Source organism: Panthera leo, chromosome E1, assembly GCF_018350215.1.
Source record: "Panthera leo isolate Ple1 chromosome E1, P.leo_Ple1_pat1.1, whole genome shotgun sequence".
In the NCBI taxonomy this organism is placed as follows: Eukaryota; Metazoa; Chordata; class Mammalia; order Carnivora; family Felidae; genus Panthera; species Panthera leo.
In genome coordinates this window covers 57,229,881-57,477,727 of record NC_056692.1, presented here as the reverse complement: position 1 = coordinate 57,477,727, position 247,847 = coordinate 57,229,881, and the positions used below count along the sequence as shown (strand labels likewise).

The 247,847-nt window shown below is 52.9% G+C and overlaps 3 protein-coding genes and 1 non-coding gene across 10 annotated transcripts; 1 reads left to right on the top strand and 3 right to left on the bottom strand.

Moving 5' to 3' along the window:
- Positions 1-9,806: 9,806 nt before the first annotated feature.
- TMC8 (transmembrane channel like 8) lies at positions 9,807-18,262 on the bottom strand. The gene is given in 17 exon segments (XM_042915898.1): positions 9,807-10,139; positions 10,141-10,353; positions 10,752-10,830; positions 11,264-11,422; positions 11,517-11,647; positions 11,818-12,001; positions 12,188-12,285; positions 12,596-12,719; positions 14,098-14,237; positions 14,532-14,702; positions 15,053-15,200; positions 15,521-15,657; positions 16,164-16,246; positions 16,539-16,688; positions 17,034-17,182; positions 17,379-17,740; positions 18,188-18,262. Coding segments are annotated over 16 exon segments (2,172 nt in total). The 5' UTR covers positions 17,540-17,740; positions 18,188-18,262; the 3' UTR covers positions 9,807-10,094.
- A 425-nt stretch (positions 18,263-18,687) lies between these two features.
- Positions 18,688-38,562, top strand: TMC6 (transmembrane channel like 6). 7 transcript variants are annotated; one of them, XM_042915897.1, is made up of 22 exons: positions 18,688-19,998; positions 22,301-22,439; positions 22,617-22,756; positions 22,923-23,018; positions 23,258-23,416; positions 24,529-24,634; positions 24,796-24,892; positions 25,088-25,348; positions 25,583-25,773; positions 27,108-27,252; positions 28,061-28,216; positions 28,524-28,675; positions 28,794-28,875; positions 29,096-29,193; positions 30,003-30,098; positions 30,363-30,438; positions 31,219-31,352; positions 31,454-31,630; positions 31,753-31,831; positions 33,540-33,607; positions 34,328-34,405; positions 38,182-38,562. In XM_042915897.1, the coding sequence occupies exons 2-21, from the start codon at positions 22,384-22,386 to the stop codon at positions 34,380-34,382; spliced, it is 2,424 nt and encodes an 807-aa protein (XP_042771831.1). In that variant the 5' UTR covers positions 18,688-19,998; positions 22,301-22,383; the 3' UTR covers positions 34,383-34,405; positions 38,182-38,562. The 7 variants fall into 7 exon arrangements, with proteins under 7 accessions (XP_042771831.1, XP_042771830.1, XP_042771829.1 ...); XM_042915896.1 differs by lacking the exon at positions 38,182-38,562 and adding an exon at positions 35,258-36,493; XM_042915895.1 differs by lacking the exon at positions 38,182-38,562 and having other exon boundaries at positions 18,688-19,154; positions 34,328-36,493.
- Positions 38,563-39,804: 1,242 nt separating this feature from the next.
- TNRC6C (trinucleotide repeat containing adaptor 6C) lies at positions 39,805-135,730 on the bottom strand. Its single transcript, XM_042915890.1, is given in 24 exon segments — positions 39,805-41,549; positions 45,989-46,128; positions 46,605-46,675; positions 47,450-47,644; positions 49,574-49,690; positions 51,854-51,997; positions 52,454-52,645; positions 54,011-54,178; positions 57,320-57,551; positions 57,784-57,867; positions 60,817-60,936; positions 62,510-62,656; positions 64,101-64,250; positions 65,665-65,807; positions 73,490-73,547; positions 74,876-74,956; positions 78,689-78,855; positions 80,572-80,787; positions 92,336-92,885; positions 92,887-92,996; positions 92,999-94,951; positions 115,812-116,138; positions 134,903-134,924; positions 135,706-135,730. Coding segments are annotated over 21 exon segments (5,181 nt in total). The 5' UTR covers positions 94,734-94,951; positions 115,812-116,138; positions 134,903-134,924; positions 135,706-135,730; the 3' UTR covers positions 39,805-41,188.
- A 62,098-nt stretch (positions 135,731-197,828) lies between these two features.
- TRNAE-CUC lies at positions 197,829-197,901 on the bottom strand. The gene has a single exon. It is a non-coding gene; the product is annotated as a tRNA-Glu (tRNA).
- Between the last annotated feature and the right edge of the window lie 49,946 nt (positions 197,902-247,847).

The window sequence follows — 247,847 nt, the reverse complement described above, 5'->3', positions numbered from 1 at the left end:
TTGGTTTTGTTTTTATGGTACATTCTGGGTTGCCAGACTTACCAAATAAAAATACAGGATGCCCAGTGAAATTTGAGTTTCAGGTAAATAATGAATAATTTTTCGGTATGAATATGTCCTGTGCAAAATCTATCTGGCAGCCTCTATTTATATTTTTTCAGTATTGACCCTTTTACTGGAATACATGTTCCTTCAGAACAAGAACTGTCACTTAGAAGAATCTGGATTCTAGGGGCTCCTCGGTGGCTTAGTCGGTTGGGCGTCTGACTTCGGCTCAGGTCATGATCTCACGGTTTGTGAGTTCGAGCCCCGCGTCAGGGTCTGTGCTGACAGCTCGGAGCCTGGAGCCTGCTTCGGATTCTGTGTCTCCCTCTCTCTGTGCCCCTCCTCTGCTCGCACTCTCTCTCTCTCTCTCTCAAAAATAAAATAAAAATTAAAAAAATAAAAACATAAAAAAAAAAAAAAGGGAGTGACGTTCCGATCCATGCTACGGCACAGACGAACCTTAAAAACATTATGCCCGGAGAAAGAAGTCAGACACAAAAGGCAACATCTGTTCTATTCCGCTCGTGGGAAATGTCCAGAATAGGAAAATCCTGAGACAGAAAGCAGACTGGTAGTGGGCAGGGGCCGGCGGAGGGGGAAATGGGAAGTGACGGCTAGTTGTGTAGGGGCTTTCCTTTCGGGGTGATGGAAATGTTCTGGAACTAGATAGAGGTGTGGTTGCACAACATTGTGAATGCATCAGATGCTGTGAATCGTCACTTTAAAATGGTTAATTTTGTGCTAAGTGAAATTCACCTCACCTCAATTTAGAAAGGAGAAAGTAGGGGAGGGGAGGGGGGAGGGAAAAGATAGAGGGAATGAGGAAGAGAGAAAAAGAAGAAGAAAGGAGGAAGGAAGGAAGGAAGGAAGGAAGGAAGGAAGGAAGGAAGGAAGGAAACCCTACTGGATAAAAGTCTACCTCTGGGACTTAGACTCTTTTTGTCCAGAATATTTTACTACAAAGACAAAATGAAATTAGGATGTGAGTAGGAAGCACGGAGAGGTTTGAACAGAGGTCGGGAGAGCGGACGCTGGATTCAACTTCTAGATTCAACAAGTCTGTCGACTGGAACTCGCAGGACAGGCGTTGGTGTGCCTCGTGGTGACACCACCCATCTCGGGTTGGTTGGCCGAACCACCCGCTACAGGAGACGGCAGCTCCTAATGCGCATGTCCAGCCGGGAGCGCATGCGCGGTCCAGGCATCTCCTAATGCGATAAAGTGCGCGCCTCGAGGGCGCGCCGAGCTGGGGATTTCCTCACCGAGATAGAGACAAGTTAGGTGCCAAGTCGACCAGCCACCCGATCAGCTGGCCCCGAGCTCGGACCTGATGCTGGACGGGGGAGGGGGTGAGGGGGAGCTGAGACCGGGAAGGCCTGTCTGCCCCCTGGTATCAGAGGCCTCCTCTGCCAGACCCACCAGGGTGCCTGGGATGCCCGGCCCCTGCTCCCAGAGGGGTCAATGTCTGGTTTAAAGGGACCGTCGGAAGGCGAGGGTAGAGGGTATGACCCAGATCCACAGGGACCAGCTGAGCCAGAGAGAAAGATGCCACTTGGGAAAGCAGGATTCCGGAAGGAGACGGGACGCTCCCAGCCCCTGGAAAACCCAGGACCAGACCCATTGCCCGGCCACGCCCCGAAGGCGCTCGTCCATCAAGACACGGAACTTGGAAGTAACTTCTTTGTTTGGCAGGCGGATCCTGGAGTCGACCTGATGCAGAAGACATTTCTAAGAGCTTCCTACTGGCCCTCTCGCTGCCAATAGTGAATTCTCCAAGGCAGAGAGGCCAGGAGGAAACAGAGCTGCTTTCGGAATGGGGGTTCGCGGGGAGGGCCGGATTGTTCATGTTAATGGTGCCTGTTGAAGAATAGTGGGGGGGGGGGGGCGGGAAGGGCGCCTGGGGAGCTCAGTCGGTTGAGTGTATGACTTCGGCTCAGGTCATGACCTCACGGCTCGTGAGTTCGAGCCCCCCGTTGGGCTCTGTGCTGACAGCTCAGAGCCTGGAGCCTGCTTGGGATTCTGGGTCTCCCTCTCTCTCTGCCCCTCCCCCGCTCATGCTCTGTCTGTCTGTCTCTCAAAAATAAGCATGTAAAAAGGAGGAAGAAGCAAACTGGAAGACATATGACTCTCTCTCTCTCAAAATAAATAATAAACATTAAAAAAATAGTGTGCGGGGGCAGTGCTTGGGGGCGTAGAGAAAAGAGTTTACCAAATCGAAATATATACCTTGTGCACTACCCTTGCCCTGCTGGGCACACTGGCTCTGAAAATCACACCGCCATCAGAAAACTGCTCACGGAGCAGAGAACTGGAACCAACCAGAATGTGCTTCCTCCAGAGCCATTTCCCAGGAGTCCCGAAGTTTCTGACCCCTAAGCATAGTTCTTTCTAGATCAGAGGTTCTCCACCAGAGGTGGCCTTGCTTCCAGGGGACCTTTGTGTCTGGAGACATTTTTTTTTTTTTTTTTTTTTTTTTTTTGCTCCCTTCAACGGAAGGAGGACCTATAAAAGTTCAAAGGAAAAGCTGGCCGCCTTTGTTTCCATTTCGATGGCCATTAATAGAAGCTTGATTTACATAAGTTCACAGACCAGAGTCCCGTGAGCTCTGTAAGGGGGTGGGGGTGGGGTGCAGGGGGGGGGGGGGTCACTTTTCAGGACGGGCGTGGTCTTCGTCTTTTGATTGTTTAGTTGATGCATTTAACCCACGGGTAGTGAGTGCTCCGGCACGCACTTAAAAATTCATCACCGCGTCAGAGCCCTGGAATGATGCGGTGGAGTGGAGACAAGCCCACGCTCAGACCCGAAGCGGAGCCAGGCTGCGCTGGGCTGAGTGGGTGGCCGCGCAGAGCCTCCTTCTGTTGCTAAGGGAAGAAGGAAGCCCCTTGGGGCCTAAGCGGGGAGAGCGGAGCTGCCGCCGCCCCCGTGGCTAGGCCGCTCTCCAGACTTGTGTGTGTGTGTGTGTGTGTGTGTGTGTGTGTGTGTGTGTGTGTGATAACCGGAGGCTTGGAGATTTGAGTCCCAAACCCAAAGATCCAATTTCTTAGACCTAAGGTGGGGCCCAGGGATCTGATGCCGAACAGCCAGCCCACCTTTGATGGTTGAATTGTGTCTTCCCAAAAGACACCTTCCAGCCCTGCCCTGCCCCCACCCCCGGGGGTAATTGGCTGCAGCCGCAAGGAATTAATACAGCACCCCCTCCAATGTGGCTCTTATGAAGTGGTCTAGAACGTCACTCAAAAATTCCAAACAGGTTTTAGGAATGAATGGGGGACAATCCGAGGTTCCTTTGCTCTCGCTCGGGGAGGGAGTACGATCTAGCTCGGATCCTCCCCCCACCTGCTGAAGGAGAACATTGTCATGTGTTCGTGGCGGCCCCACAGGGACCCCCAGACCCCCAGCTCCGCCTACCCTAGCTGTTGTCCCGGGTGCTGGGGGTCCCCCACAGCCTCCCCAGCACTGACCTGGGAGGACAGGGGTGGGCTTCCCCTCGACACTTCTGGACTAGTCTCCCTCCTTCCTCCCTAAACACCATCCTGAAACCTCGTATCTTCAGACGTATTCTGCCCTGCTCCCCTGGGCTACCATTACCTAGAAACGCCCATCACTCCCTGAAGATTCTTGCCCCCCGGTTCCCACGGTACTTGCCCTAATTCTTGTGGATTTCATTTTTTTTTTTTTTCAGTATATGAAGTTTATGGTCAAACTGGTTTCCATACAACACCCAGTGCTCATCCCAAAAGGTGCCCTCCTCCATGCCCATCACCCACCCTCCCCTCCCTCCCACCTCCCTCTTGGGGATTTCAAAACACACAGAGATAATCTTTCCAGTATCTTGGTTCTTCGGTTCCTTCACGTCCAATCTCTCGTGTCCAGCTTCTTGCTCCCACTGAGGCGTTTGGCTGCACAATATCCTATGTCAAGACTGCGCTTCACTTAGCCAGTCCTCTGAGTCGCTTGGGCCAAAAACCTCGGGATCATCTCCCGTGGCTCTTTCCCACCGCATCACCTTGGATCCTCAGCACGTGCCACTGGCCTGACCTCCAGAATGTCTTGATCACTTCTCCCCCCCCCCCCCCCCCCCCCGGGGCTCTGGCTATCACCAAATCTCTCCTCTGGATCCGGGGAACAGCCCGAAGGCCCCTGGGACGCCACCGTGGTTCCCATCCCGTCTCTTCTCAACACAGAACCCGTGAAGGGGTAAGCGGCCCAGGTCTTCGGGGCAAACCCTGCCCCTGTAACTGCTCAACCCTCCTCCCCAACAAGCTCTCCCCTCCCTACTGCTTCCTGCGCTCAGGCCTCGCGGTCCATTTCCTGCTCCAGCTTGGGTGTCTCCTTCTCAGCGACAATCTCCCAGTAAATGCTGCTGCCCCCGCCCCGCCCCACCCCGTATTCCCTTCTACTCTTACCTGCTTGCTTTTCTCTAGAACTTACCACATCCCAGCACACTGTGCAAATCGCTTATTTTCACTGTCGTCTGTGTCCCCCCCTCCCAGCCCCACTGGAAAGTAAGCTTTGTGAGGACAGGAGACCTCTGTTTTGTTTCTGCACCTGTGTATCCATCTTGGGGCCTAGAACAGTGCCTGGCACCGAACAGGTAGGCGCTCCAACAGGCTGTGCTGAATGAATGAATGATTTAGCAGCTGGTCTCTCAGGAGTTGGGTTAGCGAGGGTTGTTGGGTAAGACTCTGAGCAGAAGGCAGGGGCGGGGCGGGGCGGGGGGCAGACGGGGGGGGGGGGGGGAGGGGGGGAGGGGGAGGGGGGTGGTGGGGACAGGTAGGGGTCGGGGACAGGAATGTCTGCCGCCTCAAGCTGCTGTCTCTTTTTAGCAGAAACACCACAACTGACGCGTTTGTTTTTAAAGCGAATGAGGAAATGATAGTTCTGCCTCTGCCGCCTTCGCGCGAGGCCCACCCTTCAGTGGAATAGGGGCAGGTGCCAATTCTGTGACCCAGTGACCCAGGGAAGGTAACGGTTGAGACAAGTCAGGGAGGCGCGCCAGCCCCCAGCCTGGTGGAGAGGAGGAGGTGACCCACCACCTTGACCTTAAGGGCTAGAAATGGGGGCGGAGGCAGAGCAGGGCGGGAGGCAGGCGCGGAGGCGGGCCCAGGAGCATCCCCTCCCCCTGGTTCTGTACCACCCCCTGGTGGAGAGCGGGGACCCTGCCACCCTCCCGCTGCCTCTGAGAGTAAGTCAGGCTCCCTCAGCCGGACCTCTGAGGAAGCCTCGACTTCCTCTTCCTGGGGGCAGAGACGCCCCACTGGAATGCCCCCAGCCCTCTCTGGGGCCACTCCCACCGGGCAGAGCTGGGGGGCTCCAGGAAGGGCTCCTGTTCCAGATGGGGCCCCTGGGGTAAAAAGACTGGACACGCCTGCCCAGGGACATGCGCGCTGCTCCCTCTCCCTCCCCCACCACAGCCCAGGTGGAAGCCAGCACTCTCCTGGCCCCATGGCCCCTGGAGGTCCCACAGGGGCCTGCTCACCCCGCTCCTCTCCGCACCCCCCCCCAGACCCCGCAGGAGTTGAGGCCAAGTTCCAGAATCGTCCAGCTGTCTGCCAACAAACACCCCCTCTCTATCAGCAACCTCCACCAGCCATCTCCTTCACGCGGGCCACTCGCCCTCCTCCCGCTCCGCAGAGAAGCTGCTGGTGGCTCCCAGAGGCGAGGGTGATAGGGGAGTAAGCAGAGAGCCCAGGACGCAGAGGCCGCCCGGAGGGCCTCCTGCCGAGGCCAGAAGGGAAGCCTAGGACTCAGCAAGCGTCTTCACTCACAAAAGCTCTTTCGAGGCCTCAACATTTGGTGTCATCAGTCATTTTGTGGATGAGTAAATAGCGGGCCCAGAATGATGCCGCAATCGGTAACGGGGCCACAAGGGGCTGGTCTGAGACCCAAGCCCACGTCTCTCCCTCTCTCCTGTGCCTCCAGGTCCCCCTCCTGTGCTCACTGGCACCCCTGCACGAGCCTGCTTCCCCGAGGCCCTGGCAGGGCTCCCTCCTGCCCACCCCCCGCGCGATGTCCCCAGTGGCTCACCCAGCAGGGCCAAGCAGAGCAGCTGAAGGAGCCTCATGCCTCTGCTGGCAGAGGGCCCTCTGCTCAGGCTCACAAGAGCTCCCTCAACAGGGTCACCTCCACTCTGGGGTCCCTAGGAGGCTCCCAGGGTGGGTTCCTGCAACAAGGAGATAACCCGAAGGGCCACAGCACCCCATGGGCTCAGCAACCAGGGCTGGGCCCAGAACAGCTAGGCCCCTGCACCGCCCCCCCCCCCCCCCCCCTGGGGAATTAGTAGGCCCCTGGGCCTTGGAACTAAACCAGGGCTTACACTCAGCTGCCACTGCTGGGCTGTAGGGGCCTGGGCCTGTTTGGTAGGTAGATGTCGGCGTCATAAACCCTGGAATATGTATGTTACTGGCAGAGGGGTATTAAGGTTGTTAGTATATATTTTTAAGTGTATTTATTTATTTTGGGAGAGAGAGAGAGACAGAGGCAGAGAGAGAGGGAGGGAGAGAGAATCCCAAGACGCGGGGCCAGAACCCACAAACTGCACGATCATGACCTGAGCCAAAATCAAGAGTCTGATACTTAACTGACTGAGCCACCCAGGTGCCCCGAGGTTGCTAATCTTCTGATTTGAGATGGGGTCATTATTCTGGATTATGGGGACGGGCTGTTATTCTTTCCCCAACCCCCCCCCCCCCCCCCGCCGCCCCAGGGGAGTCTGACTTACGCGCAGGGTATCTGGTGGGATGGACCCGCTGGAGACACAGGCAGGAGAGGCCATCTCTGCTCACATCACACCAGTTCGTTGGTGACCCCCTGTCGGGCACCTGCTAGGTGGCTGACACTGGGCTCAGCCCCCAAATTAGAGCTCAGACTGGATGAGGCCCCTAGTCACCCCTGGACGGTGATGCAGTGTGGCAGGCACAGTGCTCCAGGACTGCCCTTGAACTCAGAGTGGCATGGGGGCCCTTTCTCACACCTGCGGACAGTGGTCATTCCCCGGGACCGATGCCAACCAGTCTAAAAGGAGGCCAAACCACATCACGTACGGGTGGCATGCATGGCCTTTTTAGCAGTCTGCAACAGAGCTCACCGGATCTGGGGAGAAGGGTGGGAGTGAGCCAGGAAAACAGAGAACACTAAGGCCAGACCAGGGCTGGGGGTGCTCAGGGCAGGGGGCTCAGGGCCGCCCGGAGCGAGGGAGCAGGTAAGGTGTGGCAGCCGGGCTCCTCCTGAGCCAAACCTGGGGCTGCTGGGCCGGCGGGACCTCTTTATAGCTACGTTCAATTAGGGTGTTCAATTAGGGTGCCCCATTGTGACAGCCTTCCTCAGGGAAGATGTCCCGCCCCCAGCGGACCATTTGCTTCCAGTGGGAGCTGTTCTCTCCTACCAAGCTTCACAGGCTGACCACATGCCCATGCCCCATACAGCCCAGGGGTGAGCACCTGACCCAAGGAAGGCAGGGACAGCTGCCTCTGGCCCTGCTCAGGGAAAGCCACTGGGGCCTGTGAGGTCCGGGCACGTTGGGAAGCTGGTCTAACAGATGACCCTGCCACCTGTGAGCAGCAGGAAGGATGAGGGGCCCGTAGCCAGAGCCCAGGGGGCAGATGGCTTGGAGCTCCCCTGGGGACTAGATGGGTCAGCGCCTTGGTGGCTCCCCTTCTCCCCAGCAGGCGAGAACCAGCATCTGTCACTTGCCCCCCAGATCGTAGCTCGTTCCCCGAGGATGTGCCCCGTGGGCTCACCTACCTCCCTGCATTTGGGGAGCAAGGGTACCCCCCCCCCCAGTTTCCTAGCCAAATTCCCTTTCACAAAGTCTGTCCTCACTCTGCTGACATGGTTGGGGGAAGGAATCGAAGGAATTAATGATTGCAGAAGGACAGAAGGATGGTCTAGGTTGCTGCCCACCTGTCTCCCGGGGAGGCCCCGAAGCTCGCGTCTTTTCCTCCATGTTGTGCTCCGGGGATGGGGTCTGAGCTCAGGCAATTCATGAGAAGCCTCCTCCTTCCATCCAGGTCGGAGGAGAGGTGGTGGGCGGCCCGAGGAACATTCCCCCCAGGGCTTTGATGGGTAGGGCATCTCTCCTGCCCCAGCCAGGAGCCCTCTCCAGCGATCACCTGTGTCGGTGTTTTCAGAGGAGGCTGGTCCTCTGAGCTCTTCTGTCTCTTCTCTCCACAGGCTGCATGTAGGACGGGACTCATCAGGACCCAGGTCACCTAGACTGTGTGGAGCTGGGGCTATAATACAACCTCAGTTACTCAAGGCACACATCAGGACACTTGATAAGTAATTGCTCATTTAACCCTCAGAGGAGGGTGCCGTGAGCCCCACGTTGCGGCCGAGCAAACGGGCCCAGACTTTGACTGTCTTCTCCCTGGTGTTGCACTTGCCCGATTCTCAGCAAATGTTTGCAGAAGCATGAGAAAGTGATAAGGAAAGGCCCCTGGTGTTTTAGTGCAGCCTTCTACCACTCTGGGCCAGAAGAGCATCACCCCCGGAGGCTCATCACCAGACGGCGCTGGGCTCCACCCTGAGTTTCTGTTCCAGATCCGTGGAGCCTGAGAAGATGCATTTCTACCAAGCTCCCACGGGATTCTGTCGCTGCAGGTCAGGGCCACGCTCTGTCTTGTTAATAACATGTGTCACTTTCACCCGTGACAGGCCAATGGCCCTCCCCTGACAGAGCACACAGCACCACGTGTTTCCCCGGAACAGGGCCCTGCAGTTGTTGACAGACTGACGGGTCATGTGGCACCGGGTGGGTGAGAGAGGACAGCGACAGGAGGAGGTGAACCGGTCCAGCCTCCAATGCCCACGTGAGGGCCTGGGCCCGAGGGCAGTGGGCCAGAGCCGCCTCCAGCCTGGGAATCCTGCCGGGTGCCAGGCTGCCGGAGGAAGTAGAGGGTTTCCAAGCACGTCATGGGGTTTCTCCTGACCCTCCCTCCCGAAAGTTCTTTGGGCCAGCATTCTCAGCCCTGGCTGCGGGGGAGAGTCATCCGGCGGCTTTAGAAAGTCCCGATGCCTGGCCGCTGTCTGCACCTGCGCCGAGCACATCAGCAGTCCTGGCACAGGGCCAGTTCTCTAAGGCTGAGAGTCACTGCAGGGGTGGGGGTGGAGGCCCTGGGCTGCATCCCTGCTCCGTGGCCCACTGGCTCCACCCCCTCCCCAGGCTGACTCTCGGGTGTGTCCAACAATGCAGGTCTACGCTTGTCTCACAGCTCTTGTGGGGCGCCTCCCCGCCACCAGCCCCGCCACTCCTCGAGGTCAGCTGAACGTGAGGGCGGGGGTCTTGGGGGGCATGGAGGAGAGTTAGAGAACAGGTTCTGTAGAAGCTAGGGCCAAGGGACCTTTGTTCCGGGTTCCTGAGGAGGCCCACTTCGTTGATGTGGGGCCCTGGGTCAGAATAGAAGACCATGAGGAATCCTGCCAGGGAGAGGCTGGCCGTGGACCATCTGTTACTCAGACTCGGGTAAGGTCTGGAAGCACCCCCCCCCCCCACCCCGGTCGGGGGGCAGGAATGCACCATGCTGGTGTAGTGTGGCTCTGGGGCCAGCTCTGCTGCTTGGTGACTCCAGCATCACTTGTGGGTCTCAGTGCTCTCATAGGTGGAGAAGGGATAGCAGGAGGCTGGTTGGGGGTGGGGGGCGCGGGGGGCAGCAATGTGCACTCAGAGCACAGCAAGCCCCTAGTGCAGGTGTGCTCAGCGGCGGCCGGGTCTTGCCCTTCGCGTAGATGTCAGCGGCGCTCCCCACAGGAAACACTTTCTGAGCACTTCCGGTGGGTGTGTATTTATATATCGCATTCGTGGGTTACTATGCTATTATGTACGTTATAAACCATCCAACAAAAATAGAAACTTTACAGGACCGGGCTAAAAATAGAAATACAAGTCACCATATTTTCTTCCTGCTGCCCGGGGGCTCTCCTGCGTCCTGCTGGAGGGCCCACTGAGAGGGGCGGTGGTGTCCGGCACGGGGAGGGGGCAGGAGCTTGGGGCCAGGGGGACTCTGGTGGGGGAGGTGGGTCGAGCCCCGGGCCCGAGGCAGGGGTCGATGCTACAGCTCTGAGCCGCTGGGAAGGCGGAATCTACGCGCGGGGGCCCGGGTCACCGAAGAGCCCAGCGGGATCCTCGAGGCAAGGTCCGGGCCTGGGGGTCCTGGGGCCCGGGGAGCCGGGGCACGGGAATCCAGGGCAGAAGGATCGCGGGCGCGAAGCTCGGGAGTGAAGGGCCTCGGGCCCCACAGAGTCGCTCGAGCCCGGTTCCGGCAGCAGCCGCGACAGGTCCTCCACCAGGTGCCACTTTTCCTGGACTTGCTGCGGGGGTTGGGGGAGAGCGAGCGGCCGGTTACGAGCGGCGCCTTCACCCCGGAGCCGGCCGGGACGAGTAGCCCGCCCCGCAGCTGCACCTACGAAATCCGCCGTGCCGGGTCCCCTGCCCCGCCCCTGCCCCGCCCCTGCCCCGCCCCGCCTAAGCCTCGCCCCACCCAGAGGCCACGCCCCACGCCTCCGTGAAGCCAGAGACCACGCCCCAACAGTACCGCCTCCAGAAAGAAGCCACGCCCCCACCAGGGCCCCGCCCCTCCCTCAACCCAGAGCCACATTCTCAACCCCGCGTTCCCAAGCCTAAGGCCATAGGCCTGTCCTCTGGCTCCCGGCCTGAGGCCACGCTCCGGGGCGAGGTGTGACCCCTCCCCAGCCCAGCGGACACTCACCCACACCAGTTGCTTCCGGATCCGCTGGATGGCCCTCGAATTGGCCTGGGACTGGGAGACGCAGACGGTCAGGACAAGGCTTTGGACAGACAGGAATCCAAGGTCAGCTATCCCTGGAGGGCACGTGCCTCCCCTACTTCCTCTCTCCCCACCCCAGTGTCTTAACGCCTCCCCGGGTTCTTCTGTCTGCAGACACCTTTCTCTCTCCTGTCCTTCCTCCCCCTGGCAGCCTCTCTCTCTCCTCTAAAGGGCCGCAAGAATACCTCAACTGCAGGTTTTTAGTGTGCCTGCAGGAGGGATCGTGTGTCCCCGTGGGTCACACAAGGTACCTGCTCGAGGGGGCTGCCCAGGGCTACCTGCCTTTGGGCCCAAGCTCTGTCCTCTGGGACCCTGCCTCCCCGCCTCTCCTTGTCTTGCTCCCAGATCCCATGAGACTGTCTGGGGGTGCTCATCGAAGGGCGGACGCCCTCCCAGGTGTGCCCCCTCTTGGCCCCTGCTGCCCTGAGAGGCACCTGAGCAGGATGAGGACGGGGAAGCTGAAAGCGTGGGAGCCCAGGTAGCGGAGGACGCGCTGGCCAGAGGGCGGGAGCCGGAGGGCCATCAGCTCTGGGACCACCTGCCAGGGGGCCGCGTAGTTGGCGAAGAGGCCGCAGTCCCAGGAGGAGTGGATGCTGGGGAGAGACAGCCAGGGTGGGGCTGGCGTCAGGGCCCCGGGCGAGGAGGGGCTGCCTGCCCCCCAGCCTCGGGCACCTCCGCTGCCCTCACCTGCTGACCACATAGCCCAGAGGCACGACGGCCAGGAGCAGGCCCAGGATGAGCACCAGCTGGAAGAAGAAGGTGGAGCTGGAGGCGCGGAATCTTCGGGGAGAGGCCTTGGAGTTCCTCATCAAGGTGTACTGGGGGAGGCGGCAGCAGGTGGGGAGGCTGTGAGCCCGGGGAGCCCGAGGCCCAGGGCAGTGCCACTGGGGGGCTGCGCGGAAGCGGGACGGGAGCCGGGCTCCGCTGCCGCTGGCTCGGGCGCCCACGCAGTGCCCCTCCGGCCCCCTCCCAGCCCACGAGCCCTCACCTTCTTGATGTAGAAGGTGAGGAAGATGAAGACGCTGTTGAGCAGAGGCAGCAGGGGACAGTAGAAGAGGCCCATCCAGGTGATCGTCTGGCCGGCCACAATGTCCAGGACATTCTTGGGCACCAGGAACTCTTCCCGGTCCAGCCAGACCCAGAAAGAGCCTGAGAACCGCTCCACCAGCAGCCTGGGGGAGGGGAGCGTCCAGATACCCACAGCAGTCGTGACCGCTGACCGTCACACACTCAGTCTCGCCGAGCGTGTGGTGGGAAGAACTGCTCACCCTTGGCTGTGGCCACCGGCCATCCCCCAGACACGCCCGGGTCACCCCCGCCGCCCCCGGGTCTCCCCCCATGGTGTCCCCGGGGCTCACCTCCTAGGCAGGCTGACAAAGAAGGCAAAGGCCACCGTGAGGAGGAAGTTGAAGATGCTCAGCTTGTACAGCTCTTCCCCGACCGCGTTCTCCCAGCACTGGAGCAGAGGGGCACGTGTCACCCAGGGTCCCCGGCCGCCCCTCGCCCACCCACTGGGGGCCTCTGTGTTGGAGGCAGGAGCCCTGCCTGGAGCCCGATAGGATTGCTAAGTTAGAACGGGGGCCTCCAGGGGAAGAGCTGAGCAGGGACCCCCCTCCGCCCCCCCTGCCCCTCCAGCTAGGGCTGCCGCCCTGCCCAGCGTGCTGTGAACAGTGCCCCCTGGAGGAGTGCAGCGCTCTCTCTCCCAAAGGTGAGACTGGAGAGGGACGAGGACAGGAGGGACAGGCCTGGATGGAGCCACCAGCCACCTGGTAATCACAGGCGTTGTAGCCGAAGGACTCACAGCTGGTCTTGTTTCTGCCAAGGCACAGCACAGTCTGGCCCAGAGAGAAGGAGAACATTCCCAGGCTGGCCAGCTTCAGCACCACGCACCTGGGGGTGGGGGGGGTGGGGACCGTGTCAGGGGAAGGGGCTCGGGTACCTGGGCACAAGCCACCCAGGTTACGTGTGCGGTTGAGCTCCGTTGGAGATCATGTCTCTCCGGGGTCCGGCGCCCTCTGATTCCAGAGCCCGGCCGACTTCCAGCCTACCCTGTCCGGTGGCAACGTTGCCCAAGGTGTGTTCCCCAGAATCGTGGCCTCCAGATGATTCATGAGGCAAGGGTTCTGTTTTTAAATCAGCGTGGGAAACGCTGTGTAGCCCAGCTGCCCTCCCCCTCCCCCGCTGCCACACTTGGTTTAGAGTTTAATATTCTCGCAGCAGGCGAGAGCTCTGTTTCTACCCTAGCCCGCTTACACGGTCTCATGTAGCACAAACATGCCCACGGGCCCTCCTGAATGTTGCATGACTGGATCACACAGGCAGGATGGCTCTTAACCCCAAACCGTCTCATGCGCATTAGAGCTAAGTGTGGATTCTCAGCTGACATGTGACACGAGTTTGGCTGGGAACAGTGGTTCTGTTGAGGGAGACTGGGAGGCAGGGCGGGTGGGGGCTTATTTTTTATCTTTGCTTTTTCTCAGCATTTTGAAGTTGTTTTTTTTTTTTTTTTTCCACGTGCGTGTGGTATTACCTATTCCAAAAATAAAGTTTCAAGCCACAGTCAGCCTTGGAGGAAAGCTGAATGGGCTCCAGACAGCTTCTGCACAGGGGAAGCAGGAGAGAAAGCCAGCAGAGCCAAGCAGGGGGTGGAGGGGGAGACGGAAATGCTGAGCTGGAGCTCTGCGGGGGCTCAAGGAGGGGCTTGGGGTCCAAGGCGAGATCCTCGTCCTGAGCGGGGAGACAGAGCATGAGGGTCGGGGGGGGGGGGGGGCTTGCATTTGAACCTGCACCCAACAGACATGGTGAGCTTGCCTTTGGCTGAGGCACTTGACCCGTGCGAGCCTCAGTTTCCTCATCTGTCAAATGGGAATGAGGATGGTCCCGACTTCACAGGTGAAGGTTGTCAAGGTGAGGGGTGGAAACCCTCGGGGCATGTGGGTGCTGTGCGCCTCCCACCTTCCTGATTTTCCCGGGCGAGAGGCTGGTTCCCAACCCCTCCTGGCTGTTTTGTCACTGGCCCCTCCGAATGGCTGGTGCTTGGTCCAGGCAGCTGGCTTACTTTGGAAGGAAGGGACTGGAAAGCTTTAGACGGGGGCTCTTGAGATCACGTTTCTGGAAGCTTCTGCATACCTTCCCTTGCTCGGGACCACTGGTGCCAGGCGGTAACCAACACGGGCAGCAGGACGCGGCATCCTCAAGTGCCCCCGGGCCCTCCGTTCCTTCCCCTCCACACGCTGTCCCCCCTGTCACCCCCAAGGGTGGCACTCACCAGATAAGGGTGAGGTTGACCTCAGTGTTGGGAGGGTAGTTCTCCAGCTGGATGAGGAAAACAAAGAGCAGGGGACCCACAAAGTTGACCAGGGCGATGACCCCCGGGGGCAGGTACTGTAGCAGCACGAACAGAGACTCCTGCGGGGAAAAGCAGGTAAGGGGGTGCGCACGGGCTGGGGGGGTCCCCAGCGGCTCCCTCGGGCCCTACAACCCCCTCAGGTGTAACTGGTGTGGGCCTGGCGTCTGGAAGCCCGCGGGCTATTCGCGGCTGGAGGATATCGCGGGGAGAGGCGCCCTGGCCTGGTCGTGACCTCAGGCGGATTGTTTTCAACCTCTCTGAGCCTCAGCTTGCTCATCTGCAAAGTGGGACCGCCCCGTCTCCCTGCCAAATTCTGGCCGGGATTAAATGCATGCACGTCAGTTGCCAGGCACCTCTTTGTTGTCCTGTGAGTACTTGGTGGCCCAGAAGATGGCGCTGATGGCCCCGACCACCAGGAGCCCGATGAGGACATTGACCCACAGGTAGGTGAGCAGGTGGCAGGCCCTCTGGGTCCGGGTCTGCTGCTGCATCAGCAGGAATCGACGCCCTTCCTCCAGCTCCACCTGTCATGGGGGCGGGGACACAGACAGGTGGGGGCTGGGTGCTGCGTGCGTGGAAGGGGCGGGTGCCCTCAAACAGCGCAGGCCCAGGTCCCTGTTGGTCGGGAGACAGGCCGCCAGCATCCAGGCAAGGTTGGGGCGACCCTGGGGCGGGGGCAGGCTGAGGGCTGGTGGCGGGTCTTATCTCGACCGCCCCACCTCGCACCGTCTGCTCACGTCCAAACAGCGGCACAGCCCCACCTCCAGCTGGAACGCCCTACGCACGTGCGCGTGTGCACACACCCCCGACACACGCTTCCAAACCTCGGCCACTCACATACCCAGTCGTACACGCACCACACGCTTGCACACACCTTGAACTCGTTGCTGATCTCGTGCTTCTTGATGGTGGCTGCTTCCTGTCCCCGGATACAGAAGTCCCAGGAGGAGAAGACTTTGACACTGACAGGTGACCTGTAGTCTTGGCCCAGAAACAGCCTCTGTGGCAGCTCCTTTACCATCCTGGAGGGGGCCGGAGGCCAGGGCTCATGGGGGAGGGGCCTCTGCCCTGGCTCAGGTCTGGGGTGGGAAGCCCCTGACAGTCCTGGGGTCAGCCTGTGGCCTCAGCTATTGTTGTGGGTGGGGAGACAGGGGCGGTGTCCCCTGCCCCTGAGCTCTGCAGCTGGGGACACGGAGTTCAGGCCCTGGAGCCATAGATGAGCCTTAGGGAACAGGGGCCGGGGCCCTCCTGCTAACTTGGGGGTGCCACGCCAGGGGAGGGGCGATCAGGGAAGACCCCCCCCCCCCCCGGAAGGAGGTAGAGGCCGGGGCTCCGCTCTCACCGCCGCAGAGTCCCACAGAAGCAGAGGAACAGGCAGGCCAGTGGGCTCAGGAGGTAGGCCAGGCGGATGCTGTAGGCCGAGCTGCTCTCCGGGCCTGCCCGGTATGCGCCATAGAAGAGGTAGGTGGTGTTGAAGGCCTGGGGATGCGGGTGACAAGGACCGGGTCGGGTCGTGCAGGTGTGTGCTAAGTGTTTTCCAGGTCTTGGCTCTTTAACACTCACAGTACCCTCATCAGGTAGGGAGTGAGAGCCTCCCTATGTTACAGTCTCAGAGCAGTTAGGCAACTTGCCCAAGGCCACACAGCTTCGAGGAAGAGACATTGGCACATGGGAGTCTATACGGTAACCCCTCAGTGGCACGCAGGGGTGACGGTGGGGTGGTGCTTAGTCCACAGGCCTGGACGCTCCCCCAGCTGGGCTCTGAGGGCCATGGGCAAGTGTCCAGGGGCCTGGGCTGTGTATACTGGCCTCAGCCTCTCTCTGACCCCGTCACTGTCCCCGCCAGCCTGTTTGTGTAGAACCATTTCCCTAGAAGCCAAAATGCCTTTGGAGGGACTGGGGTCCTCTTAGACTGCGGTCCCCTGGGGCCAGTTCTCCAGGTCCCCCAGTCCCCCTGGCCCATAGTGAAGGCAGAATCCACTCACCCTGCCGGTTAAAACATTCCAAAGTTGATTGTGGAATCTGGGAACACCAGTCTGGGGCTGGAGGCCACCAGGGCACTGGAGGGCTGTCGGGAGGGAGAGGAAACCAATAGGGAAGGGTCCCCAAGGCATATCTACTCCATAGCCCCCAGTCCTGGGGAGGCCCGAGCAGGGCCCTGAGGATATGTCGGGAGGTATGTCATGAACACGGCCCGGCAGGGAGGGTCCCAGGGCTGGACTCAAGCAGGAGGATGCCTGGGACCGGGACACAGAGGGTAGGGCTGTCCCAACACCCTGAGCCCCGGACCAGCCCCTCAGCGTCCCCGGGGGTGCCTGTGGGCTCCAGGACACTATTCCCTCGGCGGGTAGGGCACTCACTGAAGTTAAGGGAGGGGCCTGTGTCAGGGGGGCGGAGCCAGACCAGGGGCAGCAGCACGAAGCCTGCGGTCAGGAGCAGGGTCAGCAAGTTGAGCAGCAGCAGGAAGCGAAGGAAGGTGAAGTAGGACTGGATTCCGGTGCCAAAGAGGCCTATGAGGAGAGGAGGGGGTCCTTCAGGGCCGCACCGAGCCAGGGGCCCCCCTGAGAATCCGAGGGCTGTGGGTGGCCAGCCTCGCGGGGACCTCGGTTTAGGGCCCTGGAGGAGGCTGCCCTAGCAGTACCTCTGATGGCCACCAGGGGGTGCTGCCATCTATCAAGTTTTGCGCCCCGCTTGGGGCGGAACTGATGGGGATGATGGGATGGGGGGCGATGGTTGTTGTTGGGGGGGGGGTCGGTGAGGGGGTCACGGCAAGCGGGCTGGTGCCCTCCTTGGGCTTCTAGACTGGACACGGAGACTCCAGAGAGGGGAGGTGGGGGTGAGGGCGCGGGTCCTACCCCCGATCTCGTAGAGGGCGTCTTCCCAGAGGCCGAAGCCCCGGACCAGCCTCCGCGCTGCCTCCCCCAGGCGCCGGCCCGCTGTCTGCCCCCTGCGCCGCCATCGCTGCCAGCGAGAGGTCTTCACCCCCCGGGGCTCCCGCAGCTGCCTGGGACGGGGTGGCGATGGGGGCGCCCTTGAGTCACCCGCTGTGCCCACCGGGCCAGGCAGAGCAGGGCCACGGGGCAGAGGAGTTTTCCCACTGCCGGCGACTCGTACCCTCCCCCGTTCAACAGGTGCTTCCTCTCGGGGCTCCCCCTCCCCCACCGTCTGATCTCCAGCCGTGTGGGTCCGCGTGTACCCACCGGATGAAGCGCTTGTCCACCATGGCATACGGCAGCCCCCGGACTTGTGCCTGGGAGGACCACAGCCGCCCAATCTCTTGCTCCCCCAGCTCCTCCACCCCTGGCTCAGGCGCTGGCTCCCCGGGGTCCTGGCCGGACCGCGCTGCCGGCCTCCGCAGCATCTCCGCGGTGGGGTCGCGGCTGGGGGCGCCGGGCCGCCCCGCCCCTCCTCCCAGAAGGGCTGGGGGCTGCCTGTCGGGCGGGCTTCAGGGTCGTGGCCCTGGCATCGCCAGAGATGAAGAGAAAGCACTCAGCCGGAGCAGGTCTGGACTCAGTCCCCATCCACATCTCAAAGCGACACGCAGCCAGAGGCCTCCGTTTCCCTGTCTGGCCATGGGGGAGAAAGGTCCAAAGGGCACAGAAAGATGGGACTGTCACAGACACAGACAAAGCCAGGTGTGGCCACAGATAAGTGCGAGGGGGCCCAGGGCCTGCTGTACCCCAGTTCCACATGCTGCCCGTGGGGTCACCCTTTGGCAAGACCATTCCTGTTCTCGGGGCGCTAATTCTCCCATCGGGAACGGGCCCCCAACCCTGACAGGTCCAAGGATCCGGCATCCTGTGGCAGCACCGATTGGGATGTGCTGGGACTCAGTCTGCGGGTGCCCCCAGGGACCCCAGACGAGGGGGCGTGGCTATGGTCTCAGACTTGGGAACCGGACCCTAATAAGCAGGCTCTGACCCCCACCCCTTCAGCAGCCCTCGACCTCGGTTTTCTCTTTCAGCCCCTCACGCTCTGCCTCCTTCCCCCCAGTGTGGGCCCAGCTCACCTGGGGACAAGGGACCACCTCCCCGGAGGAGCCCCCTCCTTCGACCGGGTCCCGCCAAGCGAGGCGGGACTGTGAGGGAGCCGAGGGGAGAGGGGTCACATGACAGGAACCCCAGCTCTCCCGCCGTCTCCTCCCCCCTCCACTCCTCGCCCCCACCTCGGCAGTTTCCTCCGCTTTCGCTGGGGCCGCCACTTCCTGCGGGGCGCGGGGAGGGGGGGGGGGCGGGCAAGCAGGTGGGAGGCGTAGCGGGGCAGCCTCCGGGTGGGCGGCTCGGCTGCGCCCTGGGTGGGGGTCGCGCCCTCCCCTCCCCGCGACTCCTGCGGTTGCCGCCTTCCTCGCCTCCTGCCCCGAAGCGAGGGCGCTCCTGGGTGCTCGCCCGGACCCGCTCCCTTTACACCCGGGGAGGTGGGGGGGAGAGCCCAAGCCCAGTCCCGCAGGGCGGGTGGCTTCTTATCTGCGGGTCCCAGTTTGTCCTCTCGGGAGAGCGCGATAGTGGCCTAACGGGTGGGCCCCATCACTTAGGGCTGCTCAGTTTCCAGAAGCCCTTGGCGTTCCCGGCAATGAGGACAAGGCAGGGACCTAGAGCCTGGCCTATAGTGAAGGCTCAGGAATTGGCACCTTTGGGGCGGCTGAATCTTCTGCGAGCAAATCGTCTAAGAGCCTTCTCGGCCATTTCTCTCTCCCGGGATCCCCTGGGGTCATGCCCTTCCTCCTTGCTCCCTCTCCACCTCCCTTAGGGCCCAGTCCATCTCATAGCTGAGCTCTGGTGGCTTTTCTGCACCCCTGCCTAGACGCCTTCAATTTCTGAGCCCCTCTGCTATGCCAGGCTCCAAGCTGGGTGCTGGCTCCCAGGGCGCAGTGGGCTCAGAGGGCGGGGGCAGGGGTGACAGACCGGCAAAAGATCATGTCAACAGGAAGTGACAAGTGCTCCAACAGGGGTTCAATCCAGGAAGGCTTCCCTGAAGAGGTGACTTCCAAGTTGGGCCAGGGTCATGCAAGTAACATGGGGCTGGAGCGTGGGTGTGCGTGGGGGGTGGGTAGTAGTGGGAGGAGAGGCAGGGGCCTGGGCAGGCCTGGGTCTTCATGGCCACCTGCCTTGTGCCAAGAGCCCGCCGGCAGTAATCCACCAGAGGTCCACACTGGCAGCTGCAAAAAAGCCCCAACGCTGGCCCCTCCCTCTTTGTCCAACTTCAGGCCTGCGGGCCCCTTTGCCTGTTGCACTGCAACTTTTCATCCGGGAATCCTGGCTTGGCCCACCCGTTCTCCCCCCTCCCCTCTCCTTCCTTTCTGCCTCCCACCCTCCCTGCCTCTCAAGGCTTCTCCGGACCAGGAATGTCCCCCCACCACTCTCCAAATCCCGCCCATCCTCCCTCCAATCCTTGGGAGCCTGCCCTCTGACCTGCCAGGCTTTCTCAAAGTCAGGTTTCTCAGTGGGGCTCTGGGGTGGACTAGACTTGCGCCCTGGCAGATGGTATGGGGGGGGGAGGGGGGACTGATGAACCCCTGAGCCTCAGTTTCCTCATCTGTGAAGAAGGCACATGGGTGCCCACCTCCCTGGCTTATGGGGAAGAGCGACGGGGACAGTCACAGTGGCCTGGCCGTCTTCCCTGGGTCTCACCCCCTCCTCCCCACCTAGCACACAGGAAGTGACCCAGAACTGTGGGCTGACAAAGGAGGCAGAAACCACGCCCAGACCAGAGCGGGGTGACAACCCGGGTTCCCCACACGCCAGCTTCGGAAAGTCGTTTGTCAGCAGGAGGTCGCGCTGGAGGGCAGGGTTACCCAATCTGGTGTCGAAAGGCGCTGCCTCGGTGGGGCTTTGCAGCATCGTGCTGGTTGGATAACTGCCCGGGGGGGGGGGGGGGGGGGGGGGGGGGGGGGGGGGAAAGGGGCGGCTGGGAATTACTGCCCCGAGTGTTCGAAACTCGGGGAAACTGAGTCCCACTGACGCTGTGGACCTAGGCTGAGGTCGGAGTAGACCTGGGCGCTCGGCCGCCCGCACCCTGCTCAGGCCCGGCGGTGGGGCGGGGGCGGGGTTGGAAGGTGGCCGGGCGAGGGCACGGTCGCCGCAGGGCGCGGGGCGCGCCGGCGGGCGGGCCGGGTCACGTGACGCCGGAGGCCCGCCACCACGTGGGCCGGGCTGGGCGGCGCAGCTCCCTCGGGCCCCGCGGGTCCTGCGACGGCCCCGGGTCGTCCCCCCGGGCCCGCGGTCACTCCCTCCCCCTGACCCCGCCGTGCCCCCCCCTCCCCCCGTTGGCGGAGCCCCGACAGCAGCTCCCGGCGGCGCTTTCAGGGGACAGGTGAGCGGCGCGCGCGCAGGGCCCCTCCTCCCCCACCCCGCGCGTCCCAGGTGAGCGGCGGGGACCCGAGGGCAGGTCCGGGGCTTGGGGGCGGCGTCCGGGTCCTCCCCGGCCGGCTGCTTTCCCCCGCCGCGGACCCGCTCCCAGTCCCTTGGGGCCGCCGGGGTCACCGGGCAGGGGGTTCCACGCCGGTTGCTTCCCCCCCCCCCCCCCCCCCCGTCCCCCAGCCCCCCACCCCCACCCGCGGGCCGCACCGGGGGAGAGGGCAGTGTTGGTGCCCGCGACTGGGAGCGGAGGGGCGGGGAGGGCGCCGGGTCGCGCAGGCAGGTATCACTGGCCCCAGGCGGCGGGGGAGGGGGGAGCGGGAGCTGGGAGACTGGCGGGGCGGGGGGGGGGGGGGGGGGTGGCGCGTCGAGGGGTTCCCGGAGTTGCTGCTGTCCCTGGGCTCCAGGCTGGGCTGCTGCTGCTCCCAGGGGACTCGCGGCCGGCTGGGGTGGGGCTCCTGGAAACCGGCCCCACCCCTGCCCCTCCTCACCTGGCTCAGGGCTCAGGAATGGGGTGCCCCGGAAACTCTGCCGGACCTGCCCGGGCCTGGGGCGGAGTGCCCGGGCGCTGGGTGTCGCTGGCAGAAGTCCTAGGCAGTGACGGGGAGCCCAGGTGAGCCTCTACCCCAGGCAGGCCTCCGGGTTCCAGGCCTCTGAGCACCTCCCACTCCCTCCCCAACCCCCTCCCCCCAACTTCCCCTCCTCCCGGGGAGAAGGGGTGTGTGGGCGAGGCCTGTGGGTCTGAGCCTGCAAGGGGTCTGTCTGTGGAGGAGGGGATTCTAGCTCTAGGGACAGGATTGGGGGGCACATGGTTGGCCCCACCTCCAGCTCTGCTGGTTCCCAGCTGAGCTCCTGCTGGAGGGAGGGGAAGGGGCTTGGACTGTGTGTGTGTGTGTGTGTGGGGGGGGGGGGGGCTGGGCTGAGAAACGGAAGTCCTTGAGGCCCCTAAGTGAGGACACTGTCTGGGCACCCTGGCCTCGCCCAAAGAAGTCCCCTTGAGTTGAGCCAACTTTTCTAAGCGCCGCGTTCCCTGGGGGTGAGTGTAGGGAGGACCGGGCACCGAGCAGACGCAGGGCACAGAGTGAAGAGCCCACACAAGGTCACGCTGGTTCCAGTTGGCCCCAGCCGACCGCAGAGCCCTCTGCCTGGACACAGGCTGGACAAAGGCAGCCTGTTTAACGCCCAGCCCCCCTTCTCCCAGGCAGCTGCCCTGGCCGGCCCCTGGGGTGATGAATGTAGGGGAGTAGGTCTGGTGACCTTGCAGCGCCCCAGCCCGGCCCAGTGGGGAGAGCAATGTTGGTGGGGGGTGGGGGCTAGCTGTGGGAGGGGTTTCCTGGGAGAGGAAGTGCTCTGGGGTTATGGGCAGGCCCAGGAAGGAGGGCTCCGAGTCGCCCCGACCCTTTTCACCAAGAGAGTGGGGGTGTGCCCGGGGCAGAGCCCTCGGGAAGGCCAGCCGTGTGCACAGACACCCACCCTTCCCTTTCCCGGGACTGGCGCCATAGAGGAAACCGACGGGGACTGCCCAGACCCCCCTCCCTTCCTTCCTCTCTCCCTCAGGCAGTGGAACGGGATCCCCCTCGCCCCCTTCTGGCACGAGTTTTATTCGGGGTCACTAGCCTGACCACGTATTGGGCTGTGGATGGGGGGCGGGCAGGGGCTCGGGCGGCCCAGGCTGTGAGTGCCACCTCCCGCGGTCCCCAGGGAGTGGGTGGTTCGGCCGGGCACCGGGCATGGAAGGCTGACCTTGGTGCAATATTCTGTCTCATCAGATGGGCAGCGGGAGGCTTCGGGGGCTGCACCCAGGCTCTGAGCTGCCCTAGGGCTGCAGACTGGCTGGGTGTGGGCCCTAGACATGGCCCAGCCGCTGCCCTTTGTCCTCAATGTCCCTGAGATCCCGGAGGACCATGAGTAAGTGGTCTGGGCCTGGCGGGGGTGGGGGCTGGGCGGCGGGCTGGAGGGCAGGGACGTCCCCAAACTCCCTGCCAGGGAGAGGCCATCTGGACCAGGGCCCGGGGAAGGGGCGGCCGCTGGGGCGGGACCGGGGCAGCTGAGTCCTGGACGCCTGCCCCCTTCTTGCCCCCGCAGCCGGGAGCCCAGCCCGTACGACGAGAGTGAAGTCCATGACTCCTTCCACCAGCTCATCCGGGAGCAGAGCCAGTGCGTGGCTGAGGAGGGACTGGAGCTACGGCAGAGGGGGCTGGGGGCCGGAGCCCCGGGGACCTCGGGTGAGCCGTCCTGGCCCAGGCGCCCGGCTGCTGCTGTGGGCCGGGCGCTGAGCCTTCCCGGCCTCTCAGGACACCCCTCCCGGCTGCGTGCGGGCCCGAGGTGGGGACCGGGTGGCGGAGGCCGCTGGCCGGCCGGGACCTCCGGACGAGTCTTTTCTGTGTACAGGCAGTGGCCGCCAGGCCCCCCTGGGGCCCGAGGATGCTGCTGCCCACAGCACGGCCACGCTCCGCATCCTGGCCAGCATGCCTAGTCGCACCATCGGTGAGTGGGACCCTGGGCGGCCGGGGCTGCGGGTGGCGCCGTGAGTACCCGCCCCGCCCCCTCCCGGCCACCGCCCGGAGCCCCCGTGCGGCCTCGCTGGGTCGCAGAAACGAGCGCACGGATAAAGAGAGGCTAAAAGATGGGCTCTTGGGAAGCCAGCCGGTGGTGCCTGGGTCCCGGGAGAGGTGAGGGGCGGGGGGCACCGCGGCGCGGCCCCCTGACCTGCCGCCCCCCTGCAGGCCGCAGCCGCGGGGCCATCATCTCCCAGTACTACAACCGCACGGTGCGGCTTCGGCGCAGGGTCAGCCGGCCCCAGCTCGGGGGCGTGGGGCGCTCGGCCCGGCCCAGCCTCCGCCTCTATGACCTGGAGGTGGACCCCGCGGCCCTCGAGGAGGAGGGTGAGTGAGTGGGCCCCGCGCCTCGGTGGGTGGGAGCCCAGGCCGGCTCCCCTCCTGCCGCGGGGCTGCCCGAAGGCTGCCAGGCCTCGTGAGGCCTTGCCATGGGGGGACGGGGGCGGCCGAGACGCGGGGCCTTCGGGCCGAGAAGGGTTGGGCCCGGGGCGGGTGGCGGTCGGAAACGCCTGGCCCACACGCTCCCACGCTGAGCACCCATTGCATATGCCGGTCTCGGCTTTGGGGTGCGATGAACCTGGGGCTGGGTCAAGTGTGGGAAAGTCCCTGACCCCGGTCTGGCTCACCGGCAGCGAAACAGATTGAACCAAGTCAGTGGAAAAGCAGATGATTAAAGCACAGATAAGGGCGACGGAGGAAAGGCACGCTGCGGGAGGGGGATTCAGGGAGGCTTCCTGGAAGAAGTGACACTAGAGCAGAGGGGCATGTGCAAAGGCCCTGAGGTGGGAGGCCGGTGTGGAGGGGCTAGAGGGCAAGGGACGGTGGTTGTAGCAGGGCCAGTGTCACGGGTTGGCCTTCAACCTGGTATCCTCTGGCGTTCAGGTGCCCAGAGCTCAGGCACTGTGTTGGGGCCCCGCCCGTCTCCTCCCCAGTTTGCTCGAGGCCCTGCGGCAGGGGACGGACAGCGCAGGGAGGCGCGGGCTCCAGGGTCAGGGTGAACTTTCCAGCTTCGCTTTGCAAACCGGGCCGGGTGTCTGTCAGCTTTCCGAGTGTCACCTCTCGTCTGGTGTCGTGGGCAGTGGTCAGGGATGGGGTTGGACCTCATCGCTGCTGACCAGGGCGGGGACGGGGGGGGTGGGGGCTCAGGCGCAACGGGGGTCAGAGCAAGGTGCTTGTGGGGGCTCAGGAGGAGAGTCAGGGTCGAGGAGGAGGGGCCCGTTGGCCGAGGCGGGGGAGAGTGAAGACGGCTGGTGCGGGAACACAGGCGGGCATGGCAGGGCACGAGCAGAGGGGAGCCGGCCTCCTGGGCCGGGTGGGCAGAGGTGTGTGTTGGGGTGGGGCCGCGGGGGCGGACAGGCTTGTCCGGGGTCACGGCCACAGGTGCGGGAGGGAGGGGTACGGCGGGAGCCGCCCCGAGTCCGTCCTCCGTCCTCCTGCAGAGAAGCGGTCCCTGCTGGTGAAGGAGCTGCAGAGCCTGACGGTGGCCCAGCGGGGCCACATGCTGAAGGGAATGCCCTTGGGCCTGGCTGAGAAACGCAGCCTGCGGTCAGTGCCCATCGGGCCCGGGCGGCCCCCGCCCCCCGCTTCCCTGGCCGGGCTGGGTGGTCGGTGAGAAGGCCCCCCACCCCCACCCCCCAAGCTTGCAGCAGGCGGGGAGGGAGCTGGGTCCATCCCTGGTCCGACCGTGATGTTGCCTCCGCGCCCAGAGAGGAGAGCCGGACCCTGACGGGGAAGCACAGGGAGCAGCGGGGCCGGCGTGGGCTCTTCCCCTGCTGTGGTTGGCTCCGAGACACCTGCGTCCTGGTAGGAGCCTCCGGTCTGGGATGGGCCCAGGGCAGCCGGGTGGGGGGGGGGGGGGGGCTTTCGTCCCCTGCTGTCCTCTTGGTGGGGTCTCCCCCGCCCCCGCCCATGCCTGCAGGCCTGCTCTCCCCACCTCCCTCCGCCCAACCCGGGAGCTGGGGGCCGACCCTGCTTCCCTTCTCGCCTTGGTGCCCACAGGCCCTGCACGGCCTGGGGCTCTGGCTGCTGGCGGGTCTGCACGGCCTGAAGCCCTGGCGCTACGCCCTGAAGCGGATCGGAGGCCAGTTCGGCTCCAGCGTGCTCTCCTACTTCCTCTTCCTCAAGACCCTGCTGGCCTTCAACGCCCTCCTGCTGCTGCCCGTGCTGGCCTTTGTCGTGGGCGTGCAGGCCGCCTTCCCGCCACCAGCCTCCCCGGGCCCTGTCCCCGCCTTCACGGGCCTGGAGCTGCTCACGGGCGGGGTGAGGGCTCCGTCGGGGCGTCCGTGGCTGGGGGGGGGGGGGGGGGGTGGGCGGCCCGACTCGGCTGTGGCCCTTGGCCCACCTCCCTGCTCTCCCCCCACCCCGGCCGTGGCCCTTCCCCCGCTCTGCCTTTCTCCTCGCCCCGCCCCCACGCGTGCCCTCCTCTGCCTCGCGAAGCCCGCGGCCGGTCGGGCGCGGGAACGTCCCTGACGCGGCCGGGCCTCCTGCCTGCAGGGCCGTTTCAGCCACACCGTCATGTACTACGGCTACTATAGCAACAGCACGCTGAACCAGCCGTGCGTGCCCGCCCCGGGTGGCGGTCAGTGTGGCCGCGAGACCGACGGCCTGCCCTACAACATGCCCCTGGCCTACCTCTTCACTGTGGGCGGAGCCTTCTTTATCACCTGCGTCACCCTGGTGTACAGGTGAGGGCCCCGCACCCCATGACCTGCTCTGAGCACAACTCGTTCATTTGGGGATCCTTCCTTCCATCCGTCCATCTGTCTGTCCATCCATCCATCCTTCTTTCCTTCCCTCCCTCCCTCCCTCCCTCCTTCCTCCCTCCCTCCCTCCCTCCCTCCTTCCTCCCTCCCTCCCTCCTTCCTCCCTCCCTCCCTCCGTCCTCCCTCCCTCCCTCCCTCCCTTCCTCCCTCCCTCCTTCTTTCCCTCCTTCCTTCCTTCCTTCCTTCCTCCCTCCCTCCCTCCTTCCTTCTTCCTTCCTTCCTTCCTTCCTCCCTCCCTCCCTCTCTCCCTCCCTCCTGCCTCCCTCCCTCCTTCCTCCCTCCCTCCCTCCTTCCTCCCTCCCTCTTTCCTTCCTTCCTCCCTCCTTCCCTCCTCCCTCCCTCCTTCCCTCCCTCCTTCCTTCCTTCCTCCCTCCCTCCTTCCTTTCTTCCTCCCTCCCTCCTTCCTTTCTTCCTTCCTCCTTCCTTCCTTCCTTCCCTCCCTCCCTCCTTCCCTCCCTTCCTTCCTCCCTCCTTCTTTCCCTCTTTCCTTCCTTCCTTCCTTCCTCCCTCCCTCCTTCCTTCTTCCTTCCTTCCTTCCTTCCTTCCTTCCTCCCTCTCTCCCTCCCTCCTGCCTCCCTCCCTCCTCCCTCCTCCCTCCCTCCCTCCCTCCCTCTCTCTCTCTCTCCCTCCCTCCCTTCCCTCCTTCCCTCCTTCTACCCACCCACTCAACACTTCGTCTACCCCACAAACACTCGCTGTGCTCAGCTCGGGGCAGGAAGGTGAATGAGCCCTTGAGGAACTTGCTGTCTAGGGGAGCAGACAGACCAGTGAGGAGGCTGGGAAAATCCAGAGTCTTAGAGGCGTTTGCTGACTGTTATGGAGCGTCGGAGAACGAGTCAGACTGGCTTCCGAGGGGCGTGTCAGACAGGGAGGTTAAACACGAGCAGGCAGGGGAGAAGCAGAGGCACAGGTTCTCGGCACAGGCAGTGCAAAGGCCCTGGGGTCAGCCGGCATATTCTGCAGCCGGCCACATCAGTGGCTCCTGGAGCCACAGCCCTCGTCTAGCCACGTATGGCTGGCCGGTACCGTATGAGACAGGCCTGATGACAGGCTTGACCGAGGGCGGCCAGCGGTCTGCAGTGGGATGCCCGGAGCGCAGGGCTGGAGGAGAGGGGGGTGGGTGGCGGGAGGCCGACGTAGCGCTGGGAGGGCTCCTCTGAGTGGGTGGTGGGTTTCGGCTGCAGGGAGTGTCCTGACTGCCTTCTCCCGCCCTCTGTGCCCCCCGTCACCTCTCTGCCTGGCTCTGCTCCTCCCAGCATGTCACACTCTTTTGGGGAGAGCTACCGGGTGGGCAGCACCTCGGGGGTTCATGCCATCACCGTGTTCTGCTCCTGGGACCACAAGGTGACTCAGAGACGGGCCTCCCGCCTCCAGCACGACAACATCCGAACCCATCTGAAGGTGAGCTGCTCGGGGGCCCCGGGGCTGCTGCCCCGACCCTGTGTCCCTGTGGCCCCGCAACGCCAGTCCTGGCCTGTGTCTCCTGCGTGCGGCGGGCAGGGGGCGGGTCTGGGCCCTGCTCACAGTGGGTTCCGGACACGGGGTGGCCCCGGGAACCATCCTGGATTTTCCTCCCGTACACGCCTCTCTCTCGGGGCTGTCTGCTGGCCGGGGCTAGTGTCCCCGGTCCTCGAACGTGCAGGAGCCCACGTAGCTGGGACGCGCCGCTCACAGCGGGTTTTGGTGGGCAGGCGTGCTCAGGGTGGGTCGTTGCTGTCGGCCTGTCCTCGAGGCTGCCCTTGGAGCCCTTGGCCAGGAGTCCCCGTGTTCTCTGGTCCCCCAGTGGGAAGAAGCCCCGGGGTTCCGGCCGGCACGCAGCCCTGCCTCGCCCCCGTGGCCCGGGGCAAGCAGGGACTGTTCTCTTCCTGTGCTGTCAGTGAGCAAACTGAGAGCCGAGGTTTGGTCCCCTGTCCGAGGCCGGTAGCCCAGCTGGGCCTTGTGGCTTCTCCGCCTTCCCGGGGTTCGTGTCCGGGGATCCCCCAGCTCTGACCGGGCTGATGGGCCCTCGCCCCTCAGGGAGCTCCCGTGGGTGGCCCGGCGGCCTTCACACCTCAGGGCCCCCGGTCAGCCGGGGGCCACCCCCCCCCCCCCCCAGGGCAGGTGGCAGGGGGGCTCGGGTCCCTCTTTGTCCCCGCGAGTGTCGCCCACGCGTCTGCCTGTCTCCGCGCGTCTGTCACGGGGTTCGTGACGGGCTGGCTGCCGCCCGCAGGAGCTGCTGGCCGAGGGGCAGCTGCGGCAGGGTCCCCGGAGCGTGTGCGGGCGGCTGAGGCAGGTGGCGGTGCTGGGCCTCGTGTGGCTGCTGTGCCTGGCGACCACGCTGGGCTGCACCGTGGCCGTCTACGCCTTCTCCGAGTTCATGATCCAGGTGCGGGCAGCCCCGGGAGCTCCGGGCAGGGGGTCAGACCCCTGCTTCGTTAGGGATGGGTCCCCGGTGACTGGGCCCCTGCGCCTTCTCCCCCGCCTTCTGATCTTTTAGTTTCTTCTTTTCTTTTTTTTTTTTTTTTTCCGGCACCTGTGTCCCCACCCGCTTCCCGTGTGGGTTGAACTTGAGGACTGGGGTGGGCGTATTCCGGGGGAGGGAGGGAGGGAGGCGCTGCGGGGCGGTTGGGCCCCTCCTTCCGCCGGTGCACCTGCACCTGCCCAGACGGCCGCCCCCTCCTCCCCTCCCGCAGAGCCCCGTGTCTGCTGAGCAGGGGGGGGCGCTGCTGGCCCTGCCGGTGGTGGTCTGCCTCCTCAACCTGGGGGCCCCCTACCTGTACCGCGGCCTGGCGGCCCTGGAGCGACACGACTCCCCAGTGCTGCAGGTGTACGTGGCCGTCTGCAGGTGCGTGTGCAGGCGGGGCGGGCGGAGCTTCCTGGGGCACGACCCCTGTCTCCCCCCCCCCCCCCTGCCCCCGGGGCACCCCGTCTCAGCACCGCCCCCGCCTCCCCGTCCTGTCCAGGAACCTCATCCTCAAGATGGTCATCCTGGGGATTCTTTGCTACCACTGGCTGGGCCGCAGGGTGGGCGCCCTGAGGGACCAGGTGAGGGGGGACCTGGGTGGCGCTGGGGAGGCATGAAGCCGCGGGCCCGTCGCGGGGGGGGGGGGGCGGCCCTGCTGCGAGGGCTGGGGGGCGCCCGCCGTGTGGCGCCTCTGGCCTGGTCTGCGGCCGAAGGGAGGGCCCCCAGCTGGGCTGCCGGGGCGGGCAGGGTGGCGGGGGCGGGCACCAGGGGCACAGGGGGCTGAGGCCCGGTCTGTTTCAGTGCTGGGAGAACTTTGTGGGCCAGGAGCTGTACCGGCTAATGGTGCTGGATTTCATCTTTATACTGCTGGACACGCTTTTCGGGGAGCTGGTGTGGAGGTGAGGCCCCGGTCCCTGCACCTGCCTCCTGGGCACCTGCCCCCCCCCCCCCCCCACTGGCAGGGCAGACAGGGATCGCCTGGAAGCCGGGCCTCGCCTCCCGGATCGGGGCCCTCGATCCGCACCCACGATGCCTCTTCTGGACATCATCAAACCGAGAAAAGCACAAGACAGGATATACCCCCCCCCCCCCCCCCCGTTTTCTTTTTAGATCGGGGGTGGGGGAAGAGTTTTCAAAATGATGTATGATCTCAGTCTTGTGCAAAGGGGAAAAAAGGGAAGGAAGGAAGGAGAGGGACGTTTTCAGGGTGCTGCAGGTGCTAACGCCTGGAAGTGTTTTTATTTTCTTCTGTTTGTGGTTTTTTTTCCGGGAACATATGCATTTGATAGTAATTAAAAACAGGGATGTTTGACAGTCAGTGAAGCGTGTGAAGCCTGGACGTTGAACAGAGACTGAGGGGTGGGGGGAGGGGGGATGGTGCGCTGGGAGGGCTGGGTCAGTGGAACGTGCGACTCATCATCTTGGGGTCGTGGGTTCAAGCCCCACGTTGGGTGTGGAGTTTCCTTAAAAAAAAAACAACAAAACAAAACAGAAAAAAGACTGGGAGGAAGTCAGCTGCAGCCTGGAGCCCCTCAGGCTGGGGGCCTCGGCCTGCCGTGTGCCCTGACGTCAGCTGGGCGCCTGAGGGGGGCGGGCGGGGCGGGCGGCTCGGCCCGAGGGGAGGGTCACAGGTCGGGGTGCCTGCCTGCGGGGACCGGTCTCTGGGCCTGGGCCTCCTAAGTGACCCTCAGGGGCTCCTCTGCCCCAGGCTCATCTCCGAGAGGAAGCTTAAGAGGAAGGAGAAGCCGGAGTTCGACATTGCCGGGAACGTTCTGGAGCTGATTTACGGGCAGACCCTGACCTGGTGAGCATCTTCCGCTGGCCTGCCACTGCCCGGCCAAGGCGGAGCCCCCTTCCCCGCTCGGGACCCTAGCAGGGCCCCGCCGTGGGACTCTGGACTGACGCGGGCCCCGACCCCTCCCCTCCCAGGCTCCTGAGCCCGGCCCGGCCCGGCCTCGGGGTGCGGCCGGGAGGTCTGACCCCGGGCCGGGCCGCGGTAGCCCTGGGGTGCGGCACAGGGGTCGTGACCCCAGCCTCTGGACTGCAGCCCCCGCCCCTGTCTCCCCAGGCTGGGGGTCCTCTTTGCTCCCCTCCTCCCTGCCGTCCAGATCATCAAGCTGGTGTTTCTCTTCTACATCAAGAAGGTAAAGGTGCCCGCTGGGCCCCCAGGAGGGTGGCAGGGCCTCGGGAGAGTGTGCAGCCAGGGCGGGTCACCGGGCTGCTGGACCCGGAGCCCCGGCTTTGGAACCCTCCCCTCGGCCCGAGTGGTCTGAGGCCGGCATCCCCGGGCTCCCTCTGGGGTCAGTCCCATGGTCCCCGGGGAACAGCCGACTGCCCCCCACCCCCACCCCCACCCCACTGCCTCACTGCCTTTCACAGGCTGGGTGGCATCCTGTCTGGTCCCTGGGCGTTGCTGGGTGCTCGGGCGCGCCGGGCCTCAGGGCCTGGCCCTGGGAGCTGCTCTGAGCGGAGGCCTCGACCTGGGCCGAGGGAAGCCGGTTGGGGTTGGGAACCAGGTTCTCTCTGGCCCTCCGTTGCCTCGTCTGGGCGATGGGGACAGTGCCCTGCTGGAGGCGACGTTCATGAAGCACGGGGCACGGTGCCCGCCCCAGCAGAGACCTTCAGTCAGCCGGGTGGTTGTTTCTATGGACTCTCCCGCACACGAGGGACGGTGGATGAGCCCCCCCTCCTGTGCCTCGGTCTCCCCCCTGTAAAGCAGGAGGCTGGCCTGGCCGGCTCTCCCCACCCCCGCACGCTCACACGCGGAGGGTCTGCTTCCGGGGGGGAGGGGAGCCCGTCCCGTCCTGGGGTCTGGGCTCAGGGCCCCTCCCCCGCGGGAGGCCCCCTGCCCGGCCTGGGGGAGGGGGGGCGAGGCGGCAGGGCAGGGCAGTGGCAGAGCGCAGCCTTTGTCCCTTTGCCCCCAGACGAGCCTGATGGCCAACTGCCAGGCGCCCCGCAGGCCCTGGCTGGCCTCCCACATGAGCACCGTCTTCATCTCGCTGCTCTGCTTCCCGTCCTTCCTGGGAGCCGCCGTCTTCCTCTGCTACGCCGTGTGGCAGTGAGTGGGCGCTTGCCGCCTGGGGGCGGGGCGCGGGGTGGGCCCCGGATTCGGGAGGCGCTGCGGTGTGGGGTGACGCGCCGGCCGCCGTCCTCCCCCAGGGTGAAGCCCTCCAGCACCTGCGGCCCCTTCCGGACCCTGGACACCATGTACGAGGCGGGCAAGGTGTGGGTGCGGCGCCTGGAGAAGGCGGGCCCCAGGGTCTCCTGGCTGCCCTGGGTCCACCGGTACCTGGTGGAAAATACCTTCCCCGTCTACCTGGTGTCGGCCCTGCTGCTGTGAGTGCGGGTGGGCGGGGCTTCCGGGGGAAGGACCGGCCCGCGGGGGGGGGGGGGGGAGGCCCCATCCTGTCCGTCCCCCCCCCCACCCCGACCCCAACCGCCTCCCCCATTTCCTGCAGGGCTGTGATCTACCTCAACATCCAGGTGGTGAAGGGCCAGCGGGAGGTCATCTGCCTCCTCCGGGAGCAGATCAGCAATGTGAGTGCCCCTCCCACCCCCTGCCCTGCGGGCCACCTGCTCGCTGAGCCCCACCCCCCACCCACCTGGGCTGCTGAAAGGGTCTATTTGCCCAACACGTGACACCACCAGGGACTGTGTGTGGCTTGTACTAAGCAGAGGTGAGGAGGGAGGTGAGGAGGGAGGCTGTGTGTGGTTTGTACTCAGCAGAGGTGAGGAGGGAGGCGGGCGGGTGGCAGAGACCCCCGGGGACAGGGTGTGCGGCCCTGCGGGGCGGGGAGTCTCTGTGAGGATCTCTGAGACATGGAAACAGCTGCTGGACTTCCTAGGGGACTCATGTCAGGACGCGGACCCCGTTCCGTGCCTCCGTTTCACAAGCCAGGGGAGTGAGGTTGAAGCGGGTCGGGATTTAAAACATTTTTACGAAGCACGTTGCAGTTTGTCGGGAAAGTGTGAGAGGCAGGGTGGGCCCGGAAGCCCGGGGCACGGCTCCCTCCTGGGACCCCTCGGGATCCACCCGCCCCCTGCCGCCCAAGCCCACGCGGAGAGGCCGCCCGGCCCTGCCCTGCGGACCGTCCCTCCTGCCCCGAGCGTGGCTCTTTCCCCGCTGGGTTACTGGACCTCCTGTCATGTTATAAAAGCACGTGGCTGTGGCATCTGGGTCGCTTGGGTGGCATCTTCCCAGCTGGGGAAGGTGTCTTGCCCGGGTCCGGGCTGGGCGCTCGGCGGGACCGGCCGGCGACAGCGGGTCCCCGCGCAGACGCCGCCCTCCCAGGGCTGTTTTCCTTCTGGGGTTTTTCACTCGTGCACCCAATGCTCGGGCCACTTCGGGGCCAGCTGTGCCTGTGGCGCGGCATCCACGTGGGGCTGGGGGCCGCGCCTCGTCCAGGCGCGTGCTGGGGGTGGGGGTGGTGGCCGCACGGCTCCACCTGCTAGTTCTCGGCCAGCGGAAGGACGGGTCTCCGGGCGGGCCCTTGCTGCAGACCGCGTCTGCCCAAGGCCAGGCCCCGCCCCGGGTCTGCGGCCTTGGGGGCTGCAGGTCTGAGCTCAGCTAGCTCCCCCAGTGGCTTTTCCCGGGGCCTGGGAAACTGGGTGGCTGACTGAGCGCACAGCCCTCCAGATCCACCAGTTGGGACGGAAAGGGCCCCGAGCCCAGGGCTGTGGGCGGGTTGCGGAAGCTGGAGAAAGCAAGCCAGGATGCCCCCCAGAGTCTCAGGAAGGAACCGGTTTGGCCGACACCTCGATCCTAGGCCCAGTGAGGCCCATTTTGGACTTCCGATCTCCAGAACCGAAGGATGAATTTGTGTTGTCTTCAGCTGCTAAGTTTGTGGTAATTGGTCAGAACAACAGTAGAAAGGGACACAAGCCCTATGAGGCAGACATTCTTATCTCCCTTTTACAGACGGTGACTCTGAGGTCAGAGAGGAGGTAATTTGCCCAGTGCAGAGTTAGTAAGTGGCAGGACCAGTTTTAGATTGGGTCAGGCTGACTCTGTGGCCTTCACTGGGCCCCCGATCACATTTCCCTTTTCACCTTGGCAGCTAGGAAGCTTAGATCTCTATGTATGCCCATTGCCTGGCTCTTGGTTTTTCCATCCTTGTTTGGTGCCTCTTTCCCCCTTAAACCTTTTGTGCTTGTCCTGTCCAACAGTCCTTGTGAGCTCCCTAAGGACCGTTCTGAACAGACGGATGGACAACTGTTCCCTCACTCTGTGTTCTGGCCTTTCTAGGAGGGGGAAGACAAAATCTTCTTGATCAACAAGCTTCACTCTGTCTACGAGAAGAAGGAGAGGAGCAGGTGAGGGGCCATGGCGGGGTCGGGCACTTGGCGCAGAGCAGGGAGTGAGGAGGGCAGGGGTGCTGGCCTCCCCGGCTGCTCTCCTTCCCACCTTCCCCGCTCAGGCGTGGTGAAGTCTGCTGGGCAAAGGCAGGCAGAGGAGAAGCGTGTGCAGGGGTGGGGTTGAGCTGGGCTCTGAGGCCCTTCCCCTCCTGTCCTCCCTGCCACGCCCTTTTCTTTCTAAGTTGGGGTGCCCGAGAGCTGGCCCCTCAGTTCCCGGGGGGTGCACGCTCCAGGCAGGGTGGTGCAGCTTGCTGTAGCCTCCTTTGTCCTTGCTCCTCTCTTACGTGGGGGCAAGCCCACCCGTCTTCCTGCTGCCCGGACAGACACCTGGGGACGGACTCCCGGCCCGCCCGGGCCAGGCTGGGCAGGCTGAGGAGGGCAATCCAGGCCCCGGGGCTCATCCCTGGGCAGCAGGAACCTGTAGACTGAGCCATCTGACAGCCCCGCCCAGCCTACAGACACACTGGAGGTCTGTCCAGCCCCTTTCAGGCTCTCCAGAAGCTTCTTTACCCTTGGCCGGGGCGGGGCGGGGGGGGGGTCTGAGTGCAGCCCCTGACAAGGGCTGCTGGGTGTCTGGCTTCGGCCGGGCTGGCGGGACGACTCCTCGGCCTCCTGGGTGGGTGACCCGCTGCTGCCCCCAGGACAGAGGGGCCCCTTGCTGACTCCCCCTTCTGGCAGGGGTGGTAGAACCCAGGAGGCCGAGAGGCTCGAGGAGGATCCGGACGCCCGCTAGGACAGCCCTGCATCCGCTCACAAGTACGGCCCGTGCCCGTCACCCTCCGATTCCACGGCCCCGCAGGCAGAGACGCCAGCCAACCTGAGACGGTGCACGCACCGGACAACCCCACTGGGCCACGGGGAGGGTGACGGGACTCTGCAGCCCATCGAGGCTGGAGCTGGAGGGTGGGCGAGTGGGGCGGAGCCCCCCCAGTGGACTAGATCCTGCTCGGGACTCTATTTATTGTGGTAAAAATATTTTGCAGAATGGGCCTCTCTTGGGAGTCTGTGCTCAGAGCCGAGCCAGCCGGGCGCCCAAGCACCACTGTGCTGTGTCCCCTCCCCTCGCCTGCTGATGACGTCCAGGCGGAGGGCGTGGGAACCTAGGGCCCCTTTATTTCCTCTTTCTGGCTGGAGGCTGCTCTTCCCTCCCTCCGCAGGGGTGCGAGGGTCTGGCGCTAAGCACAGGGCGCCCTCTGCTGGCAGAGCCTCAGATGGCAGGTGGACCAACCCACGGCTTGGCAGGTGCCCCTGGCCAGCCTGTGCCAGGTGGCTGGCACCTGTGCGGGCAGCCAGGCAGGCAAGGAGCAAGTGTGGGGGGTGTCCAGGGTGACAGAGCTGTCAGCGGCGGTATCCCGCGGTTACAGGGCCGGGGGTGTGGAGAGCAAAGTTAGGGAGGCTGGGGGACGGCGTCCCAGTTAGCAGCGGGCCACGGGGACAGGAGCCTGCCAGGCAGAGGGGCAGCCAGCACGCAGGCCGGGACGGCCTGGCGATCCTGTGGGGATGCCATGAAGCCGAGAGTAAGGGAAGGTGGGGAGAGGCCGTCACAGGCCCCCGTGTCCCAGGTCTGTGGCAGCCGGGGAGATGGCCCCACGACTCCTCCTCCCACAGGGGAATCCAGAAGAGCACAGCTCGGGCCCGGGCGAGGCAGTGGGAGCGCCAATCACCCACGGCGGAGACACCACCACCAGCAGTGCCCCCAGCCGGGCCCACGCCCACCCGAACCGTCCCCTCTCCGAGGACGGTCTCACGGGGGGTGGGGGCGCGTGTGACCGTTCGCAGATGTGCGGGCACAGGTCCACCTGCTGATGTGGCCCCGGAGGCTCACCTGGCACTCTCTGCGGGGGGGGGGGGGGGGGCGGTGCCCTCGATGCCCCCGACAGCTCGATTCCTGGCTTGCCGTGGCCAGTCCCAACACGGGGCTCAGGGATCCCTGCAGATGGCTGGTGCTCATCGTGGGCACGAGCACATCGGGGTGAAGTTGGATGGGCGTCCGGATGGAGGGAGGCTGGCCAAGGACCCTGCGACACGCCCTTCCTGACACCTGCCTCTGGACGGGCACAGACAGACCACTCCCAGTTTGAGCTGCCTCGTGGCCCCCGTGAGGTCAGGCCAAACTGCTCTGACGACTCAAAGGCCTGCCCAGGTTTCTGTAGAACTACCGGGTGTGACGGCTGTGTGTGTCCCTCACTCACTCGAGCACTAACTCACTCGGGCGCTGCCGTTAGGGCGTTTCGCGGGTGTGTTTAGCACGTACAGCCAGCCGACTTCAGGGAGATTATCCCCAATAATGTGTGTGGGCCTTACCCAATCAGTTGAAAGACCTTAAGAGCAAAACACAGGTTTTCTGAAGAAATTCTGCCCCGGGACCGCAGCGCTGACTCCTGCCGGCCCGGCTCCCACGTGAGCCCATTCTCCTCCTGGACACCCGCCTCCCGTCGCGCTGTTTCCGACGGCGTGCGGCCTCAACATCCTCCGGTCAGCGCATCTCACCACGTTCCTCCCGCGCCGGAGCCCCCGGGGGATCGGGCCTGCGCAAGGGCTGGGGTGTCGGACGGGCCCGTATCCTGACCCTTCTGAGCTGGTAGCCTCGCGCCTGCTCTGTGACCCTTGCCCAGCCGGGTTCCTCGCCTCGTGGGGCTGCTGGAGCAAATGACAGGTCCCGTACGGTGCTTAGGACCACGCTTGGCACGGGGATTTTGCTTAAAAAAAAAAAAAAAAAAAAGCGATCTATAATTGCCAAAAGAGGCCAACTGAGCACTTAGAAACTGCTTTCAGGGGCGCCTGGGTGGCTCAGGCGGCTGAGTGTCTGCAGCTCAGGTCATGATCTCGCGGTTCGTGGGTTCAAGCCCCACATCGGGCTCTGTGCTGACAGCTCGGAGCCTGGAGCCTGCTTCACATTCTGTCTCTCTGCCCCTCCCCCGCTTGCCCTCTGTCTCTGTCCCTCAAAAATAAAATAAACGCAAAAAAAAAAAAAAGAAAAGAAAGAAATTGCTCTTCCAGGGGCCAGGAGGTTGACGGAGCTTTTGGGCTGATGACAAGATTCCTCCAGGCCACTGCTGCTCGGCTCTGGCTCCTCAACGGAGCCAAATGGGGAGATTAAAACTCGGGGGCCCGGGGCCCGCCCCCGGGGATTCTGCTTGCTTAGTTTGGGAGGTGTCCTGGCACTGGGGTTTAAAAAAAGTTTCCAGAGAATTCTAATGCAGCTTTGTGTAGCATCTGACACGGTCTCTTGAGCCCAAGGCAGAAGTGCCCAGGGAGGGGGTGTTGGGAAACGTGCTTCCGTTTCCCAAACCGGGGCGCCGGCCGGGCCTGCTACTTATCCGGTTCCTGGTCAGACAGCGTCACGCAAGGGGAGCTCATCGACTGCGTTTGCACCGAGATGCGACGCACAAAGCTGGCAAGTTAATTATGACTCCGGTCATGCTTCCTTGGGGGTTTCCCTCGATCCATCCCGAGCGTACTGCACCAGGGAAGAATCTTCTTGAGATGCCGCTCTGCGTTTCGCTCTGGTCAATGAACATGGGCTCAGCTGCTCGGCATCTCCGGTCTCCTCTCGGTCGCTAGAATCAGTGGCCGCCCCTCCCCCTCCCCCTGATGCCTCTTCTTCGGGCCTCCTGGCTGTTGGAACAGCCCCTTCTCTGCGGACTCTGCTACTACCCACCGGGCATCCGGTCTTTGGTCCGCCATTCTCCCCAGGTGTTGCCAGGACGTTCTCAAAAGCGCAGCTCCGCACCTACCGTCGTCTTGATTCTTCTCCTCTTGTACTCTGGGCACCAGGACCCCCGCTGCCCACTCCTGGTCCACCAGCAGTCACTCCCGACCTGGGCTTACGTTGGGTCACCCGCGCCGCCCCCAGCTTTCCGCAGCCCGTTAAAATCTGATCCGGCCTCCCGGGCCCGGGGCGGCCCCACCTCCAGCCTGGCGCACCCCCTGCATGTTTTCGGGGCGCCGAGCCCGTCGCCCTGGGGAGCAGGCGCTGCCAGTTTGCGCTCTCGCAGAAACCCTGGACGCTGCACCTGCTTGTTGGGAGTGCCTGCTTGTTGACCGGGTGCGCTTTGCCCCGCTCCCGGCTTCCACCCCTTCTGGTCTTGCGCTTCTCCGGACGGACCGTGAGCCCCTCGGAGCCCCTCGGCGCGGTCCGGTCCGGCGCAGCTTTCGGAAGAGGTGGGGCGGGGCCAGGAGCCCGCGGGCCTGCCTTCCCGCCGCCGCGGAAGGGGGGTGGAGACAGCGCGTCGTCCTGCCAGTCTCTGGGCAAGCGGTCACGGCGGCGGACGTGCCGGCTGGTCTCCCAGACACCGTCTTCACCATCCGGATGATGAGAGGCGCCGATGCTTCCGGAACCGTTCTAAGGTCACGGTGTTCGGCGCGGACCCGAGAAAATGAGCGAAGTGTTCGCCTCTTGGCTGCCGCGGGAGGGGGATACGGCACCGAGAGCGAGCCACGCGCCCTGGCCGGGCCTGGACTCCCGCTCTGCTCGTGCACAGTGCTTCGTGACAGGTACCTTCCACGGCTCACTTTGGGTTGTTTTGCAGGGATAAACGAGGAAACGTCTAGGAAACACAGAAGACCTCCTCCATCACGCGCTTCTGTCCAAATATTTCTGACGCCCAAACCGGGTCACGGGGGCCGGGGGGCCGGGGGGCCGGCGGCCCTGGCTGCGTCTCAGGCTCTCGACCATCCGTGCTGGGGCTTCAGGGCGAACTGCAAAGGTACGAGACAAACGAGAACATTATCCGCCACCCAGCCGGCATCCGGGCCTCCGTCTCCTTACTCGCGTAGCTCGGAGGCTGGCGGAGAGGGGCGCGCTCTCTCCCCCAGCACATAAAGTGAAAATCGAGGATACCTGTCCCTGGGAAAACAAAAAAACAAAAACAAAAACAAAACCAAAACCAAAAACCACATTTATTTGAACAGCCAAGAAAAAAATTGCAATTTATTAAGATTCAACAAAGCGTTGTCCTTTTGAAAGCAACTCTCGGTGCGTGTTCTTTAACGATCACATTCTATGAGGAAAAAACATTAAAAGCCACAAACTTGTTTTTTAATCTCAGAGTTACAGACATCTTTAATTCAAAAGAAAAGGTCAAAAAAAATTAACAAAAAACAAAAACAAACAAATAAAGCGTCTTCACTTCCATCCCCAATTTTAAAAACTCCGTTTTTCTACAACCCGATGCTAGGCGGCAGCACGGCCCGCTGTCTGGACGCACACGCATGCACGCACGCGCGCTCGCACATATATTTGACGTACACGCGTAAGTACGTGTACGTCAAATACATAGGACGCAGGTAACGGCAATGAGATGCACTTACTCTGAGGAAGGTTTGTTTAGCTAAATACACGACTAAACTTCAGAAAACAAGTCTTGAACCCGGTTTGTGCATAGTTCATGATCCTCTATAAAACCAGCTTTTGTCGATCTGCAATTTTGCAGGACTTTCTCTTTTTTTTTAAATTTTTTTTGTTTTTTTTTTTTTAATTTTTTGTTTTTTGTTCTTTTTTTGTTTTGTTTTGTTTTGATAAAACCATTAAAAAGCTAATTAAAAAAAATGTAATGCACAAGTTTCCTGATCAAGCAGGCAGGGAGCACAATGTTCATATATTTTTAAAACATACTTGAGGGTATGTTACTCCATTGTCTTTCTTTCTTGCAAAACAATCAAAACATTGATCATTTTTAAAACATAAAGCAATTTTTAATATATAAAGCACTCTTCAAACATCTATTTCTTTTGAGTCCGTTATTTGGTAAATATGTAACTGCTACACATTAGAGATTAGGTATTTTTCTTCTTTGTGGTTTTTTTTTTTCCTTTTTTCTTTTTTTTTCTTTCTTTTTATTTTTTTGTTTGTTTTTTAATAACATCTTCAGTGCTAGGAGTCGGGTTACAAAATACATGAAATGGTGTGGAGCTGCCCCTCGGGAACCCTGGCTTTCCTGAGAGCGCGTCCACATGTGCAAGACAGTGACCACAACGTCTCGTCACCTCGACGAAGGGGACACTCGACAGTCCACAACGATGGCCGGAGGGAAGCGACGACACTTGTTCAATCCCAGAGCTCTGAAGTAGCGAATCTGCATTCGGAAAATAGGTTTCTTTACCACGGAAGTCTCTTTTTTTTTCTTTTTTTCTTTTTTTTTTTTTTAAATTCCTTTTTAAAATTTTTTTTTTTTTTTTTTTTTAAATTTTAAAGTCTGAAGGAGAAAAAAGGGTCTGTAAACAGGTGGGAGCCCTGAGCACGGGCCCCTCCGAAAGCGGTCACCACCCAGGTCCAAGTGCTTGGCCCCGCTCCTCGTGCGGGGCCGGTGGCTCTCACCAGTATCTATGGCCACGGTCCAGCACCAGCTGTTTTCTCTTTCGCTTTATATTCCAAATGGAAACACGGTGCAATACTCTGGTAATAATTCTCTTGCATTAGTCCACAATAAAAAGCTGCTAAAGGTAGGTATACATATTATTTATCCAGAGATATACACTGTAATTTTTAAACGCAGTAACAGAGTCCTTGAGTAAACATTTACACGTGAATTGTCACCGGCCCTGTCCTATGAATTCTCTTTAACGTATAGGATTAGCGAAAGGAAGAGCAGGGACACTCAGTGCAAAGTTAGAAGCTAATAATAGTAACAAACGTTGGACCAATGCGCCAAAAAAAAAAAGCATATACTGAATAAAAGGGAAAACCCACAGTTAAATCCTCACACGCTTAACACACAAACACAGAGGAGTGCGCACACGCGCGCACGCACACACACGCGCACACACGCACATAGGCTGTGAACTCAGAAATGTTTCCTGGAGCCTGTCTCTGCGCACTGGTGTCAGCTTGGGAGTGCAGAACTGGACGCGGCGAGCGCCCGCGTCTCCTTGTCGGCCTGCTGGATTCAAGTATTTGCATGTTCGATATGTCTTTTTTTTTTTTTTAACTTTTAAAAAATATTTTTTGGGATTAAAAAAAATGACAGGAAAAAGTAATGAAACAAGGGTAATGTGCATAGGCGGGCCCGTGGGAGCGGAGGGCAGAGCGCAGGCGGCCGCGTGGGGCCCGCGCTCTGTGCCCGGGGATGGACACCAGCCGCCCTGACTACGGGCCGCCTCTGGTAATGTGCATAATCGTCACAGGCTCGTTTTACATAGGCTTTCTCGTCTCCCTCCCTCCCGCCCCCCTTGATAAAATAACCCTTTCCAGCCCACGATCTGAAAAGTGCCCTTCATGATAGAACTAGTCTAAGCAGCTTTTATACTTAAAAAATCAAAATGACGACACACCATACGAACATAAGACGACACAAAATAAAAAGCTATGAGGAACATCCTGTCATTAGCGTGTGACACTGACCAAGCGCAGCCCGCACTGTCCTGTGGACAGTTCGCAAGGACCGCGGCGGACGTGCGTCCCCAGTACTGGACGGAGGTACTCAAGGGCTGCCGGGCTGCTCCGGGCCAAGCGGGGTCCTCAGCGCCGCCCGGGCTGGAAAGGGTCAGCCTTCTCTTCCCGGCGCTGCTGATTGTGGTGCCCGTGGGGTCCTCTCGGTCCTAGATGGATTCCCCGCTGAGAAGGTCGCCGGGCAGCAGGGTGTTCAGCGGGGTGGGGCTCCCGATCACCCTGCCGTCGTCACTGCTGGGAGGGCCCCAGAGGCTGCTTGAGTACTGGGGGACCCCGCCCCACAGCAGGTCGCTGCTCCCTTTGCCGGCCAGACACGGGGCGCTCCAGTGGCCGGTGTCGCTCCGCACCAGGCCGTGGGAGCCGCCCGAGGCGCCCAGCCGCGCCTGGCCGGCCCCGGTGCCCGACTGCCAGCCGGAGGTGGACGGCACCGCCTGGCCTTGGGCCAGGAAACGATTTACCTCTTCTTCGCCAGCAAACTCGGCCAGGATGGTGGTGTTTCCCAGAACACACCTGAAAGGGCGGGACGGCAACAAAATTAAGAGCTGGTCTCTTGGGAAGATACGAAATTTGACAGAGCTTCAGCCGGACGAAGAAACGGAACCGCAAAGACTCAAGTCAGTAAGATCGGAAATGACAGAGGAGACACGACGACTGACACCACAGAAACACGCGGGATCGGGAGAGACTCCTGGGAACGATCCCATGCCGACAAACTGGGGACAGCCTAGAAGAGACGGACAAATCCCTGGAGACAGACAACCTAGCAGGACTGACTCGTGAGGAAACAGAAAGTCTCAACAGACCGATAATGAGCAAGGAGACTGACTCAGTGACCAAAGACCTCCCAGGACAGAAAAGCCCGGGACCACAACATGGCTTTCCTGGGGATTTCTACCTAGAATTCAACAGCGATCCTTCTCAAACGCCTTCAGAAAAACCGAGAGAAGGGGACGCTCCCACCCTCGTTTTATGAGGCCCGTGTCATCTTGACCCCAAAACCAGACCAGGATGCAAGAAACTACAGAACAGTATTCCTGACGAACACAGATGTAAACATTCTCAACACAATATTAGGAGACTGAATTCAACAGCACTTTAAAAGGATCATACATCGTGATTAAGTAGGATTTATCCCGGAGATGCAACGACGGTTCGACACCCGCAGATCAACAAGTGTGATGCGTCACGTTGACGGAGTCAAAGGTCAAGATCCGAACGTCTCAGCAGATGCAGAAATGGCATCTGACCGAACACAACGACCTTTCACGACAAAGACCCCCCACGACAGGGGACAGAAGGGGCACGCCTCCGGGTAATAAAGGCCACCCACACAAGACAGACACACAGCCAATATACTCAGCGGTGGGAGGCTGGAAGCATCTTCTCTAAGATCAGGAACAAAACAAGGATGCCTGCTCTTGCCACGTCTTTTCGACAGAGGACTGGAGTCTCGGCCAGAGTAATCGGGCAAGACCAAGAAGTAAAAGGCATCCAAACTGGAATGGAAGGGATAAAAGTGGCATTATTTGCAGATGACGTGATCTTACGTAGAGAAAACTTGAAAGACTCAACCCAAAAACTACTGATGAATTCAGTAAAGTTGCAGGATACACAACCAACATAAAGAAAACAAGTGCATTCGTATACACTGAAAGTGAAACACCTGAAAGGGAAAGAAAAAACCTCATTTGCACCAGCATCAAAAGCAACAAAACACTTAGGAGTAAATTTATGCAAGCAAGTGAACACTTTTCGTGCAATGAAAACGAAAATAATTCTAAGAAACCGAAGAAAGTACAAATGGAAGGATGTCCTGCGTTCGTTCTCGCATCAGAAGAATCAACACTATTAAAAGTCCCGACGACTCGACGCCGTCTCTACCGTAGTCCCTATAAAAACTCCAGTGGCATTCTTCATGCAAGTTTGTATGGAACCACGAAAGACTCCAAATGGCCAAAGCAATTCTGAGAAAGAGTAACACAGCAGGAGGCATCACACTTGCTGATTCCAAACCAGACTACAAAGCTACGGTATTCAAATCAGTATGGTAACAAAACCAAAACAATCAACAACAACAACAACAACCACCACCACCACCCAGACAGACACAGACACACAGACCAGTGGAACAGAACAGAAAGCCAGAAATAGATCCCCACGTAGACAATCGATTAGTATTTGGCCAGGGCATCAAGAGTACTCAGTGGGGAAAGGGGAAAGGATAGTCTCTTCAACAAATGTGCTGGAAAAACTGGAAAACACGTGCAGAACAAGGAAAAGTGGACGCCTATCTCACGCCACTCACAAAAATTAACTTGAAATGGATTCAAGACTTCAACGTAAGATTCTGGAACTGTAAAACTCCTGGGAGAACACACAGGAAAAAAGCTCCTTGACGTTGGTCTTGGCAATGATTTTTTTTTTTTTTTTTTAATTTTAGAGAGAGTGAGCAAGAGCAAGGGTGCAAGCAGGGGAGAGGGGCAGAGAGAGCGGGCGAGAGAATCCCAAGAAGGCTCTGTGCTGTCAGTGCAGAGCTGGACACGGGGCTCGAGGCCACCAACTGTGAGATCATGACCCGAGCCGAAATCAAGAGTCAGACGCTCAACCAAGTGAGCCACCCAGGCGCCCCCCTGGCAATGATTTTTTGATATGACACTAAAAGCACGTGGGGTGCCGGCTAACTCAGTCGGTGGAGCGTGCGACTCTTGATCTCAAGGTTGTGAGTCTGAGCCCCATGTTGGGTATAGAGATTACTTAAATAAACAAAACTTAAAAAAGCACAAGCAATGAAGAAAGAAGTTAATAAGCAGGACTGCATCAAACTAAAAATCTTCTGCACAGCAGAGGAAACTGTCAATCCAATGAAAAGACACTACGGAATGGAGAAAAATATTCACAAAAATATTCACATCACTCATCATCAGAGAAATGCAAATCAAAGCCCAATGAGAAATCACCTCACACCTGTCAGAATGGCTGTCATCAAAGAGACAAGAGATAACAACCGTCGGTAAGGATGCTGAGAATAGGGAGCCCTTCGGTACTGCTGGGCGAATGTGAGTTAGTCCAGCCGCTACAGAGGTTTCTCAGAAAGTTAACAACGGAAGAATCGTACGATCCGGCAATCTCACTTCTGGCCACACATCCGAAGGAAAGCATTCCTGCAGTATTGTCCAAAGTAACCAAGATATGGAAAGAACCTGAGTGCCCGTCAATGGATGAACGGAGCAAGATGGTTCACAGCCCCTGCCCCCACCATGGAATATCACTCAGCTGTGGGAAAGAAGACCCCGCCATTTGTGACAAACACGCACGGACGCTGGTGGCCTTAAGCGAAGGGAGGGAAGTCAGGGAAAGACAAATACCGCGTGATCTCGCTTGGGTGCGGAGTCTAAAAGATCCACGCTGGCAGACAGAGTAGAAAGGGGGTCGCCAAGGGCTGGGAAGTGGGGTGGTGTTGGCACAAGGGTACGGACTTCCAGTTAGGAGATGAGTGAGTCCCGAGGACCTAACACACTGCGCGCTGACGACAACTGGCCACACTCGACACGCCAGAGCTGCTAAGAGGGCAGATCTGCAACGTGCTCGCGACAAACACGAAACGGTAATTCTGGGCCAGCGGAGGCGTGAGCTAATGCCGCGCAGCGATCACACCCGTGCAGGATACGAACGCGTTAAATCCACGCGTGCGCACCTTAAACGGACGCAGCGCCGTATGCCAACTACAGCTCGAAAAAGCCACCAAAACCCTCAAAACCAACAGAAAGGAGGAGCAGGACAGCAGTCACGTGAGTGGAACAACCCCGCGCCTTCCTGTGCCCACCTCCCTGGCTTCCCGTGCTGCTTTCACAGGAAAAAGCGCAGCTGGGGGTGTCACAGGTCACCCGGAAAGAGCCCACAGCTCGCGTTTTGCTTCTACTGTTTCCAACCCCAGGTCACGAGCTGCTTTCCTCATCTGACACCTTTAGTAGCTATACTGTGTCGGTAACGGCATATTCTTCAGGAGGTACGTGAAGGTGCCCCTCAACTTGGGCATCATCTAGAATCTGTTAACTTACATCCTGGGCTAAAAATGGGAACGACTAATTTCTGGGCCCTGCGGCTCCACTGACGTCACTGAGCAGGTCCATTCACACGTCTTATCAAGAGCATCCGGTAATTGGGGGAGGGAGGTGGCTGCTAGGATGCGTCACCCGCCTGGGGCTACCCCCGTGGACAGCGTTTCCTTCTGTGTCCTACTTGCTCTCTCTTGGGGGGGAGGGGCTTTCCCTCGTGGAGGGTGTGGCCACAGCAACCCCCGCAGCAGGACACCTGCTAGGGCCTGGCCCTCCAAATTCCTCTGTTGGAGCCCTGACCCCCAGCACCTTGGCTGGGCCTGTACTGGGAGATGGGACTTGCAAGTGGGGAGGAGGGGCGCCCGGGTGGCTCAGTCGGCCAAGCGTCCGACCTCGGCCCAGGTCATGACCTCGCGGTTTGTGGGTTCGGGCTCTGTGCCGACAGCTCAGAGCCTGGAGCCTGCTTCGAATTCCGTGTCTCCCTCTCTCTCTGCTCCTCCCCCGCTCATGCTCTGTCTCTCTCTCTCCTTCAAAAATAAAGACACTGAAGATAAAATTAAAAGAAAAAAATAAAGTGGGGATGAAGATGGGGCCTAATCCACTATGACTGTGTCCTTCTAAGAACGGGCAATCAGGACACACACGCTCAGACTCAGAGGCGACCACGTGAGGACACGGGGACAAGGCAGCCGTCTGCAGGCCGAAGAGAGGAGCCTCGGAAGGAACGGAGCCTGCGACACCTTCCTGAGGTGTGGGTGCTCCACAGAACCGGGGCGATCGACGTCTGTGCCCACGTGCTTTGTCACAGCAGCCCCAGACATACCTACGACCCCCAAACCCAGCGCTGCCGGGGCCGCAGCCATTGGGCAGCCGAGCGGCGGCCGAGAGACGTACATGTGCAGGGACTTCTGGGCCTTGGCGGCTTCCTCCTTGGAGCTGTAGCGGACCACGGCGTTGCCTTGGGTCAGGTTCAGGTGGAATGTGACGAGAGGCCCGTGCTGCAAACACAGCGTCCGTAGGGTAGAGCCGTCGATCTGATTGAGGAAGCAAAGGGGGCAGTAACGAGCTTCCTGGGGCTTCTTCCGTGACATTCTTCAAAGGAAATGTACGTCACCCTGTGTACTAAACACTGGGCGAATGTCTGTCCTATACGACTTTATGGTTTTACCTTTTATGCCTTGTAACTTACCATGTAATTTTCACTGTAAGTTAAGTAAATCAGGAGAAAGAAAAGACCCCATTTTGGTTCTGGCCTCCCCGCCCACCCCCAGCCAGGGCACATCGCACAGAGCCCGTGGTCCTGGTGGCCTTGTGGCCCCTGACCCCAGAAAAGGTGAGCACAGGACAAATCGCTCTCGAGGGGCTGTAATTAAAGGCAAGCAACTGTCTAAAGGGTAGAGTCCTTAAGCCTGAAAAATACACAGTTCACCAGGAACACGAGGGCCCCCGGCACAGAGACCGGCAGGCGGCGGGGTCCCCGCACGGTGACCCCCACGGCAAGCGCCTGTACCTGGGGCGTGAGGTTGCGGAGAACGAGCCAGCTGCTTGTCCTTCCTGAGGTGTCGGTGCTCCACGCGGAACCTGCACGAGCCAGGGAAGAGCAGTCAGCACGGCCTCCGGAGGCTTCTCGTCTTGCCAACACTCGGTGGCCCAGAGCGCCGCCACGTGCTCTAAGCCTTTCTCAACCTTTGAAAACCCACGCCGTCGTTTTGCTCTGAGGAACCCAAGCCCACGATCCCTGCAGACTCCTGGGGGCAGGTGTGACGAGGGACTCCTCCTCGGCCCCCATGCTCCTTGGAATCAACACTCTGAAATCCCCCTTGTTAGTACCGCAGACCCACCGGGCTGCTCTCAAGGGGCCGACAGCCATTTCCAAACTATCTGCGGTGGGTTCTAATCTCAGCTTCTTAAAAACTCCCAGTGCATGCATTTCTCCCATCCGCACAGCTGGTGGAGGGCACATCGGGATACAGGAGCTGCCTCACGCCGGAGGCCACCTGCCCCAGAGAAATGTTGTGGACAAGCAACTATGCAAGTGGCAACGGAGCCCCTTGTGCACGAACGGGCTTCCTCCCCGGGCCCAGCGAGGCCCCTCGAGGGGCGCCGTGACCGCCGGGGCCCAGGGCAGATGCCGACATCAGGGCAGCCGGAGCGCCGGGCCCAGACACGCCCCAAGAGTCTGGGGTGCCTCCTCCGCAGCCCGCCCTGGGACCTGGGGGGCGGGGTCACAGCAGTCCTTGTGAAGGGGTCCCGGGACAACGCGACAGGCACGTTCCCTGAAGGGTAAGTGGAGCAGGTGCACAGCCCCCGTGCTCCCCCACCCCCACCCCACTTGCACAGAGGACGGATTCGTACCCGAGGAGTAAGAGCTGGTCCAGCCGAGGGGGCTGGCTCCCCAGGTGGAGGAAGGCTTGGGATTGGTTAACCCTGGAGGCGGCCTCGTGGGTGCAGTAGTGTTTCTGGGCACCTTCCACAGTTCGTGAGACAGAGAGGCTTGAGTGTGGGAGGCAGGGCCAGAGGACCACGTCGATTTAATGTCTGACAGTTTACCTAGAAAGGCAGAGACACGGAGCACAGGCATTCTTGAGACAGAGAAGAAAAGTCACCGTAGGGTGTGGGGCACCGCACGAAGTGCTCTCGGGCGCCGGCAGAAGCATCACGAGCAAGGAACAGCAAGTTAAGGCACCCCCACCCGAGAACCACGGGGTGTGCTCGCTCTTGAATCTCTGCCCGGAAACACAGGCGGCCTGTGCCCAGCAGAGACCCCGCCGGCTCTCACACTAATTCGCAAAATGTGCCAGAACCAGATTTGCCACCAAAAAATGGCATTTCTGTAGTTCAATGTTAAGGCTAATTTACCAACATATTCCACTGGGACGAGCTCGTAACGTAACAAACTAATTGAGGTCAAAAGCCTAACCTGCAGATCCTTCAAGCTACGTCTTTAGGCACCAGCCCCTTTCCAGGGCTCTGCCCTGACCGCCCACAGCTTCGAGACCCGCTGGCAGGGCCGCACTGCGCACACGGATGCTTGCGGCCCCCCCGGTGCTGGCGGCCGAGTGTTCGGCATCTTAGAACCTCAGCTGGGGGAAGGGTGTTTTAAGGCTCTCCGGGAGAAAAAACCAAACTGGCAATGACTCCCGGCCCCAGCTTCTCCCGCACCCAGGGCTCGGCTGCGATGTGCGGACACCCGGACGAGGGCCGGGCCTGCCTCACTCGCCCAGTGTGGCAAGGACAGGAAGTGCTGGTGGCACAGTCGTCGCGTCGCCGTGGTCCCTGCACAGCATGGCAGTGACCAGGCCGATATGGACTGTGTGTGCAGCTCCCCTCCGCCCCTGCCTACTGGCATTGACTGTGACTTCAAACAAACAAACAAACGCTAATCTTAGCAAAGGTGTCCTTGATGAGAAAAACAAAAATGCCCTAAAAACTGCCTCATACAGAGAAAATGATTTGATTCTGCCCCTTTTCTTCAGCTAAGTGATTTTGGAAGCATTAAAGGTCTACACACATCTCTGTAAACGTCAGAAAGAATAAGCATTAGAAGGAAGAGAGTAATCCGGACGCTTTTTCATAAGACGCTAAACCGTATGTTGAATCACTGTATTGTGCACCGGGAACTAACAGAAGACTGTACGTTTGTTACATTGGGATCAAAGTTGAAAAAGTGAAGAAACAGACTTCGGAGTGAGGGGAAAAAATGCTAAATAATACCAAAACTACTTTTTTCCTCAGGTACGAGTACCAAAAAGAATTCCTATGGCGCTGGTTTAAATAAGTTTAACTAAGTCTGGACGACAAGGTTTGAAGGAATACAGAAGCGTACTTGAAGACGTTTATAAGCAATAAACCTTCCTCATGTAAGTTTTCTATTCACAAACCTGATACACATTCCGTGAGCGTGTGTACCCACATCTCGTTATAGCCTTGTCTTAAAGTTTTCAGATACAAATTCTCCTGAGGTTTTTATGGCAGACAATTCTCAATTCTCCTGTAAGCCTAGAAGGAAACTGCTCACTTCAAAGACGTAAGCGTCTAGGGTAACAGAGAAATAATCCAGGCGCTGCGCTTATCCGAGTGACGAGAAGCGGCCACACTTGACGGGACCCGCTCTCGTCTCCTCCATCCGTGATGGCAGAGGTAACGGCAAAGTCTGAGCGGCTGCGCCTGTGTGTCCCTAATCCCCGTGCACCCCCTGTCCTGCAGCTGCGGGGGAGGGCGGGTGGAGGTACATTTAGGTGACAGGTGTGCCGCGTCCCACAACCACGTGCCCTTTGCGACAACCCCGCAGAGGCCATGTTCCCGTGCCCACCGCACATGGAAGGGGGCGGAGGTGCCCGGGCCCCGCCTTCCCCGCCTTTGGCCACACCCCATGGCGCGCCCTGGGGTGTCTGGAGCGAGCGGGCAAGTGGCAGGGACGGCAGGGACGGCAGGGACGGCAGGGACGGCCGGTGCCGCCTGGGGAGAGCGGGGGCGTACCTGCAATGCTAGGCGCCGGTGCGATGCTGCTGAAGGAGCGACCGTAGCCGGAGGCACTGAGCGGCCAGGCACTCGAGGAAGGCAGCGCGGCACTCTGAGATGACGGTGGGGAGGACCCTGCAGGAGCAGAGGAGGTGCTCAGAGGCTGCCCAGCGGCGTGACCGCGCCGGCAACCAGGAGGGGGTCTCCCAAGGGGGCTTTGGCGGGAGGCCGACAGCGTGAGCGACGCGCGGCCGGGACCGCAGCCAGGGCGGGCCGCCGAGGGTACGCGGGGCGTCAGGGCCCGAGAGAAGAGCCTCACCGGCAGGGTGTCGAGAACAGCGCCCTGCGTGGGGAGGGGTCACACTGACTCCCCCCCAAGCAGGAGAAAACTAGCAGTGCGGGCAGTCTCCAGCTGTTCACGCCTCAAACGATACCCACAAAACTAAAAAAACCCTCCGAGTTCTTGGTGATCCATTTGGCCATTAAAGACCAGCACTCCGTTCCGACTCCAAATGTCTCCGTGTGTCTTCTGGCTCCCGTCCGTGCCGCTCCCGCTCCCGCGCCCGCTCCCTCATGCCACGGGCGTGCGGTGGAGAGCCGTGTGGGGAGCTGGAGGGCTGGCTGCCCTCGTGTGACAATACCTGCTCGAGCACCGAGCGCCACCGGGGAGGGGACATGAGCACAATCGGCTTGTCACATTTCCACATTTCCTTCCGCCGGCTGACCTTCCTTCCTGGGGCCCCACCTGGGGTGGCGGTGGTGGTGGCGGAACCAGCTCAGCAGGTCCGGCCCTGGCAGTCCCCCCTGCGGCAGACTATGCAAACCATTTACACACAGAGGAGTTCTGTAGGTTCCCTTCTCCCAAAGAGCAAACCACGAGGGGCTCAGGAGCAGAGGAGAGGGTCCTCTGGCGCGTGCAGGGGGAGCCTGGCGGGAGCTGCCTGAGACTCGAAACGTCCACCGACCACCCCCTGAAGTCGCCCCCCAAAGTCACATCACGGGAAGCTCCGAGGTGCCCAGGTTGGACGGCTGCCTGATTCTTTATCCCGGAGTTGGAGGTTCGGTTTTCTCATCTTATCCTGATGCCGACGCTTCTGAGGCTTCTAGATTTTCCTCTGTCTGCCTCCGCCTCAGCCACTCTGGACTGGAGGACGGCTGCTTAGCCCTGTCCTCAGAATTTACCTACTTCTGCAGGGCACCTTTGTCACGTCACACTCATGTGTCGCCCGCGGTGCTCCAAGGGCCGTTCAGCGGCCAATGGACCACTGGAGGACCCACGGGGCAATGGCAGAAGCTCTGTGCTACACCAAGCCACCTCGACTCCTTCTGAGGTCTTTCAATACCCGGGTCAGTGCTCCCTCTTCACACCTGCCACGAGCCTCAAAATACACCGATGGCCATTCCTGCTCAGACACAGCCCTGCCGCACACTCAGGGTGACGAGCTGTGAGAGCAGAGTCTGACTTCCGGCTTGTGCCTCTCCCTTGTCCCCTGCCGTCTCACACAGGCTCCATTTCGTGTCCCCTGTACCATTCCTCTGTCCCCAACGGCAGGGTCTAAGCAGAAGCTGCATCGAGGCACGAGGGATGCACAGCCCTGAACAGAGGGATCTGAACTTCTGGTTTTCTACCCAAACCACAGAAACGCCTAGAAGCCCATCACTTTAAGGAACCGCTGAAAAGAACTGCACCTCTCCCACAGTCTCACCCACGGCAGGAAAACTGAATTAACGTTCTGGGAACGACCCGAGGGGCCTCATTGGGGACGAGCACCCACGGCAGCCCGGCTATTCCCACACACCATTCTGACGGTGACGCCACGACTTCACCGGAGCTGCGCCGTCTGCCCTTCTCGGCACCACGCCCGGAAGCTACACTTACGATTTGAACTTCACAGCCAGCTCCTCACTTCCTCCTGCTGGATCCTAACGTCTGACACAGGGCGTGCCAAAATCTAGCATCCTGAGTTCTGCTGGGAACATGGTGCTGGGGGGCGGGTTTTAGTCTTTTTACCAGACTTCGTGGAAGGAAGTGGACGGAGATAGGGCAGTAAGGGGTCAATTCACCTGCAGTTTAAATAGATCCTAAGTGGGAACTTTTTCACTAAAAGGCTTAATCCTTAATTCGGCATTTCACGACATAGTGCTCTAAAACGGTGCGTTAATAAGTCCAGGGAGCCCACTTGGTCGAAATCGGGCTCCGTTTTCACCTTCAGCACTACCTCCGGGTGGGGAGAAGTGCACATAAACGCGTCTCCCAGCATCCCTGCCTCACGGCCCGCACGGCACCCGACACCTCACCTCCACTCTTGAGGAGGTAGCGGTTGACGTCCTGTATGGTGGTATTGATGGTGGGCCCGGTGGGGACACTTCCAGGAGTGACGTCGGGGTCGTTCTCAGGGTCTATGTTCTGAAGTCCTTTCCACGGGACTCCAGGATGGAATTCTGGAAAATGCCAAACGAAATGGAAATCAAGACACGTGAGAATCACAGCACCTTCACGTCGCCTCACGAGAATTTATGCAAATTCTTATAATCTATGAGTCAAAACAGGAGACACATCCTAGACTTTCTTCCAGGGAATCATCAATCCTCGGGAACCGGCTAGAAGCAGGTACCGTAGCTGCCCCGTTCAGAGGGCGTTCGGAAGGTGTGAAGTCTAGCAACCGTTGGACCGGACGCAACCCAGCGCCCATCCTCCTTCCACTGAACTAAGGGGCTTCAGGAAAGCGCCGGGGGCTAACCACTTCCCGAATCTGGATTTCCAGTGGCAAAGCCAAAGCAGGAGCTCACGCCTCCAGGACTCTTGGCTCAGATCCCGGCTCCTCGGGGCGGAGTCGCTCTCCCGGGGCTTGAGGCGGTTCTGCTCCGCCACTGCACGCAGGCCTCGTGCGCTCTTACCTGGGGGCCAGTTGATGCTGGAGCCATTCGAGATTTTATCACTGTCAGATTTGGCACGTGACCAGCTGTGGGGAACAGCTACCGGAGGACTGGCTGGTGACTCACTGTTCTGGATTAAATCGTACCGGCCATAGGAGTCGTCAATGGAGGACTTAGCCGGAGGCCCGATGCTCAGGCCTCCGGGGATAGCACCTGTGAGGACAGCGGGAAGCAAAGAGCCCGGTGAACAGGGCGTTCTTGGGCCTCTGAGCCCTCGCGGCTGGGCGCCGGGCCCTGTCCCTTTCAGAGGTACAGGAACAAGCACACTCGATTTGTCCAGCACTCTCTAAGGATAAGCGACTATTTCGGTTGGTGCGTCTGTGAAAGACTGAAATTGTTTTGTTTTTTTAAGGTTTTTATTTTACAATTCTCATTTTGAAAATTCATTTTATTTTACTTAGTTTTGAGACAGCGCAAGGCGGGGAGGGACAAAAAGAGGCAGGGACAGAAGATAGATCTGAAGCGGGCTCTGCGCTGACAGCAGCGAGCCCGACGTGGGGCTTGAACTCCCGAACCATGAGATCATGACCTGAGCTGACGTTGGATGCTCAACCGACTGCGCCACACGGGTGCCCCTAAAGATTTTATTTTTAAGTAATCTCTACATCCACCGTGGGGCTTGAAGCCACAACCCTGAGATCAAGAGCTGTAGGCTCCAGGGGCGCCTGGGTGGCTCAGTGGGTTAAGCATCAGACTCCGGCTCAGGTCATGATCTCGCGGTTTGGGAGTTTGAGCCCCGTGTCGGGCTCTGTGCTGACAGCTCGGAGCCTGGGGCCTGCTTTGGATCCTGTGTCTTTGTCTCTCTCTTCCCCTCCCCCGCTCGTGCTCTGTCTCTCTATCAAAAATAAATAAATGTAAAAAAAAAGAATTAAGAGCTGTAGGCTCCATCAACTGAGCCAGCCAGGTGCCCCAAGACCGAAATTCTTTATAAAAAAAAAAAAATTTTTTTTTAATGTTTATTCCTTTTTTGAGAGAGAGAGAGAAAAAGAGAGAGAGCAAGCAGGGGAGGGGCAGAGAGACAGAGGGAGACACAGAACCCAAAGGAACTGTCAGCACAGAGCCCGATGCGGGGCTCGAACTCACAAACCGTAAGATCATAACCTGAGCCGAAGTCGGACGCTTCACCGACTGAGCCACCCAGGCGCCCCAAGACCAAAATCCTTTAAGAACCATGAAGTTTGTCAAGTTGGAAGTCTACTGTGTTTTATTTTATTGAAAAAAATTTTTCTCGGTAGATAGACAAGTTTTCTTCCTGAAGGATACAGATAAAACTAAACAAATATTTAGGCTACGGTCCACATTCTCACTGCTCTGGGGCATCTTCAACGACTGGGTTTGTGGCGAGCGGGTGGCGGCTGGGGTTTCAGGAGGCCTGACTGCAGACCGGCTGGGGTCTTACGCACCCACGGACGGAGTATTCCGTTCTAAAGGAATTCTCAGGAAAGAGCTGCAGCGTGAGTGAGAAAACAAGCACGCTCTGCAACCGGACGGCCGGCGGGGGCACCGGCTCGGACGTACCATGCTTGCTGGGGTTCTGGTCGAGGGGAGGAGCAGCACCGGGCAGGTTGTCCATCGGGTTGGGGTGTGTCCACTGAGGGAGGCGGGACTGGGACTGAGACGGGTCCTTCACTGACAAACCGCCAGTCATGTCCATGCTGCTGACATTCATGTTTGGGTTCAGTCCAGCTAAAAATAAAAACGCTGTTAGGATGTGCCTGCTCGTCCTCTAAATTTCACTACCTTCTAACGCCCTCCTGGAGAACCCATCCGAGTCTCAACTCGTAGCCAAATACTTCAACTTTTAATGCTGGTGGAGAGAAAAGCTATTTGTCTTTCTAACAACATCTACTTCCAGGAACGTTATTCCTGAATTAAGGTGAAGTGGAAACGAACAGTCTCTGATTAAGTAAGACCAATGACTCTGTCCACTTGGCTCATTTCAGAGCTGGACATGGTCCTGGAGCTCCTCAGAGCCCACTGAGAGACAGGACGCGTCCAGACGACTAGGACAATCTTAGGGAAGCTCCCCGGATCAGGACAGCTCTTTCGGAGTTCTAGATGGGGCTCTAAAGGACCACCTAGAACAAGGCTGGTAGGGATGATTCAATTCCACTTTTAGTGACCTTGCTCTACAGAAGTCTGCCCTTCAGGAGGTGAGGAACTAAACACCAAATCCCTTTAAGGACCCGGCCCGTTTGAGAGTGTGGGGCCGCCACGTGCCCCCAGCTGGAAAGGCATGCCCATTCTGGGTTTTTCCGTAGAGCCAAGAGCACGTGCGGTCGGGTGTGGCCGCGCTGTGCCAGGTTAATAAAGAGAGGTGAGGAGGATGGCAACGAGGCCGCAGTGAAGAGCCCCCGACGGGGGCACCCGTTATGGGCCGGACTGAACGCGCGGCTGGGAGAGGACAGCCAACAGAAGCGCATCCCAGTGCGTACAGACCGTTTCCTTCCCAGACCAGGCAGAAGTGAACCTCGACTCTCAAGCAAGGTATCGAACGCCTCTAGTTTTAACTCGAAATCAGCGTCTGCAAACTCACATGCCTACGGGAGCCAGGTGGGCGTGAGGCGGGCCCGCTGGGGAGGGTGACGAACCCTACAGGGCTCGTCCCGCCTGAAGTGCCTGCCGCTGGTGCCAGCCAGTGGCAGCCATGGGGCGGGCAGACCCAGTGGAGCCACTTGAAGAGAAGCCAGAAGTCACCTTTATTTAAAAACCTCCGATTTTGAAATTTTGGCAATTAGCACACACACACGCACACACTTTGTGGATGGAAGAAAACCCCTGTGTGCGTCAGGGGCTGCCGGAAGGCCACCCTCACTTTGCACAGATCTAGTCGGCCGAGGGGATGCCCGCTCACTCGTGGACGCCCCACGAGTCAGCGTGACCGCCCGGGACGCGCCCCTTCCTCCTCACTGAAGTCCCCGCTCCTCTGAGACCCAAGCGGAGACCCTGCTCCGGTTTCTCCTTCCCCACGAGGTGAGCACGTGCCCTCCCTCCTCCGAAGCGCTGTCCGGGAAGGTTAGTTTTTGTTACTCTACGCCCGATCTTCCCGTGTGGACGACAGATTCCAGCAGTCAGCAAACACTGGAGCGAGGAGACGCTGTGGATGGGGGAAGGAAGGTGGATGGAAATACAACCGCTGAAGAAAAACGCCAAGAACCAACCGGATAGGCAACTTTATACAAGATTATCAAAATCATTTTTCATCTCATTTTGAAGATTCACTGTACTAATTCTTTCATTTGCCCTGAGAAAGAATCTGTAAGAGTGAAGACTGACGTACTTTGTTCCCCAAAAAGAAGAGGCCACATGGACACTAGGAGGCTGAAGCTGAAGCATTCTGGGATACCAGACAGAGTGGAGTTTGGTTGTGAAGTTAACAGTTCCTGAACCAGACGTGCCTCTGTCCGGCTCACATTCCAGACGGGCTTGTTGCATGCTGGGCACTGTCCTGAGAACTTCATGTATTAACTCACTTAATCTTTAAAGGACCCCAGGAGGGAAGTATCCCTACTTTATTTTTTTAAAGTTGATTTTTGAGAGAGAGCAGGGGTGTGCAGCTGTGTGCTGGGGGTGAGGAGTGGAGGAAAAGGATCTTTCTTTTTTTTTTTTTTAAGTTTACTTATTTATTTTGAGAGAGAGAGCGTGGGAGGGGCAGAGAGAGAGAGAGAGAGAGAGAGAGAGAGAGAATCCCAAGGAAGCTCCACACTGTCAGTGCAGAGCCCGACGTGGGGCTGGATCTCACAAACCGTGAGATCATGACCCGAGCCGAAATCAGGAGTTGGACACTTAACCGACTGAGTCATCCAGGCGCCCCCATATCCCCCACTTTAGATGAGGAGCTGAGGCAGAGGGCAGTCGGGCAAGCCACACAAGAAGCGCTGAGCCAGCCCTGGTGGTGGGTGGGCCAGCTCCCGGGCCAGGCCTCGGCTACCAGACTACCCAGCTCCGTGCGATAAAAGGCTGTGAGCGCGGGACAGTGAGGAAGGGGTGGAATGATCACAGTGGGCATTCATCAGTTTCATATTAAGGACGCACCACACCGATCGTATGTCAAGTGGACAGTGCTCACACGATTGGGATTTATGGCTCTTTTGAGAGTAGCGTCATGGAAAGGGACGCCATCGGCCGGGAGCAAATCCAGTATCACGAACTGGCTTTTGCTCGTTCGGATGTGCATTTCCCGGGTCACTGATTGCCTTTGTCCTGTAGCCTCAGACTAACAGCCACCTGACAGACGAACCTGAGAGCTTTCACCAGTTTCTGGCTTCTTCTAGCAAACGTTTCACGCGCCATCAATTTACGGACAGATGCCTCCCCGCGACATTTCCTCGGTACGGCCTTCGGTTACGTGACCTGTGCCCCCTGGCTAGCTTGTGAGACCCGGAGGGCGGCCCCTGCCTTCTGTTCACCTGTGGGTTTCACGAGCACGCCTCCTGCAGGCGAACGAACGGGTCAACACGTGCATGGGGATTGGGTGGATGACACGAACCCCTTTCCACACCACAGGACGCGTAGGGACAACCATGGCTTTCCAAGAAGTGCCCAATTTGTAAAAACCTGAACGCCTTTACCAGCAAAACTGTTAGAGACTCACCCTGCGGTCAGGGTGGAGGACGGCGGCTGCTAAAGAGGAGGAAACCGGGGATAGAACTGGTTCAACAGCGGAAGTGCGGGAATTCTGGGGCTTCCACCGGGACGGCCTTCAAAGATTTTATGCTTAAAGGTATCCGCGGCCGCGGCGAGACCCTGCTCTGCGGCACAGCCGGCGCCGCTCCCCCACCGAGCGGGCCCGGGACCCAGCGCCGAGCGGCCACGCCGGGGACTCACCGAGAGGGTAGGGAGCAAAGGTGCCGGGTGAAGACTGCGGCTCTTTGGTCTGCAGGTCAGGCAGGCCGGGGGCCTGGGGGTGAGGGGGGAAGCTGTCCATGGCCGATTTGCCTGCAGAGGGGTGCAGAGACAGGTGCGGCGGGGGCGGCGGCGGCTTCACGAGCAGGGCCTGGGCCAGCTGGCGCTGGTGCTGCTGGATCTGCTGTTGCAGGTTAGTGATTGTGCGCGCGACCTGGTGGCAGAGACGCGGATTCGAAGGGGTCCCCAGGTGGCGCCCCTCGCTTGTCCGCAGACCCGGGGCGTCCGGTCTCCTCCTCCCAAACCCAGGGGACCGCGGCACCGCTAACAGGGGCGGCCCGGCGGGCGGAAAGTCAACGACGGTGGAACGGCCGGCCACCTGGCGTCTTCCGATCGGGGAAGACGGGAGCCCGCGAGTCCGGCTGTGCCCTCCGGGTGGCACCTACTTGCTGTTCCTGTTGTCTCACGGGTCCGGAAACGCTGCGCTGAGCCTGTAGCATCTGCTGCTGGATTTGTAAACGTTGGTATGCCTGTCGAGAGAAAACAGTTAAGATCCTGGAAGAAAGTCGTCAACGAGCGGTTCCGCTGTTGCGTAGTAGTTTAAAAAAAAAGGCAGAAAGCGGCCAAGATTCGTGGTCCCCTGACCGTGCTGCGGTTTAAGCCTCCTGTGAGGCAGAGCGTTTTTAAAAGGAGAAATGTCTTCCCCAAATCCTTCCAGTGCGTGGAGTTTTACAAAGTACTTCAGCCAGTACCCACCTCCCACCCCCCGCCCCCGTGCAGGGTAGACAGTGAGGTCTGTCTGCAAATGGTTTTTAGTTGATGAAGAGACCAAAATTCTTCTTGTTTCTTTATTTATTTTGAGAGACAAGGAGAGAGAAGGGGAGGGGCAGAGAGAGGGAGAGGGAGAATCCCAAGCAGGCTCTGCACTGTCAGCCCGGGGCCCGACACAGGGCTTGGAACTCACGAATCGTGAGATCATGACCTGAGCTGAAATCAAGAGTCAGATGCTCAACCGACCGAGCCACCCAGGTGCCCCAAGATCAAAATTCTTCTGCTTGAGTCCTACCAACTAAAAATAAAAACAAATGATGGCAAGATGAAAAACCAGGGGTGTCTGGGTGGCTCAGGCTGAGCACTGACAATGCAGGTCCTGCCTGGGAGTCTCTCTCCCCACCCCCTCCTCTGGCCCTCCCCCACTTGCACACGCACATGCTCTCTCTCTCTCTCTCTTTCAAAAAGAAATAAATTTAAAAAATATTTAGAAGTGCCTCCTTAATCTGTGAATTATAGAGAAATAAAATACTTCACTTAAGTGAATCCGTAAAGGCCCTAAAAACCTCAGAGTGCACCAAAACCGATTTTTACCGATTATTTTGAAAAAAAAAAAAAAAAAAAAAAAAAAAAAAAATTAAAGGGGGACCTGGGTGGCTCAGTTGGTTAAGCACTGACTGGCTCAGGTCGTGATCTCACGGTTCATGAGTTCAAGCCCCGCGTCGGGCTCTGTGCTGACGGCTCGGAGCCTGGAGCCTGCTTCCGATTCTGTGTCTCCCTCTCTCTCTGCCCCTCCCCCACTCACACTCCGTCTCTCAAAAATAAAAAAACTTTAAAAAAATTAGTAAAAAAAAAAAATTAAAAACAGCATGCTTGGTTTTAAAACAGAATACATGAAACGTAATTCAAGATTTTCCTGCAGTTTCCGCCATCTTCCCATGCTCTCACGGCAGTGTGAGTGAATGTCCTGGCAGATGCTCTCGAGAGCACAAACGACGCCGGAAAGAGAGGCAAACACCTAGCTTAGCAGGCTAGGCCCTGCTCCAAAGTCACCGTGTGGTGTCTGACTGCGATGACGAAGCACGGTGACGGCGGCCAATTTGAGATCACTGATGCTCACAGAGTGGGGAAAAGTGCTGTGAGCCTCCCGGGCGGAGCGACCAGCACCAGACGTGATGCACAGCCCAAACATCTAGAAAGATGGCCAAGCAATCTGCTCCCGTCCTGCCGTTTGGTGTCACGGTGCCGACCGCCTCAGCGGGCATCGTGGACCAGGGAGAAGCAAGGTGAAAACGCACCAGAGGGAAGATCCTGGGATTCTGCTTCTAGAGATGTGATACATACGTGTAACTAAAATGCCTCCATGGGAAAAAAGAAAAGATTTTCTTGAGGTCTTTCACACCGTAAGGGGCAATAAAAATGACTGTATGAATAAGAGACTCTAGAACATCAGTACGATAATCAGATACGTCTCATGTCAGAATACAGCCACGTCTTCAGTGTTACCAAGGAGCATAACGCGATTTTCCTCTACAGCAAGAGTTCTAAATAATATGCTTTTTACGTGTGTACCTGATTTTTATGGTTGTTTCCTTCTTTGTCATCTGAGGTCAGCTTGGTAGTAAAAGCACTAATCCTGTGCGCTTGAACCACCCACCCTTGGTGCCTTCGGGTCCTGGGAAGCCTCACCCCCACGCCGCAAGGTGCCCCCATTTCCCATTTTAAGGACAAAGAAACTATCTCTGAGAGTCTGTCACGGTCACGACCCCCCTTCCAGAGCTCTGTGTCCTCCCCGACACCACGATTTGTCTCGGGGCACTTGTCTCCTCCCGTCCCATGCTGCTCCTTACTGGGAAGCTGACACTCAAACTGGCTAGATGGGAGTCTAACAGACAGTAAAGGCTTAGGGCTGAGAGGGCCCAGGGCTCTCCTGTGAGGAAAGGTTTCGCATCAATGCCTTTGTCTATCGGAGACCTTTTTTCCTTCCTTCATGAATCCTGGTCATTTTCTAGGAGATGAAGCTGTTGGACGAGACTTCCAAATAAACCAGGTGTCAACATATTAAAGAAAGAAAGAACACACTTGGGTCCTTGGGCATACACAAATGCAGTATGCCTTCATACGTGACACGTGACCTGGCGTTTTATAGTAAAAGTAGAAAGACTGTTGACAATTAAAAATTTAAGACCTGTTGAACTGTAAAGCCTTCCAGAATTATTAGGCTACATCAACCTTTCTCAACAGGGGTTTCGAGAGAGAATTAAATCCTAATCTCCAAAGCATTCTACTGTATGTCATGAAGTAACTTCTCTTTTATGCTTCCAAAAGAGTACTCGTGTATACCATCCTGAAGAATTTAGAAAATCGTCAAGCGTTTCTTGTGTTCTGTGGTCCAGACGGGAAACTCTGGATGAGAAAAGCTAGCTGAGACCCCAAGTTAGAGGGCATGCCTGACAGTAAGACCTGGACGACTCCGTGAAGGGACCAGGGAATTTACAAAGCTAAGGAACAGCACCCGTAAGTGAAAAACTTCCTCATTTTTTTAGTGGTCCACAAATTTTAGGAGGGTCTCAATGAGCCTCCCTGACATGGAGAAAGCGTTAAACCAGCTACTTGTACGGGTCAGGGTGTGTGGCTGGCAGAGATACGTGAACGTCAGGGGCGCACACTTGCTTAGTTCTAGAAGTTGAACGGATCTGTCCACTCACCAGCTGCAGCTGATAGAGCTGGTTCAACATCGTCATATGCTGAGGATTGATCGGCGAGGTCAATAGTGCAGGGTTGAGACCAATGTTTTTTGCTGCAAACTGCAAAAGCTGTGCTTGAACCTGTTGGACACAAAGGATGGCGTCAGGTGCCTGTGCAGCTGGTCTCTCAAGGTGCAGACTCGTTGATGAGTGACACCTGTCTCAAGGATCAACTCCAAAGCCATTGACAAACTCCTGGACGTTCTGCCATTGCAGTTAACGTGCTTCTGTGGGAAAGACGCACGGGAGGCAGGCAGGCAAAGAAGAGAAAGCCTTCCTCCTCCAAACGCCGCGGTCACGAGTGGAGCTGCTCGGGCTCCGGGGGACCCCCTTGCAAACGGATCTCACGTTCTGTCACCACAAAAACAGCCGGGCACGATTTAAGGATTGGAGACCGTGGACGTGGGATCTCGGAGAAGTCGCACCCACTGGCGGGCACCGTGCCACCCCACGGGAGGGTCTCATCGCAGGATGGGCTCTGGAAGTGGTCCACCCCGGCTCTGCCGGCCTGAGCCTGGACCGTCAATCCGCCCTTCTCAACGGGATGGGCACCTCCGCGGCTGGGAACCAGGTGGGGCCCGGCACCGGGGATCTCAGTGTTTGCCACTAGGCGGCGGGTATGGGCACGGGGCGGGGGGGGGGGGGGGGGTGGTGACACGCACTTGGCCGAGTGTGGGAAGCCTGCTGCCCGCCACCCGGGCCCAGGGCCCAGGGCCCAGGTGGGGCCGTGGGGCTCCCTGCTGTCGGGAGGGGCCGTGGCAGAGCCGCCCCACAGCCCTGAGCCGCCGCCTCCTGCACGGCCGCCCGAGAGAAGCAGATGCCTGTCTGGCCTGAGCTTCTGCCCTCTGGGGTCTCTGTCAGAGCAGTTCGCCCCGTGTCCTGATGAATGAATTTAACGGTTACTTGACCTGCATTTCAGCCATCTCGGCTCAGGGCACAAACGTGGGTTCAATTACTTGTGGGGAAGTAATTACTTCCAGCTAATTCTATACCTTATTATCAGTATCTATTATTGAATATTTTTACATGGGAAAAGACCGAAACATTGTAATGAAAAATTCGGTGTGAAGAGTAAGATTATGGAATGTTACCCAGTAAGTAAACAATATTAAAATGAAAGAATCCATATGCTTTTGAGCTACACAAAACAGTAACAATCTCTTCCTGACTTCCGTTTGACTTCTTTTTTTATTCTTAAGGAATCTCTGTGGGAAGCCTGGTCTAATACGAAGTAACGGACTTAACTAAGACGTCTGTGACGTATATGGTCTGACACACGATCCCGTTCATCGGCCACTAAAGCATTACTCGGTCCTTGACTGCTCCCACGTGGCCCCTCACGTCCTAAGCAAAGTGCCGGCTCGCCACCTTCCTCTCCCAGCTAGGACAGTGCATCGGGCTCGTCTGAACAGCTGTCAAGAGCAGGACACAAATGGCAGCCTGGTAGCGAGGGAGGCGCCTTTCCACCCGGCACGACGGGAGGACCCCCGCTCGGCGCTTCCAGTGGCCACGCCGGTGGCCCTGGCAGCCTCCTGTCGGGCGGGCGGGGGTGAGCCCGCCCTCACTCTACAGCGGTGACATGGCCATGGCCCAGGCGTGCGTGCGTGCGTGCGTGCGTGCGTGGCCTTGCCCGGAGCGCGGGTGCGGGCCCCACCTGAGGGGATAGAAACGGAGGCACTTGAGCGCGGAGGCTGGGCTGGGAGGAGCTCAGAGGCTGCACGGGCGGCTGCGGCGGCTGTTGCATGGTCCTGGCTTGTGCTGCTCCGCTGCTGCCGAACACGCCCAGATTGCCACTCGGGATCTGCAGGGACACGGGAGGGACCGGGGCGTTAGGGCGCCGGCGCCGCGGGAGCTCCGGGGGAGGCCCCGCCTGCCTGGCCACGAGAGCCAAAGCGTATCTACTCCCCCCTGCACCGTGAACTTCTACCAAAGTGAATTTCACAGACGGTTTCGTTCGGCCTGGTTACAGACGACGGCCGACCGGCCCACGAGGCCTGCCTGTGTTTCCAAATCGCAGAAGCCACACGACAGTGCCGGCCGGAAAACGTCCCTGGACAGGACTATCCCGTCCAGACAAACCCTGATAATACGGTGCCATGAACCACGGCCACGCGGAGCCACTGGGTTGCTCTATTTCTGTCACGGGAGACCTGTGGTGACGCAGGGTCGTCAGGGCGGGGATCACTAAGCCGAAGACAGCGATATTTTCAAATAGGAAACAGAAGTATAATTTCAACAAAAGCCAAAGCTGAAGCTGAGTAAAAGGCCAGATCCTGGCAGGTATCTGTGTGTGAGATCTAATCAATGCATTTTAGGTGTCCTTCCCGCTTCTCTGGGGTGAGTCAGCGGCCAGGCACGGGGGCTCTCTCCCATCACCCCGCCTGCAGGGTGGTTACTTGTCAGACGGCAGGTCACCCGAAACAGGCGTTGCACTGCACTACCACCGGCATCAGTGACGTCAGGCCGCGAGGACCACACAAACAGGGACGCTGGTGGCAGGAGGCGCCGCTGACCGTCACCGGGGACAGCAGGTGCGCACGTGGCCGCCTCACGCAGCTTAGCCTTCACCTAGAGAGGGGTCTCGGAGGTGGGTGCGTGTCAGCCTCCTGCGTGAGGAAACCCAGGAAAAGGAAGTCCTAGGAAAGCCAGGAAAGCAGGTCATGTCTTCCAGAAGGACAGGGAGAGACAAGTGCCAGGGAGCAGCAGCCAACGCAACTCTCAGAGTCTTCCCTTCCCTTCAACTCTCAGTTCCCTGTCAGGTGAAAGCCTGACAGGGACTTTCCCCTTCCCTGAGCGTCAGAGAGGGAGAATGCCAACACGACTCTCTGGAAGCCAGCGAAATGTCACCTCGACTTCAGGGCAAAGCAGGGGAAAAGGTGGTGTTTTCTCACAGACCAATGTATTTCCAGTTTTGAGGCCAGGAGAAAGGACGGCACCGCCTGGCTCCATGAAGGAGTCTAGCGGTAGGTCAGCACCAAGGGCACTGAACTATGTGTTACTTACATGTAACAATACGATCTGGAAGCATTTCCCTTACTATGGTTCAATCCCAGGAGCTGGACTCCACTCCTGACACCTGCACATTACCTGCAGGATGATCTTTCTACTCTCTCGGCTACCTTTTCATACGTGATTGTATCGTGAAGTATGGGTATTCATTAAAAATGGGACAGTTTGTGGCTCAAACACATTTTTTTAGAGGCAGGTGAAACAGAGACCGCGCTGGCTTTCTCCCACGGCCTTACCTGTCTAGAAGAATTCAAGTTTTGCATGCCCAGCCCTGAGGCAATCCCACCCAGGGCCTGATTAGGGAGTGCACTGTTTGAAAGGGGGAGCTTCAGGCTTGGTGAAGGCAAAAATGGTGAAGTCGTGGGCTCTTCCACCAGGCCGCCGTCCTGATGGGAGAAACAGAGGGTGAGCTGTGTGCAGTGTCCATCCACAGAGCACAAAGCAGTTTCCCAAGGGCGTAGAGGCGTGTGGATGGTAAGGAATCAGGAGGTCAAAACAGTGTGGGCAACAAGAGAATGGAGAACAAGGGCCAGAGGAAGAGGGGAAAAGCAAAAGAGAAACCAGACTGAGACGCTGCTTTCACTGTCAACGATTATTCCGCAAGCACACACGGTAGCTTGGGACGCTCTCATACACAACCGACCCCGCCCAGGGGCAGCAGTCAGGACGACGGAAACATTCGCAAAAGCCTCATTTAGAAAACGGTGTACAACCGTGTTCAAGTAAACCCGCTCCTTCCGAGAAGTCATCATCGAGGCTCTAGGTGTACATTTGGTTGGATTCTGCTGACACTCAGCTGTTTTTGACCCGCAAACAGCAATTTTGTGCAGTTTAAGCCAATAATAGGGTAGGTTACAAAACAGACTCTTACCCTGTTATATTTATTAAGGTCACGTTATGGACCAGGCCCTTTGCAGATCTATTTTTTCTAACTTCCCAACAAACGTGTAGCAGTATTCCACATGTTAAAGGTAAGGAAACAAGTCAGCGTCCCATCCTGAGCCAAGTGTAAATACAAGATACTAAGTTAAATTGGAATTGCGCACCACTCCTCCTGGGCCCAGGCTGGCCACAGCGTTCGGCAGGGGGGCGGGCGGGAGGGGACCCTGTCTGTTTAAGAACGGAGGCGAAGTCTCACCTCTGTCTCCTGTGAGCCTGTTTTTTGTTTTGTTTTTAAACTTGTCCTTCCTTGCTTTAATTTTATTTCCAAGGTTCAACATTCTGATTGAATTTCGTGGGATGCTGTCCTCGTCTCCCTGTGAAGTCACACCAGTCTGGAGAGGGGGCCTCGCCATGGGACGGTCCTGAAAGGACCGAACCGGTGTCTGGGCACGTGACCCACCCCAGGGGCTTCTGACGGACTCCTGCACGGACTCTCAAGTGGCCGAGCTGAGCTGGCCAGACACGGGCACCTGCACAACCACTTCAAGTCTCTTTTTCCGAGAGTAAACACATAACATCATTTCCAAGGGGAAGAACTGTGCGTGTAAAATAAGACAGCGAAACAGAGATTTGAAGACCCTTGTTACTGGGCAAATGGAAGCAGACAAGCCAGCCAGGTTAACCCACTGCGAGGAAAATCAGTTTTCAATTTCAGTATTTTTTCTTAGTCACATCGCATGAAACACGACACCATCTCTTTTGAGTTGAACATTCATACGTATTTTAAAAAGTGGGTCAAAGTCACTTTAAGTATTGCAGCCCAGCAAGTATTTGATCCAGCTTGCATTAAGGACACGGTTAAAATGAAAAGTCCCTTGTGTTAAAAACGAACAAGCAAAACACCCCCTAAATTCATACCTTGTCAAGAAAGGTGGGGCGGTCCCCGGAAGAGTCTTTGGAGACTGGTGGGCGGCAGCCAAGGGCTTTGGTGACCCCTCCATTGTAGTCGGTCACTCCCAGTCCACGCCTGTCCACGTCCACCTTCTTTTCCAGCAGGGCGCCTGGGGCACAGCAAACAGAGGCAACAGTTACCCAAACGCCCGAGGAGCGTCAGTCAGGAGCGCCGAGCTCAAGATGGGCGCCGGTGGGAGCCTCTCAACCTCCCGGAAAACAGGGAGGCTGTGGTTTTGCTCTCGTGAGCCCCGACAGTCTGCAACCGGGCCCTGCTCCTGCCCCTCCTCCCACCACACGGGCCGCTCCGAGTCCGCCCTCCCTTCCCCTCCTGGGAGGCACCCCCTTCTCCACACGGCCTTCCCCGGTGGGGTCCTCAGGATCCTGCCCCGATTATCCTGTTTAAAACGGCTCCGCTGACCCCCCGCAGCCGTCGGTTTCCATTTCCCACGCCCCCGTGAGGGTTCTTCCAGACGCCGGGGACACAACGTCATACGAGACAGACAAGGTTTTCGCCCTCATGCGCTCTCCGGCCAGCGACTGGTTTCGTGTGGCTACCTGTGACTTTGTGCCGTCTTACAATTCTAACCGGGTACAATGAACTTCTTCAAGCGCACACTGAACCGATGGGTCATTTCTGTCCTGGCAGCTTGCACCACAACAGTTCGGCACCTGCATGGAACTATCAAGTCGATCTTCCTATTCACGGATGCCGCATCTGTGCGTTCACCGACTGGCTACATTTACCTGTAGCCCCCAGATCAGAACCCGTGGCACTTCTGGGGTCGTCTGTGGACACGCAGGGGATGGCGAAGAGTCCCGGCTGCCCGACACACGCGTTCTCGGCTCAGACCAAACAAGATGCTTCTCACTCGGCTCCCCTACAGCAACAAGTGTCCCTCTGTGGTCTATTTCGCGCCACTGTTTTCAGTTTTGTTCTCTTTGTTGGCGGTTTCGGCATTGGAAGTGGTCCCCAAGCACAGTGCTAACGTATGCTGTAGGGCTCGTGGGGGCAATGAGGCTGCGCCGTGCCCGATGGAGAAAACACGTCAGCCAAGTGTTGTTCAGGCAGGAGCTGCGGTGCTGTTGTTCAAGCTCAATGTGAGTGAATGAACGATACGGTGCATCCGGCAAGAGGAAGAGAACAGTCACCCATTTGTACGTGAGGCTGCCCAGAAAGAGCTAAAGCAACATCTACCGTGTGCGATGAAGCTATGGAAAGAAGGGAAGAGTGGCTAACTTTTTGGAGTCACAACATGACGACTGATTTTCGAAAGGTGTAGCCGACAGCACTGGATTCAGTGTGGACGGCCAAAGAGATCTATGGTCACAGGACCCAGGGTCGGGAAAATGCTAACTCCTTCTAGCCAACGTTTTACTATAAAGATATACGGCACCTTTGTGAGAAATATGTATTAAATAAGGTATCTTTAGCCAGAAACGCACATAAAGGAAGGTTATGTATGGACTGGTTGACAAAAATGCTGTGGCTTACAGGAATTCGACCCTATTGTTTCCTGGAGACGAATAATGAGAATCAGCTACATTTTCCATGTAAATATCTAACAGAATTATTGTTTTACTTATTTATCTTTTAACTGGATCAATTTGGCGTGTAACACTGTATAAGCTTAAGGTGTACATGTTACTGGATAGACCTACATGCTGTAATAGGATGGTCCACGTAGCCATATTTTACCCTGTTACATCATCATACTACAACATTACTGTGCGCTCAGCGTGCCGTGAACTGGATCTCTGCGGCTTATCTACTCCTTGTTACAAATTCGTACCCTGAAACACCATTACTCACCCCCCTACCCCTGCTCCCCGGTAACTGCCATTCACGGTTTCCCGTGGGGTTTAACATTTTAGATGCCACATACAAGCGATATCATACAGAACTTGCCTTCCTCTGATGTGCTTAAGATCTGTCAGAATGAAGGATATGTTGCAGACTGAAGGATACTCCCCTTTCTCGTGGCTGAATCATATTCCGTTGTGTATATATGGTGGCATCTTTTCCACGCGTTCATCCGTTGATGGGCGTTTGGATGGTTTCCACTCCTTGGCTGTTGTGAATAATGTGATAAACATGGAAGCGACTATCTTGTCAAGATCCTGTTTTCCTCCTTTGGGTAGATGCCCGAACTGGAATGGCTGTGCCGTACAGTAAGTCTTCTTTTCGTTTTTGGAGGTACCCCCGTATTGTTTTCCATGCCAGGTGAACAAATTGACGCTCCCTCCGACATTGCAACAAGGGTTCCCTTTTCCCTATGTCCTCGCCGGCACCTGCTGCCTCTTATCTTCTTGAGAAAAGGCATTCTGACAGATGTGAGGGGAGACCTCACTGTGGTTTGGATTTCCATTTCCCTGATGATCTTCACGGATCTGTTGTCCACTCTGATGTCCTCTTTGCAGAAATGCCGATTGTTATTTTATTAAAAAAAAAATTTTTTTTTAACGTTTATTTAGTTTTGAGACAGAGAGAGACAGAGCATGAACGGGGGAGGGTCAGAGAGAGGGAGACACAGAATCTGAAACAGGCTCCAGGCTCTGAGCTGTCAGCACAGAGCCTGACGCGGGGCTCGAACTCACGGACTGCGAGATCACGACCTGAGCCGAAGTCGTTCGCTCAACCGACTGAGCCACCCAGGCAACCCCGATTTAGTTATTTTAATCAAACTTTTTTTGGGTCATTAGTTTGACTGATAGATCCATAGATTTTGGATATTAACCCCTTATCCAGTACATGGCTTGCAAAATTTTCCTCCTGTTCTATAGGTTTTTTCATTTTGGTGCTTCTCTTGCTGTGCAGAAACTTCTGAGTTCGATGTAGTCCTCATTTGTTGACTTTTCTTTTGTTGTCTGTGCTTTTGCTGTCCCCCCCCCCCCCCCCCCCCCGTTATTGCCGAGACCAATACTGACAGGCCTCTTCTTTAATTTTCTTCTGTTTTTGTTTTGCTTTGTTGTTTAAGCCTTTGATCCATTTTGAATTAATTTTTGTGAGTAGTGTGAGATAGGGGTCCAATTTCATTGTTCTGCACGTCTCTCCATTTTTCCCAGAACCTTTTGTTGAAGATACCATCCGTTCCCCAATCAGTACTTTTGGCTCCTTTGTCAAATACTAGTTCACTGTATATGCTGGGGTTTAATTGTGGGCTCTATTCTGTTCCACTGGCCGAAGTGTCTAATTTTTTTTTTTTTTAAGGAAGTTTTAGACCCAACGTGGGGCCTGAACTCACAACTCTGAGACTGAGTCACATGTTCTACCAAATGAGCCAGCCAGGTGCCCCAGACTGTCTATTTTTACGCCAGTACCACTGTTTTGATTACTGTGGCTTTGTAGTACAGTCTGAAATTCAGAAGTGTGATATCTCCACTTTTGTTCTTCCTTACGACCGCTCTGGCTACTTGGAGTATTTTGTGGTTTCACACACATTTTAGGATTTTTGTCTTTTCTTTCTTTCTTTCTTTCTTTCTTTCTTTCTTTCTTTCTTTCTTTCTTTCTTTTAATATTTATTTTTGAGGGGGGAAGGGGTAAAGAGAGAGGGAGAGAATCCCAAGCAGGGTCCCTGTTGTCAGGCAGAACCCGACGTGGGGCTCGTTCCCACAAACTGTGAGACCATGACCTGAGCTGAAATCAAGAGTTGGGGTGCTTAACTGACTGAGCCAAACAGGTGCCCCAGGATTGTTTTTGTTTCTTCTACTTCTGGGAATGCCTTTGGTTTTTTGATGGGGACTGCTTTGGGTAATATAACCAGACTAACAATATGAATTTTTTTGATCCATGAACATGGGATGCCTTTCCATTTGTTTGTGTCTTTTTCAATTTCTTTTAACAAAGTCTTACAGTTTTCATTGTGCGGATCTTTCACTCCCTTGATTAAATTTATTCCTAAGTACTATATTGTTTTTGATGTTATTGTGAATGGGATGGTTTTCATTCTTTTCCAGATGCCTCATCATTAGTGCAAAGGAAAGCAGTTGATTTCTGTATGCCGATTCTGTATTCTGCTGCTTTACGGAGACCGTCGACCGATTCTAGGTTTTTCGACTGATTCTTTGGAATTTTCTATATACAGGATCGTATCATCAGCAAATAATGAGAACTTGACTTCTCCCTTTTCAACACGGACAATATGGATGCCTTTTCCCCCCTTCTGCCTTGCCTAGCTGCCCTGGCCAGGACTTCCAGCACTTTACTGGACAGGAGTGGAGAGAGTCAGCATCCTTGCCTTGTTCCTCATCTAATGAACTCTTTCAACTTCTCTCCACTGAGTAAAATGTCAGCTGTGGGTTTGTCACCTACGGCCTTTATTAGGTTGAGGTACGTTCCTTCTCTACCCAGTCTGCTTAAGGTTCCCCCCACCCTCCCAAATCATGAAAGGATGCTGTATGCTGTCAAATATTTCTTCTACATCTATCGAGATGATCACATGATTTTTATCTTTCAGTTTATTGATGGGATAGATCACATTTACTGATTTGTGTATGTCGAACCAGCCTTGCATCCTAGGTACAAGCGCCACCTGGTCACGGAATGTAATCGTATCCATGTGTTGTTGAACTCAGTTTGCTAATATCTTGTTGAGAATTTCTGCATGTACGTTCATTGGGGATATTGGTCTACGGTTTTCTTGTGGTATCCTTCTTAGGTTTTGGTATCAGAGTAACGCTGGCCTTGTAGAGTGGGCCTGGACGTATTCCCTTCTCCTTGATAGTTTGGAATAGTCTGAGGACTGATGTTAATTCTTCTTTAATATTTGGTAGAATTTCTGTCAGTGAAGTCATCTGGTCCTGAAGTTTTCTGTGTTTTGGCAACTGACTCTATCTCTTAACTCACTGGTCTGTTCCGATTTTATATTTCTTGCTGATTCGGTCTTGGTAAGTTGTTTCTAGAAATGTATTCATTTCTTCTAAGTTAAGTAATGTGTTGGCATATAATTGTTCACAGCAGCCTCTCACGGTTCCATGTATTTTAGTGGTTATTAGTTGCAGAGTCTCCTCTTCCACTTCTGATTTCATTCCTTTGAGTCTTTCTTTTCTTTTTAGGTCTAGCTGAAGGTTTATCAATTGTGTTTTTCTTTTTGACGAATCAGCTGTTAGTTTCACAGATCCTTTCTACTGTTTTTCTAGTCTCTATTTTATTTATTTCTGCTCTGATCCTTATTATTTCCTTCCTTCTGCTAACTTTGGGCTTAATGTGTTCTCTTGCGAGTTTTGAGGTGTGAAGTTAGCTTGCTTCTCTTACCTCTTTTTAAATTCTTAGTATCTGTGTTTAACTGCTACACGCTTTCCTCTCACAACTGCCTTTGCTGCTTCCCACCACATTTGACATGTTTTCATTGTCACTTGTTTCGGGATACTTTTTCACTTTCCTTTCAACTTCTTCTTTGACCCAATGGTTGTTTAGAAGTGTGTTTAGTTTCCACGTGTTTATGGATCTTCTCATTTTCCTCATGTTGAGGAAGATGGTTGGTAGGACTTCTAACTTCTTAAAACTAAGAATAGTTTGGGGGCACCTGGGTGGCTCAGTTAAGCGTCTGACTCTTGACTTCGGCTCAGGTCATGATCTCATGCTTGTGAGAATGAGCCCCACATTGGGCTCCACACTCAGTGTGGGGCCTGCTTGAGTCATTCTCTCTCTCTCCTCCCCCTCCGTCCTTCCCCTGTTCATGCTCTATCGAAAAGATGAAAAAAAGAAAAAGAAAAAAAGAAAGAAAGAAAAAAAACCCCCAAACAACCCCTAAGATAGTTTTGTGGCCTATCAGATCTATCCTGGAGAATGTTCCCTGTGTGCTTGAAAAACGTGTATATTCTGCTGCTGCTGGATGGAATGTTCTGTGTATATCTTTTAGGTCCATTTGCTCTGAAGTATGGTTCAATTCCATTTTTCCTTATTGATTTCTAGTCTGGAAGATCTATCCATGGTTAACAGTGGGGTATCTGAAATCTTCCATAAAATTACTATATTATTTCTTCTCTATGATCTGTTATTAATTACTTAATGTAGTTTGGTGGTCAGGTGTTGAGAATGGATATATTTATAATTTGCTTACATCTTCTTGGTGTATTAACCCCTTTGTCAGCATATAATGATCTTCTTGGACTCTTGTCACCCTTTTTGGCTTCAAGTCTATTTTGTTGGATATTGAGTATGGCTATGCTCGCCTTCTTTCTGTTTCTGTTTGCTTGGAATATCATTTTCCATGCTTTCGACGTGAGCCTGTGTGTGTCTTAGAGCTGCAATGAGTCTCCGGTGGGCAGCACAGACTTGGGTCTTGTGGCCTTATTTGCTTTAAACATTTTTAATAAAAAAAATTTTTTTTAATGTTTATTTTTGAGAGAGAGAGAGACAGAGACAGACAGAAAGAGAGAGAGTGTGGGGGGGAGGGGCAGAGAGAGAGGGAGACACAGAACCCGAAGCAGGCTCCAGGCTCTGAGCTTGAATCCACAAACCGTGAGATCGTGACCTGAGCCGAAGTGGGACGCTCGACCGACTGAGCCACCCAGGCACCTTGGGTCTTGTGGCTTTAATCCATCCAGCAGCTCTGTGCCTTTAGGTTGGTGAGTTCAGTCCCATTAAGAGAGATTACGGACATGTGAGCACGGGCTACCGCCCTTTTATCTTCTGCCTTCTGGTTATTCTGTCTCTCTACTGTTTTTCCTTCTGTCTCTGTCTACCTTCATACGTTGACAGCCTTCCATTTTCTCAGTCTCCCCCTTTTCGCGGTTTGTGTGTCTGTGCTAGATTTTTGCTTCACGGTTACCACGAGGTTTACGTTAAACATTGATGGAATAGTCCCTTTTCTGCTGAAAGCAATTTCTCTTCATTGGCTTATAAGAGTTCCATCCGTTTGCTCTCCCCCTTTTATATTTTTGATGTCACAAATGATCTCTTTTTAAAGGTGCTATGATTTTGTTCCCAAGTTGTCACAGCCGTAAGTTATGTCTAATTCTCTTTTTCTTTACCCTTTATGAGTTAAGAGTTTAATACACCATTCTAGGCGTGCCTGGGTGGCTCAGCTGGTTGAGCATCCAACTCTCGATTTCAGCTCGGGTTGTGATCTCATCGTTCATGAGATCGAGCCCGGCATCGAGCTCTGTGCTGAGAGTGTGAAGCCTGCTTGGGTTTCTCTCTCCCTCTCTCTCTGCCCCTCCCCCACTTGTGTGAGCACGCTCCCTCTCTCAAAAAAAGGAAACGTTCGGAAGAGTTTGATATACCATCCTAAAACGCAGCTACAGAATTCCGATTCTATTTATCACCTTTAGTTATTACTATTTTCACAGCAGCTCCACAATGAGGGCTGCTCGTCCCTTGAGGTAAATCTCATCTGTCACCAGTAAGCGCTCCACCGGCACGGAGATGTCTCTGTGGGCCCCTGAGCAAGCCCGTTCTGGGGCCAGGTGCGAAGAACACGCTCAGTCAGTGTCGCATGAAGTCTGGCCTGTGGTCCCAGTGTCTTTCTCTACGAACGCTGTGATGACCTCCCCTCAAAATAGATGGGAAAAACTCATCTCTTGGCTGAAGTACAGAGAAAAATGAAACAGGCGAACGTGCCTCGACGTGGGCTTTGGCCATCCGTCCCCAGGGTCCACCAGCCTCCAGAGACTTGCTGTGTGGTTACCACGCTTCACACGCTCGCTCTTTTGCTGAAGCTTGGTCCTGTCTACCCAGCACGAATTGAAACCATTAACCCAAGACTACGATAAAATGCTTCTGGAAATCCAAACTCCACAAACTGGCACCTTTTAAGAAAGTATGCGGTAAGGGCGTCAGAGTACTCACTCATGGCCTGGTCAAGATTCATATTGTTGCTCCTCAAGGCCTCTTCAGCTGGTTCTCTCTGTGTGGGAAAACAGAACTTTAATGAAGATTACGCCTCGACGGTAACAAAAAAGCTAGTAGAGAATTCGATCACTATTAGCTTAGAGAAATGATTACGGCTGACGTAACATTACTGGGTTTTGGAACCGGAAACACTGCCCTTCGTTGGCGAGGCTAGACACAAACGTCTTCTAAGTAAAGGCACTTCGAGTAAGAACACGCGCCGGGTCGACTTTTAAAGAACTTGCATCTGACACTTTAAAAACAAAACGTGCGGGGTCCGTGGAATCTTGTCGTGGACCCCACACCACAGTGAGTAGCAAGGGTTCGGCAAGGATGAACTCTCTGCCGGAACGACTTTGGGAACGTCCCGGCAGCCAGTCAGAGCACAGAGCTCCACTCTCCACTGCGCGGACTCTGGGCCCTGCTGTTGCCCGCTCGCCACCAGGCAACGTACAAAAGACCAAAACGAAACAAGCAGATGCACGTTGATAACTATTCACGTTCCTAGGAACGGAACAGATGCGTGTCAGTGTGTGCGAGCACCACGGTGCAAATGGGGACTCCCGGGCAGGCCGCCGGTGTCCCGCCCGCGCTCTCACGCGGGAAGGGGCTGGGCCACCCCCGGGTCTGCGGCCTGCCCAGTGACAGAGGGCGTGTGCCCGACGCGAGGCATGTCGTTTCTGGACCGGGCCGTTCTGGACCCATTCTTCAGGAACATCCACAGAAATCAAAGACAGATGTTCACTTGAGTAACGATCTGGAAAGAAGACCTTTGAAGGGAAGACCGAACAGACCCAGGGGATATCCCTCAGGAGCTGAACTCCTGCGTTAGGATCTCAGGAACGGGATGCCTCATGGCACATTTTCGGGGGACACCGTACAATCTGAACTCTCCCTACATGTGACCCGAGACTCGGGCACTCAATAGGACTGGTTAGGACTCTTTTTTCTGGACCCGGCGCTTTGGTACTTGATCCCAAGTTTTCTCTTGTGATCTCTGTCAATCCACCGCATAAACTAACGAAAATTCACTTTTAATTATAATTTAAAAGAAAATGCAGAGCTGTAGAAGCCAAAGAAAGGAACGATCACGCGGCATGTTTTATTCCAGAAAGCTCGCACACCCTACTTGATGGAATGGTGTGGATGCTCGCTCTGGTTGAAAGCAACGGTCCCTAGACAGAAGCACTCGGGTAAAAGGGGAATTTACGAGTTAGGCTGCATGAACACTCTCCTCCCTCAAAAGTCTCGCTTGTTACGTGTGACAACCGCGGGCAGGACACAATCAGGGCCATGCATGGCAGCACACGCGGAGGGAAGCAGTAAAAATAAGACACCAGTCACCGGGAAGCCCATGTCCGTGAGTTGTTTGATCAGCCGGTTCATGATCCAGGCCTCGTCCTGCTTGCCAGACGTTTTCATGCCCTAGGACAAAGTGTGGGTCACGGGTTAATACGTTTCTTCTAGACACAGGAGCGGCCTAAACTTCACGGTGATTTCAAGTTAGAGACTCTTTCTGTATTAACGTCGAGCGATGCTGTGCTCCAGAGTCCCTGACTGCTTCGTGGCTAGTACTGCGGAATGCTTTAGGGTGCGCGTGCAAGTTGGCGTACGTGTGTAATTTAAGGACTTTAAAAAAGCAAGATAATTATTTTTCTTCCCCAGAGAATTAATTTAGTTCATCACAAATGTGTGCCACTTCCATTATCAAATAATCCTAAGCGCTCCTTTGAACACGGCCCTATGCTAATACTATGTGAAGTTTACTAAAAATTACATGTTTTCTGCCCTTTTATAAGCTTTACTGTCAAAGATGACAAAATGCAGGGGGTTCATTCCAACAGAATGAAAAGGCAACAAGATGAAAGGAACAAAAAGCCTGTTAATTTTATTGACTATTCACTGCTTGCAGCCCTTGGGGTAGAGAAGACATAAATGGCAAACGTCAGTGAGGGAGAAGATGAAGAGAAGAGGAGAAGCGATCACAAAAAGCAAGCTAGGGCAGCAGAGGAGGGGAGCGGGGGGGGGGAGCACAGGGCAGGGGAGAAGGGGAGCACAGGGGAGTGGAGAGGAGCACAGGGCAGCGGGGGAGGGGAGAAGGGGAACACAGGGCATCGGAGGAGGGGAGCACAGGGCAGCAGAGGAGGGGAGCACAGGGCAGTGGAGGAGGGGAGGGGAGCGCAGGGCAGCACAGGAGGGGACGGGAGCACAGGGCGGGGGGGGGAGGGGGGGGAGAAGGGGAGCCACAGGGCAGCGGAGGAGGGGAGGGGAGCGCAGGGCAGCACAGGAGGGGACGGGAGCACAGGGCAGGAGGGGGGGGAGGGGGGGGGAGAAGGGGAGCCACAGGGCAGCGGAGGAGGGGAGGGGAGCGCAGGGCAGCACAGGAGGGGACGGGAGCACAGGGCAGCGGGGGGGGGGGGGGGGGGGGGGGAGAAGGGGAGCCACAGGGCAGCGGAGGAGGGGAGGGGAACACAGGGCAGCACAGGAGGGGACGGGAGCACAGGGCAGCAGAGGAGGGGAGCACAGGGCAGCGGAGGAGGGGAGAAGGGGAGCACAGGTCAGCAGAGGAGGGGAGGGGAGCACAGGGCAGCAGAGGAGGGGAGGGGAGCACAGGGCAGCGGAGGAGAGGAGGGGAGTGCAGGGCAGAGGAGGAGGGGAGCATGGGGCAGCCCACAAGGGCTGGGCGAGGATGTTAAGTTTTCTCAGTGACGTCCCTCCTCTTCCAACAACTACAAAGGTTCTAACCATGTGTTCACACCGGGGAAAGAACACCCTCCTCTAAAATCACTCCTCACGGCGCTTGTCCAAATGGAGCCTGCCGTTAACTGCAGAATGGGGTCTGTGTGGCGATATTAAACCAACCAACGGGCGCTCTTTCCTCGAGGAAGTGCTTATCTGGAGGCGCCTGGAATCACTGCCGGGGCCGGAGGTGCCAAGAGTACACGGTGTTTTAATTTACCTGTTTCGTGTTCCTGGTGCCGTCATTAACTGGGTTGTTTGCCAGCCCAGCCGAAAAAAGACTCCTCGTCTGAGGTCTGTAATTGCTTCCGCTCCTGATGAAGCGAGCCCTGATTCTAGGTTCTGGGTTCTGCTACTGCTAATGAAATGCTCTGCTGAATTAATGTTCTGAACAGGTAACACCTTCGTAGGGTTCGGATGGAGACACAGGGTGCGCGCAAAGTGCCTTCTTCCTACCTCACCTTCCGTCCGCTCGCCTCCCGCTCGCTCTTCGCACGCGCGGGCGTGCGCACGCTTTCGCTCCCCGGCCCCACAAAGGTGTGCAGCGCGCGCTTCTCTGTCCCTTGCCTTCTCATTTGACAGCCTATTTTGGTGGTCTTTTCAGATGAATACAGGGAGACTTCCTTTATAAAAATCTGTTCAGCTTTCCCTGGTATGGATGTGGGGCGACTCAGTCACCCCACTAACGTACATTTAACCATCACTTTTTTCCCTACAAAAACGCGACAGGAGAAGACGGTGTACAGGTGCCATCTGCTACGCCCGTGACAGGCAGAAGCACCACATCCCGGCGCTGGCCCATCTGTAACCGCGACAGATGACGCCAAACCGCCCTCCGCGGGGGCCCCACCGACTTAGAGTCCCGCCAGTGACGTGGGAGAGGGCTGCTTTTCTCACAGCTTTGCGGACAGAACCCGCTTACTCAACGCTGGGGGCTCTGCTGGTCCGAGAGATGAAAAGTGGCATCTCCCAGTGTTGTTTTAACTTGAACTCTTTCCGCAGGGCAGGCTGAAGGTCCCTTCAAGTGTTGAAGAGCTGTCAGTGTTTGTTTTCTAGGGAGCATCTACTTATATTCTTTGCTCATTTTTCTATGGAGCAATCTACTTATCGATTAAAAAAACACGTCAGTTTGTAGGGCCTTTATGTATATATCAGGGAGATCAGCCCTCTGCACGATATGATACAAATATGTTTTTCCAGCTTGTCTTTTGATTTTATGGTATTTTCTGCCGTGCGCTTTTTTAAAAAAAATGTTTACTTATTTTTGAGAGGGGGAGGGCAGAGACAGAGGGAGACACGGAATCCGAAGCAGGCTCCAGGCTCCAAGCTGTCAGCACAGAGCCCGAAGCGGGGCTTAAACCCATGGACTGCGAGGCCATGACCTGAGCTGAAGTCAGACACTTAACCGACTGAGCTTCCCCCCCGCTCCACGTACCCCTGTCATGCACGGTTTTACTGAAGTCTGTAAATCTTTCAGGACTGAAAGTTTTGTAAATTTGATGATTTTTAGATTTTTCTCATAGTTAGAAAGGCCGCTCACTCCTGCTCTAAGATAGTTTTTAAAATTCTTTCACATTTTTATATTTGTATTTATCATATTTAAATTTGTGATCTACTTGGAATTTATCTCGGTGCTTATACGAGTTATGGATCTCACTTAAATGTTTTTCAAATGGCTGCCATTTATTGCAAAACCACTTAATGATGTACCTCAGGAGTCTTCACACTTAATGGTGTCAGGACCAATCCCATTACTCTGTCTTAAAGATTCTTTTTTTTTTTTAATGTTTATTTTTTATTTTTGAGGGAGAGAGAGCGCAAGTGTGGCAGGGGCAGGGAGGGAGGGAGACGCAGAACCCGAAGCAGGTTTGAGGCTCCGAGCCGTCAACACAGCCCTACGTGGGGCTTGATTCCACAAACCGTGAGACCATGACCTGAGCCGAAGTCGGACGCTTAACCGACTGAGCCACCCAGGTGCCCCAAGATCGAGGATTCTAAAGAAATTCTGTTGATATGTTGATCGTACTTATCAATATTTACCGTAGGAGAAATTAAAAAAACCACTTATTCATTTGTTTAAAAATTACAACAACAAACCCATCATCAGTTAACGTCCATAACACTGTTTTAGTGGAAACTCGTCTTTTCTGAAAAACGAAACCCTTTAGTGTGAAGAGTGGCACTGTCGTAAGCGCCTGCACGTCCCTACCGTCTGGCTTCCTGGAAGCAGCTGGATTCTCACGTCCGTCTCTGCCTTTACTCTGCTGTGACAGCAGGGCTGGGCAGCGTCCGGATCCCCAGAGGGCCCCAGGGAACTCCCGACCTACCCGCCGCCGCTAACTGGATGCCCCCTCTACCCTGAATGTAGTTTTAAGTGCCGGTCACTTTAGCGTTTCTTTTCTTTAGGGCTGCACGCACCTTTGGGAGTCCTTTTTTGGGGGCGTTCCCCCAGGAGGCGCAGGAGGACGCGCTTTCTTGGGAAGCAGCACTGTTCCACATGCCCCCTTCTTCGTCTTCCCACTGACTGGCACCGAGGTTCATGTCGTCCCCACCACTGCCCCAGCCTTCTTGCATAGATTTCGAAGCTAGAAGGAGAGCACACGTGAACTTCACAAACTCACCCTTCCTCAGGGAGGCGGTGCTGAATTACAGCGCCATTTAGGGGGAGGTGGGACGAGGGGGGTGCCCTGGGAGCTGCCTCTTTACCTCTTCATTTCCCAAGACCGAAGAATTGAATGTCTTGCGGGAGTTACAGAATACACATGCAGATGTGTTCGCATTGTTTTCTCCAGACTCCAGCTATCTGTAGTCTGTGCTGTTACCCACTCCCCTAACCCGCTACAGGACATTTTGAAGCACGGGCTTCCTAACAACAGACCCTGGGGGCCACGGGGGAGGGTGGCACCGTCTGCATGGCAGGTAGCCGGTAATATGCAGAGTCCCGGAAATACCACTGTCCGCCACGCGGTTTTCGAACCCGCAGCGGAAGGTGGGCCAGTGCCCCTCTCACGTGACCAGACCCGAGTCACCTGGGGATCACGAGAAGCGCACAGGTCTGCGGTTGGGCCTGACGTCTATGTTTCGGACACGCTCCCAGAGTAACAGGGTGGAGCCAGTTGAGGCCGTAGGTGGATGGAGCCTTGAGCTGACTACTGAGTTTGGATTTCAGGATGTTATTTCTTCTACTTTTTTTAAGATACAGAGTGATTTCTGGTACAAAAGTTAGCCCACATTTTCACTTCCTGGGAGAAGAAGGCCAAAGATTGAGCGATGATGCAGTTAGCGGGAGTCCGTACGACTATGAGGATAGGACGCTTTTTCAAGGTCGACACGTATACGATGGCGCCTCCGAGGACAAACTGTAAGAACAAACATACTGCCTCGGGACGGCAGGTGAATCTAAGGACCTCCCTGTCTTTTAGGTTTGCATCAACAGGTCACAGGAATGGAATAATCCAGCAGAACGGTGGATATGGGGAGCACACTATCCAGCGCTAGCTAAGTAACACACACAAAACTCATGTAAAACATGGTGGTAAAAATACAAAAATAAAGTTGCATTTTAAGATCTAACAGGTTTAACGATGGCCAAAGAACATACGAAGCTCTCGCAGCCATCTGGACGACGGATCTTAATACCGGACCTGACTCACACGCTTAGGTCCACGCTAACGTCACATGCATCGTGCCGCAAAATCCCCACGCGTCACAGAATTCCACTCGGTAAACGTGATCTGGACGTGTGTGAGAACGCGCGTGGTGCACGTACGCTTATTACACTTTCAGATGACGTGAGGAAAGCGCGGCCTAAGTTTTCTTATCGTCCAAAGAAAAAAAAGAGAACGCGTAAGCCTGGAGCCCCAACGCAGAACGGCGCTCCCAAGAGAGAAGAAGGCAGAAGGGTCTGAGCGCTGTGAAGTCACGTCGGTCTTAAACCCACTCTCAGAAAGGAGAGACGGCGTGCTTCACCTCGTCCTCGTCGCTCAGTGAGCTAGTGAGCTAGCACTGTTGAAGACGGCAGGCACGGGGGGTCCTGCTGCCGTGTAGACGCCACTGACGGCATCCCGCAGCCATGCGCCATGGTGTGGATTCTGGTCGTTAATTTTTCTAAAAAGGGAGCGCACGGGCTTCTGTTAAGAGCTCCTCTGTGTCCGTGTACCAGACGCGGCAAATAGATATTAGTTTTAAAGTATAAACAAAATGAGGAAGGTGTCCTAAAACATTAATTCTTAAAATCCAATGAAAAGTATCCCTCTAACTAAAATATCCTGATCCATTTCTAAAGTGCAGGTCGGACTCACCTGGTTTGCACAGGGCCGGGGCGGCAGTGGGGGCGCCGGCTCTCCCGAAGGTCACGGGCGGCTCCGCGGGCTGGTCCCCCCATCCGCTGCCACTGCTGGGCGGCTTGCCCCACGCTGCGGTGCCGTTGTCAACCAGGGCAGAGGGGGAGGACGGCTCTCCCCAAGAGCTCTCAGCCTTCGAATGGACGTTAGGCATCTCTCCCCAGCCGGATGAGACTGCAAAGGGCACCGCCCGAGAGAGAACGAGATTATTCATGTGATAAAAGTGAAACAGAGAAGAAGTAGAAAAGGTAGTTTCAAGTTCAAAATCATTTCGAGATGATCTATCTTTAGGACGGCTGCCAGGGGAGAGTGGAGAGGAGGCAGTATCTCATCTAATCAGATTTGCTTCGCTTTTTAAAATCACAGTGTTTCCACTCCCGCCCCCACGTGCTTAGAATCGAGAGTCCCTTAAACATTAAAGACCGCTGACCTCGGCATCTGCAGCATAACAGGGTTCAAAAGAATTGTTAAGAAACTGATGTTTAAGAAGCAGCTTTTTCACTTCCAGTATTACAGGTAGCAGCCGAGAAGAAATTTTACGTCACACGTCACGTTATTCTCTTCGAAAACAAACTTACAAGTTGCAAATATGTACTTCACTCTTGCTGGTCTTTAAGACCCACCCTCAAAGACACAGATGGGGGCCGAGAAATGAGACGACGGCAGGTGAAACGTGCAGAGAAAGTAACGGGAAAATCCGCACAGCGCCCGGCAGCACCCGGGCGCGCTGGGAGGTCTTCCCTCCCCCGTGTGCCCAGTGCTGTGAGCATCAGGCTGGCACCCTGCGGGCGTGCCACGGAGGAGACGCGGGTCCCTACTGAGTCCTGAGGGTCGCGGCACTGCTCTCTACAGGTACCGAAGGCGTCACGGGGCCAGAAGGATCTCCCCACTCTCTTCACGCTTCAGTAAGGTAAACATCTCATTTTATTTTATTTTTTAAAGTTCATTCATTTATTTTGAGAGAGAGAGAGAGAGAGAGCGCGTGTGTGTGCGTGTATGTGTCTGCGTGCGCGCAAGTCGGGGAGGGGAGCAGAGAGAGAGAGGGGCAGAGAGAGAATTTCAAGCAGGCTCCTTTGCTGTCAGCGCAGAGCCAGACGCGGGGCTCGATCCCGCGAACTGAGATCGTGACCTGAGCCGAGATCAAGAGTTGGGCGCTTAACTGACTGAGCCGCTCAGGTACCCCAGGAGAAACATTTCACGTCACACACGTGAACTGCGTTTTTCCAGCTCAACCCGTACTTCATTCTGCCTCTGCCTGTAAAGCTTCCTTGACGCTCCCGATCGCCAGTCCTGGCAGCTCACATCAGCTGGAAGTTTCGTATGGACACGGTTTCTCAGCGATGGAAATGCGGACATTTTAAATACTAACTAAAGAATACGAGGCATGCAATACAAATAGTTAACTGTAAATTTTAGGTTATTTGGTGGCAAGTGGATATTATCAATTCTGAAATGTATTTATTTTCTGACTAAAGACAGTATGGAATGAGCTCCCTTGATGCTCTTTATTCTAATAAGATGCTGTAATATTGATTAATGACAAAAGGCCGTGCAACCTATGAATCATTTTAAATTACAAGCTCCATGCTGAGCAATATATTATGTAAATCATTGCCAATAACAGGGAAGTTAGCCCTAATCAGTTATTGTCAGCAACTGCTAACCACACTATTCCCTATAATTACACAGAAAACAATCATGTATATTGGGGAAAGTAGTTTTATAAATTGAAGGGACAAAATTAAATCGGGAAAATTAACATAGCTGACAAAAATTATGGATGTTTTAGGAAGATAAAATAATTTCGGTGTTGCTAAAGGGCAATCAGCTGTAAAAACACTGATTTATTGTGGGTAATTAAATAACAAACTCATTTAAAATTTGTCACCCTTATACTTCCATCTCTTTGAAAGGCACTATGACAAATTACTTAAGGAAGTCAAAATGAAGAATAAATATTAAGACTATGTTAATTACAGTTAATCGATTTTTACCAAGAATTTTCAATTCCTGTTAAAGCGGTGCAAAGGTCTACAGAGCATTTCTATACACAAGGCTAACGGTCTATAAGCGGCACGTTTCAAAACCCTACAAATGGAAGAGTGGCTATTTACCCTCGAATCAAGAGAACAAGATTTCCTTTTTTTTTTTTTTTTTAAGTGGTCAAACAAGAAAGGACTTTATTTCAGCGATGCCAACACTAGGAAGACAGCGGACTAGTTCTCAAAGACCGTCTCCCCAGCAATATTTCCATCTCGAGTTGATCCCTGGCAAGAATACAATCGGCTCACGGTGCCGAACGAACACGTACATCATAACGGGTGCACCACGGACGCTCGAGAGGCCCTGGAAAAAAGAGGTGCTGCAACCTTAAGGCACGCTGGCAAGCTGTGATGCAAAGCAAACACGTTCAGTAGACAGAAAAGAATTCTAAGCACATGCTACTAAAATAATCTCCACTGTTCAGTGCCTGCTGCTGCAGTGAATTCTGGTACGCTTTTTGTTAATAATTTCATAGAGGTTCTCTTATACAGATGGGCTTAATGAGGCAGAATAAATTTCTACTTTACATTCGAAACACTGATACTAGATTTTTCAAAATGGCCCTTCAAACGCTACTGCTTTTGACAGAAGATTTCTGTGCCGTGGGGGTCACGAATTATCCCCCTTCTTCAACTGAACACCTACAGTATTGGGACTGAAAGAACAGTAACAATGAAATGCCACTGGAGTCCGTAGTTTTCATTCAACTTTACGTGCACAGTCTTCATCAGAACGGAGAAAACAAAGTGCCCGTGTGGCACACACACAGCAGACTGGTAGAAAACGAACACAAAGCAGTCATACGGCCGGGAAACAGAACAGACACTCCGTCGGACCAGCGACCCTCATCTTACGTGCTCCAGACAGCGAAATCCACAGAGTGCGTTCTTTCTTTTGTGAAATAAGAAACCAACTCTAGCTTGTTCCACGGGTGCTACCTCTATAGTTTTCTAAGTATGACAGGCAGTCCTTATTGGGAAGAAAGGATCGGTTAGAAAATGGCCTATTAGGGGCGCCTGGGTGGCTCGGTCAGGTGAGCGCCCGACTCGCGTTCCGCTCAGGTCATGCTCCCAGGGTTGTGGGATCGAGCCCCGTGTTGGGCTCCGTGCCAAGCACGGAGCCTGCTTAAGGTTCGCCTTCTCCCCTCCCCCCCCCCCCCCCCCCCCCGCCCCTCTCCCCGGCTCGTGCACTCTAATAATACATTTTTTTAATTAAAAAAAAATGGCCAATTATAATTAAGTGAAGGAAAGATAAAAGACTGAAATTGCATCGACTGAGCACCTGAGTGCCAGCTATGTGCTTGGCATTTCTAGGTACCGACTTGAATATTAACGAGACGGGATTTTGTTCACACCAGTGGCCATCACGCTTACTATAAATTTATTACAATGCTTGCTTGGCCACTGGCTTATGGAGGGACAACGAATAACTGGTAGCTATGGCAACAATTAATTTTTCATATTTGAAATCCAGACAGATATTTACACAGTGAAGCTCTCTATACAGGAGTTTTCGCTCAGTCAGATGGTAAAGTCTCCTACTTTTCTGGATGCCTCGTTTCAAGAGCATTCATTTAAAACTTCTCTTCCAGACTCAAGGGACTCTATGTGAGGGTTACAGATAAGGTCCTTTTTCACTGGCCACGTGGCCTCGAGCTGCTCAGAAGAGCTAGATGTTAGAAAGGGGACGTTTCTTTAGTTTTTATTTGAGTGTGCTAATAGAGATTTTAAACGCGCTCTTTTTCATTGATACAAGGGGGAGCCAAATTGTACTTTTAATGGTCTTCTTCATTCCTTTTGAACCGAAGGTACCTCCAGCAAAAACCTGTGTGCGTATCCCCAGGGTGTGCACTGAGAACTGTCCCTCCCACCTCTCCGGCAGGACGCTTCTGATGCCCTGTTTCTCCTTCTGCTCCAGCCCCGCTTACCACGCCCCCCAAAACACAGGAAAGTGAAGACGCCGCCACCAAACACCCCCTCCCTGCCCCCTCCCCCCCAGTCCCATATCCACAAAAAGCAGACTGCTCAGATGATTCCTCTTAGTAACTACCGTGTGGTGCTTAAAACAGAATCACTCTGGCCGGGGCGGTCCTGGCGATCTCTCTCTGAAGTCGCGGCGTGAGAACAGCTGCGCTCCCGGCAGCACCTGCTGATTCTCTCTGCGGGTGACTCCGTGTTTTGGTCTCATTCTTATACCAAAGGATGATGAAGGGGCGGGGGAGCTGCAGGAAGGACAGCGTTCTCCAGCTTCTGCTCTTTAAGAGACTGGGGGCAACAACACACGCGTCTCGTCAACCTAGGCAGCGGGGTCCTGAATCCAGTTTGTTCCAAGTTTTAGTTTATCGGACGGGTGATAAGCCTCTTCCACGATTAGCTTGCACAGTCTCTGCCTTTGGTTATGATTTTGTGCTGGAAAACTAAGTGATAAAAAAAACCTAAGTAGTATCAGGGGATTAAGTACCCAAGTGCAAAGTGCAGTGGGCCTCTGGCGGAGCCTTCTCCGACCTGCTGGGGGCAGCCACAGTGATTACCCTGGGGCGGGGAGGGGGGGGGGGGTTCCCTGCTGGAATGCCCGGCCAAGGCAGCGGGTAGACACGCCCGAGGAGCTGGGGAGAACAGGTAGTAAAACGGATAAAAAAATCCTGCAATTCGATCAACATGAGCAGTGCGGTCCCAGTTTACCGATCGGCCTATGGCATTAATATTTCACTTCCATTCATTGCTGGAAAACACAGCCCCAAGCAAGGTTTTACGACGACGCTATGCTGCTGGTTTAGCTCGGATCCAGTCTACAATGGCCTTCCTATCTGACGCTAAACTAATTCTATGACTAGCGATCTCTCTACTCCCTGACCCCCCGGTTCCTTTCAAAGCGTCGATCTAAAGGTTTGGGCGAAACCTGAGAGAGTTCACCCTGACATTCTCCCCCAATCTCATTGTTAGATTCAGAGTCTGCAGTGAGGGTTTACTTTACGTCAAAAGTTTAATTAACTGATATTCAACGTTCTCCTGTGTCTGCAAATTGAGTTTTAAGTGTCCAGAACATTTACTTCTAAGTGTATTAATCAGGCCGCGGAGTATTTTTAGGATCCGCGTCCTTCCCTTAGGAACAGAAGTAAACGCTATGCTTGCACTTCCCCACTCTGGGCCACACCTCCAGTGACTGTCAAAGTAACAGACGGGCTCTCCAAAGACTCGGTAGCTCTTTGCCGCATTAGGGCACAAGCGAGCAGGTCCTGCACACCTGGTTCTTGTGAAGTCACGGGCATGTTAAGGAGCAGGTTCTGTGTCGTGCCGTCTTACACGACCCGACTGCCCCACGGGTCCCTCTCCGGCAGCTTATCATCCCTGATCAAGACAGGCAGAGGGACACTCGTCCAGAGTATTACCACGTTCCATCTCCTGAATGGTTTGAAGCAGAGCCAAACAATCCAGTTTATGAAGCTATGTTGCATTTCCTAAATTACCTTCCATTTTCCTCAGGCTCATCAGAAAACAAATTAATATCCGCATAACAAGAATGGGACAAACGTGAGTGTCCTAAGTGTAGCATTTCCTTCTGTCAAACCAGACACACACAAATGTAATTGAGGAAACATATCTTGTAGAAGAGGTCAATACTCTCAAGTGATCATGATCAACAACTTAGAACCCAAGCTCTGACACAGGTGCAAGTCTGTGTGAAACCAGCAAGGCCAACAGCAAGCCGCCGAAAACGTGCAAAAGACCAGCTTTATGAAGAGCAGAAATTTCGTCAGTTGGTCGGGTGCATCAGGTAGTTGCTGGGAGCGCAGAAGCCCGGAAGGTTTACGAAAACCAGTCGGGGCGAGGCTTCGAGCCACGAGGTGACTCACAGCCTGATGGGGGCTATGACCGCTGCTGCCATGAGTGATGTCACAGTCCCCGCCAGGAGGGCCACGGGGCCGACCTTTGCGTGGACGAATGCAGAGGGCCAAAAGGAAGGAGCGAGCTGTCATCGCTAGGAGGCAGCTGGTGTGACGGGGGGACTGCTCCTTCTACAGCCTCAAAGAACAGCTCGGTGCGCCAGGCTGGGAAAGTGACAGGCTTCTACCTCCTGTAACCCCTGAGGGCGACGAGCTCTGCTCTCACTGCACAGAGTGCCTGCTTCAGGCCTGGGACTTGAATCCCTGGGGTGACGTGGGGCAGGAATCATACCTCCGTGTGACAGCTCAGTGGCCCAGATGGAGAGGGACACCGCCGTGAGGGGAGACGTGGGGCAGGACCCCGGCCCACATCACCATCCGCTGAGCTCGGGAGTTTCTGCCCGGAAGACACCGGTCTCACTTTCTGGCCGTCTCCGTCAGGCGGCCAAACACAGCCCGCACCGCCCCCACGCTCTTGCTCTGGCCCCGCGATCGCTCATGCGCGTCAGGCCTGACACCTGCAGGGGACACCAGGGACGCGGAAAACCCCACTGCTACGGTTGCATGGAGCGCATGTCCCTTCCCTTCCACTCGGCGACATCAGGTGCAATTCGTTAAAGGAAAATCACCGGTAAATATTTTTCACGTAGAAGAGAACGATTTGGGCGAGAGCGTCTTTATCGGGGGTGGAGGTCTCACTCTCCGTCTACCACAACACCCGGGGAGAGTAGATCCTAAGGGGAACATCCCAGAGAGGAAAAAAATCACTAATGCAACACGGTTCCAATGTCTGTGGGGCCGTTTCGGACGCAGGCTCGCAGAATGGCGGCGGGCGAGGCGGACACCGCACACCGGGACCTCGCCGCGCATGCGCGCGCCCTCAGTCGGCCACTTTCCACCCGTACGTTGAGGCCCAGGGCCGCGAGGTTCCAGGAGAGGGGGTGCGCAGGTGCACCGCACGTCAGGAACCCCCGGCCCAGGGACACGCTGCGGCGGGAGCTTTTTCCAGAAGACCCTGAGCAGAGGGAGGGGGCGCAAACACAGAGGCTCAAACCGTGACCTGGGAGGAGTGGCACTGGGGTGAGGATTCCCAGAAGAAGTCTTGGGCGGACGGGACACGACAGTTGTGTCACGCAACGCCACACGTGGGGCTAGAGCTCACAACCCTGGGACCAAGAGTCACATGGTCTACGGACTGAGCCAGCCGGGCGCCCCATGACAGCTATTTTTAACCATCAATTCTTCCCAGAGCGCAAACATCCACTGGGGTGCTAATCACACCACAGTCCCCGTGACGTAGCTCATCCATCACCCATCACTCATCATCATCCATCACCTCTGCGCCCGAACCACGTCTCTACGTCCGTATCCTTCCGTTTCTGGCTTCAATTCTCTTGCTTCCCACTTCTCATTCCTTCAAGTTCTTTACATAACATTTCAAAGTGCTTAGAAATGTTAGTTACAACCTGGTAAAAAACAGGAGTCCCGAACCCCAGCGCCCCAGGGAACCAGCCGGTTCATGCACACAGGCCCCCCGTGCAAAGCGCCCGTGACCTCTCAGCGGGGAGGCACGAGAGGCGGGGTGGGGGGGGGGGTGGCAAGCGACGAGGCTCACGGGCTTCCAGGCAGCCGCTCTAGCTGACTGCTGCCGTCCAAATCCAACGTGTCAGAGCTTCCGGGATTTCAAGAGGCCAGAGATCTGGAATTTTATATAAAACGTTTTCGTCATAACTGCTGATTCATACGAAAACCGTGGGCCGATGAAGGCACCTCTGTGGACGTGTTGCAGTCCGCGGCCCACCGGGTTTCTGACCTTTGGTTTGGGGAACGGAGGCGTGTGTGCAGAGGCTGCAAGAGCCTTGAGCTCCAGAGAGGATTCCCCATACGGCGGCCCAGAGCAGAGTGGATCGCCGAGGAATCTCAGGAGGCTGCGGAGGCCACGTCCGGCGGGTGGACCGGCGCAGGGAGGGGTCTGGAGGGCGGTGAACTGAACTGAACTGAACTGACCGCACAAGGGGAGACAGCCCTCCTTCCGCTCTAGCTGCCGGATGCTTACAGCGAAGACCCAACAGCTAGTCACGTGCTCGGCGGCCCTGCCCGAGGTGACGATCTCTGCCCCCTTCGCCCTTGCCCGGCTTCTTCCTCCGCACCGCCGACACCCTGCACAGTCGCTGGCTAACCCGCGAGCCTCGGCCCTCCTTCCCGGATCACACCGCCACCAGGGCAGGGGTTCTGCCTGTTCCTGTTCCCTGCTGTCCCCCAAAGCAGAGCGCGAGCCGGCGCACAGTGGGTCCTAATGAACACACGCTGGGTAAATGAACATCCATCTACTGTGAAACCGACCTCTGGGTCCCAAACGCTGTCCAGCAGCCCTCTGGGGACGCCTGCTGAGCCCTCTGCTCCGTCTCCTACGTGGGCGAATGCGACCCTCGCCTCTGCTCCTGTCCGCCCCGTCTGCACTTGAGGCCGGGGTCCTTGACACCCTCAGAGAAAAAGAATCCCGGAAGGCGTCTGTCACCCTCTGGCCACAGACACTCGGGCCTCCTCCCGGCTGGATGCAGGGAGCCCCTCCCTTTGCATTTACTCTCCCTCTCTACTGGCTCCTTTCTGTCAGTCTTCAAACAACAAGCTGAGTTCTACCGTCTTAAACAAAACCTCGGCTCCCGACCCTGCCCTCGACTCCTGCCGCTCTCCCCCCGCTGTGCCTGCCGCCCAAGCTGTGGCTGGGACCGGCTTCCACAACCAGCCTCTGCCACATCTCCATGGGACAGATGTCTCCCGCCGTGCTCCCGGGTGAGTCAGCGAGGGACATGCCTACCGGCCCGCTTGCCAGAGCTCCGAACCCCCCGTGCTCGCCTTTCCTCTTTGTTCCCACACCTGGTTTCCAAGCCCGGTTGCCACCTCTGTCTCCATGGTGCTTTCCAGCCACCGTCCCAACCCAGGCCACCATCACCATCAAGACCCTGGCTGAGCTTGGCTCTTCCTCTCCCGCTTTGCTTCCCACTGATTTTTCTAGTTGGGACGATTCTACAAAGAGGTCTGATCATTCAATCTGTGAAGCTTCTCACCGGCCTCTCAGAAACCCCTGGGTACAACCTGGCTCCTTCAGGGGCCTGGAAGGCCCGGCCCAATCTTGCCTTGGCCCCTCTCCAGCTCCTGTCTGCAAGGCCTGCCACCCCACCCCTTGCCCCAACCCCAGATCCCTGTGAACTTCTTTCTGTTCCTCCCACACGCCGCCTCTTCTCCGGCGTGGACCTTCTCGAGCGCTCGCCCCTCCATCCGAAACACTCCTCTGCGCTGCTGCCCGACGTCGGCTCAGCCCCGACCCCTCGTGGTCCAAACCCTGGTTGGAGGCCATCCTACGTGCCGTACTTTGCTGGCCCTGACTATCGGGCACCATGCTCAAGTAGTCCAGGCGCGTGGAGGTTCAAAGAGGGCAGAGCTCCTGTCTTCCACACCGTTACATGCCTGGCACACAAGAGTGTTCAACGATGTATTTCCAGTGAGTGTAGGTCAAATAAAAGGATAAAGGCACCAGTTCTAGAAGCATTCGTGTAGGTGGGTGTGAGAGCGTGGTACCAGGCGGTGGGGGTGCCCAACGATTCTCCCTTCGTATCTGTTTCAATGATGTTGGGTGGTCAGAGCGATCTTTTTTGAACCCACATCTCTGCACAGGACAGAGTCAACAGCCACTCAACATCCATTCTCCTGCCTTCTGTGAGGCTCACAGTTAAAACACGTCACCTTCCAGACTCCCTTGCGTTGGATTGTGGATGCAAATTCTGTTCCACATATAAGGTGACCGACTGAGTGACCGTGAAGAAAGGACTCTATCTTTAGTGTTGTCTTTATGGCGCGTTTACGAAAATTTCGGGATTCCAGTAGAAAACTGGAAGGAATCACGGATACGCTGATTACAGAATCAGGAAACAATAAGATCTCAACAGGTTAGGGGACTGGAATCCAACGTTTACTGGGTGCAAAGTTCTACGCTTGGGACCAAGGGGCCAAGTGCACAAGGAACAGTCCTGAGCAAGGAAGGGCTTCGTAGCAGTCGTAACGAAAAGAGGTACTTCAGACTTTAAGCCGAATTTAAGAAAAACAGTGTGACGCGGCTCCAAAAGGCTAAAGGAAACTTAGAGCGCATCACAAGGAGTAGGATTCTGAGGAGGGAAGGAGGTTACAGCCTCACCTGATTCTGCGCTCGCTCGTTAGAGCCACACGCGTAAACCCACGACATCAGTTCTGGGCACAAAGACCCTCCTCGCCAGCTAACAGCTTATCCGGAGGACAAACAAAAAGGAGTTAAGACCATGACCGTGGGGGCGCCTGGGTGGCTCAGTCGGTAAAGCGGCCGACTTCGGCTCAGGTCACGATCTCGCGGTCCGTGGGTTCGAGCCCCGCGTCGGGCTCTGTGCTGACAGCTCGGGGCCTGGAGCCTGTTTCAGATTCTGTGTCTCCCTCTCTCTGACCCTCCCCCGTTCATGCTCTGTCTCTCTCTGTCTCAAAAATAAATAAACGTTAAAAAAAAATTAAAAAAACAAAACAAACAAAAAAAACCATGACCGTGAGGAGGAGCTCTAAGGAGCCAGGAAGACGTCCCGGAGAACGGGTAGACGGAACAGGACTATGTGCCACACTGCCGCTCGAAATTCTGCGATATGGGACAAGAGGGCCTGCCGTGCTTTGGGCAGTCCCCAAGGACGGCACTACACGAGCAATTACAGAAGCCAGAGGGAGGCTGGTGACGGCACCGCCTGAGGAGACATGACAGCCAGAGCAGCAGGCGAGAAGGGCGCTGGGCGGGAGGGGGCCTCCCCGGTACGGTGGGGGGACCCTGACGCAGAGGCTTCTAGCTGTGTGGGGGGCGTGCAGGACGGGGGGGGGGGGCCCTGACTTGGACTGTACTCTCCTTCTGGTTCTTCTGTACCTGGGACTCTGTGATTCGGGGGCCCGGTTAGGGGCCACTGATTAGGCAGGCTCCACGCCCGGGGCAGTAAGGCTGTGCGTGCCACGCACCGACGTCCCAGCTAGAAAGCGGGGCCGCTGCCCGCTCCCGTCACAAAGCCCGGCTGGATCTTATCTGGACCCCATGCGGTGAGCACTGTGTGTTCATCCTGTCACAATCCCCGCTCCCTGGGGGGAAGATTCTGGTCTGGGCCTCCTTCCTGCCGCCAGCGTCCAGCAGAGTGCCTTGCGCAAAGCAGGAACTCAAAACCCAAGGTTTAGTCTAATTTTAGGATTTTTCTTCCGACTGGAATCACAACGTGCCTTGTATTGTATAATGCCACTCCCGCTACACGCACGATTTCATCTCAGCGCAACCACGCATCAGGAACGCCCGCGGAGCTCTAAAGCTACCCGCGAACAGGCTTCCCGCAGACCCACGTCGCCAGAGACGCTGGTGACCGGTCCCCCGGCCCCCAAGCACTTCTAACCAAGGCCGGGCTGGAGGACCACTGGCTCATCCCGTAAGGAAACGAAGACTGTTGCAAGGAAACACCAGCTAACGCAACGGTCCCCGGTCTTTTCCCGAACGGGGGGTATTTCTTCTTTACTCTCCTTAACACTGGAAGTGCCGAACCTCTCTGTCTCTCTCGGGTAGAATGAAAGCTATCAGAGAATCCCACTTTATTTATTCTCCGGGGATAATATTTAAGTACGATGCTACAAGGCGAAGGGCACTTAAATCAATGTCCTCTGCTACCTAAAAAGGCCACGGGGATACGTACACACCCGTGCTAGGAACAAGCGATCTCGCGTAAGTTCGAGAGTCACCTAAAGGGCCCGCCATACCTGGACCGAGCAGCGGCGATCGACTCAGCTGGGCGCCGGCCTGGTGTGACGGCGGCGTCTCGACCACGTCCGTGCTGCTGCTCGTGGTGGTGGTGGTGGTGGTGGCGGCGGCCGTGGTACTGCTCTGCATGCCCGGGTTGTTTCTATCCCACATGTTTACAGTTTTATTATTGTAGTTGCTCGGGTCACCCCAAGCTGAGGTACCATCATCGATTTCCATTTTGCGTCGGATGGATGGCGGAGAAGGCTCCTCCCAGCCCGTGGCCTCACTGTTGTCCTTCTGTTTGACAGGGACCGGACCCCCGATCCACCCGGTTCCCGTCTGCTTAACGGAAGCGGCTCCTCCCCAGTTACTCACATTGCTGTCTTGGGGTTTGCCCGCCCAGTTCTGTTGGGGGCCGGGTTTTAAAGACTCTCCCCAGTTTGTCCCTGGATTCACCTTTGCGTTTGTGCCATTACCCCAGCCACTGGTCCCAGACCTGGTAGCGTCGTTCCAACCAGACCCTGACCGATTACTGTCGGCATCCCATCCAGAGCCGTTTTTTTTTCCCGTCCCCCAAGTGTCCGAGGACGGAAGACGAGTCCGCCCAGTCTCCCCCTCCAGCGCTCCAGGCCGGATTGGATTTTTGTCCGTCTCCCCAGGTTTGAGATTTGGGCTTCTGGGGCTCCCCCAGGTGGGCGACTTGTCCTCCTGGTTTCCGGTCCCACTCCAAGCGTGGCCGCTCTTGGCGACAGCAGCAGCAGCAGCAGCATTATTAACAGCAGTAGAGCTTATCGAGTCCCCCCAGACCCCCGGGCCATTTGGCGCTTTGTTGCTGCCGTCCCCCCACCCTGTGCTCGCCGGCGCAGCAGCAGGCGGTGAGCTGACCCACCCGGATACTGCAGAGGTATTTGTACTGCTCACGATGGACCCATCACTCTTCGCCCCTGAGTGTGAAGGCTGAGGAGCCGCACAGCCCCAGGCCTCTGTCCCGTTGTCATTTTTCCTCTCAGACCTAGGGGACTCTTCAAATTCCCAGGCAGTGTTTTGCTTTACGGGAGTCTGTCCCCAACCAGTATTAGACAGGACTCTCGGGTCCAGATCGTTCCTTGGCAATTGGATATGCCCTTGGTCTAGGATCCCTTTATCTCGCCTCCGGCCTTCTGCTCCTTCCCTCCCGGAGCCCCCTTCGTGGTGACTGCCGGAACTGTCGCTACTTCCTTCGCTTGCCGTGGTTCCAGAAGACGCGGCTTTGGCCCAAGAGTTCACGTGCTCGCTGCCGGGCTGCACGGCAGGATTCTGGCCGCTGACGCTCGGACCGTCCCACCCTGTCGATCCTTTCCCGTTGCCGTCACCGTTGGAATGCTGGTTTGGGGGCTTCCCCCACTCCCCATTCACCCCGTTAGAGGCGCTTCGGGTGGGGTGGCCCCAAGCCCCCGAATGGATGTGACCGACGCCGCTGCTGTTGCCGCCGCCCCGTCCCCAGGCGAGGAGCCCGGGGCCGGCAGGAGGGCCCGAGTCCCAGGCGTTACCGCCACTTCCTTCCTTCTGCGCCGCCGCACTGCTGGATCCGTTCTGTTTAGCGCTCAACGCCGAGTTCACAGTGTCTCCACTGCCCTGACCGAAGCCAGAACTGCTGCTTCCCGCGGCAGGGTTACCCGGGGACAGGCCCCACACGGAACCGCTGAGTCCTTCGCCGCCGCTCCCTCCGACTTGAGACACCGAGGATCCGTTAGCACCAGGAAGGCCTTGCAGGTGGGGTGGGATGATGGCCCCCATGCCGACGGCCATGCCCCAGTTTGGCAGTCCGTTCGTCTGCATTGCATTGACAGGGTTTGGCGAAGAGTTCATGGGGTTAGTGTTATTTGGTCCATCAGTGTTAAGGTTCTGAGGTTGTACGCTGAAAGACACATTCTGAGAAGCGGACGTTTGTGGTTCTGTGCTCTCCGGCGGCAGCAGGCTTCCCCAAGCACCTAAAGTGCCCGGCGGGTTCCCGTTCTGGTTGCCCGCGTTTTGACCTATGGCACTGACCGGACTGCAAATACTGGAAGGGTTGCCTGTCGCCACAGTTCCTTCGTGTCCGAGTACGGGCCAGGCGGCCGGGTTGGCATTAGGGTTCAGGTTGAGATTAATGCCGGCATTGGAGTTGGAAGCACCCCAGCAATTCTGGCTTCTCCCGTCTCCGATCATGCTGTCCATTTTCCCATCCCCGCCGCCGAGGGAGCAGTGAGCTGGGCCCGAGCCGGGGCCCGCGGCTACGCCCCACACTCGGGCCGCGTTCCCGTTCCCGTTGGCGCCCCCTGCTCCCAGGGCACCCTGGTTAGAAGGGCTCTGGACGGGCACCCCGTTGGTGCCATTACTGCCGTTCGTCTTCTTGGTGTGTCCGGTGAAGGCGCCCTGGGCACTCCCCGTAGCCATGCTACTGTTCTCCGAGCCACAGTTGGAGGCAGAGTCAGTGTCCGTAGTGCATTCTGAGGCAGACTCAGTCTCCGTTCCTGTGATGGAAGGCCACGCCTCCTTGTCGGTCCTGTCTGTGATCACTTGGTCCCAGCTGCAGCTGGCTTCGCTTCTGTGCGTGGGCTGCTGTCCCCGGTGGGAACTGTCATAGTGATCTGCCGATCCGCCGTGACTGAGATCTGCAAAAGATGAAACACACGCGGGATTAGATCTTGCTCGCGGGGGTCAGCGGAGCCCCTGTTAACTAGTCTTTGGGAGAGGCCCCTCATCTCCAGCTTCGATTCTGAGCGGCACATGCCAAAAAACGACTCAAAGGAAACAGTTATTCGGCGTCTTCCTAAGTTCCCATTTGAAAAAGGGCTGACGTTTCTACAATTATATCCGTTCTGACCACGACGGCACAGCGTCATCCCTCTGGAGGAGCCTCACAGGACGCGCGAGCACGCGGGCGTCTCGGAAGGCGTCCGCAGTAAAGGAAGCTGCGTAGCTGAACGCAGCACGCTGGAAATTTCGGTGGCCGTGGCACACCTAAACCTACTCAGACTTTGGAAATGCCGGGGACGACGTGTCCACACGCGGCCTTGAGTCCAGCCCGTAGTTCTCTTCAAGACCTCCAGCCGGAGCTAGCATAGAGTACAGAGGCTACACCGCTCATTTAGTAGAAAACGAGTGTAAATACGGTGCGAAACTGCGGAACAGAACCAGTATTTTGGGGGTGGGGGACGGAGGGAGAGAGAGAAGAGGCATCAGAAAATGCTATCTTGTTATCAGGGGTACCGAGGGTTAGTTATACTATTAATTTATATGTGTAATGACATTTACACTATTTACCTAGTATGACCAGCAATTATGGCTTATCATTGTTTCCTCTGTGTTAATAACAACAAATAAGAAGTCTCGAAGGATCTCCAAGGATTCCTTCCACCCTTGCTTTCCATTTCCTTAACTTGCAGTCTTCTCGTTGGAGGCCCCCAGAATCACTTTATACAGTGTCTTCCTATATTGCATTTGTATCATTTCACTCTTGGTGAAATGCTTTTAAAGAAGAATTTAATGGGGCACCTGGGTGGCTCAGTCGGTTGAGCGTCCCACTTCAGCTCAGGTCATGATCTCACACTCCGTGAGTTCAAGCCCCGCGTCGGGCTCTGTGTTGACAGCTCAGAGCCTGGAGCCTGATAAGGATTCTGTGTCTCCCTCTCTCTCTGTCCCTCCCCTGCTCATGCTCTGTCTCTCTCTGTCTCAAAAATAAATAAAAACATTAAAAAAAAAATAAGGAAGCATTTAAAGGTGAAATGCATTTATTTTTTTTCAAAATTACTTTTATTTATTTAAAAAGTTTTTTTTAATGTTTATTTTTGAGAGAGAGAGAGAACGAGCATGCGCGTAGAGTAAGGGCAGAGAGAGAGGGAGACACGGAATCCAAAGCAGGCTCCAGGCTCTGAGCTGTCAGCCCAGAGCCCGATGCGGGGCTGGAACTCACGAATCATGAGACCATGACCTGAGCCGAAGTCAGACGCTTAGCCGACTGAGCCACCCAGGTGCCCCAAGGTGAAATGCTTTTAAAGAATCCACCATTTGGCATCTGCATTTTATTTCCTAGTTATTCGAGTATTTCTAACATTGCAATCCAACTTCTACTCCAACGAATTTTCCAGCAGACTGCATTACAAGTACGTATCACTCGGGGCACCTGGCTAGCTCAGTCGGTTAAACATCTGACAGCTCAGAGCTTGGAGCCTGCTTTAGATTCTGTGTCTCCCTCTCTCTCTCTCTGTCCCTGCCCCACTTGTGCTCGCTCTCTCTCAAAAATAAATTAGCATTAAAAAAAATTGATGTATGTATGTATGTATCACTCAAAAGTAAATAAAATTAATATAAAAAATTAATTTAACTTATACATACAACTCACACAACTCAGAAATCTTTGACAGTTTCTTCAAATAGTATGACAGATAATTGCAATAAATATTTCCTCTCTTTTACAATCTTTTCATCATTATGTTTTCTTCAAATTTTTAGTAAGAAAAAACTTACTCCTAGGCAGTAAAACTGGGCTTCCCCCCTTAAAATTTAATGAAGCTAAAAGAAAAGGAGAGAGTGCAAAGAATGATCACTACAGCCACAAAGAACATCCTAGAGACAACTTCAACCTTAAAAAAAAAAAAAAAAAAAAAAAAAAAAAGGTTTTGGTGTCTGATTTAACTGGGAGGTGATGAATTTAAGCTATTTTTAAACAATGTTTACTTATTTATTTTGAGAGAGAGTGAGTGAGTGTGGGAGGGGCAGAGAGAGAGAGGCAGAGAGAGAATCCCAGGCAGGCTCCAAGCTGTCAGCACAGAGCCCAACGCGGGGCTTGATCTCACAAACTGTGAGATCATGACCAGAGTCAATATCAAGAGTCGGACACAACCGACTGAGCCCCCCAGGCGCCCCTCTGCAACCCTGGTTTGTGACAATTTTCCCGACTGGTTTTGTGTGTGCTACAAAAACTAGCTTTTGTAATAACTAATTTAAAGAAATGAATGAGCCTCTTGTCATTTAACACAGAAAATAAGACCAAGTTAAAAAATGGGGATTATCGCTCATTATCAACAAATCTCCCACCGTTCGCTCCCCATCAGTCCTGCTTCCTTCAGGGACAGGCTATACCAGGAGGCAGACCAGTCCCCTCCTGACCGGGCTAGCCCTCACTGCAACCCACACCTAGAAGCCAGGACAGAAACAACCTGGCTTCCAGTGCGTCCCTTCCGAGACCTGGAGTACCTTCTGAATACATCGTATTATCATTTCTATCCCGTAACAGGTCACAGTGTAAGAGTCCGTTCTCTCTTAATGGTCCAGAGGGTTTGGGCAAAATGCTTTCTGATTACTGCTCACCTCCCAATCTGATGGACTCACACACAGTTATACATCAGGTTTGAAAAAGGTGTTTGCATCCTTGATGGTACGAAGGACAGCATCACAGGCCAGTGGAAAAAGGAAGGCCTAGCTAATAAATGCTGTTGGGACAAGTGGCTAGCCATATGGAAAACATAAAAGTAGATCCCTGCCTTCTCTCATATACTAAAGTAAGTTCTAGATGGATTGAAGACCTAATTACGAAAAGTAAAACTTTTTAAAAGATGTTTATTTATTTTGAGAGAGAGAGAGACAGAAAGAGAGAGAGGGAGAGAGGGGGAGAGCACGCACACGTGCACGAGTGGGGAAGGAGCAGAGAGAGAAGGAGAGAAGGAATCCCAAGCAGGCTTCGCGCTGTCAGCATAGAGCCTCATACAGGTCTCCATCTCACAGACCATGAGATCGTGACCCGAGCCGAAATCAAGAGTCAGAGGCTTATCCGACTGAGCCACCCAGGAGCCCCAGTAAAACTTTTTTTAAGCTCAATAAGTAAATACAGAAAGCTGTCGCTATGACCTGGGGCATTCATCTTCTTAAAGAGTTGATAAATTTGACTATGTTAACATTAAAAACACTTGTATGACAGAAGATATCACACAAAGGAAGCTAAAAAACGAGCCACAGACAGGAAGAAGAGAGAACAGATAAACGATGATTATCAGAATAAAGAACTCCTAAACTCAATAAGAAAAAGACAACAACCCAACAAAAATGGGAAAAGGAAGATGCAATTTAGAGGATGCCTGCGATAGCTGCTAAAACATGAAATAATAACCAATCTCATCAATCATTAAGAAACGCACTTGAACACCACGAGACACCATCTTACACTTTGGTCATTTTACACAAAAACATGAGGTCTGATTCCCTTCGGCAGAGACGAGAATGGGATCGAGCAACGTCCGTAACATTTCTAAAATAGAGATCTGAAGCAAACGTGGCAAAAGATTATGTTAACTGTGTATTGTAGACAGTTGTATCATTTTCTGTACACTTTCTTCTACTGCAAAATGTTTAAAAAAAAAAATTAAATGCTTAGGGGCGCCTGGGTGGCTCAGTCGGTTCAGTGTCTGACCGTCGGCTTCAGCTCAGGTCACGCATGGTCCCAGGGTTGCGGGATCGAGCCGTGCGTCTTGCTCCATCCATGCTGATGGCGGAGCCTGCTTAAGACTCTCCCTCTTCCCCTCCCCTGCGTGTGTGCGCACGTCCCCTCTCCTTCTAAATAAAAACAAAACAAAAACTTAAATGCTTAATTGCGATAACAAAAGCGACATAGCTGGAATCCCAAAAGGTCCCCGAGACGAGCGGCCGCTGTCATCAGACAGTAGGAATGCAATTAAAAGGTCAAACCTCTACTGTGCGAAGACCGTTCCAACTTTACGCACGCCAAGAGATTCAGTGTGATGAAAACACCAGTCTGGTCACTGAGTTACGTCTGATTCCGGAGGTGAGTTCCTCGAGGGCACGGATGTATCTTTTGAGTTTTAGAGGCATCATGCCTGCCACGTGGCAGGCGACCAATAAAGGTTTCCTGGACAAACCAAAGCACACGCGTCGAGTAGCGAACCTGAGTTCCAGCTAAAGGCGCAAGTGACCCCAACAATGTGAAGTCCCTTCACTCCACAAAGACGATGACAGACCACATAAACCCTAAGGTTCTCAACTCCAAACTGGACGATTTCTGGAACTGACAAATACTACACACACACACAAACACACACACACACACACACACACACAAGTTGCAAGCGACGTGTGTGGCATATTCAATCTTAAGCAAAGATTTTTTGTGGTGAAATAGACATTTCCCATCTCCGCCCTTTTCGAGTATACAGTGCGGCGGCTTGAAGCACATTCACGCCGCACAAGCATCAGCAAACTGGAGCGTATACCTGTTCCACACCAGCTCCTCCTTCCGCCCCGCCCCCCAGCCCCCAGGCTCTGGTCACCACCACTCGACTTTCACACTCTGGGACTCTGACTATCCCACGAACTTCCTATAAATGGAATTCGTGCAATCTTTGTCCTTTTGGTCTGGCTGATTTCAGTCAGCATAATGTTTTCCGGGTTCATTTGTGTTGTAGCAGGTGTCAGAATGTCCTTCCTTTTTCCTTTAACGTTTATTTTTGAGAGAGAGAGACAGAGAGAGACAGAGTGTGAGCAGGGGAGGGGCAGAGAGAGAGAGGGAGGCAGGCTCCAGGCTCCGAGCTGTCAGCACAGAGCCTGATGCAGGGCTTGAACTCACGAACCATGAGATCACGACGTGAGCCGAAGTCGGACGCTTAACCGACTGAGCCCCCCAGGTGCCCCGAGAATTTCCTTCCTCTTTAAGGCTGACCCACACTCCACTGTGTGCATACGCCACATCGTGTTTACCGACTCATCCGTCCAGGGACGATCTGGGTTGTTTCTACCTTTTGGCTACGGTGAAAAATGCTGCTATAAATACGAGTGGACAAATATCTGTTCCAGTCCCTCTTTTCAATTCTTTTGGGTACACACGCAGAGGTGGGACAGCGGGGTCACAGGGTAAATCCATGTTTAATTTCTTGAGGCAATGCCACATTGTGTCCCATAGTGGCTGCACCATTTTAAGCATTTCTAACCATTTGCTCCACATCCTTGACAACACTTGTTACCTTCTGTTGGAAAAACAGCCATCCTAATGGATATTTTTATAGTCGAACTTACTTATAAACAGAGTCAAAGACAAAACGCTACACGGTCTGGCAAGAAAACACCACAAAACCCAGTGCATTTTCAATAAATACCGTAGAACAATTCCAACATATGCCATCCTGTTACTCAGATGATTTTGTTTTAGAATTTTCTATAAATATTTATAATCAAAATATGAAACTGTAAATAATAAATATGAATACAAAAATGAGCCAGAACATTTGAGACATTATGAGATGATAAAATATAGGGGCACCGTTACCACTTATGAGAAAAATAAACAAATGCAGATCTTTACATTTGCTAACACTCTGTAAGAAAAAGCAATTTATAAACTTCTCTATAAGGTAGGAAGAGGCCAGGGCTGATAAATACTTAAATTCTGTACTTTCACAGATAGTTCTTTGTCTTTAGAGCTTTGCAAGACCAACAAAGGGCCAAGGACCAAAGGCTAACGCTGGATTCAAGGAGATGACCATGTGAGAAAAATAATTCTTTTCATTAACAAAAATGAAAAAAATCTCAAAGTCTGAAGTACCGCCAGTCATTAGGCTAAAAAAGGCTGACAACGGCACCGAGGTGCAGCCGGGGTATCAGAGGCGCGGGGGCAGCCGGCTGTCTCTGTCAGTACGGCCATCTTGGGAAGAGATGACCGCCGTGACAACAAGGCCCCCGCTGACGTTCGTTCCTTCCCAGGGTCTGAGGCAAAGAGCTCCAGAAAAGCAGAGCAGGGCAGTCCTGGCAGGAAGGCAAGTCACTTCTACGGACATGCCCGACATCTGAGACAGCAGACAGGCAGGATCAAGTCATGCCTGTGAGTTTAGATGGGAGTATCTCTAGAAACTTCCATTTAAAAATGATCTCAGGGTGGTGAGTTTGAGCCCCATGTTGGGTACAGAGATTACGTAAAATTAATAAATAAATTAAAACTTAAACAAAAGAGAGAGAGAGAAACAAAACCTCCCTGTGAACGTCCCCTGGCCGAGCTCCCCACTTCTCGACGGGGTTAGGGTCACAGCGCCCCAGGAGCCCCCCCCCCCGCCCCCCGAAGCCACCCTGCTCCTCTGCAGGGAGCCCCACAGCACGTGTTCTTTCCAGACGCACACCCAGCACATCGCGACTGCGCGCGGCAACACTTCAAAGGGCTCCTAACACAAAGACCCAAGTCTGCGGGTCACCCACCGGCCTTGGCTGTCTCTCGGGACCCCATCTCACACCGTCCCTTCCCCTCCTCTGTGCTCAAGCCAGGTCCACCAGACTCCACCCGCGCTCTGCTCCCCACGGGCAGGGCCTCGCTAGCAGCTGCCCCCGACCCGGACTCCGGGCCTCCTCTTCTCGCCCATCTCAGCTCCGCAGACATCTCAGCCGAGAAGCGTTCTTCTCTCGCCGCTGGGGCCCTCGGACACATGAAACTTGACGGTCTGCTTTCCTTTTCATTCGTTTAGACCAGGGCCCGGCAAACATTTTCTGTGAAGGGCCAAAGAGTAAATATTTTAGGCCCTGTGGGCCACATGGCCTCTGAAACAGCCACTCCGCTCTGTCACCGTGCTGCAAAAGCAGCCGTGGATAATACGTCAATGAAGGAGCATGGCCGTGTCCCAACAAAACTTTATTTACAAAAGCAGGTGGCAGGCTAGATTTGGCGTGCGGGCCGCGCTCGCCAAGCCCTGATTTAGATGAGAACTATCTCGGAGCGCCTCCTACGTGCGGGCATCATGCTGGGGACACAGTGCTGAACCAGACAGACAAGCTCCTTCTCGCATGGAGCGTACATCTTGGTGTGCGTTACCCATCCGTGTGACAGTCTGTCTCTCCCTCTAGGCTGTAGATTCTGACAAGGCAAGGACGGCCCAGTTTTTTCCTCCCGTGTTCGGCAGAGCATCTGACACGATTACAATCAGCAGTGAAAAAGTTTACATTTACAAAAAGTTGTAACTGACATTAGAATCTACCACGATCGATCGCCTCTCGGCCTTTTGGCTAAGATCAAATGTAGACATCTACAACGGACACGTGGTTTCCTTCAAAGATGGGTCCTGGAGTGAAGAAGTCTGGGGCAACACCGTTCTACTTAAAACAAAGCAAACTGCTGGGCCGTGTATGCCCTCCCCCACCGCCCCGCCGCCTGTACGGTCTCCCCCCCGGGTTCCCCTGGGTCCCAGACAAGCTGCGGGCTCTGGGGCACCTTGTGGCCTGGCACACGTCCCGTCCCCATGTCGGTTTCAGCTGCAGCTGCTGACATTTCACGTCTGGCCTGCCATCACTGGGCACACTGCTCCTCCCTCCTCCTCCTTTCTTCTAGTTCAGGGGCTCTTCCGTTTCTTACTTCTTGGTCCTTCAACAACATCAGAATAAACTAGGTCTCCAGAAATTAATTCAGTGGCAGTACGTGGAGACCGAAAGTACATAAAAAGTACCTTAAAAGTAAACAGAAGGTATTCTTGTGTTTCCAAGGGCAGGTTCTAGGTATTTCTCTGAAAATTACGAATGCAGAAATAAATACATAAAAAAACTAAAGGGGTCTCTGGGTGGCTCAGTTGGTTGAGCATCCGACTCTTTTTTTTTTAACTTTCTTGGAAAAAGCTTGTTTGTTTATTTTCAGGGGGGAGGTGGCGGTGGGAGAATCCCAAGCAGACTCCACACGGTCAGTGCAGAGCCTGATGTGGACGGACCTCGGTCTCATGAACTGCAAGATCATGACCTGCGCCAGAATCAAGAGTTGGACGCGTAACCGACCGAGGCACCCAGGTGCCCTGAGTGTCCAACCTCCACGAAGAGCATGGAACCTGCTTGAGATTCTCTTTTTCTTTCTCTTTCTCTGTCTCTTTCTCCCTCCCTCCCTCCGCCCCTCTCCCAGCTTGCATGGTCTCTCACTTTCTCATTAAAAAAAAAAAAAAAAGCAAAAAAAAAAAAAAAAAGCCGGGACTAAGCATCACACCGAGCTATCGTTTTACTATCAGAAACAATTCTGAAGTAGCGAATCCTCTCATTTTACTTTCCATTCAAGGAAGTGGCATCAACAGACACAGACAGGGCTGCGTGGCCGGCTCAGTCGGTGGATCATGAGATTCTTCATCCTGGGGTTGTGAGTTCGAGCCCCACACTGGGCACAGAGATTACGAAATAAATAAAATAAAACTTAAAAAAATACACAGAGTTCAACTGCTATAAAGGGCATTATTGGGACAACTGGTGAAATTTAAATGTATTAAATTCAGGTATACTAGCTAATGGGATTATGCCAAAGCTAAAGGTCCTAAATTTATCATTACACTGTGGCTGTATGAGAACATCTCTGTACACAGGAGCCACTGAAGGGCCATGATACCTGCAGTTTACTTCCGAATGCTGCTCCAACAAAACAAATAAATGAGCACACGTGGGAAGTGAGACCCACGCAGGATGGCCAACGGAAAGCCCAACGTTAACCCACAGAGCAAAGGTTAGTAACTATATCAAAAATAAACAAGAGTTCTCATTTGCTGCACATCGGCAAGTTGGGAACACGCAGCCTCTCGTCAAAGACTCGTGAGTCTCAGAATGCCAGCCACTCTGCCAGGAGAGGGCCGGGAGTCTGTTCGGCACCAAAGGTGGTGCCCTGAGCCCTGTTTCCCGAGGCAGCAGCACTGCTGAGACGGCCCTGTTTGGGGCCGTCAGGTCTATGGAAACCTCACTGAGCCCACACGAGCTGACCTGGCTCAAAACCCGGAGTGCAAGAAGGAATGACCGCGGCCCTGAGACGGCCCCTTCCAGCAGGTGAGACCCCACCCCGCCCACACCCACCACACGTGTGAGACCTGGGACCCAGGCCTGGATCGTCGGTAGAGGACACACGCGTCAGGCTGTAGAGCAAATATTAGAACTAGAACACTGGGATTTCTTCCTTACCTTCTATGCTAAAAAATAAAACCAAATGCTAATTTTTCTCCATCCTCCACTTTGGTGGCCGTAGCTGAGGCCAAGACGGTAACGATAATCTAACCCGAGGGCCTTGCCGTGGGAGATGGGGACAGGGAGTGATATTTAGCTGGCAGAGTTAACAGGACCTACAGAAAGACTGGACACGTGGGGAGCGGGACAGGAGGACTCAAGAGTGAAGCCCAGATCTGGGGTTTGGGCGCTGAGCTCGGGAGCACTGGAGTAAGAGCAGTTCTGAGAAGGGGGAGGAGGAAGGGAGATGACGGTGCAGACTCAGCAGGGAGTCTGGGGTGCTCGCGAGACATGCAGGCAGATCCGCCCCAAAGTCCGGGGAGAAATCAGCCAGGAGCTCAGATGTGCGTGGTTCAGCTCATCAGCACAGGGCGTGTCCTTGTCCCCTCTGTCTCCGCGTGGACGGGGGCAACGCTGCCGGTGCTTTATCTAGCTCTTTAAAAGGCCACCAGTGCCACTCCTGTCTCCTCTCCGTGCCCGTCAGCCTCCCCAACAGCCCAGCCGAGGGGGAGGCGCATCTAACAGGCGCCGTCCCTGAGCAGTGTCCTCTTCCTCAACAGCGAGAACACGTCCGCAGGTGGCACACGCCAGGGGACAAGTGCTCGCGACTCAGAGGTGAGCTGAACGTTCCAGAACTAGGCATGAACAGCGGGAAGGGGCAGAAAAGAGTGAGAAGGCCGGGGGAGAAGAGCACGAGGAAGGGAGAGATGAAAGCAGATGAAGAAATGTCTCAGAAGCGACTTTGAAGAGTGTTCCAGAGAACGGCGCACGCCCTGCACTCCCGCACGGAGAGGACAAAGGAGAGGGCCTGCTCGGTCCCCAGCGCTGCCCGAAGAAAAGCCTGCATCCACTCGCAGCGAGGGCCTTTGTCCCCAACACTGCAAAGACCGGCGGTCTTTACACACGCAGCTCTTTGGAGGGGCCGAAAAGGAGGCTGACAAGTTAACATGCTGCTCGTTATCAACGGTGTTATCACTTACTACGTAGGCTGCTACAAATAGTTTCTATTTAAATGTCTTTAGTTGTAATGAAAACGGTGGATAAGGAACAAAATGAAAGGGACAATTATTATGATGTTTTTCATTGTAATTAAACTTTCAGATCTCCAAACTAATAGAAGTATTTATCTAAGAAGAGTACTTTTGTGGGCGCGATTTACATTAAACACATAAAAACCAAGAGGTTAAGGATGAGTAGTAACAATCCCTCTATGCTGTAGGGCTGCGCTTCTGATTTTTTGGCCCTATTCCTTGATGCTCCCAGTTCTGGTACATTCCCAGTGCCCCAGGAGTGTTCTTATTTTTTAAGAGATTAAAAAAAATTTTTTTTTTTATGTTTATTTATTTATGAGAGAGAGAGCATGAGCAGGGGAGAGGCAGAGACAGGGAGACACAGAATTTGAAGCAGGCTCCAGGCTCTGAGCTGTCAGCACAGGCCCAACACGGGGCTTGAACTCACGAACCACGAGATCATGACCTGAGCCGAAGTCTGAAGGTTAACAGACTGAGCCACCCAGGTGCCCCTAAAAGATTTTTTTTAACGTTTATTTGTTTCTGAGAGAGACAGAAAGACACGGTGTGAGCAGGGGAGGAGCAGAGAGGGAGGGAGACGCAGAATCCGAAGCAGGCTCCAGGCTGCCAGTGGTCAGCACAGAGCCCGACGTGGGGCTCGAACCCACGGACCGCGAGATCGTGACCCGAGCACGTCTCTCTGTATAGGGCAGGGCCCCATATCACACCTGTCCGCATGCAACCCCCATCACAGTGTCCTCAGCCACGGCTCCCTTAGACAGGCACGTCTAGCTGAGCACCCCTGCTTCCCAGGCCCACCTGATGGGCTTACAGGGACTCCTCAGGTGAACGGACCCAGTGTCTTCAAGAAGAGGACCTTGTGCCGTGACAGAGGCAGGCACAGGACACACAGGCTCCATTCCTTGGGCTACTTTCCCCTTATTTTCCTTATTCCACTTGTATCTTGTTTCCTCATCTTTTCCCCCTGCTCAAGAAGTTTCACGATGAGAATCATGTCCTATCGCTTCAATGTTAAAAAACACCCATAGTTCGAACATAAAAACGTGTTCAGAAGCCCGAAAGGTCTCAAAAACTAAAAAGCAAAAAGTTATGACTTTAACGCCACGGTTACGGTTTTCAACTAAAGACCTGTTTTGAAAACACCACTCACCGCAGCCTTCTTAGCGCAGCGCTAAAGACAGCGCAAGCGCGCAGACACGAGCAGGAGAGCTGACATCGCCAACACACGAGGTGTGACGCCCCGAGCCACTTTGGAAAATCAGGCCAGACTCACTCGCCGCTGTCCCTCCCCCACGCGGATGCCTCTGAAATCTGTGGGCCTCTGAGGAGCACAGTTTGAGCAGCTCTGTCCCCGGGATCCCTAACTGTGTGTCCCCTCCCTGTCCTCCTGCCGTCACCACGGCCACCGTCTTTATCACTGGCCTGCCACCTCCAGCACGGCTGCCACGCACCCTTTTCCTCTTTCAGTTTTTTAGAGAGAGACAGAGAGAGAGAAAGTGTGTGCACAAGCGGGGGGTGGGGTTACAGGAGGAGGGAGAGAGAGAATCTTAAGCTGGTTCCATGCTCAGCACGGAGCCCTACATGCGGCCCCATCCCACAACCCTGGGATCAGGGCCTGAGCCCAAATCAAGAGTCCACCGCTCAACCGACTGAGCCACCCAGGTGCCCCCACGACATATTCTGATAACTTATTCCAAAAATGAAAATGTAAAAGGGCCGTCATTCTCTTCATGTTGAAGGCACACCATTCTTCCTAAGAAAACTTTCTGACTTCAACAATATTTGAATAACATGCTTCTCATAAACCAAAGTTCACAGAGAGAATTATGCTTAGAGGAATTCGTGAAGTGACTGACTTCCTAGGAGCGGGATTCTGAAATGAATGAGAGCCGTGAAGCGAAGCGAGACTGTATTCTCTTACAGGTATTCTAGACTGCCCTGCGTCGCCCAGGGGCTCTGGAAGGCTAACGTGCCTGCGATCCTAAGTCCGAGAGAGAGTACAGAGCCGTCACAGCCATAAGACAGCACGTAGCACTTTGAAATTGCAAGCATCTCCACACACACTGAATTAACTGAACCTTAACAAATGCTGTCCATCTCAGAGACGGGGAAACCTCTGTTTCAGAGAGCTCACACTTGGAAAAGCTGTTTCGGCTAACAAGCGGTAAGGGCTGAACTGAACCCTGCATCTAGTGCCCCTCTCACCCCACCATTCTATCAAACTCGTTCCCCCTAAAAGAGCTGTAAAAAGAAAACCCGAATGAAGTTGGTCTATCACGTTAAATCTCTTTTCTTCTGCTGCTAACATTCTAAAAATAGGCGTCCCTATAAAAATCTAAGGAACATAACTGCCTTAAGTGATTAAATTAAAACGGTGACACAAGAGCATGATTTAAAGAGAAAAGCCTCCTTTTTCTTTAAATTCCAAAATGTTACCATACGCACGCTAGATCTTCCAGTATTTAACTCAGAACTTCCAGCAGCTGGAGTAAGCAACATCCTAATGAGGGATCAAATTCATCAGATAGGGAAGCGCCCGCACGGTTCACCCGGCAACGTGCAGAACAAGTCATCAGCACTAGCACTGAGCCACTGACAGCCCGCTGCTCGCTCTTCACCCCCAAAGTCCCCGGGACTGAAACCATCCAACAGCAAACCATACATTATAGAAAGGAATTCCGAACGCTCTCCATAGCTGAAAATGTTTCCTAATGCTGACTGATAACACACGGCGCCTGCCGCTCGTCCTTCCAGGAGCGGGATGAGCCGAACAACTGCACTCGGCTTTTGACCACCAGAGCCGCCTCTCCCCTCCCACCGCCTCTCCCCTCCCACCGCCTCTCCCGTGCGCCAGGATGTCGTGGAGAAAGCGCTCTGAATTGCCAATTCCATCTCGGGGCACAACTCTAAACATTTCATCTGTCAACTTCCACAAATACAAGGAATTATGAAATGCAGAACAGAGTGAAAGGTTTACTGAGAACAACAGTCCACGTGTCCACAACACTCAGCTTTTGGGCCTGTGCTTTCTGCAAAGAAATGGCTTGGGGGCAGGTTAGGGACCCATCAGCGCGGCAGGACCCAGGGCAGGCCGCTGGGCGCGCTCAGCAGCTCTGGGGAGGGAGCCGGCAGCGCCGGGGAGAGAGCCGCGGGGGGGGAGCCCTCCGCCCCCGCCCCCGCCGCACGGTCACGGCCGAGGTGGCAGAGCGGGTGGCCACGACGCCATTTTATCCACTCGGGGCCCCGGGCGCAGAGCCGCCCCGCTCGCCTCCCCGCTCTCCCCGCTCGCTCGCGCCGAGCGCCGCCGGGGGTGGGGTACCTGCAGGCGCGGCCCGCCCGGGCCCGGAGACGCGGCCTCGCGAGCCGGCGGGGCCGCGCGCCGCCGGGACCCTCCCGCGCAGGCCCGCGGCCGGGCGACCTGCGGGCGCCCGCGGGGCCGGGGGCCGGCGATGCCCTTTCCGCGCCGGGAGGTACCCGATTCATCCCCTGCCACGAGCGGGGAGGCACCCACCGAGGGATTCGAAAGCTCTGATTATCTAAACCGATCTTCCTTCCTCTTTAAATTCTTTCGATTGTCACCCAACGTTTGCACTTGAGGACCGGCTAAGCTACGGGGCTACGGGGCGCACCGGGGGCCCCTCTTCTGTTGTTTGGAAAGGCAGCCAGAAGAGTAAGGCCCAGCGCCTACTGGCTGCGTGCAATAAATGCTGTTCTTTCACAGTGCCTTTGTTTTCCGTTCCTTCCTCCTTCCCGCTCTCTCTAAACAACCCTGAAACATTTGGCATACCAACACTGGCGATAATATTCTAAACGAGTCCCATATGTAAACTGGCAAGTGTCCAACTTCTTAATTACTTTCCTGCCTCTATCTAAAAAAGATCTAAGTAGCAAACACTACCCTACTGCATATTAATCAAAGCCTCTGTTTATAAATGTACAAAGCAGCCACCAAAACAATACATTGTTCTGCCTTTAGCACAATGAAAAAGACTTTTTTTTCAAGCTCTCAAGTGTCTCGAGCTACAGTTCTGTGGCAGACTTGCAAAAACATAGTCTGCCTAGAAAATCACATGACAAAATGACATTTTTCTGGAACCTGGATGGTGTGAATCACTACATTTATCTACTACCACTCATCTTACCAGTTACAACTTTTGCCAATTGGCTAAATGAGCTCCCCTCCAAATTAATACATGAATTAAAAAATCTCCCCCCCCACCCCAATTATTTTTTTAGAAGGCCAATGTTTTATTTCAGGACAAATGCCGTTTAAATAGGGAACCCGGAACCAAGGCTGGGGAACCCTGGCTTCTCCGTCTCGTCTCGTTTTGCAGGAGCCCCCCTCCAGCCCGGCAACTTGTATCTCTCTGTGGAAACCGCCCACGACGGAGGACTGGAGGGAGACTCAGCAAAAGTTCGGCTGGTTCTCGAACACAGGTCATTCTTTATCTCCACATGGCAAAGCACGGCGTCTGTCTCTGGAAGGTTCATAATGTCCCCTAGACGTGTAACTGTTCCAAGGGGTCTTTGTCCGTACTGCCTCTTGACTGCCGCTCACCGACCACCAGATCGGTCCACTGGGCAGGCGATGAGCGCCGAGCCAACAGAGACGGGGCCGGCGAACAGATGTATTCCTAGTTAGAGCCGCTGGGTCAGGGGACAGGACCACCTGGTGTGTTTATCAGTTCTCCCAAACTGCCCTCCCCAGAGGCCGCACCAGTTCACATCCCTACCTGCAGCCAGTTGCCCACTGCCCCTCCCCACACTTCCACCTGCCGGGTGTGGTGGTTCCGGAGTCTCGCTGCGAAGACTAATAAGCAATACGTGTAAAGCACTTGGATCCTGCAAACAGTGAGCGCTCCCTCAGTCACCGGTGCCACAGTGACTACAATAGATTTTCAAGTTCTGGCAACTTGCTACGTGAAGAACGATGTAGCCCTGTTGTTTTCATCTTCATTTATGTTTCCCGTGGCCACACGTAACATTATCTCTCAATGCTTAGGACTCACTTGTAGTAGCTTTATGATCTGCCGGCCAACAACCTCGGCCCACTCTCCTACCGAACTGGTTTTTTTCCTCGTTGATTTATGGGAATGCTTGGTATTTCCTCTCAGGTTTTATTTACGGGTTCGTACAAAAATTTGTAACTTTTTTATACATAACTTTGTCGGCCTTTCTTGGCACGGCTTCTTGCTTGAGAGAAATCTTCAGGCCATGACGTGGAAACATTCTCCTGTGTCGCCTCTGATAGTTCTCCCGTGCGTTTTGCGTGTGGCTTTCCAGCGCTCCGTTGACCGGGGCCACCGTTTCCCAGGAGTCTGTAAGGCCACGTCATGCTCACCTCGGTCTCCACGCATGCACGTGTCTGTCCGCAGTCTCTCCACTGCATCGCCTCTGTTCGTTTGTTTTGTCTTGCCCCAGTCACATACAGTTGTAATCAATTACTAGGGCATCATTAGCTCTAGTGGGTGGCTCATTATTCTTTTAAAAAATGTTCTTGGGGGCACCTGGATGGCTCAGTCGGTTAAGCGTCCGACTTGGGCTCAGGTCATGAACTCATGGTTTGTGAGTTCGAGCCCTGCATCGGGCTCTCTGCTGTCAGCACAGAGCCCGCTTCAGATCCTCTGTCTCTCTCTCTCTCTGTCTGCCCCTCTCTTCTCTCTCTCTCTCTCTCGAAAAGAAATGAAAACATTAAAAAAAAAAAAAGAATTTCTTGGCTTTTCTATTTATGTACGTTTACTCTCCTAGATGAACTTCCGAATTAGTCTATCAAGTTCGAAAAGTAATGTGCTGGGATAGCTCTGAATGTGGATTTGATGGGACTGGGTCATCACAGTAAGTTTGCTAGTTTATTGCTATACTCACTGGCAGTCACCTCTCCAGCCCTGTCTCGTCTTGCTGACCCCGGCACGCTGCCCCCCGCCACGCGGAACCACCTTCATTACCCAACGAGGCCCTCCCCGCACGCAGGCTGCTCTATCGCCTTCCCGACGAATCCAAAACTCAGCTTGTGTCGCCTCCATCAGAAAGCCTTCCTTGGCGGGCGCCCATCCTCAGTCTGGGTTACTGCGCACGTGACACCCCACCGTTATCTCCGACTGGGCACCCCACCCCACCTGGGCCTCCCTATACTTAGTAGGCATTCAATACGTGTTTTGCTCGATGACTTAACGCCAGAAGAAACTCTGGAAGGTTAGCCTCTTCTCCCTTGTCAGAGGCATACAAACGGCCGTGCGGGACTGCTGCCTAAACATTCGGATGGAGGAACAAAAGGAAAGAGACAGTGAAAAAGCATGAAGCTAGCGTATCGGTTTGTCAAAATACGGCAGAAACTGGCACTGCGATTTTTCCATGTGAACAAGTGTGACAGATTAATGTAAATTACAAGGTGAATCATAATGAAACTTAAGAGCTAGACTGATCTACTGACACATCCTCTTCAGAAGCATGTGCAACGTAAAGGACACGAATGAATTAAAAAATCACTGTCAGGCTGGGTCTCTCTCCATATGCTACCAGCGCCTTCTACACCAGTAGAGAAAATGTATCTACGCTTGCTGGGCTAAAACAAGTGTGACTTCGGCTTTCAATTCTTCAAAAACGCTCCCATGTCTCCACCTCCACCACTCACTGGTATCTGTAAACCCTTTCTGTGTACCGGATGGATGCGATCACTGTCCCTTACTCCAGCGAGGACTGCAACAGTCCCCTCCCCATGGAGGAGGCAGCACTCAGATGGGAGGCAACCAGGATGCTCATGAATTCTGGCAGGTTTGCACCGTGTGACTGTTTAAACCTAAGAGCTATGATGAAGGTGATTCAAAGTCCACCAATTCCTTCCAGGGATATAGAACCTTCTCTAATCTTTGCCAATCACACTAAACCTTTTTTTTTCTTTTTTATCTATTTTGAGAGGGGGAGAGAGAGAGGGATCGTGTGTGCACACGCACGCATGCAAGCAGGGGACAGGTAAGAGAGAGGGAGAGAGAATCCTAAGCGTGCTCTGCACTATCAACACAGAGCCCCACACGGGGCTCGATCCCACGACCATGAGATCACACCCTGAGCCGAGATCGAGTTGGACGCTTAACCGGCTGAGTCACCCGGGTGCCCCCACACGAAACCTTTTGGGGGAAGAAGAGTCCACATACTGATACACCTGGTATGTGTGTGTTAATTTTTGTGCTGGGCTGAAAATTAACGTGCTGGGCTGAAATAACCCCTTTCCGCTTTTCTTTTCGTGAGAAATGGTCTGCTCTTAAAATCTGAAGGATAAGTCACGTACCCACTCCCTGCTTGGGTAATTCAATCTCAGTTCCCTGACCGAACCTTCTTTATGTTTTAACTTAACCTTACAGTTGGAGGAATGGAATAATGAGTGAAACCGCATTTTTCATTTTCACGCAGGTGTGGCTGCGGAGTGGAAACCTGCTTACCCAGAACGAAACACGACGACGATCTACGTGTTACTTAAAATAGAAGTTACACGAACTTTTACTTGAAGCAGTATCTAGGAAAGTTTCAAATGCACCAAGAAAACGTGGCCACTCTTCTGGATTTCACCTGGATATGAATTCAGTGCATAATACGCACCATGAAAAAGAAAAGTTTATAGAACGCTTCATCTCTAGGAAGGTCGGCTAAAATTTCCAAATGTACGCAGGCCACAGAGGGACGAGAGAGCTTTCTTGCGCTGTTGCAGAATTTACTCATTTAAAGATTTTGCGAGTTTAAAAAACGACTGCTGCCCCATCATAGCGTTTCAAAGATGGGCACATATTTGCTGCACTTATGGAGCACTTACTGTATACAAGGCCCTGTGCCACACGTGAAGCAAATATGTCACCCTCAGAGTCCTGTGAAGTAGGGGTCCCCCCATGTCACAGGTGAGGGCTCGAATAGGCAGTGAAAGCGGCTTGGTCGAAGTCACACAGGAGGTCACAGGTCTGGAAACGTTATCAGGCCCGGGGCCTGCAAGCCTGTGTCCTGACCGTGCTGCTGCTGCTTCCTGGCCAATCCCTGTGCTGGTGCCTGAGCAACACGGGGCACGGTGCCAGCGGTGCCTCTGCTGACAAAATCAAGCAAGCGCTCTGGAGACAGTGTTTGAGTCAGATTAAAGGGAAGGGACCTTAGCAACTAGAGGTCCCGAGAGTCTCAGACTTCTGATTTTAGGGGGGAATGAAGTCCTAGCTGGGGGTGTGACCCATGCCAGCTGCCAGGCCTTCCCCCTGGTGCAGAGCTCTTTCCATCCAAAGGAAAGTGAGAAGCTTTCTTTTAAAAAGAAAATTTTTTTTAAGTTTATATATTTTGAGAGAGAGAGAGAGAGAGAGAGAGAGAGAGAGAATCCCAAGCGGGCTCTGTGCTGTCAGTGCAGAGCCCAATGTGGGGCTCAAACTCATGAACCGTGTGATCATGACTTGAGCTGAAGTCGGACACTTTACCGACTGAGCCACCCAGATGTTCAAGAAGGTTTCTTTAGAGGGTACTTTCAATTTGATAGAGAGGTGAGACTCTTACAATTAGCCAGCAAACAATGTGCGCTGCACCGTGTGCCAGAAGGGGAGGCTGTGCGTGCAGACGAGGAACAGAGAGAGTGGGAGGAGGGAAGGGGCTTCATGGGGGCGGGGCGGCAGCGGCCTGGGCAGGCAGGAAGGAAGGAGGGAAGAGACAAGAGGCGATCTGGCGGACACAGGGCTGGTTAGGGTGGGAAGCGGCCACGCGGACTAGGAGGGGCAGCACGGACTGGACAAGACGGGAAGGGCTGTGGCAGCCCGGGAAAGCCAGACCCTGTGCAGCAGGAGCTGGGGAAGCAGGACAGGTTTTGAGGGGACCCGAACCGGTCAGAAAGGTTCATCTGGCTACAAGACCAGCAACTGGCGGGAAAGAGATGCACTTGGTGTAAAAGGAAGACCTCTGCTCAGGAGCCATACAGCTGTCATTTCTTATCTTACTGACAGAGTACAGACTGATTCCATTTTCTGAGCGGTTTTACAGAAAATGCGGATTTATTTAGTCTTCTCTTTTTTTCCTAAAGCATAATAAACTAGAAATAGCTTTCTGGAGAAGGGTATTTGCAGAGGCAAATAAGCTAAGGAGATACCAGTGGCAGCTTTCGCACCAACGGCATTTGAAGAGCACCCGGACGCGATACTTCCAACGAATCCTGTGACAACAGGACAAGCCCTGAAGAAAGCAGGTGTTACGCTTCTTGTTCAGGTTCTCAAACTAAGCATCTTCAGCTGAGACACCAAGCTGTGTAGGGACAGCCACGCGCTCCCTGTGTGTGTTAAGACTGTCCAGAGGACCACCCTTCGGCGTAGAAAGGAACGGTGCTCGATTATATAATTGCTTGTGGCGAAGCAGACGGGACTATCTTCCTGGCCAATGACTATATTTGATCATTTCTTTTCTTCCTTGCTTTTTGCTGACAATCACTGACCTACATCCCCTCTCCTGGGAATTTAGCAGGTAAGAGCCGGGACTATTTGAAGGGACGTGGCAAAGTGGTCTAAAAAGATTTGTTTCAAATGTATCACAAAGTCAGAGTTTTGTGAAATACTCCTAGAGATACTTTTAAGCCATGTTGGAATTATTCTCCATGTTAAAAGGCAGCACACGAAAGCAAACATTAATAGAACTTGTGACATGTTTCTTTTAAATTCCAATCTAGCACAAGAAGCCTCCTTGCTTCTCTAATTACAGACGTGAATTTCACTACCATCAGCAAATATGGTTTCCATGCTAGAACGAGTGCCAACCGTTAAATCATTGGAAGTGGAAAGATTCAAGAAAATAACGAGAAATGTGGCCGTTGAGCACATGTACTTTGCTCTCTTCCAAAAATTCCTAAAATGTCAGTAAAGCAGTGTTTTCAGTCTGAGTCCATCAGTAAGGTCAAGAAGGCGGGACGAGGAGAGAGAGGCGATGAGGGCTGTCAGCAGTCTGAAGGCTGGAGAGCCAACGGACGAGTGGCGCTTGCTCTCGGAGCCAAGAGAAAGCCGGTGTCCAACTGCAGGCAAGGACGCCGGCAAGAAGCGGGACCCCGGACGCCGCGGGGGCCGAGCCCGAGGTCTGATAGCTTTGGCTCAAAGTGTCTGAACAAGTTCGAGAGCCTCACCCCCGACAGAGCGGGCCCACCCCGGGCAGCCTGGTGGCCGGGCAGGAAGGGTTACTGAAGGACCCTCCCCGCGGCCTTCTCCGCACCTGCCGTCACAGACTTACGAGGACTCACGTGCAGACCTTTGGCTTCTGGGGAGAAACGAACTCGGCTGACGGAGCTAGTGCCATCTCAAGACATATGAGGAACCATATGGAGAAGAAGGCGAAAACAGAACCCAACTTTAAGGTCCGATACAAACGCACCTGGCTAGCTGGCTGGCTCACGCCGTTACACGTACACAGTGAACGGGGACCAAACTACGCCTCTCTGACGAGCGGGCAGCAAGGCTGAAATGGCGCACCGTGGTCAGATGAAAGGAATGCCTCCCTCTGAGTATTTTACCTGCTTGGAGCTTACTGGGGTGCTGCTGCGCTCCGGCTCCAGGGAGGGGAGGAGGGCTTACGCCTGCGGGCCCAGCGCCCTGGGTCGGGCTCACGCTGGCCAGAGCCCCGGCAGGCAACGGCTGGCCTCTCTTTAACAGCTGCTTCTGTTCTTGCTGGCGGAAGCGTGGAGGCACCTCGCGAGGCAGGTAACGGGGCGCAGCCGGCTGCTGGCTGCTGGCGGACGCACGTTTGCCATTGCCGCCGCTCGGCAGGGCGCTGGTGCAAACGCTGGCGGCGGTACCGGCAGGCTGGGGCTGGCTCGAACAGGTCTTGGGAGGTTCTGGCACTGCAGGGGACAAAACGGAAAGAACCCAGAACTTTAGTAGCCCTCCTGAAGCCCCGACCCAAACCAAGGAAGACAAAGCAAAAACCGAGAAGCAGAGGGTCGACGTCGCGCCCGGGAAACAGAACTGGACTGAAGTCCGGGCTGCCAGGCGCGAGGCCCGTTTTCTTACAGACGAACCGAAGTTCAGAGCAGCAGGCTTCGGGCCCGGGTGCCTCGTCTGTGACACGGGCGAACCGGTTAGGCCGGAGCAGCGGTTCACACCTCGGCTTCGTCACACTCAACTCAGGGCCCAGGAAGGCCCCAGCCCTGCCCCCCACACCCCCTCCAGGGAACTCAGCAGGGTGGAGCGAGGAGGGGAGACTTTGCATTTCTGACACGTTTCCGCGCGAGTCTGATCTGATGCTGGTGGTCCCGGGACCACTCTTTGAGAACCACTGCTCTTGGCGTTTTTCCAAAATTAAGGGACTTTTGTTTTAATTCTGATGACCACCCCCCACCCCCACCCCCACCCCCACGCATCCTGCGTTATCCGAATAATGAAGGCATTGGTGGAACTATCAATAGCACTAACTACACTCCGTTAAAGATTTACTTGAAAAGAATGCAAGTGGACTAACGTGCAAATGATGCATTTGAATTAAGTGGAAGCCAAAATGCCATCTGGGTGTTGCACAAACAAAAGCTCCACAGTAATTTCAACAGAAACAAGGAGCGGGAGAGGGAGAGCGGAGTGGTGACCCTGACAGTCACCAGCAGGCCAAACGCAAAGGAGATCTGAGTAGTCACCTGCACTCCTAAGGGAGCACAGGCGCATCAAATGCAAAGAATCTGGCCTCAAAAGTCATTCCCATCTTGAACCTGAAACGCTAATATCCGAGACGTTACATTTACCTTGTTATTTGAAAAAAAAAAAAAAAAAAAAAAAATTTTTTTTTTTCTACTTAATTTGTAAATGTCTTTGTACAAAACGCGTTTATACCTAGTTTGGTGTATATCTTAAGCGTGTGAGTAACAGTATGAAAAGACGCCCGGTCCACACTGCGGGGAACACAAGCCGTTCCTGTCGGCCTTTACACCACCCACACCGGGGGTGGCGGGGGGGGGGGGGGTGCTTCCCACGGGTGCGCCCGGGGCCCTGTGCTGTCTGCACCGTCTGCGTCCACAAGGCCTCGGTCCACTGTTTTTCGGTCGTGCTGCCCAGCAAACCCTTAATCCTGGATGAAGCCACTGACCACTGTCCACTCCTGACTCAGATCACAGCCAGGTAGTCTGGTGTCATTATGAGTTTACATCCCTAACTGAGGACACCCTCAGTGCTCCCCGGCCGTCCTACAATTTCCTGGGTCTGCCCGGCCCCACTGCTGTCAATGACTCACTCAAAGACCTTGCACTCCGGAGCGGATGATGAAGTCGGACTTTACTTTCCAGAAGAAACAAGAGCCGTGAGGCAAAACCTTCAAGTTTCTGCCACTACAAACACACGAGCATCACACTGTCCTCCGTCTCATGCTTCTGATACTCCCACCTGAGGCAAATACTGTATTTCACCAGTTTTAAGACTTAAATCTCTTCATATGTGAAAAGCATTTACGCTGGGATGTGTCTTACTGTTGTCGACAGGTCAGTCAACTGGCAGTGTTTTTTCCTTCTTGGTACGTGAACACTGGCGCATCCCACAACGAATGGTTTTGGAGAGACAACCGCAAGATGCTGCCCTCCGGCGGATCCCATCTCGGGGACTTCGCGTGCTTTGGGTCTCAAGCCCCGGACACCCTCCCGAGCAAACACAAAGGCCCAAAGCTTAAGAGTGAGCCTCTGACTGATTCTTCGTTTTGTAAACACGAGCACGCAAGAGAAGAGATCCAGCCACTCGGGTTTGTGTGGAGAGTGGAGGAAAGCACGTGTCCAACTTCTAAGTCGCCCGGGGGTCGTGCGGCCGCTCTCCGCGACGAGCTCCTCCTCGTCCCAAACCTCCACCACTGTCAAAGACGGCGACCACCACCACCCTCCTCGGCCCCAATCCCACCTCCCCATCTGTTGCCTCCCCTCCCGTCCAAACTTCTTGGAGGGCCTGTCGGAGCCTCCTCGTGCTGCCTCCTCACCCACCGCTGGCCCTTCCCCAGCCCATCTTGCCCTCTACTTTGCGGAAATGACGATCACGCAGCACTGCCTTGATGCTAACATCCAATGCCACGTTCTGAGCTGTCTTCTCCGCCTCTCCATTGTCTTCTGCGGCGATGGTCGCTTTGGCCATCCGAAGACACCCTCCTCCTCGGCCTCCGTGGCTCTTGACGTCCTTGCCTGGATTCCTGCTGGCCTCTCGGGCCACTCCTTCCCGCTCCCCTCTGGGGGCTTCTTCTTCTGCCCTTCCTTAAGGTTTTGTTGCAGACTCTCTCCGCTCAGACACTCATCGTGGGTCATCCCGTGTGCACCCATCAGCCCTGTGCTCACCATCCGGGCCCCCTGTGACTTCCAGAGATCTACGCCTGGCGGTCTTACAGGCGTTTCAAAGTCAGCATGCTCCCGGTATTCATCAGCTTCCTCACTCACTTTTCTTCGGAGTTTTGCAATCACGCTCTTGGCCTGTGGCTCTGTGCTGGAAACCTGGGCTCCGCCCTTGGTTCTTCCCTTAATCCACCTCAACCTACCATTAGCCAACCACCAAACCTTGACATTCATAGTTTATCTTAAATGTTCCCTCTAAGTGCCCATCAAGCTCATCTGCCTGTTTCCGTTCCTATTGCCCTGACCAGAGCCTGGAGGACTCGTCTGGACACTACAAGAGCTTGTCTGTTTCTTTTTCTTTAAGTAAATGAGTAGGTACGTATACATACATGTATTTAGAGAGGGGAGGGGCAGAGAGAGAGAGAGAGAGAGAGAGAGAGAGAGAATCCCAAGCAGGCTTCCGCACCGTCCGCGTGGAGCCCGATGTGGGGCTCGATCGCATGAACGGTGAGATCACGACTTGAGTCAAAATCAAGTCAGGGGCATAGCCGACTGAGCCGCCCAGGCGCCTCTAGACTGCTTACTATCGGGCCTGTCTCCCCGCATCTGATGTCAGCACGGTGCCTGACGCACAGGAAGTGCTCAACAAACACTAAAGGACTTGACTGTTTTTCTTGAACACACACTCTGAAATTAAAAAGCAAAGTAGAAATCGCAGAATATAAAGAATATTCAGAATATAAAGACCATGCAACAGAAAAAATGCCAAACTGGAACGCCAGAGCCCTGGATTTCAGGCCAGCTACCCGATAGTGTGTATGATCCTGCTCAAGAAGTTTACTATCCCTGGAGCTCAGTTTCCTCACCTGGAAATGAAAAGTTTAGACCAGCTGACTCTCTAAGGTTTTATTCTGTGAGGACTGTTGCTTCAGAGTCCACTGAATGTCTCTACTGATGCCTGGCCCCTCTTTGCTCCTAGTTAGTTCCCTGGCCTTGGTACAGACATGGAATGTTTTTATAATTATTTAGATCTGAAGATTATTCACAAAGGCACAGGAGATAAATATCCATTCTGTCTTTCCTTTTTTGAAAAGAAACCTATAAAACCTATTATAGGTTGATTTTTAAACATAGGGGCCTTCACACGTATTTTTTTCTGACATGGGCCTTTAGCCAATGAAAATAGCAGAAGTTCCTAAGTATTTACCCCAATGAGAGGAGGAAAACTTCCATCTACACAAACATTCACAGGAGTGTTTAGAGCAGTTTTATTCCTAATTGCCCCAAAGGGGAAGCAACCCAGATGTCCTTCAATAGGTGATGGACGAATGTACTGGTACAACCACACAACGGAAAATTAGCATTTAAAAGAAACGAGCTATGGGGTGCCTGGTTGTCTCAGTCAGTTAAGAGTTTGCCTCTTGATTTCTGCTTAGGTCATGGTCTCCACGGTCTCCTGGTTCTTGGGATGAGACGTAGGGTTCTGCAGTGACAACATGGGAGCCTGCTTGGGATTCTCTCTCTCTCTCTCTCTCTCTCTCTCTCTCTCTCTCCCTCCCTCCCTCCCTCTGCCCCTCCCCGCTCACACTCTCATGCGCAAGCTCTCTTTCTCTCAAAAGAAATAAACTTAAAAAAAAAAAGAAATGAGTTACCAAACCTTGAAGAGAATCATACACACATATTGCCAAGTAAAAGAAGCCGGTCTGAAAAGGCTTCGCACTATAGGATGCCTACTATGTGGCATTCTGCAAAAGGCAGAACTATGGCGACAGGAAAATATGTGCGGGCGACAAGGGCCTGACGAGGGCGGGAGGGACGAAGAGGCGGAGCACGGGGGACTTGCGGGGCAGGGAACAGGATGACACAGTCATCGTGGACACGTGCCATTATGCACTTGCCTAATTCCACTCGAAGCGTCCAACACTCAACTGGGAACTGCGGACTTTGGTCGCTAGTAACGCACCGACGCTGGCTCACAGACTGCAACGAACGCCCCACACCGAGGCGGACGTTCCTCACAGCAGAAACTGAGGATGTGCTGGGGTGGGCGGAGGGAGTATTACGGGAACTCTCTGTACTTTCTGCTCAATCTTTCCATAAACCCAAAACTGCTCTAAAAAACAAAGCCTACTGGGACCCCTCGTGCATCGATGGTGACCATGCGAGCTGTGCAAGCACTGCGGAAAAGAGTACGGGGCATCCTCGGAAACTGAAAGACAGAACCACCCTAGGACCCGCTAATTCCGCTACTGGGCATCTGCGCAAAGAAAAGAAAACATTAACTGGAGAAGATACGCGAACCCTGGGCTTACTGCAGCGTTATTTACAATAGCCAAGATACGGAAGCAGCCCCAGGGTCCACTGGTAAGTGAATGGGTAAAGACGATGCGGTACGAATACACGCGCACACACACACACACACACACACACACGCACACACGCACACACACACACACACGCAGAGGAATAGCAGTCGGCCACAGAACACAACGAGATCCTACTGTTTGTGACAACACGGGTGGATCTAGGGGTATAATGCTAAATGAAAGAAGTCAGAGAAAGACAAACACCGTATGATTTCACTCATATGTGGAATTTAAGAAACAAAACAATCAGAGACAAAGAGACTCTTAAATACAGAGAACAAACCGGTGGCTCCCAGAGGGGACGGGGGTGGGGGGTTGGGGAGAAATAGGTGAAGGGGATGAAGAGCACACTTAGGGGGCGCCTGGGGGGCTCAGCTGGTTAAGCGTCCAACTTCTGCCCAGGTCACGGTCTCGCGGTCTATGGGTTCGAGCCCCGCGTCGGGCTCTATGCTGATGGCTCAGAGCCTGGAGCTGCTTTGGATTCTGTGTCTCCCTCTCTCTCTGCCCCCTCCCCAACCTGTGCTCTCTCTACGTCTCTCAAAAAATAAATAAACGTAAAAAAAAAAAAAATAAGAGCACACTTAGGATGAGCACAGAGTCATGCGCAGCATCGCCGAATCGTTACAGTCCTTCTGTCTGTCATCCAGCCTCTTCAAAGGATGGAAGTGGAAGAAAACGTACCTGAACTCAAAACCTGATGGAGGGGCGCCTCAGTGGCTCGGTCAGTTAAGCGCCCGACTCTTGATTTCGGCTCCCGTCATGATCTTACGGGTTGGGAGTTCAAATCTCACGTGAGGCTCTACGCTGACAGTGTGGAGCCTGCTTGGGACTCTCTCTCTCTCCCTCTGCCCCTCCCCCACTCTCTCTCTCAAGATAAATAAATATGAAAAAAATAAAACAAAGAAACCTGATGGAGACAACTGGCAAGGGCTCAGAAGCAAAGAACCCAAGCTGACGGGAACCTGGGAAATCACCGTTTTCACCGTCACCCGCATAGACCCCCAGGGCCCAGCTGAGCTAATAACCAAGACGACACCAGCATCCTCGAGAGGAGACTTCTAATCTCTGACAGCAGCCACAGCTCTGCCACTAACTACACTGTCACTATCTTTCCAGAAAGATCAAAGGACAAATTCGGGGCTATTTTTCTTCAAAATATTTCCAGGAAAAGGAATTCATGCTACAGAGACGAAGCAGTGTGATGGAATAAACGAATGCTGTCAGTCCCTGGTTTCGAAGAAGTACAAAGAATGAATGCTACCAATCGGTAACTATTTTTGAACATAAAACAGCAATTCTAACATATCTGAATACGGACTATTTCCCCTTTGGATCTGTTCTTATGATATTGATGAATCAAACGGGCATTTTCTGACCAGCCATCCACCCTCTTCAGATACGAACTTCTCCATCTCTCGCCACCCAGAGAGTGGGTAGGGTATCACGACACTGCTCTTCTCAAACTCACCTGCCTCTAAGGTTATCCCTCGATGACAGAGGCTCACGGACGAGTCGACCCCACACATCACTGTTCCAATACAGCAGCAGAACGCAGCCAGGCGATGGGAATCTTAGCCTGATTTAGGGACTGTCGACAAGTCACTGATTTAGAGAACATGAAGACAGCAGCCAAGTAATTTTGGTCTGTCCGAACTCTCTCCCTGAGCTTTCCTCGCCCTAATAAACTTTCCCCTTTTCTTTTAAATGACGGCGACACCTGCTGGGGAAAAGGCAGATAGGAAACCATCCTCTCAGAAAGCTCGGCTTCTTTAGAACAATTTTCTTTCCAAGAAACAGTTTTCTGCTTTCAGTGGCAGTTTTCAGAGGGCACTGTCACAACGGGGTCCAAACAGGTTCTAAGTTCCCACTACTTCTCTCCCAAGACAGCCAGCTGCGGTATGGGTGGGGAGTTCAGGCCGACCCTTCGGGACAGGAGGGCTGCTCAAACTTCTGCAATACTCTTCAAGCCCGGACGCCACCCCAGGTCCCTCTCGGTGTGTGACGCGGGGCTTGCAGGTCACTGAGACACTGACCGACCTTTTACTCACACGTGCTGGTAAGCCCTTCCAGAGCCAGCCACTGTTCCAGGCACTGGGGGAACGCCAGAGAAGAGAAAGGGCAGACTCCCACCCGTGGAGCGGACACCGTGGCAGGGCAAGAAGACAAGGACAGAAAACGCTACACTGTGAGATGCACGGCAGCAGGGGGCAGGTGCTGCGGGGAGTAAGGGGTCAAATCACAGTTCACTTTCTCTGCCCAGCATTCTTCTTACCCCACAGACTGTGTCTAACCCTCACGTACCCTCTCCATATTTATTTACTTGGGACAATTTAATGAGTACACTGGGTATACTGTGGAAAATACACACAGTTCCTGTCCTTGTAGTTTATAATCTAGTAAGAGATTGTAACGATTCCACAGATATACAAGTTGAGGGAAGCCCGATACAAGTAACAGTGGGACAAAGGATCTAACTCCTGTGAGGCAGTGACAGTCAGGCCGGGCCTGGAAAACTGGTGGCCGGGTAAAACGTGTGTGCCTGAGCCGGTGTGTGGGTGTGGGGTCTGTGGGGTCTGTGGGGTCTGTGGGCTCACACCTACCAGCCGGCACGGCACAGGGAAAGGTCCTGACCGGAGAGGGAGCTTCTGTGCTCTCAAGGACTGACACAAGGCCAGGGTGACTGGAGCTCGGTGCCCGAAGGGAGGGCTTCTGGGCCTGAGGCTGGGGAGGCAGGCGCAGGCTTTGCAAGGGTTCTGGAATCCATCCACCGATGGCTGGGAGAGCCCGTGGGGCGGCCTGACGGAAGGCTGCTCCGCGGTGTTCCTGTTCCGGCTGCAGCGCAGAGGAACCTGCAGCCTCCAGTTCCAGGGAGTTCTCCAGGGAAAGGCTCCTTCGGTTACAAGTTCACGGGGTCTCGATACACTCTTTCACTGCTATTTAAACTCCACAAGCAGGTGACCTTGATCAAGACCCTGTCTGTGCAGGCTCCGGAGCCAGGGGATCCTGTCTGCTTGGCCGACGTCGCCTTCACAGGCAAGGGAGACAACACAGCAGCCAGCGCCCATGGCAGCAGCCCCCTCTTTGCTCCACTGTAGAAATTCTGCGGGGCCCCCCTTGGGAGGTTAGGTTCCCACCGCCGTCCACCGTCCGCTCCTCACCAGGGGCTCAACAGAACCGGGAGCATGAGAGCACAGGGCACCCAGGGCACCCAGGCGTTTCCACCTTACTGCCCAAGTCATACTACCAAGACCTTCTTTTCTTTAAAAATGCGTCCGGCTCTGTGCTGACAGCTCAGAGCCTGGAACCTGCTTCAGACTCTGTCTCCCCCTCTCTTTCTGCCCCTCCCCCACTTACACACACACTTTCTCTCTCCCTCTCTCAAAAATAAATATTTAAAAAAATGTGGAAATATCAGATGGACAAAAAAGCACAGACTGAATAGTCAACAAACCTTCATGTATCCAATCTCCAGTTTAAGAAATAAAATGTCACCGATTCCACCAAAGCCCATCTTCCCCTCCCTGGATGTATACCCCGAAGAGATTCTCACCATGAGCAATTTGGGATTTACCATTCCCACGCACCTCTCCAGAGACACAGTGTAGTGGTTACGAGTATGGACTTGGGGTTTAAACTTCAGCTCTGCCCCTTTACCGGCGGGCGATCCTGGGTAAGTTACTTAACCTCTGTGTCTGCGAAGTGGGGGTAAGAGGAGGATAAAACAGAGTTCCTTACTGAGAGGGTTCTCTGAAGGGTGAATGTTACTATAGGTAAAGAACTGTTCAGAACAACGTCTAGCATATAGTAAGTGCACTGTGTTTCTTATGTTAAACAAAAAACATGCCACGTGACACTTAAGGACACTGAGGCAGACTCCACTCAGGACCGTTGCGCGGGTGTAGGGACCATGTGAGGGGATGTGCAGTGGGGGAGACAGACAGGGCTCATACCCGAGTGCAGCGGGGACAGGTGGGGATTTACGGTGAGGGAGCAGGAGGAGGGCAGCGGGTGGAAAATCGCTACGAGGACAATACATCAAGGGGCAGGGGGCTTCTGGCTGATCCGACCCAGCAGGATTCTGGCCGGAGGCACGCCGGGGGGTCAGGCGTCACCCAGGGGCCGGTGGAGGATGGGGAACCCAGTCAGGTATCTGGGAAGCGGAGGATGGTTCTGTGAAACTGACTCGCAGGGTTCTTGCTAAAACTGGATTTAACAAGGTAGTTCGCGGATGGGGCTGCCAGAGGGTTCAGGAGCCTGACTGAAGTTTGGTCAGCAGTCCTGGTCAGTCTTTCTTATTTTTTTAATGTTTGTTTATTTTTGACAGAGAGACAGAGAGAGACAGAGACAGAGCATGAGTGGGGGAGGGGCAGAGAGAGGGGGAGACACTGAATCCGAAGCAGGCTCCGGGATCCGAGCCGTCAGCACAGAGCCCGACGCGGGGCTCGAACTCACGGACCGTGAGATCGTGACCTGAGCCGAAGTCGGCCGCTTAACCGACTGAGCCACCCAGGAGCCCCAGTCCTGGTCAGTCTTAACAATCCTTCTCACTCCTCTTCCTCCTCGAGGAAGCAGCGGGAAGGACTTTAGGCTGATGAACAAAAACTCAAAGTCACGTGACGTGAACTGCAATTAATGAACGAAAGAAGGGAGGAAGGTAGACAGAGACTCTGACAGAAGTGACCATGGTAAGTTAGCACAGGTACTGACATCTGTTCTCCTGACTGCAGGGTCAGATCTCTAGCCTGGCCCTAAACTTCCCACTTCATTTGGGTCTCACATCTCCACCGTCTGGAAAGTGTCGAACACCACACAGAAGTTGATCAACAGTCACCCATCCCATCATTTTAAAAAATGTTACTGGGCGGTCGTCAAAGCCGTCTCCGCCTGCCCCCCTTCTCCAACACGCACACCCGCAGCAGGACTCACAGGGGTCTGGCTCATGGCTGCAAGGAGGCCTCGGTTGTGGACCAGGCCCGTCGGATGCATGTGCCCGTGCGACCCGGCAGCCAGCGACCTGGCCGCTCTCTGCCTGCCGCACCAGCTCCAGCCATAAGCACAGCCCTGGGGATGGTGGACGTCTGTTGCCGTGTAGGGTCCTAGTTCCCAATCACGACCACTCAGGCAGGGAAGCGATAGTGTTGACGGCGGCCTCCCGATCCCTGGGCGGCAGTGGCGACACGGTGCCGGTGCCGGTGAGGCCTCCTCACTCTCCCAGGGAGCAGCTCTCTGGGATGAGCTGTGGGGAATCTGCTCTGGAGGCCCAGCCTAGGGGGGCGCCCCTCTCCCTTCCCTCACAATGATTTTACAAGCACCTTGTACTTAAAAACAGCTAGAGTGGTTTCTATACACTTCAACTGAACTCTGATTAAGACCAGATTTTGGGGGGGTGGGGGGTGTGACTGGGTGGCTCGGTCGGTTGAGCATCCGATTTTGACTCAGGTCACAATCTCTCGGTTCATGGGTTCGAGCCCTGCACTGGGCTCTGTGCTGACGGCTCAGAGCCTGCAGCCTGCTTTAGAGTGTCTCCCTCTATAAATGCACATTAAGAAATTTAAACAAACAAACAAAAAAGACCTGATTTTTGTTTTTGGCAAGTAGTACATGCAACTCTCTCACCTTGACAACATCATGGTATGTGCTAATGACCTAGATATTCCACAGTGGTCTCCTGATAACGGCATTTACTGAAATGGGACCTCCTTACACACGCCCTCCGTTAGAGTCTCATGGGCTACCGCAATCACCCTAAAGCACACTGGCAGGTGAGCATGGAAAGTAACTTTTTATAAACGCCAAGCTAGAGGGACATGTTAACATACCTTATTTCTGAAATTTGGATGCACCTTACAATGAGTGTATAAATTTAATATAGTTTCATTAGCCCTCCAACTACATCCGTATGGAAGACGTTATCAGATCAATGATGTTCCAGAACTGGTGGCATCTTAGAAGTTAAGAAATAAGGGCGCCTGGGTGGCTCAGTCGGTTAAGCGTCCGACTTCGGCTCAGGTCATGAACTCACGGTCTGTGGGTTCGAGCCCCGTGTCAGGCTCTGGGCTGACAGCTCGGAGCCTGAAGCCTGCTTTTAATTCTCTGTCTCCCTCTCTCTCTGCTCCTCCCCTGCTTGCTTGCATGTGTGTGCTCTGTCTCAAAAATAAACATAAAAAAAAAAAAAAAAAAAAAAGAAGTCAAGACATAGAAGTCTTTTGCATGATAAAGCATAGAATTTCTCTTCCATACAGATACCACATAATGGCAAAAGAAAAATACTCAAAAATCATGCCTTAAGTCTAGCTATTTCAGAATCCATACTCAAAGATGTAGAGCTCTTAAACATTTTAATTTACATTTACTGAGATCTATATAAAAGAGAACTATTTTCCAGGCCTAAAAGAATCTGTGATTCCAAGGAAGATTTTCATTATTACGATCTCTTCTGCAACCTACACAGCAGCAAACGCGGCAGCAAGAAGTTCCTTAGAACAAGAGGCGAGGGGAAGACGCTACGTGCAGGAGGGTCCATCTGCTGTGTTTATTGGCAGCCCCGGCGGGGTACCAAGCCCTGGCCTTCTGTGTGTTCTGTTGACGGCTTCTGGCCGATCCGTCACCATGGCAACTTGGGGAGCTCAACTCAAAATGAACACAAACTCATTAACTACTAACTACATTATCTTAGTGCCTGTTGCTAATGAGAGAATGCTGTTTAGAGGTGTTTTCTATTCTAATGTATTACAGTTACCTCTCTAAAAAAGCATGAAATTAAATTAAATGCTACTCTTAGTACACCAGACTGGATAATATGAATGTTAAAGTAAATTTGCTTTAATAATGACCGCTAACAGTAAGAATCGTTTTATTAGAAGATTACTTTGTTTTGGTCCTTGGATTCTTCTACTCTCAAGAAATGAACATACAGGCAATTATCATACAGGCAAATATTTCCAACCTCTTTTAAGCAACAGCCAGCAGATTTAGAAGATCCAAGTAGAAAAATTTGATAACAGCATATGGTAAAGCCAAGTAAACAATACAGCATTAATATATATTGGCTTCTCTACCACCTTTTTAATATGGAACACTGGGGATATGAATATGTCCCCAGATGAGGCAACACACTGGACAGACATGAAGGGTGAACAGAGTCCCCTGAGCACAGAGATTCTCGGCTCTCTCACCTCCAGCCTGACCTCGTCTCTTTCCATACTCAATCATCTGGAACTGAACTAGCTCTTGAAAAACAGCAGATCCTAAATCTCATGAAACACAGAAGGTTTAAGTGGAATTATGTCTGAAACGTATTCTCTCAGAGCATGCTTACTGCCTCGTGTGGCAGGACCGCACGCGGGCGCGCGCCTGTGTGTGTGTGTTTTCTGTAATAAATGTACAAGTTGTGGAACAGCGTCGATCCTGCGATGTTTACCCTCCAGAAGTGCAGAATCCTACAACCTGCCAGAAGAGGGAGCCCGAGACAGACTATGCCAACATTCAGTGGGAGAAGGCTGGGGAAGGGGAGGCAAACCGGCCATATTGCAAATGGGTTTTGAAAAGGAATATCCCACCTCCACGTGCCCTGTGCACACTGGGTCCCCATCCACCTTGGCCTCAGTGACGCCACTCTCCCCCGTGGCCGACAATTCACCTGCTGCGCCAGCTCTTTGTTTGGTTCCGGAGAACGCCACCCCAGCCGGCCGGCCTTTGCAGATGCCGTTCCCTCTCTCTGTGGGCGCCCTGGAGTCCCCTCTCTGCTCTCCCCGGCCTAGCTAGCTGCCTTCTCTCCATCCTTCAGATCTCAGTTCAAGCTTCACTCAGGATGCCTCGGCCCCTCGCAGCCCGGTTCCGATTCTTCTGTTCTATGCTCTCATTAAACAACGTTCCTTTCCATCACAGCAGCCGTTCCAGTCAGTAACGACACGGACAGCACTGCGGCTGAGGTTTCTGCCCGTTCCCCGTAAGACTCTCCCCTCCAGGAGGGTGGGAAGCCTACCTGTGCCTTTAAATCTCTCCCCCCACAGCGAACAGTGCCAGCCACACAGGAGGTATTCGGTAAAGTATCCGCCGGAACGGATTAGCCCGGTCAGTCTCCAGGCTCCGTCTGCCCCGCACCACGACCCTTCCTCTCTGCCCACCCCGCGCCACACAGTCATCAAGTAGGCGGCGGTCTCAATGTACCCGCTGCCCCCAGTTCTCTCGCCACCGTCGGACTCATCTTCAATCTGGCATGCTCCGTGATCCTTCTAAAATGTGAACCTCATGATGTCACTCTCCCATTCAAAATCTCCAGTGGCGCCCTCTCGTCTAAAAGGTCACACCTAGAGCCCCAACATGGGCCCTGTGGGCCTCCCTGCCCTCCACCTCTCTAGTTTCAACTCACTGTTCGTGGTAGGACAGGCTGGTGAGAGGGGCCTCATGGGTGGGTTCAGGATGGCTGGGAAAAGGCACCCCCCACCTTGTGTCATGTGCACAGCTGACTTGGGGACAACCGGGAGAGGGGCCAGTCCCAGCCTGTGTTTATCTTGTTCTAAACCACTATTTGCCTTTCCCCCAGTTTTCCCACTTATTTTTAAAAACAGGCCATCTTTTCTTCCAGGGATATAAATATTGAATGAAAAGTGAAATGTACTTAAATCCTTTCAGGAACAAGACGTGGGATAAATAAAACACAACCCCCGGAACATTTTATTGAGTTCATTTGCTTATATATCTAACCTGTCTCTTTGAGAACAGAGAATCTATCTCTGTCTGGTGGATATTTGTTAATTGTCTAATTAATGAACTAACTTGACAACTCTAGCTAGCAAAAGGTGACTAACCACTCCTTTATTAATGCAATCTTTAGTGGACGTGTTAAAAGCTAGATAGAACGTGATCACAACTACTGTATTTTCTGAAATTACTGTTACAAATAACCGTACACATAGAAAGAAAGGGCAACGACTGAGGCATGAAGAAAACTAAGCTGCCATGATGAGTCTCTCTGCCCAGCTCTAGAGGCCAATTTAATAGTAGAAACCAGTCAGGAATAAGAGAGCAAATAACTCAGCTTTTTAAAAGGTAGCAAAACGTTTGACTAATTCGCCAAAGATCCGTGGAGAGCAAGAAAGCACAGGAATGACATTCAACACCATCAGCCCTTACAGATATCCAGTCAAGGGCACAATGAGAGATCACCACCCACCTATTAGAATGGCTACCAAAATCGAGACTGATTTTCCAGGTGTTGGTAAGATGTAGAACTGGGAAGGGGTGTAACCACTTTGAAACGTTCTGCGGTTTCCTCGAAGGGTAAAGCCGTGTCTACTCCAAGATCCGGCCGTTCTATTCCTACACATCGACCACAGAAAAAATCATAGCAAATGTCCATACAGAGACTTCGGTATCAAAGTTCGTAGAGGCTCTATTCACGGGAGTTAAAAACCAGAAACAACTCAACGTGCCCACGAACGGGTAAATGGACAAACTGTGATGTACCCAAACGATGGAACTCTGCTCAGCAACGAAGAGGGGTGAACTGCTGATATCCACGACAGGGACGAAATCTCTAAAGCATTACTGAGGGAAAGAAGCCAAGAGTGAATCCTGTGTGATTCCGTTTCCCTAACGAGAGTCTCGAAAAGAAAACCTGCGGTAGTGGCGGGAAGCGAATCAGCCAACGTTTGCCTACGGACCGATGCAGGCGGGGAGGGCATGGGAAGTGGCTAGGAAGGGTCAGGGAAACCTTCAGGAGTGGTTTCATCGCGGGATGGTTTCCAGGCTCGCACGCACCGAAACTTACGAAACACGTGCAGTGTACTGTGTGCCAATTTAAATCAATAAAGCTGTTTTAGAAAAAAGAAAAAGAAAAAAAGAAAGTAATCTGTTAAGTGATTTCTCCGAGAGCAGATTGTCAGCTTCCTTTGGAGCTATAAACTGTAACTTTTGCTAAACTTGGAACTGCCTTTATGTTTAACGTTTGGCTTAGTTAAGCTAAACGGGGATGTGGACTTTCACTTCGTCGGAGACTCATCAGAAGGGCCTGCAAGGAGATGTTGTCAAAGGGCCTGTAACAGAAGCAGCGTGCGGCTTCCCAGCCACCGGCGGATATTCCCTTCCTTCTAAGTCTGAGGGGGAACTTCTACGCACGTACCCGCTTAGCTGTCTTCCCCCCGATAATTTCTATCCTTTTAAGCTGCCTACGTATTAGGGGAAAATTACCACACCTTAATATACTTTCTTTCATTCCCACGGAAAAAATAGGAATGCATTTATTATATCTTCCTTCTCCAGGGATTTAACAGAAAAACTAAACAATTACTTTAAACACGGTAACATGGCTAAAGAGAGATATCTAATATTTAAAATCCTCTAAGATACCATCCCATAAAGATCCCTCACAAACTGAATCCCTTAGGAATTTCTTTCAGCCTCACTTGAAAAGACCCTAAGGTACTTCCTAAAATGAGCGATTAAACTGACAATGGACATACGATGTTGATGTGTCCCTCACAGGACAGTACGATACATATATAACTGGCAGCCGGAAGATGAGGTTCTAGTGTTCTGCCCCTAATTACAGCTGTCCAGACATAGACTAAGCGCTTAACCTCTCTGAACCTCATTTCCTAATCAATGAAGGAACTGGAGAGTCTCTAAGGATCCCTCACCCCCTAACATTTTGTTAATTTTGTAGACAGGCAAACAAAACGCCATATTTTATAAACCATACTATGCTGAGCACGCTAACCAGACTTGTAGCTACTGCTTCTAAGAGTAGCTCATACGCTCAAAATAATATCTGCTTTGGTTATGTGGACGTGAACGTGAATACACGTGAACTCGGGGAACCTGGCCAATTTCACCACACCGTGTGATTCAGGAACACACGGACGTGACGCCCGATAAAAACAAACCGCTGAGTGTTGTGCTGAGCAAATAGCTCAGGACCGAGTGAACCGCAGTCGGCCCGCGCCGCCGAAGAGGAGGGCCAGCTAACTGGTGAGGCGGAGGCTGGGTCCTCACTTCCACTCGTCCATATCTACACCCGACTACGAGATTGGGAGGGCACGCTTTCAGCTTCACTTCTCACCTGCATTCGTACCGAGAGAAATACACGTCGAGAATGAGCCTTAACAGGACTACAGCACAGTGCGTATCATCTGTGACCCCCCAAAACCCCTGTCACCCCGCCTAAGGCTGCCGAGGGCATACGGTTTCAACTGATTTACGTTAACAAAAGCTCATAAAGATTTTCGTAAAATTAGCGTGACAAATTGAATGCATGGCAAAGTTGAACACCCGATCGCAAAACTTAAATTATAGTCCACCCTTTGAAGCAAGATTAGGAGACTAATCATAATGTGTGAATTTATTACAGTATATGACTCAAAACCATAAAGCGTTAATCATATGGAGTTTGAGACATATTGGGTCATCAAGATACTCGCTTTCATACATGATATAATTAACTGAGCTTCTTGTATGAAAACTTATCTATTTTATGAACTTTAGGAAATCTGGTCAAAACCAATAAATTAAATTACTTCACATTTATGGATGTTATAATTAATCCTAAAAAAATTAAATTCATAAAAGACCCAGAACACAATAATAGACAACTTGGGCTCACAAAGTCATCACATCACATAGAAAGCTATTGTTATCTGTGCCCAAATTAAGAGCAGCGCCCAAAATAAAGAAAACAGATCACGGATTACCGAAGCAAAACCCATTAAAAAGCGTCAGGTGCTCAGACGGCAGAAATACAATATATAGGTTGGTGGTATCTCACGACAGGGTCGTGTCTGACTGCCAGCCCCCAGCTACGAGAGCACCCCGAGTCTCACGGAGGCGTAACAAGCCACTGTGTTCCGCTCCCTCTCCCTCTAGTCACCAATAACGCAGAGAGAGTGTTTCACAGAATTTACAAAAAACAATTTTGCTTGTGAACAGGCTCTCACGAAGGTTTTCCAAGTGCGGAGCGCAGTTCTTTGAGGGGCAGGGGCCGAGGGGAGTGCTCATCAGGGAAAGGGCGGGCTCAGCCTGTGGTGCCCAACACGCACGTCCAGTCAGAGATTCAGAACCACCTTCCTGCAGGCAGTTAATTTCAATCTGAACCAGTAATAGGGGAGCACCTGAGAAAAATGTAAACCTCGATACTGCTCATATTCATTAACGAATTACCTAACGGCACTGTTAGAGTATTTATAATTTAAAACGCCTTTTTTCGTTGTTTAGAAGACATTAATAACCATTACTGTTATGTGTGCTGAGGCTAGTTATAGTTAGTACAGCTGATGACAAATTGGACCCAAAGGAGCAGTAATTTAGAGGAGAGAAAAGGAGAACGTAAAATACCAGCAGAGTTTGGAGTATGCAACGGCAATACTCATCGGAACGGTAACGGGAAATGATAACTCCGGGTAGTGTGGCAGGACCACGTAAGTCACGATCACTGCACAACCAAAAGCGATTTGTTACTATCTGAAGAGACAACGATGACAACAGAATACAGCCGAGATTGAATCGGGTTATAAAAGCTTCCCAGAATGTTTTAAAAAAGAAAAAAAAGGGGGGAAGTGGGGGGATTCAGAACAACGATCCTGTAGTTGTAAGAGGTGTTAAGAAACCACTGTTTCTTATTCAAGATGGTCACTGCCAATACAACTATGCACCACAACCCTTTGGACCTTCTGGAAAAGTGTGATATAAACTCCCACTGCTTCTCCGAGTACAGAAAAATGTCCTTTTTGAGAACCAGGCTGCCGCTCAGTATTGACTTGATAGGAAGTGCCAGGCGTACTGCGACCCTGGTGCAGGGACTCGGAGGCCCGCTGCACGGGGGTCGGGAAGCCCAGGCCCTCTCCGGTCTGCTCTCTCCACGAACTGCTGGCCAAGTGCGGGCCACTTAACTCGCTCCGTCAGCCTGTCTCTTCACGGTAAACTAACACCTGCTCCGCTCGGGCATGCGGTTCAAATGAAGTCATAGACACAGATTTTACTTCGGAAACTAAGACGCCAAACAAAAGTAGGGTCTTACCAGTGGCACCACCCGAAACGGCACCCCGCTAAGTGTTTACAGCGTGTGTACATGCTTGCGTGTGCTCGCGTGTGTGACTGTGCACACGTGACGGTCCAACAGAAACTGTAACATCGTAACCATTCGTTACAGCTAACCCTTACTGAGCACCAACTGTATGCCGGGCCCTGAGCCCGTTCCCTACATGGTCTCACTGGATCTGCACAAGCAGCTTTACGAGGTGGGAACCATGCGCTCACCAGCTTTCTCATTTTAAACAGGAGGTGCTCGAGGTTGACAAGTGAGGTCGCCGGCCCCAAATTACAGAGCTGGTGTGCGCGGATCCCGCATGCGCACGCGCCACCGGACTGTCCCCGACTAGAGTGAGCACGGAGTGAAGCTCGTGGCGTGGCTGCCGCTTCGCTCCCTTTCCAGCAGATCCCAGGGATGCCCAGGTTTCTGAGGGAACTACGTGCGTTTGCAACACCCACGAGGCAGTTATAAGCAAAGTCGGGACTCAAAATAATAAAGAAATCTTTTCTGTATCAGTAAGCAAAAAGGGAATAAGAAAAGAATAGACCTCTTTTTATTATAAAGAGTCAGCAAAGAGAAAGTGGAAGCTTCAAAAATGTCAGTATCTTTCAGTCTTATTCAAACCGGATCAACATTATCAGCTTAGTCCTTGTTTGGTGGAAAGCAAACCAAAGGAAAATGAAAAAGCATTTTTTAGAAAGCGAATACGACGTTCTTTAAGCATTTTTAGGTCAAACAAATGCCAATGAAATACAGATGTAAAAACAGTGATAAATGAAGAATTTCACAGTGAATAATAAAAGAAGATTCAAAAGATTCAAAGGGTTAGAGTCTTTGTTTCTAACTATCAATTGAAACGAGAGTCACCCTCATCATAAAAAGTCTGCTGCTGCAGTAAAATGTGCCGCCCGCAAATAAAATAAACTTACCTTTGGTTTTTTGATCAGCAGCCTGAAAAAGAAAAAATCAGAAACTCTTTAGGAATAATAATGTGTAGAGCGTGCACATCTATGAAAGTTTATACACAGACTTTAATACTGTAACTTTTAAAAATGAGTTTTTGCCCAGGTGATTTATTAAAATTTATTAATGAGAAAAATGTATAATTGCCTACATGCTATCACATGCCAACAGTGATCTCAAGACCAAAACAGCCACCTATCTGGAAGCTCATCCGAGCTCTGTATTTTAATACAGACTAAAAAGTATACAGTTTAAATCACAAGACACATTAAACTAGGCAAGAACAACAAATGGCATAACTTGGTGGATTGAACGCCATAAAATTCAAGTGCGACCGAAAGATTTACAGTAGGACTTTCAATTCTTAACATTTACTAACAGGATTTATAAAAGAACCTCGGCCAAATCTGCGAAACTGGCTTCTAGCTTCCCTAAGCAAATCAGTTACGCGGCCCTTTCCTCACTTCTCAGACACGACTGCCCTGGACGGGGCGCCATGAGCGAGGAGCGCGGACCCTCTTTAGCGGCAACAACGAAAACCAGACTCCTCTCAAACGCCGCTCTACCACTTCCAGCCCCCGAAGACAGGTACTCTGCGGCTGTCACCCCATTTCCGTTTCGCTAGTATAACAGCTATTTTTTGCTAATCAAAGATTTGGCGTATTGCTTTTTGGAGGTCATCAAACGAAACTCTGTAACATAATGGCCGGGACGGGGCAAATGAGGCACGTGCTGATTATAGTCAATGGGGTGGTGGTTCTGGCCAAACCTTTTTCTGAGCACCTTCCTTCTTTTTCTTTTCTTCCTGCTTTTTCTTTTTCTTTTCTTCCATCAAACGTTCCTCTTTTTGTGTTTCTTGTTCTTTCTCCCTGTTCAACATAAAGAAAGATGGCATTAGTATAAAGTCCCTCTTAAACCAAATGGTACGCAGAAGGGCGCTCCAAAAAGAGGCACTAAAAACGGGGTCACTTCTCGGGGCCACGGCCAGTTGTCCTGAGCGCACTAGTGCTTCCGTGGCTGTTCATTCAGCCCACGTGTCAAACGCCGTGCTTCCAGAAGGCAGTGTGTTAGGCGGTAAGGGCGCGGCCTGCAACAAGACTGCTCATACAGCCCGGCCCCAGGCCTGCGTCCCTCTGCTCAGGAGCCTCGCTGTCAGCACCCCCGAGGGCACCGATCAAAAACGCAAATTCCTGGGTTCCACCCTAGCCCGAATCAGAACCTTTGGAGAGGATTCTTTTTTTAAGTTTTTCTTTCTTTATTTTTGACAGAGGGAGGAGGAGGGAGAGGGAGAGGGACAGGAAGGCAGGAGCCGAGAGAGAGGGAGACAGAGAATCAATCCCAAGCAAGCTCTGTACTGTTAACGCAGAGCCCGACGTGGGGCTTGAAGTCTCCAACCGTGAGATCGTGACCCGAGCTGAAATCAAGGGTTGCACACGTAACCGACTGAGCCACCCGGGTACCCCCAAGGCAGTTAAGCAAAGATTCCTACCCAGCGTGGAGAGCCGCTACAAGGCTACACGGGAACACAGCGCAGAGTCACGGCCCTCGGAAGGGTGAGCCCTGTAAGCCAGGCCTCGAACACTGCAGGAGCATCCGGCTGGCACGGCCTGGTGGGTCAGATACCAACTTACTGCTGGGCAGCTCCAAATTCAACCTTCAACACACACTGCTGTGCGTACCTGGGCGGGTTCCTTCAATATTTCTCCTTTCCAGCGGGCGCGACTGAGCATGTAGCTCGCTGTGAAGACGCCAGTGAGGACCCCAGCCATGGGCCAGAAAGGGCGGTCCCTCAAGCAACCCTGCAGCACGTGGTCTAGTGTCACCTGCCCGTGACCCTTTGCACACAGACACCTTGTGCTCCAGGGCCCCTGCCAATCACCCTGTCCCTACATGCGTCTTTTGTGGTCCCGCCAATGACACGGCCCTCCCGCCGGGACCCCGCGTGCTCCCCATCTCCTGCCGCACTGATACTCCTTCCCCAGCACGTCCACGCGGCCGGCCTGCCACCAGGGCCGCGCTTCCGGTGCTCCCGTGCAGCCGCACGCCTGGCTACTACTGGCCGTGGCTCTCCCGCGCCAGGCGCGTGCCGCGGAGGGGCACTTCCTGCGGCCCGGCACCCGCGCCCACGCCGCCAGGGAGGCGCTCTGCCACCAGAGGGCCGCGGCTTCGCCTCCCTCGGGGAGCCTGGGCCCCGGCCTCGCTCGGGCACTCTCCCTCAAGCCAAGGCGCCGCGCAGTTTCTACAGTGGCTCCTCTCCCGCCACAGCTTCCTTCTTCTTTGTGGGAAACTTGCCCTGTACGTGACCCTGCCGTTCCCGTCTCCTGCCTCGGCCGCCCGCGCCAGTGCTGGCGGGAAAGAGGATTCACCGGACCAAACAGGGAGCAGCGGGCACAGAAGCCTCAGGAAAACCTCATCCAAGCATACATTAATGTTGTTTTGAAAGTACCGATTTTGAGAGTTCCATTCGTAAATGTGTTTTATATACATACGGTTACACGCATAAGGAGTTTCAACCTACTGCCCGTGTGCACCTATTTAAACACTATCATAATAAACATAATTCAAGTCAGTACCATGTGGGTGGGTGTCCTTAGAGAATATTCTTCTTTATTATTTTATTTTATTATTATTTTTTTAATGCTTATTCATTTTTGAGAAACAGAGACAGACTGTGAGCGGGGGAGGGGCAGAGAGAGAGGGAGACGCTGTCAGCACAGAGCCCGACTCGGGGGCTCGAACTCCTGAGCCGTGAGATCATGACCTGAGCTGAAGTCGGATGCTTATTAACCCACCGAGCCACCCAGGCGCCCCGAGAATATTGCTTTTAAAGAAGGATAGTACATTTATCAAGTTTGGGAAATGGTTATTATTCATTTTTCCAGGAATATTTTCATGTTAAAAAGTGCAGAGACCCTAAGAAATCTGCACTTAAACATTCTTATAAGGCGCAGGCAAGTCTGTGAGTGATGGGTGCAGTGCTATAATCGTCGCACCTCCTGCCACACGTCTTGGAACAAAGTGAATAAATAAAAACCAAGTCGTGGCTGCCTACCTCTATTGTTACACTTTCTTAATCTACAGTACAATGAAAGCCTTAAATTATCTTCAGATATTAAACTTAGTAAGATAGGCAAGTATGGGTACATTTGTAAAAGGTATTCAACTGAAGTGAAGAAAAAAACGATTGCTTAATTCTACTGCTCTGACAATTAAAGTAATTAGAGCCGGCTACTCCCCCAGCTGCGCAGTCAAGGTTTCACCGTAACAGTAAAATAAAATGTAAATAAAGAGCCCAAGTAGCCACGAGGTATCCTATCCCTACCTGCCAGAGCTCATGCGTATATGACAAGGCACAATTCACACGTATGGTCTTCAGTACAGTTTTATCTAATTTCCCCCAATTAACAGTAACTTCTTCTACCTCTGACTCCAACACACAGTTACGGCCACTTCTCGCTAAAAATCTTTTTTTTTTTTTTTCTTTTAAGTCAACGTTTTAAATGTGATTTAAATGTGCTTTAAAAATCAACATTTTAAATGTGATTTAAAAATCACATTTTTTACTTTAAAAAGACATCTTCCATAAGTATACTCTCTTTCCAAGGGACACCTTATTACTACCTGAAATGATCAAGTAATACTTAATAAGATTCTATCTACCTTTCAGGGCTAGTGAGAAGATTATAAATTTAGATTTGGAGGGGCGCCCGGCTGGCTCAGTCAGAAGAGCACGAACTCTTGATCTCAGGGTCATGGGTTTGAGTACCAAGTTGGGTGTAGAGACTACTTAAAAAGAAAAGAAAAACCACACTCAGATTTGGTAAGTTTCTTGACCTAGTGGAAGAGGAAAAAACTAACATGTATCAAGTATCGACTATACAGCTGACCCTTGCATATTGTGCAGGTTAGGGACACCGACTCCCCAAGCAGTCAGAAATGCACATGTAACTTTTAACTCCCCCCAGATTTAATTGCTAAGGGTCTGCTGTTGATCAGAAGCCTTACTGATCACATCAACAGTCGATTAACACATATCTGTATATATATTATATACTGTATTATTGTAATAAAATAAGCTAGAGAACATGAAATGTGAAGAAAATCATAAGGAAGAAAAAATGTATTTATGGGACTGTACTGTATTCACCAAAAGAAAATAACCCATGTGTAAGTGGAGCCCCACAGGTGAAATTCCTGTTGTTCAAGGGTCAACCGTATAGAGTTAATCAGAATTTTTCTTACGTGGGACAAGTACGAGACGGACTTACAAGTTAAGCTGCAAGCAGCAGAAAGAAACGGGATGGCCAGGCTGGGAGAATTTCATTTATAACTTTAATTTTTAATTTCAATTTTTTCTTTTACATCTTACATGTAAATACACAGCTGTATACACGTGTGTAAATGTAATCCTATACTGTTCCCAGCATACTCTGCGGTTTAGTTTCTCATTGGCTTGGCCTTCCTCCTCCCTCCACAACCACAGCAAAGCTCCATTTGCCCTCACTGCCCTTGCGGATAATCCCCATTAACCACCTAGTTCGCACCCTTCTGGGTCTTTCCCCACTCTCCTGGGACTGTATGGAAACATACCTACCTACACATTTCTTATGAAGCATTTCATTTGGTCAGTTCTGTAAAAACGGGAACACATTGTACAAACTTTTTTGCATCTTGCTTTTCTCATTCAGTGCGTATGTGTGAATCTCCTCATCCCCTCCCCCAACGGATAGATCTATTCTTTTTTTTTCCTTAACATGTATTATTTTTGAGAGACAGAGAGACAGAGCATGAGTGGGGGAGGGGCAGAGAGAGGGAGACACAGAATCCCAAGCAGGCTCCAGGCCGTCAGCACAGAGCCCGAACGCGGGGCTCGAACCCAAGAACCGCGAGATCATGACCTGAGCCAAAGTCGGACGCTTAACCAACTGAGGCACCCAGGTGCCCCAAATCTACTATTTCTAATGGCTACATAATATGCCATGGTGGGAACATTATCTCATCACTTTCTGTTCGTACACATGCACTTCCCCTCTGGTTCACTACCGCCACCACCAGTAACTCCCAGCGTTCCTGTCCAGCTTCTGCTCAAGAAAACAGCATTGCTTTGACTGGTGGTACAGCTTGTTTCAGTAGCAGTGAAAACTGGGTAAGGAGAAAATCTGTTATGAGGCTCAACTTCTGGATGTCAAACTGAACCCCAGGCCAAACTGGATAATAAATCACCTATGCTCTGCATGACAAGGCATATTCTAATGGCCTCCACTATACTGAGTTGGATTGGAAAGAAAGTATTTTTAATAATCTGGGTTTTAAGAATCTAACCTTTCTTTTATTCTCAAATAGTTTAGCCACCACTGGCTTACTAGCAGGCCTTGGGTGGACGAAGGAGCAACACCCTTATTTTCGAAGCAGCCAGAAGAAGGGAGAGTTGGGAAGTAGGGGAATCCCCACAACTGAAGCCTCGATGTGGACCAATCATCTCCGTCTTCCTGGTTAAACTCACATTTTCCCAGAGACACCAGGATTCAAAAGATACAATTATGTAGGGAGACTGGGAATGTAGCCACCCCATGCGAAACTGTGCTGCTTGCAAAACCTTCCACGTTTCCAGCCTTTCTGTTCGTTGATTGCTCTTCTTTTTGTACAAGCGCAGGATTCGATAAAAGAGGGTGGGCCTGTCTCTGCCTTGGAGGGTTAGTTACCAGAAATGGCGGTCAGTCCTCATCCTCAGCTTCACCTACAAGACCCACCACAGCCTATACTCTGAAGTTATCCCGCTTAGACTCCGATGCCTAGTTGTTAAAGCACTCACCAATTCATCGCGGGTTTGTGTCCATCCCATTATTTTCAAAGTGTGGCTAATCCAATTAGAATTTCCTGGCAGTGTTTAGGTTAGAAAGGGCTGATAAAGTGTTACCAGACAAATTTAAAACGGGAAGAAGGAAGTGGTATCCTGTCCAGCTGTCACTGAAATATTTAAGGTTCTTAATTTTTCTTTTTTTTTTTATTTAATTTTTTTTTTTTTCAACGTTTTTTATTTATTTTTGGGACAGAGAGAGACAGAGCATGAACGGGGGAGGGGCAGAGAGAGAGGGAGACACAGAATCGGAAACAGGCTCCAGCCTCCGAGCCATCAGCCCAGAGCCTGACGCGGGGCTCGAACTCACGGACTGCGAGATCGTGACCTGGCTGAAGTCGGACGCTTAACCGACTGCGCCACCCAGGCGCCCCATTTTTCAACACGTGTTTGAATACCTGCTATGTGCGGGAAATACTCAGGAGATCCTGTGGGCAATACGAGAGGGAGGGGACATAAAAACAGACTTGGACCTCAAGGGACAGAGAATCTAATAAATAGGAAAGTGAAGTTAAGACCTGAATTACCCTTAATACGTGACAGATGATGGAAATAAACAGAATTATGTAGCAAAGAGCACATGCTTGGGATTTCAGGACAGGGTTCTAAAGTCAAGGTCACTAGCATACAGGAGGTCAAGAACTCATAGGTCCGGGTGCTGGATGGACTGTCTAGAAGAACCAGGAAGTCACTCGGCATTACACCAGGACTAGGGGTGGAAAAGAGAACCACGGCTCTGATGAGTTAAGAGCAGAGGGAGAGTTTTTATTTGAGGATCAAAGGATAAAGTAGTTGATAGAGACTCTGAGGTCTCCTGATGTCCACACCTTTGTATAAATGCCCTCCTGTGAGTGTGGGAGGGACCCAGGACTTGCTTCTCACCATTAGAATACAGCAGAGGTGATGATATGCTGCTCCCTTGACTACGTTATTTAAGACTCCCCCTTTTTTAGCAGACGGGTTTTAGTCTCCCTCTTGGGTGCTGGCTTTGAAGACACAGCTGCCATGAATCCTACTGTTGCAAGGTAATGAATTCTGTCAACAGCCTTAGTGAGCTTGGAAGCCCATCCTTCCCCAGTCAAGCCCCCCCCCCCCCAACCCCCCAAAACGAAAAGCCAGCCCAGGCCTGGACTGCAGCCTAGAGCAGGCCCAGCTAAGTCATGCCCAGCCTCCTTGTCTACAGACATTGTGAAATACTGAATGTATAGTGTTAGGCTCTAACTAGGTTTGTGGTGATCTGTTATGCGGCATGGAAAACCACTGCAGGTAGTAATTTATGACTTCTGGGGCTGACCGAGACGGAGGAAGCCCACAAGAGCCTCTCTCAGCTGCTGATGATAATAAAAAAACCGGATGAAGTACAATGTAAATACAAAAACACAGCAAGAAAAGAAAGCGAAAAGCAGGTGGGGTAGGGAGCAGACTTAAAACTTGGGGAGAGGGGCGCCTGGGTGGCTCGGTCGGTAAAGCGTCCGACTTCGGCTCAGGTCACGATCTCGCAATCTGTGAGTTCGAGCCCCGCGTCGGGCTCTGTGCTGACAGCTCAGGGCCTGGAGCCTGCTCCGGATTCTAGGTCTCCCTCTCTCTGCCCCTCCCCTGCCCGCACTCTCTCAAAAAATAAATGATAACATAAAATAAAATAACAAACAAACAAACGTGGGGAGGTGACCTGTATGGGGGTGAGTTTCTCCTCTTCCCCTTTTCTCTCGCGCCTGTTACTTTGTCCACGGGTAGGTCCCAGTCACAGAGCTGTCCTGGGGCAGCGGTGGCACAGGCAGCTAAAACTGAGAGAACGCCATCTTTCTTTCTTTCCTTTTAAAATGTTTGTTTATTTATGTTATTTTTGAGAGAGAGAGCGCACGCGAGGAGGGCGGGGGGGGGGGGGCAGGAATCCGAGGCGAGCTCTGTGCCGACAGCAGTGAGCCTGATGCAGGGCTCCAATTCACAAACCAGGAGCTCATGACTTGAGCTGGACTGAGACACTCAACCGACTGAGCCCCGCCAGGCGCCCTGAGAGAACGTCTTCTTTCTAACGGAGGATTAGGAAAAGGAGCTCTTGAGAGCAACACAGTGTGGGGGAATCCCAGAGAGGAACTGGCTGGAGAAGACCTCTAAACGCGGTGTATAGACGTTCCCAGTTCTGGGCTCACCTGCGAGTCACCCACGAGTGGGACAGATCCAGAACAGCAGAGTAAAGGCTTTGAGAAAACAACAGCAACAAAAACCAACATACTCTGGAGGAGTTTATAATAGGACTCAAAATCTGTACAACATATTCAGAATGTCCCGAACAGAATCCAAGATTACTCCTCATACACAGAACCAGGAAAATGTAGCCACCGCCAGGACAAAGACAAAGCAAGCTGGCTCTCAGATGACCCGGGTGCTGGAATTAACTTTACACGTGATCTTAGCCAAAAGGCCGAGAAGCGATTGGAATTAACTTTAAAGCAGTTATTATAACTTTGTTCCAGGAGGCAATAAAGGTACATACATTTGAAACAAATAGGAAGTTAGGAGTTCATAGCAGATAAATAGAAACTATAGAAGAACAGAAAGATAAAAGATTAAAAAAAAATGAAGAGCCTCAGAGACCCTTAGATATTATCAAAAGGCCCAATATTCATGTTATTGGACTTCTAGAAGTAGAAGAGAAAGACTCGTGTGAAAAGACAATGGTGGGAAACCTCCCCAATTTGGTGAGATTCAAAAAGCTCTGTGAGCTCCAAATAGGGATAAACTAAAGGAAAGCACACTCAGACATAGCATATACTAAGCATATACTGGGGCATAGCATATACTAAGCATATACAAGCAGGCAGTTTCAAAAGGCAATGCGGTGTATCGCTCCATTTATGTGACACTCTGGGAAAAGAAAAATCATAGGAACAGCAAGCAGACCAGGGATTGCCTGGGGCCAGGGGTGGAGCGAGACGCTGACTACAAAGGGGCAGAGCAAGGGAATGTTTGGGAAGGGTGCCGGGATTTCCTAATAAATCTTGACGGTGAGGGTGGTTATATGCATGTATGTATTACATATACGCTGCATGTATTTGTTGGAACTTACATTAACTGTACACCAGAGAGTGAATTCTACTGCATGTACTTTTAAAAAGCGAAAAGAACAAAGAAACCGAAAGCAAAAAAAGAAAAAAAAACAAAAAAACAAAAACACGAAAGCAAAGAAATAGTGATTTAGAAATGGTCATGGTAGGGGGTGTGGCTCTGGAGAATGCTGAATCCCTCCCTCCCTCATGTGTCCCCCTGTCCCTCATTCCTGGTCTGAGGAGAGGAAGGGTTTGAATTAAACGGATGGGGTTGGGGGGGACAAGGGCCAGGGTTAAGGGTTTTCACGTCCCACAGGACCAGAAGCCACAAGGCACACAGGGAAGCTCTGGAGGAAAGGACAAAGAAACTGACTCGGAAGAGATCCTGCAGGAACCTGGACTTTGGAAGGATGGAGAAGAACCATGGCAAAATCAGTAGGCCTGAAGGCATTTCAAAGGAACTCCGACGTAATTTTCATCTTGGTGCGAACAGGCCTCCAGCCCCAGCATTCGGTTCTCAAGACGTGCCGCTGTGTCTACAACACCGAACCAGACCACCCGACAGCGCCTCAGCAGCGGCTACTGAAGTCTGGCCCAGCAGAGGCTTGACAAACAGCCTTTTCCGCTTCTCACCTTCAGGGTGCTGGTTGTCCACCACATAGGCACATCCGTTTCCGGTTTCACCAATGTTTTCCTACATTCTGTTATCTTCTTCCGCTGGCTTTTTATCACAGAACAAAAGGATGTTCCTCACTTCGGCTGGCGTTTCTCTGAACCATCAGGCTGGTTACCCCTGTCTGTTATTTTTGCCAGGCAGCTCCCTCTACTTCTCCACTGGTAACTGCGCCCCTCAACTTCCCCTGGAGCACCAGGCCCTCCCTCCCTCCCTTGAACTCCATGGACTTTTTGAGGGCAGTGGCTCCAATCAAAAGGTACCACACTCCCGAGCCATCCGCTAGATTCAGGGACGACTCTAAGGTTCAGGGATGGACCTAACAGGATCAGAGGAACGGAAGCTGCTGGAACATCTCCCAACCACGGAAGGCCTGGAAATGAAACCAACACCAAGGAAGAGAAGCTGAGAAATGGAGTGAGAACGGAGTCTCCGGGACCAGGACCTACGTCCCTGGAGCCCAGAAACAGCCTGTTCCTTGGTCTGGCACCCCACTGCCTTGCCTGTGCCTGGCCCTCCTGGGCCCTCCTCGGAATGTGAATCCTGCACCGAGTGGCAGACAGCTGGGGCGGATGTGTCTCACCGGCTGCTCCCTTCAAAGCCGTCCACTGGCGCTGGCTACCCAGGTCCTGAGAGCTTTCTGGCGTTGCCTTCAGTGATGTCAGCTGCCTCCTAGCATCCCCGAAGTCCCCCTTCCCTTCCCTCCTTAAATCAAAGAACCGATAGACACAATAACTTTTCAATAACCTATTTAATTTAGGCCTGCGTAGAAAGGGAAGTGCAGACTGGATTCAGCACTATTTAACTATGATTCGTCTCAAAACGAATCAGGTTCAGTAAACATTTTAACCACTCTAAAAGCTGCTTTCGTGTTACCATATTAACATGTCAATTACAGGTATAGGAGTCACAAGTGCCATTTTGTAAAACCTTTTATTTCATTTCTGAGTTAAAGCAGCCTCAAAATGAAAACGACCCTACAATTTTTAACGCTACTCCGTTTTCAGAGTCAATTGATATAACGACACTTGAATATGTGTACTTTAAACATGCTTAAAGTAACAGAAGCGAATCTCCAACCAGCCTCTCAGACACAGTGGTCTTTGCTGCCACGTCCTGGTGTGTACCCACCAAGCGGTTGTTACCAATGATCAGGATTTCATTGTTCGCTACAAATTTTCAAAATACGCCCTGTGTGTAACCAGTGATAAGCATGCTTTCCCCAAGTGTCTCCTTCCAAATACTAAGGAATCTGGAGGTAGGGAGCTAAGCTGGCTATTGACTTCCTGCCTCTTAGCTCCACACTCAGCTTTTGGCCCACTCTGTGAAAACTGATCTGGGGCCTTTCAACGTTTTTTCTTTGCCAGCTGGCATGACGCTACGCTTGTTCAGTAGAGGGCGCTGGAGAGATACGGCAGAAGAAGAGTGGTGGTTTTTTGTTTTTGTTTTTTTTTTTTTTCCCTCCTTGGCAGGCTCCTTGCAATGCTGCTGGCCACCCAGCAACCTCCTTCCTAGCTGCTCCCCTGCTCCCCCTGCCCAGTGAGTTCGCCTCTATCCCATAGCCACAGCTGTTCCCTCTCCAATGAGGTCTGGACCTCAGCCTGGGAGGCTCTCACAGGGTGCCTCATCTCAGCCCTGGGGGCAGCGGTCCTGCTTCTCCCCCCCCCCCCTTCCCACATTCTCAAAAACTCTGTTTCTACCTAGCCAGTCCCTTTTACTTCAATCCCCTGCTATAGCTGGCGATCCCTTAAACTTTCCCAGTTCACACTGCTGCATGGTTTCTCTCTCCTCACTGATCGAAGAATCCTTAAATCAGAGCCTATTTCAATTCTGTCAATAAACTGCACTTTTTGATACGGTCACACCAGCAAATAAAAACCAAAGATGTGTCTAAATGACAAACAAATGGCACTGAAGTATATAACTACAAGTTACACTTAAATAATAACACACACCTCAAATACGAAACCTGATAGATGGTGGAAAAGACCACTTGCCTGAATCTGTCCAGTGTTTTGCGTTGTTTTTTCTTTCTTTTTTTTTTTTTAAACTCCATTATACCTCTGTGTTCTAAAACTTGTGGTACATCTGGGCAAATTCAGAAAAGGCTCTCCTTCATGATCATGAAAGAAAGGACAAAGTCCCAGCGCCATACGACTGCGGGGCACTCCCTGAAGCCACGAAGCCGACGCCTGGGGCACTTATCAATGAGCGCTCTGGGCTGCAGATGATCTCCAGGGTAACTTTCTATTAGGAAATTCTGCAATTCTGTGAACTAAAAAGACTGTTCGCTGTAGATTCAGTTTTGGGAGCCATTAAGCTAACTTGTGCTCAGGGTTGGATTCTAATTTGGGAGAGCAGGCAAGTGCACAAGACCTGAGCAGAAATAGCTTTATGACAATCTGCACACGGGGAAAGTCAAATATAAAAAGAGATGATACCACCATCCAGCCAGTCCTCTGATCTGGAAACACCTGTGAAGTTCAGGGTTTGCATGGAAGGACAGCAGAAAAGAAGGGTTCACAGATATGCACTGGACTCACAAGCTGGTAAAGGGAGTCAAATGCTGCCTAAACAGTTTCCATAATGAAACATAAGGTAGAAAAAAATGACCAATTATATGTGCTAAAGAAAAAAAAAAAAAACCATCCCACAGGTATTAAAAGGATTGTTAATATTTCACATCAAAAATGTGAAATGTAGAAACTTGTATTTCAGAAATGATGAACAAGAAAACCTACCCGAAAATCTCAGTTATATAAAAAAATTTTAATTTTCTTAAAAAAAATTTTAATGTTTATTTTTGAGAAAAAGAGAGAGAGAGAGAGAGAGAGAGAGAGAGCAAGAGCGAGGGAAGGGTAGAGAGCAAGGGAGACACAGAATCCCAAGCAGGCTCCAGGCTCTGAGCTGTCAGCAGAGTCCGACATGGTGCCTGAACTCACAAACGTCGAGATCATGACCTGAGCCGAAGTCGGAGACTTAACATACTGAGCCACCCAGGCGCCTCTGAAATTTTAATTTTCTATTTTGTTTTTAAATGCATGCCAAGTTCATATGGAAACAAACAAACAAACAAACAAACAAACACTCCAGACAGATGCTACGGTTACCACCTAGGTTAAGGAAGAAAGCATTCTATAATTTGCTGTATGTACTATTCTTATATATCCAGGTTTAGTCTTTAGTCGTTCAAGGTGAACTGCTTACTGAGCCAGTTTGAGGCCCTGACCTGCTCAGTCCCATGCTTTGTAGATTAACAAGTATTTGCCAGTCACAGGCTGCTGTCCCTGCACTTTAAATTGCTATCTTGGAATTACTGCCACAACCCCCCAATTCTAACACTCAAAGTTCAGAAACAGTATGAACTGCGTATCCAATACTATGTTCATATAACCATTCTTAAAAGCAAATGTTTCTGGGACGCCTGGCTGGCTCAGTGGGTCGAGCAGGCAACTCTTGATCTCAGGGTTGTATGTTTGAGCCCCACAATGAATGTAGAGATAACTTAAAAATTAAAAAAAAAATTTTTTTTTAAAGCAAGTATTTCCTATTACGCTCATAAAGTTACCTTTCTGCTAGCTGCCAACATTCTGGCTTTCTGATTTAAAAAAAAAAAAAAAAAAAAAGCCTAGAATTTACCTCCTTAAAGGACTTTAATGGAACCACAGCTAGTAAGGATTAATACAGGTATGCAGAGCTAACCTACAATTTGCCCTATAGTGGAAGCAACTACCAATTTCCCAAATTATGTTACTATTTATGATTCAACTCCTTTCTCTGTCCTTTATGGCTTCTCATTAACCCTGAGAACACACACCAGTTCTACAATGGTAGAAAAAGTTTCCCTGGCCCTCAGGTCTAAATAAGGTTTTCAGGGGATACCTCGCATAGGTGACAGAGTCCAGGCCTGGACAGCCTCTTTCGTGCCCTGGGGCACGCACAGGGCAGGCTTGATTAAACAATCTCTCACAACCTCCCCATAGCCAAAAGCATGATGGGAAATCTCAGGAAACTCTCAAAACTTCAGTAGTTCTCTGGGGAACCAAGGCAACACGGTCCAAACATGAAGGTTTCTGATGGTTTTGCTTAATCCAAAGATATAAGATCAGACAAACCTCCATAAATACCAAGCCCAACGGAAAAAATACTAGGGCAGCAGAAGCCTGGGGTTGTAGTCTTTGGAAAAACTAACGATGACAATAGCTGTCATTTACTAAGCACTGGGCTAGGAAGGCCTTTTAAACAGATGATCTCATTCGTTCCTCAAGAGAATCTCGTTGAGGGGCACCTGGCTGGCTCAGTCGGTAAAGCACGCAACTCTAGACCTTGGGGTCGTGAGTTCGAGCCCCATACTGGGCACAGAGATTACTTAAAGAAACAAGAAGAAGAGGACCTCCGTGAGTAGCCCACCGTGACACTGACAGTAAGCGACAGCTGCCATTCAAGCGGAGGTCTGACTGCATCTCAAGCATGTGCTTCATCCATCACGCCACACTGCGTCCCCGAAGAGCACACAGACTCTTCGCTGTGGTCCAAGAGTGAGAGCCACCTGCTTCAGACGTGAGATACACCAATGGTGAGGCTGACCTCACGTGGTTAGAAACAGAAGAGCCCGACCGGGACGGTCTCTTCGATGATCATCAGGTGCAGTGCAGGGAAAGCTGCTATAAGAGGCCCCCAAACACAAGCACAACGTCCTCAAGATGTTTCTCCCCCGCGGCCCACAGGCTGGCCAGGCATCACTATTGCATGAGGTCACCAAGGGACCCACGTTCTTCTCACTCACTAGAAGGGGGAAAGGAGGAACTGGAGAGCAAGCCATCTCCTTTTCCGTTCACTCCCGGGCAGCCCACGCTTCATTTCTGCTGACATCCGATCAGTCAGAACTTACCCGCGTGCCCGTGCCTAGATCCAAGGAGGGCCGCGGAAAAGGTCTCTTTGAGCACAGCTACAACTTCTTCCAAAAGGAAGGACAGAAAGCATTCCAGAGAGATCATCGACAGCCTCGGGAACCGACGGATGGCCGGCCCACCTCTACACAGAGAGCAAAAAAAGTTCTTCCAAAAAACAGGTACACACACACATACACAAATTTGAATCTGTGTGTTACTTGAGCGAATGATACACAAATCAAGTCCCCAACATTCAACTCGGCAGAGTATGACCAAAATGACTATAGGCAGAAACTTCTTCAAGGGATCAGTGACCAGTTACCTGCTAGTGGCTACAGGAAAATCTTAGCAATGCTTCCAAGGAATGACTGAGGTTCTCAGTAAATCTTCCACAATGAACTTGTTACAAAATACCAAATTGTATCTAATCTAAGACGCCTTCAGATGTAAGATGCACCATTAATTCACGTGCCACTAAGAAAAATGCTGCCAAATGCACCATAATATGCCGTTATCTACAAGATGTGTGCCTATTTCAGATACGGTGAAAATGAGAAAAACGTTTCTTAGAACCATTGAAATAGAGTATGCCCCTGAAAAAACGTATCAGATTGATCTACCCTATAAAATCACTGGATAAAAACCAATTAAATTTTAGAAGACAAATTGTTATAGTTGCTATTAGGCCATCCTTTATGATGATAATATAAATATACTGAGGCCATACCTATACATCAGGAATTAGAAACAAAACAAAACCCAATTCTATGGGAAAGACAAACAGCCACCTTTATAACACACTCATTACAATTTGCTAAGAAGCACAGGGTGCTGTGAGAGCACAGGATGGGAGGGCTTTCTGGCCTCGTCAGGAGAGTACGGAGGGTCGCCTATGGAAGTGAGTGAAATTCCGGAGGACAGCCAGCTGCCACGGCAAGGGACACAGCATGGACCATGGAAGCTCTAGAGCGGGGAAGGAATAAGACAAGCTGGGGAAACAGCAAGTGATTAGCAGGCTGAAAGCAAGGGAGCAGTGAAGAAATGGCTAGCACAATTCTGGCTCCTACGGAGAACAGATTATAAGGGGCTAAGAATGGACAAGTGGAAACCAATGAGTAGGCTCCTGCTGTCAGTCAGAGGGAGTTTAGACTTGGTACTTTAGATCTGAGGATTTCCAAATTAGGGGGTGTCTCGGGGTAGGGGGTTTGGGGCTAGAAAGCAGGGTTTGAAAATTATTTAAGAGAAAGAATGAATGGGGCTTGGTGACTAAGTAGAAATAGGCATAAGGGAAGGGGAAGCATCAAAGAGAACCCTTGGGTTTCCCACCAGGGTGACTAAGTAAGATAATGGCGTCGTTCGCCGAGATAAACACTGGAGAAGGGCATGTTGACTTTGAGATGTGTGAGCACGAAGCTGGGAAGGGAGCTGGCAGACAGATATGCAATTCTGGATTCAGAGCAAAGATTCGGGCTGGAGAAAAATCTAGAGAGATGTCAGTGTAGAAATACAAATCAAAGCCTTGCTCATAGCTGTGGTCAGTAGAGAAGGGGGTTAGAGCAAACAGAAAGGAGGGCCTGGGGCAGAAGCTTAAGGAACATCAGCATGTAAAGGTCAGGCTCAGATAGATGAGACAGTCATTCAAACGTCCATTCATTGTTTATGCATCGATTATTAATAACTGGCCACAATGTGCCACTCTGTTTTAGGTATCCTTTAGGTACCCTTAGGATACCCAGGATATGTAAGATCCCCATTTATTAAGGAGCTTACAGTTCAGTGTAAAACCCAAGTCAAGCACCAAGGTAATTTCAGTTTGTGATAAGTGTTATGAAGAAAATAAAACTGGCTTTGCAACTCAAATACTAGGAATGGCATGAAATCAGTGATGAGATTTCTGACATGAGAAGTGACTACTGAGAAAATCCCACACAGAGTACAATCTTTCCTCAACTTACACCAGAGGTGCCTTCCCGGGAAATTCAGCGTATATTATCACAACAGCACAGAAAACTGTACAGTATACACATAAGATAGGTTCTGCACTAAAATAAACTGGTTTTTCACCTACCTAGACATCCGTCTAGAGGGATATCCGGGTCAGGAAGGACGCAGGATGAGTCTGTATTATATGGGACTGGTCCGGGCACTAGGAAAGATCCAGGATCTCTGGCTCCTACCCGCTGAATGCCACTGTGGCTGACGCCAGTCACGTGGCACCCCTAACCACATGTCCATATTTCCAAACGCCCCTCAAAGGGGTCGGTACCGCCCCTGTTGAGAACTACTGCTTTAAGGCAGCAAAGTATACACTGTGCTAAATGACACAAATTCTGAGAAACGGTATCTGCCACACGTGACACTCGCCAGACATTTCCACCAAGTGACCAAGTGGCAACTGTTTCGTTCGGCACGGCTCACTGAGAGTGTTCTACGTGCCGGACGGTGTTCTTCCTGCCTTCACAGAGCTCACATTTTAGAAAACTGTAGTATATACACAACACCTTGAAATGAAGACGGTGCAGAATGTGTGTGGCTCTTATATTGTGAATCTATGACCTTGTATCTCTCGGGCAAAGTATAAACGGCTTTCTGAAAAGTAATGTTATTTTCCCCATTAAAATGGTCATTTATCGACACATGTGCCGTAACATAAATTTAAACATTCAGCACCCAACGAATGACATCCAACACTGGAAAAGCAACCGTGTAGTTTCAAATCCCACCAAAGAAGTTTTACAGTCTAAGAAGAAATATACACCATACAGTAGCACCTACTGGAAAAGATGCTAATTGTAACTGAACCGTTTTGGACTCTAAATATGCTCAAAAGAGAAAAGCAAAGGTTGGGGTGAGGGCGGGGGGGGTGGAGCTGTGAGTTTCTCACCAAGGAGCCATTCATGTTCAGGAGCGACCTCGATCTCCTGTGAGAGTGAATTCACAGACAGGCAAGTGCAGAGAAATTCTGATGTTGGGAAGATGCAAATGAAGAATAGACAGGTGGTAAATACTGGAAAACAGAGTGGAAAGCAGCAAGCCACCGCCGACCACCATCTGAACTCACAAGTACTCGGTTCAGTTTAGAGAACTTCCCAAACTTATAAAAAGGACATGGCTGAAAGGATCTTTTATACAGGATTTTGTATTCTGTTTTCATTTACAAGGTATTCTCACACTAAACAAGCTTCATAAATATCATTCCTTTTTTTTTAAATTTTTTTTTTTCAACGTTTTTTATTTATTTTTGGGACAGAGAGAGACAGAGCATGAACGGGGGAGGGGCAGAGAGAGAGGGAGACACAGAATCGGAAACAGGCTCCAGGCTCCGAGCCATCAGCCCAGAGCCCGACGCGGGGCTCGAACTCACGGACCGCGAGATCGTGACCCGGCTGAAGTCGGACGCTTAACCGACTGCGCCACCCAGGCGCCCCAATAAATATCATTCTTAAAGACAACACAACACTCTTATTGTGTACGTAGACCATAATTTTCTCAACAATTCCCCCGTGCTTATTCAGGAGTTTCCATTTTATACTATGTTCATCACTAATTCCCTCTTGTGTAGTTTGTTCTGAATTTGTGATTCCTGCCTTAAGAGAGATATCCAGAAATAGACTTACTAAAACAAAAGGGTATAATTAAGGGTATGAATACTTATAACCTGTTACCCAGAAAGTATTTTAATAATCTGTACTTTTATTAGCTGAGTATAAGATGCTTATTTCAAGCACTGAGTATCTTAATTTTTAATCTTTGCTGATAATCAAATAGAAAAAGTATCTCATTGGCCTTAATTTACAATTCCTTGATTGTTAATGAATATATTTCCCTATATTTGTTAACCTGCATAAATTTTATTTTCTATGAACTGTTTCTATATTTAGGTCTATCCCTTGGGTTCTCAGTAGGCTTTTTCCCTATCAATTTATAAGAGTTGATATATGTTCAGTGATTAACCATTTATCACGTTGCTATAAACATTTCTACTATTTTTGGTTTGCCTTTTAATTATTTTTCACATTCAGAAGTTTTAAATTTCCATAAAATCCCACAGAAAGCTTTCACATTTTACGTTTGCTATTTTCTTTTCTAGATTTCTCAATTTTTTTTTTATATAGATGATGCTTTATTTAAATTTTATTTAGGTGGAAGGTAGACATTAGGATTTACCTTGCTTTCTTTTTGAACCAAATAGCCAACAGAATGCATGGGCATCATTTAGTGCCCCAGATTAAATGACCCTTCCTTTCACTACTCAGTTGTGACCCTGCGTCTTTATACATCAAAGTCACATATAACAGATGGGCCTGAAGACCATTCTGCTCCATGAATAAGTAGGTGCTTCTGCTAGGACCACACGATTTTAGTCCAGTTTCATAAAATCTTTGTTATCTACCACTCATTTTGCTCATACTTTTAAGTTTATTTATTTACTTTTAGAGAGAGAGGGAGAGAGCGAGCATGAGTGGGGGAGGGGCAGAGAGAGGGAGAGAGAATCCCAGGCAGGCTCTGCACCATCAGTGGGGAGCCCGATGTGGGGCTCAAACCCACAAACCGTGAAATCATGACCTGAGCCAAAGTCGGACACTTAACCGACTGAGCCATCCAGGTGCCTGTCTTCATTTCTCTTTTTAAAAAAATTACTCAGGGGGCACGTGGATGGCTCAGTTGGTTGGGCGTCCGACTTCGGCCCAGGTCACGATTTCGTGTTTCGTGAGTTCGAGCTCTGCATCGGGCTCTGTGGTGACAGCCGGAGCCTGGAACCTGCTTTGGATTCTGTGCCTCCCTCTCTCTGCCCCTCCCCTGCTCATGCTCTGTCTCTCTCTGTCTCTCAAAAATAAATAAAGATTAAAAAAAAATTTTTTTTTAAAAGTTACTCAGGTCACCTGGCTGGCTCAGTCGGTAGAGCATGTGACTCTTGATGTCAGGGTTGTGAGTTTGAGCCCCATGTTGGGTATAGAGATTACTTAGAAATAAAATCTTAAAAAGAAAAAAAAGAATTGTTTTAAACTTATAAATTAACTGAAAGCTCTGTAGGATTTAATTTTCCTGCTTGAGAATATCTACTTCTTTCCTCTTTCAATGAAACTGTCATTTTCTTCCTATTTCCTATATATATGTTAAGCTCATTTCTAGGTATTTTACGATATTTTATTTTATTGTTGTGTAGGATATAATACGATCAAACATTCCACGTGTGGCCTAAATGGTTACCGATGGTAGGGGTCTAGTCAGCTTACTGATTTATCTCTGTTGCATCAAATCACTTTTCAGCTGATCATCTTGGATTTCCTGGGTATAAAATGTACCAAAAATATCTTTTCACCTTTTTATTTCTTGTTTCTGTTTCATACTGTGCTGGGCAGAATTCTCAGACTCCCTCCCCCTGGCCCCCACCACCAAGGTTCTGGGCCCTGGCGTATGCATATGTTCTCCCAGTTATTCAATCGAGCATGAGTGTAGGCACTGTCACGAAGGGGTTCTGCACATGTAACTAAAGTCCCAAATCAGCTGGCCTTAAGACATCCAGGTGGGCCCTGCCTAATCGCAGGAACCCTTTAGGTTCAGAGGTCAGAGACACAGGAAGTCAGAAGCTCAAAGTATGAGAAGGAAAGAACACGCAGGTGCTGGCCCGAAGTGGAGGGCACGTGGCGGGGAACAGGGCGGCCCCTCAGAGCTGACAGCAACCCTTGCTGACAGCCAGCAAGCCCCACGACGACGAGGGACTGAATTCTGCCACAACAAGAATGAACCTGGAGGCAGATTCTTTTCCCCGGAGCCTTGCAGGAGAACTCGCCTTGGCTGACACCTTGAGCTCAGCCTGTGAGGCCCCAAGCAGAGACCCAGAACTCCCGGCCTGCAGAACTGGTCGGAACTAAACTAACACTGGTCGTTCTGGGAAGCCACTAAGTCTGTGCTAACCCGTTACGCGGCAATAGAAAACCAACACACCTATCTTACTTCATTGGTAGGAACTTAGACGGCAATGTCAGACAAGACTAGATAACAATGTTAGTGAGTCCTAGCAGTCGGGGAATAGTTGGAGTCAGAAACCACGCCAATAATTTGAACAGAGTGGACTTTTTTTTTTTTTTAATGTTTGTTTATTTTAAGAGAGAGAGAGAGAGAGAGATAGGGGGAGAGAGAGAGAGAGTGTGTGTGTGTGTGTGTGTGTGTGTGAGCAGGAGGAGGGGAAGAGAGAGAGGGAGAGAGAGAATCCCAAGCAGGCTCTGTGCCGACAGTGTAAGGCTCGATCCCATAAGCCCACGAGATCACGAGAACAGGGTGGACTTAACGGAAAGATCTGTTAACTAGTACAAGTTGGCTAACTTTTAAGAGAGGGGAAAAGTCTTTAAGGGGTCTGGAAGAAGCAAAGCAGAAAGCGGAAATCTATCTCTGGTCTGAGGGCATATAAATAATGGGCTAAGAACTGAGAGACGGGGCTCTGCACGAGGACCATGAAGGATGTGGCTGCCATAGGACACACAGGCGATCAGCGGCAAAGAGACCTGACAGAGGGCTCAGGTCAGAGATGGTCCACGCAGGCGCCCTACTGGGTGGCGGCTAATGGTCCCGAGGGTACAGGTAGGCCACGCTGCCATAAGCGTCACTGAGATGAGAACTACCAGGACTACAGATGCTGGCTTGCTGACTGTTGCACCAAAGAAAAAAAAAAAAGGGAAGCACACCTGAACCAGAGCCCCTTTTGTCCCTCTCTCCCCACTTCTACTCTCCAGCGCCCTCTATCGACAAAGACTAACATGATGTCAGCCAGCCAAAGGGAAATGTTCACAGCGCCCAGGCAAAGAGGGAGTCGGATCTACACAGATTAGAAGATGCGGGACGAATTGGTAATGGGCACACGCTATCCTTCTGGCTACTCGGCTTCCACATATGCCCTCTACACACATCTGAACTTAGATACAGCACCAAACAACTGTTTCCACCGAATAGCACGCAGCTATCTTCCTATAAATGAAGATGCTTTCACCTTCTCACCAAAATAAGGAGCCACAGTCCTAACAGCCACTGTATCCATCACTGGCTGTATCAATTACTTCTTAAATTCTGTACAGCTCCACTAAACAGTCTCCTCTCCAAAGACTAAACTGTCAAATTAAATCCCCCAAATTTCTATATAAAATACGGGGAAGAAGAAAAATAAAAGTTCAACACACAGATATAACAAAGAAAAAAAATGCTAATTCACTACAATTCTCATTTCTGCACCTGGTCATGAGGTCACTGATGGTGTCCACAACTTTCCTTTTCCACTTCCTGTCCCATATCTCCTGTGTCTTCAATCAGAACCTCACGTAGTCAGAGTTCTCAACATGACAGGATAACCCTAAACCCTAACCCTTATTCTTTTTTTTTTTTTTTTAAGTTTATTTATTTTGAGAGAGAGAGAGCAAGAAAGCAAGCTCACGAGAAGCAAGGGAGGGGGCAGAGAGAGAGAGAGAGAGAGAGAGAGGGAGAGGGAGAATCCCAAGCAGACTCCGCACCATCATCGCAGAGCCCAACACGGGGCTCGACCTCACAAACCATGAGATCATGATCTGAGCCGAAACCAAGAGCTGTATGCTTAACCAACTGGCTCAGCCAGGCGCCCTACGCTACCCCTCATTCTTAAAGGATCTGATCCATCAGACCTGCCTTTTTGGGGGTACTGCAGTTGTTCATTACTCTTCAATACAGTGCATACTTACCGAGAGACACCCCAGAGAATCCTGAGTTAGCATAGCCTTCCTTGTCCCCACTGTGTAGCATCACCCCTATTTTCCCTTAGTATCAGGATCAAGCACTCTAGGCAGTAAAGTAGCCCCTCCGGTTCAGTGGTAAGAGAGTCGCAAATGGGTGGGAGCCTCGCATTCTAATTCAGTGGAACTCTCCTGTATCCTCTGGGAGAAGCACTCCCCCCACCTCCCCGCTGGGAAAATAAGAACTCCAAACCAACAAGCTCAAAGTTGCTAGGATGGAAAGCAGAAATTCTGCAAGTGGGTTACTAGGTACAATAATAGTGAGAGACTGCTTTTAGGGTTTTACCATTAAATATGATGTGGAAAGCTGGTCTGAGAATTTATACCACATTAAACAAATACCCTACTCTTTCTAACTTGTGTCTAATAGAAGAAACAGCAATAGCAGATCTATCTTTTTCTTTTCAAAAAAAAAATTTTTTTTAATGCTTATTTTTGAGAGGGAAAGCAAGCAGGTGGGGGAGGGGCAGAGAGAGAGGGAGACAGGATCAGAACTCAGAAACCGTGAGATCATGACCTGAGCCAAAGTTGGCTGCTTAACAAACTGAGCCACCCAAACACCTCAACTCCTTTTTAAAAAAATGTTTATTTCTTTTTGAGGGGGGTGGGGAGGAGAGAGAATGAGCGGGGGAGGGGCAAGGTGAGAGGGAGACAGAGGATTCCCAAGCAGGCTCTGCCCTGTCAGCACAGAGCCCAATGCAGGGCTCAAACTCATGAACCGTGAGATCATGGCCTGAGCCGAAGCTGGACGCTTACCTGAGCCACCCAGGTGCCCCTCTTTTTCTCCTTTTGATCCTGTTGATTTTTGCTGTTTGCATTTTGAAGCTATGTTATTATGTGCATACAAATTTCCTTGTGGATTGACTCATTTTTCATTATGAAATTTCCTTCTTCATTTCTATGAATATGTTTTGCTTTGAAGTCTACTTGGCCTAACATCACTTCAATTGACCATCTTACTACTCATTTTGTAACTTGTCTCACCTATCTATCTGTCCCATGTTTCTTTTTTTCTCTTCTCTCCTTTCTTGTCTTTTTTTTGACGAGTAAGTAGTTTTTATTATCTCATTTCCCCTCTCCTCCTCTATTAACATGGTAGCTATAAATCCTCTTTCTATCCTTTTAGTGGTTATGCTAGAGCAGCTTCTCGCAATTAAAGCTCCATGAGAGAACTGTCTTACAGAAAACAATCTGAGTGGCTCTTTTGTTGATTTTTCCAAGGTTGATACATAACCGGTGCCCTTCTAGATGCAAATAAGGTAATTCGTTAGATACAAAGGATTCTTTAGCATAGATAGAAGTTAGCAAACTTTTCCTATCGAGGGCCAGGTAGTAAATATTTTGAGCTGTGTGGGCTACGCGGTCTCCACAACAACTACTCAACTCAGGCGCGCGAGCATGAAAGCAGCCATAGACAGTACATAAACTAATAGGCACGGCTGTGTTCTAAAAAACATATTATTTATTAAAAAGGCAGCAGGCCGGATTTGGCCCACAGGCAGAAGCTTGTCAATCCCCTGTCTTTGGGCATTAGGACACGATTCTCTCACTAAACACGGTAGAGACAGGCTGCCTTAGGTATTGAATCTTCTATCCCAGACTCCTTAATCTTGCTAAATATAAATTACAAGGACCTTAGGATGTTGAAACTATAATTAGCCTCTTCCTGCTTTCTGTGCTACTGTTGTCATTAATTTTACTGTTCTACACATTTAATATTACTTCAGATTTATTCACCGTTTACCCTTTTTCCACTGTTCTTTCTTTCCTGTATCTCCACGCTTCCATCTTGGATAATCTTCCACTTACCTTGAGAACTCTCTTTATAGTTTATTTAGTGTGAATCTGTCAGTGATGAATTCGCACAAGTTTTTGTCTGTCTGAAAATGTCTATATTCTACCTTCATTTTTTGCTTGATACAAATTTCGAGGTTGGCAGTTTTTGCTGTTGTTTTGCAACACTTTGAAGATCTGGTTCTTTGGCCTTCAGATTTCCATCTCTTCTGCAAAGTCAAGTGTTAGTTGCTCCTTTGAAGGTAACGTCTGTTTCTTCCTTTGGCTAATTTTAAGGCTTTCTTTGGTTTTTAACAATTTTCCCTTTTTCTTCCCTTCTTTGCTGTTTTCTTCTTTTTCTCCCCCTTCCCCTTCTTTTTGTTTTGTTTTATTTTTATCCTGCTTAGGTCCACAGTGATTCCTAAATCTGTGGCTTGATAGCTTTTGTCACTTTGGGAAGATTCCCGGCCACCGTCTCTTTTAATATTGCCTCTGTCCTATCTCCTCTCCTTCTGAGTCTCCAATTATTTTTAGACTTTTAATAGTGTCCCGTTTGTCTCTAATGTGTTTTTCTTTTTCTCCTCTTTCAACCTTTGTGCTCCAGCATGGATATTTTCTTCGGATCTATCTTCCAGTTCACTAATGCTCTTTTCAACTGTGACTGATCTGCTAGGAAACCCTTCTGTTGCTGTACTTTTCAATTCTAGAATTTCTACTCAGTATTTGCCATAGTTCCAGTTTTCTACTGAAACTCTCCATTTTTAATTTTCTGAGAATATTCATCAATGTTATTTTTTTTCCTCATCAATGTTATTTTAAAGTCCAAGGCTGATGACCCTTATATCTGGATCTTCTGTGGGCGTCCTTTTGCCTCTCTTTTCTCCTGATTTTCAATCTTTTTATATGCCTGGGTTTTGACTGCTATTGTGTGTGATAATTTGTGGAGCTAACCTGAGGTTCTGAAAGATGGAATCTTCCTCCAGAGAGGATTTACTTTTCCTTCTACAGGCACTCAAGAGTAGAGACAGGGGCGCACGGGGGGGCTCAGTCAGTTAAGCGTCCTACTCTTCATTTCGGCTCAGGTAATGATCTCACGGTTGGCGAGAGCGAGCCCCGCATCGGGCTCTGTGCTGACAGTGCAGAGCCTGCTTGGGATTCTCCCTCTCTCTGCCCCTCCCCTGCTTGTGCGTGCACGCTCTCTCAAAATAAATAAGTAAACAGAAAAAGAGTAGAGGTAAATCATTTTAATGTATTTCCATTAAAAACTAAGTTTTAGTTTTTGTGAGAACTGGATTTCAGGATCATCCTTATGTTCGTCATTATTCCTACGCTAAAACTTTTTTTGAGGTGCGGGGAGAGGTCCCAACCAAAAGCCTGGGATGTTCACCGGGTCCTTCCTCCGCTGTCATTCCTGAACTGCAGTTTTTGTGCCTCCCATGCTCGTAAGTCTGCCGAACACTCTGCTCAGCGTCTCAACTTGTCTTCTGTTCAGCTTTTCAGTCACAGCTTCTGTGTTGGCAATGCCTCTGGGGGTCAAATAGCACCAAATGTTTATCCTGCCTCCTCAGACCTCTCTTCTTCTAGGGATGTTGGCCCCTCACAGTCCTCAATGCCCTGGCCGCCTCTAATGCCTTCAAACCATTGCTCTTTGGTCTACCTAGTACTTTTCGTTCTTGGCAGCAGGGCTGGTCTGACACAACTCGTCTGCCCTAGCCAGAAACGGAAGTCTCAAAACGTACTGGATTTTACTCAGTAACTCTTCAGGTAGCAATTAGGATCACCTTGGGAGTTTTCTTACTTGATCTACTAGTGCAGTGAAATGTTAGATTTCTTGCATCCCCAAGGTAACCCTTACTTGGTCTTACCATTCTCCTGATTAATATGCTGCTCCATTTATCTCAAACTTTCTTTAGAGATTTTAAAGAAACAGTATTAATACTGACAAATTATACTTGTTGGTAAACTGTTTAAGATTCTCAGACTATATTTCTGTAACAGGAATTTAAGTTAGCTTTGTTGCTATCACTTTCAAGTATTTGGTATCATAATTATGCTAGCTTCATAAAGAGGACACCTTTCCCTCCTTTTTAAGTTCTTAGGGGCACCTGGGTGGCTCAGTTAAGCGTCTGACTCTTGATTTTGGCTCAGGTCATGACCCCAGGGTTGGGGGATCGGGCTCCATGCTGAGTGTGGCACCTTCTTGAGATTCTCTCTCTCCTTCTGCCCCTCTCCCCTGCTCGTACATGTGCGCAGTCTCTCTCTCTCTCTCTCTTTCAAATAAAAAAGGTAATAAAGCTCTTAGATGATTCACACAGTAAATATTAAAAATATGAAAGAATTAATTTTTATTGACATTATCTGAAAAGGAGAAACTTTCTGGAGAGAAATTCTTTCATAATTAAAATGTCTTTCCTGTTCTGCTTAGATTTTCTGGATTCTCCAAGGGTCTGTGACTACCTAAAAAGTTAAGGTCCTGTCCTAGCACAAAGCTAAGACTCAACAATTCCCGTTTCCTTTTGACCTAAAAAGTTCTCTTTTTGTTTTGCACCAGGTCATGAATATCTACCATTTTGAGTCAGGGAGTTGCTTTTCATTACCTGAAGCTTTACCATTACTGGAGAGCACGGATGTAGGAAAGATACTGTGAAACTGTATCACCTTACTTTCCTTATTGCTGGGAATCTCATTGAACTTGGGGGGAGAGAGCTGGTGCCATTAGAAGTCAGCAATCTAACACATACGAAGATTTAGTCATTCGCCCAAGCAGTTATTTACTGAGGGCATACTCTATATTAAGCTCAGTTTTATAAAAGATGAAAAAAATTAAACCTGAATCTTGCCTTCAAGGAGTTTATACTCTAATAGAAGAAAACTTGTGTACGTACACAATCATCATAAAAAGTAGAAAGTCCACGTCCCATAAGATAGCTACCAACCAGAATCACCTGTCATTCAATAATTCATACAATCTGTATGCCAAGTAGCAACAAGTTAAACATTCTATTTTCCCTCTTTAACATACCTTTAAAACGAAGGAGGAAACCACGCTTTATAGGTAAGTGACTAAGCGACTGTATATTTCTTAGGTATCTCATCTTAGTGAATAAAGCTTTACGCATTATGGTAATTAAATGCCACAGGAGACCAATTTATAAGCATTTCTGGGACACTGACCGTGGCTTCTTTGTGTGAAATCCAGCAAATTAAACCGACAATATGATCGTCACAAGAACAAATCCTAACAGTCTATAAAGAATACGAATTCGATCTCTATCCCATGTCTTTGCTCACACGATAATTTTATGTCAGCTTATGTGGAGTTTTTAGAGTAACACACCCTGCGCCCTGACCACCCCACACACCTTATAAATCAGGCCAAAGCGATTACATGGCCATGTCTGTGGCAGGATTAAAATAATGCCACCCTCTACACCGGAATCACTCCTCTGAAATTACAGCAACACACACACACACACACACACACAAATAGATAATGACAATGCAAACACGTGCTGGTGAGGAACAGACTTTGCAGGCCTGAACACAGAGAAGATAATGTGTACCTACAAGGTGTCAAATTTACGCACTCTCTCATTTAAAACATATAATAACCCTGTAGTAGGCATTAGTATTCCCACCTTCCAGATAAGAAAACAAAGGCCCAGAGCAATTAAAAAATAAACCCAAAGTTACTCAGCTTGTAAGGAGCATCCCTAGAAACCTAGCCTAGAATTGTGTCGACAATTCCCAAGACCACACTTCCCCCAGTGGTCCCCAAATGCTGGTTAGCAGTTGACGAGAATAATACCCTGCACATGTTTGAAGTGTACCACTCGATGAATTTTGTTCTGTGTGTACCCGTCACACTCAGTCACGCACACACGCGCGCGCTACTCAAGATAACTCCACAGAAGGAAAAAAGAAGGATGACGTCAGGTAAACTTTTCAAAAAGCTACATTCACTCGCTCCAGGACTCTCCTCGAAGCTGGCGTCCTTTGTAGTTCTTTGCACGGGAGTGTCTTTTCTTTTACAATGAGAAGAGCGGATGGCGGTGGTTTTTGAGTGTCTTACGTGGCACTTAACAGACGGCAACCATAGGCTGGCTTCCACTTCTGTGTTGTAACTGTACTGGTGTACGAAGTCTTAACCACAATGCTTTTCCGTGTTTTCAAAAGAACAGATTTCGCCCTCAAAAAGAAAGGTCTGATCAAATCATATTTAGGAGACACCTACTTCTCCACAAGAATGACAAACATTTTTTAAAACTGCTGTGTGTAGCCTCCTTGACAGGCAAAATTCTAAGGGAGGCACCCCCATTCCTGGCACTGCCGTCTTTCCAGGGGTCCCTCGGGGTCTCATCTCCTTGCCCTGCTCCCCCCGCCCCCCACTTCTACCGCTCAATCTCAACAGACACGCTCACAGGGAATAATGTATTTCAGTCCCCTGACATGGATTACCATCTTCACGGCCACATTCTTACCAGCAGCACAGGAGTGGAAGAATTTCTCTTCTCATCGTCCTGAGGATTCTAGTTACACCTTGCCAGCTGAATATGTTCCCTCCGAATCTGGTTTCTTTAATTTGCTTTTCTCTGATTATTGGCAAGATGAATTTTTACAATATGTTTGCTCACCGACCTGTTTCATAATTGTCTTCCCTTTTGCTCTTTTGTGCCAAAAGGCATAAAAAAAAAACTAGTTTTCTCCAAGACCTGGGTTTGAACCCACGACCGTCTGATCTTAGGCAAGTCATACCACCTCTTTGGATCTCAGTTTTCTCCCCTAGAAACCCCAAACATCCATGAATTTCAAGTAGTTTACATTAATTAAGACTTATTCCTAAAAACACAGCAGGCACACAAAATATAATGCTGATAATAATATTGCTGTTGCTAACGCATCATCACCTTGACTATAGAGAACATTAAATAGCAACAGTAATATAAACTCCGAATAAAACTAAGCAAAAAAAAAAAAAAAACCACACACACACACACACACACACACACAAAATCCTCATGTTTTTAACGAAAAAAACAGTAAGAGTGTCTGAAGAATAAGGGCACCTGGGCGGCTCAGTCGTTTAGGCATCCGACTTCGGCTCAGGTCATGATCTCACAGCTCATGGGTTCGAGCGCACATCAGGCTCTTTGCTGACATGACAGTTCGGAGCCTGTAGCTTCTGATTCTATGTTTCCCTCTCTCTCTGCCCCTCCCCCACTCGTGCTCTGTCTCTCCGTCTCTCAAAAAAACAAAATTAAAAAAAAAAATGTCTACAGAATACATTCATATTTGATGCGGATCAAAGCCTTCAGATAAAAGGACAGCTTTTCCTTCTCTAAGGAGTCAGTACATTTAGAGTTGAGCAGCCTTAAGAACCATGATCCCGTTTCTGAACACTTCCATTACCCACAAAGATCCAGTCTGTAGCCTCGCCCTTAGCTCCAGGCAGCTCCGAACATGCTTTCGGATCCTATAGTTTTGCCCTTTGTGGCGACAGCCCATAAATTAAGCACAGCTATTTTCGCTGGGTATGATGTTTTTGAGATTCGTCCGCACTACAGCGTGTATCGGAATTTCATTCTTTTTATTGCTGAATAATATTCCACTGTGCGGCTATCTGCATTTCCAGTCTCTATTTACCAGTTGATGGTCTGGGATTGTTTCCACCTGTTGGCTCTTTTGAGTAACATTCACGGTCGCGTTTTTGGGCCAGCAGACGTTCTTGTCTGCACTGCAGAGAGAGATACACAGGGAGGAACTGCCAGGGCATATGGTAGAGTTATGTGTAACTTAAGAACCGCCGAACTGTTTTCCAAAGCACCTATACCAAGCGATCCCCACCAGCAACGCGTGAGGTTCCCCATCTCTCCACATCCGTGTTCTCACCTGGCCTTTCAACCAAAGCCATTCTAGTGCGTACAGAGTGGTCACCTCTTGGTTTTAATTTTCATCTCCTGAATGATTAACAATGTTGAGCGCTGTATGTGCTTATTAGCAGTCTGTGTTATCTTCTTTGGTGAAATGTCTGTGGAAATCCTTTGTCCGTTTTTTAACGGGGCACTTTGTCTTATTATTGACTTATGAGAGTTGCTCTTTTTATGTATTCTGAATACCAGTCCTTTATCAGCTCTATGATTTGCAAATGTTTTCTTCCAGTCTGTGGACTGTCTTTTCATGCTCTTAATGCCTCTTAATGGTGTCTTTTGAAGTACAAAGTTTTAGATTCTGATGAAGTGATGGCTCTTGCTTTCGGTGTTACATCTATGAACTCTAAGCAAAGGTCACAAGGGTCTTCTGCTACGTTTCTAACAGTTGTAGCATTTTAAATCATTAGTCTATGATCCATGTTGAGTTGTTTTTTTTTTAATTTTTTTTTTTTAACGTTTATTTATGAGACAGAGAGAGACAGAGCATGAACAGGGCGGGTCAGAGAGAGAGGAAGACACAGAATCTGAAACAGGCTCCAGGCTCTGAGCTGTCAGCACAGAGCCCGACGCAGGGCTCAAACTCAAGGACCGTGAGATCATGACCTGAGCCGAAGTCAGACGTTCAACCGACCAAGCCACTCAGGCGCCCCATGTTGAGTTTATTTTTGTGTATGATGTGAGACAAGGGTCTAAATCACCTTCTTAAAAAAAAAAAAAAAAAAAAAAAAAAAAAAGGTGTATCTGTGGATACACAGATATCCAGCTGTCCCAGAACATGTATCGAAAAGACTATTTTGGGGAACCTGGCTGGCTCAGTCAGTGGAGCGTGCAACTCTTGATCTCAAGGTTGTGGGTTCGGGCCCCATGTTGGATGTGGAGATTACTTAAAAATAAAATCTTAAAAAAGAAATGACTATTTTTTCCCCATTAAAATGCCTTGCACAGTGTCAAAAATCAGTTCACCATAAATGTAAAGGTTTATTTCTGAACACTCAATTATGCTCCATTAGTCAAGATGTCTGTCCGTGTGCCAATACCACACTGTCCTAACTGCTTTAGCTTTAAGGTATATTCTTTTTTTTTTTAACGTTTATTTATTTTTGAGACAGAGAGAGACAGAGCATGAACAGGGGAGGGTCAGAGAGAGGGAGACACAGAATCCGAAACAGGCTCCAGGCTCTGAACTGTCGGCACAGAGCCCAATGCGGGGCTCGAACTCACGGACCGTGAGATCATGACTTGAGCCGAAGTCGGCCGCTCAACCGACTGAGCCACCCAGGCGCCCCGAAGGTATATTCTTAAATTGGGAATTTGAAGTCCTTTCTTTAACTTTTTATCTGGTAAATGGCTTTGGCTATTCTAAGTCTTTTGCACTTCCATATAAATTTTAGAATCAGCTTGTCAATTTCTGCAAAAAAAAAAAAGAAACAAGAAAAGCCTTTTGGAATTTTGATAGGGATTCCATTGAATTTATAGGTCAATTTAAGGGGAATTGCTACATTGACAACATCATGTCTTCCTACCCATGAATGTAGGCTATCCCTACAATGACTTGGACCTTCTATCATTTCTCTCAGCAGTGATTTGCAATTTGCAGTGTAAAAATCCTTCACTTTTTTGTTAAATTTATTCTCAAGTATTTCTTTTTGATGTTATAGTGAATGAAACTAAGAAAATGATTTCAAACTGTTTCCTGCTAGTATATAGAAATACAAATGATTTCTGTACATTAATCTTGTATCCTACAACTTTGCTGAACTTGTTTACTAGTTCTAGCAGCTTTTTTTTTAAGATTGTATTTTTAAGTAATCTCTTCACCCAACGTGGGGCTTGAACTCACAACTCCAAGATCAAGAGTTGCATGCTCCACTGACTGAGCCGGCAAGGAGCCCCTCAGTTTGTTGTTGTTGTTGTTGTTTTTTTACAGACTCCTTAGGGTTTTCTACATACAGAATCATGTTATCTGTGGATAAGAACAGTTTTACTGCTTCCTTTCCAATGTAGATGTCTTTTCTTTTTTTTTTTTCCTTTCAGTGTTTTATTTTATTTTTGAGACAGGGAGAGCACGTGTGAGTGGGAGGGGGGCAAAAAGAGAGGGAAACAGAAGGTCTGAAGTGGGCTCTGCCCTGACAGTGGAGAGCCTGACGCAGGGCTCGAACTCACGAATGGTGAGATCATGACCCAAGCCAAAGTCGGATGCTTAACCAACTGAGCCACCCGGGTGCCCCTATTTCCTTTATAAACTGACTGCACGTGCCAAAATCTCCAGCACAACGTTGAGTAGACGTTAAGAGGATGGACATTCTATGTCTTGTTCCCTATTTTAGGAAGAAAGCATTCATTACACACCCTTAAGTATGATGTTAACTTCTTGTGTTCTGTATGTTTTTCTTACATGCCCTTTATCAAGTTAAAGAAGTTCCCTACTAAGGGCATCTGGCTGGCTCAGTCAGAACCCCTGACTCTCGATCTCAGGGTTCTAAGTGTGAGCCCCACATTAGGTGTAGAGATTACTTAAGGAAAATAAAATCTTAAAAAAAAAGAAGTCCCCTTCCATATCTAATTTGCTGAGAGTTTCTATCATGAGGGAGTGTTGGATTCTGTCAAGTGCTTTTTCTGAATCTATTGAGATGGTCATGTGGTTCCATTCTTTATTCTAATCAATATGGTGTACTACATAAAGTGATTTTGGGATGTTAACCTAAACTTGCAGTTCTGCAATAAATGTCACTTGGTCATAATCCGCTCCCCTCCCCCCTTTTTAAGTTTATTTATTTATTTTCAGTAATCTCTATATCCAACATGGGGCTCAAACTCACGACCCCAAGGATCAAGAGTCACACGCTCTTCTGAATGAGCCAGCCAGGGGAACCTGATCATAATCGTTTTTATATCTTGCTGGACTTAGCTTCCTTATATTTGGCTAAAGATTTTTGTGTTTACATTCACGAAAAATATTGGGCTGCAGTTTTATTTTTTTGTGATGTCTTTGGCTTTGGTACCATGGCAATACTGGCCCCACTGAATCAGTTAGGAAGCATTTCTTCCTCCTTTATTTTCTGGAAATGTTTGTGACGTCCTGGTATTAGTTCTTTACTTCTGAATTAGAATTCACCAGTGAACCCAAGATGATCTGGGGTTTTCTTTGTGGCAAGATTTGTAATTATGGGGGCTCCTGGCTGGCTCTGTCAGTGGAGCCCACAACTCTTGATCTCAGGGTCATGAGTTCAAGCCCCCCTTGGGTATAGAGCTTACTTTAAAAGAGAGAGAGAGAAAGAGAGAGAGAGAGAGAGAGAGAGAGAGAGATTTGTAATTACTAATAAATGTCTTTTCTTGTTATATGCCCATTCAGATTTTTCACTCTTTTTGAATGTTTTGGTGATTTGTCCATTTCTACCACTATCATTTCATCTGAGCTATGTAATCTGTTGGTATGAAGTTATTCATAGTTCCTATTTAATTTCTGTAAGATCAATACTCATTCTTGATTTTAGTAATTTATATCTTCTCTGTTTTCATCAATCTAGCCACAGGTTTGTCAATTCTGTGGATCATTTCAATTAACCAGCTTTTGGTTTTGTTGATCTTCTCTATTACTTTTCTGTTTCTACTTCATTGACTTCTACTCTAATATTTATTTCCTTCCTTTTGCTTTTTTCAGTTTGTTTTTCACTCTCTGGATTCATAAGGTGGAACCTTAATTTTTGATTTGAGATCTTTCTCCTTTTCTAATATAGATATCTAAAGCTATAAATTTCCCTCTTAGTACAGTTTGGCTGCACCTCATGAATTTTAATATGTTGTGTTTTCTATTTTTAATTCAGTTCAAAATACTTTCTGACTTTCCCTTGTGATCTCTTCTTTGACCCAATTACTCAGAAATCTCTTGCCTCATTTCTTATGGACTACACATGGAGACAAAGAGCAGAGTCAAAAGGGATTCCAAAACTTTTTACCGGAGCAATTATAAGGAGGGAAGTGCTGTTGGAGATGGGAGGGGCGCAGGTGCAGTGGACGTAGGGGCAAGAGCAGCAGTTCAGTCCGGGACAGGTGAGGTGGATATTCTCACGCAACAGTCATGTGGGGATATGGACAATTGGATATGCAAATACTGAGTCTGGGGAGCAGTCCAGGCTGGTGATATAAAACTTAGAGGAGTCTTCAGGGCATGTGTGGTATATAAAGTCACAGGACTGAATTACCAAAGGTGTGAGTGTCCATAGAGAAAAGAAAGTTTCCATGTGTGAAGTCTGAGACAGTTTCGTGAAGGAGACTGTTGTTAACTTAGGGATGTTAGGACATTTAGAATTTGATCTAGCAAGGACAAGGCAATTCAAGCACTCTGTGAGCCACAGATGTAAAATAAATGTTATCACATAATAACACGTCGTTATCTGTGACTGATGGAGGCGCTGAAGATAATGATATTAAGAGATCTAGATCTCCATATAAATAGACATTTTACAATACGGATGGATACATCTATGTCAGGCTTACTGTATACATGTCTGCTAAAATGATAACATCCCTTAAATCGTCCATGTTCCTAAAACAAGATCTTTACCTCACACACTTACTTTTCTGTCCGTATCTCTACCAGTCACTTAACATATGTCTCTTCTGAAAACCGTGAAATCAAAGGAGCAAAATTGTTGCTCTACTGCGGGAATGAAGACCATTCTCAGGAATGTCACTCTGAAGGGACACACTGTTACTGTGAAAGGCCCCGGAGGGACTTCAATCACATCAATGTAGAACTCAGTCTCCTTGGAAAGAAAAAGGAGAGGCTCTGAGCTGACAAACGATGGGGAAGTAGAAAAGAAACGAAACGACTGCTGCTCGTACTACCTGCAGTCACCTACAGAACACGGTCAAGGGTGTTACCCTGGGCTTCTGCTACGAGATGAGGTCGGAGGAGGCTCACTTCCCCGTCAATGTTGTTACTCAGGAGAAGGGTCCTCTCGTGGAAATCTGAAATTTCTTGGATGAAAAATACATCCGCAGGGTCTGGAAGAGGCCAGGTGTTGCTTGTTCAGTATCTCAAGCCCCAAAAGATGGGTTAATTCTTGAAGGAAATGACATTGAACTTGTAACAAACTCAGCTGCTTTGATTCAGCAAGCCACGACAGTTCAAAATAAGGGTATCAGAAAATTTCTGGATGGTATCGATTTTTCTGAAAAAGGAACAGTTCAGTAGGCTAATGACCAAGATCTAAGTTCTGTCCAGTTATACAGAAACAGCAGGATGCCAGATGATTTTTCAGACCTATTTGTGTGATTCTAAACTTTTTGTTTTAAATTTGAGAGAGAGACTACAGGCGGGTAAGGGGCAGAAAGAGAGGAAGAGAGAAGGAGAGAGAGAATCCCAAGCAGCCCCACGCTGTCAGCACAGAGCCTGACGCAGGGCTCGATCTTACGATCGCCTGAGATGAAATCAAGAGTCGGACGCTTAACTGACTGAGCCACCCGGGTGCCCCTTGAGATATTTAAAAGATGCAATAAAAGCTGTACTGATCTGGGGCTTTGTCTTAAACCAACAGTCCTTTCCAACTATTTGGCAAGTAAACCATTGCAAAGTAAAAAAAGAAAAAAAGAAAAAGAAAGAAGCAGTAGCAAAATTGTTATCCCTCCAGCCAGACAACCACATGACAAAACAAAAGATAACACGCTTATTCCAAAGCAAGTGTCTGAATCTTGTTACCATATAAGTCTTCAAGGGTTTACAACACTCCATTCCTGCAAACTTTTTTTGTTGAAGAATCAGAAGAAAGATATAATGCTGAAGAAAAATGGGTCAAGTGAGGGAAATTGCTTTCCAACTGAGATTTGAGATTGAATAGGAAGTGGGTGAATTAGAAGAAAGACAGTCATCACCCATTTGTACGCTGCTCTTATATATCAAAGGCAGCTTACTTCCAGCTTCCCATTAACTAAAGCATGCTAGTTTCAAGGTGACACAGAGTTTTACAGAAATGTCTTCCCACTTTTAATAATGTGGCTCAAAACTAGAATCCCTTTAAATAGGCTTAAAATTTCCAGTGATGTTAATTTTCAAATAATGTTTCAAGAAAAACCTGCTGCTGTGGCAGAAAAAAGAAATAATCCATGAGATGTGTTTGTCTCACAGACACTCTTCTTGCCTAGCTTCATTGTAGACGCCAGAGTTAGAAATCAGAGAGAAAAGAGAATCCATCATCAAGCGTTTCAAATACAAACAACATTTCTTATAAACACATCAATGTCAGTTTTCTCTTAGTATACTCTTAGAGCCCACAGTGACACTATCTGGAACTACAAACCCGTTAGACACAGGTTATTTATGCGACACTTAATAAAACTGTTTTATTAAAATAGGTCAGATGCCACAGTTCAAATTTGGGGCCCCAAGGATCTCTTAGATCTTTAAAAATACTGAAAATCACCCTGCCCATCTGAATGAAGTGGGCAACAGGATGGTCAGGTGCACAGTTACTGCAGTCAGACAGACCCGACTTCTCCAAGGTACCTCGGGGCTTCAGCTATCGATGAAAATAAATGAGATTATAGTAGGCTTTCTATACTTAGCATGTGATAAGCCCTCAAAACACCATAGCTATTATGAAGTTTGGAATCCTTTCTCCAGCTGTGAATTTATACCTTCGGAGCAAACAGGCTTAGCAACACAAGTGCACTGAAATGGGAAAAAGGGGACTCTTCACCCTATTGCCAAACCAGGCCTTACCCCCATTTCCAAAGTGCAGTTTCAGGAAAGAGAAATGAAAAATAAAATGAAAAGGTCGGGGGTGAGGTTATGGGAAAAACGAAAGAAAAACTTCTGAGTGATCTTAAAAGCTGAATTCTGAAATTGATGTCCACTGACTTGAGGCTTTGAAAAGAAAAAACAGGGGCGCCTGGGTGGCTCAGTTGCTTGAGCGTCCGACTTCCGCTGAGATCATGATCTCACGGCTCGTGAGTTCGAGCCCCGCGTCGGGCTCTGTGCTGGCAGCTCGGAGCCTGGAGCCTGCTTCGGATTCTGTGCCTCCCTCTCTCTCTGCCCCTCCACCGCTCACGCTCTGTCTCTGCCTCTCTCAAAAATAAATAAACGTTAAAAAAGAATTTTTTTAATAAAAAGAAAAGACATTTTTTCTAGGCCATTGGATCTGCACAATGAAAATTCTGCCATTGAAAGTAAAATCAGGCATGTATGTAAGCTAAGAACCACATTCAATAATTCTGCCAAAGGAGTATTTAAGTTATGAGTCAACATAAACTCATTTCAAGAAAAAGAATTTCGACAACATCCTTTTAAAATCTGATCTAATTTCCAGAGTTCCCCTGATGGAGAATAAAATAATAAGTTAAATATATACTAACCACATATTCTGGGTTGGCAAGAATGAGTCCATTACTTAAAATACTCATTTTTACAATGGGCTAGTATCTGAAGATAGTTACTAAATCTGTAAAAGGTAAACCCAGAGTTATTTTGTGATTTATCTATCATTCCTAAAATTCAAATGCCCATAAGAAATAGCATCATTTGGTTGGCGGTACTTTTCCTGGAGGAGCCCAAGGGCCCCTGGGAAAGGGAACAGCCCGCTGCTGTGGGTGCCAGTAGAACATACGGTGCAGGGGCGCCCGGGGGGCTCCGTCGGCTGAGCGTCCGACTTCGGCTCAGGTCACGATCTCGCGGTTCGTGAGTCTGAGCCCCGCGTCGGGCTCTGTGCTGACGGCTCGGAGCCTGGAGCCCGCTTCGGGTTCTGTGTCCCCCCCTCTCTCTGCCCCACCCCTGCTTGTGCTCTGTCTCTCTCTCTGTCTTTCAAAAATGAATAAACATTAAAAAAAAATTAAAAAAAAAAAAGAAAGAAAGAAAATCCAGTGCAAGTGAGCCACGGCCGACTATGGAGGTGGACTCACCTCCAAAGCTCTCCCCACAACAACAGACACACCCCACAGGCTGGGCCGACTAGCTGAAGATATGGTCAGTTGGTCACTATCCTAAAAAGACTAAACACAGAGGCAAAGTACGCATTTCTCAGCCTCTTCTCTCTCCCTACTCTCACTGGCGGGGGCAACATCTCTGAAGAAACAGACGACTCGAAACAAAACTGAAACTTCTGGTGTTAGTGTCCACAAAATACTGTAGACATTACAAAGATCAACATGCCATCATCCCTGCTACCAAGTAACTCAAAATCTCAGAGAGAGATGATGGTAATGAAGGTTTCTTTGTAAAGCATGGATCTGTAAAGGGCTGTGCTGGGGTTTAGAGTCTGAAATGAACAAGAATGACTCATGCTCGTCAATTAAATACAAAACCATAATATATACAAAAGTACGACTGTGGCTAAGGTTCTTACTCATCACCTGACTGTGGTAAATAAATAAGATTCTTGTCTGCTTTAAGGCTTCCCCACGATAGAGCGGGGTGTACAGTTAAAAAAAAAAAAGCCCATTTTGTTGTTTTAGCTGTTTTCTTTGTACAGAAATCTCCAATCACTTTGGAGATTCTTTGTACAGAATCTCCAATCACTTTGGTTTAAGGATTCTATTACATTTATCTAACCTTTAAAAAGTTCTAGTAACTTCAACACAGCCTAACTACTAACACTGCTATTTATGTTATAAACTGATCTGTTATGTCATAATCTGATCTTATGTTTCCTGGAAATACTGAAGATTTGTTGTCTCTCTTTTCTGTCAATATCCTATTCCCATAAAATTTATGACCTATCTAGGACTGTTAAAGTCTGAGTTAAGATATTTTTATGGGTATGATACCAAGAAAATTCAACTTCGTTGAGAGTACTCACCCTAATTAACAGCAGAACCCTATTATTACATGGCTCATTCTATACTGGGATTTATTGCTGTGAGTCAAATCTATACCCCAGAACCTCAAACAATAAACTCCCCTAAAGCTGCTATCTTATGTGTCATCTTTCCCCAATCAGCGTTTTAAAAGGATGCATTATATATATTTTACCAAATATTTTAACTTTAGCTTCTTTATTTACTTAATTTAAAGCTTCTCTGCAACTTCCAGGAAAAGCAGCAAGCATGTCTTACCTCTGAGAACTTACTCCTTCCAACAGTCCACACCAGTCATTCTGTATTGTTCTGTCCTGCTGATTCTTCCTGACACCTTTTCAGTATGACCCTGCCATCAAGCTTGTCCAAGCCTGCATCACCTACACAGACAACTACAAGAGCCATGGTCTTCACCCTTCCAACTTCTCCTCCAACCATCTGCTACATTTCGCCTCAAAAGAAGTTTCTAATCTAACACTTGGTCTATGTCATGCCCATCAACAACCATCGATAGTTCCCAAGCAGCCGAAGAACGGAGTTTGTACTCATACAGCCCCTTAGTTCTAAGCCTCCGTGCCAACACAAAACTCCCATTTACAGAAGGTCCTAGTGTCACTTATTCGGTAAAAATACTGAGTTCCAGCTGCTATGTTAGGGACTTGCTAAAACCTTCCCCCATCCAGCCAACTTCTATCAACTTTCCAGGACCTGTTTCCAGTGAAGTCTTGCCTTCATCACTGGGACTCCTGGGTCCTCTCCCTCTTCTGAATGACCGGGCACTCTATTTATTTCTGTGTTCCCGAAGTGGGTTCCACTGAAGCAAAAGGCAGTATGAAGCGAAAACAGTGTTTGGCGGTCACATACATTTGGGGAAAACTGGGCTAACAAAGGAAATCATTTTTTTCTGCTGGGCTTCTCGGAGCACCCAGCATGTTCACGTGCATCTTCAAGAGGGCAGATATGGAATATGTATAATTATATACTGCCAGAAGTTTTTGTTAACTTAAGGACGTTTCACAACATTTAATTGTTTTTCCGTTTTTGTTTTGTTTTGTTTTGTTTTTGTTTGGTGCCTGCCCCTCTCACTAGTCAAACTCCAGGAGGGCAGGGAGATGTTGATCCTTACCAAGGCCACCGCTCAGAAAAGACATGAAGTTTTTGTGGAATAAAGAAAGAAATGCTGTGCCCAGGCTTGGGGTTTAGAAGGCAGCGTGGGGGGCGGGGGGTGGTGACAAAGAGCTCAGACTCCTGCATCAAAGGACCGAACGCATCATTAAGGCTCTGCCTTGGGGTAAGTCATTCAACCTCCGTGGGCCTTAGTTTCCCCATCTAGAAAATGTACGCAGTAACATGAGCTACCTTACAACTTACTGTGCAGGAATGGATCTCACACACAAAGTGCCCAAAAGGCATCCAGTTAATATTAGCAGATGGATTGGTAGGATACAGACCAGAAGAGAGACCAATTAAAAAGCTATTCCAATAGTCAAAGTTATTTATCCGCAAGTGAAGGCTTTAAAGTGGACCGTCTGAGTTTAAATTCTGGCTTTACTTCCTACAGGCTGTAGGATCTTTCTCTGGCCTCCCTTTCCTGGTCTGTAAATCGGGAACAATAAAAGCAACCATTTTCCAGGAATGCTGTGTTGTGAAAATTCAGTAAGAGATCGCTCCTGTCCTCGGTACATGTCACACAGTAAGTGCTCGAAGACTAGTTGCACCTATCTGAAGATTATTATTATGTTTTTAAAGTTTATTTATTTTGAGAGGGACAGAGACAGCACAAGTGGGGGAGGGGCCGAGAGAGAGAATGCCAAGCAGGCTCTGACACAGGGCTCGAACTCACAAAACCGCAAGATCATGAGCTGAGCCGGAACCAAGAGCGGGACGCTTAGCTGACTAAGCCACCAGGAGCCCCTGAAGATTATTTGAAGTGGAGGTCCGGTTACCCGCACATGCCCCTGTCCCCCATCCCCCATTCTCAGTTGTCCCCCAGAGACTCAAACATCCTTCCTTCCACACAGCCATCACCTTCCCCCCTCACCTCATCGTCTCCCCACCCAAACCCGCTCATTTAAAATGTCACCCTCCTGAAGAACAAAGCCTGTTAAATTCCCTTCCTACACACTCTTTCCCTTCCTTTTTCGCATTTGTTTCGTACAGTGTGAGAAAACAGAATGCAGTCAAAGGAGCAATTCTGCACCCCCCCCCCCCCCCGTAATTTCTGAACAACTCCGTTAACATCTTTTCACAGCACCAATGGTTGGAAAGGTGGTAAATTGTACCAACGCTGCCATTTCCCACTCGCAGATCTTAACTTTAATTCCCAGTTGCTAATTTAACTTAGATTCTCCCCGCTTATTAAAAGAGTAATTAAAAAGAAATTATCTTTGGGAATAGAAAGTAAACAATACCTTTGCCAGGCTCAACTCAAGCAACTGATTTTAGTTGCGTAATGAGCTACGCTGTACACATAAAACGAACCCAACAAAGCACATACTCCCCCAAAAGCACCTTGACACTGGCCAGTCTGCACCTCAGCAAGGGGCTCCACCACAGATAGGGGTCGCCCCCCTGCTGAGAATAATCCGGCTCGACACTCTGATACTGCAGGTTTGCAGTTCAGGCCTTCGCAGGAAGGGCATTATGAAGACATAAGAGTATTAATTTCTCAAACGCTCCAAAGAAGGGCAACAGAGAGGGTCTTTAAAGAAGAAAAGAGCTGTTCAGGTGTTTGTATTTTAGAGGATCACAGGGGCTCACATGGATTTATATGAACACATGTTGGTCACAGAAAATGCTGTAACCTTATAATGCCGATGAGCTGATATATCTGCACACTCTTTCAGTGTCATATTTTTGCACAAAAACTTTTTAAATTTTCAATTGTGTGTGTGTGTGTGTGTGTGTGTGTGTGCGCGCGCCAAAAAAGGCTTATGACGAAGCAAAGTGGGAACTGGGCCATGACAGACCAATTCCTCTGGTTAGCTCTCTGGAGGACAGATTCCAGATGACCCTCTGGGCCCTGGGTGCTGTGACCCAGTGGCCCAGTGACCCTACCTGTCTTCAGGCAGGTTGTTCTTCCCACAGGAGAGGAGTGTTGTGACAAAGAGGCAAATAAAGAAAGGGAGACCACGGGACAGACAACCCACTACTCCTACTTCTTAGAGCAAATATGTAAATCTACTGGCCTAGAAGAGACAGATCTCAGAAGCCTATTCTTGCCCATCCTTAATCATTACCGTATCTTCGAAAACCAAAGTCCCAGTGCACGGCGAAAACTCCAAAGAGCCACACGGAGTATTAAGAGTTCAAAGTAGCGGCGAACACTGCTTCGCCAAGGCCATTCCTTCTGCTGTGGTTGCAGCCAGGAGGGCTCAGGAGGGCGCGAACAGCTATCTGTGCTTCAGCAGTGATGTTTTATGGCTGGGTGCCCAGATTGTCTAGCTCCACGCACAGCTCTACAGCCTTTGGAGGGCTACAGAGGGAGAACGCATTCTTAACAAACAGCTCTCCATCCCTGCAAGAGCTTCTTCATTCTCTGAAAGCATCCGTGGCCAAGAAAAGAATTCATTTTTAGTCAACTCTAAAAATGGCACAAAGGGTATGAATTTTCACCACGTTTTTAATATGCAAAACCCTGTCACATCCCAGTTGGAGAATTTAAAAATACGTATTTTACTTTTCATTAAGCAAGTTACTGTTGAAACGCATGCTTTGCACAATAGGAAACTTACAGGATTATCTTAATCGAGTTATTCAAACAAGTTCACTGGGCAAGGATTACATATTTCTTGGTTTCAACATCACACATGCAATCTCTACACAAGGTTATAGTTTTTTTCTGACAGGTAATCTTTATACTTTTAAGTAATTATATCTTGAAAAGTTGTTTATAAGCTGGATGTTTATAATTGAGAACATCATTATTGCATTAAAAATTTATCTAAAGAAAGCTTACGGTCTATTATTTTGCAGAGCAAAGAATGCTCTCCTCACGACTGACTACATGATTATTTTAAAGCTAATCTGTAAAAACTCAGATATCCGTGATTAGACTGGCTTAAAGAAAATCTGTAAAATCTACCTGGAAAAAAAGGGGGGGAGGGGCCAGTTCTCATTTGATATTCTGCTCTCTCTGCTTACATCTATGCATGACGTCTCCAAACAAAATTAAGATGCCAACTGTCTTAATTAAGCAAATAACCCAGTCATCATACAAAACAGATCGCAGCACCAATGCTCCTTCAAAAGATTTCCTTACAGCTCATCTTTAACATCAAGAGACCCTCTGAAATAAAGCTGGCCCGAAAGGTAAAAACCCACTTCTCTCAAAACCACGAATAAGGAGCCGTAAGAATTTCAAAGAAAACAAACACAAAACAGAGTTGCCTGGTTTTTCCCCTACTTAGACCTTCTAGGCTCTGCCTGCTCCAGGCTCCACTTCCTGCCCCCTCAACCCATCCTTCTCCTGGTTCCAAGGCCTTCTATAAATCTGTCCCTTGTCTCCTCTCCGTTTCTCATGCTCCCCCACCCCCGCCCCTGGGGCTTCGGTTGCGATGGCTAGATAATCTGTGTTTGCTGCATCCCCAAATCTTAATGATCTCATATGTTGTTCTGATATGGGGAACGGTCTCAGAGTTGACAATCTATTTTCTTCCTTATAAAATCTTCTCAGACAGCAACCTCTGCACAATAAACCCTGACTGAGTGGTAGGGTCATCTAAAACATACGCGTGCGGGGCGCCTGGGTGGCGCAGTCGGTTAAGCGTCCGACTTCAGCCAGGTCACGATCTCGCGGTCCGTGAGTTCGAGCCCCGCATCAGGCTCTGGGCTGATGGCTCGGAGCCTGGAGCCTGTTTCCGATTCTGTGTCTCCCTCTCTCTCTGCCCCTCCCCCGTTCATGCTCTGTCTCTCTCTGTCCCAAAAAAAAAAAAAAACAAAAAAAAACAAAAAAACGTTGGATAAAACATACGCGTGCGATGTAATCTCATGGATCTAATGCTTACTGGGGAAGGCCCTAGAGACCCACAAATAGTCTTTAAAATGGCCCGTAAGCCGTAAAATGTTGTGAGGAAAGTTCTATGATGCCAAGACATTCCGTATACTCCAATCCAATAATGGATAAATAAACTAATCTCCACCAGTACTCTATTTTTAAAAAATTACGATTAGCATCATTTTCTTGAGTCAAACAAGAATAAGGTTACACTCAGACCTCCTGGCCCTCACTTGAAGCTGGGGCAGTAATGCAAACATTGCATTTGCAGCCAGTGCTACAGGAATCTTATCTTCCATTTCTTTCCAACTGAAAGCTCTCTTCACTGAGGAAAAAGGCCGCCCCACTCCAGCCCTGACCTCCTCCTCCTCCTCCAGCTTGGTTTTGGAAGTGAGCCAGATGACAGCATTTGGAAAAGCACAAATTTATCTCAGCAGAGCCGGCTGTTTAACCAAAAGGTGGTGGTGGTGGTGAGAAATACTGTAATTTGAAAGGAGATTTCCCCCATGCCTTAACTTCTGTTTTAATCCCCGTGGGTCCAACGAAACCGTGCACCCCTACTTTCCCTCACAATCAGCACGCTAATGCAACTATTTGTTCCAAAACTCCTGAGCTGACTAAGTATAAATATAAACCTGCTACAAAATAATCTTTGTCAAAGTGTTAAAACATAAGCCACTTGAAAAAGAACAACAATAGTAAACATTGTAAGAAGAAAAACCTAAAGTCAACATTTACATGCACCCCAGGTTACTACTAAAATATTTAAATGCCAGATCCCAAAATGAAATAGTGAGGATTAAGCCTTATGACAGCCTCAGTGTCCACCTTATTTAGTTTAATAGTTTAATAGTAAAGCAGAGGTGCCCATCAGTAAGGTCTTCTGTTTGGACAGGAAACACGTAAGGCTTAGAATCAGTCTTTGAAAACTAGATCCTCGTAATAAAATCAAGTCTGAATATATATGTATAGAACACCTGGGACCCATGGGTCCATTCTCTCTTGCTTAAGGAAATGCTAACTTTAAGAAATTATTCTACATCACCAGAAGTAAAAGTTAACTTAACCAATACTTTTACCATTTTCTGAGCTATCAATTTCCCATGACCCAGCGTGTGAAAGAAGAACAGATTCTAACTAAGAACCTCTATTCTTATGAAACGCAAACATCAAAAAGTTTCTGTAGAAAAAACTAACTTTCAGGGTAGGTAAATAAAGTAGCAGCTACTTAGACCATTATTATCTTCTGTAAATACCAACAATAAAAGTAGCGTGGGTAACATAACTGGGCCGCTCATTTTAAAAACCTCATTTAGCATCATTTCCCCCCCAGCAAAGCATCCTGGGAGCGCTGCACCGAAAGGCTTTCAAAGACCCGAACCACCTCCATGGTTCGGGTTGGGGGGGGGGGGGGGCGATAATGCAAATGTCTTCAAGGTGCCCTCAGCCAACCAAGTTCATCTGGCCCGGGCTAAGTTTTTTTCCTCTACTCTGTCTCCCAGGACCGAAGGAAGTCTGGAATCCATGCACAGAACTGTCAACACCCCTACATATTTCAAACCGTCCGCCGTCCGCGGAGATCACTCAAGCCACGTTTCCAGGGTCTCCAACGCATCCTCATAGTTACTGGATTCTAAACGCAGGAAACAAGTTGCCTACAATAAGCCTTCTGCGGGTCAGATTACGTTCGGGGACGCAGCCGCCTCTACACGGCGATCACCGCGCACTGACCACCTACACCGACCGCGGCACCGCGGTGTCCGGAGAAAATCCGACCGTCGGCCACACAATGGATTAACCCAGCCAGATGCCTCCAACTCGCAACTCCTTCCAGGCGCGCAAGTTGGACATGCACCGAGCACCATTTTGAGTTCCGAATCTGCAGTTCATGCCTAGACATCACCGAGCAGACGACTCAAATGGAGGTTTAATCCGACAGGGAGGCAAAGGTTCGCGGCAATTCCATTCATCTTGTACAGAACCGCTGATGCGGTCAAGTGCCTTCAAACGCGGACGGTGCAGCCGGGATGTGCGGCTCCTCCGCCGCCGCCCCCCGCGGCACCGATCGTGCATCTTCGGGGAGCTTCCCAAAGCCCCGTGTGACCCCGCAAGCGGACGCTTCCTCGGCCCGGCTAACACGCAGGGAACCCGTCCAGTCGCACACGCACGTTTGAACGGCCACGAATCAACTGATTAAGTGTCATCCACACGGCAAAGGTGCAAGCGAGGCGTCGCTCAAGCGGAGGTGGCACCGAGGCGCTCGGGTTACGTGATGTGCTAGCAGGGCGGCCGTGGCGCGGCTCCTTTTCCTCGTGCGCACTGCTCCGCAGTCTGCAGCACCGCTAGCAGCCCACCTGACTCCAGACCCGCAGAGGGCCGAGGGGAGCCCTCCCCCTCCCCCAAAGCCCGCCAGGGGCTCGCTCTCCCCCCCCCCCCCAACAACGGCGCGGGAGGCCCTCCGCCGAAAACGCCTCGGGCTCGTGCGTGCCATCAGAGATGCAAAAATCCCACGGGTGACCGTTCCGGGGGAACCCGGCTCCAGCACCCGCGCGAGCGGAACGCGCACACATCTGGCGTGCGGCCGCGCCACCCGTCGCGACCCCGCCGGCTCCCCCGCGCCCGGCGCTCCGCGAACCTCTCTCCCCGCGCGCACGCACGCCCCGGCCCCGCGCCGCCCGCGGCTCCTCCCGCGCCGCGCATCCCTTCCCGCCCGGGACCCGCCGGGGCCCCTCGCGCTCCGGGCCCGGCCGAACAAAGGCGACGCCGCCAGCTCGGCCAGCTGCGGCGGCTCGGAGGCCCGGCCCGCGCTCACCTGGGCTCCGTCCCCGGCGGCGGTGGCGGCGGCGGCGGCGGCGGCGGCGGTTCCTCGGCGGGGCTCCGGCAGCGCGGGCCTGGCGGCGGCGGCCGCGGCAACAGCAACGGCGACGACGACCCGGGCGGCCGCCCCGGGGCCTGCGGGGCGCTCGGGCGGCAGGGGCCCGCTCGGCGCCGGCGCCGCGGGCTCAGGTCCCGGCGCGGGCGGCGGCGGCGGCGGCGGCGACGCGGGCGGGTGGGCGGCGGCGGCGGCGCGTCCCGGCAGGTCCAGGTCCGGCCCCGGCGACGCCGCGACGCGCCCTCCTCGCGCCCGCGAGCGGGACGGCGGCTCCGGCGCGGCCCGGGATCCGAGGTGGCGGCGGCGACGCTCGGCGCTCGGCCGGCTCCGCTCCCTCCGCCTCCGGCTCGGGCGGGCCCGCGGCGGCGGCGGCAGGAGCGCGGCGGGCGCGGGGACGGCCCTGTCAGGGGCGGCGGGGGCGGCCGGGGCGGCGCTCAGGGCTGCGGGGCGGCGGGGCGGGCGGCGGCGGCTGCGGCTCCCGGGGCCGTCGCGCTGAGGTGCGGAGCTGCCACCGCGGCCATCTTGTTGCTCTAACTGACAAGAACCCCCCCTCCCCCCGCTCCAGCCAGACGGGGCGCTCGCGCCCCCTTCCCCGCCCCGCGTTGGCCTCCAACAGGAAGTCGTCCCGGCCCCTGCCACGTGACTCCGCCGCATCTGCATACCGGAGGGCGAACTGGCCAATCGGCGCTCCGCGCCGGAGCTCCGCCCCCACGCGCCCCTCCCCGGCCCATTGGCTCATCCCGCCTTGGCCACGCCCCGTCCTTCCCCCTTAATACCCGCTCGCGTTGTGGTTCCGCAGACCGCGCGGGGAGCGCGCCGGGGCGCCGGCGGGTGCGCGCGCTCCCCCTGTCCGGGCGCGTGCAGGTCTCGGGGGCCCGCGCTCCGCCTGCGGTGCCTGGAGACCTTCGAGATGTGTGGGCGCTGCGGCTCGGTGTCAGCGCACTGGACGGCGGGGCCCGGGCCCGGGCCCGGCCCTGCGAGGCCGCTCGGTTCCCCCCGCCGGCGCCCTGGGGCGTCCGGGCCCCGGTTTTGCGCGGTATTTTCACCCGGCGGCGCCGGCCCTCTGTGCAGCGGCGACCGGCGGCCGCTCCGGCGCGCGTCCCGCCCGTGCGGTGCACACGCCCTACACCTCCCCACCGTGCACAGACTCTTAGGCGCGCCGACCCGGGCCCCGGAGCATCCTGCTCGCCGCCCTCCTCCCAGCCTGCCCCTGCACGCAGCAGTCCCCCGGGGAGCTCCCTGCTGCGAGCCGAACGAACCTCCCTGCGAAACAGCCTCCCGGGGAGGACAGCAGTGCCCTGGAGAGCGAACACTCCGCCCCCACCGCGTCGACCCCGGACAGGGCGGGACCCTGACGCCCCGGCCCTGGGTACCGGGTGGTGGTTCTCCAGGCCGCCGCTCCTCTTCCGTAGACAGTAGTGATTAACCGTAGGTAGGGCCAGGAGCGATGTGCAATTTAAAAGTCTCTTTTCAACTTTCGGTACCAATGACGAGGAATTTTTTTTACAACCAAGAATTTTCTCCGTTTTCGCGCAGGGTCGTGGTAGCAGGCCGGCTCTCCCCGTCGTGGGGGTGGAAGGAAGCTCAGCGGTGCTCCTTGAAAGTTGCTCGCGTTGGAAGAGGCCATTCCCTGTCTACGTGTCCCCATCTTGAAGAGCAGATAATGACACAGTACTCAGGCAATGCAATTTTGTTACCGCAAGTGTCATGCTTTGCAAGTCCGTGGATGAAAGAGACACAACAAACTCTCCGCTCTTGTTTCCCATCAGGGTCTCGTGAGCGTCACGCACTCCTTCTTACTGCCATATTTTGAGCCAGATTCACAAACCACTTTCTTCAAATGTCTGGGTGGTGGATTTCCCCTCCCCCACACCCACATCCCTTAGAAGGATCTGAAGTCAGATTTTATTTACGTTAATTTAATTCTTGACTGCAGAGAAACCTGCGTTTTTTTCGTCTTTCTCAAAAACAGAAGTGTTACCACATGCTCCAATGCTCCAGGAGGGAGTGCAAAATAATAACATCTTCAAAATACGCAACATCCACTAAGTAAGACTGCTAAATCAATGGAGGAATCCAGGTACTTGGGTAGACCAATCATTGTAGGAAGCAGAAATTTGGGGGAAATGGAAGCAAAGTTACATTATTTAGTGTTTGTTCTTGATGTTAAATTTGTGCTGTAACTTCTCACCTTTCCACTGTCTTGTTCTCTTTACTGCTTGCCTCCCTCAGCTTAAACCAGACAGGATAATTGTCTCCTCATCTTAGACTATAAACACTTGGTGGAAAGGCAGCACTATATTGACCATATTTTCTGAACCAAAAATTAGACTCACAGTTTGGCATGAGGACCTGTGGCACCAGAAAGAATATTTAAAATTAGGGTTGGTCCAGGGGTGCTTGGGTGGCTCTGTCCGTTAAGCGTCTGACTCTTGATTTCAGCTCAAGTCATGACCTCACAGTTTTTGGGATCGAGCCCTGAGTCAGACTCTGTACTGACAGTGTGGAGCCTGCTTGAGATTCCTCTCCCCCTCTCTCCCTGTCCCTCCCCAACTTGTGTTCTCTCTCTCTCTCTCTCTCTCTCTCTCTCTCTCTCAAAATAAATGAACATTTTAGAATAAAATAAAATGATGGGGCGCCTGGATGGCTCAGTCGGTTAAGCGTCCGACTTCAGCTCAGGTCATGATCTCACAGTTGGTGAGTTTGAGCCCCACGTCGGGCTCTGTGCTGACAACTCGGAGCCTGGAGCCCGCTTCAGATTCTGTCTCCCTCTCTCTCTGACCCTCCCCCGTTCATGCTCTGTCTCTCTCTGTCTCAAAAATAAATAAACATTTTTTAAAAATAAAATAAAATAAAATGAGGGTTGACCCAGAAACGTTGAGGCATGTGCCATGAGTGTGGAGATTGCAGAACACAGTGTCACTCATTCATGGCTGTTTGAACTGAGTAAAGAATGAGTAAAGACCCCAAGCAAAGTTGTAAAATGAGTAAGTGCCTATTTGGGGTCTCCATCCCCTGAGGGGCCCTGTCATTACCATCTCATAGTTAAGATGTGAGTTAATAATCTATGCTAATGGGCAAAACCCACAGAATCACGTTTTTTCTTAGTTTATTTATTTTGAGACAAAGAGACAGAGTGCATTTGCACGAAATCCAGGGGGCAGGGGTGGCCGGCAGAGAGAGAGGGAAAGAGAATCCCAAACAGGCTCTGCACTATCCGCGTGGAGCCTGACCTCACAGGGCTTTAACCTCACAACACGTGAGATGCCTCATGTTTCAAAATCAAGAGTCAGACACTCAACCAACTGAGCCACTCAGGCACCCCCAGGGTCACATTTAAGACGATTAAATGTTGAATGTAGCTCGGTTAAGCATCCGACTTGGGCTCAGGTCATGATCTCATAATTTGTGAGTTTGAGCCCCGCGTCGGGCTCTGTGCTGCCAGCTCAGAGCCTGGAGCCTGCTTCCGATTCTGTGTCCCCCTCTCTCTCCGCCCCACCCCTGCTTGTGTCTGTCTCTCTCTGTCTTTCACGAGCGAATAAACATTAAAAACAAAATTTTAAACAATAGCGTCCAGTTCAAGAGAGTGTATTCTGAGCTGGCCAAATCCCACATGGAGTATCATGGCCAGTTCTGAGCACTATATGGTAGGCACAAGAAATTGGCAAGCTTAAAGACAGTCAGGGGGACAGCAGGTCGTTGACGGAAATCCTCTGGTCATGCAGCAGGGCTGACGTAGTGGAAGAAGTCAACATAGGGAAGAAGAAGCAGGCAGGACAGGGTGATTGTCCTCAAATTTTTAAAGAACTCCCATGTACAAATAGGCACAGGTAAATTCTGTGAGATCCTAGGAGGCAGATTTAGGGTCTGTGGATGCAAGGTTTGGGGGCAAATTTTGAGCCCTGCATCACACTCAGTGCAGAGCCTGCTTGGGATTCTCTCTCTCTCTCTCTCTCTCTCTCTCTCTCTCTCTCTCTCAAAATAAATAAACATTTTTTAAAATGTGATAGACTTGGGGTACCTGGCTGGCTCAGTCGGTAGGGCACGTGGCTCTTAATCTCCCGATCATGACTTCAAGCCCCATGTTGGACGTAGAGGTTACTTTAAAAAAAATATACGATAAGCTTGAAAGGCCTTCCAGAGCCTTGGTTCTCAAACCCTGTTCACATGAATTACTAAGGTAGCTTGTTTAGAATACGGATTCATCATGTTCAAGGTGCTGTCCGTGAAGCTGAATGTTTTATCAACTCCCCAAGGGATTCTGGTGCCATCGTCCTCCCACTACACTGAGGAAAATCCTAGAATAGAGACAAGAACCTTAAAATATGAATGAGGACTTCAGATTTCTTTGTATCCGTCAGTGAGTTAGAGACAACTCATCAATTTATTTGTTTATTGAAGCTGTGTTGTGCGTCAGGCAGTGGACTAGGGCTTTAAAGCTGAAAGCCAGGATTATAATATGTAACAAGGTGCTTAAGAAAGGCCGGAGGAGAGACCTAGGTCATTCTGGGGGGCTCAGAATGACTTCCCAGAAGGACCTCTGGTTTGATTCTTGAAAGATGCCAGAGGGGAGAGTGCCACAAGCTGTTGGAAGGGCACTGAAGACAGAGGGAACAGTGGGTATGAAGGAAATATAAAAGAGCAGTACAGCACTTTCAGGGGGTAGCAAAGTTGTCAGCAGGGATGAAACAGCCCTCATATAATGGATGGAAAGGAAGCGGGAGAAATGACCAGGGGCCAGATCATAAGGAGCATCTCATGTCACGTTTAGGAGTTTGGACTTTATCCTGAAGGCAATGGAGAGCCCTTGAATGATTCTAAACACCATGTTTGGCTGTCCAAGAGATCACTGTGGGGACATCGTGGTAGATGACACAGAAGAGGACGAGACAGAAGGTGGGACAGAAGGTGATGGCCCAGGGTGAGAGCAAAGCCATGGGGCAGGAAGTTAGAACCTAGAGAAATGATCAGAGTGGCAACAGAGGTCACACAGCAAGGGTCCATTTGAAAGAGTTTTCGCTCCTGGGGACTTGGAACTGATGTATATGAGGCATGAGTGAGGTGGTAAAGGATGATCCTGGTTTTCTTAGAGGTGGGGGATGGTAAGACAGGGGCTGCAGAGGGCCCTAGATGAGACCCCCGGGGGTGGGGTAGGGATCAGGTGGAGTATATTTGATTGAGAGGCACCAGAGGAATAGCCAGGAGAGATGGTCAGATCTGCAAGCTGGGAGAACCGTCTGGACTGATGAGGTCAGGGATGGCCTTCGGCGGGGTGTAGGTCAAAGGCAGGAGCACACAGGATTAGCTTGGGGCGGGGGTTAGGAGAGAAGCTGGGGTGGCTGGGTGCTGAGCCCAGGAACACCCAGGAGGAGGACACACCAGCCCAACATATGGAATCCTGGTGGAACTGGAGAGGCCAAAGGAGGCAGGAGTGTGACACCGTGTGACAGTAAGGTCCACCTGTTAGGGTCAGGAAAGTTCTACCAAATTGGGCAACCATGAGGTCATTTAGTCCTTAGCAAGGGCAGTGCAGGAGCCAGGGGACAGCAGGCTGTGGGGCAAGCGGGGAGCGGGAAGAGTAAGGACAGACCCCTTTTTTTAAGTTTGGCGGTTCTATGGGTTGAATTGTCTCCCCTCCCAAAAGATTTGCTGGAGTCCTAACCCCACCACCTCCCTCAGAATGGGACCTTCTTGGGAGACAGGGTCTTTCAGATACAGTCAGGTTGAGGTCATTTGGGTGGGCCCTACCCCGAGAAGACATGTGGACGCAGATGTGAACACAGGGAGAAGGTCATGTGCAGATGAGGGCAGAGATCGGGGGGGATGCATCCCTGAGCCAAGGAGCAGCAGAGGTGGCCAGCAAACCCCCAGCAGCACCCCGGGATCCCGCACTTCCGACCTCCAGAACTGGGAGACGATGAATTTCCGTTGCTTAAGCCACCCAAGTACGTGCTGCCCCACATCTGCAGGGCCAGGACGCTGCTAAAGCTGTGGAAGGGAGAATGTGACTTACAGAGGCAGGTGAGGCCAAGAGAGTGGTTTTTCAGTCATTTTGTTTCTGTTTGCTTTTTTTTTTTTTTTTTTTTAAAGGGAGACACTTAAGTGTGTGAATATGTGGAGAAGAAAGAGCCAGTAAAGAGGATGTTTGTTTGTTTGGAAAGGGTTAAGCCTGGAGTAAGAAGGGCCTTGGGCAGATGCAGGGGGAGGGGGCACTTCTGTTACTGAGACTAGACGTGTGTGTGTGTGTGTGTGTGTGTGTGTGTGTGTGTGTATAAACACGCATGTGTGCACTGGAGTAGGGTGTGTTTTGCCAAAAATGGAAGGCATGCCACCTTTTTCTTTCTTTTTAATTTTTTTAACGTTTACTTATTTTTGAGAGAGAGAGAGACAGAGCATGAGCAGGGGAGGGGCAGAGAGAGAGGGACACGGAGCCACAGAATCCTGAGCAGGTTCCAGGCTCTGAGCCATCAGCACAGAGCCCGACGCAGAGCTCAAACTCACGAGTGGTGAGATCATAACCTGAGCCAGAGTCGGATGCTTAACCGACTGAGCCACCCAAGAGCCCTCTTTCTTTCTTCCTTTCTTCCTTCCTTTCTTTCTTTCTTTGTTTCTTTCTTTGTTTCTTTCTTTGTTTCTTTCTTTCAATTTTTTTAAATATTTATTTATTTTTTGAGAGACATAGAAAGACAGAGTACAAGTTGGGGAGGGGCAGAGAGAGAAGGAGACACAGCATCTCACAAACTGTGAGATCATGACCTGAGCCGAAGTCGGATGCCTAACCGACTGAGCCACCCAGGCGCCCCTCTTTCTTTCTTTCTTTCTTTCTTTCTTTCTTTCTTTCTTTCTTTCTTTCTTTCTTTCTTTTAAATAAAGTTAAAAGTAGCCTAAGTTTCCTTATGGGTCTAAAATTCTCTTTCTAGATCTTTTGGAACCCACAGCTATTTAAATACAAATTACTGTTTTATTCTACATTAATAGTAATGTGTTTTAATTTATTGTCTGTGGTGTATTAAGCCCTTAGGAAGACATACTCCTCCTATCTTTGCCTGTTATTAAAACAAATCCCAAACCCCAAGCTATAGGGGACCGCATACCTAAACCATGGGAGGCATATTTTGTTTGCCTTTGTTTCTTTGGGTCTGAATCATAATGTGACATTTGGAATGTTCTGGAGGCAAGCCTTGGGTTTGCATGTGCCCAGCACCTGGGCACTTCACAATGCTCGCTTCCTACTTGCGTCTGTTCCTTCTAGACTCAGGGGTGAGAATCTGCAAGGTCACCTGTATGGAATGTAGGATGTTCTATAAGAACATAAGACTGATGAAGTCACGAGGAGGATGTCACCTCTGCGAGGGGCTCGGGGATGTAAAACAGCCTCGTTTGTCTGGGTCCCGTGATACTGAGCAGAAGTCTTCCGGGGGCACTGCTGTTTCTTCCGTCCTCTTCTGTCAAATTGGCAATCTGGTGTCCCGGAGAGCGAGAAGGTGGTTCATGTTGAAATGAATGAAAGGAGACTCTTGTCACCAGGGACGGAAGCAAGCTTTCCCTCCCAGGCTGTCCCCCAGCTGGGCTTCTCTGTGGCCCAAATCTGCTCACAGATCTGATGGTCGCCTAGGAGTGTCTCAGCAGCCAGTAACTCTTGGATTTGCCATCTGCGGGAACCCCTCATTCCGGGGCTAGCTCCTTCAGCCTTGCACGAATTGAGCAAATATTTGCAAGCACCTGGCAGACGCAAAGCACTGCAGACGTTTGGAGTTCACCGGTAACTCCTCCCCGAGCCCCTAACAGAGGACACATGATAAGGCTGGAGGCACTTTTGTCTCCCTGTTCTGCGTTTACTCTTTTCTACAGCATTTATTACCTTCCGTGGCACACAGCTTACTTTTTATTGTGTTTGTTGTTTCTTTCTTTCCGGTTGGGATGTGAGCTCCATTAGTGCAAAATCCTTCTGTGTTGTTTGTTCACTAATGACTCTTAAGCACCCAGAGCAGAGCTGGCTCTGGGTGCTGGCTCTGGGTGCTCCATAAATACGAGTAGGAGTCTCCCTCCTTCCCTCTCTCCCTTCCTCCTTCCTTTCTTTCTCTTTTTCTCTTTCTCCGTTTATTTGGTTACTCAGGGCAGCACACAGAAGAAATACCAGAATGTTGGGCATTTACAATTGACATTTTAGGAGAACTTTGTAGAACCCAAATTTAAAAAAAGAGAGACCTTTAATATATTTTATGATTTTCGATTTTCTCCCCCTCCCAGGTAAACCAAAACGCGTATGTGATTTTGAGTAGAAAACCACAATGGCTGTGTTAGTTATCTGTTGCTGAGTGACAAATCACCCCCAAACTTAGCGGCTTAAAACAGCAACCGTGCTGCGTCGCACAGTTTCAGAGACTCAGGAGCCCCGGAGCAGCCGAGAAGGTGGTCCTAGCTGAGAATCTTTCATGAGGTTGGGGCGAGTGCTGGCTGAGTCTGTGATGGGGGCCAGAGGATCTGTCCCAAGCTCACTCTCATTGCTGTTGGCAGGAGGCTTCAGCTCTCTTGTCGCATAGACCTCTCCGTAGGGCTGCTCAGGGCATGGTTTCCCCCAAAGCGAGCGATCCAAGAATGAGGGGGCGCCATGACAGAAGCCAAAGTCCTCTATAGTCAAATATTACAAGCAACCACCCTGTGACTCCTGCCAGATGTTGTAGCTCACACAGACCAACCGTGGCTCAGTGTGGGAAGTGATTACATGGGGTGCGACTATCAGGAGACAGAGCCCATGGGGCCATCTTGGAGACTGGCTCCCATCACAACAAGGAGACTCAATGCTTGGAGGTCAGCCAGGCTCATTCCCTGTACATATATATAATTCAAATTCCCGGCTCAGCAAAATTCAGGTCATGACTTGTCGCTGCCTTCCAAGTTCCTGCTGAACGGTTCACATGCAGGGCAAACAGGTCTGCTCTGAATGCCACGCTTTGGGGATTCCCTCAGCCTTCCTGGGTCTCGTTTCCCTTCTCTTACATCAAGCGGGTGGGCCATATTGCCAACTGTCCAACTCTCAAACTCCATAACTCAGAAATTCAGTTTCAGTGAGTCAGTGCAGGGTTATAGAAATGAAAAAGTCTTCGGGGCGCCTGGGGGGCTCAGTCGGTTGAGCGTCCGACTTCGGCTCAGGTCATGATCTCACAGCTCGTGAGTTCGAGCCCCACGTCGGGCTCTGTGCTGACAGCTCGGAGCCCGGAGCCTGCTTCCCATTCTGTGTCTCCCTCTCTCTCTGCCCCTCTCCTGCTCACGCTCTGTCTCTGCCTCTCTCAAAAATAAATGAACATTGGGGCGCCTGGGTGGCGCAGTTGGTTAAGCGTCCGACTTCAGCCAGGTCACGATCTCGCGGTCCGTGAGTTCGAGCCCCGCGTCAGGCTCTGGGCTGATGGCTCGGAGCCTGGAGCCTGTTTCTGACTCTGTGTCTCCCTCTCTCTCTGCCCCTCCCCCGTTCATGCTCTGTCTCTCTCTGTCCCAAAAATAAATAAAAAACGTTGGAAAAAAAAATTAAAAAATAAATAAATAAATGAACATTAAAAAAAAAAAGAAGAAATGAAAAAGTCTTCAAAGAGGAGAGGGAGTTTGTATTTGAAAAAACCTCTAGAAGGATGGAATGGCCCCATGGAATGAACATACAGAACTAACTGGGAGAGATGTTAACAAGACTGGCAGCTGGGACTACAGAAAGGCCCTGTTGGGAGGCAGGACCCACACAGTTTGGATAAGTAAATGAAGATTCTGGAGGTCATTCTGCAGGTGGCCGAGACGCCTCCATCGAAATGCATCCCTCCCTCCGCAGTGTGAGTCTCCCCTGAGCAGAGGCTGTGAAGCCGGGGACTACATTCCCCAGCATCCCCTTCTCATCTAGGTCGGGCCATGTGACTACTTCCAGCCAATGGGACGTGACCAGAAGTGATGTGCTTCACTTCTACACGGAGACAGCAGAGAAGCAGTTATGTCTTCCCTTGCTCCTTCCCCCCACCACCCCCCCTTCCTGGGTGGAGAGGATCTCAGGGCTCCAGGGAGTGGAGGAGCCTCAAAACGAAAAGGGCTTATGTTCCAGAGACGTCAAGAATAACATCTCTTTGGAATGCCGGATGAGTGAAAAATGCACCTGTATCACGTGAAGCCCTGTTTAGACTTTGGTGTTTGTTTGTTTGTTTGTTTGTTTTCCAGCAGCTACCACTGCCCCACCGCACACTAGAAGACCTTCGAGAAAGTCTTTCCATGGGGATTTCATGAGAAATGTAGTCTTAGGAAGATGGACATGCCATTGGTCGGTCGGATGCTGTAATAAGCAAGGAGAAGAAAGTATACCCTGAACAGAGGAATTGAAATTGGTTAGGTTGCTGTTGTGGGACTGCCACATGAAATGACCTGGGAGAGCCTGGTGTCCCCACTCCCACCTCTGCTTGGTGGCAGGATTCATGGGAAAAATCCAAGTGGCGATGACTGTTTCTTCTCTGCTGATCGCATGCCAGACATTATGCTGTGCACTTTAGAGCCATCATCTCACTTAATATTTTTACTCCCTGTTTAAATTTTTATCTTGCTTCATTGGGCATGAAAAACAACTTTTACAAACCAAACTAGGGGCGCCTGGCTGGGCTCGGTCAGTAGAGCATGTGACTCTTGATCTTGGGGTGATGAGTTCAAGCCACACGTTGGGCATAGAGCTCACTTTAAAAAGGGTTTTAAAAAATGCTGTAAAACAGACAAATCCATGCCTTAAAAAAAATTTTTTTTTTACATTTTATTTATTTTTGAGAGAGAGACGGAGCACAAATGGGGGAGGGGCAGAGAGAGAGAGAGAGAGAGAGAGAGGGAGACCTAGAATCCGAAGCAGGCTCCAGGCTCCGAGCTGTCAGCACGGAGCCCGACGCGGGGCTCGAACTCACGAACTGTGAGATCATGACCCGAGCCGAAGTCCGACGTTCAACTGACTGAGCCACCCAGGCGCCCCTGGACTTCCCACTTTAGAAGATGAGTATTTGGATCTTCACCAAATCCTGTATCCTGCATACTTCCCCTCCCTCACATGAGTAAGATTTCAACGGCAGAGGTGAGTTTTCTGGACAGGCAAAATAAACACAGCAGCAGTTATAATAGTACGTAGGTTATCCTGGAGGGTTCGAAGGAAGTGAAGCTAGAGAGGTAGCTTGGAACTAGAGCACAGAGAGCCACCAGGCTGGGGAGTTAGAATGTAATCTGGTGTGCAGTAGGGAGCCATTGAGAGTTTTATGCAGGGGAGTGACGTGAGAAGAAGGGAGGGGGAGGACCAGGGGATACTTCTCCAGGCAGCACCACAGTGGAATGGAACAGAGTAAGGATCCAGGTCCTTGGCCTTTTAGGCATTCATTCATCCGCTCATTTATCCCTTCGACTTCCTCATTTACATTTACAAATGGACCATTGGTAGCGCTCCTTCCTTCCACTGGACTGTCCTTTCCACCAGAGCAGAGAGTGCTTGTTCCTTTGCTTGCTGATCTTCCCCGGCCCTTGCATAGTGTCTGGCACCCTGTAGACGGTGTTGAGGAAATGTTTGTGGAAGGAAGGAAGGACAGACGTTGAGGATGTGGAGATTAAGTAAGGTGGTGGCCGTGATGAAAGACTTAGAGGCATTTTTCCAGAGAGACATGACTCGGGCCGCTATGGGGACTGGTCTTGCTCTTAGACCCAGGGGAGGAAGCTCAGGGAGGTACCCCGTGTTGACTCTAGAAGTCACCTCTGGAATGCAGCCTTTGTGTTGGAAAGCGTGACCCTGGGAATCTGTCTCACCCACAGCCAGGCATCCAGGGTCAGTGTCCCTTGGAGAAGAACGGAAAGCAGGATTCGATGAAAGGGGGTCATCTTCCCGTAAGGGGACTGTGTTGAGTACCCTGTGAATCTGCTTCTTGCAAAGCTGTCATGCGTGTTGAGCCCCATGAGCCAAAATGTGTAGATTCTGTGTGTGTGTGTGTGTGTGTGTGTGTGTGTGTGTGTGTGTGTGTAGCCAGAGTGAGGGGAAAAAAAAAAAACAACCCAAACCTGATAAAATTCAGATGTTGCCAAACCTCTAAATTTGGCATCTGGTGTGGTCAGGAGTCGACCAGGAGGCCTGGGCAGGGCTCCCAGCTGTCACTTGTCAGACCACGGGCAAACGTGATACGGGAACAAGGCAAAAGCTAGATAATAGACTTGCCACCCTGTTCTCCCACAGCAACCACTTGTTTGTTTCTTTATGTTTATTTTACTCTTTCCAGATATAAAATAATACCCGCTCTTTATGAAAACTGGTAGAAAATACAGAAAGGTAGAAAGAAGAAAAATATCACGTTGTCCCAGTCCTCAAAGATTGTGTTCACATTTAATTTTTTTTTAATTTATTTTATTTTATTTTGTTTTATTTTATTTTATTTTTTAATATATGAAACATTTAATTTTTTTTAAATGTTTGTTTATTTTTGAGAGAGGGAGGGAGACAGAGCGCAAGCAGGGGTGGGGCGGAGAGAAAGGGGGAGACAGAATCGGAAGCAGGCTCCAGGCTCCGAGCCGTCAGCACCAGAGCCGGAGGCGGGGCTCGAACTCAGGAACCGCAAGATCATGACCTAAGCCGAAGTCGGATGCCCAACCAACTGAGCCACCCAGGCGCCCCGAGATTATGTTCACATTTAAAAGTGTTTCTTTCCATGGGGCGCCTGGGTGGCTCAGTCGGTTAAGCGGCCGACTTTGGCTCAGGTCATGATCTCGCGGTCCGTGAGTTCGAGCCCCGCGTCGGCTCTCTGGGCTGACGGCTCAGAGCCTGGAGCCTGCTTCCGATTCTGTGTCTCCCTCTCTCTCTGCCCCTCCCCCGTTCATGTTCTGTCTCTCTCTCTGTCTCAAAAATAAATAAAACGTTAAAAAAATTTTTTGTAAAAAAAAAGTGTTTCTTTCCAGACTCCTATCTTAGCATAATTTAAAAAGCCATGGACACGTTCACAGTCCACGAATTGTTTTTGAATTACTCTCTGGGGAAAAAAGAAACATGTTTAGTCTAGGAGGAAGAAACTTTTTCACGTTGTAATTTTTCACGTTATCACAGCAAACTCTATAAAAACCAGCTTAATGGCAGACACACCATTTTATCAAACGAACAGGCCATAATTTGCGTAACGAATCTCCTACTGGATACAAAAGGGTCTCGGATCTAGGTCCTTGTCTCTGCTGGGACCTGGGGGCTCTCGGTCTTGTTTGGGGGCTGCCTCTCTGGGAAAGATGCCATGTGGAGGGGTCAGTGCCGTTTATAGAAAAAGCAGCTCCCCTTGCTTTCTTCCACCTGTTTGATCGTTGAAATTTACCCCTGAAGAAAAGATTTTAGTTACTGCTGCATTTATTTGGGAAAGTCTTATGTCCGTTCGTTTTCTTCTTTTTTTTTTTTTTTAAATAAGATCTACGCTCAGTGTGGAGCTTGAACTCGTGGCCCCGAGATCAAGAGACATTTGCTCCACCGACTGAGACAGCTGTCTGCCCCCACTTAGTCTTTTATTGTTTGAAGTTATTTATTTATTTTGAGAGAGAGTGTAAGTGGGAGAGGAGCAGAGAGAGAGAAGGAGAGAGGATCCCAAGCAGGTTCTGAACGGTCAGTGCAGAGCCTGACGCGGGGCTCGAACTCCCAAACCGGGAGATCATGACCTGAGCTGAAGTTGGACACCCCACCGACTGAGCCACCCAGATACCCCTCCTCCCGTTAGTCTTATCTTTAAAAAAAATTTTTAACGTTTATTTTTGAGACACAGAAAGTTAGAGCATGAGCAGGGGAGGGGCGGAGAGAGAGGGAGACACAGAATCCGAAGCGGGCTCCAGGCTCCGAGCCGTCAGCACAGAGTCCGAGGAGGGGCTCGAACTCACCATCCTCGAGATCATGACCTGAGATGAAGTCGGACGCTCAACCGACTGAGCCACCCGGGCGCCCCGGTCTTAGTTTTAAAGCAGATGAAAGAATTGGGTTGGCTTACTTGACAGAAGTCAAACTCAAGCAGATGGTCGTTGCCTTTGGGTGACTCTGCCACCCCCCACCCCCAACAGAGCTTCTTTCTGGAGCCCCCGGATGCCAAGTGGCTTGCTCACGGTGGCTCCGGGTTGGCTGTGTGGTGGCAAAGGATTTTCGTCCATTGGGAGCATACACACGCCACCCCCCTCCCAGGAAGCCTCAGTTTACCAGCTCCTCCTTCGAATCCACCTTTCTTCTTCAGCTCTTCAGGGTCAGCGGCTGCCCCGGGGTGAGATATGACCTTGGAGAGCCCCACCGGGCCTTGCAGCCACACGGGGGAAACTGCTCGAAGGCCCTCCCCCAGCTCCAGGCTGCACCGCCAGCTCCAGAGCCTGAGAAAATGGCTCGGCAGGATCCCGTAAGCGACCAGCCCCGGGCTCCTTCGTCCCAAGACCTGTGTCAGTGAATCGGAGACACTCTCCTCAGCCGTTGGGACACAACCCGGCCTTTGTGCGTTGGGGCCAATCACCGCTCCTAATTGGCTGCGTAAACAATGGGCCTCTGTGTTTGTTCCCAGAAGACAACAGCGTCCTGGAACAATGACACGCGTTTCAATGTTAAAAAAAAAAAAAAAAAAGAGCAGAGCCTGGCACTCCAGCAAAAATCTCTTTGGAGAATCCTGTGCTTCTCACTAAAAGGCCTTGTTGTACCTCGTCCAGATGGCTGCAGCAGCAGCGCAGGCCACAGTCCGTCTGTGGGGACCGTGTGTGCAGATTACTGCATGCACAGTGCCAGCCGCTGCAGTGATTAGTGGCTTTTGCAAGATTTTATTGGGCTTGATTTAAGGGCCGTACCTGCCGCAAGGTGAGTCCATCCCGAGTCGGTCCAACGCAAGCCGAACACAGCAGCCGTCAGGAAGAAAGCAAGCCTCTCTTCTGCACGAAGGGCCCGCTGGGCACTTTGGCGAGGGGCAAGGTGGGGGGCTCTCCCGCCCCCAGACCCCCGGGAGGGGGAAATGGGAAGGCACCTGTGATCTGACCACTGGCACGGGTAGGGGCAGCTCCCACGCTCTTTGTGGTAGAGACTTCAAGGAGCGGAGTCCTGAGACGCGTCCCTGGGCTGGGACGCACCTCTGTCCCTTTGCATTCTGACCCTGGCAGCTAGGGAGCAACGGGGAACCAGTAGCCGTGCCTTGTGCTTTGCGGTATGGGTTCAGGTTCTGCAGAGAAACAGAAGCAACGGGAGAGAGAGAGAGGTAGGTAAAAAGGTATATAGAAAGAGCAAGAATGAGAGGGAGAGGGAGGGAGAGGGCGAGCGATGTGAAGGAATTGGCCGGGGCTGGCAAGTTTGAAATTTGCAGGGAGGTGGCAGGCTGGAGACGCAGGGAAGGAAGGGTTGATGGGTCCAAAGGCAGTAAGGAGGCAGAATTCCTTCTCCTTCAAGGGGACCTCAGTTTCTCTCTCTCTTTCTCTCTCTCTCTCTCTCTCTCTCTCTCTCTCTCATAAGGGCTTCAACTGATTAGATAAGCCTCATCTACATCTTGAAAGGTAATCTGCTCTACTCCAAGCCTATCGATTTAAATGCTAATTGCGTCTAAAAAATCTGATAAATGTCATAGCAAACGTCTAGACTGGCGTTTGACCAACAACTGAATATCGTAGTGTAGCCAAGCCAAGTTGACACGTAAAATTTAAAAAAAAATTTTTTTTAATGTGTATTTATTTTTGAGACTGAGAGAGACAGAGCACGAATGGGGGAGGGGCAGAGAGAGAGGGAGTCACAGAATCAGAAGCAGGCTCCAGGCTCTGAGCGGTCAGCACAGAGCCCAACGTGGGGCTCGAACTCACGGACCCTGAGATCGTGACCTGAGCTGAAGTCGGACGCTTAACCGACTGAGCCACCCAGGCGCCCCGACACGTAAAATTAACCATCCCAGCCGCCTAGGTGCCCGAGGTGGTAGCACATAGTAGGCGGTCGCTCTGTATTTGTAGACTGCACAAACGAGCATCCTAGGATTGCCCTTACCTTGTCTCCAGTCTTGCCCTCCTCCCGGGCACCTACTCCCATCTGGCATCTTACAAGTTTTCCATAATTATTTGCTGCTGCCTGTCCTGGATTTGTGTCTGTGTCGTCTTCAGCGCCCAGAGATGTGTCTGGCCCATAGTAGGCAGTCAATAAGTCTTTGCAGAATGAATGCATTTTTTTTTTTTTTAAGTAGGCTCCACCCTGCTTCGGATTCTGTGTCTCCCTCTCTCTCTGCCCCTCCCCCACTCACGCTCTGTCTCTATCAAAAAATGAATAAACGTTAAAAAAAATTAAAAAAAAAAAAGTAGGCTCCACGTCCAACATGGGGCTTGAACTCACGACCTCGAGATCGAGAGTCGCATGCTCTACCGGCTGAGCCAGCCAGGCGCCCCCAGAATGGATGAGTTTAAAGGCTAACAAAAGCAGAGCATTAACCCAAGTGCGAGGTCCTTCTACGTGGGCGGCCCGTGGGACTGCACAGGTCCTGTGCCTGTGAACCCCACCCTGCTAACCTACGTCACTTCGAAACACTTTGCTCATGGCCATCGTTGGATTGTAGGTCTTTTCCAACATGGAGGCTGTGAGCCTCTGGAGGGCTGGGCCATTCCAGTTATGCTGATTTCCCGGCGCCTGGCACCGACCAATGAACTCAGTAAAATGTCAAAGGACTGAATGAATGAATCGCAGCTTCATTATTTAATTTCCCACCATCCTTTGCGTTCCGGATAGTTTGCAAGTTGCCATTTCAACCTCTGCCTCTCATCCCTTCCCTCAAGGAGTGACTATAATTGAACTCTCAGTGCCATTCTGGGGACACTGAGGCCACCCGGCCACTTGACAATAATTTCTGCCCGTTGCCTTCACCCCTCCTGCGGCCAAGGGCTGGGCAGGCTCTTCACTGAGTCTGTCCGTGGCCTCGGTATTCCAGCGGGGGGCCCTCTGGTGGTTTTGCGGGATTTATGGACACCCACCCACCATTCCCGCGGTGTGACAGCAATACAGATCCATTAGACGGTCATTCAGAGAGAGATTAAAATAATGAAGGTGAGAATAAAGCGAAGCCCGTGTCCTGTTGGAGCTCCATTAATCATCATTTGTGGCGTCAAGAAAGAGTTATCGTCCCAGCCCATTAAAGAAAGTTGTCAATTAGGCACGAAGTGAGACCTCAGAAAATTGTTCCCCAAAGAGAATTTTAGGAGGGTGGCTACATCCCAGTGATGAATTTATCACCAGAGAATCCAGTGTGGTTTCCTGGGTGAAGCTGGGTGTATCTGGGATGCCAAACAGAATGCCCTGCCCACCACAGCTGGGGAGGGCAGACAGAGGCAGGGTTTGGAAATCGAGGGTCACCAGGATGGGTTCCTGAGGTCAGATCACCCACTTTTTTTTTTTAATTTTTATTAAAAAAATTTTTTTTAACGTTTATTTATTTTTGAGGCAGAGAGAGACAGAGCATGAATGGGGGAGGGTCAGAGAGAGAAGGAGACACAGAATCCGAAACAGGCTCCAGGCTCTGAGCTGTCAGCACAGAACCCGACGCGGGGCTCGAACTCACGGACCTCGAGATCGTGACCTGAGCCGAAATCGGACGCTCAACCGACTGAGCCACCCAGGCGCCCCAGAGATCACCCACTTTTTAAAGAATCACCTCGTCTACCCAAGGCAAAATTTAAAAATGCTTCAGGTTGTATTTTTATCATAGCATATATTTAAAAAGCAACCTGTTCCAGAATGATCGAATAGGTCAGTATGCATCATTTCCAACGTATCACGAATGCTGTAGTGTTAAGTGAAAAAAAAGTAAGACATCCAACACATAGATAATATGACCACAGCTACATTAAAAAGCATACATAAGGGGGGCCTGGGTGGCTCAGTCGGTTGAGCGTCTGACTTCGGCTCAGGTCATGATTTGCAGTTCGTGAGTTTGAGTCCTGCATCAGGCTCTCTGCTGTCAGCTGGGAGCCCTCTTGGGATCCTCTGTCCAACCCCCTCAGCCCCTCTCCCACTTGCACTCGTTTTCTCTCTCTCTCTCTCTCTCTCTCTCTCTCTCTCTCTCTCTCTCTCTGTCAAATAATTTTTAAAAAGGGGCACCTGGGGGGCTCAATAGGTTAAGCATCCGACTTTGGCTCAGGTCGTGATCTCGCAGTTTGTGAGTTCAAGCCCCGAGTTGGGCTCTGTGCTGACAGCTCAGAGCCTGGAGCCTGCTTCAGATTCTGTGTCTCCCTCTCTCTCTGCCCCTCCTTCAATCGTGCTCTCTCTGTCTCTCAGAAATGAATCAATGTTAAAAAAAATTGTTTAAAATAATTAAAAAAAAAAACGTTTAAAAAGTCTACATATAGAAAAGCCCCCCAAATGCTAACAGCTGTCTTTTGAGTGGTGAGATCTTTTTTGGTAAGTGTTTTGGGCTTTTAAAATTTCCTTTATTCTTAGAATGTTCTCTCTCCTGGGCAAGTGTGGCTGAGCACAGCCCCTGCCAGCCCCAGCAGGCATTGGTGGTTTTGTGGCTCAGCTCTACTCCTCCTTTTTTGTGATAACAGCCATCCCAGCTTTTATTTAAGGACCTACCCATTCCTCTTAGATGCCTAACAGTGAGATGCTGATGATGACGACAGTGACGTTCCAATGACCTCCTTGATTCAATCAACACACTTCATCCTCCCAGTCATAGGCTCTGGTCGGGAGATGGGTACTCGATCAAGGGAAGACAAATGAGGTCAATGAGTGACTCTTCCACTATTTTGACCTGACTTACTGGGAAACTAGACTTCTCCCCCCTGGATACGCTGCTGAGAGCACCTCAGGGAGAGCGGGGCTGGGAACGGAGCCAAAGGAGGGAAGCCGAGAGAGGGACGGCAACAAGTTCTGACAACGTTGTCTGGGCTCCTGCATCAAGCCGCACCTGAAGCCAGCCCTGCCTTCAGCCCCGGGACCTGGCACATTCTTTGTGGTTCATCTCATTGGCTTAGTTTTCTGTCCTTTGCCGCTTCAGGAGTGCTCTCCAATACACCCGAAGAGCCTTCTGTCCTGTTGGGGACACAGACAGATTGATGACTTCAGATGAGCATGGGGTGTTTGGCACAGGGGGCCTGGGGGAAATTAGGGGGCCAGGCCTGCACTCCTGGGGTTTTGAGGAGCGGGTGCCTGAGCTGAGTTTCACACGAGTGGACAGGGCAAAGCGTGGGGAGCTGTTAGCATGTTGGTGTGCTTTGAACACGTGGTGCAAAGCAGCCGGGGGCAGGGCTGAATCCCTGTGGCTCCAGGGCCCGGGCGTGGGACCGCAAATGCTGAAGTCTGCGTGGAGGCTTTCCAGAAAGCACCCACATTTCCTGGGTACCGGAGTGGAAACATTCATGCTCCACGGGAGGGAATTCTCCCTGAAGGAAGACTGAGCTTTCCTGTTGTCTGCTTCCAGACTGCCAGATCAAGCTTCAAGCTGGAAAACCGGGGGACAGAAGGCAAAGCTGGGACTAAAGCAGCCGGGGAGGGAGTTTCACAGCGAAATCTAGGCGGGTTTGGGATTCCTAAGAATACACACGGCATCTCAAGAGCTGGGCAGGGGAGGGGAGCTGGGGGCTGAGAAGCTGGAGTATGTTTTCTTTCTGCTTCCGGTAAAAATGTGTTCGCAATAGAAATACCACTCAATAAATAAATGAGTAAATAATGAATAAGCCATCAAATCCTGCTTTGGGTTTCCACTGACAGTCGGGAGGAGAGGCAAGTTCAAGCAGATCATCGCAAATAACGCGATGCAAATAATGCTTCTTATCAGAAGGAGGAAGCTGAAGGAAGAAGCGATCCCTGCACCTGACTGATATTGCCGTGGGTACGGAGGCCCTCTGGTTTCCACCATCAGTAAATACCCAGCAGACAGAGGGGCTGCTGGCTAGACGCAAACAGATCAGAAGCGAGGCCTTTCCAATAGAAAGATCTGGGGATTACGGCCTGCGGTGATTTCCCAAGGGACTGAGCTGAGGTTCCGCATTTTATTGAAAATTGGGTCAAATTAAGAGACCTTTCTCAGCAGTTACCTGAGGGGCCTCTTCTCTGTAATTACCAGGATTGCACACTGAAAACAACCTACCAGAGCCCAGAAAAGGGGGTGTATTGGGTTCATTGCTAATGCAAAACAAAACAAAACTACGTGCAAAGAAATCCCCCAGCTGCTGCTGGGAACGCGTCTTTGAAAACAGATACAAGAGACCGTGCGAGTAAGAATATACCCGTGGCCCCCCAGTTTCCTTCCTCATAAATCAGTGTGGTTAAGAGCATGGTGACCAGGTTACGTTAAGCCCTTCCGATAGCAAACCACAGAAGTCCACACCTGCGTGCGGGCTGTACCACGTTGAGAGAGCTGCAGGTGGTGTTCACCTTGAGAGCCTCGGGGAACACCTTGAACCATGATAGTTTTTTTCCTCTCTTTTAACTCACCGTGATTATAAGATGTACGGTCAGCCGGCAGGTTTCTCCTGATGGTTGATTACACGATGGGCTTCGATTTGGAGAACATTAGAAGGTGAAGAAAGTGTTTCTTTTCTTTCTTTTTTTTAAAAATTAAAAAGACGTTTATTTTTGAGAGAGAGAGAGAGAGAGAGTGGGGAAGGGGCAGAGAGAGGGGGACAGAGGACCCGAGAGGGCTCTGTGCTGGGAGGTGACACCCCATGTGGGCATTGGTTCCCAGTGAGGCTGGGTCCTGGCTGGACTCTCAGTGTAGCTAAATTGCCATGTGAGATACAACACTGGGGAACCTGGTGCCCTAACCCGGTTTCTTTGGGAAGGGGGGCGGGTTTCTGGCTCCTGGAGAGCATTCCAGAAACCTCTTGATCATCAGCCTCCTCCCCAATCTGGGGACACCTACCCCATCCCCCGTCCCTTGCTCTCGTGATGGGGCTGGAGAAGAAGGACGGGCACAGGGCGTAGAAGGGAAAACTCACTATGCGCCCGGTTGGCCCTGTGGACTGAGGGCTGCAAGGGTCCACGGACACACCCCTTCACCGCGGTGACCGGACGCAGACAGCTCAGTGCGAGCCTGTCTGTGTCCGCTGAGTTCGTGCAGGAAGTCCCAGGCCTGAGGAAGCTTCCACAGCTGCATGAGTGGAACCCCGTTTCCCCCTCCAGCCAAGACCCATTCAGGCCTGGCTGCACTGTGTGCCTGTGTATGTGTGTGTGAGCACGTGTATATGCCTGTGTATGTGTGTTTGTGTGCAAGTGCATGTGTGTGTGTGTGTGTGTGTGTGTGCGCACCGACACGTGTGCCCAGAGAAAGTCTGTGCTGGGCACAAGCAAACGGGAAGAGGGCAAGGGCATCCCTGTGTTCTATTCTCCAATGACCCTTTCAAATATATGACAAACAGTTAAAACAAAAGCCCATTTAGCTTTTATGCCTGTGATTCTCGGTATCCATTTCAGTTAATTACAGTGATTTAAAAACATCTGCATTTAATAAAGAACCTTCTTTTCCTCCTGTTCTCAGTCCACACCCCGCCCCCCCCCCCCCCCCATCTTTCTTCAGGCCACTGGGCTAACGCAGCAATTATCTCCGCCAGCCCAGGCCGTAGCCATCCACCGTGTAAGAAGACCAGACTTTAGGAGGCCCAGAGAACACACTGAGGCTTGGGGGAAGGAGGGAGACGGGGAGGAGGGAGGGAGGATGGGTGGAGGGAGAGGGGAGGAGGGAGGGGGGAGGAGGGACAATGGAAGGAGGGGGAGAGGTGGAGGGAGGAGGGAGCAGGGGAGGAGGGAGCCTGGCAGGCCTTCCCTCTAGCAGAGGATCGTGGGCTGGGAGGGTTCAAATCCAGGGACTAGGAAATCGCCACATTCCAAGCTTTTCATTAATTGTGGGCCTTAGGACTGTTTATTTGACAAAACGGGAGTCTGAGGCAAGGCAGGGGACTTTACCCTTGACCCAGGATTTCCCTTTGCTCCAGGAAGGGGGCTGGGGGTGGAGAGAGAAGGGTGAGGAGCAGAGAAGCTTCCAAATTGGGTCTTCAGCCCTGGGTCCAGAGCCTTCCTTTTATAAAACACAGAGTCCGGTCTCTGGCTCCCTTCTGATGTCCTGGTGATACATTTGGGGTTCCTGCTCAGGATAATGCGTGTCATCAGCCACAGCGACTCCCTGACTCCTCAGTGGATGCCTAGATGCTCAGTGGCTCCCAGACACCTTGGCCTTGGGTGGATTTTTTCCTAGGCTGAGGCCCGCCCAGGACCAACGGAAAGGCTCACAGCCGGGGCTGCTCCTGGGAAGGGGTATGGCGAGGGGCCCTGCCTCCTGCCCAGGAATCTGGCTCCCACTGCTGCTGGCCACCGTGCAGCACCTTGCCCACAGCCTTCCCCTGTGGGTCCCCACTCTCAGTGCGGAGGAAGGCCAGGCCCTGTGGCCATGAGGACAGCTCTGGGTGGCTGCCGACCGCCTGATTTCAGGGGAGGTGAGAACTGAGCACCTGGCCCCACCCAGCAGTTCGCTGGGAGGTCTGGGGACCCTGGGAGGGGGAGGCAGAAGCAGACATCAGCTTTGGGGCCTGGAGAAGGGAGGCCAGTGGGGACATTGGGAAGTGACAGCTTCCCAAGTTCCCAATGAGAGACCTCAGACTCTCAGGCAGGAGGGGGGAGCGGCGGAGGGGGGGGGGGCAAACCGAAGGGAAGGAGGCGCTCAGACTTCACAAGGGCTCACGTTCTCCCTCCTGGTCTCAATACTTCCAGCCCGAAAGCCCCCTGACTCCACCCCTGCAACCTGCCCAGAACCACCACCCCTTTTCCTAATCCCAAGGGGCGGAGACTCCTGGCACTGAAGGACAGACCGTCCATCCTAAAGCTTCAGGCCTTGGGAGGCCTACAGGAGAGGCCTGTGGACTGCGGGAAGGTGCCGGAACAGGGAGGGGGCTGCCTCAGAAAGACAGTAGAGTGTCCTGCAAAGGGTAAACACAGACTGTGAAGGCCATCAGCCAGGGGGTGTGCACAGGAGCTGTGTGACCTTGGGTAGGCTACTTAACCTCTCTGAGAACTGCAAAAGCCCCGCTCGGATGGTGGCAGAGGCAGGGCTTACTGGAGAGGCCCCTGTATTCAGCACAGCCTGACTGGCCCCCCTGCCTGTGCACCCAGCTTCCTCCTAGCTCAGGATCCTTGAGACAACTATCCTGTCTCGGTACCTCCTTTAAACTTGGAAATGACAAGGAGCTTTGCTTCCCCGAGCTTGCTTTTTTTCTGGTTGCTTTTTTTTTTTTCCCCCAAAGTCACAGCGAGGGAGGCAGGATCAGAGACGGAGTTCTCAGTGGGATTCAGGTCGCCCTGCTGGGCCCTGCTGCTACCTGCTGGGGCCAGGCTCAGAATAAAACCCAGGGGGTCAGACTGCTTGGCTGGGGGTGGGAGAGGCCTGAGGAACCTCCCCCCCTTCCTCCCCTCCCCTGCCTATTTTTCTTCATCACCGCTAGCAAGGCATCACGTTTATTTGCTCCAAGAGAGCACCGACTGGCTGTCCCGTGCCCTGTGGGTCCCCTGGAGAATAGAACGGTGCCAGGCAGGGGCGTGGGGGCAGGTGGCCAAGGCACAACCGGGGGCATGCCGGTTCTGGGGCCCGCGCCGAAGGGCAGGTTGCGCACAGGCAGCGCGTGATGCCTGGGGAGCAGCTGAGCTTCCTTTGTCCCCTGTCCACCTGGTCCTTCTGCCAATTCCATCCCAGCCCCTTTCGTTCTGAGCGGACCGGTTCCTGCCACATCCTTCGGTGTTTCCTGGAAAGGCCCATCCATCCTCTCCCTTGAACTCACAGAAACCTGGATCTCCCTGATAGCAACGTGCACCACGCCTCCTCCAGACAGCCTCCCATGATTTCACCTGCTCCTCTGTTCCTCGCGCACCCACCGCTGGGAAGAGACACCCAGACAGACCCTCCCATGGATGCTTCCAGACTGATAATCGTTGTGGTCTGCCACCTCGCTGCCCTTGTTTGGCGATCCTGCCGACGACTCCCTGACTTCCCCCTTCCCCCTTCTCCTTCTCCGTCTGTTCTCCACTCTGGCTGCAGCACAGCTGGGACTCACCGTCCCCACGGCTCCCCTCCTCCTTTCCGCTTCCTCCCCGATTCCTCAACTGTCTCCAGGATCGGGGTGAGGGGGCCAATTCCAGGGCCCCCCAGCCGTCCCGGAGAGCATGGGCCTGTCTCGCCAGGCTTCGGTCACCCTCTTTATCCTCAGGTGCCCTTTCTTGGCTCCCTTGCCCTGCCGTGTCCCAACCTGGGTCAATAGAACCACCTGGACCCTGGGCAACTGGCTCGGCCTCTGAGTCTTAACTTTGTCATCTGTGAAATGGGCGCAAGGAGAGTACTGCCTTGTGGGGCCGTGAAGATGAAGAAGGCCCGCCTGCGAGACGGTGAGTGCGGGCTCCGTGCACGTGACCTGTAGTCAGTCTCCTTTGCCAGCCCCTACCCTGGGGGCTGTTTGCTCCCAGGTGGCATTTTGAGTCTTGCCCAGCGTGATGTTCTCAAGCCTTTGCTCTCGGGATGAGGAGCCCCAAAAGGAAAGGGTGGGTTGACTTGGATTGGGTTTCTGGCAACTTCAAAGTCTCCAGGATTGTCTGGTCTATCTCTTCTCTCATCAACCGTTTACGAACGGGGCTATGGCTCCAAGCATGACTCAAATTCTTGCTGGAACACAGCCCGGCCCCACACTTTCTCTCCTCGGTGCCAGGCCTGCTGGGTGAACCCCACATATCGTCGGGCTCTGCTGACGTCATGGAAAATCTCAGCAGCTCACGCGCAGGACGTCCACTTGTCAATTGGCCGGAGACCTGACTGCCCAGGGAAAAAGCTTTGTGGTGCCACATCGTCCTTCCAAGAGACCAAGGGTCCTCTCCTCCGGCCTCTGAGGAGCGCTTTCCCTAGCCTCGTACTGGGGCAACCCAAGGCCAAGGCCGTGGGGAGGTGGAGGGACGCTATTCTATTCGTTCTAGGCACCTGTGCCCGGGGCTGAGCTACCCGGGTGGGAGGGAGGTTGGGGAAGCTCTCTGGGGCTTGTTCCCGGGTAGGGAGTAGAAATGACAAATGGCTCCCGCTGGGAACCCTGCCTGCCTTCCTGCCGGATCGTTTATCTTGGAGGCGAGTGATTTGCATACTGACGGTGGCTAGCGTGCCTCTCAGCTCACCTCCCCTGCTCAGCCCTCCCCTCTCCTCCCCTGCGCCCACTCTAGCACATCTCAGAGCGGGGCCGCCTGCCCCGCGGCCACCTTGAGTGGCGCCCTAAAGCCCTCGATCGCCGCCCCCACTGGCCCCGCAGGAAATGATCGCTTGGTTTCCAAAAGGCTCCCGTTGAAATCAGTCAAAGCTGCTGCTCTAAGGGGCAAGGGAGACCTTTCCTGGTCATCGGGGCAGGGAAGGGGGCCTGGGACAGATGACACTGAGCCCTCCCGTGTGGGTGTTCCGATAAAAACTGGGCCGGGAGGAGGAACAGGGAAGCCGAGCCCGCCCGCCTGCCCTTGTGCCGGGTGCCCCCTCTATATGTTCGGGTCTGGTGCTTACAGCTGCTCTGACGCCCCAATTCTGGTCCCAGGTAGAGGTGAGGCCTTGTCTGGGCAAACAGCCCGTGATTGGCAGCATTTGAATCCAGATCTGCTGGCTCCCAAACCCATAGGTCCCAAGGAGGTGCCTGCACCCCAGGGGCATCAGGGGAGATGGGGGTGAGCCGTGGTGACCAGACAGGCCACCGCCTCACCTCCGGGGCTGTGACCGGGTCGAGGGCCGGCTGGACGCACTGGGCAGGGTGGCTGAGATCCAGGCTACTTCCTCCTTCCCGCTGCTCCTGTGCTTCCTGATGACTTCACCCCCCCACCGGGCTGACACAACACATGCCCGGAGACTCCCAGGTCCTCCCAATTTGCAGGGCCGGTCAGGCCGGGCGTGGCACCTGGCCATGGCAACAGTCACTGGCCGGCCTGGTGGGTGAGTTCCTGATGGAGGGTGTGAGGCCAGTGTAGGGAGGTCCTGAGGGCTGGGGAGGGCCGGGCAGGGCTCTCTGGGAGGCCAGGTTCAGTGGGGCTGGGGTGTCCCGGGAGAGGTTTCCCAAATCAGAGACGAGGCTGCCCAGGGCACCCACGATGTGCCAATTTTGCCCAGGTCAGTCTTTTCTGGAACTCACTCGCAAGCCTTAGCACGGAGGGAAGCCTCCCTCTGCATGATTGCAAGGGTTTTGGGGTCTCTTGTGGATTTCCCTCCTCTCCCGGTCCTCTGCCCTCAAGCTCTTTTTTTTCACACCATGCACTGCCCCGGATATATGGCTCAGCCCCTGGAATGGGGTCGGGTGCTGGGTCGGGGAGCCGGGGTGTCCGAGGAAGTCTTGGCTTTCCCTCTTCCTGAACCATGAGGAATAGTGAGGGACCCGAGACAGGTGGTGGGAGTGGTCTGTCCCAAGTGCGGGCGACGAGGGTGCGCGGTATCGCTAGGGATTTAAAAACAACAATAAAACCAGCAAAAGTTGGTCTGCTTTTTAACACCCGGCAACCCGCAATTCACAACCACGTCCCTGAAAAATATTTTCGCTGGTTTAGGTTCTGCGCAATTGTTTTCGCTTTGGGGTTTTAAAAATGCATCTGTAAGCTTCATCCCGGCACGTTTTTTTTGTGACTTAACTTTTGATAAACCCCGTATTCTCCGTGGGAGTCAGTTTGGAAAACCCCAGGCGTGCTGCTGGTTCCCAGCCCAGGGACGGCCACTCGTGTTCAATTTGGGGACATCGTTGTAGTTTGTAAGACTCTGGGATGGTTCAAGATCGCGCCGGGGGCGGTTTGTGAATCCAACCCCCCCACAGAGTTCATGTATTTATGTTTTAATGTTTATGTATTTATTTTGAGAGAGAGCATGTGAGCGTGAGCAGCAGAGGGACAGAGGGAAAGAGAGAGAGAGGGAAAGGGAGAGGATCCCAAGCAGTCTCTGCGAAGCAGGCTCTGAGGGGCTCGGACTCACAAACCCGTGAGATCATGACCTGAGCGGAAATCAAGAGTCGGACACTTCACCGACCGAGCCACCCACGCGCCCCGCTTTGTCCTGCATTTAAACAGCAGGTTTGGAGTAAACCTTGGCAATTCGGTGATCGCAGGGATGAAGAAAACAACTTGACTTGACTCAGTCCTCCTGGGTGACTCCATATAGTTTTTGTTTGTGTTTAAAATTTAAAGCAGTGACACAGTACGAACTGGGACAAGATGTTTACGTTTGGCAAGTACCCATTCCAGTGCACGTATGAAACGTCGCGCCGAATTCGAATGACTTTTCAAGGTGAAAACTTCTTCTTCTTTTAAAATGATCGCGTTGAAGCACAAATCAGGAAAAGAACGAGGAGGACACATCCCATTTCTGTCTGAGTTGCTCGCAGCTGTTGTAACAAACTGCCAAAAATTCAGTGGCCTTGGGGCGCCTGGGTGGCTCCGTCGGTGAAGCGTCCGACTCTTGATCTCGGCTCTGGTCATGATCTCACCGTTCGTGAGTTCGAGCCCCACATCAGGCTCTGCGTTGACCGTGTGGATCCTGCTTGGGATTCTCTCTCTGTCTTTCTCTGCCCCTCCTCTGCTCGCACAAGCAGCCTGGCTCGTGCTCTTTCTCTCTCTCTCTCTCTCTCTCAAAATAAATAAACATTAACATTTTATTTTAAAAAATATAGTGGCTTACTACAATACATGTCTGTCACCTTAGAGCTCTGGAGGCCGGAAGTCTGAAGTGGGCGTCACTGGCCGAAATCAAGGTGTTGACAGGCCCGCCCTCCCTGCGGAGGCTCCAGAAGAGGGCCCCTTGCCTTACCTTTCCCCTTTTCTAGGACCTGCTGCATTCCTTGGCTCCAGGCCCCTTCCAGCATCTTCAAAGCACTCCAGTCTCCTCTTCTGTTCTTTTTTTTTTTTTTTTTTTTTTTTTTAACATTTATTTATTTTTGAGACAGAGAGAGACAGAGCATGAATGGGGGAGGGTCAGAGAGAGGGAGACACAGAATCGGAAACAGGCTCCAGGCTCTGAGCTGTCAGCACAGAGCCCGACGCGGGGCTCAAACTCACGGACCGTGAGATCGTGACCTGAGCCGAAGTCGGACGCCCAACCGACCAAGCCACCCAGGCGCCCCTCCTCCTCTGTTCTTCTATAGCTTTTCTCCTCTCTCAAATCTGCCTCTGCCTCCCTCTTACAAGGACCCATGCAATCACTTTTAGGGCTCACCCGGCTAACCCAGGATCATCTCCCTGTCTCAAGATCCTTAACTTAGTCACGTTTGCAGAGGCCCTTCTCGCCATACATGGTAACCTTTACAGATTCTAGGGAGTAGGATGTTTTGGGGGGCTGTTTTTCAGCCTACCGCAGTTACCCAAAATCATTTTGTTGTCTGGCGTGGAGGGTTAAAAAATCACCCACTCCGCGTGGGCATTGAAGCCGTGTGTGTGTGTGTGTGTGTGTGTGTGTGTGTGTGTGTGGCCCATGGGCTTGATTGATTGGATGGTATGTGAAGGGCGAAGTGGGGCTGCTTATAGGGTCGTGCATCTGTCCCGCCCCAGGGTCAAGGATATTTGAGCTCAGCCCCTGTAGGACATTTACGATTTATTCTTAGGAAGTGTTCGTGGCACACAGTCTTTGCCACCTGACGTACATATACGTGTATAATATGGACTGACTCTGGTCCATGATTTACTGAAGACCTACTATTCGCAGGCAGTCTTCTAGAGATCTGGCAGCGAACACACAGACCATCCCTGTGCTTCTGGAGTTTCTATCCCATCCATCCGTATTTGTTTATCTGCCTCACATCTCCCTGAGGGCAGGCCCTTTAGTTGGTAATCAGGCACTACCCGGAAAGAGGGCTGGCACTCTTCTCGTTTATTAAGTGAGTTGAAGTCCTGTCGGGCCCATCTCTGAGAGGCATGAGTTTGGAGCTTTTCAAGTACAAATGTCCCAATAGGTGACGTATATGGATTTTCTCATCTCCACATCGTTTCTTGGGCCAATGCTGTTGTTTCTCCTTCACTGTTTGCTTAAAGTCTTAGGATTTGGGGGCACCTGGGTGGCTTAGTCGGTTAAGCGTCCGACTTCGGTTCCGGTCATGATCTCAGTGAGTTCGAGCCCCGCGTCGGGCTCTGTGCTGACCGCTCGGAGCCTGGAGCCTGCTTGGGATTCTGTGTCTCCCTCTCTCTCTCTCTGCCCCTCGGCCGCTTGCACTCTGTCTTTGTCTCTCTCAAAAATAAATAAACATGAAAAAAAGAAGTCTTAGAATTCAGTGTCTATTGTGGATCTGAGGTGAATTTCTGAACAACTAAATCTGGAAGGTATAAAGATGATCCTTCCACGGTCGCTCACCATTTTGCCGAGACATGTATTAAGTACCATGAAATCTAACAGGACCCAAATCACTGGATACAAAAAACCTCCCTCTGGCTCTCTAACTTTACACTGCCTTCTCCTCCTCCTCCTCCTCCTTCTTCTTTTTTATGTTTATTTATTTATTTGAGAAAGAGAGAGAGCACATGTGGGGAGGGGCAGAGAGAGAGAGACAGGGAGAGAGAATCCCAAGCAGACTCCACGCTCAGTGTGGAGTCCGATGCGGGGCTCGATCCCCCGACTGTGAGATCATGACCTGAGCCGAAATCAAGAGTCGGACACTCAACCCACTGAGCCACCCAGGTGCCCCGACTCTGCCTTCCGATGCTCCCCCTTCCCTAAAGCCTCAACAAGGCACGGTGCCCTGGCATTCTCGGATTCCCGCCTCCCCCCACCCCCAGCCCTGCTCTCCGTAGAGACAGGAAGGCTAAGGAACCAGAGAGGCAGAAACTCGGCATCGCAGGGAACAGTGGCTCCGTTTTCAGGCAGGCGTTGGTCCCAGGGAGATGCAGCCTGCCACTTTAGATGAATTCGGGGATCTTTCTGATTCTCTTGTGACCCTGCCACAAAGGATCGGAGCATCATACTTCCGCTTTCCTAATCCAGTTCAGAATCTCAAAGCCAACGCCTCATGCCCCTTTAGTGAGGGGAGTAATCTAGGTTCTTGGAGTATGGTTCCGGCTGCCCTTGGGACGAGCAGGGAGGACCAGAGGCCGGGATGGAATCCCTGAGTTAGTGATCGACAAACCCAAGACAAGACACAGAGGAAAGGAAATGATGTTAAATAACACTCCCCCCCGCCCACCCCCCTGCCCCCCACCTGCTGAAATGGACATAAATTCAGGCTGAGATTCCATCCTGGTGTTCTGATGACGCCAACCACAAGAACAAAGCTAAGGGAGATTTTTAAATGTCATCACCAGGCTCCTCTATGGAATTACAGCTTTATTATTTATTATGTAGTGTCAGGAACGTAGAATTCCTTATGCTCGGTGGTGCGGGCAGACTTTCAGCTCGGTCGTCCCGCTGGGCTCCACACCGCGTCACCGTGTCGGTTCCTAGAGGTGCCAGCAGCGCAAGGATAATTTTTAGAAAAAGATGTTTTAACGTTTAGTTATTTTTTGAGAGACAGAGAGTGAGCTGGGGAGGGGCAGAGAGAGAGGGAGACACAGAATGGGAAGCAGGCTCCAGGCTCTGAGCTGTCAGCACAGAGCCCGTCGCGGGGCTCGAACCCCTGAACCGTGAGATTGTGACCTGAGCCCAAGTTGGATGCTTAACCGACTGAGCCACCCAGGTGCCCCGAGAATTAAAAAAAAAAAAAAAAAAATAGATGTCCTCTGGGATGTTGCCAGGCCAGAAAGAAAGATGCAGGGAGACTGGGATGCTAGGGGCTGCCTCCACCTGCTAAGATCAGGATTTGGGGGGCCACTGCCCGTTTACAAGTGGCTCCCTCTGGCAGGGTGGGAATTTGCTTGTGTATCTGTGAACTAAAAAAATAAAACGCACACACACACACACTCCCCAAATAGGAGCCCAAATGTGTGTGGCCAGCTGGCAGAGGCTCCAGGCTGTAGCTGCCTCTCGATGTTGTTCCGGAGCCTGAACCCAGCGTCCCTGAGCCTCAGGAGGCTCCTCTGTGTCCTTGGGGGACAGAGGGGGGTGCACAGCGCTGGCCGATCTGGGCAGCCGCAGCCCAGCCGTATTTTTTACCTGTATGCCTGCCAAGCTGCCCTCCGCTTTCAGAACGGGGAAATTCAGACATCAACCCGAGCTTTCCAAGGAGTTTCAGTTCCACGTTTTCAGCCTGAGAGGAGGCATGCTGGCAGATTTCGCCCCTATGACGACGTGCGGGAAGTGGGCGAGGTGGCCAATGTCACTGCTTTCCAGCAACGACACTGGTCGTGTCAGGGGTTCAGGGCTCAATGGGGCGTTTCTGCTTTTTCCCAGAGAATCCATTCTCCTTTCGAATTCGACCTTTTATATTTATGTTGTTTTAAATCTTTTGAATTAAAAATCATTAAAAGAATTTAACCTTTTATTTTTTTAACGTTTGTTTATTTTTGAGAGAGAGAGAGAGAACGAGCAGGGAGGGGCAGAGAGAGAGGGAGACACAGAATCCGAAGCAGGCTCCAGGCTCCGAGCTGTCAGCACAGAGCCTGGCACGGGACTCGAACCCACGGACCGCGAGATCATGACCCGAGCCGAAGTCGGATGCTCAACCGACTGAGCCACCCAGGCGCCCCAAAATTTGACCTTTCAAACAAAGCTTTGACACTTGGTCATTGGAAGGAAGCCCTTCGGAAGAAGCCACCACACAATGTTAGCGTCGTGCCCCAAACACAGCGGCCACGTAAACTCAGTTCTGTAAGAAATATTCTGTTTAATTGATTTTCTAAAAAAAAAAAAAAAAAAAAAATCTATTCTGTTTCTGTGGGCCTGTCTATTGATCTGCAGCCCTACAGAAGTAATGAAGAAGCTTCGCGATCAATAAGGCCAAAGTGTATCTTACCCTGAATCTGCTTTGCCTGCCCGCCGGGGATATGACCGGCCGGGTTCCCCAGACGGCATTGGGAGTGTGACCAGCCTTCTCCGTGACTGCTGAGATTTATTTCTGTTGGCATCCAAGGAACAGATGAAACCTGCCGACTTTCCTTGCTCTGAAAGCCGAGAAGCCCTAACACCAGGCGTCACGAAACACACAAGACCGCAACTTGCAAAGAAGAAAGGAAAGAACACGGGAACATTTGTTAACCTTAGTGCCTTAACTCCCCACCCTCCCCCCCCCCCCGATTCATTAGGATAATATTTGACTCCTCAGCTCTTCAGCTGGTTTTCTTTCCTTGTATTCTCTGCCCCCCCACCCCTCCAGATTGGTTTTACAGGTCTTAGAAGGTTCTTCTGCCTCCGTGGTGAGTACCGAGTACAGGTGGGTGCCACTGCAGGCTGATAATTCTGGGAACAGCTGACTTTGCTCTCTTAACCTCTAAAAACTAAGAACGTGGGAAGAGATAAGGGCCCCGCAGGAGCACACAAACGGCAGTCGGGAAACACAGCAGAACCATCCAGCAGCATTTGGCTGCAGAAAGGGGAGCTTCCTGAACCCGATAAGGAATCTTGGCGGCTGTTAATTTCAGAATTTATCGTTTGCATTTTGCCCTTAAACCAGAGGACGCCGCCGGAGGCGGATTCTGATCAGATGCTGCGCGAGCTCACTCTGCGGCTTTGAATGGATCTGGGAACAAGCCCTCTTCAGGGCTAGAGCTGTGCTTCCTGACCGCCACCCCCTCCAACGAGTTGGTAGGTACAGCTGGAAGGGGGGGGCGGCGTGAGGGGGTTGCAAAGTGATGCTGTCGAGGTCAGCGGGGACCGCATTTCGAAGAGCTCCGCTCAAGGGCACTGGGGAGCCATGGAGAGATTTTTATGAGGGGAGAGAAGTGACCAGATGTGTAGCTTTACAGCCATTACCGCCCACGGTGCAGGAGGGCAGTTCTCAGCCCCCTTCTGTGCGTGCGCATTGGAACGAGGAGAACGGATGGAGGTGGGCTCCAAGTTTTATATGTCGCCGCTCATTTCACACAGCAACCCTATCAGGGAGATCCTGTTATTCTCCCATTTTACAGATGAGGAAACCGAGGCACACGCAGAGGGTCCTGCACGACAGGGGAGCATCTATCTCGCGAACCACACTCTCCTGGTCAGGTGTGGAGTTGTATCCCTCCTCTCTCAGCGCCCCAGGAATGCGTGCTGGATAGGAGGTCCCGGAGGGAGGATGTCTCGCATGGAGAGGGATAAATAACCCTGACGCCGTTCGAATTTGTATTCTAAAAAGCAAATCATGCGGGGAAATGCAATTATTAGTAAATGATTGCATGAGCCCATCGTCCGGCCGGTTAAGGTGAACCCGGGTGTTCTGGCTTCCGAGGCCAGCTGGGAGCATGGCCCAGTGGAGGAGGCCGGGGTAGCCGTCATGGGAGGGACAGCGCCTGCCTTGACCTGGCGAGGGGAATGGAAGGGTGAGGGGCTGTGCCCAGGGGTCCAGCCAGACCGACCCGGGGAGGGGGGTGCCTCGCAGAGGCGGATGAACACCTGCGTGCAGGTGTCTACACCTTCATCCTGCATGTTGGCCGGGTACCCCGTCTTCCGCCCAGCACTCCTCTGTGCGAGGTGCCGGGACACTGCAGTGACACGCTGGGGACGTGGCTTCCAGAGCCGACATGCCAGGGGGGAGCACTGGCGACTGCAGCGGGGGACAGAGAAAGAGGAGCTGAGATGGGTAGAGAGGGAGGGATGAAGTCAAAGAGAAATCCCGCTGTTGTCGCACATGCCCTGTGCACCCACTCACGCCGGGCAGGGCCAGCCTGCCGGTGAAGGAAGAGGGTGACCACGGCTCCCCCCTTACAACCCAACCCGCGCCAGGGGAGGCGGCCCTGGAGGCTGGCCAGCGCCCAGCTGCCATTCAGACGGCTCCCAGGTTGGGAGAAATGGCTTGGAGCGCTGCCCCAGCTTTGAGCCACCGAGGGAGGGAGGGAGGGAAGAGCCTGGGATGGACGCGTAGGTGAAGGAAGGGGCCCCTGTCTTCTCCCTTCCGCACCTGCCTCGTGTGTTGACCTGGCTTCTCCCCGCTCTGCTCTAAGCCGTGGAAAGCCTCGCCGTTCATTCCTCCTTCCATCCAGGTGACAGGACCTGGGGGTGGGGGGGAACTCGCTAACACGGCGGCCCTATGTGGCCGTTCGCTCCGGAGGTTATCACTGAACTGCGCGTTAGCATCCCCCCGGGACGCTTTGGAAGCACAGAAGGGAAGCTGGGCCATCCCAGACACGCGAGGTCACCGTCTCTAGGTGAGGCCTGGGCCTCAGCAGTTTGACAATCCCCTGGGGACTCGACTGTGCAGCCAGAGCTGAGATCCTGGGGCTAACCCTTCCCTGTGCATCCACACTGTGGACCTCAGGTTTGCTCGGGCAGCGGAGAACCAAAACAGAAGAGACAGAGGGGAGGGTGGGGGAGAGAGAGGCAGGAGGGTTAGGGGGGCACCTCAAAGACAATTCTCTTTCCTTCCTCTTTGATGACGAAAGGGCCACAGGCTGGGGGACCTTCGGTGGATGAGGACCTTACCTGTGCCTGGGCACAGAGAAGGTGCTCAGTGACCATGTGGAGTGAAACGGGTGGATGGTGACTAGAGGCGGGGGTAGGGGGTGGGTGGGGGTGGGGCAGAGGTGGGGGTAGGGGGTGGGTGAGGGGTGTGGCAGAGGTGGGGGTATGGGTGGGGGTGGGGCGGAGGTGGGGGCAGGGGGGTGGGTGGGGGTAGGGGGTGGGTGGGGGCAGGGTGTGGGAGGGGCCGGGGCGGAGGGGGATGGGCCCCTCGAGCTCCTCCTGGGTGACTCTATCACTCGGTGTGGCTGCACGGCGGAGGTGGGGCTCAGGAAGCGGGGCTTCTGTTCGCTTTGGCCCCTGGTTTCACAGGGAAGGTTCATGAGAAACGAAGACTTGTCTCTGGACAATTAGAGCTTGACGGAGAGCCAGCCTTGAACCCAATTTGTCTCCGGCTCTTTAGCTGAGAAGCTGAAGGAATCTCAGTGTCCAGAGGGAATCGTTACGACTTCGAGTTTCCCCGATCGGCTTTCCAGGTGAAACTCTATCCAAGCGTGGCGGGTTCCCAGCTCCGGAGTTCTGCTCTCTGCCCGGTGGGCTTCCTGGTCGGGACCCCCCGCATCTCCTTCCCAAGGTCTCGGGCTCCGCCTGGAACCCGGTGTGTGTGTCTCGCGCTGACTGTGAATGCCTCTCCCCACCGACGGGTCCCCACTTCCCTCCTGTCATCCTGGCTCAGCCCCTTCCCACCCCCCTCAAAGCCCTCCTGGTCTGATGTCTGATGCTGGTTCTCCAAAGCGGCCAAACTCAGAGTTCTGAGTTCTTCCAAATGCTGCATGTGGTCCCATTAAAGAGGTACCTTCTATGCTGCGATTATGTCCTTTGCACCTTGTGGTGTTAAGAAATCCCTTATTTTATAAAATAGCAGTGCTGTCGGCTGGCACAGGCTTTAGAAACCGCGCCGACTCAGAGAATCAGTTGGCCACCCAGATTCATTCTGGACTTTCCTGTTTGGACGTTTTGCCACGTGGAGGACTCGAGGCGGTCGGGGCCAAGTGAGCAGGGCTTCTAGGCAGAGTGACGGAATTAGGTGGGAGGGCCCGAGCACCCCAGTAACCCTCTCCTCCGACCTGGGCGTTGAGCGGGCATTCGTTTGACAAATGTTGCCTGAGCACCCGCCGTAGGAGAGACACCAGGGGGGTCCTGGGGAGACTGCGTGGTCCCTGCCCTCAGGTGGGGGTTGCGCTAAGACTAGAAGTCACCAAGTGCCTTCAGAGGGTGGACCACTGCCTGCCTCACATGTTTCCCCCGCCCCCCCCCTTCCCCGGCCACAGTGTTGCTGGCTTAGTAACTGGGCCTTGAGCCCCCTTGTGCTGATCGGGACAACAGCTGGCTGGTTCCACTGGCCAGGGCACGTATACATATACGTATGGATGTGTGTGCGCTTTCCAGGTAAATCTATATGGTGAGCATTTTAATGGTTTTGTTTGCGTGTGTGTTGCCTTCACGCTGGTGAAGAACAGAGTGGTACCAAGTGTGGGAAGGGATGTGTCGTTCTGAATCTTTGGGGTTGGATGCAACCCTGTTTCTTTTTTTCTTATGGCTGGCCCTTGTGTGTGTGTGTGTGTGTGTGTGTGTGTGTGTGTGTGTGTGTGAGGGAGGACGGAGGAGGAGGGGAAGAGAGAGAGGGAGGGGAGGGGGAGGAAGAGAGACAAGGAAATAGAGAAAGAGAGAGAGGGTGAGGGGGAGGGAGAGAGAGAGAGGGTAAGAGAGGGAGTGTAAGAGAAAAGGAGAGAGGGAGAGAGGGAGAGGGAGAGAGACAGACAGAGAGAGACAGGAGAGGGAGAGGGAGGGAGAGATGGAGAGAGAGAACGGACGGCCCACCTGAGATAGGAAACACTTCCTAGCCGGGTCCTGTGAGCCATTCTGTTTTGGCCCGAGTTTCTAGTGAGATCGGCCAAAAGAAAATCAGAATGAAAAAGGGTTTCCTGGTGGAAAAGAGACCCCCAGGCCTCCTTCCTGTCGCTCACGGGGCCCTCCCTCCCCTCCACGCCACTGGTCCCCATCCATTCTTTCCTGTTCACCCACCACGTCTCCTCGGCTGGACGTGAGGAGGCTGGTATGTGACAGATGCTCCGTAAATATTTGCTGAGGGACTGGTCTTCGTCTGGCCACCCAGGACCCCAGAAGTGGTGACGATTTACGCTGCATTTGCAGAGGAGGAGACAGAGGTCTGGACGGAGAGTCACCTGCTGACGGCCACACATGTGGGATGCGGCCGGGCTGGCACACTCGTGCCCATGTCTGGCTGGCTCCTGGCTGTGCAAGCAGGGCCCTGACCCCCCCCCCCACCCCTCCACCCCCCACCATGTGCCTCCCTCCTTCTCCAAAACCTGGGGACGCGGAGGGACCCTACAGAGCAGCCTGGACAGCCCTCGACTTTACTGCCAAATACTGCCAGTCTGTCTGAGACGATGCTCAGGTAGACACGGCCAGACCGTTGAGCCCGCTGCAGACAGCCCCCCTAGCCTGAGCAGGGGCCACGGCCAGCTGGCGAGGGGCCACGGCTGGCACTGCGTGTCCTGGCCGCAAGCGGGAGGGAGCCAGCTGGGTCTGGTCCCGGAGACTCCCCCCCCGCCCCCCCGCACTTCCTCCTTCCACACCGGTGGTCCTTGCCTGGCAGCCTGGGGTCCAGGTGAAGGGTCTCCTTATTTTGTGCTGAAGAAGGACTCGGGTGGCCCTTCAGCAGCACTGGTCTGGAGGCCCGGATCCCCAGCCGGGAGGGGACTGCTCATCTCCAGAGGTTGTCCTTGTACTAACACAGAGCGGGGCACATCGCTCCCTCCGGGGGCCTGTTGGGGGGGGATTAAAACCCTCTCCTGGTCACTGCCAGGGCCTCCCAGGGGGCAACCAGGGAGCAGGACCCCCCCAAGCCTGAATGAGCTTGCAGGGAGATCCAGGGTTGTGGGGTTAAGACTGGCTGGGAGAGGGAAGGAAGGCATATGAGGGGCTCTTAATGAAAAGAGGCTGCTGGGTCCCAGGCACTCATGTTAAAAAAAAAAAAAAAAAGCCTATGGGGCGCCTGGGTGGCTCTGTCAGTTAAGTGTGTGATTCTTGATTTTAGCTCAGGTCATGATCTCAAGTTCTGTGGGATCGAGCCCCGAGTCGGGCTCTGCACTGACAGCAAAGAACCTGCTTGAGATGCTCTCTCCCTCTCTCTCTCTCTCTCTCTCAAAATAAATAAACTTAATAAAAAAATAGCCAGCCACGAGAAATAAATGACCCTTTGCCATGCTTAGAAGAAAAGTCTATGGGAAACCAGCAACACAGAGCCCAGAGGAGAAAGCCTCCCACTGTCCAGGAGAAACTGACCCAGCACATGGTCTATTTCAACTTTGCTGATGAGGTTCGAGGGGAGGAGAAATGAGGGAGGTCTTTTCAAGCCAAAAGACGGGAGCTGTCCCCATCCCAAGCCTCTGAGTAGATCTGGTGGGTGAGACGTGGGTTTGTGAGTTGCTCGCGTGGTCCCTGCCTCCGCTCGGCGTGTCCGGCCGCCCACGCAGGCCTGCAGTGGCCTGAGAGGCTAGTGGCCGGGCCAAGATTTATTGCTCTACGTATCTGATCTCATTGCATTTTTTTTTTTTTTAATCTCTGCACTTCTTGGACACATGGCTACCAGAGGCTCAGAGGGGTTAAGACGCTTGCCTGGGGGTGCAGAGCTGGGGTTTGGACCCAGTTCTGTTTGCCTCCTGGGCTCCTGACTCTGGGGGTGGGGGGATAGTCACGCCTCCGAATCTGCTGGCCTTGCTTCAAATGGTCATTCCTCCACTTACAGACCGGTGACTTGGGATCTCTGAGAATCCATTACCTGCTATGTAAAAGGAGGGAAATACCGGTCAAGTCTTCTTGGGGTTGTAGTGAGAATTAAGCAAATATACGTGAAACCCTCAGTGGAGGGCACGCTTTTATCCGTCCAGGAGTTTAGGTTTGGGAATGACTTTTCCATCAAAATTGCCTTTAAATAGAGGGGAGCTATCCAGGCAAACATAAGCAGCATCACTCAGCACGCGTTCACACACATTCTTATCTCTTCGCGCACATATACATATATTTACATACACACATATTTATATTACCTCCATATGTATACATTTACATACACACAAGCATACTCAACGTCTATTTATGTACACATATATATTCATATGTGCATATATTCATATCTATCCGTGCACACATATACATATATTTATATATGCATGTATATTTATATCTATCTGTCCCCGCATATATTCATATCTATCTATGTATACACACACATACACACATTCCTTTCGCTTTGCTTTTCTTGGCTGGCAAGTTGGATGTTCCTTCCTCCTCCCTAGAAATGATGGCATCAGAATGATTCCTGAAGCTAAATTTTCCACCAAGAGAAAGCAGCCCGGCCCCTGCTGGTGGGAGAGGTGGCCTCTCTCCTCTGCTGCCACAAGCCAGCGGCCGAGAGGAGCCCTCTCAGCCCACAGCCCGGGGCCTGTCTTCCCTTCTTCCAGGAGGCAAAATGAATGCCCGATCTCTGACGTGTCAAACCAGCGAATGAGCCAGAGAACTCGGAGGCCCGAGAGCCTGACCCTCACCTATGAGGCTTAAAAATATGGTAATGCAATTAGCAGCCTCGGCAGCCTAATGAGACCTCTCTAAAATGCTGATAAAATACCACTAAAGGAAAATGCTGAAGAGCCTCTTCAAACTTTCCAAAACGTGAAGTGCGTCCTTATGGAGAAAACGCCAATCTAGTCTCCTTTCTTCAAGGTTCAAGATTAATTAGGGGCTTATTTAGTGCATGAATGAGGACGCATATGAACTCTTGGATCACAAAGCACTGAGACCAATTTTTTAATCATTTTTTTTTTTTTTTTTTTTTACAATTACATTCCTATCATAAAAGTCTTCATTAGACGCTGTCACCAGCTTGTATTGTGTTAGGGAAGTGTTACCATCCTGGGCTTTTGACAAGACTGCATTTCCTTCCCATTAAAGAGGGCTCTCATAACAAAAGCCTTTTCTTTCTTCCTAACAGCTAAGGGCTGTGGCTTGGAAGGCTGGTCTAGGCTCCAGGGGAAATTGAACGCCCTGCTTTGCTCACAGCCCCAGCACGCCGGCCTTTCCCGTAGACGCGGCCTCTTCCCAAGCAAGGCCAACGGGGTGGAGGGCAAGCGCACCCGGCCCCCCAGCCCGCCGGACCGTGTGTTCCTTGACACAGCCCTTTGCGACGACGAGACAGGCTTGGGGAGGAGAGTGAGTTCTGCACCCCATTCGCCCCGCTCCCTGCAAACAGCCATTGAGTGGAAGCCAGTCTGAAGAGCCCCCTTGGTACTATCAATCCATCCGTCCCTCCTTTTGGTAAAGGTCATGGTGTACCCACTGGTGTTATGCACTCCTAGGGGCTGGGGTGCCGAAGTGAGTCCTGGGCGACCCTGCCTAGCCTGCCTGCCTCCTGGGGGCCCCCAGCTCAACCCGCAGGTGCCCGCCCGCCCAGCAGGTGCGCCCTTGGTCGGCGAGGGGCTTTCCAGCCCTGGCCAGCTCAGGGCTGTAAGAGGCAGACAAAAAAAACCAACAAAGGAAGTCTGAACCACGCTCCCGGCTGCCCTGAGGGGATGCTCCGCCCTGAGGAGCACCTGGAAATCCTTCCTGCTCGACTTGATGGCTCAGAGAATGCCACGGTCGCCACCATTATAAACCAGTGGGGTGTGTACCTGTAGGGCGGTGGGGGGTGGGTGGGGGGGGGTGGGATGTGGTCCTTTGCTTAGCCGTGTGACCTTGAACTTGTCCCTCAACCTCTCTGGACTTCCGTATCCTCCTGTGTAAGATAGGAAAAAAAAAATCATACTTTGCAGCTCTGTAATGCAGATTACATTTTTACTGATGTACCTAGAGCTATGCTTTCCTGTATATTTTCTTTCCTTCTTTTTTAAAATATTTACATATTTTTGGAGAGTGCAAGTGAGGGAGGGGCAGAGAGAGGGGGACAGAAGATCTGAAGCAGGCTCTGTGCGGACAGTCTGACAGCTTTGAGCCCGATGCGGGGCTCGAACCCACGAACCGCGAGATCGTGACCTGAGCCAAAGTCAGACGCTCAACCGACGGAGCCAGCTACCCAGGCGCCCCTCTTGTGCATTTTCTATGGACATGGGGCATGCCTGCGGTTTAACACCTGGAACAGCATGGGGTACATAGAGGGCCCTCAACAAACGGTGGTCACCGTGCATCCCGAGTGCTTATGCAGTGGATAAAGGTGACGTCTGCTGTGGAGCCCCAGCACAGGCAGATCACGACCAGAAATGATCAAGGTAACTTGCAAATCTCTGCAATCGACCCTGGTCTACAGCTCCACGAGCAGGAGAATGTCGGTGCTTAGAAGAACCCCGGGAAACGTGGCATCCGAGGGCCGGTCAGGCCCGTGGGGGGTGGGCAGCCCCCTGCCTTCCACGAAGCCCTGTTCCCTGTCCCATCGCCAGAGCGCCCTGTCCTTGTTGCACTTGAAGGAGACGGTGGCCTTCAGAGCGCAGGGAGGGCTCAGCTACCAGATGACAACAGGAGATTCAGAGAGCTCGGATTTGCATCCGCTTTGCATCTCATTTGCATAGGACCGCAGCCTGCCTAGCCCATGCCTCCTGCTCATCCTCTTTGGGGGTGACGGTGGGGGGCTCCTCAGTGCTCTGTCCTCTGGGGAGGAGGAGGGAGGCCAGCAGGAGGAGGACGGGACCCCTGCCCAGGGCTGCAGGGTCAAGGATCGGCTCTCCTGAAGTTCCCTGGAAAACTGCCAGTGGGCAGGAAGTTCCTCTTTTTTCCGGGGGATCATTTTCTCTCTTAAGCCAAGAGCTCACTGTGCTAACGAAGTGGCCCTTGTGGCTTAATGTCTCTTTGGGTCACTCGGTTTCTGCGGCTGCCAGGGGCACAGCGGTCCTGAGTGCTCTAGAAAAGGGGGAGACGCATTGTCCTCGGTTTGAATGAAATTCTTTCTAGAGAAATTCTTTCATTACCATCACGACAGGTGACAGAAGGCTCAGCCGGCCCCTTCCGGTGCCAGGCTGGCGGGCTTGCACGCCCCCTCCCTGTGGCAGGCCAGGCAGAACGCAGGGTCTGGGGGCGTTGGGAGCCCCCCAGGACCTACCCCGGGCTTCCTGATGGGGGAGATTCATCCCAGAGGGTCTGAAGCTTTTACCCTTTCCAGGTTTCGAATGCGGAGAGAGACTGGGACTGAACTTTGTGTGTGACACTTCAGTCCTGGAAGGTGGGAAACAACCATGGAGGCAGCTGTGTGTGTCACCTGTCTTTCCTCCTTGGAAAAAGGACAGTAGCTGAGCAAGGTGACTAGAGAGGGCTTCGACACCCAGCAAACAGCCATCCCTGCCTGGAGCTTTAGGGGAGGCGGCTGGTCCTGCGTCCAGGGCTTGACAAGGGCAAATCCCAGCTCTGCCCCTTGCCCTTCTGTGACCCCGGGCCAGTCCGGAACCTCTCTGAGTGATCTTAAAAATTTTTTAAAAATATTTATTTACTTTTGAGAGAGACAGAGAGAGGCAGAGAGAGGGACACACAGAATCCGAAGCGGGCTCCAGGTTCTGAGCTGTCAACACGGAGTCTGACATGGGGCTTGAACTCCCGGACAACAAGATCACGCCCTGAGCTGAAGCCAGACGTGTGACCGACTGAGCCACCCAGGGGCCCCTGAACGTCTGAGTCTTAGCTTTCTGCTGCCCCACAAGCACGAGACCATCTTGAGATCGATAATTATTAGCAAAGCTGAGGTCCAGGGGTCAGTGGCAACTGCCCCTCCGGACGGGGTGTTCTCAGGGCATAAGCCTCCCCCTTTCCTACCCACCCCCTCCTTGGTTTAACTGGTTCAGCGTTTAGGGCAAAAATCAACCCTCACCCAGAGGATGTAGAGGGGATGGGTCCTGGGATCTGACCTCAGCTGGTGCCTGTCACTTATTCTCCCCTTGCTCTGCCAAAGGGGAGGCCAGGCTGGGACCTCAGCCCTGCCTGCTGCCAGGTGCCAACAGCTCCAAAGAAGCCCATGGCACCTGTCCCCCTCCCCACACTCGGAGAGGGAAGGGGGGTTGCTGGGAAACACCCAGCAATAAAGGACTTTCAAATAGATTTACTTTAATTATATACTTCGATAATTTGCAACAGCTTCCGATCCTATTATTAAATTACAACAGTAACTCATCTAACGGATTTTCACCGAGAAAACATTCATTTTGTTTTATTGTGTTTTTGTGCTGCGGTCTATGACGAAGGCCGTAAGTTCTAGCCCCGTCCCCGGCACGGGCCGCCCAGGGGATGCGGGGTGGGGAGGGGGCTCCGAAGAGCAGGTGGGGATGCTGCCTGCTGGCTCAGGGCAGGGCAGCGGGGTGGGGGGGGGCACCGTCGGCCCCGAGGAGCTCACGGTGCAGGGCTGGGGCGGGGGGGGGGGGGGGCGGCGAGCGAGGGGGCCCGCTGGGGGCGGGGAAAGATCCCAGGAGCAGCCACAGGGTCCTGAGCAGCTGGTTTTCTTTGGCACAGAAGGAGCGTCCCTGAAGAAAGTCAGTGCCACCTGCCCAGGCCCCGACATCCTAAAGTCCAGTCCCGTGCTTGAGTGTGGCGGGAGGGGCAGAAGCTGTCATCAAGGCCCCTCCCGCAGGAGTGCTCAGAGTCTGGAAGATTTGCACCGTTTGTGCGACTCTCTCTTCCCCAGCTTCTCTGAGCTGGAGGAGCCCTTGGCCACCAGGAGCCTCAGCTGTTCCTCTGACCGAACAGCGGACAAAGACAGAGGGAGAGTAGGTAGGTAGCGCATCCCCACGCTCCTGTGTGGCAGGGACTGGAGGTGAGCCACTGGTAACCATCATCGTAATACTAAAAACACATTTTGAGCATTAGCCATCTGCCTGGCCTGTTGTTCAGCACTTTGTTAAGTACAGCAAACCTTGGTTGGCGGGCATAATTTGTTCCGCACACACGCTTGTAATCCAGAGCGCTCGTGTAGCGAAGCGGGTTTCCCCATAAGAGATACCGGAAACTCGATTCGTGGCGATTCGTGCCACCACCCAAGAATATTCATAGAAAAATGATTGCAACACCGTAATAGAATACAAACTAATATAAGAAAAATAAACAAGTTAACCTGCGCTTCCCTTTGAAAGCCTTCGTGGCTGGTGCGAGGGAGAGCAGAGAGAGGAGGGATATTGGGTAGGACGACTTTGACCGTCACTCACGGAATCACTGCTGTCTGTTGGCTCAATGGAATCTCTTTCTTTTCATGCAGCTTTAACAAGGAGCCTATCCGATGCCCTAGAATGAAGCAAAGCCTTCCTAAGCTCACTCTTGTCTGGCAAAGCAAAGGACTGTCCGGAGGTCCTTTGAAGTGACAAAAATACACCGGTACCAGTTGTGGGCACCTTCCAATGTTCTGAAAAATCACTGATTTCTGCCAAACACCGCGGCCTGAGGCCAAGCATCCAAGCATGAGAGATGATTACCCACAATCCCGCAGTGAGCAAGCTAGCAAGAGAGAGACACAGAGAGAGAGAGAAGAATCATTTGACTCAGTTGTGATCATGTGACATTCAATGTCACGTATTACTCGTACTGCAAGGCCTCGCTCGTTTATCAAGTTAAAATTTATTAGAGGGGCGCCTGGGTGGCTCAGTCAGTTGAGCACGTGACTTCGGCTCAGGTCACGATCACGCGGTCCGTGGGTTCGAGCCCCGCGTCGGACTCCGTGCTGACCGCTCGGAGCCTGGAGCCTGTTTCGGATTCTGTGTCTCCCTCTCTCTCTGTCCCTCCCCTGCTCACGCTCTGCCTCTCTCTGTCTCAAAAATACATAAATGTTAAAAAAAAATTTTTTTCTTAAATTTATTAGAAATGTTTGCTTGTCTTGCGAAATACTCGCAGCACAAGTGACTCGCAATCCGAGGTTTTAGTGACATTGTCAGAATTCCGGCAGCGCTCCTATGAGGTGGTTTCGATCATTATTCTTCCTCATTTACATGCAAGGAAACAGAGGCGCAGGTCAGCTTAGTAGATGTATAAGTTCTGAGTGCCTGGCGGAGAACTTGACCTAGATGTAACCCTGAAACCCAGGCTGGTCTCGGCTGGTTCCCAGGTTAGCGTGCCAAGGCCGCCTGGACAGGGCCCCAGTGTGCAGAGGGCTGGGGGGTCGGCGTCTCCCATGGCTCCACTATGTGAGAAGAACTGGCAGGTGGCCTCCCTGGAGACCCGTGTTGCTGAGGCAGGGCCTCCTGGTGGCCGTGCCTGGCCCCGCCCCCTCGGGGATGGGGACCCGGCCCAGACTCAGGTCTGACGCGTGGGCCCGGCTGGCCAGGCCCTGCCCTCACTCTGCCCCACCTGCCCAGTCCCACCTGTGTCCTTCCTACAGCGGTCCCCTGGGCCGCTGCACCTGCATCTCATGCCACCTGTCGCACAAGGGACCTTGTCCTGTCCCGCTCTGTGCCCCCCCGGGCCCTCGTGGTCCTCTGTGGCCCCTCTGTGTTGTCCCCGGCATTTCCTAGGCTCCCACTTGGCCTTACTCTCCGGCTGTAAGGAGACCAGGGTCCACTCAGCTCCTAAGCGCCCTCTGACTCAGGGCTGCCCCTGGAGGGGGGCACCTGCCTCACCCCTGCCTCACCTCAGGCCCAGGGCATCTGCTGTGCCGTAGTCACAAACCTCGCCCGGCACCCAGGTCACTCCCCCCACCCTCATGCTTTAGGGGGTGGGTCTGCACCCTGGTTCCAGCTCGGGGGTCCTCCCCTCCCCCACCCCAATTGGCCCCAAGCCCCCAGCCTGCCGGTCCCCGGAGATCTGGCAGGGAGGAGGTGAGAGGGGAAAATGCACGCCCACCCGCACACTGTCCCGCAGGGACCAGGTCGCATGGGCCAGGCACATTAGAAAAGCAGAGGACAGAACGCCTCCCTCCCTAAGCTGCCGATAGAGACAGCGAGGCAGGTCAGAATAAATGAATGCCACACCTCGGTGTCTTCCTTGACGAATCCCTGGCAACGGAGCGTCCTCCTAATAAACAAATGAACGAGGGCAATTCAGCAGCCACTCGAGGCCGGGTGTGAGGTTGGCACTCGCACCAGAGGCGTGAGGATGTTTGTGGGAAGCAGGTGGAAAATTGCTTGGGAGGACGAGTGTAATTAATGGATAAACTCAAGCACCTTAAGGCAAATTAATTTGTCTCCAACCTTGAGCTTCTCAGCCAGGGATCCGGGGAGGAGAAAGGGAGGAGGTGGGTTGTGCTTGTTACCTCCCGATTTGCCATCCCCGAGAGCCCAGGTGCCTTCATCTGTCGGCCAGGCGCCTCGGGGTCCCCTTCTGGCGCGGGGAGTGCCTGGTGGCCAGGTGAGCTGGGGTGCGGAGCCGTCTCGTCTCCGTGGTGTGCACGTCGGAGGTTTCCAGCAGCTCTGTTGTTCTTTTTTTTTATTTAAAAAAAATTTTTTTTTAACATTTATTTATTTCGAGACAGAGAGAGACAGAGCATGAACGGGGGAGGGGCAGAGAGAGAGGGAGACACAGAACCGGAAGCAGGCTCCAGGATCTGAGCCATCAGCCCAGAGCCCGACGCGGGGCTCGAACTCACAGAACGTGAGATTGTGACCTGAGCCAAAGTCGGCCCCTTAACCGACTGAGCCACCCAGGCGCCCCGACCACTGATTTCTAAATTATGGCCCTTACCTTCACCCAACGTTGCCTTGCAGGTACGGTTTCCCCGGAGGCATATGGAGCCTGCAGGATGTTGATTAGAGAGCGAATGCAGGGAGGGAAGCAGGAGCCGTCGGAGGGAGAGTCTGGCCCTCAGAGCCCGCCGGTCCTTCGTGCCCTCCATCGATGGGACTTCGGATGCAACCCCCCACCCCAGGGAAGGGCGAGCCCTTTCTGCAGCCGAGGCCATCCCTGAGCGCGTGCGTCCAGCATTGACAGGGGATCTGGGGGGCTTAGCCCACGGTCTGCCAGCTTGTGGCATTGCTCTGGGCTAGTCTCGCTGACCCTCGGGGGTGGCCTAGGACCCCGGCCTGGGCGTCCATCTCATCACCACCCACGTCCTAGCCACTCCATTCAAGTTCCCTTTGTCTGCCCAGAGAACTCCTACTCACGCAGTGAGACCCAGACCAAATGTCCCCTCTGCAGAGGTGCTGTCTCTGTCTTCTCTCTGGCCGTCCGGGCTCCCCGGCACCTCCTCCCTACCCCATCCTAGGATTTACCCTCATGCCTATAAAAATGATTTCCTGCAAGCTTGCCTCCCCGCCCCCACAGACCACGGGGTCAGAAACACCTTTGCTTGCCCCCTCCGCGCCTCCCGGGCACCTAGGGCCCTGCCCGGAACGCAGAAGACGCTCCACTGAGTGAATGGCGGGGCCGGTGCCAGGTGAGGGGTGGGGGGAGGCAGCCCCAGGCGGAGCCCCTGCCACCAGGCCCTCAGGACCCTGGGGGAGCCTCAGGCCGCCTGCCCCCTTGGTGGGAAAGGCCCTGTCATCAGGGACACGGCTGCCCTCCAGGGAAGTTAGACAGATAGGCTCATTCGCTCACAGCGACATCATTCCTTGGCCTTTGTCCCTGCTTGGAAAACCTCCCTGGATGCTTGGCGGCCTGAGCCCCATCACTTTGATGGATGGGTAGGGCCGGCAGGGAGCTCTTCCTCCGTCTTCTAAACCCCCTTCCCTCTGTGACAGGGGAGTCAGGGAGCGGAGGAGGGGGCGTCGGGCCAGGAGTTTTAGTTCTCCCTCCCTGGGGCTGCCACCCGGGCCTTTAAAGGTTAAAGGATTTATGTGGCGGCTACGGGAGGGGACCGGGCCTGACAGGGTGGGAGGAGAAGAATGAACGCCAGTGTCCTCGCCTGCGTCCCTTGCCGGACGGCGGGAGCTTCGGTGCCTCCCTGGTGCCACCATGCAGCGCCCGCTCCAGGGGCCAAGCTCTCTGGGACCAAGAGGCGGGTGGGCGTTCGGGGTGGGCCCGGAGGGAAGCCGAGGACACCGCGTGGGAGGAAAGGAGTGCCTCGTGCGAGGCCCGGATGCTGGTCACCGCTGGCGAGGGCAGGTGGCGTAGCAGCGGGCGGGTGAGAGCTGACCCTGAGGGTCTGGATTGCAGGCCCCGGGAACTGCAACTCGGGGGTTTGTGAACCCCTGAGGCTCTTCTCAGAAACGCACCCTGCCCCACTGTGCCTTTGTAGAACCATTATGTTTGAGATGTTGGCCGCTTGAATGATCTGACCCCCCTCCCTCCCTCCCCACCCAGTGTTTTTGAGTAAGCTGATTACTGGAATGTGTCCTGGGACTTCTGGTCCCGCCCCTCGCCCCTGGCCTGGCCCCCGCCCCCCCCCCCCTCCCCGCTTGGAGAAGTCCGGGCTTCCGGGCGATCCCTCGGTGGTGGCTGCGGGCATGGGGAGTCAGGATGGCCCGCGGCTTCTCCCATCGCTCAAGGCCTGGGGTGTCTTTCAGAAGCGTGCCAGGCATGCTTCCCGAGGTCAGGGACAGCGTCTGCCACGTTGGGGCTCCGTGGTGCAGTGTGGCACAGCTTGAGTGCGTGGTGGGGGCTTAGTCAATGGTGATGGGCAGGTGGCTCCCAGGGCATAGTTAAGGGGAAACCGGGTGTCGGGGGCAACAACAGAACCCTTGGCCGGGAGTGAGGAGGTCTTGCCTCACCTCTGCGAAGGGGTGGGCCTGCGGGGAGAGGAGCCGGGAGGGCAAGGGCCACATAGCCGCAAGGCCTGACGCCCCGGTCTTCGGTGTCTGCCCCCTTGTTGATTTTCTGTTAGGAGCCTGCCCGAAAGAGTGCCTTGTGGCTCCCTGCCTCCCCATGAGGAAAGACGGGAGCCACACGGAGCACCCTTGTGTGCCATGCCTGTTCTAGAAGCTTCCCCATGGCCTGTCATCTCATCCGCAATGACCACACTGGTCTTGGAGGGTGTGAGACATTAGGTCCGTGAGGGCCTAGCAGGTGCCCGGAACGAGTTGGCACCCTTAGTGGTGTTATAATCGACGCTGGGAGGTGGGTGTGGAGAACCTCGGACACAGGACATGAAGGGTCTGCCCCACTAAGGGCAGCGCCAGCTGTCTCGGACCTCGAGTCCTGCCTTCTCTGCTGGGTGGTGACTGCCCCCACAGTGGTACGCGAGTCTTCTGGGACCCAATTCCAATGTGCGTGTGGCTTCCCCCCCCCACACCACCAGGCAATTCTCTGACACCGGCTCAGGGTCCTACGGTGAAATTCAATCCTGACACCATCTGCCGGGAGACAGCGCCAGATCCCCCAGGTTGAGGGCTCAGTCCCACGAGACTGTCCCCCCCCTTAGAATGACGGATTGTAGTTTGGAGTTTCCGACGACTCCCCCCTTGGGTTCGATTAATTTGCTAGAGTGGCTCACAGAACTCAGGGAACTCTTTCTACTCGATGTCACTGGATTATTTACAACAGGATGTATCTCAGAACAGCCGGAGGGAAGAGGTGCATAAAGCGAGGTGTGGGGAAGGGGAGGGGGGCGGCTTCCACACCATTTCCGGGCACACCACCGTCCCCAAATCTCCACCAACCCGTCCTGTCCACCAGCCTGGAGGCTCCCTGAACCGGCTCCTTTGGGTTTCTATGGACGCTTCCCTACAAAGGCAGGATGGGTTACATCATCCGCCATTGGTGACTGCTTGACCCTCCAGCCGCTGTCCCCTCCCGGAGGTCGGGGGTGGGACTGACAGCTTCTATCCTCTGGGCACAGGGCAACCAACCCCCGACCTCAGCCAACATCCCATAACCCTTACTGTGCTCCCCACTTAGGAAATTCCAAGGGCTTTAGGAGCTCTGGGCCAGAAAGAGGGATGAAAACCAAACGTATCTATTTTTTATTCTAAATCACAATATTGTGTGGTGTCCCTGAAAGGGTGCGTTGACGGCAACCCCAACTCTGTTTCTTTCTGAGGGCTTCTGGGGCCTCGGGGAAATGGACACTCTCTTAGTTGCCGGGGACTGCTGGAATAAATCCCCAGAGACTGGGGGACTTAAGACAACAGGTGTTTACTCCTTCAGAGTTGTGGAGGCCAGAAGTCCAAAGTCGAGGTGTTGGCAAAGTCGGTTCCCTCTGAGGCTCTAGGGGAGAGACGGTCCCTCCGTGTCTCCTGGCTTCTGGAGGCTTCTGGAGGCAGTGCTTGGTGGTCCTTGGCTTGCAGAGACACATCAACCCAGTCTCGGCCTCTGTCGTCACTTGAACTTCTCCCCTGTGTGTGTCTGTGCCTGAACTTCCCTCTTGGAAGGACACCGGTCATTGGATTTAGGGCCCAATCCGTATGACCTCTGCTTAACGAATTCCATCTCCAAAGACCCTATTCCCAGGGACGTTCACATTCACAGGTGCTTGGGGTTAGAGCTTGACCATGACCTTTCGGGGGGTTCGACCCACAACGATTCAACCCACTAGACTTCTTGTTGTTGCTCTCTTGCCCACCTTCGACTTCCAAGTCCCACACTCCGGGACACAGCCAAGTGGAGTGGGACGTGGTGACAAGCAATATGGCACCTCCAAGGACGGCTGGCCCATGCTAGCCTTGGTCCGATGACTGGTCTGGAATTTTCAACCATCCTGGAGACCACGGAGCCGTCCCCTGGGCTCTCAGGTTTCTACAGCAACCAGGCACTTGGGGGAAAGGAGCCCAGGGCTGAGCGCTCAAAAACCCTCCTTTGTGGGAAGGGCAAGGCTTCTAGTACAGGTTGGACAAACGACCTTGGAAGATGACGCCCCGGTGGGCGTTCCTGAGAGCGAGCAAGGCATTAGGGGTTGCTGGAGAAAACAGCCCATCCGGAAGGGACTGCCCTGGCCAGCCTGCACACGAAGAGCAAGAGGGAAGTCCTCAGCCACGGTTTCCGGGCCAGTCCTCCAGAGCCCTTGTCCCCAGGGTCCTGGGTGGTGAGTCTGTCTGTAACAGAGGAGGTGTTGGTTGTCTTTTGAGAAGCAGAGTGAGGAGGGGGAAAAGCTTCTGTGTTGACAGACCTGAGTTTGAAGTTTACTGACTTCTTTAAAAAAGTGCTTTTAATGTTTTATGCATTTTTGAGAGAGAGAGTGCAAGCAGGGAAGGGGCAGAGGAGGGGGGTGGGGAACAGAGGATCCAAAGCAGGCTCCGTGCTAACAGCAGTGAGCCCGATGTGGGGCTCGAACCTATGAACCGTGAGATCATGACCTGAGTGGGAGTCGAATGCTCAACGACTGAGCCACCCAAGCACCCCTACTGATTTTGAAGTAATCTCTACACCCAACATGGGGCTTGAACTCAAGACGCCGAGATCAGGAGTCAGACGTTCTACCCACCGGGCCAGCTGGGCGTCCTCTGGCAGATCTGAGTTTAGACCTCGGTCTAAACCCATTATTAGCCGAGTGCTGTGAACCAAATTGCGTGCCACCCCAAATTTGTTGAAGCCCTCACCTCCAAGGTGATAGTGGGAGACGGGACCCTTGGGAGGCCATTGGGTTTGGATGAGGTCATAAGGCTGGATCCCTCATGGTGGGATTTGTGCCCTTACAACAAGACGAGAGACACGGGATTCTCTCCTGCCATGTGAGGACACGGTGAGAAGGCGACCGTCGGCAAGCCAGGGAGAAAACCCTGACCAGGAGCTGGATCTCCTTGCACCTTGATCTTGGCTGTCCAGCCTCTAAGAGCTGCAAGAAATACACGCCTGCTGTTTAAGGCCCCTGTCTATAGTATTTTGTTAACGCAGCCCGAGCTCACGGAGACACTGAGGAACCTTGAGCAAACTCCTTGTTCTCTCTGGGGCTCAGTTTTCTCATCTGCAAAATGGGAATGATAAGCCCCGCTCCCTAGGATCCAAGGACAGTGAGTCGACAGGTGCGTGTGTGCAAAGCGCCCGTCTCAGCCTCCCCACCCCCACTCGGGATAGGGGCTGGAGGAGTATGGACGCTTACCCCCCCAGCACTCCCTTCTCCTGGGCTGGGAGCGGAAGGAGGTTCGTCTGACCTTAAACGCTCTCCTTGGCACTGGAGGCTGGTTCCCAGTGCCGGGGAAATGGAGGGGAAGAGCCAGTGGCCGGAGAAGGTCGGGAAGTGAGAAGTGGTCAGGGGCAGGCGGAGAGATGGGGGGCACTGTGGAGCTGGGGGGGGGGGAGGCGGTCCCATCACGAGGCCCAGGCCCAGGCCCCAGCTCGGGCAGGGCACCCACCCAGGAAGCGTGGAGGGAGGCACATGCACCTGACCGCCTGACCCCCAGGCCAGGCTGGGCGCCTGAGACATCCAGCATCGGTGCTTGGTCCCCAGGGTGACCTATAGCACGTCCTTGTGTCACCCACGTGGCGGGTGTGGACCAGGCTGCCCAGTGAAGGCCCTGGAGCTGAGGGCTCGGCCAGGCTCTAAGGGAGACGACGGGTGCTGAGGGCACCAGCTACGTGTGGAGCGCCCGTCTTGACTGTCCCGTGGAACAGCAAAGCTAAAAGCCATTTGTGGAGTAGCTTTGCCCAGTGCTCGGCTCTTTCCAAGGGCCGGTTCTGAGGCTCACTGTACTTGTTCCTTAGGAGGTCCCCGGCGGGATGGTCCCCCAGGCGTCCGGGTTGCACGGGCTCGAGCACCCTCTCTTTGCCCTCTCTCCTTCCCTATCTTCCCCCTTCGGCCCCCCTTGTCCTGCCTGGGGTCACCTGCTAGAGAGCCTGGCTGCCTCCGCTTTCGGGAGGGGACAGGGGGCATCTGTGTGTTTGCAAGAGGGTGACCCGGATGGGGAGCCGGCTGTCCGGGGGTGCGGGTGGGGGTTCGGCGTGGACACATCTGTGCACAGAGGTAGGCTGGTGCTTTGGCCAGGGAAAGGCTGCGGGAGACCGGGAGACCGGGAGGCGGCCCAGGTGGGGCCGGGGCGGGATCTGGGGGGTGAGGCGGGACCCTGGAAGGCAGGGAGAGGGGAAGGTGGTCGGAGGGGCTGAGGATGAAGCCTGGAAGATTCTACCGGGAGAAGAGGCGGCCACCGGGTTCTGATCCCTTCTGGCAGCATTGCCCAGTTGGCCAGTGGTCCCACCCTTCCTGACCCCCTGTCTTCCCCATCCCCCTAACTGGGAGGTTAACTCCTCCCCTTTGAGGCAACAGATGAGAAAGTGCTTGGAAAATCAAGGCAGCACGGGGCGTTTGCGATTTTACGACGCGCATTGAGCTGCGTGATTGCACCGTCGGGCGCTGGTAACGCAGCTATTGTCAAATTCATAATAATGATCAATGCCCCCGGGACTATTAAAACGGCATCCTGAATGTTTGCGTTATTCTCTTGGGTGAGCGGAGCCTTGGAAAGGGAGGGAGGAGCAAACGGGAAACTAGAAAACGGACCAACTTCTGAAAATCAGCGGGGCCGACAGGCGCTCCCTTCTCTCCCGGGATCCGAGGCAGCCGGCCTCCCCCAGAGTATTCTGGTAGCTGCTCAGGGGATGCTCGCGGTGGCTCCGAGGTCCGCGACTCGGTGTATTTACCCCTGTGAAATGAGTCCGTGTGGGGAGCCCGCAGGGAGCGGGTGTCTGCGTGGACCTGTGTGCACGTGGGAGGGGGAGGCAGGAACCTTCCGAATCTGGTGCCAGCCACACGTATCCCAGACCCTGAAGGGTTTGCAGGTACCCCCCCTATTTTCTCTAGTTGAACAGGTTTTGAAATGCCAGCCCAGCGAGTTCCCCCGCCCTGCCCGCGGTCACTCTCTGAGGAGCGATGGCCCCGGAGGGCTCGTTAAAGTCGTGTCACCAAGCCCCACGTGGCACTTCAGTCCCACCGCGAGGCGAATCCCTTTGCCCAGCACCCCATTCCCCTCTTCAGGAATGAGGCCTCTTTATGGTCCCCGTGTTGTCCAGTGGAGGGGACGTTTTGTCGTGACATCGCAGGGTGATAACCTTAACTGGTGCTTGTAGCCCACAGAGCACTTATACATGTCCCGGCTCAATGACTCTGCAAAGGACGCGTGCCTTTTTTTAAAAAATTTTTTTTTCTTTTACATTTATTTATTTTTGAAAGACAGAGAGAGACAGAGCACAAGTGGGGGGAGGGGCAGAGAGAGGGGGAGACACGGAATCCAAAGCAGGCTTCAGGCTCTGAGCCATCAGCACAGAGCCTGATGCAGGGCTCGAACTCATGAACGTGAGATCATGACCTGAGCTGAAGTCGGACGCTCAACCGATTGAGCCACCCAGGCGCCCCAGGACGCATGCCTTTTCATTGTTTTCATTCCCCCATCTGTGGCGGATTGGATTCTTGGTTCCAAAATTCTTCCTTCCTTCCGTCTCTGCATAGACTTTCCCATTTGCGGGGCACCTGGGTGACTCAGTCGGCTAAGCGTCCGGCTCTTGATTTCAGCTCAGGTCATGATCTCGCGGTGCGTGGGTTTGAGCCCCGTGTCGGGCGCTGAGATGACAGCGCGGAGCCTGCTTGGGATTCTCTCCCCCGCTCTGCCCCTCCCCTGCTTGCGCACACGCTCACACTTTCTCTCTTTCTCAAAATAAATAGACTCTCGGATCTTTTGCCGGGTGACTGTGCAGAGCCCCCACCCTAGGGAAGCGGAGTTTGCCCCAGCCTGTTGATGCTGGGTGTGGCCACACGTGGAATGTTTGTGGACGTGACGCGGGCAGTGGCTTCAAATGTGTAGGCACGACTGGGCTCTTGTGTTTCGTTGTTCACCGTGAGCTGCCTGTAGCTGCTGGTCCCAGAAAGGAGACATTTGATCCCAGAACTGTCCCACCGGCCTGTACCGTGGATAAGAAAAAAAAAAGTCAGTGTTTGCTCTTGTAAGTTACGGAGACTTTGGGGACCGTCTGTTACGCAGTATTATTGTAGCAATAGCTGACTGGTTCATAGGTCATTCATTCACTCAACAAACATCAAGTGGCTGCCGTTGGTTAGGAAGGCTGCTCGGTGCTGGGGATGGAAAGACAGTGTCCCTAGATGGTCCCTGGCCTCGAGGAGCCTGCAATATAATAGAGGCAAGGCTTTCAAGCTGTGGGGAGACCAGAGAAAGTCTGGGACAGGAGGGAGTCTTTAGAGTTTAAAGCCCGGAAAGGATGGGAAAGGGACCTTGAGCGGGCAGAATGCCCCCCTGCTCACCCAGAGCCGCACTGCTTCTCCTCATCTGTGTCACGTATCCGGGTCCAGAGTAACCATTTCCCCAACCGCCTGGCCCCTGAATTCGGGCCCCACCCGAGGTCCCAGGGTGAGCAGCGGTCTTTCTCCTTTCTCCCTTTCTTCAAATACCAGATCCAGACGACATCTTAGACCCCACCTTGCTCTTCGCGTGTTCACCTCCGAAGAGAGAGAGGTCAGGAGACCAGCCCAGGGTCCCCAGGCCTCGGTTGACCCGGTCCCCGCCTCGGATGCACGGCCCTCCTCCTTGTCCTGGGAGACCAAGCCGCACACACCCTTTGCTGGTGTGAGGCCCTTCGGCGTATCAGCTGAGTCTCACCTGGCCCGTGGCTTCTTCCGGAGCCACACACGCTGGCGTCAAGAGGAACGGCCCCTCTCACTCCATCGGCTTCTCCTTTCCTGTGAGCGTGTCTTCAAGCGCCTCGGGAATCACGACACAAATGTCTGCTTTTCGGGAGCTGGAGGCGGACAGCAAACGCAGGCTGTGGGTCCCGCTGATGCCCTCGGTGTTGTTTTTCATGGTATAACAGACCCGGCAGCGTCCCATAAAACGGTGGAGACCCCGAGCTCTGTGGGAATAACCTAATCAGGCTCACAATTCTCCGACGGACGCCGCTGCTTTTCACGCGCCCTACGTGCAGGCAAGTCGCACTTGCTCGAGCCTCGGTGTCCCGCTCTGTGAAATGGGGCGATTAGACGTGGCTCACGGCTCACAGCAGGGTTAAATACAGCTCTTAGAGAACGGTCCGGTCTTCTAGGAGTTTAGGGTATTCCTTTTTTTGTATGATTTTTTTTTATTATTCTCACCCAAAACTCTGTTAATAGCTGCTTTTTCTCGGAATTTTCTCCAACTTTCCTTTTTTCTTTAAATTTTAAAATGTTTATTCATTTATTTTGAGAGAGAGAGAGACAGAGACAGAGACAGAGTGCCAGCAGGGGAGGGGCAGAGAGAGAGAGGGAGACACAGAATCCGAAATGGGCTCCAGGCTCCGAGCTGTCAGCACAGAGCCCGACACGGGCCTCGAACCCACGAACCGTGAGATCATGACCTGAGCCGAAGTCGGACGCTGAACCGACTGAGCCACCCAGGTGCCCCTCCTTTTCGTTTTTTTTTTAACGTTTGAATTTTATTTAAATCCAAGTTAGTTAACATACGGTTTGATAATGATTTCCAGAGTAGAATTTAGTGATTCATCACTTACGCATAACACCCAGTGCTCATCCCAACAGGTGCCCTCCTTAATGCCCCTCGCTCATTCAGCCCATCCCCCCATCCAACACCCTGCCAGCAACCCTCAGTTTGTTCTTTGTTTTTAAGAGTCTCTTATGGTTTGTCCCCCTCCTTGTTTTTATATTATTTTTCATTCCCTTCCTCTGTGTTCATCTGTTCGGTTTATTAAATTCCACATACAAATGCAGTCATATGATATTTATCTTTCTTTGATTGACTTATTTTGCTCAGCATAACACATACACTCCAGTTCCATCCATGTAGTTGTAAATGGCAAGATTTCATTCTTTTTGATTGCCGAGTAATACTCCATTGTATAGATATACCACATCTTCTTTATCCATTCATCCATTGATGGACATTTGGGCTCTCTCCATACTTTGGCTATTGTCGATAGTGCTGCTATAAACATGGGGGTGCATGTGTCCCTTCGAAACAGCACACCTGTAGCCCTTGGATAAATACCTAGTAGTGCAATCGCTGGGTCGTAGGGTAGTTCTATATTTAATTTTTTGAGGAACCTCCACACTGTTTTCCAGAGTGGCCGCACCAGTTTGCATTCCCACCAGCGGTGCAAAAGAGATCCTCTTTCTCTGCGTCTTCATCAACATCTGTTGTTGCCTGAAGTGTTCATGTGAGCCATTCTGACTGGTGGGAGGTGGTATCATTGTGGTTTGGGTTTGTATTTCCCTGATGATGAACGGTGTTGAGCATCTTTTCACGCGTCGGTTGGCCATCCGGATGTCTTCTTTGGAGAAGTGCCTGTTCATGTCTTCTGCCCATCTCTTCACTGGATTGTTTCTTTTTTTGGGTGTTGAGTTTCATAAGTTCTTTATAGGTTTTGGACACTAACCCTTTATCAGATACGTCCTTTGCAAATACCTTCTCCCATTCTGTCGGCTGCCTTTTAGTTTTGTTGATGGTTTCCTCCGCCGTGCAGAAGCTTTTTGTCTTGATGAGGTCCCAGTGGCTCATTTTTGTCTTCAACACTGTTAGGTGTTTTCCAGACTGATGAAGTGTACAAAGGCCCTCTGACCCTCTGTCTCTGTTTTAAGGCCTTGCTGAAGCGTGTTTGCGGGGAGATACATCTGGGGCAGTCTGCGTGGCGCCTTCCTTCCTTCACTTCATCCCGGTGGGCCTGGCAGTGAGGTCGGGACACCATTCTGCGTCTGTTCTGGCAGGTGTGAGTGTCTGAGTGTAGCCGGTGGGCACGGGGGCGGGGGCACTGTGACAGGCTGGTTTGGGGTGGGGATCCCTGTCTGGGGGTGAGGGGATAGCCCTGCCTTTCAGGGTTCAGAGAGCTCCAGGGGAACGAGACTAAGGAGCAGAGCTGTGAGCGCCCTTCTTCTCTGGAAACATTCAGAGAACGGGACTCTGGAATGCGGTGGCTCTGTGATCCTGGCTCTCAAAGCCCCCCACCAGCTCCCGCCCGCTCTCCTGGTTTCTGTGGGCCTTTGCTCCAAGAAGGCCCCCTTTATTCACTACTTTCCTCCAGTCCTTGTAGGCAGCCATTCGTCCACCCATCCGTCCATCATTTAAGCAAAAGGACCACTTTCTATCTCCCACTTTGGGGAACAAGGCCAAGCTTGTCCCCAGCAGCTGGGCTGGTTGACCCCCGGGGGAGGGCGGTGGGTGGCCCTGTTCTGTGTCAGGTGCAGGCTGGCCCAAGATGCAGGCGTTCAGCTCCGAGCAGGGTCTGAGCCGGCCCAGGCTGTCCGGGTGGGGGCGGGGAGCCCTCTTCCTCGGGGCCACGGGTCACTTGCAGCTCTTCTCCGTGTCCTGCCCCCAAGTTCCCGGCGGGCGTGGGGACGTTCAGCTGTCCCCAGCAATAGGCACCATCGGAAGCAATGAGGACACCGGGTGACGGTCCCTAACCCTGCTCTAGCGAGACACGGAGGCTGTCAGGCAAGTGTGAGGCCACCGGAAGTCGTTTGAGAGCAAAGGCCACTGCCCTGGGTGGGTTTGCTCATTATACAGCAAGTGGCTGGTGTGGCACCCACATTGGTGGCCCCGGGGCCAGACCACGTTAGTGGCCCTGTAGACTTCCTCTTAGTCTTTGAATGTCACACCTGATCTTTTACTGCTGGCAAGGGCTGGAGTCTCTCCTTCTTCTTCCTCCTCCAGCCCCACCTGAGTTGGGAGAATTGGACACAAAGGCCAAAGGGACAGAAAACTCTGGAAGCATCCCCCGGAAAGCTAATGTAGAGGCCGGCACCCCAAAATGACCCTTGGCGACACTTGCCCTGCGTGGTCCACCCCATCCCTCAAAACCTGCGTGTCTCAGGGAGGTGAAGCGACTTGCCCGAGCTCGCACTGCCGTGGGAAGGACAGTGGGGGTGGGCGGGGGCCGGCCCCGAACCCAGGCTCGTCTGAGTCCGGACCCGGGCGCCCGTCCTTGCCGGGCAGGTTTTCTCTGCTCACAGCACAGCTGGCTGCCACCTTTGCTCTGCCCGCCCCGTGCAGCAGGAGGGCACCGAGCTGATTGCTGGCTGGTCTCCATGGCAACAGCTGATGAGTCTGCATCAGGAGATGGCAGGGACTGCGGGGGACAGGAGCCGGAGGGTGGGGGTGGGGGTGGGAGATGGGCCGCTCTCCCAGCAGCCCTTTGGAAGATGTTTCTAGTGCCACCTTGGTCCCATCTGTTGGGTCACGGGCTCCAGGGTGGGGTTTTGCTCTGTGCTGGGAAGATCTGTCCATCCCACGGGCAGTTCACGGACCCTTACTCTGTGCCGGGTAACAGGTGCACAACTGGCTATGGGCCCGTCTCGCTGTCTGAGAGATTATGCATCCTGTGAGGCAGGAGGTCAGGTAATTCCTGTCCAGCGGGACCGGTGCTATGGTAGCGGATGTTTGGGGCATGATGTAAGCCCCCAGGAGAGGCAGCCAAGCCAGGACTTGGGAACAGGAAAGGCATCCAGGAGGAAGGAATGGCTTCGTGGCTTCCCGAAGGAGAGGGCGAGAGATCCCTGCAGAGGGAAAGGAGGGAGGGAGAGACAGAGATAGACAGATTGGGGTCTGCAGGGCCCCCAGTGCCTGGAGCCTGGAGCCAGGTTAGGTGAGGGGTGTGGAGAGGGAAGGCAGGCCTGTCCTGGGGTCCAGATTAGGACGGAAAGGGGTTTACTTCAGGCCAGGCCCTGGCTGAAGGGTGAACCTGACCTTCACGAGACCCTGAGCCGGGCATCCTCACCTCTGCTTCTCACCTTATAGGTGAGGAAATCGAGGCTCAAAAAGGTGCGGCTGGAGAGAGAGGAAGGGGACCCCAGCCCTGATCCTGGCGGCTGGCTCCACGGGGGACTTCCCCGTACCGTGATCCCCACCACAACTGGGGGCCCCAGATGGGGCAGGTGTGTCTGCTAGGACACAGCCAGGCTTCTGTCTCGGGAGGTTCACCCAAGGAGGATTTCCTGACCTTGAGGGCGATGATGGCGGGATCCTTGGAGATCCCAGAGGAGAAGGCCCCGAGGGGGGTTTTCTGCGGTGAGGTCAGTTCTCTGCTCATCTCTCTGTGTGTCTGGACCATTGCACAGCTCGGGACGCTGATCCCGGACCAGGGCTGGGGCTGGTGCTGTGGGGGTGGGGGGGAGGGTGTCTCTCCCATCCTCAGGTGCGACTGGGCTCAGTTCCCACCCCAGCTGTCCACCTCGATAGGTGCATCTGGTCTGCGGAAGAATCTGGTCCCTCCAGCCCTTTGGCCGGGCCCTGTTTTCTTACATCCCAGCGATCTAAAGGCAGCACGAGCCTGGACCGCTCCAAGACGCTGGATGGAAATAAGCCAGCTCAGCTAGTCCCCAAAGGCCTCTGCATTTAGACAAATGAAGGCCTGGAAGGTTCTTTGGCTGAACACGAGAAAAACAGCTTACGTCACCCAGCCTGAAGAAACAGGCAGGAAATCCCCCCTGTTCCTGGGTGAGGAGAAGCCAGCCCTCGTTGAGAGAAGGCTCCCTGTTGGGGGCGGGGGAAGGGGCCGCTGGCCTGGGGTGACTGCCTGGTGACACGAGGGCAAAGGGGGAGTGGACTTAGGAGGAAGCGTGAGAGCACATCCTGTACCGGGAGGTATCTATGACCTGTGCAATCTGTTGGGCCGTCAAGAGCCAGCCACCGTGCACCTGCTGTGTGCCGGGCTCTGGGACAGAGAGCCAGCTGTGTGCCCAGTGAGTCCTGCTTCCTGGGGCTTCCTGTGTGCCAGCTCTGCTGGGCGGTGGGCTTTCACCATGGGGGTCTTTATGCTGTGCTCTGCTCCCTCCCTCTCTCCCTGGGACCCTCCCCCACGCGCAGGGGCACGGACACAAACGCGGGCACGTTTGCACACACCCTATGTGAGTATCCCCAGTGACCACTCTGTCCCTGTGATTCCCCACCTGCTGTCCCCTGTCTCCCCCCGCCCATGGAAGGGGCATGGCCTTGTCCCCCATCTGTCTGTCTGTCTTCTCTCGGTTCAGGGAGGCTTCGTGAGGATGGGCTGACACCTCCCCGGCGCTTTTGCCCAGGGGGGGTCTCCAAGGGGCAGAGGCTGAGAGGAAACCGCAGCGTCGCTCAGCGGGCCCCGCGACTCCTGCCCTGGGCTGTGGCCGTGAGAGTCACCAGTCTTAGGGGCCGGGTGTGAGACGGTGTGGACGAGGAACATGGCAGGCCGTTTCTTCCAGTCCCTTTTCAGTCCCAAGGACAAAGCCAGGCCCCAGGAGAAGGGAAAACCCGTGTCCCCCCACCAGGCTGGGGGCCCCCCTGCACTCCTTGTCCCGCATCTGCCTCTCCCTTCTTGCGCTCGTCTTCCGGGCCTTGCGATGGCCTCCAGTGAGCCTTCGCTTGGCTCCCGTAGGGTTTGCCCTCAGCCTGGCAGGGGGCACCGTGTCCCCTTGATGCACGTGGCACGCCCCGGAGGTGTGCCGAGTGGGGTGGCCCCGAGGCGGCCGCTCAGCCCCGTTTCCACGGCCCGCTTTGGTTCTTCAGTCAAGCTCTGCCCGGCACAGTGGAGGGACCTGAGGCCAGGGGACGGGGCCACCCCTGGGAGGTTGTGCCTTCCTGGGTCTGACTGTGGGGAGAACACCCATCTTCCAACCTTGGACTCTGCCAGCGGGGACGGGGATTACCGTGCCCGGCGCGGAGGGGAGGGCTCATTCGGGGCCTGGCCGGACTCAGAACTCTGCTTCGTGCGTCTGTCCCCAGGTCTCTGCTGCTCACCTCCCGTGTCCCTCCTGTGCGGATTCACGGAGACGATGCTATTTCTGCCCCCAGTGAGTGTATGGGCAGGAAAACGGGGGAGTTCCTGGTCACACAGGTTAGTCAGTGGGAAGCTGACTCAATTCGATCTGAACCCAGGCAAGAAGGCTCCGGAGCCCATGCCCTAACCATGGGGCAATCCAGCCTTTCTCCTGAGACTCAAGGCTTGCCTGCATCACACCCTCCAGTGTTTCCAGAGAAACAAGCTCCAGCAGCCCCCTCCCTTGTGGGCACTCTGGCCCAGACCCCTGCTTTGCAAGGTAGGCGGCCAGCCCCCTCTCCAGGACGCGCGAGACACACGGTGGGCCTTCTCTAGCTGGTTCCTTTGTAGAGAAGAGTCCTGGTGTGGGTACGGGAGGGTGAGAGGAGGGTCTCCCAGGGGGTTACCCTGTTGGGGTCCCGGGGGATTCCATGGCAGGTGCCCAACTGGCTCTCCCAGAGGGCAGTGGGGCATGTGGCCAGGCGCCAGGTGGAAAAGAGGGGGCAGCGGCGGCCGGAACCTCTGGGTAGAGAAGGAGCATGCCTTATGGAGACTTTGACTCTCAGGGGCCCTAGCATGGCCGCATCAGACGTCCACAGGGACCCAGTGGCAGATGCCCGTCTCCCATGGTCCTGTGCTCACCTGGTGCCACGAGGCCGGATGCCCACCCTGACCCATCGCCTGCCTCTGCCGTCAGGAGGGGCGAGGGGACGCCCGTGTCCCAGCTGTTGGGCTTAGAGAGGAAGGGCCTCTTTCCCACCATTAAAGAGCATTTTTAAAAAGAAGCCAGAAAAGGGAGAGAGAGCCACGGGATGAAAGGGGGAACGAGAACCCGGAATCCTTTCCAGCAGCTTGCTGCTGCCCGCGGTCCGATCTGATGGCGGGAAGGTGGCGGATGTCACAAGGGGCGAGATTTTATTGCAAACCGGCCAGTGTGCTGAGCCCGGTCCACGAAGGCACAACGTACTGGTTGAACGAATGACAGAAAAAACATCACCAGACGGAGGGTGGTTAGCTCTTCTGGTGGGGGGGGGGGGGCTTCCACACCTCCTTCTCTGGGGGGTTCTGAGGCTGAGAAATGCTCAGCGTTCCACACGCGTAAGCCACCTGCTGGGTAGGACCTGACCATCCACCTCGAGGGGTGCCGGCCATCTTCCCCTCCAAATCCCATCTGTATTTAAGTCCATGGGTTTCTTGAAATCAGAGTCTGCTTGGGCTGGGCTCCAGAAATGCCCTCGGAGCCCCAGGCAAGGACTGAGGTCGCTTATTCTGGAGGAAAACCCTGGCTCTGCCTGTCTCCCTTCCCACACAGACACAGACACACACACACACACACACACACACACACACACACGTGACTTTCTCTATATCAGCATATTTGTCACACTGACTCCATATCTCCTCTGGCTCGGTGACACAAGGTGAGCTGAAGGAGAGCTGTTTGGGTGAGGATTATGAAGGCACGGGTACCATGGAAACCACTGGAAAGCCCGAAAGCTGCCTCCATCCAGAGAGCCCGCTCCGCCGCCATTGGTCGGCCGTGTGGACTCTCTCCCAGCGCGATGTGTGACTTTTATTTATTTTCCCCCTTTATGGGTCTCGTCCCCCCTCTCCCCTCGTCTCTCAGGCTGCCTGCAGGTCAGCGGGAAAAAGGTGCTAATGATTTTTTTCCTACTTTATGATGTTTTCAGCCTCGTTTTCTGGCGCTCACTCCTCCACCCCAGGAGGCAGCACTGATTTTCAGCTACAGAGGTAGGAGGCAGAAAATGGGATTATGATAAACAGAGAAGGAGTCCGTGCCTCTGGCAGATGTTCTAGAAGAGGCCGTCATTTTGGGTCGCAGAAGCAGTCCTCAGTTTACCTGCAAATCTGAGAAGCCCTCACTGGGGCCAAAGGCCGGACGGGCTCTCTGCAGACAGTCTGGGCCACCCCGGAGGGGTTTCTTCCAGTTGGTGCCGAGACTCAGAGCCCTGCGGGCAACCTTGATCTTCCCGAGCTGCTTCTATGTAAATGTGTCGTGTTCTCTGTGGGGAGAGGTGAGCTCCTGGACCCCCGCCCCACCTCCCTTTAGACAGTCATGATAAAAATCCCTCACGGTGGCCTTTGCCCTGAAAGTTTCTAGATCCTTCATTTTCTTTCCAGTGATAGCCCCGAAACAACGGCAGGAGGTGGAGGTGGAGGTTTAGGGAGGTGGAGACTGAGGCCCAGGTGTTTACGTGGCAGGGCTGGCTGGGCCTGGGACGCCGTCCCCAGGCTCCGTCTCCGAGGGCGGCTCCGGTCACCACGGTGGATCCCCTGTTGAGGCTGTGAGCGGGCCTCCTGGGTGGGCTTGTGGCCTGGGACCCGGGGGAAAGAGCCTGGGAGGAGGGGGAGGGGCAGCGAGCAGGTCCCCTCCCTCTCTTCCCTTCACGGTCAGCTTCCTCGGTGGAGAGCTTTCAAACACGGCGTCCACTCCCTGCACACGCACACGCACCTGTCACGCTTTATCCCCCTCGGAAGGGGTCTGTCCCCGCCGCACCCTTATCAGCCTTGTTGGGGTGACGCCTCTGGAGACGTGTGCTCATCTGCTGATTCTGGGAGTTGACTGGGCTCAGGGCGGACCTTCTGGCTGGGCGGCCGTCCCGTGTGAACCTGACCTCGCCAGAGCCCCCAGGACGCCTCGCTCACAAAATCGGCATTCGATGCGGGCTCCGGGCTGGCCGCACGTGTCGCAGGCTGGGTTTCTGGAAGCGTGGGGGCTTGCCTCTGCAAGCGTCCCCGGAGACGTCATCTCGAGAAGGAGGAAGTAGAAGGGGTCTGTGCACGTAAAGACTAGGCCCGGGACTGCACGGCGGGTCTTGGTGATCAGTGACTTCGTGAGGAGCAAGTCCGGTGAGCTGCGGAGGCCTCCTCTAAGGACCTGTGTGGCCACGGGACGTGACTGGCCCACGGTCCTCCTCTGCCTCCACGGCGTGCCTCTCTCCTCCTTCTCTTCCTCCTGTTCATTCCCTTCCAGGACTCTTCCCTCTGGCCATGCTCCGTGCTGGGCCGGAGGTCACGTCTACCCCGAGGCCGATGACTCGTTTGGGCCGAGGACCCGAGAGCCGGCCTGGGGACTTCTACCCTTTCCCAACGTTCCTGACCGGAGGCAGAATGAAGACTTCCAAAGTGCGTTCTTGCTGGTCCCACCTGGAGGGGACGCGTCTTCCTTCTCTAGGCTCGGTTCTCCTTGTGCAGTCCCCAACGTGGTGAGCAGACCCACCGCCTGGCCCTGGACTTCTGACCACCCCCCCCCCCCGCCCCAACAACATACCCTCCCACCAGTGTTCCTGGGTCATACAACCCATACTACCTGGATAATCAGGGAAAACACTCCGAGGTCGTTTAAAAAAACAAAAGGGAGCCCCCATGTTAATAGCAGCACCATCAACAATAGCCAAAGTATGGAAAGAGCCCGAATGTCCATCGATGGGTGAATGGACAAAGATGTGGTGTATATATATATACAATGGAGTATTACTCGGCGATCAAAAAGAATGAAATCTTGCCATTTGCAGCTACGTGGATGGAACTGGAGGGTATTACGCTAAGTGAAATTAGTCAGAGACAGACAAAAATCATATGACTTCACTCCTATGAGGACTTTAAGAGACAAAACAGATAAACATAAGGGAAGGGAAGCAAAAATAATATAAAAACAGGGAGGGGGACAAAACAGAAGAGACTCATAAATATGGAGAACAAACTGAGGGTTACAGGAGGGGTTGTGGGGGGGGGGAGGGGCTCAATGGGGAAGGGGCACTAAGGAATCTACTCTGGAAATCATTGTTGCACTGTATGCTAACTAATTGGGATGTAAATAAAAAATAAAAATAAAAAATAAAACAGGTTAATTAAAAACAACAACAACAACAGGGAAGCATGTCCCCGTCTCCAGGATTTTGTTTCTTTGCAGGGAAAGCGGAGAGGTGGTTGTTTCAAGCAGCGATCTGGGAGCAATCCCAGCCTAATTGGAAAACCGCATTCATACTGACTGGAGAGGCCTCAGGAATGGCAAACAGCTTCTCCCTGCTCAGAGGAATTTTCTGGAAACCATAATGGCCGCTCTGCCCAACCACAGGCTGGCCTTTCTGGCAGGATGAGTGTGAGTATGTGGTCAGGGTGGCCAGACCGGACCCGGCCCGGATGCTTTGCAGTCTGAACTTCCCCAGCACTGACGGGGGGAGGCTGGGGTTCGGGGGAGCGTGTCGCGCCCAGGGGCTGAGGGTCACGTAGGAAACTGCTGCGCGGTCAGGGGCCCCGCGGGCTGCAGCTTGGCGGGACCCCCTCCGCAGCTCCACGGCTGTCCTGTCCCAGGAGCCCGGGGCTGGAAGTGCATACAGGCCAAGCGACAAAGGGGCCAGCGAGTGCTGAGTGAGGACCCAGGCTGGGCACTTCTCACTGTGTTCCGTTTAGTCCCCAGGGACGTTCGGTTATCATTTCCATTTTTCATAAAAAGAAACAGGCCAGGGAATGAAGAATGTGCCCAAGACGTCACAGAAAAGTGCTGGGTCCCACCCAGGGCTGAGTCCACACCCGGCCCTAGGCGCTGCCTGTCTGGCACGGCCCTCTTTTAAAAAAAAACATTTTTTCTTAATCTTTATCTTTGAGAGAGAGAGACAGAGTGCGAGTGGGGGAGGGGCGGAGAGAGAGGGAGACCCAGAATCCGAAACAGGCTCCAGGCCCCGAGCTGTCAGCACAGAGCCCGACACGGGCCTCGAACCCACGAACCGCGAGATCGTGACCTGAGCCGAAGTCGGACGCTGAACCGACTGAGCCACCCAGGCTCTCCTGGCTCGGTCCTCTGATGGGGGGAAGCCAGGCTGCGGGGGGAGGGCCTCGGTGCTCGGGGTCCAGGACGGGGCTGGGAGCCAGGAGGAGGATAGAGACGTCTCAGCCAGCGTGACTGCTCTGGGTCTTTCCCTAAACACTGTGGTCCCCTCTTCCCTACCTGGTTTCAAGACAGCAGATCCGTACAGATCAGGGCTTTGCTGCCAAGGCCAGGACCAGGGCAGGAAAGGAGGGGGCGGGCTCTGGACCCATTCACGGTGAGGGCCGTGACGCTGGCAGGTGGCGGGCACCACGGTGGGGGCCCGGGAGACGTGAGTCCGATTGGGTCTTTCTGGGCACCCCACCAGCGCTCCGCGGGCGACTTGGGGACCCCGTTCTGGATATTTCATAGAGAAGCAGCCGTGAGAGGGAGGGTGCGGCTTCACGAGCCCCCGGTCAGGTGTTTCCTGGAATATCAGAGATCGGATGTGACCGAGTCACTTACACTTTTTACTTATTTGTGTAATTGTTTTACTTAAGCAACGACTACTGACTTACAAGATGTAAGCAACCATCA

Excerpts from the sequence above, each read along its gene's own strand:
- TMC6 (XM_042915897.1), top strand. The coding sequence starts at position 22,384 with ATGGCCCAGCCGCTGCCCTTTGTCCTCAATGTCCCTGAGATCCCGGAG. Across the intron at positions 23,417-24,528 it reads CGCGGCCCTCGAGGAGGAGG|AGAAGCGGTCCCTGCTGGTG; the intron begins GTGAGTGAGTGG and ends GTCCTCCTGCAG. Across the intron at positions 31,353-31,453 it reads CTCTGCTACGCCGTGTGGCA|GGTGAAGCCCTCCAGCACCT; the intron begins GTGAGTGGGCGC and ends GTCCTCCCCCAG.